General features: G+C 42.9%; 25 protein-coding genes, 2 long non-coding RNA genes, 87 other non-coding genes and 1 pseudogene across 146 annotated transcripts in view; 100 read left to right on the plus strand and 15 right to left on the minus strand.

The window, feature by feature from the left end:
• Positions 1–1,085: 1,085 nt before the first annotated feature.
• On the minus strand, positions 1,086–8,155 carry jam2b (junctional adhesion molecule 2b). Of its 4 annotated transcripts, none has more exons than XM_052082295.1 (9): positions 8,065–8,155; positions 4,796–4,861; positions 4,363–4,473; positions 4,132–4,281; positions 3,267–3,448; positions 3,023–3,131; positions 2,817–2,928; positions 2,219–2,285; positions 1,086–2,127 (listed from the first exon to the last, which is right to left on the minus strand). In XM_052082295.1, exons 2-9 carry the CDS (start codon positions 4,848–4,850, stop codon positions 2,089–2,091), a joined length of 825 nt encoding a protein of 274 aa, XP_051938255.1. In that variant the 5' UTR covers positions 4,851–4,861; positions 8,065–8,155; the 3' UTR covers positions 1,086–2,088. The 4 variants fall into 4 exon arrangements, with proteins under 4 accessions (XP_051938255.1, XP_051938253.1, XP_051938254.1 ...); XM_052082293.1 differs by lacking the exon at positions 8,065–8,155 and adding an exon at positions 6,621–6,897; XM_052082294.1 differs by lacking the exon at positions 8,065–8,155 and adding an exon at positions 6,621–6,896 and having other exon boundaries at positions 2,219–2,273.
• A 4,471-nt stretch (positions 8,156–12,626) lies between these two features.
• LOC127611632 (protein-lysine methyltransferase METTL21C-like) lies at positions 12,627–15,448 on the plus strand. Of its 2 annotated transcripts, XM_052082324.1 has the most exons (5): positions 12,627–12,688; positions 13,239–13,361; positions 13,453–13,598; positions 13,782–13,899; positions 14,932–15,448. In XM_052082324.1, exons 2-5 carry the CDS (start codon positions 13,253–13,255, stop codon positions 15,327–15,329), a joined length of 771 nt encoding a protein of 256 aa, XP_051938284.1. In that variant the 5' UTR covers positions 12,627–12,688; positions 13,239–13,252; the 3' UTR covers positions 15,330–15,448. The 2 variants fall into 2 exon arrangements, with proteins under 2 accessions (XP_051938284.1, XP_051938285.1); XM_052082325.1 differs by lacking the exon at positions 12,627–12,688 and having other exon boundaries at positions 13,240–13,319.
• On the minus strand, positions 13,273–24,398 carry grk1a (G protein-coupled receptor kinase 1 a). 3 transcript variants are annotated; one of them, XM_052082253.1, is made up of 7 exons: positions 23,491–24,291; positions 22,675–22,802; positions 21,726–21,883; positions 21,562–21,645; positions 19,552–19,676; positions 18,905–19,106; positions 13,273–13,298 (listed from the first exon to the last, which is right to left on the minus strand). In XM_052082253.1, exons 1-7 carry the CDS (start codon positions 24,187–24,189, stop codon positions 13,288–13,290), a joined length of 1,407 nt encoding a protein of 468 aa, XP_051938213.1. In that variant the 5' UTR covers positions 24,190–24,291; the 3' UTR covers positions 13,273–13,287. The 3 variants fall into 3 exon arrangements, with proteins under 3 accessions (XP_051938213.1, XP_051938214.1, XP_051938212.1); XM_052082254.1 differs by lacking the exon at positions 13,273–13,298 and adding an exon at positions 17,268–17,982 and having other exon boundaries at positions 18,905–19,177; positions 19,536–19,676; positions 23,491–24,398; XM_052082252.1 differs by lacking the exon at positions 13,273–13,298 and adding an exon at positions 17,268–17,982 and having other exon boundaries at positions 23,491–24,393.
• A 796-nt stretch (positions 24,399–25,194) lies between these two features.
• Positions 25,195–33,201, minus strand: LOC127611601 (transcription factor Dp-1-like). Its single transcript, XM_052082271.1, has 13 exons — positions 33,060–33,201; positions 32,219–32,295; positions 30,945–31,027; positions 30,780–30,846; positions 29,770–29,891; positions 28,703–28,824; positions 28,433–28,598; positions 28,189–28,335; positions 28,034–28,102; positions 27,466–27,617; positions 27,211–27,377; positions 27,054–27,129; positions 25,195–26,414 (listed from the first exon to the last, which is right to left on the minus strand). Exons 3-13 carry the CDS (start codon positions 30,954–30,956, stop codon positions 26,273–26,275), a joined length of 1,242 nt encoding a protein of 413 aa, XP_051938231.1. The 5' UTR covers positions 30,957–31,027; positions 32,219–32,295; positions 33,060–33,201; the 3' UTR covers positions 25,195–26,272.
• A 1,518-nt stretch (positions 33,202–34,719) lies between these two features.
• On the plus strand, positions 34,720–38,979 carry dcun1d2a (DCN1, defective in cullin neddylation 1, domain containing 2a). Of its 4 annotated transcripts, none has more exons than XM_052081416.1 (7): positions 34,720–34,801; positions 35,657–35,873; positions 36,177–36,345; positions 36,509–36,639; positions 37,519–37,601; positions 37,680–37,776; positions 37,988–38,979. In XM_052081416.1, exons 1-7 carry the CDS (start codon positions 34,751–34,753, stop codon positions 38,065–38,067), a joined length of 828 nt encoding a protein of 275 aa, XP_051937376.1. In that variant the 5' UTR covers positions 34,720–34,750; the 3' UTR covers positions 38,068–38,979. The 4 variants fall into 4 exon arrangements, with proteins under 4 accessions (XP_051937376.1, XP_051937378.1, XP_051937375.1 ...); XM_052081418.1 differs by lacking the exon at positions 34,720–34,801 and adding an exon at positions 34,808–34,960; XM_052081417.1 differs by lacking the exon at positions 34,720–34,801 and adding an exon at positions 35,011–35,563.
• Positions 38,980–39,222: 243 nt separating this feature from the next.
• On the minus strand, positions 39,223–44,300 carry LOC127611105 (lysosome-associated membrane glycoprotein 1-like). Its single transcript, XM_052081419.1, has 6 exons — positions 43,935–44,300; positions 42,096–42,280; positions 41,898–42,026; positions 41,722–41,788; positions 41,355–41,522; positions 39,223–41,225 (listed from the first exon to the last, which is right to left on the minus strand). The coding sequence occupies exons 1-6, from the start codon at positions 43,993–43,995 to the stop codon at positions 41,086–41,088; spliced, it is 750 nt and encodes a 249-aa protein (XP_051937379.1). The 5' UTR covers positions 43,996–44,300; the 3' UTR covers positions 39,223–41,085.
• Positions 44,301–46,327: 2,027 nt separating this feature from the next.
• On the minus strand, positions 46,328–70,789 carry pou2f1b (POU class 2 homeobox 1b). Of its 5 annotated transcripts, none has more exons than XM_052083168.1 (14): positions 70,688–70,789; positions 61,794–61,859; positions 61,281–61,372; positions 57,763–57,939; positions 57,017–57,134; positions 56,826–56,917; positions 56,548–56,721; positions 56,327–56,468; positions 56,062–56,207; positions 55,718–55,897; positions 55,487–55,601; positions 54,873–55,209; positions 54,713–54,801; positions 46,328–53,281 (listed from the first exon to the last, which is right to left on the minus strand). In XM_052083168.1, the coding sequence occupies exons 1-14, from the start codon at positions 70,731–70,733 to the stop codon at positions 53,010–53,012; spliced, it is 2,046 nt and encodes a 681-aa protein (XP_051939128.1). In that variant the 5' UTR covers positions 70,734–70,789; the 3' UTR covers positions 46,328–53,009. The 5 variants fall into 5 exon arrangements, with proteins under 5 accessions (XP_051939128.1, XP_051939127.1, XP_051939126.1 ...); XM_052083167.1 differs by having other exon boundaries at positions 55,718–55,900; XM_052083166.1 differs by having other exon boundaries at positions 56,062–56,216.
• Positions 70,790–77,484: 6,695 nt separating this feature from the next.
• On the plus strand, positions 77,485–82,453 carry gpa33b (glycoprotein A33 (transmembrane), paralog b). Its single transcript, XM_052083113.1, has 7 exons — positions 77,485–77,639; positions 77,874–78,040; positions 79,489–79,702; positions 79,790–79,954; positions 80,358–80,474; positions 80,735–80,858; positions 80,963–82,453. Exons 1-7 carry the CDS (start codon positions 77,591–77,593, stop codon positions 81,570–81,572), a joined length of 1,446 nt encoding a protein of 481 aa, XP_051939073.1. The 5' UTR covers positions 77,485–77,590; the 3' UTR covers positions 81,573–82,453.
• Positions 82,454–83,094: 641 nt separating this feature from the next.
• Positions 83,095–98,375, plus strand: ildr2 (immunoglobulin-like domain containing receptor 2). Of its 3 annotated transcripts, XM_052083104.1 has the most exons (10): positions 83,095–83,262; positions 85,924–86,253; positions 87,742–87,861; positions 90,106–90,162; positions 91,748–91,894; positions 91,977–92,165; positions 93,466–93,582; positions 93,794–93,989; positions 94,815–95,412; positions 98,058–98,375. In XM_052083104.1, the coding sequence occupies exons 1-10, from the start codon at positions 83,220–83,222 to the stop codon at positions 98,091–98,093; spliced, it is 1,833 nt and encodes a 610-aa protein (XP_051939064.1). In that variant the 5' UTR covers positions 83,095–83,219; the 3' UTR covers positions 98,094–98,375. The 3 variants fall into 3 exon arrangements, with proteins under 3 accessions (XP_051939064.1, XP_051939066.1, XP_051939065.1); XM_052083106.1 differs by lacking the exon at positions 93,466–93,582; XM_052083105.1 differs by lacking the exon at positions 90,106–90,162.
• Positions 98,376–98,819: 444 nt separating this feature from the next.
• ildr1b (immunoglobulin-like domain containing receptor 1b) lies at positions 98,820–104,927 on the plus strand. The gene is made up of 8 exons (XM_052083112.1): positions 98,820–99,137; positions 99,930–100,100; positions 100,748–100,897; positions 100,974–101,093; positions 101,969–102,115; positions 102,366–102,491; positions 103,553–104,382; positions 104,553–104,927. Exons 1-8 carry the CDS (start codon positions 99,080–99,082, stop codon positions 104,589–104,591), a joined length of 1,641 nt encoding a protein of 546 aa, XP_051939072.1. The 5' UTR covers positions 98,820–99,079; the 3' UTR covers positions 104,592–104,927.
• Positions 104,928–105,370: 443 nt separating this feature from the next.
• me3 (malic enzyme 3, NADP(+)-dependent, mitochondrial) lies at positions 105,371–113,259 on the plus strand. Its single transcript, XM_052083107.1, has 14 exons — positions 105,371–105,914; positions 106,218–106,391; positions 108,561–108,694; positions 108,821–108,970; positions 109,970–110,045; positions 110,136–110,401; positions 110,466–110,575; positions 110,813–110,910; positions 110,987–111,100; positions 111,170–111,275; positions 111,499–111,641; positions 111,750–111,923; positions 112,011–112,109; positions 112,179–113,259. Exons 2-14 carry the CDS (start codon positions 106,227–106,229, stop codon positions 112,338–112,340), a joined length of 1,797 nt encoding a protein of 598 aa, XP_051939067.1. The 5' UTR covers positions 105,371–105,914; positions 106,218–106,226; the 3' UTR covers positions 112,341–113,259.
• LOC127612164 (NXPE family member 3-like) lies at positions 112,703–116,987 on the minus strand. Of its 3 annotated transcripts, none has more exons than XM_052083109.1 (5): positions 116,788–116,984; positions 115,360–116,141; positions 114,833–114,903; positions 114,546–114,752; positions 112,703–114,280 (listed from the first exon to the last, which is right to left on the minus strand). In XM_052083109.1, exons 1-5 carry the CDS (start codon positions 116,872–116,874, stop codon positions 113,718–113,720), a joined length of 1,710 nt encoding a protein of 569 aa, XP_051939069.1. In that variant the 5' UTR covers positions 116,875–116,984; the 3' UTR covers positions 112,703–113,717. The 3 variants fall into 3 exon arrangements, with proteins under 3 accessions (XP_051939069.1, XP_051939070.1, XP_051939071.1); XM_052083110.1 differs by having other exon boundaries at positions 116,803–116,983; XM_052083111.1 differs by having other exon boundaries at positions 113,778–114,280; positions 114,437–114,752; positions 116,788–116,987.
• Positions 116,988–117,094: 107 nt separating this feature from the next.
• Positions 117,095–122,580, minus strand: LOC127612163 (NXPE family member 3-like). Its single transcript, XM_052083108.1, has 5 exons — positions 122,386–122,580; positions 120,917–121,698; positions 119,921–119,991; positions 119,629–119,835; positions 117,095–118,516 (listed from the first exon to the last, which is right to left on the minus strand). The coding sequence occupies exons 1-5, from the start codon at positions 122,470–122,472 to the stop codon at positions 117,954–117,956; spliced, it is 1,710 nt and encodes a 569-aa protein (XP_051939068.1). The 5' UTR covers positions 122,473–122,580; the 3' UTR covers positions 117,095–117,953.
• Positions 122,581–124,894: 2,314 nt separating this feature from the next.
• mpc2b (mitochondrial pyruvate carrier 2b) lies at positions 124,895–129,614 on the plus strand. Its single transcript, XM_052083194.1, has 5 exons — positions 124,895–125,298; positions 126,850–126,890; positions 127,527–127,611; positions 127,828–127,939; positions 128,761–129,614. Exons 1-5 carry the CDS (start codon positions 125,205–125,207, stop codon positions 128,801–128,803), a joined length of 375 nt encoding a protein of 124 aa, XP_051939154.1. The 5' UTR covers positions 124,895–125,204; the 3' UTR covers positions 128,804–129,614.
• A 757-nt stretch (positions 129,615–130,371) lies between these two features.
• Positions 130,372–133,186, minus strand: rpl24 (ribosomal protein L24). The gene is made up of 6 exons (XM_052083193.1): positions 133,037–133,186; positions 132,836–132,911; positions 132,437–132,547; positions 131,044–131,180; positions 130,771–130,834; positions 130,372–130,504 (listed from the first exon to the last, which is right to left on the minus strand). The coding sequence occupies exons 1-6, from the start codon at positions 133,039–133,041 to the stop codon at positions 130,424–130,426; spliced, it is 474 nt and encodes a 157-aa protein (XP_051939153.1). The 5' UTR covers positions 133,042–133,186; the 3' UTR covers positions 130,372–130,423.
• Positions 131,456–131,637, minus strand: LOC127612385 (small nucleolar RNA SNORA23). The gene has a single exon (XR_007965809.1). It is a non-coding gene; the product is annotated as a small nucleolar RNA SNORA23 (small nucleolar RNA).
• Positions 133,187–133,346: 160 nt separating the features above from the next.
• cep97 (centrosomal protein 97) lies at positions 133,347–140,085 on the plus strand. The gene is made up of 11 exons (XM_052083195.1): positions 133,347–133,654; positions 134,134–134,276; positions 134,361–134,519; positions 134,629–134,730; positions 135,247–135,360; positions 135,441–135,607; positions 135,764–135,928; positions 136,030–136,217; positions 137,027–137,552; positions 137,766–137,841; positions 138,743–140,085. The coding sequence occupies exons 1-11, from the start codon at positions 133,621–133,623 to the stop codon at positions 139,160–139,162; spliced, it is 2,094 nt and encodes a 697-aa protein (XP_051939155.1). The 5' UTR covers positions 133,347–133,620; the 3' UTR covers positions 139,163–140,085.
• A 1,130-nt stretch (positions 140,086–141,215) lies between these two features.
• On the plus strand, positions 141,216–147,514 carry LOC127611227 (NXPE family member 3-like). Its single transcript, XM_052081586.1, has 6 exons — positions 141,216–141,477; positions 142,332–142,475; positions 143,617–144,395; positions 145,154–145,224; positions 145,306–145,512; positions 146,738–147,514. The coding sequence occupies exons 2-6, from the start codon at positions 142,386–142,388 to the stop codon at positions 147,298–147,300; spliced, it is 1,710 nt and encodes a 569-aa protein (XP_051937546.1). The 5' UTR covers positions 141,216–141,477; positions 142,332–142,385; the 3' UTR covers positions 147,301–147,514.
• Positions 147,515–150,874: 3,360 nt separating this feature from the next.
• LOC127611379 (NXPE family member 3-like) lies at positions 150,875–154,231 on the plus strand (annotated as a pseudogene).
• Positions 154,232–155,139: 908 nt separating this feature from the next.
• Positions 155,140–172,512, plus strand: dcaf6 (ddb1 and cul4 associated factor 6). Of its 4 annotated transcripts, none has more exons than XM_052083174.1 (21): positions 155,140–155,547; positions 157,385–157,446; positions 157,878–157,970; positions 158,308–158,493; positions 158,570–158,683; positions 159,768–159,903; positions 160,340–160,551; positions 163,688–163,781; positions 164,056–164,175; positions 164,277–164,561; positions 164,891–165,073; positions 166,284–166,343; positions 166,506–166,674; positions 166,782–166,882; positions 167,447–167,771; positions 167,862–167,903; positions 170,339–170,477; positions 171,018–171,174; positions 171,252–171,340; positions 171,867–171,972; positions 172,052–172,512. In XM_052083174.1, the coding sequence occupies exons 1-21, from the start codon at positions 155,460–155,462 to the stop codon at positions 172,096–172,098; spliced, it is 2,808 nt and encodes a 935-aa protein (XP_051939134.1). In that variant the 5' UTR covers positions 155,140–155,459; the 3' UTR covers positions 172,099–172,512. The 4 variants fall into 4 exon arrangements, with proteins under 4 accessions (XP_051939134.1, XP_051939133.1, XP_051939135.1 ...); XM_052083173.1 differs by having other exon boundaries at positions 155,141–155,547; positions 172,040–172,512; XM_052083175.1 differs by lacking the exon at positions 167,862–167,903 and having other exon boundaries at positions 155,141–155,547; positions 172,040–172,512.
• Positions 172,513–172,968: 456 nt separating this feature from the next.
• On the minus strand, positions 172,969–179,026 carry gpr161a (G protein-coupled receptor 161a). Its single transcript, XM_052083177.1, has 6 exons — positions 178,039–179,026; positions 176,534–176,894; positions 175,553–176,280; positions 174,818–174,925; positions 173,844–173,969; positions 172,969–173,738 (listed from the first exon to the last, which is right to left on the minus strand). The coding sequence occupies exons 2-6, from the start codon at positions 176,875–176,877 to the stop codon at positions 173,449–173,451; spliced, it is 1,596 nt and encodes a 531-aa protein (XP_051939137.1). The 5' UTR covers positions 176,878–176,894; positions 178,039–179,026; the 3' UTR covers positions 172,969–173,448.
• Positions 179,027–185,319: 6,293 nt separating this feature from the next.
• LOC127611380 (C-type lectin domain family 4 member A-like) lies at positions 185,320–188,449 on the minus strand. The gene is made up of 5 exons (XM_052081888.1): positions 188,244–188,449; positions 186,882–187,027; positions 186,681–186,796; positions 185,387–185,514; positions 185,320–185,336 (listed from the first exon to the last, which is right to left on the minus strand). The coding sequence occupies exons 1-5, from the start codon at positions 188,302–188,304 to the stop codon at positions 185,320–185,322; spliced, it is 468 nt and encodes a 155-aa protein (XP_051937848.1). The 5' UTR covers positions 188,305–188,449.
• Positions 188,450–189,517: 1,068 nt separating this feature from the next.
• Positions 189,518–194,448, minus strand: otc (ornithine transcarbamylase). 4 transcript variants are annotated; one of them, XR_007965276.1, is made up of 10 exons: positions 194,297–194,448; positions 194,062–194,200; positions 193,876–193,957; positions 193,426–193,513; positions 191,427–191,580; positions 191,227–191,349; positions 190,267–190,320; positions 190,038–190,182; positions 189,819–189,956; positions 189,563–189,728 (listed from the first exon to the last, which is right to left on the minus strand). XR_007965276.1 is itself a non-coding variant. In XM_052081587.1 (10 exons), the coding sequence occupies exons 1-10, from the start codon at positions 194,377–194,379 to the stop codon at positions 189,669–189,671; spliced, it is 1,071 nt and encodes a 356-aa protein (XP_051937547.1). In that variant the 5' UTR covers positions 194,380–194,448; the 3' UTR covers positions 189,563–189,668. The 4 variants fall into 4 exon arrangements, 3 of the variants coding, with proteins under 3 accessions (XP_051937548.1, XP_051937547.1, XP_051937549.1); XM_052081587.1 differs by having other exon boundaries at positions 190,038–190,187; XM_052081588.1 differs by lacking the exon at positions 190,267–190,320 and having other exon boundaries at positions 189,518–189,728; positions 190,038–190,187.
• Positions 194,449–198,495: 4,047 nt separating this feature from the next.
• srpx (sushi-repeat containing protein X-linked) lies at positions 198,496–213,690 on the plus strand. 2 transcript variants are annotated; one of them, XM_052082378.1, is made up of 10 exons: positions 198,504–198,712; positions 206,154–206,210; positions 207,372–207,560; positions 207,720–207,896; positions 208,185–208,311; positions 208,408–208,529; positions 208,902–209,081; positions 211,419–211,552; positions 212,363–212,484; positions 212,576–213,690. In XM_052082378.1, the coding sequence occupies exons 1-10, from the start codon at positions 198,649–198,651 to the stop codon at positions 212,757–212,759; spliced, it is 1,356 nt and encodes a 451-aa protein (XP_051938338.1). In that variant the 5' UTR covers positions 198,504–198,648; the 3' UTR covers positions 212,760–213,690. The 2 variants fall into 2 exon arrangements, with proteins under 2 accessions (XP_051938339.1, XP_051938338.1); XM_052082379.1 differs by lacking the exon at positions 206,154–206,210 and having other exon boundaries at positions 198,496–198,712.
• LOC127611676 (uncharacterized) lies at positions 206,157–210,482 on the minus strand. Its single transcript, XR_007965418.1, has 4 exons — positions 210,333–210,482; positions 209,842–209,900; positions 209,300–209,377; positions 206,157–206,241 (listed from the first exon to the last, which is right to left on the minus strand). It is a non-coding gene; the product is annotated as an uncharacterized LOC127611676 (long non-coding RNA).
• A 730-nt stretch (positions 213,691–214,420) lies between the features above and the next one.
• On the minus strand, positions 214,421–239,411 carry sytl5 (synaptotagmin-like 5). 7 transcript variants are annotated; one of them, XM_052082374.1, is made up of 18 exons: positions 239,222–239,411; positions 228,608–228,869; positions 227,182–227,397; positions 226,716–226,828; positions 226,519–226,630; positions 225,463–225,597; positions 225,231–225,321; positions 225,019–225,148; positions 223,457–223,557; positions 222,727–222,822; positions 220,965–221,030; positions 219,984–220,162; positions 219,481–219,583; positions 219,249–219,410; positions 219,065–219,173; positions 218,070–218,208; positions 217,787–218,022; positions 214,421–217,085 (listed from the first exon to the last, which is right to left on the minus strand). In XM_052082374.1, the coding sequence occupies exons 2-18, from the start codon at positions 228,721–228,723 to the stop codon at positions 216,934–216,936; spliced, it is 2,256 nt and encodes a 751-aa protein (XP_051938334.1). In that variant the 5' UTR covers positions 228,724–228,869; positions 239,222–239,411; the 3' UTR covers positions 214,421–216,933. The 7 variants fall into 7 exon arrangements, with proteins under 7 accessions (XP_051938334.1, XP_051938332.1, XP_051938333.1 ...); XM_052082372.1 differs by having other exon boundaries at positions 226,519–226,636; positions 228,608–228,866; positions 239,222–239,410; XM_052082373.1 differs by having other exon boundaries at positions 225,237–225,321; positions 226,519–226,636; positions 239,222–239,410.
• Positions 239,412–240,337: 926 nt separating this feature from the next.
• On the plus strand, positions 240,338–243,787 carry LOC127611675 (dynein light chain Tctex-type 3-like). Its single transcript, XM_052082381.1, has 5 exons — positions 240,338–240,465; positions 242,353–242,394; positions 242,492–242,615; positions 242,738–242,815; positions 243,344–243,787. The coding sequence occupies exons 1-5, from the start codon at positions 240,439–240,441 to the stop codon at positions 243,412–243,414; spliced, it is 342 nt and encodes a 113-aa protein (XP_051938341.1). The 5' UTR covers positions 240,338–240,438; the 3' UTR covers positions 243,415–243,787.
• Positions 243,788–244,543: 756 nt separating this feature from the next.
• The window catches only part of xk (X-linked Kx blood group (McLeod syndrome)), a 24,246-nt gene continuing 829 nt past the window's right edge, over positions 244,544–267,960 (minus strand). Inside the window, exons 2-4 of one of the 2 annotated variants that reach the window (XM_052082401.1) lie at positions 246,521–246,783; positions 246,104–246,414; positions 244,544–246,025 (exon numbers count right to left, since the gene is read on the minus strand). In XM_052082401.1, coding sequence (XP_051938361.1) covers positions 245,588–246,025; positions 246,104–246,414; positions 246,521–246,783 — 1,012 coding nt within the window. In that variant the 3' untranslated portion in view covers positions 244,544–245,587. Of the gene's footprint in view, positions 246,415–246,520; positions 246,784–267,960 lie in introns of both variants that reach the window. The other variant, XM_052082400.1, reaches the window with a different exon arrangement.
• Positions 247,104–247,186, plus strand: trnal-cag (transfer RNA leucine (anticodon CAG)). The gene has a single exon. It is a non-coding gene; the product is annotated as a tRNA-Leu (tRNA).
• trnal-aag (transfer RNA leucine (anticodon AAG)) lies at positions 247,313–247,395 on the plus strand. Its single transcript has one exon. It is a non-coding gene; the product is annotated as a tRNA-Leu (tRNA).
• trnal-cag (transfer RNA leucine (anticodon CAG)) lies at positions 247,537–247,619 on the plus strand. The gene has a single exon. It is a non-coding gene; the product is annotated as a tRNA-Leu (tRNA).
• Positions 247,755–247,837, plus strand: trnal-aag (transfer RNA leucine (anticodon AAG)). Its single transcript has one exon. It is a non-coding gene; the product is annotated as a tRNA-Leu (tRNA).
• trnal-cag (transfer RNA leucine (anticodon CAG)) lies at positions 247,973–248,055 on the plus strand. The gene has a single exon. It is a non-coding gene; the product is annotated as a tRNA-Leu (tRNA).
• Positions 248,187–248,269, plus strand: trnal-cag (transfer RNA leucine (anticodon CAG)). Its single transcript has one exon. It is a non-coding gene; the product is annotated as a tRNA-Leu (tRNA).
• trnal-aag (transfer RNA leucine (anticodon AAG)) lies at positions 248,410–248,492 on the plus strand. Its single transcript has one exon. It is a non-coding gene; the product is annotated as a tRNA-Leu (tRNA).
• On the plus strand, positions 248,634–248,716 carry trnal-cag (transfer RNA leucine (anticodon CAG)). Its single transcript has one exon. It is a non-coding gene; the product is annotated as a tRNA-Leu (tRNA).
• On the plus strand, positions 248,852–248,934 carry trnal-cag (transfer RNA leucine (anticodon CAG)). Its single transcript has one exon. It is a non-coding gene; the product is annotated as a tRNA-Leu (tRNA).
• trnal-cag (transfer RNA leucine (anticodon CAG)) lies at positions 249,076–249,158 on the plus strand. Its single transcript has one exon. It is a non-coding gene; the product is annotated as a tRNA-Leu (tRNA).
• Positions 249,303–249,385, plus strand: trnal-aag (transfer RNA leucine (anticodon AAG)). Its single transcript has one exon. It is a non-coding gene; the product is annotated as a tRNA-Leu (tRNA).
• On the plus strand, positions 249,521–249,603 carry trnal-cag (transfer RNA leucine (anticodon CAG)). Its single transcript has one exon. It is a non-coding gene; the product is annotated as a tRNA-Leu (tRNA).
• Positions 249,744–249,826, plus strand: trnal-cag (transfer RNA leucine (anticodon CAG)). Its single transcript has one exon. It is a non-coding gene; the product is annotated as a tRNA-Leu (tRNA).
• Positions 249,967–250,049, plus strand: trnal-aag (transfer RNA leucine (anticodon AAG)). The gene has a single exon. It is a non-coding gene; the product is annotated as a tRNA-Leu (tRNA).
• trnal-aag (transfer RNA leucine (anticodon AAG)) lies at positions 250,190–250,272 on the plus strand. Its single transcript has one exon. It is a non-coding gene; the product is annotated as a tRNA-Leu (tRNA).
• trnal-aag (transfer RNA leucine (anticodon AAG)) lies at positions 250,417–250,499 on the plus strand. Its single transcript has one exon. It is a non-coding gene; the product is annotated as a tRNA-Leu (tRNA).
• trnal-cag (transfer RNA leucine (anticodon CAG)) lies at positions 250,641–250,723 on the plus strand. The gene has a single exon. It is a non-coding gene; the product is annotated as a tRNA-Leu (tRNA).
• On the plus strand, positions 250,859–250,941 carry trnal-aag (transfer RNA leucine (anticodon AAG)). The gene has a single exon. It is a non-coding gene; the product is annotated as a tRNA-Leu (tRNA).
• On the plus strand, positions 251,078–251,160 carry trnal-cag (transfer RNA leucine (anticodon CAG)). The gene has a single exon. It is a non-coding gene; the product is annotated as a tRNA-Leu (tRNA).
• trnal-cag (transfer RNA leucine (anticodon CAG)) lies at positions 251,292–251,374 on the plus strand. The gene has a single exon. It is a non-coding gene; the product is annotated as a tRNA-Leu (tRNA).
• trnal-aag (transfer RNA leucine (anticodon AAG)) lies at positions 251,515–251,597 on the plus strand. The gene has a single exon. It is a non-coding gene; the product is annotated as a tRNA-Leu (tRNA).
• trnal-cag (transfer RNA leucine (anticodon CAG)) lies at positions 251,739–251,821 on the plus strand. The gene has a single exon. It is a non-coding gene; the product is annotated as a tRNA-Leu (tRNA).
• trnal-cag (transfer RNA leucine (anticodon CAG)) lies at positions 251,957–252,039 on the plus strand. Its single transcript has one exon. It is a non-coding gene; the product is annotated as a tRNA-Leu (tRNA).
• trnal-cag (transfer RNA leucine (anticodon CAG)) lies at positions 252,181–252,263 on the plus strand. The gene has a single exon. It is a non-coding gene; the product is annotated as a tRNA-Leu (tRNA).
• Positions 252,408–252,490, plus strand: trnal-aag (transfer RNA leucine (anticodon AAG)). Its single transcript has one exon. It is a non-coding gene; the product is annotated as a tRNA-Leu (tRNA).
• On the plus strand, positions 252,626–252,708 carry trnal-cag (transfer RNA leucine (anticodon CAG)). Its single transcript has one exon. It is a non-coding gene; the product is annotated as a tRNA-Leu (tRNA).
• On the plus strand, positions 252,840–252,922 carry trnal-cag (transfer RNA leucine (anticodon CAG)). Its single transcript has one exon. It is a non-coding gene; the product is annotated as a tRNA-Leu (tRNA).
• Positions 253,063–253,145, plus strand: trnal-aag (transfer RNA leucine (anticodon AAG)). The gene has a single exon. It is a non-coding gene; the product is annotated as a tRNA-Leu (tRNA).
• trnal-cag (transfer RNA leucine (anticodon CAG)) lies at positions 253,287–253,369 on the plus strand. Its single transcript has one exon. It is a non-coding gene; the product is annotated as a tRNA-Leu (tRNA).
• trnal-cag (transfer RNA leucine (anticodon CAG)) lies at positions 253,505–253,587 on the plus strand. Its single transcript has one exon. It is a non-coding gene; the product is annotated as a tRNA-Leu (tRNA).
• Positions 253,732–253,814, plus strand: trnal-aag (transfer RNA leucine (anticodon AAG)). The gene has a single exon. It is a non-coding gene; the product is annotated as a tRNA-Leu (tRNA).
• On the plus strand, positions 253,956–254,038 carry trnal-cag (transfer RNA leucine (anticodon CAG)). The gene has a single exon. It is a non-coding gene; the product is annotated as a tRNA-Leu (tRNA).
• trnal-aag (transfer RNA leucine (anticodon AAG)) lies at positions 254,180–254,262 on the plus strand. Its single transcript has one exon. It is a non-coding gene; the product is annotated as a tRNA-Leu (tRNA).
• trnal-cag (transfer RNA leucine (anticodon CAG)) lies at positions 254,398–254,480 on the plus strand. The gene has a single exon. It is a non-coding gene; the product is annotated as a tRNA-Leu (tRNA).
• On the plus strand, positions 254,612–254,694 carry trnal-cag (transfer RNA leucine (anticodon CAG)). Its single transcript has one exon. It is a non-coding gene; the product is annotated as a tRNA-Leu (tRNA).
• On the plus strand, positions 254,839–254,921 carry trnal-aag (transfer RNA leucine (anticodon AAG)). The gene has a single exon. It is a non-coding gene; the product is annotated as a tRNA-Leu (tRNA).
• trnal-cag (transfer RNA leucine (anticodon CAG)) lies at positions 255,057–255,139 on the plus strand. The gene has a single exon. It is a non-coding gene; the product is annotated as a tRNA-Leu (tRNA).
• trnal-cag (transfer RNA leucine (anticodon CAG)) lies at positions 255,271–255,353 on the plus strand. Its single transcript has one exon. It is a non-coding gene; the product is annotated as a tRNA-Leu (tRNA).
• On the plus strand, positions 255,494–255,576 carry trnal-aag (transfer RNA leucine (anticodon AAG)). The gene has a single exon. It is a non-coding gene; the product is annotated as a tRNA-Leu (tRNA).
• Positions 255,718–255,800, plus strand: trnal-cag (transfer RNA leucine (anticodon CAG)). The gene has a single exon. It is a non-coding gene; the product is annotated as a tRNA-Leu (tRNA).
• On the plus strand, positions 255,936–256,018 carry trnal-cag (transfer RNA leucine (anticodon CAG)). Its single transcript has one exon. It is a non-coding gene; the product is annotated as a tRNA-Leu (tRNA).
• Positions 256,163–256,245, plus strand: trnal-aag (transfer RNA leucine (anticodon AAG)). Its single transcript has one exon. It is a non-coding gene; the product is annotated as a tRNA-Leu (tRNA).
• trnal-cag (transfer RNA leucine (anticodon CAG)) lies at positions 256,387–256,469 on the plus strand. The gene has a single exon. It is a non-coding gene; the product is annotated as a tRNA-Leu (tRNA).
• trnal-aag (transfer RNA leucine (anticodon AAG)) lies at positions 256,611–256,693 on the plus strand. Its single transcript has one exon. It is a non-coding gene; the product is annotated as a tRNA-Leu (tRNA).
• Positions 256,829–256,911, plus strand: trnal-cag (transfer RNA leucine (anticodon CAG)). The gene has a single exon. It is a non-coding gene; the product is annotated as a tRNA-Leu (tRNA).
• trnal-aag (transfer RNA leucine (anticodon AAG)) lies at positions 257,043–257,125 on the plus strand. Its single transcript has one exon. It is a non-coding gene; the product is annotated as a tRNA-Leu (tRNA).
• trnal-aag (transfer RNA leucine (anticodon AAG)) lies at positions 257,267–257,349 on the plus strand. The gene has a single exon. It is a non-coding gene; the product is annotated as a tRNA-Leu (tRNA).
• Positions 257,485–257,567, plus strand: trnal-aag (transfer RNA leucine (anticodon AAG)). The gene has a single exon. It is a non-coding gene; the product is annotated as a tRNA-Leu (tRNA).
• Positions 257,711–257,793, plus strand: trnal-cag (transfer RNA leucine (anticodon CAG)). The gene has a single exon. It is a non-coding gene; the product is annotated as a tRNA-Leu (tRNA).
• On the plus strand, positions 257,924–258,006 carry trnal-cag (transfer RNA leucine (anticodon CAG)). The gene has a single exon. It is a non-coding gene; the product is annotated as a tRNA-Leu (tRNA).
• Positions 258,151–258,233, plus strand: trnal-aag (transfer RNA leucine (anticodon AAG)). Its single transcript has one exon. It is a non-coding gene; the product is annotated as a tRNA-Leu (tRNA).
• On the plus strand, positions 258,375–258,457 carry trnal-aag (transfer RNA leucine (anticodon AAG)). Its single transcript has one exon. It is a non-coding gene; the product is annotated as a tRNA-Leu (tRNA).
• Positions 258,593–258,675, plus strand: trnal-aag (transfer RNA leucine (anticodon AAG)). The gene has a single exon. It is a non-coding gene; the product is annotated as a tRNA-Leu (tRNA).
• On the plus strand, positions 258,819–258,901 carry trnal-cag (transfer RNA leucine (anticodon CAG)). Its single transcript has one exon. It is a non-coding gene; the product is annotated as a tRNA-Leu (tRNA).
• Positions 259,032–259,114, plus strand: trnal-cag (transfer RNA leucine (anticodon CAG)). Its single transcript has one exon. It is a non-coding gene; the product is annotated as a tRNA-Leu (tRNA).
• Positions 259,259–259,341, plus strand: trnal-aag (transfer RNA leucine (anticodon AAG)). The gene has a single exon. It is a non-coding gene; the product is annotated as a tRNA-Leu (tRNA).
• On the plus strand, positions 259,483–259,565 carry trnal-aag (transfer RNA leucine (anticodon AAG)). The gene has a single exon. It is a non-coding gene; the product is annotated as a tRNA-Leu (tRNA).
• On the plus strand, positions 259,707–259,789 carry trnal-cag (transfer RNA leucine (anticodon CAG)). The gene has a single exon. It is a non-coding gene; the product is annotated as a tRNA-Leu (tRNA).
• trnal-aag (transfer RNA leucine (anticodon AAG)) lies at positions 259,925–260,007 on the plus strand. The gene has a single exon. It is a non-coding gene; the product is annotated as a tRNA-Leu (tRNA).
• trnal-cag (transfer RNA leucine (anticodon CAG)) lies at positions 260,142–260,224 on the plus strand. Its single transcript has one exon. It is a non-coding gene; the product is annotated as a tRNA-Leu (tRNA).
• The window catches only part of LOC127611705 (uncharacterized), an 11,118-nt gene continuing 3,441 nt past the window's right edge, over positions 260,284–267,960 (plus strand). Inside the window, exon 1 of one of the 2 annotated variants that reach the window (XR_007965427.1) lies at positions 260,284–260,392. This is a non-coding gene — a long non-coding RNA (uncharacterized LOC127611705). Of the gene's footprint in view, positions 260,393–264,552; positions 264,648–267,960 lie in introns of those variants that run through there. The other variant, XR_007965426.1, reaches the window with a different exon arrangement.
• Positions 260,356–260,438, plus strand: trnal-cag (transfer RNA leucine (anticodon CAG)). Its single transcript has one exon. It is a non-coding gene; the product is annotated as a tRNA-Leu (tRNA).
• trnal-aag (transfer RNA leucine (anticodon AAG)) lies at positions 260,583–260,665 on the plus strand. The gene has a single exon. It is a non-coding gene; the product is annotated as a tRNA-Leu (tRNA).
• Positions 260,807–260,889, plus strand: trnal-aag (transfer RNA leucine (anticodon AAG)). Its single transcript has one exon. It is a non-coding gene; the product is annotated as a tRNA-Leu (tRNA).
• Positions 261,041–261,123, plus strand: trnal-aag (transfer RNA leucine (anticodon AAG)). The gene has a single exon. It is a non-coding gene; the product is annotated as a tRNA-Leu (tRNA).
• On the plus strand, positions 261,268–261,350 carry trnal-aag (transfer RNA leucine (anticodon AAG)). The gene has a single exon. It is a non-coding gene; the product is annotated as a tRNA-Leu (tRNA).
• Positions 261,492–261,574, plus strand: trnal-aag (transfer RNA leucine (anticodon AAG)). The gene has a single exon. It is a non-coding gene; the product is annotated as a tRNA-Leu (tRNA).
• On the plus strand, positions 261,726–261,808 carry trnal-aag (transfer RNA leucine (anticodon AAG)). Its single transcript has one exon. It is a non-coding gene; the product is annotated as a tRNA-Leu (tRNA).
• On the plus strand, positions 261,945–262,027 carry trnal-aag (transfer RNA leucine (anticodon AAG)). The gene has a single exon. It is a non-coding gene; the product is annotated as a tRNA-Leu (tRNA).
• trnal-aag (transfer RNA leucine (anticodon AAG)) lies at positions 262,179–262,261 on the plus strand. The gene has a single exon. It is a non-coding gene; the product is annotated as a tRNA-Leu (tRNA).
• On the plus strand, positions 262,403–262,485 carry trnal-aag (transfer RNA leucine (anticodon AAG)). The gene has a single exon. It is a non-coding gene; the product is annotated as a tRNA-Leu (tRNA).
• Positions 262,621–262,703, plus strand: trnal-aag (transfer RNA leucine (anticodon AAG)). The gene has a single exon. It is a non-coding gene; the product is annotated as a tRNA-Leu (tRNA).
• On the plus strand, positions 262,847–262,929 carry trnal-cag (transfer RNA leucine (anticodon CAG)). The gene has a single exon. It is a non-coding gene; the product is annotated as a tRNA-Leu (tRNA).
• On the plus strand, positions 263,060–263,142 carry trnal-cag (transfer RNA leucine (anticodon CAG)). Its single transcript has one exon. It is a non-coding gene; the product is annotated as a tRNA-Leu (tRNA).
• Positions 263,287–263,369, plus strand: trnal-aag (transfer RNA leucine (anticodon AAG)). The gene has a single exon. It is a non-coding gene; the product is annotated as a tRNA-Leu (tRNA).
• trnal-aag (transfer RNA leucine (anticodon AAG)) lies at positions 263,511–263,593 on the plus strand. The gene has a single exon. It is a non-coding gene; the product is annotated as a tRNA-Leu (tRNA).
• On the plus strand, positions 263,735–263,817 carry trnal-cag (transfer RNA leucine (anticodon CAG)). Its single transcript has one exon. It is a non-coding gene; the product is annotated as a tRNA-Leu (tRNA).
• Positions 263,953–264,035, plus strand: trnal-cag (transfer RNA leucine (anticodon CAG)). Its single transcript has one exon. It is a non-coding gene; the product is annotated as a tRNA-Leu (tRNA).
• On the plus strand, positions 264,179–264,261 carry trnal-cag (transfer RNA leucine (anticodon CAG)). Its single transcript has one exon. It is a non-coding gene; the product is annotated as a tRNA-Leu (tRNA).
• On the plus strand, positions 264,397–264,479 carry trnal-cag (transfer RNA leucine (anticodon CAG)). Its single transcript has one exon. It is a non-coding gene; the product is annotated as a tRNA-Leu (tRNA).
• trnal-cag (transfer RNA leucine (anticodon CAG)) lies at positions 264,611–264,693 on the plus strand. The gene has a single exon. It is a non-coding gene; the product is annotated as a tRNA-Leu (tRNA).
• On the plus strand, positions 264,838–264,920 carry trnal-aag (transfer RNA leucine (anticodon AAG)). Its single transcript has one exon. It is a non-coding gene; the product is annotated as a tRNA-Leu (tRNA).
• trnal-aag (transfer RNA leucine (anticodon AAG)) lies at positions 265,062–265,144 on the plus strand. The gene has a single exon. It is a non-coding gene; the product is annotated as a tRNA-Leu (tRNA).
• trnal-aag (transfer RNA leucine (anticodon AAG)) lies at positions 265,296–265,378 on the plus strand. The gene has a single exon. It is a non-coding gene; the product is annotated as a tRNA-Leu (tRNA).
• On the plus strand, positions 265,515–265,597 carry trnal-aag (transfer RNA leucine (anticodon AAG)). Its single transcript has one exon. It is a non-coding gene; the product is annotated as a tRNA-Leu (tRNA).
• On the plus strand, positions 265,749–265,831 carry trnal-aag (transfer RNA leucine (anticodon AAG)). The gene has a single exon. It is a non-coding gene; the product is annotated as a tRNA-Leu (tRNA).
• Positions 265,973–266,055, plus strand: trnal-cag (transfer RNA leucine (anticodon CAG)). The gene has a single exon. It is a non-coding gene; the product is annotated as a tRNA-Leu (tRNA).

The raw sequence follows: 267,960 nt of genomic DNA on the forward strand, positions 1-267,960 counted from the left end.
TGAAACACGTTGAAAAATAACACTACATTATAACACCTTGTATAGGAATCAAATCAACATCAATCAAATATTTTATAATCTTTCATATTCATTCCCACTCAGTGTGATAAATGGTTTGAATGAAAACAGATCTGATATCCTGGCAGCAATCGATGAAAGACACAGAAGTCACTCTCATTCTTTCTATGTTTTTAGTTTTTACAGCAGACGGGCTATTTATTTAGCCGCTTCGGGTCAGAACATCTTATTCACAATAGCTTTGCAGTATTACCGGTAATTGCTCTGCCGCTGGGACTTTTTGGATTTCGCCACACGTTCAGCGACATGGTACCTCGTTGTTTTTCTCATCCACGTTGCATGTTTCTCCGTGTATTCACGCAGGCGAACAAAATACTTCACATTTTTGTTTCAAAGTTAGGGGTGTTTTGTTTGGAGACGCAGCTGCAACTTACTGCGACCGTCGGGCTGTTGGAGAGGAATCGATGCCGTTGCATCTCCGGTAAAAGTAAATCCATATGAACAAAAGCTTTCCTTGTATTGTCTCGCACCAGAAACTTCGCTTGTCTCGCAGCACAAGGCAATAAGCGAGCTGCTGCTGCTACCTACCGGTATGGAAGAGTACTACATGATTACTCTGACCGGCGATAGACCCCACAGGCATACATATTGGAAAATTTCACACGTCACACCTAAAAATAACTCGCGGCACACCAGTGTACTGTTTGGTTTATTAATGACACAAGTCATGAATGACGTTTGACTGATGCTTTAAAAGCACGAAAGGCAACTGAGAGTAACGGTGGCAAGCCTCTTGGGTTATACCATTTTAACTAGAACGGAGGTTGGAGGGGTAGTCCCCAAACATGTACCGCGGCACAAGGATTTGAAAAACACTGAACTAGACTGTGCTTATTATGTTAGCAAAATCAATATATAAGTTGAATATAGGTGACTGTTTCCCCCAATTTGAACACCCTTGGGAGTGGGTGCTTTTTTTTCAACTGCCAAAATTGTTTGACAACGTGTGTGTGCGCGTGTGTGTGTGTGTGCGTGTGTGTAACAGAGAAACCATACTACAACAGGCATTTGCATGTCAAAACTTTTAATAGACTACAATAAAAAGGATACAAATCATAAAGGGGAGACATTAAAATCAAATGCAGTATGATGAACTAATGCTCGTACAGTTCATGCAAAATGAATGAAGGCACTTTCAGTTCATGAGGCCACCAATATTCAGAGCACCGTTTCCCTCTTGTGGTCATATGGCAGTACTACAACACGCATCTCTGCGATGTACTCATGAAAAAAGCTCGTTGGTTTTTTTGCACTACGCAGCAAATACAGATGTCAACCTTCAAAACTCAATTTTGAAACGATAACACTTTTAATATAGGAATTTAGTTGACTTCATTTCATTACTTAATTAATGTCTGGATTTCGTGTGTATTTCATTCATTCATTCATTGATGCTTTTAAGCCAAACAATCTCCAAAGTCATTTTGAAATATGAGGCTTGAATTAAAAAAAAAACATGCACAACCTCCATTTTTTTCCTACAAATGCAGATGTGAGATTTGTGAAAATATAAACGTCGAACTGTATACAAAGATCCTTCAGTGTTTGCAGACACCCGTTCAATTTGTTTCTTAAATCACACGCAAACAAAAGTGAGAGAGTAACTATAACACATTTACACACAAACATATACAATGTTGTAAAATGAAGAATATGAACATAGTAACAAGAAAAATAAAGGTTCTGTGTGTGGAAAAATAGATCAAATGCAATCGGAATCTTTGCTAGTTTGTCAGAATAAGTGAGCGGGCATGAGTGTAATACTGGCACCTTTACAGAAATAGCAAATAATGAAACCTTCTTCATAAAAACTTTTGAACCCTGTGTTACATAGACATGGCAGAAATTGCCCTTGAGCCACATTTGTGTCGGGGGCGTTCCAGCAAGGATTAGGACAAAAGTCCGCTTTAGGTTTTGGTCTTTGAGAAAATACCAGCGTGGGCTAAACAGTCCAGTGCATTGAAGAACAACATGTTGAATTCTGGATTGGTTTGACCCTCATAGCACAAATCAGATCATGAAGGACTGAGTTGGTTTGTAGGTCTTGATCTGGGGAGAACGCAAAGAAAAACAAATACGTTCTTTGAATTAGCCAGGGCCTTCGGTCATCATCAAGACATCGGCAACACAAACAACTCACATTGTGGATGGGTGGAGGAGGAGGAGGGTTGTACGACTTGGCGCTGCAAGACAAACTGTACAAGTTGCTTAAATGTCCAAAAATGGTTGGGCAAAACAAAAGACGAGCAACTCACCTTTTGGTTTTCTTCTCTTCTGGTTGGAGGGAGAAAAATGAGAAATGGTCATTGTCAAAATCGTGCGAGATATTTATGAGAGTAGACAGATTCCTCGCTCACAGAATAAATGCTCCCATTGTCATTTTTTAAAATAAAACCCCGTATGTACGCTCTGTAAATTTGTATGTGTGTCTTGGTTTCACAGTATGACCCTCAACGACTATAATATGTACCACCTATTGATTGTTATGCTTCTAATTGGTGTATACTACATCACTCTAAAAACATTTGAGTCAAATATAACCCAACTTGGGTCAAAAATGGACCGATCCACTACTTGGGTCAATTGGACTCAACTACCCAGGTTTTTTTTTTTGCACACAAAAAAATGCTGAATTTTATATAAAACAACCTTGAAAATGTGGACTTCTGATTGTGTTTAGCGCATGTTTCTCACTCTTAGTTTTCAAAGTGCATATGGCAGCGACGGTAAGACATTACTCACTTTTGCAGCATCCTTGACGTCGGCATACACACACACAGATGCAGCAGAGGAGCGTGAGAACCACAAAACCTGAAGCGCCAGCGATCAAAATGGCGGTATCCACCGGATCTGTATCCCCGCCAAAAAAAAAAAAAAAAATCTCTCATCAGTACACACGTAAAGCACAGAAGAGTAAGTGCACAAGTGCAGAAACTCAACTTACAGTCAATAACCTTTAGTTGTTGTGCCACACAGCTTTTGGGTGCCCCCACACTGTTGGAGGACTCGCAGCGATACATCCCAGAATCTACTTTGGAAACGCTTGTAAACTTCTGCTCCGGGCAAAGAGTGAAAGAGAGAGGAAGAGCAACAGCTGCAGATGTGTCCCTTCGCGGGTCCATACGAATGCACAAGTGTGTGCTCTGTGCTCGGCACGCCATGTGTCACACAGCGGGGAGCTCACTCACCAGGGTGCCTCTGCGCGTGTCCATGCGGTACGGCGTGTTGGACGAGACCTTCAGGGCCCTGTTATCTTTGTACCAGCTGTACGTCGCCGGGGGCACGCTCTGCTTGTCTTTACACAGGAGCTCTAGGTCGGAGCCCACAAACACCGAGTGGGGCACTTCGCAAGATGGGATATGGGGCGGCACTGAGGATACACGCAACAGCAGCGTTTGCAGAATACCTAAATGACATATCCATAACATCTAAAAAGACAAATGAGTTCAAATGACACTGTGACACAATTCTATTCAAACATTCTGGCCTGCATCTCATGCGTAGATTGGATTTTCAGGAAACCACCGCAACCGAGGAAAACCAACCAATCAGACACAGAAGGTGTGACCGGTGAGGTGGCAATCATTTGCTGCGCACTTACAGACAACGTTTGCAGCGAGCACAGTCCGCTGACCTGTTTTGTTACCTTTGGCTTCAGGAACAACGCTGAAACTATAACGGAATAGCCACAACCAGAGAACTGAAATAAATAAATAAATAAAATGCGGCACAGTCCGCTGATCTGTTACCTTTGGCTTCAGGAACAATGCTGAAGCTATAGCGGAATAGCTACACCAGACAAGTAAAAAAAAAAATGCAAACCCAAGCACAGTGAGGGGACCACGGGCAACTTGCAGCTGTGGTGCTCACCTGTTCTTGTGGTTGTTGTTTGTAAAAATCGTAACCCTCATGTCGAGAGACATTTCTAATTTCTTTTGGTGTCCAAAATAAAACTGCAGCCAAAATAATAATTAGCTGCAGAACAAACTCTAACCCAAATATTCCGTTAAATGAATCCCCTGAATTGTTGTTGTTTTGTTTTTTTCTCTATACCGTGTACATCGAGGGTGACGGTGGCCTCTCCGAAACTGACGTGGTCATCGCCGGCGGTCACCTCACAACGATACTCCCCGGAGTCTTTTTGTGTCACCGAGTGGATGGTCAGAGTGGCTCCCTCCATTTTGGCCCGGCCTGCATACGAGCCTGCGGTGATGGGAAATCAGCGAAGAAAAGAAATGTTGCTGTTTCAAACAAGGGAAAACGGAGAGAGAAGTCGTCACCCACCGGTAAATTTGTGATTGAAGTAGACAAAGATCACGGCTTTTTCTTTCTTCTTCCACTCAATTCGAGGATTCTGGTCCTTCTCAGTGCGGAAGTCGCAGGATAGAACAGCATCTGGAAGGTCGGGACACGCTTAAGTGGGATGATGATGTCATGTGCAATATGACACGGCTGCATTTGTTATTTCTATGCGGTGCATCGGCATACGATTGACTGATTAGCCCCTTTTACACTGCCTGTTTTGCCGGAATTTTGATTTTTTTTTTTTGCGCAGTCGCCCAACTATTTCTTACATCACACCAAACGTCGGCGTAGACTCATCTCAATTCGGGTTGCAATCCTGCTGTGTGAAATCACGCAAGGTTGAAGCCAGAAGGCTCCTTTGTTTGTTTCATTCAGATTCACACACAGCAAAGTGGAGATGATGTGCTCTTACCTGTGTGTTCATGGACCTCCACTTTGGTTTTTGGAGAGCTCACCGTCACTGACATACTGACCGGACCTGTGAGAAGCAAAACAATCGATGAACTTAATATTGGCAGTTGAGATTTTGATAGCGTGTGCCCTCACGAGGGCTGATGATATATGTGCTGTAGCCTATCCCAAGCTGACTTTGAGCGAAGCTTCGGGTACACCCTGGATTGGTTCGCCAAACAACTATTCAGACGCAGGATTTTGACGGCGCTAAAGCTCATCTTTTTGGAACGTGAGAGGAAGCAGGAGAAAACTCACACTCGCACAAGCTTACTCTACAGAAGAAGATTTGAACCCAGGACTTCAGAATTGTTAGCCGGACATGCTAACCATGAGGATAGCTTGCAGCCCGTGTTGCTTTGTACTGTTTAAAAAAAATATATCAACTGTTGAAAACTCTTTTTTTTCCTTTTATATATTTTAAATGTCACGGAAGAATCATTTCCTGAATGTTCTGAATTCCTGTTTCCACTGCTTGACTCCAAGATGGCGCTGCGAGAGTGCCTGCCTTTACGGCAGCTCCAATACTTTTTATTCTTCAAGCCAATATTGAACCGAAAACTGTCCAAATATGTCCAAAACAGTAATTGAACCATTTTCAAAAGGTTGGTATGTGCAACATCAATCCCTCTCATGTTATATAGTTTGATTGTCTTTTTGTAGTTTTTTTAATCACAAAAGATTGCCAAATAAACAACAATTGTTAATAAATAGTAAAATTTTAATCAATACAATTGGATCCAATTATTCCATTAACCGATGAAATATTCGATAGAAGAATCGACTCAAAAGCATTCATTTGAAATCCCTGAAAGATTTATGGCATAATATGATTTATTTCTTTGATATTTCCGCATCTCAACCCAAATACACAATTTGTGAGTGGATTGTCACTGTGTGTGCGTGTCTGCGTGCGCGTGTGTGTGTGGTGCCTGCTGGTACCAGGAGAGCTGCTGTTTTGGAATGTTAAAGTGATGGACGACTTTCAGACGGGGTGGATTCAAGGCAATACTGATAACGTCCTTCTCAAGCGTTCGTTCACACACAAAAATCCAGAGGAAAAAAAAAAGAATGAAGTCGATTTAAAGTATTTGAGCACATTGGATTTGAATGTCCAACTATACGGTACGCTTGCATCGTTTTAACAAGAGCCAATGCAAGACCTGCTTCAGAAAAAGTAGGATTTTAATCATGGCTAATTATGGATGTGAAGTAATCACATTAAACCGAGCTAACTTTAAAAGGGAATTCACTGATGATAAATCGCGGTCAACGGGGGAATAATCTGCATGATAAAGACCACGTGACCGTCTCTCATCATCCTTGCGCATCACCGCTTCAAACAGCATCAGAGATCCGGTTCAGTGTAAACACAACCGCTCCTTGCCTCTCAAGACCCATCACGACTATTTTACAAACGTGAAATTGACGACAAAAAAACAGTACAACAAGAAAATAAAAAATGAGCTCAGGCTAACTGTCATCGAAAAGTCAACAAACTATTGAACAGTTTAAAGACACGATGGAAGTTTACAAAACATAATCATCACCATAGCTACATTATATTTAACTTGTATTTTACTTGATATTCTTTATAGTCGATATAAATACCACAACCATTAATGTCACTCACTTTCAACGTTACCTGAACAAACGCTGTGGACAGCATGCACGTGCATCTTTTTTTTTTTTTTGCACATGCAACCGATCAGCAAACTATTTGGACGTTCACACAACATGAACAGAGAACAACATGCAAAAAAAAACGCCACTTTTTGAGCACTCACAGTGTATGCAGAGTAGTAAAAGAAAGAATATCATCATCGTCGTCTTCTCGTCTGTCGCTACGCGTGAGTTCGCTCGTGCGCTTGCAAGTGTGTGAGCCTTCTTAAATTTCACTACACACACAAACAAGAGGGCAAAAAAAAAAGGCGCGAGCGCGGGCTGTGGAGCAGATGACGACACGTGACCGTGACGACACTTTGTTTGTCTTCATCATCATCATCATCACCACCATCACCTTCATCTTCGCCATCATCATCATAAGTGATAGGAGTGGTAGTAGTAATCGTAGCTAGTACGGTTCTGTGTTATATTTTACTCTGATTTTTTTAAGGAGGGGGGGCGGGGGGTTGCATACTTTATCGCCTACAAAGGTTTCAGTTCCTCAAACCAATTTTTATATTACACAGAGGAATATTAAGGAAATTCAAAATGCAGTTTGTAAATGATAATTCAATTTATCAAGGCACACACACACAAAAAAAACAAATATCCAAACCTTTCTGACCCTCTGTGCAAAATTACTACCCCTTGTTAAATCGCAAAGCAAAAGTTTTGGGAAAGCTAAGTTCAATTTCCCAGGCAGCATTGTAGTACCACATTTGTTGAATCAATAGGTGAAGTAAATAGAATCCGCCACACAAAGTGAAGAAAACTACAAGATCTCAAGAAACAAACACACCATGTCACGATCTGAAGAAATTCAAGAAATTGGGGAATAAAGTTCTTGAAATCTATCGGTCTGGAAAAGGTTACAAAGACATTTACAAGACTCTGGGACTTCAGTAAACCACTGTAAGAGCCATTATATGGGAAGAAAAATGGGAAGAAAAAAAAACCGGGAACAGCGGCAAACATTCCCAGGGGTGGTCGACCAGCTAAAATTATTCGAAGAGTGCAATGACGACTCATCCAGGAGTTTGCAGAAGAACTTAGAACAATACCGCAAAAACTCCAGACCTCGCTGACCAAAGTTCAGGTCAGTGTTCAAGCATAAGTAAAACACTGGCCAAAATGGCAGCGATTGGAGAGTTCCCAGGTGAAAACCACTGCTGTCCAAAAAGAACACAAAGGCTTGTCTCACATTTGCCAAAAGATATCTAGATTATCCTCATCATCATCATCATCATCATCATTTATTAGCTATATATGTATACACATAACAGAATTCAACAGGTGCGGACGCATGCATAAATTGCTAGGATCAAACATTACATGACTTTTGGAGAAATATTATGTGGACTCGCGAATCCAAAATTAAACTTTTTGGAAGATGTGTGATTTGTTACATCTGGGGTAAAAAAAAAAATCGCACAGCATTTGATAAAAAAGAACATTATGTCAACAGTGAAGCATGGTGGTAGCAATGTGATGGTCTGCGGCTGCTTTGCTACCTCAGGACCAGGACAACTTCCTATGATTGATGGGACAATGAATTCTGCTGCCGACCAGAAAGTCCTGAAGAAAAACATCCGACAATCAGGTTGCGCCCTCAACTCAAGCGCGCTTGTTTCATGCAGCGGGTCAACGATCCGAAACAAAGTCCACTGAATGGCAAAAAAAAAAAAAAGAAATAAGAATTACAAAACAACAAGAGACGACGTGTAAAATGTAGTAATATGTGATATTTATGGACAATACAGTATACATTTGTATAAAATTTTTAAAAATACTAATTGTAGTACTGTATTCAAAAAGAGTAGCATATTAAACATGGGTGGGGGGGGGGGGAATTTGTGATGCAATGGAAGTCATAAATCATCATTTTAAGACTTTGAAACCTTCCTTTTTAAGGCAAAAAGTTGCACTTACAGCGATAACAAGAAACATTTACAAAAAGATCACATTTTTATGAGAGCAATTTGTAATTTTACAATAAAATGTCATAATTTTATGAGTGGCAATTTTGCATGAAGACGTCTGAGTTTTGTAAAAATAAAGTTGAAATTGTTTTGGTAATAATGTGGCAATTTTACGAGAAAAACGAAGTAAAGTTGTCCTTTGAAGAAAAGAAATGTGTTATTTGACAAGAAATACGTTGCAGTTTTATAACAGTCAAGTTGTAATTTTAGGACAGTTCATTTGGAATTTTATCAGAATAAAGACAACGTTTTATGTCAGTCGAGTTGCAATTATCTGAATGTTACGCCCCCTCCCCCCAAAAAAGAGAGAGCTGAAAATTCCAGTTACACTCAAAGTTGCGGTACTTCTCAGAGAAAAACAATACAAGGATAGAAAGTTGGACGGTCGCACAGACGGACAGACAGACAGACAAATAGCTCGCTAGCTAGCTAGATAGCCTGACCGCCTGTCCAGTATGGCTGCATGCGAAAATGAAATGGGAGGTGGGCCAGCTGGTCATGCTGGGGGCCTGCTGGTGTCATCGCCATGTTTTGGTGCAGCAGAAGAAACGGAGAAGAAGAAGCAGCTGCTGCTCAAGCTCCAACCGTGTCCTTGCGGATTGGGTTTCCCCTCCTGCATGGCCCACACAAGCGCCCATTGTCGCGTGCGCTGCTTGCCTGTGCCACATGCTTACATTTGGGGCCATATGCGCGCACACAAAAAGACAGGGGCTACAAACGCACCAAATCTTCACCGCCGCACCTGTTCACTCAGTCAGCTGTCGTCCTGTGACACGCACACACACACACACACACACACACACACACACACACGCATGTCCCTTTGCACAGGCGTGTAGTCCATCCTCACATAATAAATCCCATTGGAAGCGAATCAACAGGCCTCCACATTAGGTACAGCTGCAAAATTAAATGACTTCCATAACTAGGGTGGACAAGCGTTCCTAATATTTTGGTTGCCTTATTTAGCTACATGAGAAGGGGGTAAAAGTATCATGCAATAAAAGTGCCAAACGCAAGTATGACTGCTTTGAGTGAGTGGTGGTGGGGCAGGACCAGCAAGGCCTCAACTTAAAAAAAAATGCTGTAATGTTTCTTTAAGCACGATCCATAATGTTGAGCTCCACAAAAACTAAGTAATATCATCCTCAAATATTCAACCAAACATTTTTTTGTCACACCGCATTAATTGAATGACTATTTTGCTGCTCCTCTCGTCCACCTGGGGTCACTACAAAATAACCAAACGGATATACTTTTAAATGAGACGTCTCAACTCCTCTCAGATCATCAGTAAAGCCACAATGTTGGTCATTCATCACTACTAATGTAACATCCAAACATCACTAAACGATCATTTGCACGGTATTGGGGGAAGGTTGGTAATGTAGCGATATCCAAACATAACTAAACAATAATTAGGACGGTATTGGGGGAAGGTTGGTGATATAAACAAGCTGACATTACTCACGATATTGTCAAGAAAAAGCTCATGTTATTTGGGTGGTGGGGGGGGGACAACAGAGTAACAGCAGTGACAAACAAATAGTCGTGGCTCGTCACTTTCTTGTCATGCGTTGTTTTTGGCTCAAAGTGCAAAGTATCCTGGTCTATGTCGTTCACAATGTTGTGTTTGGATGAACCGTGCAAAAGCAGTCTTTTAAAGTCAGACATAAAGTGTTAAAACAAAGAAACTGGGGAGTTCAAAGTGTTTGTTACACTTGTGACACCGTTGGCGCTTATCGTCTGCTTTTAAAACACTCAAACATGATGTCAGAATTTTTGTTCGTTTTGCCACTTGGTGTGACATGTCTGCATTACTGTATTGCATATTCATTCTATACATTCTATTTTGTTTTGGATTTTCATTTTTTTTTTGGACACGTGAATGCAGCAGAGTGCATTTAGTTGACAACTGGTGCAATGCCTGTCTGTGTCCACGTGGTGGCACTACGTTCCTAGTTTGGCAGCTAATGGAGAACAAACTATTCTAAAATGCCCCCCCCCCCCCCCCCCGGCCCCCCAAGATGCCCCAGATGGATGGATGTGTCAAGCACCAAAGTTTGCCCACCCCTGGTTACTAGCATGATTCCACTGCGGTGAACTGTATGCAGGACTTATGACAAACATATTTATAGAATCATGTATTGTTGGTTCGTCACAAATAAGCAATTAAAACAGCGTGAGTTTTTTGTGACAGTAAATCAGTCATCGTGCAGCAGCGGACAACTGAAATAGAGCCCCCCTGTAATCCCGCAGAGGAGAGCTGCTAATGCCCTGACTGGTTATTACACATGCCTTTTCCATGACTGTGACAAAGTGAAACTCACTGATGATGCTTGCCATCTGTCATATTATTTCACATTTCCAGGCCTGTGCACAAAGCTTAAAGCTTTGATGGCGCACCACTAATTTGCGGGCTTCATTTAAATGTCTTCCTGGTGAACACAACACAGCTGCCAGCGCTGTTCACAGTCGCACAGCATTAGAAACACCTGCATAAAACTAATATGTGCGTCAGCAATACATATCATGTTTGTACTTCTAATAACCATCTGTTTTACAAGTGCAAAGGCATATTTTTTCATGACAGTCAGTGAAAGAAATTATAGGGTGAAGTGAGCATTATTTAATTATTTATCAACAATATGAAATATCTTCAAACATTTGCCATATGGAGCCATGATATTTTTATCCATCCATCCATCTATTTTCCTATGCGCTTTATCCTCACAAGGGTCGCGGGTGGTGCAGCCTATCCCAGCCGTCTTTGGGCAGTAGGCGGGGGACACCCTGAACCGGTTGCCAGGTAATCGCAGGGCACACAGGGACGAACAACCATCCGCGCTCACATTTACATCTACGGACAATTTAGAGCAGGGGTGTCCAAACTTTTTGCCAAGGGGGCCAGATTTTATGTGGTAAAATGTCGGGGGGCCGACCTTGGCTGACATTCTTTACATTGAACAACAATATTGTTCAACAAATTTTAGTAAGCCAGTCTGTTTCACATTTCCATTTTTATTTTAATTTCAACAATCTTAAGAATTTCTTTTGGTTCATTTGAAACAGGTATGTCACATGCAACTGCTTATTCACTTGACTTTTTCTTAAACAGAAGTCTCCTGAGTGTAAATTGATTGATTTGAAACATAAAATGTATCACCATGACTCTTCAATAGTCACAAAACCTTTGACTCGAACAACAGGGAAATGAACAAGCAATACACATATCCACAACTGCAAGGATCATTTGAAATATGACATATCAGTCAACATAAACACGGAGTGATGTCTTGTTAACTCGTGAGTGATGCCCTCTAGTGTCTAAATGCTATTACTCATTTAGTGAATGCTATTACTCATTTAGCCACTAGAGGGAAGCAGTACTCTATGAAACATCACTCACCAGTCTACGAGACCTCAGTCAATGCAACACGTGTTCCATTGCGCCCAACCTGCGGGCCAGACGGCACTGATTTTATGACAGGGGCCGAGGGCCGGATGAAATTCGACCGCGGGCCGGATTTGGCCCCTGGGCCGGACTTTGGACATGGCTGATTTAGAGTGTACCATTAACCTGCCACGCATGTTTTTGGAATGTGGAAGGAAACTGGAGTACCCGGATAAAACCCACACAGGCACGGGGTGAGCATGCAAACTCCACACAGGAAGGCTGAGCCGGAATCGAACCCTGCACCACTGCACAGTGAGGCCAACGCACTAACCAGTGGGCCACCGGGCCGCCCGATTTTTTTTTTTATTATTCTCAAAAAATTTGGTTATACTACATTATGAAGCTGCCAGTTAAATATTTGTTTCCACGATCAATATATTGGGAGAAAAAAATAATCATGATGCAAGATTACGGGATATCAGCCAAGAGTAAACTATATAAATATATTTAAATTATGTTAAAAATATATATATATATATATAAAATACTACTACTACTACTGTATTACTACTACTACTAATAATAATAATAATAATTGTTGTTGTTATTATTATAACCCAAGTTAATAGGAAATCGAAAGCATGTAATGTTGGCGATGGCGATGAAGATGATGCTGAGGCATCCTCTCTCCCCGGCAGAGGTTAGAGGCGTGTCCCATGGTGCTGCCTCAGTCTATAAACACGAGAGCAAGGGCGAGAGGCGCAGAAAGAGTCAAAAACGAGGACGAAGGTTCTGGTCAACTGCGTCACAAAAGGTATGTTGCATTTTACATATGATGCACACGATGGAATCCATTTCAAGGGGAATCACGCGAATGGGTGAGATGATGTTTTATATGGGGTATTAATTGTTTTGCAAAGACAGTAACTGAAGTCAGTGCTCACACTGTAAATAAATAAATGGATGTGGACGGCTTAAAGCAGCTGTGTTTGTCGGGGGGGTCCATTGGCGACCACAGGGACTATCACACTAAGTCCAGTTCATTCCAAAACCGTCGAGGCTTTACGTGAGCTTATATTCAAAGCATACATCATCAATCTGCGAATCGGCATCGAAAACAAACGGGAGGATGAACAGTATCAGTTTTCTACGTGGACAATGGACATTCAAAATTTTCACATTATTACACTGCCAAAACGGCAGTGGCAATCCAGGTGTATGTTCTAATATTTCAATTTTAAAGTTTGTCAAATTACTCTAAAAACGTGTTTGAATATTGGGAAAAAAGCATTGTGAAGTTTCATGTGTTGCATGCACGGTATCTCAACTGGATGCACCTCAGTGATGGAGTTGCGCCTTCGCAGTTTCCCAGTTTTCCATGGAGGGAGTTTCCTCAATTAGTTTGCCAGTCCTTCAAAAGCAACCTGAGAAGGAGAACGCGGCAGGTGATGGGAGCCACAATGAAAGGATGAGAGGCACCGATGACGGTATACGTCCGGTATGCATTTCTATATAAGCTCAATTATCATGTTCACTTTTGGCTCATGTTAGTGTGTGTGTGTGTGTGTGTGTCGTCAGACTGTCAAGTGACAGCGGTGGAGAAGCGGCATGTATGGGAGTCAAGCGTTTATGATGCAATGCAAAAAGAGGCCTTCTATTTCGTGGGTCATCGCATCTGCATCCGGGAGTCCACGGATAGCTTTGGCGCACTCGTCTGGCCTGGAGTAAGTTGGTTTTGAAAATTCGAGGAGGGGTTAAAATTTTATAATGTATCGCTATACTTTCAATGCATTCATACTCAGCGTCAACTATACGCAGATTTTCACTATTTGCAGGCCGGCCCGGTCCCTATTCCACACAAATAGTGGGGATCCATTGTATTTTTAAGTGTGTTGCTTTTCACGCAGGCACTAGCGTTGTGCCACTACCTGGAGAACAATCAGCAACAGGTCAACCTGATGGACAAAGCGGTGCTGGAGATTGGAGCAGGCACTGGTTTGCTGTCAGTAGTGGTGTGCTTGCTTGGTAAGATCTGACCCTCAGAAGCCTCTGCACCTTAAGTGTTTCTTTCAAATTAAAAGTAAGATAAGTGACATTTTTACATTTCAGATATTTCAAAATTTGGGGCATCTTAATTTGCTAAAGAAAATCCATCCATCCATTTCCAGAACCGCTTAATCCTCACTAGGGTCGCGGGGGGTGCTGAAGCCTATCCCAGCCATCTTCGGGCAGTAGGCGGGGGACACCCTGAACCGGTTGCCAGCCAATCGCAGGGCACACAGAGACGAACAACTATCCGCACTCACACTCACACCTCGGGACAATTTAGTGCGTTCAATCAGCCTGCCATGCATGTTTTTGGAATGTGGGAGGAAACCGGAGCACCCAGAGAAAACCCACGCAGGCACGAGGAGAACATGCAAACTCCACACAGGGAGGCCGGAGGTGGAATCGAACCCGGTACCTCTGCACTGTGAAGCCGACGTGCTAACCACTGGACTACCGGGCCGCCCGCTATAGAAAATGACAGAGCTAATTTCTTGTTTGCATTTTCATTAACTTTTTAAGACATGCTGTTGAGCCTGGGAGACCCCTGAACGCTGTTAGAAATTTTGAACAAAGATGTTGATCGAGGATTTAAAATAATAAATAAATAAAATCAGCATTTTGCTAAGTAATGTTGTTTAATAAAGATGGGTTTATGATTAGATGTAATCATTGGAAAGAAACATTGAAATAAATAAAATATTAAATGAAATGAAATCAATTATATTCATAATAAAAACTCATCAATTTGTAAGTCAATATTCAAACAAAAACAAAATCCTAATATCAATCAAAAGTTGTAATGTTGCGGGAGCAGTGTTAGTGTTCGATTAAATTGAATGTATAAATATTCATAAAATCATAATACTGTACTACCACTCAAAAAGTTGCAAGGTCACAAAAAGAAAGTAATAAATGGTCGCTATTGCTATTGAAGATGGAAAAAAAAGACATTTCACCGTAATCATAAGAACAAGTTTTTCACCATCTCGTTTTGCTTCTCTGATCAAGGTGCTTGGGTGACAGCGACGGATCTTCCCGACATTTTACCGAATCTGTCTTTCAACTTGATTCGGAACACCGAGGGTCGTTCACGACACACGCCGCAAGTTACGACCCTCACCTGGGGTCGCCACCACCCACAAGACTTCCCCCAGTCGACCCGCCGCTACGACTATGTGCTAGCTGCAGACGTGGTTTATCCCCACGGAGACCTGGACGGGCTGCTGGACACAATGTGCCACTTCTGCCCGCCAGGGGGCGACACCACCCTCCTGTGGGCCAACAAAGTTCGCTTCCGGTCCGACATGAGGTTCACCGAGCGCTTCCAGAGAACTTTCCACGCCACGCTGCTTGCAGAGTTCCCGCAGCAAGAAGTGAGGATTTACAAGGCCACATCCAAGGAGTGACAATCAGAAAGGAAATTCCGATATTTAAACGTGCTTTCGATTTACCTCCAGTAAAATTTGTTCCACACTTTTTAAAAATAAATAAATTTCAAAGTTATAAAAATGACAAGAATTAAGAATTATCTCAAAAATCGTTATAACACTGTACCGTTATTGAATAAAAGAAAAAAGAAGTATAAATCTGCCAAATAACTAATATGGTTCAAACTCCCAAAATGTAGAGAGCGCCACCTACTGAAGGGGAGGGAGATTGCACTTTATTCTAAAATTCATAAAGTTATAGAAATAGTCAGACGACTAAATTAAGTCAGAAAAGTACAAGAATTAAGTACGTAAGACTTAATGCTTCAAAAATTAGCTACAAGAATTATGCCGGAAGACTGCAAAAAATTAAGTCACAAAGAAATGCAATCAGAATAACACAAAATAAGTCAGTCAGAACATTTCTAAAAAAAAGTTGTAATGTTACTAAATAAAGTTGAAATATTACATTTAAAAGTTAAAACCTACTAACATTGAACGGTTGCAAATAAGTTGTCCAGCTATGTGTTGAGGAATGGGAGCTGTCAATTTGCTCTTGGCCCTTCCTTGGTTACAGATTCTTTTATCTCTCTATAAGGTGGAAGAAGACCCAACACCACGTAGTCTTTTCTTCAGTTTATCGCAACGCAACACGAATCGATTCGGGCTCCTGTGAGTCTCAGATTTCATCAGGAAGCCCCGAAGAAACACATTCATGAGATTATATAGAGACAATATGATAATGAGAGGCGGGGAGGTACGCCTCCCATGCAAATCCCGAAACAAAGAAAGTAACATGTCATCTGACCCGGTGTGGCCGGAGGAAGCCAGGAGCGGTGAGGTGAGACCAGACCACCACTACCCCCCATTTGGTGCGATGGCAGGAACAAAGATACCGGAGATAACAGCTCCTCTAAAACATGTCCCGCGGAGGGGGGCCCCAGAAGTGGTGGGGGCCGAGGGCACTAAAGTTGATTGTAATAACTTTGAGCAGTATATACCTTCAACCGCATTTGTACATTGTTTCTTTCAGTGTCTGAACAAACACAACCAACAGGAAGGAACAACACCATAACCAAGTAAAAAGCAGAAATAAGGAAGATCAAGCAAAGTTCGATTTTGATATGATGACAAAGTATAGACCACTGCTGCTGGTCACAGATCTTGAGATTAGGGTTCCTCTTTGAGGGCACTTGAGAGCCTTCAGGGACTTTTATGAGGAAGTGGAGGCAATAAAAACCCTTGGGGGGCTGTTAATTAACCAAAGGGAAATGGGCTCTAAACTTCACAGTACATTCTTTGTTTTAACTACTTCAGCAGATTCTCAAGAGAGAGACTAGTGTCAATAGTTCTCATACCAAGATGAAATTCAACAATGTTCTACTACTACTTCTAGCGGAATAAGTCCTTAACAATATGTCACGACAGTAGTTCTAGTATTGTGGAATTAAATTGTTAAGTTACTAAAATACAGTCAGATGGGGGAAAAATTACAGGAATTAAGTTGTCATATCAGGGAAAAAAAATTACAAAATTTAAAATGTAATAGAAAAAGTTGGAGTATTACAAAAACAAAAAAATATGCAAAAATGTAAAATTAATTAAGGATGGAATATTTATTTTTTTGTTATAAAAGAAATCAGAATTACTCAAGGCAGTCCTGAGCTACAAAACTAAAGCTGTGAAAAATATGTATGAAATATTTTTTATATGTTATATATATTTTATAATATGAAAAATAAAGACAGATATACAAAATATATTACGTCAATAACGTTGTATTATTGCCGTATTATATTATTGCCGCCCCAAAAACCTTAAAGTTAAAATCCAGGAATAAATAGTTTGAATATCCTCATATTAAAATAATCGCAATTGTTTTGATTTTATATTCCAGAAAAAAAAACAAGTTCCAAATTCACATCAACTGCTGAATTTATTGAAACACAATTTGATAGACTACATAATGACTTTTTTTAAACCTGCCCAGAACATTTTCTCTACATGGATATTTGCCTTACATTGTTCCCCACAAAAAAATGTAATTAGGAATCTTACAGTACATAACTATTCATCTGGTCCCTCGTCTTTGGATTGTCCATCACCAGCATTTTGTAGAGCAGAATACAGCAATTACTAAGAAACAAAACAGTTGTCATAAATTTCAGGGAACACAAGAAACAGACACACGTAACGGAGACTTGATCAGCATATCACATTGCATGACAAGCATTCCCGCTAGTCAATCCGCTTCGCTGTTGCTTCCCGTCGTCTGCAGATCCCGCAAAAGAAAAATCAAGGGCAGTCCCTGTGCATTTCAGTCATCACTGTCGAGTGACCCGCTAGGACACGCAGCAGGTGGACGACTTGGGCTGCTCTAGTATGGACTCCCTGCGCAGGTCGTTGGGGACTCCGCCCTCGGGGCCCCACACGTTGAGCTCACCGTAAACACCCATTTCGATCATCTCCTCCTGCCAGGGGATCGGGATGTTGCCCGAGGAGAATTCGTCGAAGAAGCTCCGGTCCGGGTCCTCTAGCATGATGCCCTTGACCGAGGAGAAGGCGCCCACGTCGTCTAGACTTTTGGCGTACACCACCCTGGGGTCCGGAATGAACGGCGGGGGAACGATGCCTTTGGAAGGGATTTGATTGATCTCATTTTGTACCCCTTTAGTTATTCATTCATACTCTGTATAATCCCTCAATTCGACTCAACGATGATGCGACAGTTGAGCAATTGAGGAAACTCAGATTTTTGGACCATTTAACTCATTCAGTACCAGCCAATTCTGGACCAAGTCTGAAAAGACGTTTAGAAACGTCTTTGGGAGTGAATGAGTTAAGTGTCATGTTAATTGCCCGATTTTCATTCTGATATAGAACATATGCATATTAACAGCAAATTCTAAATATAAAAAGACATTGCTAATTAAAACAAAGTGACTGTTCAATCAAAAACCTTCTGATTTGTGAATCATAACTATTTCATGGAATTTTTATAATAGATGAGTTCAATGTTTCTGCCATTGAAATTTCAAGAGATTATTATTGTGACTACATACATCACATCACATACTTTCAATTTTAATCATTTCAAATGCAAAACATGTGTCTACACTAATAATGATCATATTATTTTAAGAATATAATAATGATAAAATATAAACACTACTGCATTAAAGTATTTCGAAACATGTAGATATATAAACTTGAATATGAATACCATTCATCAATTAATACAAAGGTAAGAATAGAATTAAAATTACATTTTTATACGCAAATGTTTCTATTTTCTGAATTATAACACACTACTTCTGTCACAAATTATTAAATATCAATATTCTAAATATTATAAAACTGTTGTAATCTGCCCAGTGTGTACCATACTTGTTCCCCAAGTTTAAACGTATTATTGTGGTTAGTCTGAATTAAACTGAGCAGTCATAATATTTCCTGCCTCTTTTGTAGTTAAAGTAACTAAGATATTAGATCTGACTTTCGTGACGTGAGTGTACACACCACGTTGGAATCAAATATTGAACGTGATTATGTACCTGCATTCAGCTTCCTCCAGTTGATGTCACGAAAAAAAGGGTGCGCTCGAATCTCGTCGCAGCAGCCGTTTTTCAAACCGATTCTCTTGTCGACTTCTCTCGCCAGCAGCCCGTTACATAGCGACTTGGCATTCTCGCTGAACTTGTCCGTGTAGATCACCTCCCGGGTTAGCATTCGCTCTTTCAGCTCCTCGCGCTCGAGCTGAACAAAAGTCAAAGCAAAGACGTTAACGCGAGGGTCATGCGATTTGATGTCAAAATCGGGACAAGCAACTGTTTCTGTATGTTTGTTGCAAAATAACGAGAGACCGGGCACCAGAGTGTTCTTTAGGTGCCGTTGTATTCAAAACTGCCGGCCGTATAAACAAGCGCACGCACTTTCCCGCGTGCTGCTGGGGCAAACCATTCTGAAAGAGGGGGGGTTTACTCCCCCTAACAGCAACCTTCTCGATTTGATGTCAAAATCGGAACAAGCAACCGTTTCTGTATGTTTGTTGCAAAATAACGAGAGACCGGACACCAGAGTTTTCGTTAGGTGCCGTTGTATTCAAAACTGCCGGCCGTATAAACAAGCGCACGCACTTCCCCGCGTGCTGCTGGGGCAAACCATTCTGAAAGAGGGGGATTTCACTCCCCCTAACAGCAACCTTCTCTCCTCTGTTCCTGAAGGGGTTCTTGGCGGCGAGGAACTCAAACAAAGTCACACCCAGAGTGAAATAATCGACAGAAGTGTCGTATTTTTCTCCTTTCAGCATCTCCGGCGCCATGTAGCCTGCAAGACACAAAGTGGAACGATGACCCAAAATAAATCGTCGCAGGGGGAGGTTATTGAGTCACCGGCAACGAGTAGTAGGCTTGTATTAGAGGGGAGGCGTCTAATTCCCAATTTCAATCTGTTCAGCCACTTAAAATTTGACCAATTTATTATTTTTATACTCCACTGTCAGCAAAGACCGTGATTTTTCCCCCTAGGGCAAGTTGAACTGAGGTGTGGTGTTTATTTTACAAAACTGACATATTTGCGCAACCTGATATTGCATGAGGCTTGCAGCCCCCCCCCCACCCCCGCCCCGACCCCCCTTTCAGGGGAAAACAGGAATGTTCTATTTGAGGGGCAGCATTTTTTCCAAGTGGTCACTCCACTCGGTTAATTGATGTACAGTGATACCTCACTATACTGTATATTGCACTTTTTATCGTGGATTCAATACATTGCACCACATTGTTGGAAAAAAAGCAGCACGTCAATATCGATTAATTGACTTATCATAAACACATCGGCTGCTGCGGGCCTAGCTAGCCAGGAGCTAGCTGGAGACGAAAGGCGGCTACACCGTCTGTCAGAGTTTTTCTCGGACAAAGAAATAACTCGGCACACAGGGAAAACTGTCTTCATTAACGGCGGCAGGGATCTCTGAGGGCGAACGACGATTGTTGCCCCGATAATCACGCTCAGAGTTCCCTGCCCGCCAGTTTGAACTTTTATTGTTTTACATATGCAAAATACAAGAAAAACACTGCCCCTGATATTTGCATAGCACACCCCCAGTCCGGCCCCTCGGTAGTGATTGGTTACCTTGATTTAAGCTTTGAACCACGGGTCGTTGACGCCTTTCTATCTGGTCTACAATGAGTCAAGTTGCAGACTTTGCAGGTGACAAATGTCGCCTGGGCGCGACAGACGTTCTCAAACCGACTTTTGATGTTCACCAATGCTTTGTTCCCGAATTATTTATTCCCACTTTGTGACCGAGTCTAGCCTTCTTCCCTCTGTTTGCCCCCTTTGCTTTGACGTGATAATTGCGGACTTCAAAAGCCCTCCGCCCAGACGGCCAACGCCTTTGCGCACAGGCAAGTCTAGACATGCGCAAATTAAATAAAACTTTAAACGTTCTACAATTTTACCCATATATTTGTCTATCACTGTCAGAACGTAAAGTGAGAGTAACTCAAATCTCTTCTGTCTTTCTCACAAGGCAACACTGATGAATGTTAATTTCCGTACAAGGTTTTATAATTGATGATTTAAATAAATAAGTGCACAGCTGTAGACTTTGTCTCATATATAAAGTATATATGCGGCCCGGTAGGCCAGTGGTTAGCACGTCGGCTTCACAGTGCAGAGGTACCGGGTTCGATTCCAGCTCCAGCCTCCCTGTGTGGAGTTTGCATGTTCTCCCCGGGCCTGCGTGGGTTTTCTCCGGGTGCTCCGGTTTCCTCCCACATTCCAAAAACATGCGTGGCAGGCTGATTGAACGCTCTAAATTGTCCCTAGGTGTGAGTGTGAGTGCGGAGTGTTGTTCGTTTCTGTGTGTGCCCTGCGATTGGCTGGCAACCGATTCAGGGTGTCCCCCGCCTACTGCCCGAAGACAGCTGGGATAGGCTCCAGCACCCCCCGCGACCCTAGTGAGGATCAAGCGGCTCGGAAGATGAATGAATGAATGAATGAATAAAGTATATATGCGGTTTACATATTTTAAACATGCTGGTACCCACATACACTTACACAAAGATTCCGATTGCCGATTTTCACTTATCGCGGCAGGGTCACCATTCACCGCGATAAGTGAGGAAACACTGTACATTTATAAGAGTAAAGGGCTTTATTTGGGGAAAAATATGGAATTGTGATTCAAGATGGGATCCTCAAGAGTTACCTGGTGTTCCAGCATAGCCTTTGGTCATCGTTTTGCCTTCTTTCAACTCCACGGCGAGACCCAGGTCAGATATACGGACATTCCCTACCAAGAGAGACATCGATCATTACAAACTTAAATGACAACGAGAGGTGTTTACCATCACGTCGATTCTCAAGCGTTACCGTCATTATCGAGGAGCACATTCTCGGGTTTGAGATCTCTGTAGATGATTCTCTTCTGATGCAGATGCTCCATACCTTGAATGATTTGAGCTATATAAAAACAGGCTCTTGGCTCATCAAAGCCGGGATTGTTTTCATCCACCAGATAGATGTGGTACCTTCAAACAAGAGAGGCAGCAGGCAACTTTTTCAGAGCCATATCCCAAAATGTGCTGCTTAGCGTAAATAGCCTGCAGTGGTTTTTCTGAGCGTCGTTTCGCCTCTCAACCGAGTAGGCTTCATCAAATCATCACACAAGGCTCAAGTTGATTTATACAGTAGATAGTTGAGTCAAACCGGGACAACTTTTATGCGGTTACCTTCTAAAATGGGTAATCTACGACAATCCTTTTCTAGTTAATTTGGAGTCAGTCGTAAACAAGTTCATGATTTGATGGAATGGTGCAGGGAAAGCTGTTCGTTTTAATCACTTTAAGCATACAGTATATAGACCCGGATACGAGCACATACGATTGAGCCTAAATTACTTTTCATTCGAGGCAGAAACGCTTCACATTGTGACGCGCTTATACTGCAATTTTTTTTTTAAAGCAGTGTAATTTGAGCAGCTGCCTTGCAACAGGTGAGGTATTAAAGAAAAAGAATCAAGAGCACTTCTGTACATCTAAACTGCATCTGCTTGACCGTTTAAACTATCAGCACAACCTTTTAAGTATTATTACAAAAAAAAAAAGACAAATGCAATAGACAGTATTGCCTTTGCAAAGGCTAGCTTCCTCTTGGAACATATTTGCATGACAATCTAACATCTCATGATTTGAAGGAACATTGTCACATATGACCAGGAAAAAGTGAAACAGTTGGCGAGCATACCAATAGAAAAGACATTTACTCAAAGTTGATCGCGGGACCATGGCATCATTTGTGTATTTTGAGAAAATGAAATTACTTGAGATCCCCTCCATTCATGATGGTCATGACCAGACACAGCTCCTCCTTTGTCTGGAAGGCGTAAGCCAGTGACACAATGAAGCGACTGTGGACCTTCTCCAGAATCCTCTTCTCCACCATCGCCCCCTAGCGGAGGAGGAGTGAGAAGCTGGATGAAAAGTACAATTTGCCAATGTGGATTTGAAAGCACTTAGTCATCAATTGGCCATATACAAGGGCAATACATAACTGCGCCAAGCAGTTCAATGCAGAAAAGCTTTTCGATAAAGCCCCAACTAATCACTCTATCCTTGTCTTAGGGCTTAATACCGTAGCCGACTGTAATGTAGGGACAAAGATGAGTAGCGGTAGCAACAAAAGCCACGACATATTCGTGCAGTGGAACTTAAAGTGTTAAAATACCGTGGTTTGCATTGATTAGCCATGCACCGAAAAATTAAATGCCAAGATGCATCCCATCGGGAAAGAGCAATTCACCAAACAGTACAACCACTGCGGTTTGCTGTGGTGTCAAGACGCACCGCAAACATCACCTATACAGATGTCACGTCTGCCTTTTTCCAGGTTATTCATTGAACAGCGTGGTTATTTGGGCTCGCGGCGGCGCAGACATGCTCTGCAAACGTCAGCCTTACAGACGCTATACCTGCAGAGGTATTGACAGAAGAGCTTGCATTTTCCTGATTGAGAATAGGAGAGATGGCATCTGTAAAGCTGACATTTCCAAAAACGTCATTAAAAAGAGGAGACATTTTTTGAAACGGGTCTAGTCCAGGAAGTCATCAGACAGTAGCGGCCAAAGAGAGCAGCTTACCTCATAGCCTTTCCGTTTCTTCAGCCTCTTTTTGTTCAGTTTCTTACAGGCGTAAAGTTTCCCCGTGGCTTTCATCTGACACGCCGACACCTCGCCGAAGCCTCCTTTGCCGAGCACACGGAAGTCCAGGAACCAATCCGAGTCCATGGGCTGCATCTCTAGCCACTTCCACTGGAGGAACCTCTTCAAGTACATGCTCTCCAGGAAGAACACGTAGGGCGCCTCCCGTAAGTAGTCCAGAGTAGTGGCCAAAGCGGCTGCAAACAAGTCATCGCCGACAGCCTCCTGGCCCTCTTTCACCTTGGCTATGGTGTTCTCAGAGAGGAACGGGCAGAAATGTTTGGCAGTGGCGTCCATGTAGCGCTGGATAATCTTCGAGGCCTTCTTGGCACGATCCGAATCCTCCGCCAGGTCATAGTCCTCAATGTCCCGCCACAGGCGACACGCGCCGTGGTACTCTGGGTTGGTTTCCAGGAATTCCCTAAAGAGACGTTTGCCGATGGGCTGTTCCACGCAGACGCCATCAAACCCCAAATCAAGCGTGTCCTTCAGGCCTTCGCACACTGTGATGTGAGGCAGCTTGAGGCGGGAGTGGTACTTCTTGTCTCGAGCCGCCGCCGGGTTAGAGCCATCGATGCTGCCACGGGCATTGATGTAAGCCGAATTTGCCACCACGGTGGTCAGTCCCCCAATATCCATGCTGGATTTTTAGGCCACACAAAGAGAGTACATGGCAAGGCGCGTAGGTAGCAACGGTAAGGAGACTAGGGAGAGAAATGGCGCCAGCATCTGAAACGGCGCTGTTGGCGGACGTGACAACTGTGCGCACATTCACACACACACACACACACCTGAGTCAACACCTTTCGGTAATCCCCTAACACCCCGATGCCCCAGACAATGAGTGCGAGCACATACTAGAACAGAACGACACGGGCTGTAGGGGACACTTTCACAACAAGATTTTAAATTGAGCGTGTCCTAATTGTGATCTGAGATAAGACCAATGAGGGCTCCTACAAAAGGTAGTGGAAACCAATAGCTTAAAATTTTAAATGCAATATAAGAAAATATAACATTTTCTAAAAACTAGTGCTTTGTTGGCTGAATTGTGTCACAGCCATGTCAGATGCAGACCTAATATTTAACTCAAAGGTTGGTTCAGAACAAATAAAGTAAAAGTTTGTGTGGTATCTTGGGCTTCAAGAATTTCAGATTTGAAAAATGAAAAATAAAATTTTAAAAATACAGAAAACAAGTGTTTTTTTCGGCTGGATTTTGCATCACCACCATGACAGGTGCAGAAATACGGTTAAAATATATTATTGCTGACTTGTTTGAATCATAAAGTGAACAGATTATGAATACTTGGTATACAATATCATAGCATTAAGTTCACTTCGAATTTCAAATGTTTTAACCTAATCCTCCCATCTTCAATTGTGACTCTTAAATAAGCTTCTCCAAGTAAGAGTGACAAGAAGAGACTACAGATTTCTCAAAGAAAGTTCTGAACTTCTTGGCACGATGTTTTGCGTGCAGATCAGAAGGCAGCCTATCTGTGCCGAATCAAGCCACGGCGCGGATAACGGTAAATTCCACACAACTGACGCACAATTCTTTACAATGAATCAATCAGAACAGCCGTCCCCAACTGAAACCAGTTTTGTAATTGCATGTTACTCAAGACCATTTACAGAAACGTTTAAAACAATCTATATTTAATTTGAAAACTTATATTAGAATACAGAAAAAGGGTATTTGGAAGAAGTCAGTACATGTGTTGCTCAGCTTTGAAAAGGAGATCTTTGATGGGAGCATACAAAGACCTGTACAACCACACATTAATTACATGGATACCGTCTGATGGTCTAGTATCGATCACTGGCCTCTAAGGAGATACTATGAGCTACAATCAACGGGGTTCATACATGTCATTAACAAAGCTTATTTACCTATCAGGAACCTGGGTTAGGAAAACATTACCTTGCTGGTGCCATCATTTTGTAAACACGACCAAGGTGTTACACAGGCCGCTCATGAGAATTCCTTAACTGCGGAATGCAAAATAATTAAAAGAAAAAAAAAATCTAACTAGCAAATAAGGTCATGTAAGCAAGCTGCCTACAAAACAGAAGGAAGCCACCTCAATTGAGTGAGAAACAGAAGAACCATTTGAACGTCTGCACCAGACCAAAATATAAACAAACAAAACGCATGATGGAGCCCCATCACAGGATGCCGATTTTATCAGGCCATTGTGAATTCATGGCAGCCTCCTTGAACAAATACTTTGACCATTGGTGAACATTAAAGATCGTGCTGCCATAGAGAGAACAGTGGCGTAGCGACACAAACATTTTTTTTCTGTCGTTCTCCAAAAGCAGTCTGTTTTTGTTTCTCATGGGATGGCTTAAAGAACAATGAGCTAAATACGCAACGACTTGAGCTTTTAGGTTAGGTCGCACGCTACAGTTCCCGGGACAAAACCCTGCCCGAGAACTGCGGTGCACGTACGAGCGATTCAAGAGGCAAAAGGGGGCACCTCAAGCACGTCTCCCCTCATTCTTCAATACTCATGTCGAGCCCTGAGAAAGCCAAACAGAAAAACAGGCGTGGGAGAGAGAGGGGGAAGAGCAAAGACAAGTGGAGGGTGCAAGACATGTGTTTGTGTGTAAGTGGGGAAAGGGGGGTGGGGGGGGGGGGCACGACGGCAGTTCTACGTTCTCATGTTGGCGCTTTTGAGACACTGTGCTTATTGGAGTGACAAGGTGTACACAGGTTAGTCTTCGTCGTCATTCTCGTCGTACTCATCCTCGTCGTCGTCGTCGTCGCCCATGTAAGACACCGGCGTCTCCACGCGAGAGCCGCTGTAGTGGGAGTCGTTCGAGCTGGATGCCATGGTGCCATCGGGGCAGCCGTCGCTACATAAAGGAGGAAAATGGTTAAAAATAAACGGAAGGGACAGATCTCACTTTTATAGATGCTAGCTAATGACAAGAAAAAAAAACTGACTAAATTAGCGTGTTTTTGGATTTCTTTTTTTTTTCTGTCTCGTTCATGTGAGACATGTGCCTGACAGGACTTATTCTTTTTATCATTATCGTTCCAAAGACATGCTTTTTAGGTGAAACTGAAGATTATAATTTGTTATATGTATCAATGTTCATCTATTTGTATGCTATGATGTAAGGCTAAGTGCGGAAGGCATCGGCTGGTATGAGATTCTGATGGTATGAGGAGATGAGTCACAGTACTGCAATCACAGCTCCAATATGCAGCATTTTGAAATTTGGAGGGTAGTTTTTTTTTTCCATTGAACCAAGTGTTCTTTGTTTTTGGCACATTATTAAAAATGAAGGGAAAAAACAACAACTGAATTTTCACAAGTAAAATCCAAAGTACAACAGTTAAATTTATGAGTATCTACTCCTCTGCTTTTCTTGATATGGTAACGTCAAAGTGAAAAAGAGCTGGCGTTAGCCGTGCTATTTAGCCATGTTATCCGCCCTCAGTAAGTCAACACTGAGAAGGCGGGGAGGGGGAAGCGAGCTGACTCCCACCTGGCTGTGTAACGGGCTCCATTGGCCGAGGACCCTCCAGTGATGTAGACGCTACTGATGGGGCCCTTTGCCATCTCTAGAGAAGGAGGAGAGCCATCATTTTAAAACCGTGAACCTCAATGTGAAGTAGGAGCAAACGTGTGTGTGTGTGACTGACCGATCACGTAGGGCTCCAAAGCTTTGGGCACCAGGCTGCGTGCGACTTTCAAATCCTCCGGAGAACACTTGCCCACCTCCAAACCACAAGCCATGCCCATACGCTTCAGCACCTCAATGTCATCGTGGATCTCAAACATGCTGTCGAAGTTGAACAAGTACTCAAACCTGCCAATCAAGAACAGAAAATCTCTTCAGCAAGCGTTGAACGGGAAACATGTGCAGCCAATGTGTGTGTAGTCACGACGTGGCCTACTTGTCATTGGAGATGCTGCAGTCAATGACTGTTTTCTTGCTGGTGTTGACGATGATGAAGGGAAGGTGTATGATGGAGTTGGGCGGCGGAGGTCTGTTTGCCTGCTGCTCACTCTGCCTGTTTCTCTGAACCAGGTTCTTGAAGGCTATTTGCTGCAACAACAACAACAACTTGCCTTGAACAAGTGAACATGGATCACTGTAGGTATAACGTTCAACGACAAGCAAATGCACGGTTCATTATTCGATTGCTTTCAACACATTACATTTGTTATGAACCGTAAAACCTCTACTATTGATCCCCAGGTTTAACCCCTGCAGCGAGGCCAATGAGGCAGCCCGCCCCCTTCATTTTTGCCATGTGAGCGAGCCAGCAGTAGCTCATTGTCAGCTTCAGTGGCTTCGATGCAGATTTTTTTTTGGCTCGTTTGTTATTAAATACCTGCAATAATTAATGTCACGGGCGTAACGAGGTGTTCAGTGATTTCCATCACAAAACACGGATGATTACGTAACATTTGTCAACTCTGGTACAGCTTGGTGGAAACATGGCTCTCAGTCACTCCTACCTGTAGTATGAGCTCCTGAAGCTGCGACTGTTTCTGTTTGATCCTTTCCAGCCGCCTCTGTCGCTCCACCTGCCATCGACAAAAATAATACTTCTATACAAAGGAGGCAACAGAAATGACATGCGGTGAGACTTGGAAGGAAGGCGCATAGCTACCTCGAGGTTTTGGCACTCTTGCGCCGAGTTGGTGGGCAGGCCGATCCACTTGATCTCTTTCTTCTCTTTGGAGATGATGTTCATGGCCATGAGGACGTTCAGGGCGTCGTACACACGCCGCCGAATGTTCTTCTGGTCATATACATGCTAAAAGAAAAACATCAGCAAGATAAAGAGAACCTTGTAGTTTCCACCCGTTTGTGTGGTGCGTGGGTGTGCATCATTTTGCAGCAGCAACTCTCACCGAGTCGTTGGGTGACATGAGGTTGTCACCCGAGCTGAATTCTGCCACCAGCTCATCTGCCACCTCGTTGTAGGTGGTGACTCCCTTCTTCTGCACCTTCTCGCACACTTTCATGGAGAAATGCCTCAAGCCCTTCCCATTCTTCTCACCTTTCTTACCACGCTTCCTGCAAATAACAGTGAGCTCACTGGTCCATGCTGTGATTTGCCAAAAGAAAAAAAAAAAGAAAAGAAAAAATAATAACTCCTCAACGTGCTTTTGAGGACTTACCCTGATGACCAAGGAGAGGCATCAGAAGGTTGAGTCTGAGTCAGAAACTGGGAATTGGGCGTGTGTGGACTGTTTACCAGTATAGTGTTGGATACCGTTGGCCTCTGGGGTGTTCCAATTACCTGGAAAAGAAAGAGGGGCAGTAATATCCTTCTCAATCACATTTCTTCAAATCGTGGCCAGGTGTGTTTAGTCACTCCGCCGCAGAGTAGCCGATGTTTATATGAAGTGGATGACAAACTTGTGGCAAGGCTTTTAATACGTTGAGCAATATCTTCAAGTTAACAATTTCTACAAACCCCAATTCCAATCAATTTGGGCCACTGTGTAAAACGCAAACAAACAGAATACTGTATAGCGATTTGCAAATCCTATTCAACTAATACTTAAATACACTACAAAGAGAAGTTATTTCATGTTCATGCTGATTAATGGGACTGTTTTTAATGCAGAGAACTAGTGAGGAATCTTAAAAAAACAGTTTGCGATTTCTTCATCTCCCATCCATATTGTCATCAAGAGACTCAGGAAATCTGGACAAATATCTCCAAATAAGCGGCAGGGCTGAAAACCACCACTAAATGCCCATAACATTTGATCCCTTAGGTGGCATACATTAAAAACAATTTGTGGACTTGGCAATTAACATATCAATCCACATCAGTATTTTGAAGGTTGAGGTATTGTCTTACTGAAGTACTTGTAGCAAGGTTGACGACATCGCTCGTGCTAGAACTCAGGCACTGTGAACGTAGGCACTCGATTCCTTTTCCAAGGTGATAACTAAGCTGATTGTCACAATGTATAGATTACATGTATGTAATGGGATGATGGATGCAATCCTGCTGACCGTAGCGCTTGATAAGCTTAGGATCAACGCCCAGCTATTTCTCCCGCCAGGTCACCTCGCAATGATAAAGGAGGGGGCTTACACAACAGCGAGACGTGACAGAAAGGGCCGGCGAGCAGAACATAATATCATGTGTGATGTATATGTGTCTGTTTTAGCTATGGTGAAGCAGGTGTGGGAGAATTCATGACAGGACTTTGTGCCAATGAGGACTTACCATGTGTGGCAAATGTTGCATGTGTGCAGCAATATTCACATTGGACGGCCCAAGCGTTTTGGGCAGGAGCTGTTTGGCCACAGGGGCGGTGGCAGGCTGGACAGCAACCAAAGACAGGACACCTAACAAGACACATGAGAGAGTGAGCAATGAGTTCGTACTGTGGTTCCAGCTCTGACAGAAGAGACAAATAGAGTGGAACCAAAATGATGGGGCGAACCGATAAATTTGATTGCAGGGGGGGAAAAAAAACAACCCCCCCCCACATGTTCTAGCAGTAATTCAAGTACAAAACAAGGATAATTGATACAGCCATTCATTTTACATTTCTATTTTTCTAGTGTTATTGTCGACTGAAGGCGCTTGCGTAATTGGGTCTCATCTCGAAGCCTCATAATTGCAACATTCCTGCCTCCACAAAATATCAAAAGGCCATCTGTCGGTGTGTTATTACATTCTGCTTTTATTAATTATGTGCAGCGTCAGAGGAGCACAGGTCTTGAATGACAGAATGCATGACAGCGGCTGGAACGCTTCACTCCAAAGTGCTGGGTATCAAAAATAAACAAATAACATGGCTGGCGAGGAGAATGTTTGGCTTTAGAGCGACATGAATAGTGATATATTTATAGGGCTTCAGAGCAGTTGTCAAGTAGAACAAGTTGTTGGAAAGCCAGATACTGAGTATAATCACGAAATACAACTCATACTGTATATTTTAGTGCGTTTTACATTCACATCGCCACTATTGCGTTATGTTACAGTGAAGTCAAGGGACCCTAGTGTGCAATCCAGAACTTTGAGCAATTATTTTCAGAGTCAAAAGTCAGTAATTACAACTGCACAGCTAGGTTTTTGCACAACTTTTGATAAGTATTTTCCCTCCTGAAAAGTTTCATTGAACTCTTAGTTGTAATACTTCAACTTCAAAGGTTCCAGTGGATGTGTTTTTCTTTTTAAAGTATAATTTAAAGTGTGATGTACAAACTCTGTTCAAAAACAGCGTCTACCTTTGCTAGGGCTCAGATTCTGATCAATGAAAACCTTCAACTCTCCATTTGTTTCCATTAGACCAGCCTGCGAAGGACAGAAATGTTAAATAATATCCCCTCATAATCTAATCAGACAAAGTAGGGCATGTCTTAATGTCATGACATGAGCATGTAGTCACTTACATCTTTAGCCATGATCCCAAAGGACCGGGGAAGTTGAGCTTCAGTTGGAAAGGAATTTCTTCTTCTGTTTCACTATTAAGACCCTTAAGAGAGAGAGACAGACAGACGAACTTTAAAGTTCCACAAAAAAGAAAAAAGTTGAACATTTGCATAGACACAGAGCCCGTGAAATTGCGGCATTAACCTGATTTTGCATTTTTGATAGAACCCAGCCAATAGCACCAATATGCTATTTCCTAACTTCTGAGGAAATAGAGGCACGACATAGGAACACCGCTGGTGTGTACGGGAGTTCTGCAATGCCTGGACACGAATGTGAAGCTCAACAGCAGCAGACGCTAACATATTGCACCCAGTTGTGTTGAAAGCGACGATCACTGTCTAACAAGTCTATTCCCTGTCACACAAGACACGAGAATCATTTGCTGTACCACTGTATTCATTATAAATGAATGGAAGACATATAATTTGATATATTGCATAATGATGGTGTCACATATATGCAAACTTTCCAAATTGTAGATAACCAACGTACGTATTACCATGAACCGCATGAAGGAGAATTTACATCTTCCAAAACTAGTACACCTCAATTAGCAAAGTGGTTTATCCCAAGAAACAAAGCTTATTAAAATACATACAGTATATGACACATATACCTATTAAAATTACTGCCACTACAAAATGGTTGAGTTATTTGTCCCAAAAACATGATGTGCCTGATGGAGGATCAGTCACCTATTTCACCTCCTTATATCTTGGAACAATACAAATTGATCCCAAACCCGTTTTGGATCGGATTACACGTTTGGATCCCCGCTGATAAGAATGAACCCAGTGTAGCAGCATAGAATAGGAAGTTAATAACTTTTGAGTGGTTAGTAGCGCACAGGGCCTACTTGAGGTGGAGGAGAGGTGGCGAACTTCTGCTACAGGTCTTCGCAAAACATCAACTTCACGTGCAACAACAAATATGGACACAAAAGTAATATCACGGCGTGTATAGGAGTAGTAGCGGCACGCTAGGCCCGTATCCCCCCCATCGAACTACTCTTTTGTTGAGGTGCGGCTAGCTAACTGATACCGCTAACCCACCATGGCTGGATAGAGCCCTGCTGCTAGCTAGCGAGCTAATGCACGCTTTGAAAGAGATTATGGGCGAGATGGGTCCCGTTTTTCGCCCCTCGGCGTTTCAGTGGAGAAGTCCGTGATCCGTTTGGGCTAGCGTTCGGATGAAAAGGGGGAGTCGAGCGGGCGAGATTGTGTGCACTTACGAGTGTACTAGGGCTGCTTCTTCGACGGCTGCCGTTGTTGTTGGCATTTGAGAGCGGAGGAAGAGGAGGTCTAAATCCTTAGCAAACAGGAAACATTGCGAGCAAAGTCAAACTATACTTTGGGGAGCATTGGGTTTTTGTGAATAATTTCAAATTCACTTAATGTTTTTATTCGCAAGTACGACAGAAAGACAAAAACACACTGCGTGTGACATGAAATTGGTCAAGACTTAAATCGGTCGATGCGGCGTTGATCGTAATCGTCATATGCACACCTGTCAACGGAAAAATAGTGGCCAATTCGGTGACCGCTACTCTATCATCATAATGTATTTGCAGCAGTCTTACGCGTTCTGCATGCACACAACTTCCTGATTAATTGATCATTCATTTTCGCTTAACCGAATTCTACACTACTTTGTTTTCGAAGACTTTCAAGCGGCCACTGTTGTCTTGCAATCCTTGCCGATAAAGAGGCACGCATTCGAAACTCTAAAGTTCACAATGAGGACACTTTTTAAATGTGAGGTGCTTGTAGAAACTAGTCTCCGGTACACAGTGACAACTGCCAACATTGGTGGCTTGGCAATTACTGTGGTTGTTAGCAAGTTGCTAACTCGCGGTCACCAATGAAAACCACCGGCGCTTTGTTAGCCGACCACTAGCAGCTAGCGGCCGAGCTAAGCACAGCTGTCATCGACAAGACCACCGGAGTTAGCTTTTCAAACTCAGTTGGCGGTCTCACGCCGAGTTGTTTTAGAACGTCCACACAGCCTCCGAGCCGTGTCACACATAAATATTTCGGAGGCGAGGCCAGAGACGTGTTAAAACACGTGCTTACCGGTGCACTCCACAAGTTAGCAAGCGTCGTGAGCTTCTTCTACCACTCTCGGCTAACCTTGCTACTGCAGCGCGACTCACAATCTGATCTTGGCGGTGTCTGGCTTCGGTTGTCTCTGATTGGTCGCCTTGCGCAAGACGAAAGCAGAGCAGTCAAAGTAGCCACGCCCACTATCTAAAACGACGTTCCAATTGGATGATGCACAGGTTTGATATTGAGGACACTGCCACCTGTTGAAAAGGAGGTGATAAAACAGTATGGTAGTTTCGATTGAAGGCTTTGCTTTGACAAGGCTAAAGGAGACAATTTGGGGTATGCGTATGTCAGATGTCATTTCAATTTCACGATTCTACTTTTTATTCAGAAACCGTTACTATACACGGTAAACCTACATCATTTTCTGCGATACCATTTTTCTCCCGTTCTCTCTCTCTCTCTCTCTCTCTCTCTCTCTCTCTCTCTCTCTCTCTCTCTCGCTCTCGCTCTCGCTCTCTCTCTCTCTCTCACGCTCTCTCTCTCTCTCTCTCTCTCTCTCTCTCTCTCTCTCTATCTCTATCTCTCCCGCTCTCTCTCAACCTCTTGAGAGAAATAAAAAGGACGTACGTATACATAAATATACAGCAGGTCAGGAAGGAAGAAAAAGGCAAATATCATCAGGTGGAAGGAAAAAGCTAAGGAAAGAAGGCAGAAAAGAAAGTTTAAGTGATGGAAGAATAACTGCATGAATAAAAACTGGTGGAATTAATAAACTGAACTAAAAGCATAGTGAATAAAAACGTGTGACCGAACGGAAGGCAGGAAGGAGGGAAAATAGGAACAAAGGAATGTCAAATACTGTAGTGCATTTCGGCAAAGACTTTTGCACAGTACTTTATATATTACTTGTGTCATGACCCTATGTAGGTGGTAAACTGGTTAGCATGCCGGCCTCACATTGCAGAGGTGTAGGATTCGATTCCAGCTCCAGCCTTCTTGTATAAGTTTGCATGTTCTCCCTATGCCTGCATGGGTTTTCTGGTTACCTTTTATTCAACAGTATTTGAGGCACATAAGTCTTGCTGTTGTCATCGTGTAATGATCCTTTTTGAGTCCCTTCATAGTAAAAAAAAAAAAAGAAGTAAGTCTGACAGTGACAGATATAGTCTATCAGCAATATTCTTGTGTGCAGGCGTCCACACTTGATGCGGAGTGCATTCTTGCAGATAAAACTAATCTAAACCTGCTAGCAACAAAACTTGCTGAGCAGGGATGCAGCGCTGCAGGCATCATATTTGACTATTAACTGCAGGACAATATGATGTATGAAGACCGTTTAAATGTGTCAAGCATCTATGTTATTATTTGTATGGGAGACACTGTACTTTTTATTTCCTAATTTAAAGAAAGCATACACATTAGTTCTTAATATTTACTTATTTGTTGTAAGTTATTCTTTGTTGTAAGTTGATATATATATTTCATTTCTAATGTTATTACAGATACAATGTTATGAAGAGGTGTACGAAAAACAATTGCATAGACAAATGATAAAATTTTTATCCCGGTTGGCTAGCTGGTTGGGGGAAAAATGTTTGTTTCTTAACGTGTTTCGCGCTGAAATGTAAATGTGTTTACTAAAATACAATACAATAAAACACTGTCAACCACATGAGAATTCATAAAGTTGCGCCTTCCGCAGGTCGCTTCCACGCATGCGCACAACGAGCGGCTCACAAACTGGTGAACTAGCGGGTGTGAAAATGGTAGGTAACCAAAATAAACACATTCCCCCTCTCGTCTCGTTAACCGCCGCGATGTCTTTTAATACGCGTGTCACCGTGTCGCTTTACTATTAACGCTCGGGTCGCGCCCAATCTCCACGTTGACCAACGAGTGTCGTTCGGCTTGCTTCTCAACGGAAGGTCAGTTGATATTTTGGGGGGCAGCAGCAGCTAGTTTAGCAACACAGGCAGCCGCAACGTCCCCGTGTTTGTCTGTCAAGCATGCTAACGTAGCACAGGCTCGGCCACCGTAGTTATGAACCTGGAACTACGACACGCATGCAAGCGCAAGCTCACTGACACAATTGCGCGCATGTTATTAACGTCAACAACAGACCGAAGCTAAATAATTGGCGTGGAGCCAGTAGCTCGGCCATGCTAACCCAGCGATTCCCATTCCCACCACCGCTATTCTTTTGCCTTTGTTATCCCCCGTATACAGAGCTCGCCATAACGTAATAATGCTTATGACGGTCCATTGTCACTTTACCCAAAACATGATGAGCGGCCTGTTATAAGCGTATAATAGAGGTGGACAACCTGCGGGTCGTGGGCCTCAGAGCTAAAAACAAATACCACTTCTTGGGAGCTGTTATTAAAACCTCTACAAATAGTCAACAGTAGCTCCTATTACATCAGTCATGTGAGGGCCTGCACTTGGGATCATCCTAAATGTTGCAGAGAACTAGGTCTCACTCACCCCATGTGCCCTGAATGCCTGTGGACGCCGTCCTGTGCGCGCTCGTGTGTCTATGCGCGCTGCTCTGTCTTTACCTGGTGTGGGCGCTGTGGGGCCTGCTCGCCACTGACCGCCCGTTTGCCCTGTTGCCCACGCAGCACAAGCTGAAGTCGTCGCAGAGGGACAAGGTGCGGCAATTTATGTCCTTCACGCAGGCGGGCGAGAAGACGGCCGTTTACTGTCTCACACAGAATGACTGGAAGCTGGAGGTGGCCACCGACAACTACTTCCAGAATCCGGACCTCTACTGCAAGGAGTCCATGAAGACGTCCGTTGACCGCAAGAAGCTGGAGCAACTTTTCAACCGGTACAAAGGTAGGGATGTTTCAGTCACACTTGTTTGACACCTGAGGCCAAGTCTAAATCTTTGGTCTTCTAGTTTCTGCTGATAACAAGTCCTGACCTTAGTGATACAGGCAAAGAGTACACATCCAGCTGAGTGATTTCACATTGTTCTCTTGCCTCCTTGTTGCTCCAAATAGCATCAAAGTCACACTGACCTCTGACCTTTACCAATACACAGGGGTTGTTAAAAAACATTAAATAAAATTCAAAATCAGTGATCAATAGCACATTTCACACACAACGTAGTTGAATCTATTCCACATACCCATACAGATCCCCAGGATGAGAACAAGATTGGCATCGAGGGCATTCAGCAATTTTGCGACGACTTGATGCTGGATCCGGCCAGCATCAGCGTTCTGGTGGTGGCGTGGAAATTTCGCGCCGCCACCCAGTGTGAGTTCTCCAAGAAGGAGTTCCTGGACGGCATGACGGAGCTGGGGTAAGCCGCTCTGTGGGAAAGAAGGTTCCGTGTCTATATATACAATAGAAATTAAGCAACAGCAAGTGGCTCATGTATCGCCGTTACATTTGTATAGCATCAAGGCTGCTATGTTGTAATTGAACCAGGAGGTTTAATGTTCGGTGCCTATACCGCCTTGTAGGTGCGACAGCCCCGACAAGCTCAAAGCCCTTTTGCCAAGACTGGAGCAGGAGCTGAAAGACGGCAGCAAGTTCAAGGACTTCTACCAGTTCACCTTTAACTTTGCCAAAAATCCCGGCCAGAAGGGTTTAGGTAAGTAGAATCACTCATGCAGGTGGGTGGATTTAGGTCCACGGTGGGGCGGCAATGATAAAAGTCCTACTCATATGAATAAAATTGAAAAAGGCATGTTACAAGAATAAAGTCAGTTTGAATAAGTTTTTAAATCATGGGAACAGGGCGGCCTGGTAGTCCAGTGGTTAGCACGTCGGCTTCGCAGTGCAGAGGTACCGGGTTCGATTCCAGCTCCGGCCTCCCTGTGTGGAGTTTGCATGTTCTCCCCGGGCTTGTGTGGGTTTTCTCCGGGTGCTCCGGTTTCCTCCCACATTCCAAAAACATGCGTGGCAGACTGATTGAACGCTCTAAATTGTCCCTAGGTGTGAGTGTGAGTGCGAATGGTTGTTCGTTTCTGTGTGCCCTGCGATTGGCTGGCAACCGATTCAGGGTGTCACCCGCCTACTGCCCGAAGACAGCTGGGATATGCTCCAGCACCCCCCCGCGACCCTAGTGAGGATCAAGCGGCTCGGAAGATGAATGAATGAATGAATGAATTATGGGAACATTTTTGGGGGGAAGCGATGGTATTACAAGGAAAAGTACAATGCATGATCAAAAACGCTTGTAATTTTGAGTAAATTCTAAATCATGAGGAAAAAATGCCAACGTTGCCAAAATTTGACTAGATTAATGTCATGATTCCCATATTATGGGAGTAGACTCTTAATTTTGCTCGAAAAAAATCTAAGTAACTTTTCATTAAAATAAAAAAATGAAAATAAATGTAACATTTTGTTTTTTTGTTTAACCTTTGCTGAAAGTCCAACTGTATTATGTTGTCTTATGGCATCAATTTGAAACAGAAACTTCAGATGACTTCTTTGACTTCTTCCACTTTTTTTTTCTTTCCTGCAGACTTGGAGATGGCTGTAGCTTACTGGAATCTGGTTCTTTTAGGAAGATTTAAGTTCCTCGACCTTTGGAATAGATTTCTTTTGGTGAGTCGAAAATCTATGGAAGCAGCGCTGTTGAAGCACAAATAATATTAAGCATATTTTGGCGACGGGTCGTTTCAGGAGCACCATAAACGCTCCATCCCAAAAGACACTTGGAACCTACTGTTAGACTTTGGAAACATGATCGCGGATGACTTGTCCAACTACGACGAGGAGGGTAAGAGTTGAAACTTCAATGTTGACAATGGGCAAAAAAAACAACCAAGCAAAAAAATAAACATTTTATGAGGGGTTGCTTAACGAAAACGGATTTATTACATGTATATTATTTTGTGATTTTTTTAAATGTGTATGCGGGTGTCCAATGTAACATATTTAGGCTCGTGATGAATTTAAATTTTCTGATCCATGTTATTTTTTCCTTCTAGGGGCGTGGCCAGTGCTTATAGACGACTTTGTGGAATTCGCTCGACCGATCATAACTGGAACAAAACGTAAAACTCTCTAAAAAAAAAAAAAACAAAACCCCAAAGAACTGGGAAGGAGAGTATTTCTTTTACAGAGACTTCATCGGGATTTTTTTGAAGGTGGATTATTGTTATTTTTTATTTAAACAATGGTGGCCAACAGCAGCACTTAGAGGAGAGTGCAGAGGAGGGACATTTCCGGATTCATCTGGGCTCCTCCTGCCGGATCCTCGGAATCCTGTGAGCGCACTCCGCTCCGGGATGAACACTGATGCCGCGCCAAGACGAGCGTAAATGGACTGGAAAAGAAAGGACAAAGGAGTGCTCAACACCAGCACCACAACTTGACCGTACATACTGTATCTATTTACAAAAGAGAATTATATGAAGCATAATATAAATATGATCCTGTTTATAAAGCATCCTTTTATGTACTCTTGAAGATGTCTCATGGGTTTGATGTCAGTGTCGTGTGTCACCTTGAGGCTGTGATTGCATCTTCGATTTTGGTACTTGCTATGAAATGTCCCCCCCTGCCCCCCAAAAAACAGCAATATGTTCTGATTTCCTTTGCCCAAGGAAAGTTTTGTCTAAACCGCTTGGAGTGGGAAAGGGCTTTCGAAAGTGTTTAATCATGTCTTGAATGGATTAAGGCAAAACGGAGCACCTCTTGGCTGGGAACAATTGATTAACTCTCAAGTCTGCTGTTCAGAACATTTAAGACCAATCAAATAATTGAACCTGAGCAGCGTTCTTGATACTTTTTAGACGTCCCACAGCAGTTAGGAGCTATTCTGAAGCTGCATTGCAAAATGAATGATGAACAAGCCTTACCAATTATACAAATGTTTTTTCTGTTCACTATTATTTACAGGTAGAGACAAATGAACATTCATGTAAGTACAGTATATTGTTACGTTTAAAGATCAATAAAAGCATGAGTTTTTCCATAATATGGATTTAACTCCTCTATCAGTGGTCCTCAGACTTAACACCCAAGTACTGTACCGTGTTAAAAAAAATACTGAGCTCTCCCAAGTTCCACTCGAATGGCCTACATGAAAAAAAACTGGGTAACTTGAATTTTGAACATTTATAACTTCATCAGCTATGCTCCGTAATATAAAGTTCAGAAATCTGGGGAAGTCACTGCATGTAAGCGGCAAGGCCAAAAACAAACGGGGCAAACTAAGACCAACTTTCAAATCACTTTTATTGACCATCGTTTAGAAAACATCTCAAACAATTCATTAAAACCAATACACAAATGAACGGGTATTCAGATGAGGAACAGTAAACGATACGGTAAACCAAAAATGATCAGTACCATTACATAATGATGCATGTTTACATACAGCCCTGTACAAAAAATGAGAAAAAACTGCAGGTACCTCTGTATTAACATTGCATGACATGTTGCAGCAGGGAAGGCACTAAACAAGGAAAACAGTGATGTAAGCGTTTTGGCCACTTGAATTTTGTAAGGGAGTGTAACACAAAGTGGACAAGTGGTGTGAAACAGAAAACTACTCTTCAATAACAAGGTGAGGAAAGACAACGTGCAGATTTTCCAGGATTTGTGGTAAACTAGGCTAAACATGTAGTCAAACATTTTGAAGATATAAAGTTTATGAAGTTACAAGGTGGACTAAAAAGAGAGCCTTTAGGCACTCGCCCCGAAAAAAAATTGGGGCGGGGCGTGCATTTGACCAAATTGCATTTTTGTTGGAAGACAAACACTGAAATTAATCTAACATGATTTAATGCAAAACAATGTGTTTGTCAAATAATGGTGGAGGTTAAAAAGCCAACCAAAAATCTAATTGGACCCAGATGGGAGCCTTGTGGCACTCAACCAAAAAAATTAAAAGGATTGACAAATTTGCTAATAGGGGAAATTAGTACTCATTTAATTGAGCCCGAACCCAACATTTATGCTGATCTTGGTTTGTGATTAAAAACATTTTTTTTTGTCAAGGTAACCGCTAAAAGAAGTAAATAGAGGGGAGGGAGCCTTGAGGCAAGCTGCACAAAGTCTGATTTAGGGATTGGCATTTGGGTTATTTGTTTTGGGATGATTGTGGGAGCTGACAGATAGATGACCACAGTAAGGTTAGGTTGTTTTAGCATAAATCCTGAGTCACATTAGGTTAATTGACCATTAATTTTCCCCATTATTTTGTCAAATGGCCACCACCTATTTGTCTTACAGAGTTCCTCAGGGTTGCCAGGTAGGTCCCCTTCATTTTTAGTTGAAGATCTTGACCTCCAACATGTGTTTGTTTGATCACCACACTCAGGCCAACAAAATGCAAGGTAAAAAATGAAGACAAAAAAACCTAAGGGGACTTAGACAAAAATGTGCTTTGTCTGGGTAGGTATTTAATAAAAAGTGCTTAATCTATAAAAGGGAATACCAACACTCAAGATATGTAGTGTAATTATTCCTGAAGTAGTCTAACCTTAGTGTGGTAGTCATGCCAGTAGGCAGTCGCATGGTTTAGCTGCTGAGCTGAATTTTGCTAATCCTTTTATTATCAGACCAGTCAAGCATTTTAACACCCAAAATCCAGTTTTCTCAAACAAATCCCCCATACCACCTCCAAATGAGTCCAATTCTGCAATGGATGCAAGAACATTGCCACCGGCCATTCCTGAGACTTCACAATCATGACTAAACAAGCAGGCTACATTGAGGTACCTAGCGAGAGATCGTGAATACTTGTAACTGAATGTAACTGAGACGTAGTGTCTTCACCACAAGAAACACTAGTTATTGTGCTATAAATAAACAAAATCATTACAGGTTGGCACCCAAAAGAAGCAAGAAGTGGCCTGAAATCCAGTAATTCCCTTTACAAAATGTATAAATACAACACAGCAATGAATCCTTTGCTTTCTAGATATTTCCTCACAAATCTCACAACATCCCTTTTATTATAATAATTTAGCTTATGCATCCACCAGGGTTAAGGATACAGGAGTTTGTGGCATGTTAAATGTGAAAGTGGTTAATAACGGAGAGAGAAGGCTCGGGTTACATGTGAGCGGATGCCACCTCAGATGGTCTGGTAGCCGGCATGGCTCCTCCTCCTGCCAATGAGGTAGGCAACGAGCACGATGAGGACCAGGCCAGCTAGGGCCGCCCCGACCACAATTGCGATCAGCATGTCGTCTTCATCCATCTGGCACTGCTCAGCTAAGAGAGAGAGAGAGAGAGAGGTTAAGCGTTTTTTTGTGTGTGTGAGAGGGGAGGGGGTGACAATGAAAAATGGAGGGCATGCAAAACGATTGTGGGGAAAATTGACACTTGCTCGAGATGGTTTACCTTTGCCAAACTTGTTCTGAGTGAGGCCAAAGGGCTGCACCTGCAACTGGAAGGTGTTGATGGACAAAGCCGGCACCACGTCAAGCGTCTGCTCCACGCGGCACATATACGAGAAGCCCAAGGTTCCGCGAAGGTAGTCCAGGCTGCTGTTACGTGCCAAAAAGGGCTCTGATACAGGACACAGAACGGTTTTATCACGACCACTACTTTGACAACAGAGTTAGCACAACAAAGATTAATTTCGGAAGAAAATTAGCACTGTACAAGCAACCAAAATAGAAGGGGGGGGGGGGGCAGTTATTTTTGTCTGCATTTGCATTTCTTCAGTTTACATGGGTGTACCTAATGTTGTGGCCAGGAGACTCACCTTTCATGTCCGGCCAGATTGCTGACAGAGCAATTTCACTCATGTGGTACTTATTGGACGTAGTGTTCTGGAGGGAAAATAAGATGCAATTCAAGACGTTCACTTCTGCACTTTGCTGCCGACTTGTGGCCCTTTCACAAAGCCCAATAGGCACAAGTAAGTTTCGAGAAACTTACAAGAGTGAAGAAAAAGGTCAGATTGGTTTTATTGGCGTCCGCCGAGAGTCGCAGCATGGCGCTGTCTGCGTCACATGACCCGGAGGCCTTTGTGGTGTTGGGCTCGAGGTTGACGACATCCTGCACCGTCTGCAGATGCAGTGAGATGGACCGTGAAGCGTTTTACACGGAGAAATAAACAAGGGTGTGTACCAGCACCTGGTTTAAGGATGCGGAGCTGAAGCTGATGTTGAGCTGAAGGCCCATGTACGCCAGCAAGCACACGCTGCCATTGGTGCCGGTCACTTGGTAGTGCCCCGTCTCCGGTCTGCCAGGCTCCTTGTGTGGTGCCTCAGTGCTGGGGGGCGTCACAGTAGCCAAAGTTTGGTGCAGGACCACAGCGGCTTCAACCACATCAAACAGCATGTACAGAATGTTACATAAATCCATTCTTTCATTTTCAATACCGCATTATCTTAATTGCAAAAATAAAGTCAGAAGAATACAGCTGATATTCATTCATTCATTAATCTTCCGAGCCGCTTGATCCTCACTAGGGTCGCGGGGGGGTGCTGGAGCCTGTCCCAGCTGTCTTCAGGCATTAGGCAGGGGACACCCTCAATCGTTTGCCAGCCAATCACAGGGCACACAGAGACGAACAACCATCCACGCCCACACTCATACCTAGGGACAATTTCGAGCGTTCAATCAGTCTGCCACACATGTTTTTGGAATGTGAGAGGAAACCGGAGCACACGGAGAAAACACACGCAGGCCCGGGGAAAACATGCAAACTCCGCACAGGAAGGCCGGAGCTGGAATCGAACCCGGTACCTCTGCACTGTGAAGCCGACATGTTAACCACTGGACTACCGGGCCGCCAGCTGATATTTTTTCAGTAAAGAAAAAAAAAAGGGGGGGGGGGGGTTTATGAGAATGCAGATGCATAATTTGACCGCCAAAATAAATAATTTGACAAAATATAACATTCACAAAAAACTAAATCCTACGAGATAGGGTTGTTTTGTGAGAATAAAGTAACAGTGGAAGCTTGATTCAGAAATTCTGCATCACTTTTATTATACCCACAAAATTCTCAGTTGTGTACTCTGTAATGCACAAGGCCCTTTGTTAAAACTATGTATAACACAAAGTTTCAACAATTATTTCATATTTCACCATCATTATATTGTATTATTTAAGCCTTTAAGTAAATATTATGGGTGAGTCTTTGCAGTCTAAAAGTATTGAACATTTTCTGCGCGCTCTATCTTCTTTCAGCCATGCCTCATGGAAGGATATAACCTAAGGATCCTGACCCCAAAAATTGTACGCAGTTGGACTAAAACGATAATTTTAAGTGGATAATACTCAACATATTGTTGATGAAATATTTTTAAAAGCAAGAAGAATGCCATATTTAAGGAACTGGTAGATGTCTCGTCAGCGTCAATAAACTTCAGCAGCAAGTCAATATCTGTATGATTAAAACACAAAACGGTTTTGTACTGGGCCTAGTCCAGACTTCAAAAGCTGTGGTATGACTTTAAAGTGGTTGTTGATGCTCAAACTCTCTTGTTGATGAATTAAAGCTAATCTGCAAGTTAATAGTTGGCCAAAAATATAGCCACATATTTGTGAAAGACTCATTGTAATTTATATAAAACACATCATATAGTTTTCTAAGATTAGGGGGTAAGTCATGTTCCCACACAGGGTTAAGTAGCATTGAATCGCAAAAAAAAAAGATTTTTTTCATTAACTGCTGCTTTGTGACATCAGTTATGGTCTCACCCCCCCCCTGCCCCCAATAAACCTCCTCGCCACGAATGCAAAATGAGACGAGTTCATGAAAAGTGATGTTATTAACATAACGCTAATAGAGCGTGCCTAGGTGTGTTTTTAACCATTAATGGTTCCTTTTAAAAACGTCGAAAAAACTACGTTTCAAATAATGTTACATATAACTTGGTCACGTGGGTTATGTTGGTAACCTTCCATACTTTCGTGGCGTCCACAAAAATGTGTTTCGTTTACCTTTGATAAATCAATACATACCAAAAATAAGATGCACGGTAAATGTCGGCCACCGTGTCTGGACACCGCCAGTGCTCGTCATGTTTTTCTCGTAGTTGGTGGCGGTCAGATCTTTGTCGAAAAAGAGCTCGACGACAACAACTTCAGCTAACACAGCTAGTACGCTACCTGTCTGTATGCTAACTTTAGCATGAAGATAAGGCTTGGAGAGCGGTTGAAAGCCCCAGGCACTGATAGAAAAGCTCCCAAAGTCCAGAAAAATGAGCAAAGCCGTTGCGTTAACGTGTTTCTGCTGCAGGGTTTAGGCTGCTAGACTTGGAGTTGGCTTTAATGAAGCGCGGCCAAAGAAAGATCAACACGATCATGTGACCTGTAGTTATACAAACGCCTCCGTGGTCACGTGACAAGAAGCGCCGGTTTCTTATTTGACGACTAATATATCAATCAACAGAACTGCGTTCGAGAGGAGGCCAACAGTTAACTTGTGCCCAAATTTATTTTTTAACGGACAAACGGATCACGTTAAAAGTGGAAGAGGTTAAAAAAACGGAACAAAATATGTATCCAATTTATTTTAACCCTAGAAAACCCAAGAACCCTTTTCTTCTTTGGAAAATGATGAATTTTACATTAAATGACTGCGATATGTTCACTGAACACCAAAATGTTTTATCAAATATTTAATGGTTTAATCCAAATTTCGGGTTAGGGCCAAATTTGACCCTTTGGGATTTAAGTGTAGCATTTGAGTAGCAGAATTTTTGGGGCCCAATTTGACCCCGTGGGTTCTCCAGGGTTTAAACCGTTTATTTTCATAACTATTTTTTATGCATTTAACCACAGGTTGAAACATGAACGTTTCGCTAAAAATTGTTAAATATTTTTGTCACAATAAATAATTAAGCATATATAAATATAATAGACAACAAAAAAGTAAGATTAACATACAGTATATACAGAAGATTCTTTGCATCCTAATATAAGCATTGTTAATTAACGTTTATCTTGACATAAGAGCAAGCTTCTCTCATTCCAATTCAAATAGAGGACAGTAGTGCTGTCCGACCAACTTTAAAAGGTTTCCTAGCTAGAAAGAAATGTTGCCTAACTCCTAACAACTGCAAGTGTGTGTGTGCTGCAAATGAAGCAAAAATAAGGAATGCAAAGATAACATCCTCGTATTGAGTGATAGAAGTTTTTCTCTGCCACATCTTCATGCACTCCTGACAAGATTCTTCTGGGATCCTGTGCACCGCCGTTGACTCGTCACACCCATTTTGATGGCATCTGAATCTTCAAAACGGGTCTCTTGATGACGCTCTTGAGCTTGGGATAGAGGAATTTTCAAACTGAGCCAGGTCAAGGATGTTGCCCGAGTAGTTCGAGATGCTCTTCTTGGCCAAGAACTGGACCCTCAGGCTGTTGTGATCAAGCATGTTGTCGTGGCCAAAAGTTGTCTTGCCACAACTCTTGCCTCTTCTTGCACACTGAACAAAGTAAAAGCTGCAGGATCTCTCCTTAAACATACCGATTGATCATTTGTCCCTTGTTGAAATGGGAAAACTCAATAGTTTGTCATGTGGAATTTATCTTTTGTGACACACAGGACTGAGCTTCAAACCATGAACCTTGGAACTGTGAGGCAGCTGTACCTATCAGTATCCCATCATGCTACTTGTTTATTTCTGTATACATAATTACATCATTCTTAACCATGCATGATTTTTGGAAAACGGCACATGGTTAAATTTCACATGAATAACATTTCATAGTTTACTGCATTAGAAATTGAATTCATTTAATGAAGAATCAGAAGTCTGGGTAGGAAGACAGTGAACCAAATGTTTGTTTTGGCAGCGAGGGAAAATGAATTAGCTGTCATTAGAACATGCTTGCATCTAATTAAAAGTCACTGGGGGCAAAACCTCAGTCAAAGTGCTTTTACATTTCACACTGTTGTCTAACCTTTGATGTAACTTACACCAACCCGCGTGTTGAAGTCACATTGGGGTGTGATGCAGTCAACATCAACTTTCATGTCCATAATAGGAACAAACACAAGAGACAGTATCTAGCAAACATCACATACATACCTGTAACCTTTGGAACAAACATTAATTGAACAATTTTGAAATTTTACACTGTCAGACAGGTAGTCATTTAACAATACATTGAGGACACTGGTTGACAGAAAAATTTTGACACAGATTTAAAAAAAAAATGTCTTTACTTTTGTGTGGCACATCAGGGTTTTTTTCGTTTGTAAAAACCTGTTGAGCTACGGGAAAAACAACAAAACAAGGGAAGATTCATAATCAGCACATTTTTTTTAAAATGGGCCATCGTTTGGCCGATTTTGTGCTTTGAGGAACGGCTATTCAGTCCACCTGATGGAAAAAAAAAACAAGCTCATGTCAAAACACTTGAAAATGGTTTAATGATGTTTACAACAAAAGAGAACTGTACACTTACAGTAAAAGATTTGTATATGTGTAAAAAAAAATACAGCAGACACACCCATCAAAAACTATTATGCATCCTGATTCACATACTTGAAACTCCTACAAGTCTTTCAGTTTTATGCCACCATTGCTGGAGGCGTTTTTTTTTTTTTGTATTTTTTTCCTTTTTGTTTGTATTTCCATGTATTTTTGGGGAACAGTGTCCCTCAGTGTTTTTAGTCCAAGATGGTAACTCTTTATGTTAAGAGTTCTGTTAAAAAGATTAGACCGCAGAGAAAAAAATGGTAAGAAAAAAAGGCAAGGGGAAAGTGTCCACTGCGAGTAGTTTTACACAATGACTTTCTGAAGATAGACAGAAAGAATATGTACATATTGGATTTTTTAAAATCGTTTTTCATCATATTTTATCTTTCGATAAAAGCCCTGGTCATTTTGGCTGATATCGCACAACACGCCCAAAAACATACAAAAATACAATGTCTTCAACCTAGTAAGACAGTTCTGCAATTAGTTCCATGCTGTGACAGAGACCGAGAGAGAGAGAGAAAGAAATGACAACAAACAAGAAACAGACTATTATTCCACACGCTTGATTTTTTTTCTTGACAGAAGGATATCAAAATATACATCTGAGCTTTGGAATTACTGAGGCTTGGACTCAAAGCCAGTGCTGGGTTTGTCTCTTAATACACATGCTGCAGGGCGGTTAGGAAGAGAGAGACAGTTGACAAGAGATATCTTTGGTATCCGTGTTTTGCCCATACACACACAAAAGTTTAAAATATTTGGAGTTTTGCTTTGGGATCTATAGCGCTTGTGAGGGTTCCCGATGTCTCACTTGGGAGTAAAGCATTGAGCAAAGTGTCACTGAATACCCCACCGGGGGATGCATAGTGTCACAGTTGATCAGTCTGTAGTGAATGAGTGAAGGAGGAAAGGTACGGAAGGAAGGACGGGAGGACACAGTGTGATGCGTTTACAGCAGTGAAATCGAGTGGGTTTGGGATGTGTCACTCAAGGGTTGTATATGTCCTGGGATGGATTTTTTTTTTCTAAACAAAGTCCTTGAGAGAGAAAGTCAGAGGGCGAAATGTGGATTCTAGTAACAGCGCTCCAAATAGACAGACAGTCAGACACACAAGGAATCCTGAGCATGTACAGAGTGCACAGGATTAACCCTCAGTGTGTATTAACAAACATCACCCAGCTACCACAAACAAGTGTCCATCAAAGAAGCCATCTCAACCACCCCAATCCTGAGCCTCTCTGCATACCCCCGCCCACCCACAGGCACTGAAAACTGCAGCACCGACCGTGGCGAAAACATTCGCATGCGGTCAAAGCTAATGCACCCCAAACACGTGTGGGTGAGCTGCTCGATGAGGAGCAGTGAGGCAAGAGGGTGGGCCGCATTCATGTACAATCAGTTATTAGTCTTTGGTTAATGTTGTTACCACGGGATGGCGCCACCTTGCAAAGCTGGTGGGAGGAAAGGGAAGGGGTGATAAAGCATCCACACCAGGTTACAGTCAGAAAATAAGCAGGATTGTCAAATTAAAAAGGACGAATAATCCAGGTAAAGTGTGCGAGAGACATTGTTAAAAAAAGCAAAACATTCGTGAGTACTGGTGTGTACACCTTGTGGAGGACGCATCACATCAAGAATGAGCAGGCTTCTCCGAGGACACGTTCATATGTGTTCAAACATTTTCTTATTAAGTAGGTTAAAGCAGGTTTCACTCAGTTTTGAGTTAGAAATGAGGTATACTGGTGCACCCACGCTTCATCTGTCAACGTTATGAAAAAAAAAAGCACGGTGGGTCGACTTAACGTACCAATCCACCGGGATCTGCAACTTGATCAAAATGAAGCAAAGCAAAGCCAGTTGACAAACTATTGCAGGTCTGAAACCATGAAACAGCGTTTGTCACCAACAAGTGAAAATAGGGATGGGCATTTGTCCAAATTTGTCCAATTATAGAAAAATACACTTAATTGAAAGAATGTTTTTCAAACACTATTAAGGATGAAAGAAATAGTGGCCCTACATTAGAACCTTGAGGCGCTCTAAAAGAAAAGCGATAAGCAGTTCACAAAATTTGAATCTGTTAAAACACACAAGCAAACGCACGCGTGCGCGCACGCACACACACCTTTTTAGGAATCTCACAGGATGGGAGTCAACTTGATCTTTTATCATAGGATTGGTACGGTATAGGATAAAAAACAAATTCATGGGAACAGGGGAAAAATCCTCTGAGACTCAATGAGGGAAAAAGGGGTGACAAACTGTTCAATGAATGAGTAAATTGCAACTTTGGTTGTTTTTTGTCACGCACTTGACCTACAAATTGGGAGTGGTATGGGAGTCATTCTGTATGGGAGCAGAACAAGAGTCGTTTTCACCAGAATGTGACAGGGTTACTATAGGATGAGATTTTTTTTCTGTGGGAGTGGGGGGTGAAAATCCACTCCTATCACCTACTAGCCCTCTCGAATGTGCACTCTAACTGCAATTGGCTGATGAATATTTACTATGAGGGCAGACTCGGACAGTTTCATTGGTCCACTGTGATGTGTTTGATAGTTTCATTGGTCAAGATACGTCAAAACTCTGTAAATCTATTGGTGGCTTGAAGCTTGACAGTAAAAAATAAATAAATCACGTCAAATTATCAGCCACAGAGTGGAAAGAGTAGGGGAAAAACAGCACCCAAAGGTCAGGAAAATACGTTATATATTTCAAAGGAAAGCGAAAACCTGCACTCCAAAGTAGACAGAAGGAACGGCAAATCTGCTGGTTGAAACAAATAAGTGTACCTTATTTTTTCACAATTGCTTCACGACATGGTACAAAATAGCAATATACAATCAAAAGAATCAAGCAAATTCTAATTAATTTGAAGATTAATTGATTATTATGCCCATCCCATCTCCAAAGTCAATGATGAAAAAAAAAGCACAATGGTTTGCAGACTGCGTTTCAATACTCCACAATGCTCACTCATTCACATCCGGACGCCTACCTGTTGGAATTATTAGTAAAGCTTTTCTTACAGGCATTGCTTGAGTCACACCTAAAATACACAGGTAGCAAAGTGAGCATTTCACACTCAAAATGCCCAAAACACACCACATTGTGTCAGTGACAATGCACCTAGCGACACTAAGCTCGAACAGACAGACACACATAGACAGACGTTACAATGCAATCATGTCATCTACATTACAATAAGGCATAAATGATAACATTTATCGTCTTTGTCAAACTAAGAAAGCCAGTGATCGTGCCCTCTCACACTATACAAATCAGTTAGGCATAAAAAAAAAATGATTGTTTAAAATAGCACAGCAAATCAAGTCCAAAATGACTCAACTAAAATAATTAACATATAAATTTAAAAATAAACATACTTCAGAGTCTCCGCTCGACCAGCCAGACGACCTGAGCGTCAAAGCGCTTCCCCCTCGCGAATAGACATTGTCATGTCTTTGACTGGCGCACCGACCGCAGTGTTTTTTTTTTCTTCTTTTTTGGTCTTAACCGCTTCAAAAAAAATTAAATAAAAAATAAGGAAGATTTGGGGGTCATAAACACTACATTCAGTCTGAGTAACATACAGGATCATATATAAAATATGATATCTTACACGTTTGTGTGTGTGTGTATATATATATCTATATCTATATATAGAATTAAGAAAAGAACATTTCTCAGATTCTTAGGTCTTTCCTCAGATAAATATATCAGTAACATCCTATAGCACCGATGGTGTCCGGTTCGTCTCGCAAATGCGTTCGGATGTCGCGTGACTACAAACGGCAGCGGAATAGAACTGGCCTCCATCGGTGCGTGGCGGCCTCAAAGACACGAGCAGCCATAAGCCGGCCGAGCTGCAAAGAGAAAGGCTATTACTTTGGCAAGAATGATCTCTTCGTCAATCACCATGAATCCGCAGAAGAGAAAAATTAAATAGTAGTACGAGAAAAAGCAGTAGTTGTCCTATCATGTACGGTTCCTATGTAGCAGTATAACTTCTGAATGGCGAGCCAAGCGTTACTTATACATTCCACACTGTATTACGAAATTTCAAAAAATGTGAACCTAATGTTTAAGTGCTGCTGAGGTATATCCAGTCAAAATTAGTTGACAGAAAAAAGTACAAGACGATATCTTGCTGGCGACATGCACAGTGATTTCTTAATCACTGCTATATGGTTAGTCAGAAGCAGCAGAACAGTGACGCTATAATTTGGGGGTTTAGTTGAATGTGTGGCACATAACAGTACTCAGCCAAAAAGCTGCAGTGACGAATTGGAGCCAAGGCTCTGAGAAAGCTTTGGGGCACTGCATTGTTTAGATGCTAGTTCAAATGGTAGCGATGACCAGATCTATAGTATATGTTGACTACGGATGGGCATTTGACAAAATCAGCGTGAACGATTTATCACTGGTTATTATTTTGGGTTTGTTTGTAAATGATATAATGAAATGTGAACAAAGAGTGGACCTCGATAAGAGCCTTGTGGCTCACCATGGTTTATGTCTAGGGATAAGCACTTTGCAAAATTTACTGTACTTGATAGGAATGACTGTCTTGAATGTTTTAAACCTTTGAGGAGCAAACTCAACTGAATCAAGGACACCTCTGTTGGTTGCAGCCACGTAGTGGACTCCAATTTGCCCCGTTGCTTCAGGACACTATGAATCAACACCAATTCCAAACAAAACAGATTCTTCAATTAACCCATTATGTTTTGATAGTGGCGAATGAATCCACCAGTAGTGCATTCAATGTCACTTACTTTGAGACGCGATTCATCTCCAAATTCATAATCAATTCCAATGCCCATCCCTAGTGTTGACATAGTGGAGCCTTACAGACCCCTGAGCCACAAAGCCTGCTCTTCACACAATGTGCTAATAAAGCTATTAAGAAATCACGGAGGGGCAAGCTGTTAAAGCGAGCATTCCATCCGTCCTTCTCCAACTGCACCAAATCAAGAAAAGTGGGTGCTGACATTTGTGAACGGAAACTGCAGTGCTCAGACAGGCACAGCCACTATTAAGGAAAACCACTTTGGTTCAAGCTGTTGTTTTATGGCTGTATTATTTGTACAAACCCCGCAAAAAAATTTAGGTTTTTTTCTGCTTCACAGACACCCAATAGATGCTACTAAAACAGGACCATCGAATGGCTCTGAGAGCAAATGTTTGGGCGAGGCCCAGTGAAATAAAAATAGGAAACAAGTTTGTCATGCTGCAATCCAGCCCTTCCTTGGTTTTTGGTCAATTGTGCTGCCAATTATTATCTATGAAAGACTTTCAAATAAAAAAGGTAATCTTTGGAAAATGATCAAAATATTGCATTTTTAAATTCTGCTGACAAAATGAGAGATTCTGTTCATAAATAGATCAACTAAAACTACATCGACTACAGTTACGTTAACAAATATTTTTGGTATATCTTAAAGTACGCAGCCACTCGAACGACCGCAAACAAAAAGGGAAAAGGTACGGTAATTTCTCTCACAACAGCTCATCAATCCAGTTTTTTTTTTGGTACAGATACTGTGCACAAGTAGATATGACGGTACTACCATTATAAAGAAAAAGATAGAAAAAAATATATTTAGTCAACATCACCCTACATTTAGTGTGACGACCACATCCCCTGACAGGTGATCTTAGTTCAAACCACCGAGCCTTGTGGATCATTTGGTTATTTAAGTCTCAGTGTCACTCTGAGCTTTATACAACACGCGGAGATGTCTGCTCTCCATCTTTAACCACAGTTTCACTCCATGTGTTTTTAAAGCTGTTGAACGTTTTCAGTCATTTTCCATCAGTGTCTACAATCGGCAATGTTTTTAACAAGCTCAAGCGGCTGTTAAAAGTCAGTGTTTCCAGAAAGAGAAACTCATAGAGACCAAACAGGTCCCTGCGCTTCTTAAAGCAATGATAACCTTTATATCGGCCACTTATTGTTTTTAAAGCCTTACAACCACCATTTTTTAAAGAGATATTTAAATCTTAACTTACTATACTTGCAACGTTGGGAAAAAAACAATACATTAAAAAAAACAAAGAAAATAAAAGTGATATGATTCATATCAAGGCCTGTTCCAACAAACGTAAAAGTTGATCCCCGTTAATGATAACATGTATTATGAGGTTAGTATTAAGTTAAGAGCAAAATCATTTTTTTCTTCAGGAGTTGTTCAGAAAAGATGTTAAGTGAGACTGCCTGAAATAGAAGGACGTATGTACAAAATGTGAGGAGCTTGACAGTATCGAGGGAAAATTATCTTCCTGGTTCAAGAAGCCAGTCCCCTGGCTACTGTGTCCAAAGATCATAAAGATTAAGAGAGAAGAACCCAGAAACAAAAAGGTCAAGCACAACCCTGTGTGGTTGTTGGTTTTTTGTTGTTGTTGTTGTTGTTTTTTTGGGTGTGCGAAAGCAAAAGGGACCAGACTAAATAATAACGGATACGATGGAGCAGATATATGTGTGTGTGTGTTAGTGAAGCGCAGAACCATAAATCAAACGACCTTGCCTATTTCCTGTGCCATGTGTGAGGAGAGCAGTGCACAGCTCAAGAAACAGGGCGTTCATTCCGGATGCAGCCGGACTCACTGCGCCTTGGAGGCAGTGGTTATCGTCGTGGCTTGCACAGGCACAGCGGCCGTGGAGACCTGGTGATGGCCGTCAGTGGTGACCTGCAGCCCGCCCGCCCCAGCCGACACCAGGCTGACGGGGTTGCTGGTGAGTAGCGACAGGTTCTGGGGGTTGAGGAAAAGTGGTGTGGTCACCAAGTTGGGTGCGTTGCTGCCAGATGCGTTTGCGAACAGCAGGTTGCTCCCATCCAGTGCCGTTATTGGGATTGTGCCGCTTGACGCCAGGGCTGTAGGGACACCGGTAGTGAAAAATGAAAAAGTTGTTTGGTGTCTAACAAATAAAAAAAAGATGTGTTTGAGCAGTGGCATTTCTATTTGGAAAAGAAATTGGTGGAGCTTCAACCACCGATACTTATTTACTTCACTGCAAACTTGAACATTTTTGTGCAATTGGACAATAAAGATATATAACCGTTTGGGTAAGTGTGGAGCTTGTTACTTCCATGTATTACAGTACCGGCATCATGCAAATTCTCCAAGGTGGGTTATTTTCTGTGGAACCCATCTCCAACTGTTTAACAAAAAACTCAATTTGTGGTTTTTGTGCACTTTCTGAAACGTCGTCAGATGCCACAAGATCATGCCCAAGATAAGTCTAATAGGAAGTTAGTGCATTTGTGCCAAAGAACTATGTTGACTTCACTTTTCGACTGTGAGATCATCTTCCCATGTAGCTGTAGCATTTTAAAAATCGGTTACGATGTTATAAATCATTGTTTAGAGGACACTTCATAATGACAAAGTAATGCATATAAACACTTTTCATTCAAGTTCTTAAATTCTTGATTAGTCTAAATAAGCAGAACTATTTGTCTAATTGAGACATGGTATCTACCAGAGTATTATCTGTGTGGTTTAAAATTAAGCCTGCACGATTATGGCCAAAATGATAAACACAATTACATTAATCACAATTTTAATCATGATTATGACTCACCTCAGCTGACCTTTTCTCTGGAAGTGGTATTTGCATACTCTAAGATTCTGTTTTTTTAATGAGGCGGAAAGGTGTAGATGTCATTTTAATGAGGTGATTACATTTACAGTGGGAAAATCCATGAAACACAAATTACAAATCCGAGCAGGGATATATTGTCTGTCTGGAGAGGATATTTATCTTTTAGTATGCAATGAATGTTGCGATGATGTTGAGATGAATGTATTCAGCTCATGAGCATTTTAGTGCAATGAATGTCCTTTGCCTTTAAGTCATGTACATATTCATTTGTAAACAATTTGATATTTTAGTAATCCATTTAAAAATTTAACACATCTGTAGAAAGCCTCGTCATAGGCTATCAAAACTGAACTGTAGTGGCAAAACATTCTTGGGCAGAACTTTTTTGTTACCCCCTGCCCCCCACAAAACACTGTAATACCCCATTTTGTAGCTTTATTCTTTTCAATCATTTTCCGAAAGTCATCTTTATATAAATTGTAAGAAGCAATCATTGGTAATATTTGGTGGTTTGTTTTTTGGGGGGATTTCTCTTTGCTTTTGTACATTTTTCATTTCTCAGGCCAAGGATTTGGGGAGTTGGGGACTATGATGTTTCGCATTTGTATTCATACATTCAGTACACATGTATGTAGATATATCTGAGTAATCCCACCAGAAAATATTTGTGAAGTAAAATGAGGCATAAAATGATACTTACCTTGAATTGTGGCCAGCATGCTATTGTTCATGACAGCAGGAGTCAGGGCACTGCCAAGGCCACCGGGGGTCAGACTGAGCACGGCCCCGCTGCAAACACATAGTTATAAACTATGGAAGAAAACCACTGGCGAGATGATAATGAAGGAGGAATTACTAACCCTGGAGGAAAGGAGGAGGAGCCCATTAATCCTGGATTCAGCCCTGCCGCAGCAGCCATGGCCGCAAAGCTTGCGCTGGTGGGCAACTGGGCAGCCCCCTGAAACGCTGTGGACAGACCTGGTCCAGCCACCATCACCTGGCCCGTTCCGATGGTGGTGCCTATAGATGTCGGGGCCTGGGTGACGATGGCCTGCGCCTGAGTACTGACTTTATTCTCTGCGGTGTTGGACTGAACAGCGGTCCGGGACGGACTTAGAGACGGCGAGCTGGTTACTGCGGTAATCACGGGTGTGGTGGAGATGACAGATGCAGTGTTTGTGACTCCAACTGTGGTGCCTTGGAAGGAAAGTGGGTCATTACGGATTATTTGGAGTGGGGAAAATGAGATTTATACAGTACAATGTCCCATGTCAAAAGCTTTAAAAGTCCAGAAATTGTACTAGAATTTTCTGAATAAGTGTCCAAAATAAAATGTGTGCTGATGTGGCGGTATATCACACAAGCCATCATGAATGCTTCAGAGTCTTGTTCATTAGGAAGGATATTGGAAAATGAGGTAGGAATACCCACTGGAAATTATCATAAATTTGAGGTACCAGTGTAACACACATACCTGTGAAGGATAAACTGGACACACTGGTGCTGGTGAGAGGCATCACTGGATTTATAGTGAGAGTGGTGGGTGTGTTTATCGTCGGACTGTTCACCAAGCTTGCTGTGCTGGCCACCTTGAAAAATAAAACATGAATTGACCTATTATGCCAACATTTGTTAAAAACCAAATACGAATCTAAGGGCAAATGAGCGAACTGAGCCTGTATTTCTTGTGCATGTGCTTCCTCACCAAAGGGCTACTGGGTGTAAAGATGGTTTTTATGGGGGTGCCGCCTATGCCACCTGTGCTCGGGGGGTTTATCCTTTTCTCTTTCTGACGGCGATTGCAGAACCAGACCCGGATCACCTCCTTTTCCATGTTGAGCTGGTCAGCGATCATGGTAATCTCTTCAGAGGTAGGTTTTTGGTTCTGCTTGAAGAGGGCAAAGAAGCCAAACAGACCTTGTCAGTACAGGTCACTTGTGACTACCACATCTAACATAAAAAAAAAATTGGTCCGCCCGCCCAGCCACAATCTCATTGCTTCAATTAACGATATACAGTATGTTGCTTTAAATACAACTGGTTTCTAACCTCCAGAAAGCTCTTTTCTAAGGCCACGCGTATGTTGGTTTCTATACTAGTCCTTTTCTTCCGTCTGCGGTTGATCCCCTCAATGCCCAGGCCAGGGGAGCCGAGGGCACTGGGGTTGGACAGTCCCTGGTCAGATGTCAGATTCTCTGCACAAACAGCACCGACGCAACAGAAGGAGAGGGAGGTAAAGGCGAGGAACTGTCGAGATGACTGCACCAATCGCACAGTGCACATAAAATATGTTTGAGGAGGTTCAGGGACAAACCTGCATCATTTAGCCACTTCTCCAGCAGTGGCTTGAGTTTGCACATGTTCTTAAAACTCAAATTCAAGGCCTCAAAGCGAGAGATAGTTGTTTGGCTGAAGTCGTTTCCATACAGCTTACCCATGGCCAGGCCAACGTCCCCCTGGTCACATGGAGGGACACGGAGTGTAACGAAAGACAATATTACAGGAGCCATAAAATATATTCCATGGGCAGGGTACCTGTGTAAAGCCGAGTTTGATTCGCCTCTGTTTAAATGTTTTCGCAAACTGCTCCAGCTCTTCCAGATCACTTGGCTCTTCCAAAGTGGGCGTATCCAGCTGTTTGGGTGGCGTCTGACTGTGGGGCAGCGACTGAATAGGTGTGGCTGTCGTGGTACGTGTCGGAGTTGCAGGCTAAATGTTACAAAGAAAGAAGAAAAAAAAGCAAAGCAATTAGATTTGAGAGAGGGTGCCAAAGGGGTTTTTATGAAACACGTTCATCTGAAAATAACACCAACCTGTGCTGCAAGAGTGATGCTCGCTTGCGTCGGCAGGGGGTTAGCTTGGCTTTGAGGTAGTTGAGTGAGAAGACTCTGCGCTTGCAATATGCCTACACAGTTAACAACAGCCAAGGGACGGAAGATAATAAAAGTCAGCTCCTGTTACCGTCACTCATCTTTTACTTCCCCCGAGACTGTTGTTTTCTTACTCTGCTGGGCCTGCGGTGTCTGGGAGATGATGAACTGAGCGGGCTGCAGCGGAGTGGCGATCGGGTGGCCGGGCTGCACCAGCACAAACTGGGGCAGACTTAAATTCTGCTGCTGCAGCTGCAGAGAGAAAAACTATATTTTTAAGACGACACATATGATGACTGCCATTTAGGTTTACATCTTCTATAAGGTATACGCTAAATATCCTCTACTGCTGTTTCGTTGTCATGACATGTCTGCAGCTGATGTTTTCGCCCAATATGTCGCTGCCCGACAATTTAGCTCAATTCCGATTTCTATGCCCATATATGACACAGATCAGTTCCCCCCCCCCCCCCCCCATACAGTGGAAAAGTACAATTCCGATTTTCAAATCCAACTCCGGGCCTCTTTCGTATGTGGATATAAATCAGATATGTATGTGATGTGTCTAGTATGAATGCTCATCCAAACACATTTGACCTATACGTCATCAAAAGCCCAACATGCACTACGCGCGCTTGTGGTTGAATGCTTGGTAGGAGATCGACAATAATAGTCCACAAATCTGCATTCTTTTGAGAAACAGTGCCGACTTTAATTCCACTTGAAACATGAAGCTTGAAGTTGAGTTATTTGTGGTGAGAGTAGTAGTTCAGTAAACGGTTCATTGATTACAAAATAATTTGGCATTTCAAAACATTATAACCCAGGGGGAAAAACTTCCAAATAAATAGAAAATTGACAAGAATGATGACTATCTTACAGGAGATATCTGGATGGGTTGTGAGAGGGGTAGCTGAGTAATGGGTGTGGCTGCAGACGCTGAGATACTGGCCCCACTGGTGCCGTTCTGCTGGTTGGCTGAATGCTGCACAGCCGCAGCCAGGAGCTGAGCCTGGGCCTGGTGGATTAACAGCTGCTGCTGGGGGGTCAGGGTCAGCTGGGGGAGAAGAGAACAACACACAAAATTAGAAAGTTGGGAATATACATCTCACACAAAGGGAGAATTGAATGGTACAAAACATGGGTGCCCAAGTGCAGTCCTCAAGAGTCCCTATCCAACCTGTTTTTCATGTTACACCTTGGTTCCTTGCTATAGATTGGAAGGCACGGACCTCGTGAATACAGGTCAAAAGGATTACTTTATTTTATAGTCTCGTCCCCTCATTTAACTTTTCATAAAGCTATCAAAGTTGATTTTTTTTCCTGTCATAGCAAGACAAATGAGGTTAGGCAGGCAATATGGACGGAGACTAATGCAGTTGAGCCAGGCCTAAGTGCTAATATCCATGATGTCACTCAAATCAAACAGCACAGCAATTATGACTTCCGTTTATCCAGCCAACCACTCTATTACATGAAGGCTTCGCCTGCGAAACGTAGCCACTGAGCCGAGATGTGATTAGCCTACTGAGGCAAAACATGTTTTGCTTAAGGAAATATTCAGAGACGATCTGAGGGCCACAAAGATGGAGCAGACAGATGTGGCAAAGTTGGCACTCGCCTTGTAGCAATGAAATCGGGGCAAGCATTCTCACTTCCGTCAGCCGTATGGCCGTAAACCAGCCTATAAAGGGCAAAAGGCCACTTACTCCTGCATTCTATCCCCCGGCCAACATGAGCTGGGTTTGAGGCAATGTGCTCTGGTGGACGGAGGTCGGAAGAGCACTTCCGGAGTCTTCCGACTTTGACTAGTGGATGGGGAGAGGCATAAGATGAGGGTTGTTGACTTGGTGAGCTCGTCTTTTTAGTATGGCTAAAGATGTTTTAGATCATGTATAATTCAGACCAGAAATTTTGAGCCTTATTTCATGTATAATTCAGATGACAAATTTTGAGCCATCTACTAACTGATCACCTTTGGCAAGCGGCTGAAGTCTCTGCGGGAGTGAGAGGATTTCAAGTCAAAGAAAAAGTGCAAGAGCGAGCACTTAAAAATGTGCCGCAGCCTTTTGAGACAAGAGAAGTGCGAGGGAGGGCAGGCGCCGCAATTGCTAATTAAAATAGCGGTTATGTGGCGCATGTAAATCCTGCATAGATTTGCATATTCCCTGCCATCTGTTTCCAGGCAACGGCGGGAGCAGCTAATTAGCATACAGGCTTGATTAATCTGCCTTGTTGCCTGGTGACGGCAAAGGAGCCGGAGCTCATTTAAATGAGGTAGTTCTGCCTGTGTGTGTATGTACATGAGTGCCAAAGAGCAGACCTCTTCAAACGCAACTTAAATTCCTTCTTCGAATACAGCAGAAACTCTTTAGTGAAACCCAGTCCATTCCGTTACACTGGGTGACTTCAAATTGCTATAATTTCAATTGCTGCAAACTAATATTTCGTCACGATAATAAAATCTTGGCAAAGTATAATTTTAACATTTTTTAATTGTTTCAGCGCATTCCAAATTACAACGTCAATTATGTGTTCCCCCAAATTTTAGTTTATGCAAATTGAACTGGAAATTTTCAACTCATCAAATGTTACAGAATAATTTAAATGTTTACAAACAAACCTGATAATTTCTTTTTCAAAAATAAAAATGAAGTTTTTGGTGAAATGCACTGTTTCAAATTATTATGCACAGCAATGTTTCATAACATTTTGTAGGTTGTAAAGAACTGAAAATTCTGATTTGTTGAATTTACAACATCAGGCTATTGTATTTGATGAAACATTGAAAAACATCTTAACAGGTCAAGTTACATTCCAACATATGACCTCTTATTTGATAGAGTCTTTGAATGTCTTGCATCCGTAGAACTTGATAGCTTTTGGACAACTTCCGCTTTAATTTGTCTCTGATGTCCGCACAGCCTCCCCGAGCTGCTGTTTGGATGTAAACCTCCTCCGACCCTCATCATAAACCTTTTGCTTCAAAGGTTCTCAATGGGGTTTATGGTCAGGGGACGATGGGGGCCACAAACAGGTTACTCTCCTGTTTTGCCCAAAGCAGCCCATAATGCGGAGGAATTTCTTGCGGCATAACATTGTCATGCATGAAGATGACTTTGTTTCCTTACTTCTGTTCTTTGTTTTGTAGCATCGAACAAATTAGTCAGTGAGAAATTCCACAGTTTTCAGAGGTTACTTTCACACCTTCAAGGACCAGCTCATGTCAGGACTCTGCTGCCAACTCCCTGCCAATGTTGCTGCCTGGTTAGGGCATGGTGGCCTATTCCATCTATTTAGACCATCCAGGTGTGCACAGCACTCATCAGTCAACAATCTTATGCTGCAAGGAATACTTTTGCATCATTGGTTGCTGTGGGCACAAAAGGGGAGAAACACACGGTGCGGCCCCACATCTTACCTCAACCCTGTTCAGAACCTTTGGAGCATCCTCAAGCAAAGATCTATAAGGCTGGGAGTCAGTTCACATCCAACCTTTTAATTTCAGCATATACAGCCTCTGAATACTCCAAATGCAACAAATGACAATTTTCAATGATTTACCAACTATAAAATGTATTGAAACACTTTTATGCACAACAATTGAAATTATTCTCCAACAGTTGACTTGAATGCTGAGTGTCGTTTATATAGACTATTTATAAACATCTGAGGAAAAACAATTTGCGTAATAATTGCAATGTATATGTCAAGTAAAAAGGTGAGGTCATATGAGAATCGTGTAATTAAATGCAAAACGGTTCGCCGTTTCAAGATTGTCTCGGTGGATTTTCATGAATATTGCTGGATTTAATCAATGTACAGTGTACAAGCGTTATTGTACTTGGCAAAGAAAAAAAACTGCCATATAATTAGTGAGACACGTGATTTGGGTTGAACCAACTCCAATCACCAACTGACAATCTGGCGGATGTTACAAAACTGCAGTTGTTTGTTTAAATTCAAACCTCAGCCTGTAGCCAACTTGAGTGACAATTTTGACAATGTGATCGCGATATAATTTCAACATCGCAGCACCCACATAATGGTCGATGGAGATTTCCATCTAGAAATAGTTTCAGACAACACGTAGACTGTGCAAAAGAGAGGTTTATGGCTCTGGACCTCCTCTATGACGAGGCCAATGGGAACGCAGCTATTTTTATTTTTTTTTGGATAATATTATTTTACTGTATTTCTTGTTTCATTTTTATTATAATCATTTTAATTATTGTGTTTGTGATGATTATTTTTCATCATACGTAAAGCGCCGTTACAGCTGTGATTGGTTTCTTTCAAGTCTAAAAGAAATATACAGGAGAGGACTTGAACAAAAGTTCCACTGTAACTCATTCAAACCAGATTTTCAGAATGAAGCATGTGTGACCTTTTTGTTACCTGTTGGAGGAGGGCTTGTGCGTGTGCATTGGTGATTGCACTTGTGGTTGGCACGGTCGGCCTCTGAAAGTCCAATCCATTGATTGGGATCCCTGCGGACAGACACGCAGTCAAACATCTGGCGAGTTCAAGGATGTTTGCGCTTACACAACAAAGTACAAATACAACAATGGAAACCCACAATGAAGAAGTATCACTGCATTGCTGTTGACATCTGTTGTCAGACCTTAAGTAGCAACCTGCATGGATCTTGTTTATCAATACAACCATGCATAATCACTAGCACTTCTTTGTGAATACCAGGCAATGAATAGGTTTTCATTTAATGAGTGTCAAATCATTAGTTTCATTGGCACCACGCAAAGAAGAAGTTACTCAAACATTTTATCGTCGCTTTGGTCCAATTCAGTCATCCAACATGTCATGAGCTGTTTCGCAACTGTTACAAGTAGGAATAAGAGGCCTATTGAAAGTCAAAGAGCAAAGGAAAGGAATGATGGAAAAGTCACTCACCAGTGTTCCTGTCACCACTTTCCATTGCACATTTAGTAGTTTCTGACTGATTATTCACTTGAACATCTGAAAGAGACAGACGGGAGAAAACATGATGATCCAACATACAGTAATTATTCTCTTTCGATTCTAATCGCTTAAATGTATTTCATCTCGTCATGATGTTCTCAATACAACCACTGTAGCCTAAAACCACAAAAGGACTATTTGGAATGGAATGCATAAGCATGGCAGTTTCTAAAAAGTGTCTAAAAAACGTCAGGTTGGCGTTTTTCATTTCTATTGGGACCCACTACTTATTAACTCTATCGCAGCCCCGTTTACAAAAAACAAAACAGAAAAACTCACCAGCCTAAGCTCCACCTGTGGTCTCAAGCATGGTTGCAGAGACTATTGAGTGAAAAAAAAAAAAATACCTCCGTCGGGCAAACCCCCTCCCCACTTTTCAGTGCGTCCGGTGCGAGGCTCCTCCCACTGCCCCTTTCCCTCTCCCCCTCTTTTGTGGCCCACTAGCAGCGGTCAAGAGCAGCAGTCGCGCTTCACCGAGTAACACTGGGATATGCGCACGGACAACGTTAACAGGGTTTAAGCAAGCAGCACTCCTTCCTGCTATCTTCTTTTCTTGTGGCACTGCCCCCCCTCCCACCCTCTCTCTCTCTCTCTCTCTTTCTCTCTCTTTCTCTCTCTCTCTCCCCCCCCCCTCAACTACATCACACAGCCCAAGTTGCTATAGCTACTACATCACACAGCCCAAAAGTCTTTGGCTTTTCTTGTTGCACTACTACACGAAGCATACAAGTGATGTGATGATATAACCATTGGATAAAGGTTGGGAAAAGTTAACCACAAAAAAGAAAAGACAAAGAAAACAATTGAACCACACACAAATTTCTGCCTCAAAACTATCATTAATAATTTTAAAACCCGGAACTAATATTTGGCCACTTCAATGTTAACCGCACAGACATTAGTGCAATACTCAAATATTAAAACAATGCCCACGGTCTTGGTTGTTATAGACTAAAAAAAAGGGAACAAAAAGTTTTAGGTAGTTATTGCAAAGTGGAGATGATGGATCTTGGAGACAGGAATGTGTACTCGTGGTGACGAGCCGGCCGGCCAGTCGGCGGACGCCTACTACAAGAGGTAATAACTCCACTTTAGTGCCTTTTAAGTAAACTAGCGCTGAACAAGCTGAATCCTTGTCACAGTGCGTCGTTCACTACTTTACGGAGCAAAGCATTAAACGGTTAAAGTGCTCGCGTCCATTGCCTGCGGGCCATCAAAACAGCCTAAACAGTTGCGAGAGGCACTTTACCCAGAAAGAGAGCATGGCACTGATTCCAAATCTGCAATCATGTCGATGATCGATACATATTTTGGAAACTTTAACCTTTTGACTTTTAATTTGAATGTCAAATTGAGCCTGATGATCACATGATCTTTTTCCCCCTCCATGAAACGTAACCACTAACCTGTTCTCTAAAACAAACATTTCAGAGATGTTCCATTTTTTGTTTCAGCAGCAATAAGTCAAACCCTCAGATTTTCAATGAATATTCAACAAATATTCAATGATTATTCATTGAGAGTTGAATATTCATTGAGTAATCATTGAAAGTTGAATATTTATTGAGTAGTCATTGAATATTCATTGCAAATCTAAAGTATGGATACTTTGATTTCTTATTGCTGCCAAACAAACAAAAAGATGTACGTTTCTGAAAGTTATCTGTTTTAGAGAAGATGTGAGATAATTTTTTTAAGGTCACACAATCCACAAGGTCAATTTCACAGTCAAATGATAGGTCAAATTTTTATTCGATTTTTTTTTCTCTTCCCTAAAACATTACAATAGCCGGCAAGAATACATGGCTTTTCAGTTTTACGAGCCGGGGCCCGTATCCCCAGTGAATAGCAGTGATCCACTGTTGTTTAGATATTCATTGGAAGGGAGAGGGGGTTGGCATGGAACAACCTATTTGCAAAAAAAAAAAAAATCCTCTCCACACACAACTACTTCACTAATTCTAATTCATTAAAAAAACAATGAAGCTCACATTGCTTCTTTTTGGAGTACGGTTCAGTAAGCCAAGCCGGGACTGAAGACGTATCTTTTTTTTGCCTCGCGAATCTAATGATTTCAACTAGTAGTACAGGTGTTTTTCACAATTATAATTTCACACACACTTGAATATAAGAATCGCTGTAAAACAAGAGAAAATTAAACCTACTCAACAGAAATGAATGTGTACATCTTACACTTTCAGGATCTTCATTGAGATTAAATGTATTGCAACAGTGACAGTTTGAGTATGAAACTGATTAATTCGCTTCATTTCCTGTTGGTAAAACTTGTTTTGAATTTAGAACAACTATCTGTTCGACATTGGCGCTTCCCATGTATTTGCGAAAAAAAAGTTTCTCTCCTCTTGCTAGGAATGAAAGAAATGACAAGTGCAGCTGGCGCACTCCACCCGAAGCCGCCTCTTCCAACTCTATAATGATGCATAATCAGTATTCAGTTGATTAAAGCCGTATGCAAATCTTCCGCCGCCTCGTTAGAAATGCAAGACTTTGAAGTCCTTCGAGTGACGCATTTCACACCGGGATGGAATGAAAGCTTTCTGCATAATTTAAAGGGCTCCATAAATATTTATCAGCTCATTAGCATATTAATTGGATGTCTTTTAGAGGGGAAAAAAACAGGGAATAAGGAGGGCGGCGGCGAGGAGCTGCAGAGGGAAGGTGAGCGCATAGCTAAAAATTAATTAGGTAAGAGCAGGTAAAGGCTGGAGTTATCCCAGACAGCAGAGTAAGTGCCTGTTGGTTGACTATTCATGCAAGAGTGGCTACTGAGATTCCACAGAATTCATGGACCCCGGGGATAGGCAGTATTATGAGGATTGCTGTAGGGATGTGAGGGTACTCAGTCAATCGGAAAGAAATAACTTTGCATTAATGCAACACAAGCATGTCATTACTTATAGGACACCCTGTGGCTCAAGCATTCCACAGCCAGTGGGTGGCAAGCAGATTGCTGCCGATGTTTATGAAGTGGTTGTGGAGGGGGATTAGCATATTTAGATTGGCTTTTACATTTCATTAGCGTTTCACTTTTGAAGGAGCTTTGAATTCGTTTTAGCCAGTGTGTTAAGACAGCGGGGGAAGCGTGTTTTGTGTGTGTGTGGGGTGGGTGCACATGTGTCCAGTGAAGCCCCAACGACGAGACTGGAATGCGTGGGACAGTCCGCCGGGGGAGGAGCTGAGCAAGTAACAGCTTTATACAACTTCTTCACTTATCCACCCTTGCCCCCGTCTGCCTGACAAGACAGATTTTGCATACTAGTCAAACAAACCCAACAGTAACTAGTATGTACGATATCATGGCAAAGCAAACACATTTGTCACTAAAAGTAAATACAGTGAAACAACACACATTCCCAGTTCAGCATTCGAATGTCATTTAGGTTCGTAGGCTTGCTGATATTATTGATGACGTAATGTGAAGGCGGGTTGTGTTGAATAATTTAACTGCTGAATGCAATCATATCGGTGGCAGTTGGTAGAAGTCTCGTATCTCAATTTTCAGGGGAAGGAAAAGAAAAAAATGGCATGTTCATCCAACCTTTCATATTGCACCGTCAGAGAGGACAAAACATTTTCAACAATGTACCCTGGTCAATGGTGGGCAAAAATAACAGACTCACATCAGGGCTCCAGACTGCGACCAAAATGGAGGCCTCGGCAACCTTTTTTTTTTTATACGTGGGTGAGTCAAAATTTAATGTGGTCGGCCATACATTTTAATGCTCCCTCCAACACAAGCACTGTATTACACATTGCAGGTAAAAGTCACCACCGTTTTCAGTCCTCTATAGTTTCCGCATCGTGTGCACGCTGAATGCTTTTGACTTGCTCATGGACCGTAGATGTGCACAATGTTTCATTCACATTATAGTTCGCAGCATTTATGCCAGTATGGGTTCCACTCATGCGCAATTGGTTCACACATCCCCATCCATCAACACCAGCATTAATACTTTGCCATGTGTGACTTACTGCAACCGGGGGGAAAATCAAGGGCAAACTGCATTCCGCTGCCAAGTGCAAATGAATGTGCCATCAGGAGCCGTAGCTCATTTATTGTTTGTCAGTGATTCTAATCCATACATACACCAGGTGATGAAACTTCAGAGATATTGCAACTTGCTACAGTAACAAACACTTAACTGCTGTCACTGAAATGTCACTATAATATAGCTGACATTACAGTCAGAAACTGCCTCACAACGAAACCTACATGGCCGAAAACACCCCCTGGTGTGAAAAAAAAATCTTCATGCATTAAAACCATTCCCAGTTTTCTGCTCCCCTACAATGAAAAATCGCCGTTGCGTTATACGAATTATTTTTCTCTGCCCTTGCCTCACAATTAGATACACTACAACGAAAAAACAACCTCAGCCTACAGCGACTCCTATTGCTTAGCTCGGAAACGGCAACAGGAAACACCACAGTGGCTTACTCATGTGCAGTAGTACAGGAAGTATTTGTTATTGTTCGTTTCAGATGCAGCACGAACGTTGTGTTGCTAAAATGGCTACAAAAACGGACCTTTGCTGACCAAGGAATGAAGAAAAGAAAAGCTTTAGCGCTTGAAGACAGGCGCTTGTAAAAGTAATACAAATGAAAGATGGAGGAAGCAAAATAAAAAATATCATGCAAGAAAATGATGTAAGTGTAAGTAAATGCTGATCGTAAATTTCACAATGTTTTTGCTTTTTTTCTTTCTACGCTGGCTATATGAAGTGTCAAATAAGTGTATGCAACTGCTGTTGGAGTAAAAATAAAGAGTACACATACGTGTGTGTGTGTGTGTGTATGTGTGTGTTTACATCTGAGATAAATTTGCTCTTGTGAAATGCCCCCTGTTGTGAAAAACTTGCCGCAAACATGATTTCGTTGTCGAGGAGTTTCACTGTATATATTTTAGGAAACTACACTGGTATTCTCTTCAGCTACAAAATTAAAGTGCATTACATAAGTCAATTGCTAGCTGCTTTGGTTACTGTGTGAATTGGACATTTTGTTCACAGAAGTTGAAGTTTCTTGAGTGCTCACTTTTTTTTTTAATCCAAACCAAATCTCGGTTTACAACGTAGACTTTTGTTTAACATGGGTGATGTTCATACCATGGGACAGAGACTGCAAAAGCTCAGTGTACTTAAGTTATTCAGCTGGTCGATGTGAGAAAGAAAAAAAGACTGCTGCGGAACAACGCATGAGACAATTACCCTGCATAGAGAATTTTAAATGGCTCTCTCATTAGCACAGTTATACGACAAAGGCTGTCAGCGGTTAATGCGAGCAGAGAGATTCAACACGAGACAGAGACCAAACATAATTAGTCCATCCACATTCCCCTCAAGCGCCTATAATCTTCATCATACACGGGGCGTATATCAAGCCAACGTGTGTATGTCTGAGCAGTGAGCTGACTGTGAAACATGCTGGACATTATTCTCGGCAACTTTAAGCTTGAGGGAGTTAACTGTTCAAATACAGGCTGTGGCCTTCCTGCGTGGAGTACAATACTCTACAATCTTTATTTATAGAGCGCTTTTTGACTGATGAGAAGTCACTCCGCCTATTAAAGTCAGCTGGAATAAGCTACAATTCATCCGTGACCATAATGAGGATAAGCAACGCGGAAAATGGATGGACGGAGTTAATAATCAAACAATGTAAAAAAGTGACATTGTGTAGAATTCAAACAAACATTTCTGGAAAAATCCCAACTGGCACAAAGACAGTTTTGTTTATACTTTGGCTTTTTGGGGATCCCAATACAGTGGGTTATGATCGATGGACAAAGAGGAGAAATGTGATGACAACTACTGAAAACTGAATCAGAATTACCAGTCAATGTGTACTAGCTACTTTCTATTCAAAAAAATGGCCTGATTTCTAACATACCGACATAATTCAGAACAATACATACGGCACTTAACTGGCTGTGTAAAGAAATAGCTTGTCATGTTAGGACATACTGTAAATGAGTCTCTCAGATACGCATCACACAAGGAGTCATCTGTTCGGTGCACAAGCACACAACTGTGATTCATTACAATTTTAACCCACTGTGGTGGAGAAACTTGTGCGACTGGAGCTTTCTCTGTACCTTTGGGAAGGCATGTTCTGAATTTATTACCGCAGCTGATGCATTATTCATAACACACTTGTTTACATCAATGAATATTCATGACGCAACTACAAGGCTGAAATCGGGGTGAACTGTATAACCGATTAAATGGGGAGGGGGGGAATGGGAGGATGCAAGTGGCTTTCTTATCCGATGTAAATATTCAGGAGTTTAATAAGTAACTTGTAGTTTGGCCAGACTTTACAGGAGGCATATGCCATTAATGAAACCATCACAATAAATGATGTCACCATATCGCATAAGCTACCAACGCGGCTCACTAGACCTTCTTTCTTTTGACAAGAGACAGGAATGTGACAAGAATGTTTCCAGAGAATACTGTCCGCGAAAGTTAACGAAGGGTTTGAAATCATTCTTTAACAATCACAAAGGTAAATTCAGTTTCAAAAGTCAACCAAATTGGAGCAGTGTCATTAAGCTTGAGGTTCCACTCATATTGATATTTACAATTTATTTTTGTGGTGTAAGAAGAATTATTAAACTACCACGACAATTATTTTGGATCTTTACACATTTTAATAGCTTCATAGTGTAACAATTCAATTCGTGCTATGTCAAGTCGGGAGGAGACACAAGCTCCTTTCAATACCCTGCTTTGACTTGCAAAGACACTGCATATTTTTCCTGTCTGAATGCAGCGCACACATGCATGCATGCATGGGTGGACAACACTGTCCCACTCAGTCCTCTAGGTGCTCCACAAAATTTATGAACAATGCATGGACAATGCGTACTTTCAAGAAAGTACATTTTTTAACACTATTTTATTCAAATGGGGGGGGGGGGAAGCATCTTCAGAATGTCCATACTTTAGGGACAGCCTGCATAAAAAACATACGAGGTTTTTTTCCGTCATCCTTTGACAAATGCCATATTATTTTAACCTATCCACTACTCGCAAAAACCAACAAACAAAAAATAATTGAAATTTGTTTGTGTGCTCCTTACATTATCTGTCTCCATGTATTGCTCCTCCTTTGCTTTAAGAGTCCGAACACCACGGCACAGACATAGCCCATCTTTGGCGCTCAACTAAGCCGACTTTTCTAAGGAAAGCTATTTGGTTGATTTAAATCTTACTTTTATGTTCAGTTGGACAATAAACTTCAACTGGGAGAGGCAATAAATGGCTTGAAACCTCTTTTCAGCGATCATCTGCCAAACCACTACTTGCTGATAAGTCAGGTGAACTCACGACCACCATTAAGCATTTTCTTCACCAGTCAAAGCAAAAACAACAGCTTATATCTGGAAGAGTCTCGAAGTTTGGTGACTTGTGTAAGTTGAGGGTTTCGTTGTTTTTGAATGGATGGCTCCAATTTATGAAACTGCAAAAGGAGAGATGGACTCCATTTGAATGCAGTTTTATCGACACGATCTTACACTTGTATCTAATGGCACCACTGTTGTTTTTTTTCTTCAGCTGTTGTACTTCAATGAAAACTCTTTTGTAAAGTTTTTCCCCCAGTAGAATTTTGATCGAGGCGAAAGGTGATACCCGAGTTTGAGGTCTAAACGTGTTAAATACGCTGAACCCCCCCCCCCCCCCTTACACAAACAACAGAAAACACAGCGGCATCAAGCTGCGTCTTGCCCAGTCATGAAAGCTTCCAGTGAACAGTTAAGAATGCCCTGACTGCCTGTTATTATTGTGCCTTTCCTGGAAGTGGGCCTCACTACTGCCCCAGGGTGGGAAGAGAGGAGAAGGAGGGGGTACAGGTACTATCTTTGTACCTGTGTGGGGAGACAAAAGGTGTCGCCAATAAGTCTGAATCTTTTTGAAAAAGGGAAAGCACGGCGAAGCGTTAACGGTCCCAAAAATAATACAAAAACAACGTGAAACTACCATTCTCTTGATGTAACTGCGTTTACTTTGCTCGTTCAACGAGATCCGGAATTTTAAAAACATCGGCCGCCGAATTCGGAACCCATTCCTCGGATTGTTGTTACCACCGCTCGATAAAATCTGCTCAACGGCGCACTCCGGCTCGAGCAGGCCCCGCATGAATAACACAACAGGCTACTGTAGCTCCATACTGCGCCGAGCACAAAAGGATGATGGAGGAAAAAAAGGCAATAAAAAAGCATACTGAAAGTGACCATGTACTCGTCCCACAACAGCGGGGAGCATTGAACGGTTGTTTTATTTATACCGGTCACAACAGAAGCAGCAAACCCCGGTGCTCGCCTCGCCGAAAAATGAATATGCAAAGCTGGTTCAAAAAGCACCGCACACCGTTTGCCATCAACACAAAGCCTAGCGCTTAGCATTCGAGGCTAACGCTAGCTCGCTCGCCATTTCAACTTCAGCGCGGGTCTTACTGAAATACAGAAATGTGTCAAACGCGGACGGGACTTGGTGTTTATTAATAAAATATGCTAAATGGTGTTTGTCGACAGAGGTATGAATATGTAGCGGCCATACAGGCGTCTAATCACACAAAGGGGGAGGCATGTTTCCCCCGTGTAATTTGTCGTCGGACGGCCAATAGCTCGTTTCCTGCTATGTCAAATTACAGCTGGCTAGCGTTTCCAGAGATGAATCGGAGGAGTCGTTATCATCCCTTGTCGTTAAATCGGCGTTCCAACCACGCGTGTATTCGTTTCTCATAAATTGTAGCGTCCGTTTGAATATGAGTATGAATATGTAAAATGCGGTAATCATTACCTGCTCCTGAACTCTCATCTTGACTCGCTGCTCCTCCGTCCGCCATTTTGAATATTTAACCCGAAAATCCCAGCCCTGCCTGCTGGGCGCGCACACGCGTACGAGCTCGCGCAACCCGTGCAAAGTAAATACAGTACAGGAGTGACTAATTTGCATACATAAATAGTCATCTATTTTTTCTTTTTTCCTTTTCCTAGTACATTTGTCTAGGAACTATATCTACTATAAATTTAGTAAAAAGTATCAAGTAAAAAAAGGGGGTTTGATTGGTTGAGTGACTATATTCAACCTTGACAAAAGCGGATGTGTTATTCCCCATGTATTTTTTCTTATTCTGTAAATTAAGTAAAAAGAAAAGTATTATGTATAAAAAGGGTGTTCCAGTGATTGAGAGACTACATTAAAATTACAGCAATTAGGGTATGCTTCTTTTAATATAAATCCCAGGTGTCAATCTCAAGGACAGTTAAAGTTGAACAAACTATTATTCTTGAGTTCTGATTTCAAAATTAGTTCTTTATCAATTTGTTGTGTACTGTATATGTAATAATTTGAGGGGGTACATTTATAGGGGTTCAGAGTTATAATGACACTTCTAGGAAAACTGTAATGACAATGTGGCCCGCGACAAAAATGAAAACACCCCTGCTAAAAATGGTTAGAAATATGTATATATTTTTTAAAGTTCAATTTTAAAAGCTTCAGCTGGTGTGAAAGCTAGAAATAAAAAAAGATGTATTGTATTGTGTTGTAAATTCTCTATTCATTTTTATTTTCCGTATTGCTTAACCACAGACAAATGAATGACAATAGACATCAAGAAGCTAAATGGAAGTGACCAAATATGGTGCCAGGTCCAACTACTGTATACTCTGAATTTCCATATTTTCTAGTCTATTTTGTTCTATTGATGGGCAACAGAAGACCTGCTGAGCGGAATAATAACAGAAAAAGAATTTGGTGGCTCGTCAATGGATTGGTATCCTCAGAAATATGGCTTTTCATTCCGGGTTTATCTGTTCTTCCTTTGCACAGGATCTGCAACAAAGGATAACCTTGGAATGCAATTATTAGCCCAAACTACATTAGAACAAAGTGTACCTTTAAAGGACAGAAATTCACTCTTAGTGTCCTCCTTCTTTCTGGCAAAGTGGTTCATTTTAGTCACCATACTACAGTGTATTATATGAGCAGAGTAAAGTGTGGGAGAGGTATTTGATGGGAACTTTGGAGGCGACAGAGCGCAAACACAATGTACTGAGCAGAGTATTCATCACAGGAGTGAGAGGTCACTTTGGCCCAAGTGCTACTTCCTGGCACTGAATGCATACTACACACTCACGTTTATGAGAATTCTCAGTGACTTCCATACGCACCTGAAGTCAAACAATTCGGAATGCGACCCAAACTTTAAGGAAAACGAGGCTTGTAAAATTGGACAAAATGTCTGACGTGTTGGATTATTGTGATAAATTGACGGCATTACAAGATTTAAATTTAGCGTGCAGCTAAGGAGTAACATTATGTTTTACTTTTTCTTTGCAACTGCTATAAGAAAAAGAAGACACAGGAAGTCCCATTCAAGTAGGACTTGACAGTGAACATTTTACCTTGGCTGTGGCGAGAGTTTGCCGTTTTAAAACTGCTTTCAAGATTTGAATGTAGCCCCACTCCGCTACTACCTCACCTCCTATTGAGTCTCTGACCAAAGCCGTGCCCCTTACTGGCATGCACCAGGGTGAAGCTCAAATGTGGCCATGACATGCGATTATGAAAGTGTGCAGTCGTGATAATTGTAGAGGATGCACATCCAGGTTCAACACAACAACGTTAGCAATATTCAGATTCTGCCTTAGAATTGTAAACTAGCTTTTGTTAGAGTAAGGGTTTGAATTGCTTCTCCATCCTCTCACCTGCATGCTAGTCAACTGTTGGCAAACAAGCATTTTTTATTTTTAAATTTCCTGGAGCTGGATATTCCGCCATCATTTCGGCAAAACGCCTGAAGCAGATGGTAACAGTTTAGTCAGTGCAAGGCTGTGGGGATCTGTCCTTTTTTAGTCTGCAAGATGGAGTAGGCACCTATAGAGAAAACACACTCAACGAGAAATGTTAAATACGGTATGGGGGTTGTATCAGTACCCATTAAAAACAGATAAAGACAGAAACATACACATTCATTTTAAACATAAAAATGCATCCCAAATTGCCACGCCTTCCTAACGTGACTACTCTTAAGGTTTGTGTGAAGTGTTCACCAGTGGTTAACTTTTCACACTTGTATGACTGTTTAAAAAAAGTTAAAATGCCACTTAAAACATTGCCGTTAAGTGAGCTTTTACGATGGTGGCAGTTTGACGCTGCAGCAAATAATTTCTAATTCCCATTATTTCCTGTGGGAAAAATAGTTCAGAATCATAAACTTCATGGAACACTGAAAAATTGTACTTCGATTATTTCCTATGTAAAATAGTTTGGAACCATTTATGTTCGACTTTAGAGGTTCTACTGGCAAAAATATATACAGTATATACCGTATAAAGAAGAAATGCTTTTGGGAATCTTCAAATGTGCAACTCATTGTCAAGAAGAGTTTCACTAAACACCTTCAGCCTTATCACTTCATCGTAAAAGCTAGAGATTATGGCAGGAAATTGATAATAAAATAGATTTGTCAAAGGGCATGTGTATCTACCCCAGTCAAGTACAACGTCTTCACATAATTTGAAAAGATTTGCAAGAAAAACATCAATATTGAGCCTTATTTGGAAACAAATTGTCAGGTTCTGCCCGAAGCGATAACGATCGCTCCGTGCAGAACAAGAAAATAAAGAGTTGGATCCCCGGAAAACAGACAACGAAAGAACCTTGTCAAAACAACGAGTGTCTTTAATGACAAAAACAGAAAGAGCCCGACAGGGAAAAAACGGTAACACAAAACGCTGGTCAAATAAGGACCAGGGAAGAAATAAGGAAACAACCGAAAACGCTCGCCGAAAAAAAAACAAAGTGCGAGGAACTACTGAATAGGCAATATAAGAGAATACAATTTAGTGACTAATCGCGAATGGCAAGAGTAAAGGCCGCAAGGCAGGAAGGCAACGAGTAATTTAACCCTTATATTATGATAAGGGTCAATTTGACCCGTTTCAATTTTTGTGGTGACCAAAACAGTGGATATCCTTTCTTTTTCTTCATGAAATTTAGTGACTTTTCCTCATCTAGGGTCATGAACTGGTGTGTAAAATCTGGACACTCTGATGTGTAGTGGGATGTCTGTGCACAGTTTGCATACAAATATGATGTTGGGGTCATTTTGACCCAGATACTTTAATATGGGTAAGTAGCTTTTCAGATCCAAAAGAAACATGTCTAATTGATGAACAGTACTTTGTTTTGACTGCTCAGTGACTTCCAGATACCCAGCCAGGTATGTGTAGAGCAGGAACTTTCTCTCATTTGACTCGTCACTCTTCTCATGTCATTTCTATGACCAACATACAAAAATGATTCTCCAGAAAATTTACAGCTGAATAAGCTTCATCACAGAGTTTGAACTGGGATAGTGATGCAGAGGAAGACATTTCAGAGACACAGAATCTTTCTGGCACGTATGGCATCAAAATGTGGGCAGCCTGTGATGCAATATCCAGTTTTGTATGGAATATGCAAGTGCATACTGGAAAGCTACCTGGAGGAGCATCTGAGAAGATTCAGATGATGCGTGTGGTTCTGAAGATGAGTGAAGGATTGCAAAGTCACTTCTTTACAATATTACGGCCTTGGAGATGAAGTTCAGGGGAGAAAGCTGACTATGTTGGCAACAGTCAGAAGAAATAATAAGATAAAAATTCCCGGTGAAATTCTGAAGATGCAGGGCAGACCTCTGCATTCCTCAGTATTTGTTTTCACTGAGAAAGCAGCAGTTGTGTCATATTGCACAAAGAAAAACAAAAATGTTCTTGTAATGGGCACAATGCAAACTGATGCATCTCTGAACACAAGAGAAGACATGAAGCCACAAATGATCCTGGATTACAATTCCACCAAAAGGGGATTTGACAATCTGACAGCACACATACAACTGCCAGGGCAATACTTTGTAGATAAAGTATTACTTTATAGATTACTTTGTAGATTCCTCCTTATTGGCACTAAATCCAATCTAAACAAAATAAACAATTTCTCCATTACCTTCGAAAGCTCTTCCATCTCCCCCTCCCCTCAGGTCAAGAGTCTGGGTGTCATCCTTGATAGCAGCCTCTCCTTCACCTCACATATCAACCACATCACTCGTTCTGCATATTATCATCTTCGAAACATCCACCGGCTCCGCTCTTCTCTCACTCCTCAGTCCACTGCTATACTTGTACACACCCTCGTCACCTCGCGACTCGATTACTGTAATTCCCTTCTGTTTGGTCTCCCTCAAAAAACCCTCCATAAGCTTCAGCTGGTCCAAAATTCAGCCGCCCGCATTATCACACTCACGCCATACATAAACCATATTACACCTGTCCTCCAACATCTCCACTGGCTTCCCATTTTACACCGCATTCAATATAAAATCCTGCTACTCACATTCAAATCCATTCATGACCTAGCCCCTCCATACCTATCTGACCTCATCCATATTCCTACGCCTGTCCGCTCTCTTCGTTCCTCCTCCTCTGTCCTCCTCTCTGTCCCCCCTGCTCGCCTCGTCACCATGGGAAATAGAGCCTTCAGTCGCTCTGCTCCCCAGCTATGGAACTCACTCCCCGCTGACCTTCGTAATACAGCCTCATTAACTCATTTCAAATCCCGCCTCAAAACACATCTGTTTCGACAAGCCTATTCACTCAGACCATAAAGCCATTGTTTTATTTATTTATTTTGTTGTATTTTTTCTTATCTTATTTGATGTAGTTTTTTAACATTGTACTCGTGATTTTAACTGCTTGTTGTAAGGTGTCCTTGAGTTTCTAGAAAGGCGCCCACAAATAAAATGTATTATTATTATTATTATTATTATAAAACACTGAAAATCTCAGAAAAAGTTAAATGAAAAAAAGAAGCGTGACATGGAAAAACTTTAACTAAACAGTTCTTAAATATACTTTTGGGATTAAAAATCTGTTGTCTGTCTCTTATCTGAATGTTTACATCATCTTAAACAAAGTTGTTACTGGTGTAACCTGTTTTTTGACTATTTTGTGTGGATTTTTACAGTGCGGGTCAAAATGACCCACAACAAAATCAATGTGATTTTTTTTTCAACATAATACGAGGGCTATAATCGAGGAATTAGCACGAGAGAACAATGGCACGGCGTGGAATTCTCCGGCAGCGAGATGACTGTCGGAGTCTCTTAATAAAAGAGGGTAATCAGCCCGAAATTACGGACAGGTGTGCAGATGGCGGGGGAGAAAACCCGCCACCTGCTGGCGGACACGCGACGTGACACAAATACACATTCATAAAATCCATCTATCCATCCATTTTCCGAACCGCTTGATCCTCACTAGTGTCGCGGGGGGGTGCTGGAGCCTAGCCCAGCCGTCTTCGGGCAGTAGGCGGGGGACACCCTGAATCAGTTGCCAGCCAATCACAGGGCACACAAAGACGAACAACCATCCACGCCCACACTCACACCTAGGGACAATTTAGAGTGTTCAATCAGCCTGCCATGCATGTTTTTGGAATGTGGGAGGAAACCGGAGCACCCGGAGAAAACCCACGCCGGCCCGGGGGGAGCATGCAAACTCCACACAGGGAGGCCGCAGCAAATATTACAGATTTTAGTTATCATGGCAACCAATTGAAAACAATAATCGCTTCCAGCTACAATATGACTCAACCTCAATTAAGGTGTTTTTATCTCTGCTGTACAGAGAGGCATGTTTCTTGATCAAGTTGCAAAACGGTTAATCAGACAGCGTCTTTATTGGTCCAATGCTACACCCTGCAGGTCAAAAGGAGGAAAATAAATATTCATGAATTTTAGGGTCATGGATGAGACGGAGCCTAGCCCAGCTGATTTTGGGTGAAAGGCAGTGTACACCCTGAACTGGTCGCCAATCCATCGCAGGTCACCTAAAGAGAAACACAGAATGTGCATATTCAAGCTGGAGTACCTTAAAACGTGTAATACAAAAAATATTTTGCCTGCAGTGTCCATCTATTAATTGAACATATGACTGATTTTTCCAAATATAATTTTGCATTATACTCAAGTATGTATCATATCATACACAGCGGAACCTCCAAAGATGCGCAGCGAAAAAGCTTTAGAATTTGTAGTTCAACCAAAATGTTCTGTATAAATATGCCTCGAACGTCAAACGATACTTCAAACCTCAGCAAATATCTCTCAACTTAAGATCAGTGAGCATCTACAGGACTCAATAAGTCTGTTTTGCTTTTTCTTTTGCTTTTTGTGCTTTTTTTTTGTGCAACAACCATAGACGCAGATAAGGAACTGTTGAGAATATCTGAAACTGAGGGTCTGTCTGCTCAGTACAACATGATCAATACAATTAAATAAACATCAATTACATAGATATTAATATTATCAAGCGGATGTGAATGCAAATTGTGTTTATACACCAGTAAATGAAATTAATTGTAATGGATTTGTGATGGCAGCAGTTGGGCCCTTTGTCTCCGTTCCTCTATATCCAAAAAAATTGAATTGAACACATTGTGTTCCGCTTTGGAGGTTCCACTCTATTGCTGTGTGCTGCTAGTCGTGGGAGAGTTTCGGTGAAGCCCTTATTGGTGGTTTGGTGTCACATGACCTATAACCGTTCACTTATTACTAGGAGGAGTAAAACACTCCTCACCTGAGAAAGCAATCACCGAGAACGTTAGGCGGCCTTTTCTTCCAAGGACATCACGCTCATACTTTGCTTGATTTTAAGAATGACAGGAACGAAACGACTTGCATGGCATCTACTTCTGACACTAACAGGTACCGGTACACTGTTTGTCTTTCCTGGGCTATTTTGTAAAAATCCACACCACACCTTGATTATATGATCATGAGAGTCAATCATTAAGCCAACGGTTTGCCTCCATACAGGAAGCAGGTGAATTTGCTTTTGTGCTGAGCACACCTTGGCAACCAGAGGAAAAAAATATTTCATTATTTCTCCTGTCATTGTCTAACAAAAAAAGCACATTAAGCATTTCACTTTCTTTTCAGTGCTTCCCGCCTGCAGGAGTTTACAGGTTTCGATCCCACGGGAAGAATATGAGGTTGCGAGTGGAGAAGATATTATTCTGACATGTTCCTTTATTCCGGCAAAACCCAACTTCAACATGCTACTTCTCACATGGGAAGCGTATCCAGACGTGGTCGAGGATCCAATGGTGAGACATTAATTGAATGACTTTGCATTTGTTCCGTTAGCTTTAAAGAAAGTCAAACATGGGGCTTTCACCATGTCAACGTGCTTGGGGGGCATATTTGCATGGTATTTGAGGATAACTATGGCCTTTCGGGGGTTTATAATGCCTGTTAAACCAGGATTTTGCACTTCTCGGGAGAGGGAGTGGAGGTTACTATAATGTAAATATGAAAGTCAACAACTCATCCTGCCCCCTTTGGAGGTACAATATTGTCAAAGCGTTAACAGAGGCAGGATGACACCAGTGTAAAAGGTGAATAGTGGGACTGGGTTGTGAATTTGAACACTTGACAAATCACCTCTACTGCCATGTTGCGTTAAGACCAATTGTTGCGGACCAAAGTTTTTTATGAGTCATACCAGTTAAAACTGGCCAATGTCATTCACATCTATTATGTGATTGAAGAATGAAGATTTTACCCATTTTTGGCATTATCCCTCCTGTGCTGGGTTCTGTGTAAAATGCATAAGCGGATAAATGCAGGATGTTCCGTTACTGTGATCTTCCAGCATATAAAAGAGGCTGTTGATATGTTTTGATGTAACCTGAGTTATACTTTGGTATTTCTCTTTTATCAATGACAATTTAAAATTGGTGGGGAGTTGTGGGATGACTTTGGACATTATTCTTTGCTCACATGAATAACAAAAAGTACCTTTCCATCCATCCATTTTCTAATCTGCTTATTATCACAAGGGTCTAAGGGCATGCTGGAATCCACCTCAGCGGTCTTCGGGCAGTAGGCGCGGTAGACCCTGAACTGGTTGCAAGCCAATCAGTCGCTTAACATGTCTATCCATTCATTCATTCATTCATTCATCTTCCGAGCCGCTTGATCCTCACTAGGGTCGCGGGGGGTGCTGGAGCCTATCCCAGCTGTCTTCGGGCAGTAGGCGGGGGACACCCTGAATCGGTTGCCAGCCAATCGCAGGGCACACAGAAACGAACAACCATTCGCACTCACACTCACACTCACACTCACACCAAGGGACAATTTAGAGTGTTCAATCAGCCTACCACGCATGTCTTTGGAATGTGGGAGGAAACCGGAGCACCCGGAGATAACCCACGCAGGCCCGGGGAGAACATGCAAACTCCACACAGGGAGGCCGGAGCTGGAATCGAACCCGGTAGCTCTGCACTGTGAAGCCGACGTGCTAACCACTGGACTACCGGGCCGCCCATGTCTATCCATTTATTGTAAATAAATAAATCCCCCATTAAAGAACGAAAAGAAACTGCATACATGTTTTACAACAAATAAATACTTCGGATTGCCATTTCAAATTGGGTGTTACTTTTCAACTACCCTGTAGTTCGGGATCAGAACTATAGTTGACTGATTCGATGAACTTGCCTGGAGAGCATTAATTGATTGTTGTTGTTTTTTTTCCATGTCTTTTGTCCAGAAACCTGTGGCCACCTATTTTTTAAACAACGCAGTTGACATCGCCCCCCCGTATGAAGGCCGGGCATTCATGGAAGTGGATATTGTCAAACAACAGAGCACACTGCATCTCACAAAGGTGACCATACAGGACAGCCGTCATTTCCAGTGCAGCGTCAAGATACCAAATGATGATGAAGGAACAACTGCGGCCTCAACTTCCCTGTTGGTGCTGGGTAAAAACAACTCATATGCCGATATGGTCACTGCTCTGTCCAATACAGCTAACCACTTATGACTTTGTTTTTGTCTTCATGTTTTAGTTCCTCCCTCCAAGCCTCTGTGCAGGCTGCAGGGAACAGCAGAATATTGGCACAATGTCACCCTCAACTGCGTGTCTGAGGAGGGCTCCCCAAAACCGACCTATGAATGGAAAAGCTACAGTGTAGAAAACATACCCAGACGATTTCCGCCCAAAACTACTGAGAGTATGTTTGGTTTGAGAACGCTTTCATCGATGAAAGAATATACAGTAAAAAGTTGAAAATGAAACACCGCCGAAGTGGGACAGCTGGTAAAAATATGCCTAAAAAAAATCAAACCAAACTTCTGACAGGATTGAATTTTGTTTGACATCTAAATGTTTAATTCTACAAGTGTGCTTTGCTTTTGGAGTTTTTGTGATGCCACCCAAGAAGGGTATCAATGATGGCAAAGAGAAAAAAATTAATGATAACCATAGAACAAGAAATGGAACTTACTGATATTTATAATTATCTTCACACACAAAAAGAAATCACATCATTGTATTCAGCATAGGAGGTTCAACTGCAACAGTTTACTCGATGTGAATGATCACAAAATTTACCAGATGATTATTCTGTACCTTAGAAGATGGAGCACTTTCCCTGTTTAATATTTCAAGAGAGACGTCTGGATTCTTTATCTGCGTATCAACAAACCGGGTTGGCTCCGACAGCTGCAACTTCACCTTAGCAGTGATGCCTGGTGAGTGTCAACATCTTGCTTAGCTATCTGTGATAGACAAGGATAAGTGTCACAGTTACTTCCGGAACATGGAGTTGGGAGGCGGGCCTTATGTGAGGATGAGGAGGCCTTTATTAGCTTTTCCTGCAGGATTAACTAACGAAGGCAAATTGCGCCTCTGACTGGCGAGCAGTCCGTCACAAGACACACATAGACACTGTCTGTGATTTGGCCCTGAAAATATAAGAGACCATCTTGTCTGTCCTTCTTCCACATTCTAGGCGGCATGAAATTCGGGAGCACAGCAGGTATAATTGTCGGTGTTGTCGCTGGATTTATTCTTCTCGGCATTCTCATCTTTTGTTGCTACAAGAAAAGGTCAAAAAAGAATAAGAACGTTGACAGGTATGTCCTGTTTACTCTCACACGTCTCACACAAAACAGATCCTTAATATTAAGGGTGCAACCAGGTCTTAACGCTTTTTCTGTTTCTGTTCTTGATGCCTCAGATCCTCCAAAGAAATTCAATTTTCAGATGCTCCTGTGGCCAGATCTCAATATCAGGATGAGGAGTCGAATGCTGAAAAAAATCAAGAGGAATACAAAGACGCTGTTCCACAAAACAGTCACAACATTGGAACTGTTGGACTCACATCAGAAGATAATCATCTTGGTTCCAATAGTGGTCGATATATGAATGAGCGAGACCAGGCTAGCCAGGGTAATCAATATCATGGTAGTCGTGAGTGCCTTGATAGGAATGAGTACAGCGGAAGTCGTGACAGGCTTGATGATCACCGCAACAGCCGAGACCGGCTTGACGATCATCGCAATCATTATGGCGGAAGTCGGGATCGCCTAGAAGAACGGAATGACTATAGAGGAAGTCGCGATAAGCTCGAACAACGGAATGACTACAGAGGAAGTCGCGACAGGCTCGATGACCAGCGCAGTCGCTTCAGTCACGATAGGCTTGATGATCAGCGTAATCTTTACGGTGGCAGTAGAGATCGCCTGGAAGAACGGAATGAATACAGAGGAAGTCGCGACAGGCTCGACGATCAGCGCGACCGGTATGGTGGAAATCGTGAACGCCTTTATGACGACTACAATCACTAGCTTCTGTATTTGATGTTAAGAAAAATAAGTGGATACATTTATTTTTTTTCTTCATTTGTTTTAACACCGATTTTTGTTTTCATTGTGGCGGTTTTTAACATGCAAGTCTGGGAAGGGCAATTTCAATGCTGGAGGGGGCCATATGCTTCCTAAACAGTTGTATGAAAAAGGCCATTCAAATATGGACAAAAGACACATACTTACAGGCAAAATATGTGCTCTTAATAATAAGACAGTTCTTAAGGTATGTACAGTGCTGTACAAAATATCCACTATTCAGCAATACAGGGTTTGAAGCAAACAACAAAATAACTACATATGTCTGTTTTTTTTTTCAGTGCAAAGGCTGTTGTGCATAAAAAAAAATCATTCAAGGCACAAAACTGCTTAACAGCAGACCAACATAAAGTGCAAGCACTAATTTTATATATGTTTCATGAAAATCAACTCACTCCAATTTCTTATATTATTGAGGCACTACGTTTGTCCTGCATGTAATTCCAAACCAGCAAGAAAATATTAGAGGTACTGTAATAGAAGACAGTATAAGACCTGGTGCAAGCGCAAAAAATATCAATTTCTACCATCTAGTGGAGGTGATTCAAGAGGTACAGGCCGTGAACGTTAAAACTGTGTTTTCCAATGATGCAATGAGTTAATTTGATTTGTTGGAAATGGCTTGGTAAGGCTCCCAATCTGACAACGATTCAATAATTTACCATGCAATATCAGTTTTGAATAAATGTGTCATTTATCAGTTTTGAATACATTTTATCATTTATGTATTTGGGAATGTAGCATGTAAATCCGACTGAATCAGGAAGCGTTTAATACATGCAACACATCTTTTTGTACTGAAAATAAAAAAATAAAAAACGTAATAGTCAAGTCTCCATCTGTTATCTTAACTGTTTTATAATCGCGAGGGTTGAGGCACGCTGGAGCCTATCCAGACGACGACCAGTCCAGGCCTCCCTGCAGGGAGGGCGTTCTTTTGGAATGACTGTATATCAAAATGTTCATCCTTGGTTTCATCTGACCAAAGTAATAATAATAAAATATCCTTTATTTGTCCCACACTGGGGAAATTTACAGTCTACAGCAGCAAATTTGGCTGGGGGCGTAGAAAGAAAAAAACAGCGTTTGCGAGCACAAAAATATATGTAGATAAAGAGAGCTGTACACAGTTCAATATAAGTGCATAATAATATAAATATACAAACAAAGTACATTACGGCTGTAGGAAATCATTTACGCTATCGACCCTCATTATTGTTAACACGGAAAGGAGCGTTCAAAGCATTTGGGAAAAAAGTAAAAAGTAAAAAAAAAAAAATCAATTTCAACATTTTTTTTTCAAAATGTCAATCATGCTAAATCACACACGCGCCCGCGCGAAATGTACCAATAATTAAACGCAGGTAAAAAGTTCAAACATTACAAAAACACATGCCTTATGGGACTTGATTAGTGGGAGGGTGAGGAGAAACGGTTCTATCCCCTCCCCCTCGCGGGTGTCATGTAGTGGTACAGTCCGTCCCGTTAGTTTGTTGTGGTGGGAGTCCCTCCTTCGCTCAGCAGTTGCCGGCGACTACCGAGTGCACGTACGTGAGAATACGAGCTGGTCCTGACCGACAAAGGGGTTAAATGATGAATTTCCATCGTTTGGCCGCTTTAGTAGGAGCTATGGGTAAGCGCAATTTTTTCCTTTTCTTTCGATTTTGTATAGCGAGAACGTTTTATTGCAACATCAGCGCAACAGGTTGAAGCCTCTTTGAACCTCTTCACCAGCAGACGATGCTTCGTATCAAAGAATTTGCGTCATAGCCTTTGAAAGGGTTTGCATTCGCAACGGGGTTTCAATTTGTTTTATGCATGTATAAGTCGTTATAAAGGCAAGTGTATGATAAATCTCTTTAATTGCGTTATGGGACATGCTATTGCTGTATTTGTGGATACGACACAATTTCTGTATGTGCTCTTATGATTCGGTACAAATTCTGAGTGAAGAGGACTCAGAGGAGCTATCCATCATGAGCAATTTTCAACTTACATGTTCATAAATGGTCTCTCTCTGCCCTCACGTTGTCATGAAATAAAAGGTAAATAAATTGAAATCCTAAATGATGTACCAAATTGTGTTAATAATATATATGACTTTACGACTATAACAATCACCTAATAATAAGCCCTTCTATATTGCGTAATTACCATTAAATAATCATCAAAATTGTAACTGATGATTACTCTCCTACTCTTATGATAAACAGCACTAAACCTATTCCAAATATATCTGTGCACATGCATCTCCAAACTAGGTGATTATTATATTTGATAGCATATTTATTATCCATCAATTATACTGATAGCATATTTATTATCCATCAATTATACTAAAAGTATGATCTATAAAATGTGCAGAATCTGCCATAAAAAAAACATGATTAGATGAAATACCTATCTTATATTTTGTACCTTGAAAAGATCTCATCACATTGTAATGTTTTGTATTTTCAAAACAATGTATTTTTTTCCGTATCAAATATGAAACTGCTTAGTGCGTCTTATCAGTGTGAAGTTTTTGTCGGACAAATGATTCAATATGAAGGAATGTCTGAGTAAAAGCAGGAAACGTTGAAAGGAAAGGACTGACAGGAAACATGCTGCTTTGTCCCTGGTATACATGTTCAAAACAGACATTCCCGTCATGTATTGCCGTGACTTCTATAAAAAAAAAAACACAACGCACATGACTCAAAAAGTCATTTGGCAAGAAATGATGTGCCTTGTAACAATTCATAAAATCAGTTCTTTTAATTAAAGAAAATGCCTACAAATACCCACCGTTCAGCTCTAATGTTTGGGAAAGCTTGCTTTAAAGTATAGGCACAACATAGTCCCTTTTATCAAAGCAGCTGTGTAGTCCCTTTTATCAAAGCAGCTGTGTAACACTTGCTGTCAACAATACTTATCGTACTGAAATGACACAGCCAGGTTTTTCTGTGCTCCCACTTGCCGACTGCATTCGTGGGATCTAACGGTCCGCTATTAATCCTTAGCAGTCACTTGGTCTGTTCATGCGCAGCTGGGCCTGGCCTGATCTTCTCATTGGCTGTGAGGGAGTAAACTCCTGCCCCTTTCTGGACCTCAAGTGGGACAGGAGAAGGGGGGCGGGGGCGCAGCTTACAAACAATGGGGAAACAAAAGCGAAGACTTGTGGGAGGAATTTCAGAGCTCGGTCAGGGCTGTGAAATTACATACTCATCATCATGCAATGCGGGAGAGGCATTTATGATCAAGCAACGTGTTAAGATTTTAAACTGACTTTGCTATTAGGTATGTCTTTTGTGGGTGGGTGCTCATTTTATTTTGGTCATTTCCCGTCTTTAGGAGTTGTTTACAGTGATTTCCTGCCCCTCCTCAAGTTGACTTAACACGGTAGAATGCAGCCACAAGTGTCTGCTCGCTTCAGCCACCCCCTCCCTCTGTGATGACTATCCCTCTTCATACTCCCTCCTAATGCACCCACTCCCCGCACACACATTGGAATTTAACCCCCCCTGACCCTGGCAGTGTGGCCCCAACACACACACCGAACGTCTGCCTTTTGTTTTGATACGGGACAAGTTATCTACCAAGCGCCGCTTGTTCAGGTGCAAAGTGGTTAGTTCAGTTAGTTAAAAGGGAAGTCAAGTTAGACATTTTTGTGACATTAAAATGTTCTACGCTGCCCCACCAGTCGAAAAGTGGTTTTCTGATTAATTGTGTATTTGTGGAATATGAATTGAACAGCAAAATCTACACGGTTTTGTCCATCTAAGGGGGCTTAGTTTTATGACATCACTTTGATGCAACCAAAAAAAGACATTTACATAGTTGTCCCAAATAAGAGCCAAAATGATGCTCGTTTCCAAAAATCTATTTATTTTAAACCGCAAACTATCTTGAAAGAGTAAAAGTTCCCTAAATTTGGTACGCGCTTTGATGGGTACAATTATGACATGTAGAATTGTGTCAACTTTGATCCTCATGGCGAACTATTCGAATATTTGGGAAAAGCTTTGAAAAAAAAGGTACGAATGATTCCGAGATTGATTGTATGTCTGATCGAAATGGAAGTCATGCATGAAGTGAATGTAGGAAGTGTATGTCGCAATTGTGTGTAGGAAGGTGTAAAAATCAGTGTTTGAAACCCCCGTAAAGAAAGACCTTTGAGATCTGTCTTAATGTCGAATTGTCTGACCTTTGCAAAATAATTCACTGTGCAATTAATTTAGCCTTTTAAGTGTTTGTTTCAGGTATTCTTGATTGGAACGTGTATTCTAACAACTTATTCTTCTTGTTTTATCAGTGTGCCTGTGCAATGGCATGTACGTCACAGTGCCGGAGAAGCAGCAGTCCGCCATGCTCTTCCAGTCAGTGGTCCTACCGTGTCACTACCGGACATCTTCCACACAACAGCCGGTGGTGCAGTGGTGGTACAAGTCCTTCTGTGATGACCGTACCGGCGACTCCTTCTTGCCACGCCACCTGCCGGGTACGAAGGCCTCAGGGAAGGCCGACAAGCCCCACGTGGACTGCGCCGACAGGTTCCGCACGGTTCGGGTGGTGGCTTCGGCGCAAGGATCCACTATGACGCGGGCGGACTACTACACGAACAGGGACGTTTCCATCATAAACAGTAATATAATTTATTACTCTTTTAACATTTTCTTGAAGAACTCCATCCATCCATTTTCTATTGCACTTGTCCTCATTAGACCCCGGACTGATCGGCAGCCAATCGCAGGGCATAACGCGGGCATCTGGCGTAATCCTCATATCTCCAAAGCCATGAAAACCCCACATGACATATTTGTTTAATAACTCTAATAATAAAATCGTTAATACTCATTTTAATTTTATTGCTTATGATTCGCCTGCGACCTTTAAGAGGATAAGCGGTTCAGATCATGGATGGATGGACTATTTAGAAATTATGTCGTTATGATTATTATTTGGTAACTTGAAAATGTAAAAGAAATTTGACCTATATTTTGTATTTATATAAGAAAAGTAAAATAATCATTTGTGCTCATTTTTAAGAAATTATGAGGAGTTTATAATTCATTAACTATAAGTTTGATTACCTAGTTATTTAAAATAAATGTACCTTCATTTTGCTAATATGTTGTATTTATTATTTTCAATAAATCAATTGCATTATTTAACTCAATAAGTGAAATGCACACTCATTAATTGGAAAAACGGGCTAAAATATTATTATAGGACTCTGGAATATTTAACAGAGTGGACCATCGACATGTATACCTTTGTACACCACTGATTTAAAGTCTTAAAAAAAAAAGACAATCTTGTATGAATTTACACACAAAATGACTTCAACTGTGTGAAATGTGGGCCTGTTGAATTGAATGCACAAGTGAGATAATTGCAGGAAGCCAAGTCTTAGCTGATGATCTGTCAGTTGGGAATCACTGCCCTCATTAAATCCTCTTTGTATTTACCTCACAATAGGCCAACACCACTTGTGAATACAACCCTCATCCACCTCTATTCCACAGGACCCCTTTTGAACATCAGGCCTTATCAGAAAACGGCACACGTCTTCTCATAATACGCTAGTGTGCCACTTTCAACAGGGAGTGATGCATGACACACAAACCTTAATCTTTGCAACAAGATGCAGGTGACAGTTGGAACGATCCTAAGGCCGTACAATTTGGAGTTCCCGGCAATGTTCGCTTATCAAATGTAATTACCAGTGACACCAACGTCTTCAAAACCGTGACCAATTAAACAGTTTGCAAACATCAGGTGAACTTCTCCGCAACTGCTTGCGACCTTGAATGACTCCTGACAAGCCCTCAACATTCGCCATCTTAATAGCAGATTTCGACATTAAGGGTGGCCTGATGGCCCGTGGCCACTACAGAGGCCAAGTAAAAAACGGTCCAAAAATGCATATTTGGTTTCAGACTAAATTATTTGCCATCAAAACTACCCTGACCGGGTCCAATTTCTTCCCAACGTTACTTGAATAAATGTAATGGAGTAAATGTAGCGCATTACTGCCCACCTCTGGTGATGCCGATCATGATTATCACATACACATTTAATGTAAGACAGTCAATTATTTTATAAAAACGGGTTTCTCATCTTCGTGCAGAAGCAGACCTGCGGATCGGGCAGGTACAGTGGGGCGACAGCGGAGTGTATTTCTGCAAAGTCGTCGTCTCCGATGACCTGGAAGGCACTGACGAGGCCCAGATGGAGTTACTGGTGCTAGGTATGAAAAACACTTCATGAGGTACACCAACACGTAAATCAAATGAGAAAAAATGAGAAATAAATCTGCTTTGACAGAGATGATCCTGCTCAATTTTGATTGATAGTTATTAAATGTATAAAGCGTAACCGTTGGGTTCAAGATGCTTTAACACACACATCAGGATATACAGGCATTCATCCGACTCAATCCATAGCAGGAGCTCTTTGGGGAGGGGGTGTTCCATGGACACACTTAAAAAAATATAGGGGGGAAAGTTGTCTTATTGTCAACCCAATTTTTTTCTTTTTGCTCTAAAAGAAAAAAATGAAAGTCATAATACGTCACTCAATCAGAGCTTTGAATCGGCCTAAAGCTAAGCTAAGGCTAAGGCTTAGCTTTAGGCCTTAGCTTATTTTGTTCAATTTATATTTATTTTGTCTATCCGCAAGCTAAAGAGCGGCGACCTCAGTTTCAAAACTGCTGCAATAGAAATGTAGTGGTTTCCATCATTCAAAAACTGGCACGATGCTAACGGGCTTTATTTTGAAAGAGCTGAATGTGTGTTCAGGGTGGCTAGTGGTGATGTGGAGAGCCACAGGGTTATCCCGAAGTCTTTTTTTTTTGCCAAAGATTTTTTTTCCCCGAAGGTTATGTTCACACTGTAGAGTATAATGCGCAATTCAGGTTGTTTTTTGTTGAATCCGACCATTTCAGCCTTTCATGTTACAAATATAGTGTGGACAGAAAGTCTCTGAAGTGACACATATCAGCGCAAAATTACGTCACCGGCACAGCGGTTGCGGAAGTTATACGGCACTGTCTGTACGGCTTAGTGCTGATTCATTTTGTGGCAATTCGTAAGATTTTGTGCAACTGGAGCCAACATTTTTTGGCCAAATCATTTCAAATCATCTTTCCGCCACTGACTGTTTTATAATCCTTTATTCGCCAATGCTTTTGAGGCTTGCCTGTTTTGTCTAATGTGACATTTTGAGGATGAAAAGGTCAGATGAACACGATCTGAGCATCCTGAGTTGAACAAATTGTGCAGTTCTAACCCTAAATTTAAAAAAAATTAATAAATATAGACTCATTATATGGTTCAATTTTTGTTTTTGTTCTTGCTGCAAAGGTCATTATTTTAGGAACATGAAAATGTCATGCATGGTTCACTGATTTCTCTTGATCCAGGTACATTGTACATGTTCAAAAAAGTATTCCGCATGTAGTAGTAATGGTGGTGGTAGTAGTAGTAGTAGTAGTATGTAAGCTTTTTTTTAATGCATTTTTCTATGGCATTCTCCCCTTCTGACATGCCAAGTCTGCTCACATCCTCTTATTGCCTCATATCCTAGGACCGCTTTATCTTTTATTGCTTGCTGAGTAACTCCCACTCTTTCTCTGTGTTGTGAAGTATTGTGGTATGTGCATGGCACGCCAGAGTTACATTTTATCAGAGTGAACTTGCTGCTTGTTTTCCTGTTGCTCCAGAGTTGGTGGCTAACATCTTTGCATCCTGGTTTTTCTTTTTAAATCCGTATATAAAGCACAAAAGTGATACTATGGTGCAATTATGTAGGACCGCTTCCCATGTTAAACTGCTGTAAACTGTGCCCCAGTTACTGTTCACACGCTTCACCCTTTGTCCTTTGACAAAGAGAGCTAAAAGCATGGTGTTCTTGTGTACTTGACATGTACCGGTGTCTTGTAAAGCACTGCGTGGTCATTTGGGGGGTTAAATGTGCTAAAGTATGAAAAAGGCATTTCATTTGATTGAGTGTCAATGAATGGCTAACCTCTGTTTAGCATGCTAGCGTCCCCAAAAAAACTAGCTAATACAGTACCAACTAGTTTGTTGAATTTCAGCCGTTTCCAGATATAATGTCAGTTGTGTTATTTTAAAATATTCATAAGCACAATATTTTCATATTTTGGCATTCATGAAGATGATCTGGAGCTAAAAAAACAAAAAACAATCGGTGCTCATTTAAGAATGAGCATTTTTCAAACAATGTAACTAAATTTAAATTTCATTTGTTATACAGATACGTGAGTCATAGTTTGTTTTGTGAAATAGTTAACGGTGCTTGTCAGCAATGCTGGTGTATTATTGGTAAATTTTTAATTAGTCTACTTAACGATCCACAACCGTTGATCATTAATTTAACAAGAGCTACCAATTTGGCCTGATCTTACCTGACTTCCTCTCATGCTTCCCGCGCCCTTTGCGGACCTTCCCCGCTTATCTCCGTCTCTCTACAGGCAGGACATCTGAGCAGGCTGATATCCTACCTGAGTTTGATGTGGAGATTATGCCAGGTACATTTTCAACACTTTTCTTCAGGTCTATGCTTAGACGCCTACTGCTTTAATTACTTCCTTTTTTATTTTTTACTCTCACGGGTCGATGTATTCAACCGATATTTTGACACTGTGTTGGACAGAGTGTTTCTGTTTCCTTCATTCTGTATGCGTTGTGCTGTTCAAAGGAGTTCACAAAATCAGTTTTCATTTCGCTTTATTTTTTTACTGCCAAATCATTTTCTTTCAACTTGAAACCTCCGTGTGAAAGACATTTCATCCTCTGTTTAATTCTTTTGCACAACTACATCTGAAAAATCGCGATTCATGAAGTTGTATCCTTCATTCGTGTTGGTGCCCATTTGCAAATATGTCCAAAATGCTTGATGAAAGTTTATTGTTTATGAGGTGCACTTCTTGTTTCGATCTTGATGGGGGAATGTGAAGTCAAGGTTATTTGTATAGCCCTTAATCACAAGAGTCTCAGAGGGCTTCAGATGACAAATATTAGTGACATCCCCCCCCCCCCCTGCCCAAATGGGCAAGGAAAAACTCAAAACCCATATCGGGGAAAAAAGAAAAAAAATTGAGAGACTATGAGAGGAGGAATCCCCCATCCGGGATGACCATAATTATTAGACAGATAAGACAACGATGATGAGAAGATACTGTAAGCCACAACTGACAGTGTACTTCCAATTGCTACTGGAATATGGTGCCATATGCCAGATTGTTCGTTGATTTGACAATGATATTTGTTATGAGATGATGTGATATGTTAGCATTGTCCTCATAGGTCCGATTTTTTTTTTCCGGTTTCACTTTTAGATTCAAGTTGCAGGAAGGTAAGAGGTGCCATGGCACAATATGACATGGCACGAGGTTGTACAATAGGGTGTTGTATACTGTGTTACAATATTGACAGGACTGTATACTGTATACTATACTATACAATACCGTACAGTACAATATTCTGAAATAATTGAACATATGATTTAATATATTGGATTACATTACTTATTTCCATCCATCCATTGTTCGAACCGTTTATCCTCACGAGGGTCGCGGGGCGTGCTGGAGCCTATCCCACAGTCGGCGGGATACACCCTGAATTGGTTGCCAGCCAATCGCATCTACAAAAAAAACCCACCTGCACAGTCACACCAAAAGACAATTTAGAGTTTCCAAACTAATTACTTTTACAAGTCAGTAACAGAGTAAGTAACTCAATTACTTTTGGGGAGAAGTAGTTTGGTACTATCATTAATTAATATAATTGAGTGACTTATACCAATTTGCTGCAACAGAAAAACTGTCCTTCGGTGTTCTTATCGAAAAGAACGGTTTGTGGTGCCACTTATTCTGTACTCTATTACTTTTTAAACACAATTATCATGGAGAAGCAAATTACCCTGGTCACTCTAGCTACGTTATTATAATACAAAGAGAGGAAACAGATGAGAATTAAAGGGTATTAAAGGAGAGTGTGGCTAAATTGTGCACATTGAAATAGGCGCAGCGTTACACTACACAATCTGACAGCGTCATGTCAACACTGTCAATCCTTTTAAAGTATTTGCGTATGTTTGTGTCTGGATTACAGAGTGGGCATTCGTAGGCTGTGTGGGTCTGGGCAGCATCTTGTTCCTACTGCTGATGGGCATCTGCTGGTGCCAGTGTTGCCCGCACTCCTGCTGCTGCTATGTAAAATGTTGCTGCTGCCCTGAAACCTGCTGCTGCCCACGACACTGTACGTAGCTTCACATATCATCTCAAACAGCTTTTTTACTTAGCTTCGTATGCAAAGTCTTAAGCGCATTCTCCTCATGCAGTATACGAGGCCGGGAAGAAGGCGAAGAGCGGGCCGCCCGCTCAGATGCAAATGTATCCGTACTTCATTCCTGGAGTCCCCACTGTGATGCCTCTTGGCCCTAAATCACACCCGGAGGCAAATCTCACCTCTGTTGTCTCTGTCCCCTCGATGGCCTCTATCCCTACATTGGAAAATAACCTGGCTGGTGGTGAGTGTCATTAAAACCAACAATCAACAAACACGTTCATTTCATCTCTTAATACAGTTTCATATGCAAAACAGTGCAAAAATCTTGGGTCACCGTTGCCGTTGATATTTTAACATTGCTACGAGTTACCAACACAACAATGCAGCAATGATCTTTAAACATTATCGGATAATACAAAACCGAAATGACTATCCTATGTCTGCATAGCTATTGTAAAAAAAGTTCATTAAAATTACAAGGCTAAAAGTAAGGGCCTGAGAATTTTGCACAGTACTGCAGAGGCATGTTTTTGTTGCGGTCTACTTATAATAAATGTTTGCATGAATTTAATATGCATAAATCTATACAGTCAGTAACAACTTACTTAGGAACAACCGCACAATCTTTGGCAACATGCGAGGAACAGAATGTGCAGGTGTGCCCAATGAGTGTGTGTGTGTACAGTCCTTGCATGTTTATGTGGATGCAGTACCCTCCATAATTATTGACACCCCTGGTGAAAATGTGTGAAAAGGCTTAAACTTAATTCAATTTTTATTGCAGAAGTGTACTCTCATACTGATAATTGTAGACAGAATTAAGCTCCTCCCGTGGCCATCTGGGTCCATTGACCACCCTTTGAAAACCTGTGGGGGGGCGGGGGGGATTAAAGAGAGTGCAGAGAAGAGGACTCATGTCCCTCTCTCTGTTTTCTCCCATCTTGTGAAATATTATAGAAGATTAGGCGCTGTTGGTAAAACAGGTGTTCCAATAATCCCCACGGAATAAGTGCACTTTAATTTAAAGTTGGATTTTCCTCACTTTTTCGAAGTTTGGTTCCATATTATTCTCATCTCATCTCATCTTCCGTACCGCTGGATCCTCACTAGGGTCGCGGGGGGTGCTGGAGCCCATCCCAGCCGTCTCCGGGCAGTAGGCGGGGGACACCCTGAATCGGTTGCCAGCCAATCGCAGGGCACACATAGACGAACAACCATCCGCACTCACACTCACACCTAGGGACAATTTAGAGTGTTCAATCAGCCTGCCACGCATGTTTTTGGAATGTGGGAGGAAACCGGAGCACCCGGAGAAAACCCACGCAGGCCCGGGGAGAACATGCAAACTCCACACAGGGAGGCCGGAGCTGGAATCGAACCCGGTACCTCTGCACTGTGAAGCCGACGTGCTAACCACTGGCCGCCCATCCATATTATTTAGAAGACTATTTAATTCATCAGTAAATAAAGAAAGCATCTTAACCAGGGTTGACAACAATTATGGAGGGTACCGTATGTATGTGTGTGTTCGTAATCCACAGTCTGCAGTGATTACCGCCTGAAAGCCAGGCAGGACCACAGGGGCTCAATGCAAGTTGTGTACCGCATAAAAAATGAGTTGGCTCAGGTTCCCACTGCCAAGATGGCTACACTCCAACGTAAGGCAGTGTAAACTAGACTAGTGTCTTTAATCTGTAGTATAGTGGCATCGTGGCTGTGTGTGTTGTTTCCCATTTACGTCCTGCATGATTTGTGTGAATTGGGTCGTGCTTGTTTCCATTTCAATCATCCTCTTCATGTCATAACATGAAATTGTATCCAAGTATTATTGTCATCATTTAATGTTTGCGGTATGTGTGTCCAAAACAGCCGCTAGTCTGTCAGAACTCAGCTCTCTCCATGAGGGAAGAAATGCTGATTTTAGACACACCTACCACACCGTCCAGGTGAAGGCGCTGCCGCCCATTGCCGACGCTGACGATCAAGTGTCTGTGAGAACGGCTCCGCGCGCACAAGGCAGAAGACGGAGGGAACGAGACAACTACTCTGACGATGAACTGGAGAGGTGCTTTTAAAAATTCAGAAACGAGGAATGAGCAAATTTGATTATTACGAATTTGGCCAATTTTATAGAATTGTTTTGGATTGGCGGCCATGCTCAATTCAAATCATGTCCATCACAAGTTGTGACATCAACATTAAGCATACCTCACTGAAATCTGATTCAGATGTCCTCAGAAATGACTGCCCACCTAAAAAGGCTTTCTCTCGCTGACGAACAGCTTAAAATTCTCATGTGAGCCATCATTGAACAAATACATCAAATGACCCTCTATGGCCGAGAAGACATACTGTATAATACAGTGAAGGATCCGCTTGGTGGACGGAACGTGTAAAACTCTTGCAATTCAGAAAACATAACTGCAGGCATGATACAAAGCATTATTGCCGAGCATTCCATCCTGTGTTATTTTTTTCTGTAGTACCGTCGCAAGTAGCAAGGTTGCATAAATTGGTGTTGGAGTTGCATCAATTCCGACAGTCTGCAAGGCTGTGAAAGGTGAATGTGATCAAATGAGAAAGAAACAATGTAGTTGCACCAATAGCAAGTCATCGGCTGAAAAAGTATCAATGAAATCATTGATCACTCGGCATTGACTACAAAAAAAATGACGTTGAAATCCTTGTCGTGTGATATATTGATGTCTTGTTTCAAGTTATACGCTGAATAAAAGCTACAAAAAAAGCCCAAAATAAAAACCAAACAAATTCAGAATGACATCGTGTATGATGTTTGGTTTCCCACCTTTGGTCTTCGTCCCCCCCCCCCAAACAAAAAGCAAAAGACTTTGAGTCAATGTTTTGATGCATGTCCCATCCATTCCCACAGGTGGAACGCTTGCTCAGAGCACACCCAGAGAAAGCCTTTGAGCAGGAGGGGCCGCACTGGCTCACTTGACGAGCTGGAGGATTTTGCACGGTCATACAATTCCCGCAGTCGTCGGGCCGAGCTCCCGGATAACGGGGATTACAGCCCTCCGAGACGTCGCAACAGAGATGATGACGAAGGCTGGGATCCCGGCAGCCGCTTGCCTTTACCACAGAAGAGAAGGGGCACATGGGATGGCGAACTTGCCTCCCAACCGGCCTATTACGAGGACTATGATGGCGCTTTCCTGACCCACGTGATGGAGAGTAAAGCGAGGGGAAACAGGGGCGCCGCGAGGCCAGCTGAGGACAGCGACACTCTGTCCAAAGGCAAAGGTGGCAACAGCTCCTACAGTCGCTCACCTAGCCACCGTCCGGACGAGGAGGATCCTTTGCCTCCGTACTCTGAGTGCGAAGCGGAGCACTGGTACCGTACCAGAGGATCTGTGAGAACAGAGCGCTTGGACAGCTCAGAGTCTACCATGAGGGCTTCCTCGCACACACGCCCCAAGCAGGGGATGTCCGCCCCACCGCAGGAGATAGACAGGAGACGCAACTTGGTGAGTTATTTGTAGCAGGAGAAATTCACATCCAGTCCGCAATGTCGGCAGTCCTCTACATCGCAGTCCATCGTTCACAGCGCCGCTACGTTGAGTTTTTTTTAAAGCGATACATTTTTATAGTTTGGTTTTGGTTTTTTTGTTGTTATTTTACATTATATAGTGGTACCACAGAAGTGAGCTTTGAGATTTGACTCTCGGCTCTGGCCCATGTGAGTGCAGTTTGCTTTCTTTCTCGATGAAAGGAGAGTTTAAAACAAATGTTTAAAAAAACTGCAGAACTAGTACAGTGCCCTCCATAAGTATTGGCACCCCTGGTTGAGATGTGTTTTTTAGCTTCCAATTATTTTATTTTTTTTCTAAATAATATGGGACCTTAATGGAAAAAAAGAGAAAAATCCAACCTTCAATACAAGTGCATTTATTCAGTGGGGAAAAAATCCCACATAAAGAAATAATTATTTGACATCAAATAATGTGTGTCACAATTATTAGCACCCCTGGTGTTAATATTTTGTACAACCCCCTTTTGCCAACAAAACAGCACCTAATCTTCTCCTATAATGTTTCACAAGATGGGAAAAGACAGAAAGAGGGATCTTCAGCCATTCCTCTTTGCAGAATCTCTCTAAATCATCCAGAGACCTGGGTCCTCTCCTCTGTACTCTCCTCTTCAGCTCACCCCACAGGTTCTCAATGGGGTTGAGGTCAGGGGACTGAGATGGCCATGGGAGGAGCTTGATTTTGTGTCTGGTGAACCATTTCTGTGTAGATTTGGCCATATGTTTAGGGTCATTGTCTTGCTGAAAGACCCAGTGACGACCCAGCTTCAGCTTTCGGGCAGAGGGCAACAGATTTTGATTTAAAATGTCCTGGTATTTCAAAGCATTCATGATGCCATGCACCCTAACAAGGTTCCCAGGGCCTTTGGAAGCGAAACAGCCCCACAGCATCACTGACCCACCCCCATACTTCACAGTGGGTATGAGGTGCTTTTCAGCATGCGCATCTTTCGTGGTACGCCAGACCCACTTAGAGTGTTTGTTGCCAAAAAGCTCAATCTTGGTCTCATCTGACCAAAGCACACGGTCCCAGTTGAAGCCCCAATACCGCTTGGCGAACTCCAGACGCTTGCGTTTATGATTGTGAGTGAGGAAAGGTTTTCTCCGTGCATGCCTCCCAAACAGCTTGTTGGCGTGTAGACAGCGCCTGATGGTTGATTTGGAGACTTTGTGACCCCAGGATGCTACCATTTGTTGTAATTCTGTAACAGTGAGCTTTGGAGATCTTTTGATTTCTCTTACCATCCTCCTCACTGTGCGTGGTGGCAAAATAAACTTGGCTCCTCGTCCAGGCTTGTTTACCACTGTTCCAGTTGTTTTGAACTTCTTAATTATTCCTCTCACAGTGGATATGGGCAGCTGCAGTTGAGTGGCAATCTTCTTGTAGCCTCTGCCTGACCTGTGAAGGTCGACGCACATCTGCCTCACTTGTATGCTGTGTTCCTTTGTCTTTCCCATGTTTAAGAGTGGATAAGAGAAATGGCCTCGGTGTCACGTCATATTTATACCCCAGGGAGACAGGAAGTGATGAATTACTAATTAAATGTTCCTACATACTCTGGTAAACTTTGTAAACTACTGTAGAAATGACAGAAATGCTTCAATTATATTTATTTCCTGGGAATTGTTAAGGGTGCCAATAATTGTGGAACAGGTGATTTGATGTCAAATAATTATTTCTTTATGTGGGATTTTTTCCCCACTGAATAAATGCACTTGTATTGAAGGTTGGATTTTTCTCTTTTTTTCCATTAAGGTCCCATATTATTTAGAAAAAAAATAAAATAATTGGAAGCTAAAAAACACATCTCAACCAGGGGTGCCAATAATTATGGAGGGCACTGTATGTAGATGTCGGCGAGAACCGAGGTTCGCACAGTGTTCTTGCGCAGTCAGATGTTAAGTCTTTTGGAACGCCATCCCCACATGATTAATTGACTGCATGGGGCGCGGGGGGCTGTACAGTACTTTATCTGAGGGATAGTTGACATGCCTCACACAAGAGGTGTATATACACACACACACACACACACATTGTTGGACCAGAATGAAGAGTTTTATTTTGGCAGCCTTTGCGTATTGAAAATTGCATTCCGCCACATTGCGATGTGGACTTGAATTTGAATAACTGTTCCTTCCCATTTGGAAGGAACTAGAACAGAGAGAAAAGTAGTCAACTCCATCAGTATTTTCTTCCAGTGACCACATGCCCAAGTATTTTTGTCCTTATGGTTTACATTTTTGCACTTCCTCTCAACAAATACCAGTCCAAGGGCAGAAAATAATCTGGCCTTTTATTTGCATGGCATGGGGGCATGCGCTGTGATGCATTATGAGCCTGTTCCAATCCTTCATTTCATCATCTCTCATCTTTCACAAACAGTACTAATTGAATGTAGCTTTATTTTTGTGTCCCTTACATAGATTTAGATGTTGCAATTGCTTGCTTCACCTCTTTACATCTATTATTTTCCAATGACCTGCTATTAACCCTGTTTCAAGCGATGGCAACTTCTTTCCCCTGGCTCTACCAGGGACGCATGGTCTCTAACATGTGACTCTCTCACTGTATTTCCTCGACAGAGCACAACACTGAGCAGGAACACTCTCAAACTGTGACCATTGCTTCGCACCCGTCCTGTTGGTCTAACGCCATCCTTTCTGCCAGACAGAATGCGCCAGATTAATGACTTGCTAGACTGGAAGGACCTTACCAGGGCCTCACCTTTGGATGCTACAGTTTTATTTTTGTAACAGTGCAACTCAGGTTGGTTTTGAATTTGTGCCTGTTCTAATTAATGTATAGATATGGATATCTTTCTGTTTGTAAACAATAAAACTTGCAATTGTTCTGAAGAAGATATTTGCACTCTTCAAATAAAAGACAACTACTTTCCGAAATGTCATGTTTTTGTTTTGCTGCTTCGTTCGTGTTTAGCCTACAAAGGAAAATGTTGGTGGTTATAGTGTCACAACATAAACTTTGAGTTTTATTTTGTTATTCCAAAATAACAAACGAAAATGTGGTCGATTTTCAGATAGAGTTGAATTTTTTTATTTGGTTGCACGTTTTCGCCACCCTCTCCCCCCCAAAAAAATGAATAAGTAGGTTTTTTTTAAAGTAAACGTAAGATTTATTTTAAATCAAACCTCTTTTGTCTAAATTCTTTCAGGACCTGCAGAATCCACATTCTTTTTGCTCAGGATAAAATGTTCACCACGATTAAGTCAACGTATATTTTTTCATGTATTCCTAACCAGTATATTATTCCGTAAATGAATTTAAACACCAATTTTAATTCCCGGTGATTTGATTTCCTTGTACTTGTCTGAGTGGGGCGGAGTCCGTGACGTAATTATGGGTGGAGGATGGGAGCAAAAACTGCCGCCTCCCGTGCACCTGTGGGAACATACCATTGTTTGTTGTCTGCACTTACTTACAACGTTTCCTATACTCGAATAACATGTTTTCCTGAGGGAGGGAAACATCGCTCGATTATGTGGAACGATTTTCATCGGCCACATAGCGGGGTCCTGGTGGATTTTGGAACATCAACGGGAAAGACGGCGACGCTGTAGTGGAAGAATATAGGGAACTCTACGCGATGATGGGAAATATGATACGCGTGACTCTGTTGCTGCTCCTAGTGTACCTTCCAACAGGTGAGCCTTTAATGCCTTTGAGCGACTTTTTCTTACTTTCTCACTTTGTTGAGCCATAATATGTATATATATTTTTTCACGGCCTTGAATGCAGGGCGAAGTCATGAAAGCAAACATGAGTGAAGTTAATCATCAACGGTTGTAATGAGGGCAAGGCCGCCCGCGTCACGTGACCATATCGCCCCAGATAGAGATGGTTTCATTTGGTTGTGTGCTGCGCGATTCTTCAAATGTAAAATATTTATCTTGTCATTTTAAAGGTTAGGAAACGCTGAGCTGGAAATATGTCTCTTGATGTTTCCCAAATTACAATAAGAGAAAATATTCCCACACCGCTACTTTCCAGCTAATTGACACCTTTACTAATCGACACCGTCGAAACTGGTTCTTCCATTTTTTTAAGCGATTGTTTACATAGTTCGGCGACTGTTTGAACTCAGCATAGTCATGTCTTAAGCTGTTATTTTACAGAAATGCAGTCTGCTTGCACACACAATATACAGTGCATTTGAGCAGGATTCGTCTTATAGAAGTGGTACTGTAATGTAACCTGTATCAGTTGGTCAAAAATCATAAGTGACACTTTTCTCCACGAAGCTACGCTACCTAAGTGTACTCTGCTCTTGATGACTGACAGCTGTTATTGCTTCTAATGGAAGGCTGTAAAATGTTTTAACCTGTTCTGTCACATTTGTAGCGATTCATCAATGAGGACCTCAGTCTCGAGTAAACATTGCAGACCAAAAGACTTGACAATTGTTTATTTTGCAGTGTTGTCTTTTTGTCCATTAGAGCTGCTGTGCATCCAGGTGATTGTTCCAGAGACGGAAAGAAGCACCATGTTGTTTGCATCTGTAATCCTTCGCTGCGACTTCTCCACCTCTGCAAACCCACAGGATGTGCTAGTTACCTGGAGATTCAAATCCTTCTGTAAAGACCCAATTTTGGAGTACTACTCCACAAGTGAGTCCTGCTACTGCGGCGTTCTCGACTCGCAAGAAGCACTAAATCAAATGGAATTACAAAGTTCAACACAATCTGATGATTAGTCTCCCAGTTGGTTTGCCTTCAGAATGAATTTGTCACATAAGTTTCACCATGAGAAAATGTTTTATGTTAAACATTTTTACCGTCGTACAAGCGTATGAATTAATCACGTTTTGGTGAAGCCCAGTAATCTACATGCAGCATGCTTTTTTGCAACCACAGTTCTAAGGTTTGGGATTTGATTCCCTGCTCTCCGTGATTGATTGTTTTTCTTCCTCCAGTGATGTACAGTGAAATTCCTGGCTGGTGAGGCATTAATAGGAGTCAAATGTACACATTTATGAGACAAACAGAATTTTAAAAATTGTATGAATAAATAATGATTTCTGGGGAGGAAAAAAATGATTTGGATACAAACTAATTATGTCCGGAAACGGGTAGTCTTGCCTTTCATATACTATTAGCAAATTACAAGGACACTCGAAAGAAACCGGGTTGTATATATTGCTAAATCGTTCACCTGAAATGTATTGGATTACTCGACTGCCAAAGTGATTGTATGCTCGGTTTCATGTCACTCCATTTGCTGTGCACATAATTCTAACCACTGTATGTCCGTGAAGGCTACCAGGCCTCCCTGCAACTGGGTCAGGACCCAGCCAACGACTGCCCAGACCGCCAGCGCACAGTCCGCACTGTGGTCCAAAAGAGAGGCCTCAATGAGCCCATACTGGGTGTCGATTACCGGAATCGCAAAATTACCATTCAAAACAGTAAGTTTGCATATGAAACAAAGTACTGGTATTGATTTTATGCACACTTTAAATAACATAATTGCGTGCCCCATAGAAGCTGATCTAGCTATCACTGAGGTGATGTGGTGGGATAACGGTGTGTACTTCTGCACCATCGATGCCGCCGGTGACACATCGGGTGACTCTGATCGAGAAGTTAAACTCATCGTGTATCGTAAGTAGCCTCACTTTGTCCCACAAAAGGTTCCAGACGACGGTTACGTTTACAACCAGGGACATAAATATTGGTACATTGACACAATTCTTGTCTTTTTGGCTGTGAACATCACAACGGATTTCAAATAGAAGGAACAAGATGTGGTTTAATTGCAGACCTTCATCTAAATCTGGTAAATGGTGTAAGAATTACTGGATTGTGTATGTGACTCCCATTTTTTTTTACCCACAACTTCAGTGAAGCATTGTGGTGGCAGTGCCATAGTAATGAAAGTGTTGTTCATTGCTTCCCTTTATGACTACTGACAAAAGCCGCAGGGTGAATTCTGAAGTGTTTAAGGCAATATTATCTGCCCATATTTAGCCAAATGCTTCAGAAATCATTGGAAAGCGCTTCACAGTGCAGATGGACAATGACCCGAAGCATACTGTGAAAGTGGACAGTTTTTTTTAAGGCAAAGAAGTAGAACGTTATGCAATGGCTAAGTCAATCACTTGACCCAAATCCAATTAAGTATGCCTTTTACTTGCTTATGACAATTCTGAACAGAAATTGCACCGAACAACAACACGCCTGAGTCTATGCGCTCCAGACTTCAGCCCCTACTTGCAACCAAGTATTAATAGTGAAAGGATGATTTATGGTTGTTAATTTTTTCCCAGTGCTTTAGGTCCCTTAAAGAGTTCACTTGATTTGGAAGTAAGTATCCTGAAAGCTGAAAGTCTGCAGATAAAGGCCGTCATGTGACTTGCCTTTCAAATCCACTGTAGTGGTTTTTTGAACCCAAAACATTACAATTGTCTGTCTCCATGTCCCAATTTTCATGGACTTGGCTGTATTTTAAAACTGAATTATTTTGTGATGTTTACCAGACTGGCTGACGGTGCTGTTAATCATCCTGGGCGCCCTGCTGCTCATCATGCTCTTGTGCATATGTTGCTGTCAGTGCTGCCCGCAGAAGTGCTGCTGCTACGTACGTTGCCCTTGCTGTCCCAAGACCTGCTGCTGTCCGGAAAAAGGTACACAGGAATATAGGCTTCAAGTGCATGTTTTTAGAACCACAACGCATTGATGACCTACAAAAAGCACTCAGTCAGTATTTAAAAAGCATCTAGGTTTTTTTTTCTTTGCTTTTGCTAGAATCTGGCTTGGGTCTGTGTTAAAGTACAACCTTTCCCCATTGGCTGGCTGTAAGATAATTGGTTATTAGGCAAGAATGCATTGTAATTGAAATGATGTCATTGAGCTTGATCTCGGCTTTGTTCATAGCTGTGATGCAACACAGGATGTTGCGTGAGGCCAAGAGAGCCATGGCGCCTTGGATGCACGGCCAACCCATTTACGCTCCTATCAGCTCCAACAACTCCATCCAGGGTGTCCCCATGTTGTATTCAGGTGACTCTGAAAACGTCCTTTATTCGTCCTGAATGTATCCTACGAATCTTTTGAAAGATAAAGTGGCATATGATTTTTACTTTCGAGCCACAGATACAGAATTGAAAAGCAGGTAAGAATGGGCGGTGCGGCACGTCCGCCTCACAGTGCCGAGGTGCAGGGTTCGATGCCAGCTCTGGCATTCCTGTGTGGAGTTCTCCCCACGCCTACGTGGGTTTTCACCAGGCATTCCGGTTTCCTCCCACATTCCCAACACATGCATGGCAGGTTAATGGAGCACTCTAAATTGACCCTAGGTGTGAGTGAGAGCGTAAGTGGATGTTCGTCTACGTGTGCCTTGCAATTGGCTGGCAACTAGTTCAGGGTTGTCCCCTGGCCTACAACCCAAAGACAGCTGGGATAGGCTCCAGCATGCCCGTGACCCTCATGAGTATAAGCGGATTAGGAAATGGATGGATGGATAGTTACTGATTGACATTGGTACCAGTAAAATAAATATACTCACCGACATACAGTATACTCTATACAGTATTGGTAGATTACCCCCAATGAGTTACTGTTGAGCATCCTCAAATGGCACGATAGTACTGTATTATAAATCCAAGTCAATATACAGGTATTATATTGTATATATTATTGTATATTGTATTATTATTATTATTATTATTTCTATTGAACTGAGGGGCCACAGCACTCATTCTACCTAGTACCATATGGACTTGCGAAAATCAACTATTTAATAAGAATTGTAGCTGTAATATGTTTAATTACAATTACATTTCAAAATGCCCAAGGATACTTAAAGCAAAACATTAAATACAATAGTTACTAAATTCTCAACACTTTTATGCCTCATAGTTTATTGTAATGCCCGTTTGCTAAAATGTCGTTCTTTTTTTTTTAATGAATCATGCATCCTTTTTGTTGTCTGTGTAATTTTTTTTTTTGAAGTAGGACAATAAAGACATTTCTCAGATTACAATTGATTGTCTTAGGTTGAGGTTCAGAATTCGCTGTTTAGTTGCGGAAAAAGACTTCAATTCATCTTCCATTTCTTGCAGGCTCTTACTCAGACCAAGGTAAACAAAACTTTGCCATGGCGCCCATGCAGCTCTCCCCCATGATGCATCCACAGCAGGCCGCCCCCCCGCTCCACCTGAATGGCAGTGCTCCAGGCAGCCTCCAAAGTAACCGACATGTGTTGGATTACCTGGAGAACCAGGTGAGGGGGTTGGATGTGCCGATGCATCCTGTTCAGAATGTGCCCCCGCTAGTGGTTCAGCCACAGCCGCCACCCCCCGTTGTGCCCTACACCCCCGGCCCTCCCAGCATGCTGTCGGCCCTCGATGAGATGGGTGTAAGGGGCACGGAGAGAAGGGTGATCACGCTACCTCCCATCATCCAGCGTGTTCCCAGCTTCGCCTCCCGCAGGGGACCCGGAAGTGGGGAGCCAGACAGAGGGGGGATACGTTTATCTAGCCAGTCCAGTGGTAGTACCAACCCCTCTCGAAGGGGTGTACAGCAACGTAGATACAGAGACCATTCTCCTCCAAGACTGGGGATCCTGCGTGAGTATAGCGATGACTCCGATTGGGAAGGGAGGCAAGGAAGAGGGAACCACCGCATCCAGAGGGACCAGAGCAGTGTCGGGTCCAGGCCTCGGACTCGCAGCCGCGACAACCTGATGGAGGAGCTGCAGAGCAGAAGCACACGAAGGGAAAGGAGCTACTCACCTCCACGCCACAAACGCTCCTGGAGCTCGGATGAAGAGGACAGCAGCAGGCGAAGGGCGGCTAGAGAGAGGCATTGGCCAGAGAAGCCCCCCAGCTACTCCAGTGTGGAGAGCCAACATGGACACGCCAACGACCGCAGGAACCACATCCGTCTTTCCGTAAGAAACACGAACATGCATTCTCTCTGTTTACTCTTTCCTTCACTCTTTGGGTGTGGACTTTTCTTTAACTATTGTAACTTATGGTTAGGATTAACCTGGTTCCTTTTTTTTACTTTGTTTCCTTTTGACACTTGATCTAACCACGCCTATTTCCCTTCTCTCTATAGGATAGGAGCTCCCGTAGCAACACCAGCGTTGTCATCTGAAGCATTTCTTTGATCGCAAAAGTAAGCTGCATCCTTCTCTGTATGTCACTTGAGGATGGACTTGTTTTTAGTTTATTTTTGTTTGTAGTGGTAAGTCAATATTTGTATGCCAAAGTTAATCATTTGAGTGTATGTCTTTTTTTTTAAATCATCAAAATGTTGGAAGTTTTTCGTCTTTTTTTTTCTACCTCGACACATAAATAGACTGACAACCGTGCTACGGTATCTGGGAGAGGAAACTCGACCTTGCAGGAATCCACTCTACTTGTCAGTTTTACTGTAATGTTGTTTGATGTGTGTGTTATGTTGTTTTGAATAAAACACAATTTAAATCCAGACACTGGGCTGGTTTTGAACTCTACGTACAAATAAATGACCGGAATTGGGTCAAAATGTCCACCAGAGGACGCAATTTTCCACGTTTTTTAAAAACGTATTTTATTTATTTATGCATTTATTTTTACTATCGGAAACAGCACGGTTCACTTTCTGGCATTAAAGAAACACTAAATGTTAAAAATAACACAAAAGGTATTTTTTAAAATACTAAGTCATGCCGTACTAACCCATAATTAGATGCCATCTCATAATTATGACTTGATCAACCACCGATAACCAAGCATTCGAAAAATGAGAGCTTGATGAAGGTACAGTATTGTGTGCTTGATTAAATATAGGAAGTAATGTGGGTGTCAACTTGTGATGACGTTTTGCCTAGGCGGGTAAACACCCGGCATATTGTGATCTGATTGGTCTGCTCAGGGTTCAGGAAGTACAGTCGTACCAAAGATGTTTAACTATGAACGTTCTTCCGAGTTACAAACCTATATCTTGGGTCATTTTAATAACGATTACCTTGAACTTGACGAATTGGCCATTTAGTTAATAGTGAGTTCCCTCAGCTAAATTGAACTACTATTAATGTAAACACGTCAATTGCAACTATTTGGTGAGCGGCTGTATCTCACTACAGTAAACGCGTTCAAGTTGCCCCAGCACATTAAATTAGTTTTACCTCTCAAAGGATTGTGGCTAACGTTGTTAGTCTATATAATGTATACATGTTTACTTTAAGAGGTAGACCGTGTAGTTTGCAGGAAAGGGTACAGTCTCCCAATTCATTCGGAGTTGACCACTACGACATGACTGTCTTTTGCGTAGAACATCTCTAGAGTCAATGTCAAACGATCCGGGATCAGTTTCCTCCACAAGAGCCACCTCTAAAATCCACTCACTGTTAAGACCGTCTACATTGCGATCAACGGAAGACGCTAATGAAGATAAGAGTCACAGACCCGGCGGCGTAACACATTTAGTCAGCAGGTAAGGCTGAGGTTGAGGAGGAGTGCTAGGTTAGCCGCTTGCTCGCAGCATCGAACGCGGAAACCCTTTTGTTTTACAGAGACCACTATATTAGCGGTGATTAAACGGATTCACATCCCCTGGAGGTGTTTATTTAATTTTTGAGGTTTTTTTTTTGTTGGGCGCAGGAGGTGTGATATTGAAATTAAAGGTCATCAAGCATCACGAGGCAGTTTGTTTACAGGCATCTTAAGTTGCGTTGTTGCGGTTTCTTGTTTCCCGTTTGCGGGTGACTTGAGCGTTCATGTGTTGGTTTGCGCGCAGGCAGGCAAGATGAATTCCCTCACTGGAAGGGCAGCGTTGCATCTCTGTAGACGCGCGGCCGGTGGATTCCCCTCTCAGGCGGTGAGGGTCTGCCACGGCGGGGACAGCTGCAAAGCCAGCGTAAACACCAAGAAGCGCGGCTATGACATCACTCGGAACCCCCACCTCAACAAGGTGAGCTGATGGAATTTGGATGTAAATTGGAACGCGCCGTAGAGTCTGTCAGGAACATGCGCAAAAGTCATAATTACAGTTTTTCTTTTCTATTAACTAATTAAATTACTAATTACTAACAACTAATTAAAAACACCATGTCGTGTTTTTAATGGAGTAATGTTCGTAACTGACTTGACTTTATGAAGTGCCAGTAGTTTTTTGGAAAACTTGAGTATTTTGTGAGGTGGTCCTCGTACAGATCAAAAACCACTTCCATATAGATTATTAACAGATATATTAAGTGCTACAATGTGGCTGGTAAATGTTTTACAAAGTTCTATATAAATTTATAGTGGGATGTTTTATGAACCTACACAGTTAATTTAACACAGCAAGGTCGCTGCAAGGATTCTGTGCATTGTCGTGACATTCACACGCCACACAAATGACCCAAGGCCTGGTTTGCAGGCCTTGGGTCATTTATAATCAAATTCTTATGCAAAATTGTGCTTTCATTGACCCTATGTCTTAACAAAGCATAATAAATCTGTTTCAAACCAGAAAGCACTTTTTCTCTTAAAGTCAAACACTCTCTCTGCTGAGATGGACTGATTTTGGCCAAACTGATCCAAACCAAACATCCACTATGAGTCATCAGCAGATTTTTTTATTGGGGGGGGGGGGGGCTTGTTCCCAAATATAAATGAAACAGGAAATGCCACTCCCTTAACTTTTTGATGTGTTCAGCAAGAGTCTGACTAACTTTGCTCTCTTTTATTGGGTTTACTTCACGCAAGGGAGGTCACAGTTCCTTCCCAAGTCAGTGTTTCCATGATGACTCACTGTGAAAAGCGTGCATCAGGAAATAGGTCTGCAAGTATCTGAATAGTGAGAGTTTTTATCATTATGTGCATATGTTTGTCACATAAATACTGGTTTCACAAAACGAATGCATTTAAAATAAAAAAAAAAAGTGTTTGTGTGCGTGTGTGGTGTACCCGATTACAGTTATGTCATTTTGTAGGGATAGTAGGGATAACATTAATGGAGGTTTCTTCAGTGGCTCTTTGTAATTGGTTGAACGTTATTGTGTTGTATCAGTCATTAATTAACTGTTTAAAAAAATTTTAAGAAACATTTTTTTCACAATGCAAAAAAGTATTCAATGCAGGTGAGGACTAAATTAACTAAACAGAAATAATTACTTTTTTAAAATTTTGTTTGACTTTCCTAAACACTGGTTTTCGACTTTGGTAAATATGTTGTAATGCAGCACAGCAAGGCACATTCAGTTTCTCCTTCTTTTGGTATGAAATAGTTGGCACTGTAGCTTGTTTTGAGTCAAAATAATCAGCCTCTCGTCTTCTGTTGGCGACCACTGGGACATTGAGGCTGACTTGCCAAACAACTTTCACAATGAATCAGAAGGAGTTCCTTTAGAGAAGTAAATATTGTCGCGCAAGCATTCAGAAGGCACAGAGTAGCGCAGTCAAGTGGCGGTGATGCAAGGGGAGTGAATTCAGCCTGTCACACCATTGGGCACAATAAATAGCATCAATACCACACTCAGCTGCGAGCCAGTTGACGTGTCAGCTCAAGCCACACAACAGACTTGGCCAGTTGACAAAATATGTCCGTTATTGCTACTTTTAGTGTTGTAGCTATCAAATACTTTACAATTGATTATTTTATTGCACGTTTACTTTGCATCAAAATTTATTCATCGATTTATTCATTTAAAAAATATAAATCACCCAAAAAAGAATTTTCCTTATCCCGGAACCAGACCGGGTCTAGGGAGCACGACGTCACCTCGGGTATCCAACCACAGTACTTTCATTAATATCTGATGTTACCTTTCAAAATAAAATGCCTTTAAAATATGATTTTTTTTCTTTTACACTTGATTTTTTAAAAAGCCCCAAACATTTTAAAAATCTGTTTTTTGTATCCCGCATTCAGACCAGGTCTTGGGCACACTCGGCCACCCAAGGTATTCAACCAAAGTATGATCATGGAGATGTTGCATTTCAAAATAAAAGGCCTCTGAAATAAGCAATTTTGACCTTTACAACCGACTTAAAAAAAAATCATAAAAAATTCAATTTTTGTTATCCCTTAACCAGGTGAGGTCTAGGGCACACTCTCTAATTTGGGTGTGACTTACAGTCCATTTCCATCCCGCAGGGTATGGCTTTCACCCTGGAGGAGCGCTTGCAGCTGGGCATCCACGGCCTGCTGCCCCCCTGCTTCTTGTCCCAAGATGTCCAAGTACTACGTGTAATGAAAAGCTATGAAACACGTGTCAATCCTCTGGACAAGTGAGAGGACAATTTTGAACCTTAAACAACGCCATCTGTAATTCCTCTGCTTGCATTGTGTAGTCTGACTGTGAAGCAGAATGGAAGCCGCTTCTCCTTCTTTTAGCGGCTCCCTCTCTGCGTCAGGTACATCTTGCTGATGACACTACAGGACAGGAACGAGAAGCTCTTCTACCGCGTGCTTACGTCGGACATTGAGGAGTTCATGCCCATCGTCTATACGCCCACCGTGGGCTTGGCCTGCCAACAGTACGGCCTGGCCTTCAGGAGGCCACGGTAGGATTAATACACACACCTTTTTGCAGAATTGCATGACGGATATAAAGGATTATTAGAGAAAGTGATACGTGGTTGGAGGAAACTTCTGCGTGAGTGCATTATGTGTTATAATCTCAAGGCCAAAAAAAAAAAAAGCCGAAATGTAATCATGTAAGGAGTCCTGAAGAATTGATCATTTCAGGTGAATTACAGAGATTACATTTAGAACATTCATTCATTCATTCATCTTCCTAACCGCCTGATCCTCACTAGGGTCGCGGGGGGTGCTGGAGCCTATCCCAGCTGTCTCCGGGCAGTAGGCGGGGGACACCCTGAATCGGTTGCCAGCCAATCGCAGGGCACACAGAGACGAACAACCATCCACGCTCACACTCACACCTCGGGACAATTTAGAGTGTTCAATCAGCCTGCCACGCATGTTTTTTGGAATGTGGGAGGAAACCGGAGCACCCGACATTTAGAACAATTCTGATAAAAATATCCATGGTGAACTTGAATAATTTATACAACTAAAGTTATAAAATAACATTATATAGCATCTAAAAATAACATTGTATTTTTAAAACATCAATCATTGTTTTGCAGTCAGTCGAATTGACTGTAGCTGTCCAATGGATTTTAAAGTGTAAGTACTGTACTGACCAACTTGTGCAGTTATCGTGGTATTCATTTCATTAATTATTTGATTACTATGCTGGCAATTTCAATTTGAGTCACCCAGCGAGTGTGACTCCTGGTTCGGTGTACTTCAGTCATAATAATAATCATAATAACAACAATGTCAATAGTAATTAATAAATTACCAACTTAGTATTCCTCCACGCTACGATTTGAGTACTGTCTTGATTTGATACTTTTTAAAAATGTAGTGTATTTGCACAAAGTAGCAGATCGGTATCACCGATACTACCATGAACTTCACTCGGGATCAGATGGGAAAGTAAATCGGTGGTCTCGAACATCGCTAGAAGTCACTTACTCTGCTGTTATTCACAGAGGACTCTTCATCACCATCCATGATAAAGGCCACATTGCAACCGTGCTCAACTCGTGGCCTGAAGAGGACATAAGAGTAAATCCCATCGTCCTCCTTGCCCCATCTCTTTATTTCATTTTGCCTCCTTCAATACCAGTCAAGTTTTTTGCCTTTATTTACATCCAGGCCATCGTGGTGACAGACGGCGAGCGTATCCTCGGCCTCGGGGATCTGGGCAGCTATGGCATGGGCATTCCCGTGGGGAAATTGGCTCTGTACACGGCCTGCGGCGGAGTTCAGCCGCAGCAGTGTCTCCCCGTGTTGCTGGACGTGGGAACGGACAACCAGAACCTGCTCAACGACCCCCTCTACATCGGCCTGAAGCACAACCGAATCCGAGGGAAGGAGTACGACGCGCTCATCGACGAATTCATGCAGGCCGTGACGGACAAGTGAGTAGGAAAACGGCGGCGACGATGCGATCATCGCTCACCTTCTTGACGCGTCGCCCTGCAGGTACGGGATGAACTGCCTGATTCAGTTTGAGGACTTCGCCAACAGCAATGCCTTCCGCATCCTCAATAAATACAGGAATCGCTACTGCACCTTCAACGACGACATCCAAGGTAGCCTGCTAGCACAGAGTTTGCCAACCTTTATTGAGCCAAGGGACATATGTACCATATCTTGATTGGTTGGTCAGGACAAGCCCAGTTTGGCTTGCAAAACAGATCTGTCTACACACATTAATACATTTAATCATCAGCATCACGTTATCAAAAATTCCAGATGATGGTTTGTATCATTGTGACGTGATAGTGAAGGCCCAGGTGTCAAATGCATCAACAAATCTTCTATCATAGGCACGGCCTCTGTAGCGGTGGCCGGACTGCTAGCAGCTTTGAAGATCACCAAAGACAAACTGTCGAACCACACCTTCATTTTCCAAGGCGCTGGCGAGGTGATTATTCTTATTACCTTTTTTTTTTTTTGCATTTTCTTTTTATGTTTAAAAAACCAAACCTTTTTCTCACCAGGCTGCTCTGGGCATCGCTCACTTGCTAATGATGGCCATGGCCAAGGAGGGCTTGTCTCGAAAGGAAGCCGCCAAAAGGATCTGGATGGTGGACTCCAAAGGTCTCATCGTGAAGGTAATGCACGCGCGCGTGTCTGGTCAACAGGTTTTGCGATCAAGGTAAAAACAAATGCTTCTCGTTCAGGGTCGAAGTCATCTGAACCATGAGAAGGAGGAGTTTGCGCACGAGCACCCCCACCTGAAGACCTTGGAGGAAGCCGTGCACACCATCAAACCCACTGCCATTATTGGTAAATTTTTTAAATGTAATTGTAGGTGAAGTCATCGTTAAATATAATACCTCAAGGAACAGTTAAAGAAGAAATCAACCACAAATGGCAAGCTGTAAAGTTCTGCAAATCCCGATGTGAAAGGAATGGCGGCAATCGTGACAACAAAGTCGCCCCCCCCCCCCCCCCCCCGGCCCCCTGGTAACGTAAAGCATTGTGATGGTTTGTTTTTGTGGCTGTAAAGGAGTCGCTGCCATCGGAGGGGCGTTCACGGAGAAGATAATTAAGGACATGGCGTCCTACAACGAGCGGCCCATCATCTTCGCCCTGAGCAACCCCACCAGCAAGGCCGAGTGCACGGCAGAGCAATGTTACAACATCACGGAGGTAGGACCCCCCCCGCAGAGTTGAGCGATGAAGCTTTTCCATTACACAGGCAGACACAGAGACGAAATGTTCTGGTTAACGGGCTTGCACGTTTGTTCTTGCAATCAGGGTCGCGGGATCTTCGCTAGCGGGAGTCCATTCAGCAAGGTGACGCTGGCCGACGGACGCTCGTTCTACCCCGGACAGGGAAACAACGCCTACGTGTTCCCCGGGGTGGCCTTGGGCATCATCGCCTGCCGAGTTCGGCACATCTCCGATGAAATCTTCCTCACCACTGCAGAGGTCCTTTTTTTGAATTATTACCTGCATCACAAATTATTTCTTCGTGACTCTCTGTCTGACTATAATCAGCTGTGATGTTTTTGTCAGGCCATCGCTGATATGGTGACCGAGGAGCACTTGGCCGAGGGGAGACTCTACCCTCCTCTTAAATCCATCAGAGAGGTGTCCTTCAAGATTGCTGTCAAGGTTCGATCTGAAATCATGTCAAAACAGCATGAGACGAACTATCTATTAATGTGTATATATCGTTTCCAGATTGTCAACCATGCGTACAAGCACAACGTTGCCTCGGTGTACCCGGAGCCAAAGGACAAAGAGGCGTTTGTCCTCTCTCACATCTACAGCCCAGACTACGACTCCTTCACACTGGACACGTACGGTTGGCCGCAGGAAGCTATGAACGTGCAGGACGTGTGACCATCACTGCCCCTTGAATAGTGCATACTACTTATGCCTTTTATTACCGTATTGGTCCGAATATAAGATGGCCCTGATTACAAGATGACACCCTCTTTTTCAAGACTCAAGTTTGAAAAAATACTTTTTGAACACCAAATTCATTTTTATACAGAAAATAATTACAGTGCATCTGAAACAAATGATTATAACAAAATATTTGAGAGAAAAAGCATCTTGAAGTTCACACCATAACTTCTTAGCTGCCGGTTAACCTGGCAGATATTCGACCTACTTTTCTCCAGATTGTCGCTAGGTTTCTCCATTTTCTGTTGTCTCTTCAATTATTTTCTTCTCTTTTCTTTATTGCTTTTTTAAAAATTATTTTTCTTCTTTGTGCTACCAGTATTTTTATTTTTATTCTTCGTGAGATGGTTCGCTTTGGCCTGGGGAGTCAAGTTCAGCATTCGCTTCGATATCTGGCGCCATCTAGCGTCGAGAATGGGTATAATGTCTCGACCCCAAATATAAGACGGTCCCCACTTTTTCAATCTTATTTCAATGTAAAAAAAACACAGTCTTATATTCGGGCCAATACGGTACTATTTACTTTCTTTCCTTATAATTTACGTCAGGATTTCTTTGCACACCGTATAGTAACACAGCACTCCGACTCCTGACTGAAGCTGCCCAAATGGTAATTTTACATCACTCCTTTTACCCGATTGCTGATTTCATAAAACATGTTTTTGTTCCTCTTCTTTGCCCTTGAGCGGCGGCGACACACTGGGCTAACAGCACTCCCTGTCAAACGTGTGTCGTTTATGTCAAGATGTAGACTGAGCGTGTCGATGTGACATTTTAAAGCGTGTTGATGGTGTTTTGTGCTTGAAGTTTTTAAAAGCGAACATTAAACTTTAAATTGAACTTTTCAAAGTCACACCTGGTGCGTTTTGTAGATTCATCACAACATTGATTTATTAATTTTGTAGGGATCCGCTGTGACGGAAAGGCAGAGAAAGTCTGGCCAAATAATGCAGATGTACCGAACGCTCATTTGTAGCCATGAAATCCCAATTCATGCTGGCGTTTATTGACAATGAATTTGTATTTGTTCAATGATCAGAAAGTGGATGGAAAAAGTTGATGTTAGGATATAATTTTAAACATGAATTTTAGAATACACTTAGAACTTTTAGAAGGTAAAATCGTCAGTGCATAAATATTTAATTCAAGGTCATGTAGTGACGGACTTCTCAAACCTTGAATTGTTTTCACAATGCATTCTCCTCATTAAGATACGTTTGTCAGACAATTGAGAAAATAGTCATACTTTTAAAAAGACATACTCATACATCTACTCGTTCGCATTCCCAACTTCGTTTTGATTTACAGAAATCATACGGTCTTCCTGGTGCCGTTGCGGCAAACGTATGACAAAATCATGTCTACCATGTTTTTGACAATAGCCCTCGGAGGGTGAATGTTGTGCGGTTCATGGTGCGCCACGCACATCTGCCAGGCATCCACCAGCAAAACGTCGAGACCTTTGAACATGGCACGCAGCACGACGTCCAGTTGCAAAGAAAACCAGTCGCTGTTGTACAGGCTAGCTTGCCCTTCCAGCGCCTGAGGGTTGGCCGTGCGGACCACCACCACCGTCCCCGGCGCCCTGTCCAGGAGTCGCAGCACCGCCTTGCGGATATGCCGAAGGCGACGTATGTACACCTCCACGGGGAAGGTGCTGAAGTGAGACCAGATGCTGAGCGCCACCACCGTGTTGGGACCGCCGGAGAGGCCGTCCAGCTCGTTGGCGATGTAGCGCAACTCGCTGGTCATGACGGTGGAGAAGCGGATGGGTGGGCCGTGGCAGCGGTACCTTAGCAGAATGTTGTGGGTGCTGTCCACCGCCATGAAGGGCCCCACCTTTTCTGCACTCTCCTGGTTGAATTCCTTCATCTCTGAAGGGCAGATAGATGCAGAAGCAAAAGGAACAATTTCAGCCTGACCCATAAAAAAGTACTTTTATGTATGTGTTGTAAGTATGTATATGTGTATTTGTTTATGTATATAGATACACCAGCCTATGACAGTACAGTACATTTCACAGTTTGTACTTTGTATTTTGTTCCCTTCCACTAGTAGTTCTGCTTTCACCACAGCCTTTTTGTAGTATTGCTCCACCTCTTTGCATCACGCGAGCCAACCTGCCACATAAACGCTCACCTGGAAGCACAGAGACCAGGTACTCGTACCACTGGCGCACGGTGGAATCACCGTACATGTAGAACAACTTGTTGGTTAAACATTGAGTGATGGCAGACGCGTCGTCAAACTGGCGCATGGTGACGCCACCCAATGGCCTCCACAAGTCCTGGTAATAGTAACCGGATGTCGCCAACATCACGGGATCCCGTTTTTGACTGCCGCTTTCTATATTGACAGCGGACATAATGATGTCAATAAATCGCCATCACCAAAAAAAAAGCAAATTGTCTGAAGATCCGCTGTACCTTTCCTGGAGGGCAGCACGGTGATGGTGTCCGCTGCGGATGCTTGGATGGGAACTTTGACGTTTACGCCACTGAAAAGTGGATTACAAAGGTCGCAATGGGAATAGCAACAAATAGATACATCAGGGTATATTCATACAGGGACAAAAACAGGCCTACCCAGACAATTTTTTTTTTTTTTGGGAGGGGGGGGGATTTTAACAATCCCAGCCACATCATTCTTTGATACCACATTGAACATTTCTGAGTCCACAGATAATTTACTTTGAATTGTTTATTTTTAATTGAAGGTCACTTGTAGTCATTTTTTACCTTGTCTAGAAGTACCTGAACCGTGAAGTTAGATATTTGGTGGTTAATTTGGAAGTTTTAGGGTCCAATGACCGCTCTGTTTGAAATAACTTTTTAAAAGCTTCAATTTCAGGGATCAAGTTTCAGATACCCCAAATGTGATTTGGGTCAACAGCTTGTTGTGTTTGAAATGCCTTTGGACCAGCTCATGTCAAAGGATCTTTGAGAGTACAAACCTCTGAAGGAGCAAATTTTCCTTTTTGGTAGTGATGTTTTTGCGGTAGCCTCCCTTGGCGTGGTTGATTCTTGTGGCGCAGCTGAGCTTTCGGGGCTTGTAGCAGTACCATGGTTCACCGGAGTTGAGGTCCGTGTAGTTGCACCGTGGCCCCTGGTCTTGTGGCAAGCACATGTTGCACACTTTCTTCTCAGAATGATTGCCTCTTTGAAAGATGCTGACGAAGAACACCCGATCTGGCCGTTTTTCCCTCAGTCGCCGCAGCACAGTGATGGCCTCGCTCGAGTGCACCATCATGACCTCGACTTGAGCCGACCCCTCCCACAGCAGCGGGAATCGAACGGAATAAAGTCCGTTCTTATGGTCCAGCACCTGGCCGGCAACCCCCGCCCCATATTTTGGGGAATGCAACCGAGCCAACAGAAAATCGCCGCCGTAGCGCTTGGGTAGACCCTTGAAATTGTGCAAGTGGACGAGTACTTCCAGCTGGTCGCCCACATACCAATGCGGGTCTTTTTGGGAGGGGACGATTGTAAACAGGCTGTGTGCTGGGTCACTCGTCTTGGACACTTTCAGTGATGCAGAGCCAGAGGGCGGATGGGGCCAGGCGATGGAGTTCAACAGGTTGCATTCCTCCAGCTTTTCGACTAGTGACGGCGCCTGGCCCAGATGTGGACAGAAGGTGTGATTGTGATGAAACGTTGGGAGGCATCTCGTGAGATTTGATGACTGGATCCGCTTCTGGACACCATACAGTGCTGATACTATGTGGTGCGTCCAGTTCTGAGGAAATGATATGCATACGTAGTTGATATATTAAACACAAAGGCACATGAAAAAATAAGGTCCGCTCCAATGTGTTTTTCAGCTTCGTTTGATGCTAGATCGCCTCAAGTGGGGTCTCACACAGGGCACCAGTCAAGCTATGACATAACTGACAGGGCTATTCTAAAATGCCGAGTGCAGTAGTTCTCAAGCGTTGTCAATCTGGGAGTTGTCTATTTCTATTGTTCTAAAGATGTGACCCATTTTGTAGAGATTAGGAACAGCATTTCCTGACTCAGTGTGTTCAACATGAAAAGTCGGTGCGCCTCAAGACTGTTCTCGAAAAAAAATGCAATCACTAAGTACAGTACTACAATACAATTTTTTACGAGCTGTCCACAACCCAACCAAAATGAGTCTGCGACTTGGCTCCCGAGCTACCGGTTGAGAATAGTTGCATTCTAGTTTAATTTAATCGCTCTGAAAATAGATTCGATATCACTTCTGTTTTCGTTTCAGAATGATACACGCGGATACTTATTAATACAACACGCAGAGAGAGAGAGAGAGAGAGAGAGAGAGAGAGAGAGAGAGAGAGAGAGAGAGAGAGAGAGAGAGAGAGAGAGAGAGAGAGAGAGAGAGAAATTAAACAAACTTCTCTCACCTCCCAAATAGTGACGTTCCGCAGCAGGACGACGAAGCCAAACAGGGTCAGAAAGGTGAGGATGTACTTCAAAACATTGAGGTACATGTTATCTATGTCGCTTTGCTCCTGTTGTTAACCCGCCGCCGCCGGAATAAATCATCACACGTCTTTACCTGGCATGTCAATGGCTCTTCCGTTCAGAATGACATTGGCTCCAAACAGGAAGTAATGTCAAACCACACAAAGCGCCGCAAAATCGGGAAAATGTCGCCAATAAAAAAAATGTTACGATGATCAACTCCTGAAATGGAAAAGCTAACAGAGATTCAAATGTAAACAGGTTTATTGAGCTTTTTCTTGTGTACATTTTTTTCACAGAACCTCATTTGCTGGCAGTCCTTGAATGCACCTCGGACGGAAGGCAAAATCGGATGTTGTCAATGTTCTTTTGCTTTTTGACTGACACTCCGGCAATTTCTTAAGGCTCGTGCAATTAGTATGCCTTTCATTTTGTCTGCAGGCCCTCACGTTTGTTGTTATGAGTAAATGCCACACGGTGAGGTAATTACTTTCATCGTTTGTGTTCATTATGTGTGACTTAATTTTGCAAACTACCAAACAAAATTGTCTCATAAAGTATAAATATTGGAGTAAGTATGATCTCGAATCATTGTGCTTCCAAATTGACTTACTCGGTGTGAAATTTCCTTCATCTTATTAGAGCTGGTATGCCCACAGGAAGCATGATTACTGATATAAATAAGAAACAAGCCTTTTGCCCCTTCAGAAAGCGAATGAAAGTACCACCAACAAAAAGTGTCATCTGCGACATCAAAATAGCCTCCTCTATTCAAATATTTTTTTATAGTATTTATGGCACTTTTTTTTTTAAAGGTCTCCAATTCAATCAATACAAACACATTTATGGACACAATATATTGAGAGAGCGCAAGAGCATTGACAGCAAAAATATTACACTTCCCAAAAAACCAAATGTGCAATATAGCAGGACCGTGAACCGCAATATATATGTGGGCTTACTGAACTGTGATTTATATCCTGTACCTAACTATACTCTCACAATTTGCTACTTTTTTGGAGAAAAAAAAAATAGTTTTTTTTCTGAAGGACTCCTTCAAATGCAGCACTCATTATTACTCTCTCCCTGGTTTGATTTACAAAAGTCATGCAGTCTTCCTGGTCCTCTCACGACAAGCATAAGACAACAACATGTTTACCATGTTTTTAACAATGACCTTCGGAGGGTGTACGTCGTGAGGTTTGTGGTGCGCCACACACATTTGCCAGGCGTCCAAGAGCATAACATTGAGACCTTTGAACATGGCGCGCAGCATGATGTCCAGCTGCAGTGTAAACCAGTCGCTGTGGTTCAGACTGACGTCTCGATCCAGGGCCCGTGGGTTGCCCGTGCGAACTACCACCACCGTCCCCGGCGCCCGTTCCAAGAGTCGGACCACTGCCGTGCGGATATGTCGGAGGCGGCGTATGTATACCTCGCCGGGGAAGGGGCTGAAGTGGGCCCAGATGCTGATGGCCACCACCGTGTTGGGACCGCCAGTCAGGCCGTCAAGCTCATTTGCGATGTAGCGCAATTCGTTGGCCATGATGGTGGTGTACATGATGGGTGGGCCGTGGCAGCGGTAATTAAGCACAATGTTGTGGTTGTCGTCCACCGCCATCAAGGGCCCCGCTTTTTTGGGAGTATGCAGGTTGAATTCCTTCATTTCTGCAAGGCAGAACACAATTAACACGACATAAAAGGAAACAAGTGGTCAAGAGTACCCGAGTGTCCAGTTTCAAGCACAAAACATTTGGACATGGTCACAAGTGAAAAGTGAAAACAAAACTGTGTTATAAATAATTGTATTATGAAGTGAGTATACACATGACGGGCGGCCCAGTAGCCTAGTGGTTAGCACGTCGACTTCACAGCTCCGGCCTTCCTGTGTGGAGTATGCATGTTCTCCCCGGGCCTGTGTGGGTTTTCTCCGGGTACTCCGGTTTCCTTTCACATTCCAAAAATATGCATGGCAGGCTGATTGAACACTCTAAATTGTCCCTAGGTGTGAGTGTGAGTGCAAATGGTTGTTCGTCTCTGTGTGCCCTGCGATTGGCTGGCAACTGATTCAGGGTGTCCCCCGCCTACTGCCCGTAGACAGCTGGGATAGGCTCCAGCACCCCCCGCGACCCTAGTGAGGATTAAGCGGTTCAGAAAATGGATGGATGGATGGATTTCAAAAACATGCGTGGCAGGCTGATTGCTCACTCTAAATTGTCCGTGGGTGTGGGTGTGCATGGTTGTTCGTCTCTGTGTGCCCTGTGATTGGCTGGCAACCAGTTCGGGGTGCCCCCTGCCTACTGCCCAAAGACAGCTGGGATAGGCTCCAGCAACCCCCGCGACCCTAGTGAGGATAAAGCGGTTCAAAAGATGAATGAATGAATGTATATTCACATGACTACAAAACATGATCTACAGTGAAACCCACCCGCATACTTGCAGTTTGGCACTCACAGATTAGCCTATTTGTGTTGTTTTTTTTTTAAATATCGCTAACATTTTGGGGAGGATGGGTTGGTTTGGGTTGTAATTTGAAGGAGTCCACCCCGATTTTTGTGGAAAACGCATATTTGAGTGTGAGCCTTTTATTTTATTGTTTTTGGTAAAATTTCTTTGGTCAGAAAAAAAAAATATGGTGTGAATGCCCCCCCCCCCCCCCCCACGGCCCCCCACCCCCTCAGGCGGAAGCCCCACTCTTTGCACAAAACCAACATACAATGGTGCAAGACATCCACCACCGGAGCCAAGCCGCCCAAATGTTATGGGACGGAAGCGCTCACCTGGAAGCACAGTGACCAGGTACTCGTACCACTGGCGCACGGTGGAGTCGCCGTACATGTAGACCACCTTATCGGCCAAACACTGAGAGATGGCAGCCGGCGTGTCAAACTTGCGCATGGCGACATCGCCCAGTGGCCTCCACGAGTCCTGGTAGTAGTACCCAGACGTCGCCAGCTTCACAGGATCCGTTTTTTTGCCGCCGTTTTCTACATTGATGACACAACCGCAATGATGGGAATAAATTACCATCTCTCAAAAAGTGAGAGTCATTAGTCAGTAGATCCAAAGTACCTTTCCTGGATTGCAGCACGGTGATGGTGTTCGTTGTGTTTGCGTGGATGGGAACTTTGATGTTCACGCCACTGACATCAAAAAGTCATGACAAATATTGCAGCAAGAATAGCAACAAATAAATACTTCGGTGATACTTGACAGGGAACGTTCTGCTCAGATAGTTTGATGGCCGAGGTCTTGGAACGGGACCAACCACCTTCCCCAAACCAAACCGCCATGTCGTCAGTGGCAAACCAGCTTGTCAGCCTCAAAAAAATGAACACTAATAGCCGAACTTATAAAATGACAATAATAAAAAGGAAAATGTACTGGTCGCACCTACACAAGTCGCATTTCAGGTGTTTTAAGTATCTTTTCAAGAACAAATCAGACCGGGATGAAACTAGTTTCTGTGGATGAACTCTTCAGTACAGTAATCCTTCGTTTATCGCGGTTAATGGGGACCAAAATCACCAGCGATAAACAAAAATCCGCGAAGTAGCGACCCCCCCCATATAGGTACATGTACATAATATTTATAAGGCCAAATTTAATGGCATACATGCATGTAAATTTTGAAGTAATTACGTAACATGACTTAATGCTGTAAACTAATAGATTTAAACATTGGATTGGATTGGATACAACTTTATTGTCAAATGTGCTGTAACATACCCTGTCAACATAAAACAAGAAATAAGAGGATGTACAAATTAGGTTAGTTTATGAATAACCAAATATAGTAAACATGTACATGTAGTACTGTATATGTTGCTCTATGTGACTCGCTGTTGTTTTGACGACTTTCGCTGCTTCTCGCGGACTTTTCGCGGACTTAAAAAAAAAATTATGAATATGATGGATAAAATCCACGATGCACTGAAGCCGCGATAAACGAACCGCGAAATAGCGAGGGATCGCTGTACCCCAAATGTGATTTGGGGGTCATCTGCCTCACTATTTGAAATACCTTTGGAACAGCTGAAAATGTTAAACCACTGAGAGTGCACAAACCTCTGAAACAGCAACGATTCACTGTTGGTGGTGATGTTTTTGAGGTAGCCTGCCCTGGCGTGGTCGAGTCTGGTGTCGCAGTCGAGTTTTTTGGGCTTGTAGCAGTACCACGGCTCGCCGGAGCGAAGGTCCGTGTAGTTGCACAGTGGCCCCTGGTCTTGTGGCAGACACGTATCGCAGGCTGTTGTCTCAGAAATAAGGCCTCTGCGAAAAAGGCTGACGAAGAACACCCGATGGGGCAATTTCTCCCTCAACCGCCGCAGCACGGCGACAGCCTCGCTCGAGTGCACCATCATGACCTCAACCTGCGCCGACCCCTCCCACAGCAGCGGAAATCTAGCCGAATAAAGTCCATTCTTGTGGTCCAGCACCTGCCCGGCCACACCTGCCTTGTATTTCGGGGAATGCAACCGAGCCAGCAGAAAATCGCCGCCGTAGCGCTTGGGTCGGCCCTGGAAGTCGTGCAGGTGGACGAGCACTTCCAGCTGGTCACCCACGTACCAACGTTGGTCTTTTTTGGAGAGGACGATTGTAAAAAGGCTGTGTGCCGGGTCACTCGTCTGGGACAGGTTGAGTGGTTCTGAGCCAGAAGGGACTTGGGGCCAGGTGATGGAGTTTAAGAGCTTGCGCTCCTCCAGCTCTTCTTTATGTGACAGTGGCTTGCCCAGATGTGAACAGAAGGTGTGATTGTTGCGAAAGGTTTGGAGGGTTCCAGAGAGGTTTGTTGCCTGCAGCCGGTTTTGGACCTTGAAAATTGCTGACACTATGTGGTACTTCCAGGTCTGGGGAGATGACATGATTTGCATGTGTAAATCAATCAATGTGAGAAATGGAGCGGGTGGAGATTGAGTATAGTATTCAAATTCATTGATCACAAGTTGTAAATTGGTCACTAAAATAACATGAATTTGAACCAGTTACAGTGGCAGCTGGTGCAACTCTGTAGCCCTAGATTGAGATGTCCCACAGGGACTGCCTTGGACCACTCCTGTAGTCCATTTTCACACATAACTTGCCATCTGATTTGCATAAAAGTGGTCCAGGTATGATGATGATTGTAGGCTGTATTACACAGCAAATACGATCATAGAGCAAGACAATGTTGTGACTTCAGCATTTGATTTGGTCTTTGATTGGATACAACAAAATAAGCTTGCAGTGAACATCTCAAAAGCCAAATATATTATTCGGAGAGTCTCAAGTCACAAACATGACTAGATGTAGTTTTTAAATATGGTGATTACTTAATTGCGCCCACATTAAGCATATTTCAATATTTACCATCACATTGAAAAGGTTAAACAGTTACATTAAAGCTAAAGAAATTGCATTTTTTTCTGTTCACTACATGGTTTCTTTCAAGAAAAGTGCATATCTTGCAAATTATGCCAATTTAAGGTATGTACATTTATGTGTACAACTTCTGCATGGAAAAAAAAAGAAAATAGATTGAAACAAACTTCTCTCACCTCCTCAGTGGTGATGTTGGGCAGGAGGAAGATGAGACCGAAAAGGGTAAGAATGATGAGGATATATTTCCAAACATTGAGGGACATTTTGAAGTTCGCTCGTGCTGATTACTGCGCGTTGCCGCAGTAATGAAGACGTCAGCGCACCGCCCTTACCTGTCTCCCCAGTTCCATTGTCACACTGGGCTACAACCAGGAAGTAACCTAGCCCATACTTCCTTGATGTATCACAAATAACGGAGGTAGTACGCAGCTACAAAGTAATGCGAGATCTCACAAAGTCTTCCAAAGTACTTTGCGAGATCTCGCAAAGAATGCAAGATCTCGCAAAGTTTTCCAAAGTATTGCGCATCTTTATTTATTTATTTATTTTAATGCTCGTTGACGTGCTTCCGGGTCATCGTACGTACTTCCGAGTAATACAATACAATACAATACAATACAATACATGCTGATTTATATAGCGCTTTCACAACAGCGGCAGCTGTAACAAAGCGCTTTACAAAACAGTTAACATAAGGTAAAATAATAAACACAACACATAACATAAAACACAGACAGTCGTGCAGTCCTAACCACTTTTCCGTCACACGCTTTGTTGCCGAAAACAACAATTATGGAGCGTGTTCAACCGTTCGTCAGTTTAATAGAATTTTACTTTGAAATACAAATACATTAAATCTGTTCTTGATGTTAAGTAAGGTTTCCAAATAAGCGAAAGACATTTGAAGGGGAGTGATGAACCAAAGACGACTATTTCGTCGGAAAACGTTCAATGACTTGGGAGTCCTGGTTGACTTCATTGGCAACCAATTGCTGCATTTCGGACAACTACACGGTTACAGGTGGATGTACAGTAAGTGCAGAGAATATGGACTTCTTGTCAGGAAAGAGGACGTTCGTCTGGTCCTGAAAGAGTTGGATCCGAGAGGAGTGTCGTTAAGGCAAGCAAGACGTCTGAGAGGACGCAACTACTTCTCCAAAGGGCCAAATTTTATATGGCACATGGACTCCTATGACAAACTGAAACCATTTGGAATTTGTATCAATGGGGCTATTGATGTTTTTTCAAGGAAAATAATGTGGCCCAATGCCTACATAACAAGTAGTGAGCCGAAGTTGATTGGAGGTTACTACGTCGAAGTAACCTCCAAAAAGAAAGTAATCTTTTCATCTACTTGGTTCACAAAAAGATTTGGTTCATGTCTTCATTCAATCCATTAATCAGATTTGTGAGCTAATTAGTTTGGAAATGGACATCATTCAAGTTATACCAGACATGTCTTTTTACAACTATTTTGTAGATTATTCACAACATACATTTATTCATTTGAACTTCGAATTATGAATTTCGATGTGTTCAATGATCAGAAAGTGGATGGAAAAAGTTGATGTAAGGGTAAAATTTTAAACATGAATTTTAGAATACTCAGAACTTTTAGATGGTAAAATCATCTGTCTGTAAATGTTTAATTAAAGGTCACGTAGTAACAGGCTTCTCTTTAATTGTTTTCACAATGCATTCTCCTCATTAAAAAAAAACTTTGGTCAGACTATTGAGCGAATAGTCATACAGTATTCTTAAAAGACAAAAATATCCATAACATTATCTTCACTCTATGCAGCAATTTATTCTTAACTGCAATTGGGTGGCAACCAGTTGCTGCCGCAGGACAGGTATGATCGGCTCCCACAAGCCCCAGACCCTCATAAGGATAAACGGTATGAATAATGGGATGAATGGATGGACTTCTTCAATTTGAACATTCCAAGTAAGGCCCTCTACTCATTCGCATTCCCGACCTCGTTTTGATTTACAAAAATCTTCCTGGTCCCGTTGAGGCAAACTTCGGACAACATCATGTCTACCATGTTTTTGACAATAGCCCTCGGAGGGTGAAGGTTGTGAGGTTCATGGTGCGCCACGCACATCTGCCAGGCGTCCACCAGCAAAGCGTCAATATCCTTGAACATGGCACGCAGTACGACATTCAGTTGCAGCGAAAACCAGTCACTGAAGGTCAGACTGAGGTCCCGATCCAGAGCCTTGGGGTTGGTCGTGCGGAGTACCACCACCGTCCCCAGCGCCCGGTCCAGGAGTCACACGACCGCCTTGCGGATATGCAGAAGGCGACGTGTGTACACCTCCATGGGGAAGGGGCTGAAGTGGACACAGACGCTGAGCGCCACCACCGTGTTGGGACTGCCCGGCAGGCCGTCCAGCTTGTTGGCGATGTAGCGCAACTCACTGAGCATCAAGGGACAGAAATTGAGGCAATATATGTTATGTGATGTGTTTATTATTTTACTTTATGTTAACTGTTTGTTAAGCGCTTTGTTACAGCTGCAGCTATTGTGAAAGCGCTAAATAAATCACAATGTATTGTATTGTATGCTGCCACCCGGTAATGATCTGTCGTGATGTAAAACCGAAACGTTGCACTCTGAACCAGTCACATGGGGGCGCTGAATAGACAGACCAATCAGGACAGTGTCACTTCCTAGCCCCGCCCTCTCTGCCAAGGTTGCAGTACAAGCCTAAAGTCACCTCTTCGTGTGGGTCAGGGAGAAGCTAATGACAGCTAGCCTACCATCGCTTGCTCGCACACATTAGCGGACAAGTCTCATAGCATCCCTTCCCTTCTTGATCTTAAAAGCGATCTAATCTTTCAGTATTTGTAACGTCGCAAAAAAAAAAATAAAATAGTGTTAGTACGAGCTGTTTCATTGTAGCTAGCGCCTTGTTTAGCCTAGCTTCTAGCTCTGAGTGGTTGTCATCTGCCCCCTTCTCTCCAGATACCAAGCCGCTATTATTCATCATGGCTGCGTTGAGAGTGTCCTATCACAGGATTCTGGACCGGATTGAGCATATGCTGCCTGCCAAACTGAGACCCTTGTACAACCACCCGGCAGGTAAAGGGAAGTTTATTTGCCGCCATTCCGATAAAAAAAAACAACTCTTAAAAGTCGTGATAATTTAAAATCCGTAATTATACTAGCACCGAGATTTGAGATAACTTGTCTGTGTCTTTGATGTTGATAATCTCCATGTAAAAGCAGCAAGTAGATGGAAAGATGAGTTTTAGCAGTGAGGCTTTTTTATATCCACAGAAGTGAGCATTCAATGCAGAAAACTGTACATTCTCTCTGGATACGAATGAGATACGAGTGGTGTGGTAAGGTCACAACCACACAGAAAAATGATTGATGCCAAGTTTGAAGTGTCCTGTTTCCATTCCATTGTTTATTTTGGGGTGATACTCATTTAGAAAGATGAGAGGAGCTATTGTGTTCACTCTCAGCAGCACTTTACCCATACATCAGCATAAGCAACATAAGGGGGAGAGTCCAAAAACTTTAACTCACATTCATACTTGGCGGGTGGCGTGGGGGGTTAATAGTCTAGTCTTTGTTGTTTTTCCCCGGTCCAAGGGTATTGGAATTGTGCAAGGACAAGGTATGAAGGGGCGGCCGCAAAGAAACACCTCCCTCCCAAATGATTTGCAGAAACAGAGTCCTCTTTTTGTGTTAAGGCTTCACCACCTGTCGTTGATATGATAGAAAAGGCAGGGCTTCCAGCCTTTTATGGGCCTCCTCACCTTTCTTAGTCTCAGTAGCACAGTGACTTATGTTTTTTAAAGTGGAGTACATGCATACCAGCCTTTAGCATCTTCGCCAAATTTTAAAATGTGAGGGACTATGACCCAGGCTTCAGACTGCCACATAATTCAAATAATGTATTATGTAATAGAAGATAGGTTAGCTGCTCCTCTATCAACAAACTTTAACGATTCTAACGTTTACAGTTGTCGGCCCGAACCATTTGCAAACAGCCCGGAGGCGGAAAAAAAAACCTCTCGATTCTCCACACCACAGTGTAATTGCTCAGGTTATCTTTTCGAGACGTCCAACAATCTGGTTTTTGCTGACTTTAATTGGAAGAGAGGAAATAATCTCAAAATACACCTGATTGTCATTTTGTTTGTATGCAGCTTTTCAGGTATTTAACACCTCATGGACCTCCCCGCTTGTTCTCAGTCGTCTCTGATTTTTCACAATAATAACAATATTTTAATACTGCATTGTTTTAGAAAAAAATCAAAACACTATAGTTCCCAAACACAATTCAAAATGTAGACGTTTGTTAAAATATTTGATTGTTTGTACTGCGCTGCGGGCACAATTTAAACCATGGAGTCTTTTGACTGTATTACGTTCCCAACAACCAAACCAGCAGGTTTTTGGGATCCCTTATAGTTGTCTTCTCTGTGCTGCAGGGCAAAAGCTTTGCTGTTAACTTTTGCATCAACTGCAATGTTTGTCTTCTGGCCAACTGGATTTCGGTTTCACCTGACTGCAGATATTAAGTTTCTTTTGTCTCAAGAGAAATTCTTCTAATACTACTGCCTCACAAAATAATGTCCAGAGGAGGCTAACGTGTTTTTTCCCTTCTTCTGTTTCAAGGTCCAAAAACTGTGTTCTTTTGGGCTCCGATGTTCAAATGGGTAAGTGGTTATCCCCCCCTCTGCTCATTAATTGTGTATCATGTTTTGCATTCCAGTCAGTGTGAAAATCAGCAGTACATTGTTCCCTCGCTACATTGCAGTCGATCTTTACTTTTTTACAGTATACTTACTATAACCCCTCCCATGTAGGAAAGGAGTGCCACAGTCGCCTCTGCACTTTTTAACTTTTATTGAATGGTGGGAGAACAGTTAAACACAAAAGCAGACTCGCAGAGGAGCTGCTGTCTGCCACAGCTCACGCGCCGACTCTCACGGACAGACTCACCAATGTCATATGCTTTAAAACATACAATTTAAAAACAATGTGGACAAAAAACCGTGACAAACAATTTTGTATTTTGATATTTTTTCCCCTCGATATCGCCCAATCTGAGTTTCAATGTATATAAAATGGAATAGATTAATGGACTAAAGGATAGGGGACCGTTAGATTGCATCAGGAATGATGAAATAACAGATTTGAGACTTGACCCTTGTGGGACTGCGCTTGTCATTTTGGCAACAAGAGACATAATGAACCAAATCAAGCCTAAATGATTTGAGATTAACATTACAACTTTTTGAATGAGATAAAATAATACATTTAATATAAATGTGGTGGCTTAACCTTTTCAGGGCCTGGTTGCAGCTGGTTTAGCTGACATGACACGGCCAGCAGAAAAATTGAGTACCTCCCAGTCTCTCGTACTAACAGCAACAGGTAAGATGAAACTTCAGCTTCGAATAGTTAAGGATCACATATAGGTATGCATTTTTGTGGCTTTTTTCTGTTTTAATGGATTGACTCAAAGGTACATTGTGATTCTACCATTTTTTTGTACTGTATTTTTTCGTCAAACAAACGTTATCTGATAATGTTATGGACAAAACAGACTGTCTAACTCATGTGTACATAACCTTGGCCCTCGTCGACCAGGCCTGATCTGGTCCAGATATTCGCTGGTCATCATCCCAAAGAACTGGAACCTCTTCGCTGTCAACTTTTTCTTGGGCTGCGCCGGAAGCTCCCAGCTCTACAGGATTTGGAGGTGACCACTGACTGTACATTTTACCTTTGTCTGGAGTAGATACAGTACCAGTCAAAAGTTTGGAAATGACTTCAAGTTGAAACAGTTGCAAAAGAATGAATAAGTCAAGACATGCACCTGTCAGCAAACCGCTTCTCCAAGCAATCATAAGTGTTTGTAACACTAGGGAGTGTTTATTACGTACATGTTTTTGCGGGACGCAAATTTAACTCCTCGTGCACTTAAAATTAACAGCCAATGTTTCTTGCCGCAGAGAAAGAAATTGCTGTTGTAGTGGTGACTTGCGTTTAAATCTTTCATGGCTCATAGCGTTGCAAAGCAAACTATACAGTCATTTGAATTCGCTGAACATATAATCTTCAAACTTCATTACAACTGATGGCTGCTCAGCTATCACATTAAAAATGTATTTTAAAAAATTAAGCAGCTAATTGCCCATTCCTGGTCCAAAATTACCCCCCCTCCCTCCACACACACACACACACACACACACACACATATGCTTTAATCACGTTTCACTTTTTCATCATGTTGTAAATGTGTTTCAATACCCCCACAATTTTCAAGCGTAACATATATAATATTAATAATAATAATACATCTTATTTATAAGAGCCTTTCAAGACATATACAAGATTCACAATAATTATGGGATGAAAAATAAATATATTTCTCTAAGTACAACTAAATTCAGTTTTTTAATTGGTTTTAAATACTACTCCCACACACATTGCAACTTTTTCAAAGAAACTTGTCATTAAACCGCACTATATTAATGTACTGTATATTCTTCATTGTGCGGCTGTTGTGTCCCTGAACAGATACAATCAGGATCAGAAGGCTAAGGGGCCAACAGAGTCCTGACCGTCAACAGTGAAGTAAGAGGTCAACTTCAAGCCGGGCCACCGACTGACCTGCACCACATGTCCCTCTCGTTATTTGTACATCATCACATCACCATTTCCACCTAACATCCATGCCAGCAACATGATTTGACCATATTTAGCTATTTTCCTGCTGGAAATGTGCACTTTCCCCAAAAGTTCCAAGTTTCTTCAGGGTCTGTATATTACCCATAAAAAAACATTGTCACCAACGCACACGTTACTTGTTTAACAAGTAGTTTGATTGTACATTGTGTTTGTATATCATTTTAATGTGTAGCAATCATTACCTCATGCAAATCATTTCCCAAAACATGTTTGGTTTTGAAGAATGTGTCCAAAGCCGTTGAAGGGCATCATCATGTTGCTTTTAATTGCTTATTTTTAATACAATGATTAAATTGCTTCATTTTAATAGCTTTAAATTTGTGAGAAAATAATCAGGTAATTGCTTTAATTTTTTCTATTCATAGTGGTAACTGTTTAACACAATTTGTATTAAACCTGTGCAGCTTGTTAGGCTACACAAAGGTTGCTAGCTAACACTGATACTGAACTTATCTAAAATCTCTTTGCGATTAGGAATTTTAAAAAAATATATTTGTGTATAAATCAACTTATAAATTATACCTTCACCCCCACCGTAATTATAATCCCCTCACTGTAGTGGCAATAAGTGATCGGACTTTGTCACCTGTTCTGCTGAACGATAGAGCAAATGGCACTTTGAGGCACAGTGGAAATGTAATGCCTGTTACGTATGGTGTGGCTAATAAATGCTGTTCAACAAATACAGCTGATTTGTTGAGTCATATGCAAACCTATCCCTATTTGTAATGCCTATCAAAATGTCTGCAATTAGGTCAAAGAATGATCATAGGGTGTATGTTCACAGCATCGTTATTTATTTTGTTTATTCATCAGAAATGTATATTTTTCTATCTCTGACAGCTGTCTATATTCTGCAGGCGGAAAAATCTAATGTTCTTCCATTGGATGGCAAAAGGTAAAATGAACCTGTGTAACCAAATACTTCTGTTCTTTATTCAACAGAGTAAGTCATGGCTCCCTACAAAAACATTTGTGACTCCCGGTAAATTCGACAAAGTCATGATTTAAGAATTCATACATATTTTTGTTTGGTGGTTTGGTTATTAATGAGAAAAAAAAACTTTTCTACAACCTTGGCTCAACAAAGGCTTCAAACCACTAATCAAATTTATACAACATTTTGTTGATAAGCAAGTAAACTTTGATAGTTTTTTTTCTTCATATTGATTCGGATTTGGCCTAACTTTTTCTCTTGCACATCAGGTTTTTATAACTTATGATCGTTCCATCCCTAGTGTGTTTGTATGCCGCCGACTCCCATAGCGGCAAGCAACACGATAAACAGGAGAGGAAAGAAGCAGCGTGAATGAATGTTGATGATGCATGTAAACAAATATGCATGAAAAAATGACCATTTATCGAGTCCAAAATTGAACGCTAAGTCAATGTAGTGATTCTCGTGACAGGCCATGTTTCAAAGAAGAAAAAATGCCCAGATGATGGTTACCCACAAAATTTTTATTCACAACCAAAAATGAGGAACTGAGGCTTAGCGTTTTCCACCAACACGGGGCGCGTTCACCTTCATGGGCTTGGCGATCTTAGGCTTCTGTGCAGCCTTGCTGGTAGCCTAGAGGACAAGGGCACAGAAACACTTGTTAACCTTGAGAATTCATGGAGACATTAGTGACAGAATAAATGAACACATAAATCATGCAGAGGCAATTGAACTACAATGACCACCACCATTTTACACATCCAGACTTTACATTTACATAAAACAAGCTAGCCTCAAAGAGACTTTCTCAACAGTACACCAACCTTGACATGCATCTAATTAATTACTCATAATTATGTGCATTGCATATCCGCCTTCATGTCAACCGCGGCTCTCACCTTAGTACTGGGGGCAGCGGGCTTCTTGGCGGCCTGCTTCGCCTTTTTGGCCTCCTTGGCAGCCCTAATTAGTTAGAAAGAAAATGAAGCATATTTTACTCCCATCTTAATTACGGTGAACCTCGCCTATTTGCCAGGGTTCCCACTCTTGAGATTATTTCCAGCACTTTTTCCATCTGCGACAGTTCAAGTCGCAACATACTTAGTGTATGTTGAAACCACCAAAACAAACAAATACTTCTAAACTTACTTCACGCTTCCCTGTACTCTTACCTGATTGCCTGCTCTCTCTGGGCCTTGCGGACCTCGGGCTTCTGGTTCCGTTTGGCCATGATCTCAGCCAGGGAGGCACCAGTGATGGCCCTCTGGAACTTGACGGCACGGCGGGTACGCTTCTTGCTCACCTCTTCCTATTGGGACATGAAATAGTCGCTAGTACACTGAACCCCCATAAACAGTGATTCACGCTGATGCCACCAGAGCAGTGTTGTTCTTGCTTCGGCCCTAGCACAAAAATGACTGACCAAGTTTTTCAGTGAATTACAGAGGACAGATTCTATGGAAAAAGAAAAAAAAAATCACAAATTATCTAATGCAAAACTAGTGACTATTCAAGGGTTCTTTGGACTAACCAATCAGCCAAATTTAAAATAGATCGTTTTATAACAATGTGTCGCTTATTTAGGCATGTTGGAGAGTTTGGAGGCTGGCCATTGGTAATGTGTCATTAACAACAACAAAGGCCAGTACTATGATCTCCGTGTGTTCTATGGCTGCGGGGTGTGGAGTGAGTCCTGATGCACAGCCTGCAAAACACAGCCCAGCAACAGCACATGACACGGAGGGACACCATGCACACCGTCTCCCCACAGCCAAACTATCGATTGCCTACTGGAGGAGTGTGATTTGCACATTTTCTGCAAAACCAAAACAATTTGCTGAAAAATCCATCTAATCTAAATAATGTGCAAAAAATAAAAATAAAAAAATGACGAGAGATGAAGCAATGTGGTGGACAAAATATATTAAACTACCATATTTTGACATACAGCTTCCCCAAAAGCTTTGTATGCTGTACATTTTTAAAAATTGGATTTGAAAACAGAAGTAAGAAGTTATTTATCAATTAAATAAGTAGGCAACTATTGTTTAATTTGTGGAAAAAGGCACAAGGTGCTTATACAGGTCATATCTGTTTAAACAGGACATTAAATAAGTTACCATCACCCTAACAACATTTCAGATGCAAATCATGCCAAGCGGAATCTATTCAATAGGTTATTTTATTTTTAATAAGTGTAATAAGATCTTTGACCAACATATTTTACAGAGAAACCCGACCCAGTGGGGTGTTTGGTCCCCATCGTGAAATAACTTTTGGAAAATCTATACTTTCACATGGGGTCCCATTGGACCCCAATAAGAATATATTGCTGCTGGTTCATTACAATGCCCTTAAACCTGAAAGCAATTGAGATTTTAGAAGCTGATATCAACTCTTGAAACACGGGCAACTGTTGTGTTTTTCATATTTGTGAAGCACATAACAGAAACCACCATTCTGAATCCGCTCGGAAAGATGAAGTTACGTTTTACCGTTCTGTAGTCAATTTTAAAGAGACATAAATAAGGCAAGACGGACTCTTAGTGGCTTGTTACTACTTACAGATTGTCCCTTCTTGTGCTTGCGTCTGTACAGCACTGTCCAGTTGATCTGTCGGGGATTCCTCTTGGCCAAAAATGCAGACTCGCATTTGGCGTTCAAGAACTGGAACACCTACAAAAATTGCATTAGAAGATCAAGCTGGAGGACTGGACGCATATTTGTTACGCGTGTTCGCCTTGCAACAAGCGGCTACGGAGGCTAGATAGCATACATAGCATTTAGCGTGTACCGACTAGGCCTATTTCAGCTAGGCGTCTCTTTAACCTATCACAACGTTAAAGCACATCTAACATGCATACCATGCAAACCGTTCATTTTTGTGAAACTTAAGCCACATCGTGGACACCAGAAGTGCCGAAACAAGACGCGCTTACAACAAGGACACTGCTTAACGTTTACCTTCCCGTCTATCCTGGCGTATCGGCGGCCATGGCCGGGGTATATTTTGTACCCGCTGAAACTGCACAACTCGACCCTGAAAACGAAAAATGTAGGGGATCACTGAAAGAAATGTGTTTATTTATTCGATTAAAAGACATGATAATATGACATCGTCTTTTAAATGACGAGATGGTGTATGATTCTACTCGGTAAACTCACTTCATTACGGCTACGAGAGGGCTCAAAACCGGAAAGAAAGACGGCGGAAACGGAAGCCGAATAAGGAGACTATACGTTTGTTTCTAAACTAAATATATATTTTTTCTTAATCGTTTGAGGATTAAGAACATGGTCAACTAAAATATATTTAACGTAAATGTATTTACTGAAAAAATACTCATGACTACGCAAGAGGATCAGTTTGACATCCGCGCGAGTTTCTTGAAGTTTTAGGTAGGTGTATCAGAACAAAACTTTCAACTAGTATCATTACTAAACGTTTTGACAACCTAACTCAAATAACAAGTTTAGCACTCTTGCAACATTTCGTGGCGTTGCACCGTTTGGCGCCCCTTCGCCGACCACAAACAATGAGCTGGAAGTGATAGTGTGTAGTCTTTCAAGATATATTACACTAACTGCCATAAAGAGAAGCGAAGTGGTTGTGAACTACATTTCCCAGGATGCTCCCTAGCGACACTGAACTTCTTTGCTAGCGACGGACGCGTTTGTACCCGAGTATTGCAGCCATTATTCTAAGCTAACATTAACCGGCTATTTGTTCGTTAGTGTGTGGCGACGGAATGGGGGTGTCAGATTTACAATTTGATACAAATGGTAAGTATGCCACTTGTGTTCTAATACAAACGTTTTTTGTTGCACGGTTAGTTTCTGTGACTGTTGAGTTCCAGCCACCGTCAGCTAACGTGCATTGTTTTCTTTGGGAGTAGTGAGACACTTGGAAGTACCAACCTGCTGTTGTACGTATTGACAAATGGCAATGATTTTTCCCCTCAGGCTCTTTTCAAAGCACATTGTATTTAATCGCACATTGAGCTGCAATAATATTTTTGTCATGCGTATACGTCTCTCAATCTGAATGGCCACATCTTCTGACCACTTTAACTTAAACCAAACATTTTTTTAGAATGAATCCACTTTATTAAGTCCAGCGCTATTAAACATCGTTAACCACCATGTCCTGTCGTTTACTAGACCCTCAGTCAATTATTCGCATACCATGTGTATGATCAATGGCTTCATGACATTCACAATGTTTAACCAATGTTCATGGTTTCATTCCCTCCACCCAAAAGGGCCTGTGGTAGATCTTTCAGCTCGGGGTATCCGGAAGATTGACCCCAGTTTCATTTGCTCTGAGGACACACACACACTCATCCTGGACCAAAATCAAATCATGAAACTGGACTATCTGGAAAGGAACCCAGGCCTTCAGCAGGTGCGTAAGTCATCCCACCCCTGAAGTCAATGTAGGACAATATTCTTCATGCCGCTTGTGTGTCCGTGGTGTTTTTATGTTTAGCTTTCTGTAGCCAGCAATCGCCTTGTCAGGATGATGGGTGTGTCTCAGCTGAATGAGTTGCAAGTCCTCAATCTTCCCAATAACAGTATTGGCTACATTGAGGGACTACGGGACCTACCCAACCTCAAATGGCTCAACCTGTCCGGAAATGCAATTAAGGTAAAGATTTTCTGACTTTATGGTACAAAATATAAATCGATTAAACCATTAATTGTCTCTCAAATGTATATTTAAGTTTGGTTGGTTTTTTTTGTTTTTTTGCGCACAGGTTATTGAGCAGCTGAACAACTGTGTTTCTCTTCAACACTTGGATCTTTCAGATAATAGCATATCTAACATTGGGGATATGAGTAAACTTGTGGCGCTAAAGGTAAGGATATAATTATTCAATGAAACATTGATTTTTTTTTCATAATGTGAAACGGTTGGCTAAATAAAATTGCTATAACATGTTATTATCAAAACATATCAAGATCACGAAATATTTTTCACGAATAAATATTTTTCTTTTCTCACTGATATTAGTTCATGCTTAGTGGCTGGCCTTGTCTCATCCAAGTGAGCAACTGTATATCCTTTTCCTTTTCCTGGCATCTGTTTTCATGACAATTGGGGGTTGGGGTGGCTAGCTAGAGCCTTGCAACTAAAGTGTTCTCTTGTGGGAGTAGAGCCCCACAAGTGTGGCGGAAAGCTCCTGCTGCTAGGTCAATTACAAATGAGAATCTGTTGTCAATTAGGGTTGAACGATTCAGGAAAATAGTTAATTGCAATTTTTTTCTCTCAATATTGCGGTTGCGATTTAATCTTTAATCCTTGGATGCAATTTAACAAATACGGTTTGAATGATCGAATGCTTGGCATATATTTTTTTCCTCCAATTTTGCAGACACTACTCCTGCATGGAAACAGCGTGACAACCCTCCGAACTGTGCCTGCCAATCTCCCTGCCAATGTGTCCATCCTGTCATTAGCATCCAATGAGATAACAGATCTCAATGAAGTACACATTCCTCTTTCATCGCCCCAGACGCATACAAAGATTTGATGTGCACTTTTACAGATGCTAACTTTTGGCCGTAGGTGGCACACCTGGCCCCCCTCTGCAAACTGGAGCAGTTGTCCATTATGAACAACCCTTGTGTGATGCCAACCCCGTCACTGCCTCGCTTCGACTACCGGCCGTATGTGATGAATTGGTGTCTGAGCCTCAAAGTTTTGGATGGTTTTGTGGTGTCCCAAAAAGAAGGGTAAGTACGTTTTTGCTGTGTTGCTATTCAAAGGCATGGAGACCATACACAGCATTTTTTTTCTTTCAGCTATACGAATTGCTGGTGTCAGGCCGGAGCTTCTTATGTCTTAAGACCCCCATTTGTATGTTTTTTTTTTTTTTTAACCAATTCCAGATTGAAAGCAGAGTGGCTGTACAGTCAGGGAAAAGGTCGCTTCTATCGACCAGGCCAGCATGTTGAACTGGTTCAGTACCTTTCCACCGTTTGCCTCCGGACCACTTCGTCGCCCTTGATGATGGCAGAAGATGCCAAACTGGAGAAAATCCTGAATAAGCAGAGGTAGAAATTCGAGCCTTGTACGTTGCTTTGTCGCTTGTTGGAAATTGAGTATTCAGCCACAAAAATCATGAACGATAATCATCCTGATTTCCTTTCCCAAGGCTTCACCAAATGCAGTTGTTAGAAGAGACCCGCGGGGAATGTCCAAGCCCTCCTCGGCCCACTGAACTAGCTGTGGAAAGGGCAGACACTTTGCCGACATCACCGCAAGGGAATACTGTAGAGGCCAAGAGCATAACAACAACACTACTACCACCACCAGTTGCTGTCCTGTGCGATCTGGAAAGAGGCAAGACGAGGCCTTTAACTAATTTTGAGGAGCGGTTTTTGCAGTGTATACTAGGGACCTGAAGGAATGCAAACAATTGGGGCAATTTCAAACATATAAATTTAAAATGTGCATTTTTCTTTTTGCTTAACGGACTTTCTGCAACTTCACTTTAGAAGCTATCATTTTGCCATGCAACATAATAATATAGTAGGTTCATGGCTGTCCGTTTGTGAGTTTAGACGAGCTACAAAACAAGCAGCGGTGTAACAAAAACGGTTCAAATCTGAAAACCTGTATTATTAGTGCAAGCCTTGGCGCAAAAAAAAAAGACTTCACGAAACAAGTTGAGAAATGAGTACGTTTGACTTATTTTCAATGTACTGTACATAAATGACCTTTTGAAGGGTCCATTGCCACCACAGATGCCGCTGAGCTGGGCTCGCGGCAGTTGAAGTGCTTGTGCTCTTGGAGGAAGTTAACGGCTTCTTGATAACTGTTGTGATAGCAAGTGGGTCCCGTACGCATGAGCCGCTAACCTTGTTCTGTCATCGATCACTGCATAGAGTTTTAAAATGGGCGGCAGTCGGCCTTCTGGGTCTGAATCCGACATTTGGGTTTGGTCGCTATCGCATTCTCAAGATTGCTCCCCAATTTTAATGTATTCATTTATTACTTTTTTTATGCAAATATTTAAAACAATATTGAAACCAAATCAGCTAATCTTCCATTGATGAACCATAAGTATGCAAAGTGTCCACTAGTCATCAAATTTCAACTCCCTTTATAATACAATATGTTGTTTTTGCGCTTTGGGTCTTTCCACACAGAGCGATCGGTGCAGTTTAACACATGGATGAGCTGTGACTCGTGCAGCCCTTCACTTCCATGTATAAGCAGCCCACAGCTGGGAGAGGAGAACCTCCATTTGGAAGATGTGCAGACCGACGAGGACAAGCTAAACAGCAGCATGCTATCTTCCGAGTCCACCTTCTTGCCCTTCACACCTCACTTCGAGCCCGGGCCGCCAAACTCGGACAGCGAGGACGAGACGGAGACGTTTGAAGCCGACTCGCTGGCCCCCAGGCGTCCGTTGTCTCCCCAGTGCTCCCCACCATCGGATCAGCGCGATAAGGAAGACTCTGTCACGCCACATTTGGAAGCCCCAGAAGAAGAAACGTTCTCACATTTGGTCAATGAGTCAGAGGAAGTCACAAGAGCAGCCGTTAAGATCCAGGCATGGTGGCGGGGACGGTACACTCGGTGTTGTCACCCCAAGGCCAGAGAGGTGCGCAGTGAGATCCGCCTGCGCCGGATGCAAGATCACATCGTCTCCTTGTCATTAAAATTCGACAGGTACACTTCATAGACATATTCTGTACATGCTTTTCATTGGACAAAACATTAGATCTACCTTACACTTACATGTACGACTGTACAACCGCAAAGATTAATGTTGCCTACTTGACTGTCAATCAAAAGTGACCATTATAAAGGCGGGATTTTTCCCACAGTTTTTGCATTCCATTCCATTAATTGAGAACTGAAATATTATACTTTTATCTGCAGGGTGCAGAAGCAGTGTGAGGAGGAGAGATTACAAAGGATGGTCCAAGAGGAAGCGGTCAGGTTTCTATGGAAACAGGTGAGCTGACTTACTTTTGTGTACTTCTTTGAGTTGGTGACTTGTGTATAACATGGCTTTGAGTTTGTGGCACGACGAACGACGAGTTGGCACGTCCGCCTCATAGTGCAAAGGGCGAGGGTTCAAATCCGGCTCCGGCTTTCCTGTGTGGAGTTTGCGTGTTCTCCCCGTGCCTGCGTGGGTTTTCTACGGGTGCTCCGGTTTCCTCTCACATTCTAAAAACATGCATGGTCGGTTGATTGGACACTCTAAATTGTCCGCAAGGGTGACTATGAGTGTAAATGGTTGTTCGTTTTAGAACTAGTGACTTTGTCAATGCGATTGTTTGGCAACCCGTTCAGTGTGTCCCACGCCTACTGCCCGAAGAAGCCTGGGATCAGTTCAAGCACACCCGCAACTCCCTTGAGGATGAGGAGATCAGAGAGCGGATGAGTGGATGCATTTGAGTTGTGAGTTATGTTTGTGAGTCGGAAGTTGAGAAACGCTCCACCTGTCAATCACAAGCATATGACAGCTTGCCACTCAACAGCCTGCATGAGAAGCAGTCTATCGCGGTGTGATAAAGTATTTAAATGAAAGGTCAAGTTTATTTCACAACAGATTTTGGACTTCAATTCATTGGCCCTTCATTGGTCATAGTTTTTTTTTTCTGAATCATTATACATACAAGTTACAATGCATGTTCAAATTTGTATTTTGCAAGCTTTTGTCGTTCTACTCTTAAAAACAAAAACTGAGAATGTCTCAAAAACTTGATGTGCTCAGGGGGAAAAAAGGGTAAAGACATTTATTTTTAATTGGCGTCGAAAATACTGTATGTTTACAGACACATAAATCAATATCTGATGTTGAATGGTGGTGTCGATACTAATGATTATGTATTTATTTTTGACTCTGCCAGCTCCAGTCCATGCAACAGTGGAAGCAGTCTGTCGAGGAGCAGCTGGCCAGTCTCACTCATGTCTCCCCTCCTTCCGGACTGTCTCCGGCAGCGGCTCTTCCCGTCGCGAGTTGCACTGCAAACCAAGTGGCCACGGACGTCTCCTTCCCGGACTCGGGTTTCCAAATGACAACAAACGAGGAGCATGCCGCGTCTGAGGACAGCTTCCTAAGCAGCGGGACTGCAGAATCTGTGATGACTGTGCGAGCGCCCGTAGGAGGCGTGGACAGCACGGACTGCAGCCTCCTAGAGCAGTACGCCACCTCCTTGCAGCAGAGGGAGGATGAGGAAGAGGAGGAGGAGGCGGGCGAGGATCGAGTAGTCGAATCGCGACCATCCTCATCCCTGCGAACCGAAGATGACCAGACAGATGTCCACTGAAACAAACTACAGCATAAGAATGTTATATTTGCCCACTGAGGCATGCCTGAAGACTGCACTTATATTTATTGTCTGTCACCCATGCGAGTGAGCGTTGATTAGCTCAACGCATTAGACCGCTATCATACTCTGCTCAAAAAAGTCTAGGGATATTTAGCTTGCGGGCAAAAATTCAGGAGCAACCTAATATGCACTGGAACTGTTACACCTTCCCTTTCCAAAACATATGAATCCACATGGCCAACTGTTCAATGATTCAGCGTTTTTTGCACATCTTGCTGTTTTCTAATAAGTGACTCAACGATGTTTGAAGTGTTTGATCCACGAATTGACCAATATGTTTTGTGGTTCAATTAGAATTAGTATTGAAACAGTCGTCTTCATTACGCCGTTCACATTTTGACACGATGAGACCTAGATGACACCTAACAATGAATCAGCAGTATCTTGCCATTGCAAAGCTTCCAAAAAGCCACTGACTTCAGAGTGTCTCAGTGTTTCATCATCAGGTTGTAGCAGAGACAAACACCATTAGACTGGAAGAGCCACAGACGGGCACAGGAGTGGATGTCCTTGGCAATGTATAATAGTTGTCAATTCATGAATCGTATATTTGTTATGAATGTTGGTGTTCTACTCCTTGTGTGACAGCAGCAAGTTGTGTACGGGATGAAATATTGAACCGATGGACATGTGCATTCAGAAATTTTGAAATGATAGTTAATTGGTAAAAATATAGTGCAATTTAGAAAGTAGATTCAACCTGAAATTTAACCAAAAGCCAAACTTGAGTAGTGTCGTGCATCTACTGTTGCATTGTTTCTTCTACCTCTTTTGGTGATGCAATACAACCTGTTTTTGTTTTTTTTTTTGCTGATATGCATACAATGTGATTACATTGCAATAGAAAGCAGATTACTGTACATGTGTTCACTGGATGTGTTTCATTTTCAGAAAATAAACCAACACAATACATCCACATCCAAACTACAGATGCAGTGGAACTGCCAAAGTTGAACATTGGTTGATGTTGTGGCCCAATATTTTTCGGTCCAAAGTGACCCAGGGCGCATTCACATTATTATGATTTGTCGTGCCAATTACTATGTCTGTAATCAATAACTAAAATCCACGTATCATTTCAAAATCTAAACCGATATGAAATAAACAACCTTATGGAATGTGATCGTCAAAAAGACATTTAGTGATGTTGTGTAAAATGTGACACGAGATGACAAACAGGCAAAGAATTCCTGAAATAAATTAAGCTTAGAGTCTGAAATCAAGCTTATAACCAAATAATAGTTGTATTTTTGTGCAACCAAAAACACATGAAACATGTTTTTCCATTTTGGTGAGGTTTGTCGTAACCTTTGCTTTCTCTTGTGCTTTTTAAAAATACATCCATGATTTTTACTGTTAGGTTTCTTCAATTTATTGAATTCAGTTCAGGTAAATTACTGACTGATGCTTTATCCCCCTCTAGCGGCAAAAATCAATATTGTAACTAAGCATCATTTGATCAACAACCGTCGTACTGATTTTGTTTTTTTTTTTTTGTTTGTTTGTTTGTTTATTGAACATAAAACATATACAGTAATAATTTGACAGAAAATTGATAACTGATTGAATTTGTAACGCTACCACGCGGCACAAACCCGTTTTTTTTCTTTTACGCAGCGGCCCAAAACCATGAAGACGTTTAATAACCAGTAAAATATACTTCAAATCGACCCCGAAACACACAAACGGGAAGCCACTTCGGTGATTTTAAGATCAGTGTCATGTGCTCCCGCCTTCTGATCACGCGCTGCAGTTCTGAAGCAAGAAAGCAGAACAATTTTTTTCTGGGCCAAATATAGAGAGAAAGATCCCATTGTTCTGCGACTACACTATTCCTTTTGTATCCATTCAAAATATGAACCCTCCATGAAAATACATTTTAGATTTGAAAAACAGAGTATGGTAAGGTACAAGTTTCCAATAATCAATAAAGCTTTCTTTTGTTGTTAAAAAAAATGGTTGGTGCGGAAGTTGTGAAGAGAACAAGCAGCCAATCACAGTCGACGATAAGCAAACGAATATGTCATTTAACCGAGTCAGGGGAGATGCATCATACTAACATTTACCCAAATTGTGGACACGCTCGTTGTGCTTTGGGATTAGTATGAATTGGAATTGGGATTAGTATGAATTGGAATTTGGATTTGGAAATGCATTTGTAAGATTTGCCAATAACCAGGAAGCTCGTATTTTGCAGCGGAGCGATCCGTGGGCTCCTCCATCCGCTGGTAACGGACAGACCTCAACCCTGGGTAATTTATCATGTTCTATCAGTACTGTTTTTTTGTATGTGTGCACTTATCACTATCATTACTATCATGATTATTTTTGATAACATTTTCCATAATAAGGTCTTCTTTACCTCTTGTCGGTGCCGTCAGTAAGACGCATACATTTATTGACTGCGGAGTTGTTTCGCCAATGAGAAATTTAAGGTAAAATTTTGTTTTTGAAAAGTGGTTAGGACTGCACGACTGTCCGTGTTTTATGTTATGTGTTGTGTTTATTATTTTACTTTAACTGTTTTGTTAAGCGCTTTGTTACAGCTGCCGCTGTTGTGAAAGCGCTATATAAATCAGGATGTATTGTGTATAAAGTATATATATGTACTGATTGTGGTTGCCAGTTAATCGCAGGGCACACATTGATAAACAACCGGTCACACTCACAATCACACCCAGGGACAATTTAGAGTCTTCCATGAACCAACCATGCATGTTTTGGGAATTTGGAAGGACATCGGAGTACCCGGAGAAAACCCGCAGGTTTAGGGAGAACATGCAAATCGAACCCCAGACCTCTGCACTGTGAGGCGGATGTGCTCACCAATCAACTACTCTATGTAGTTCACTTGTGTATTTAATATGGAGTTTGGGAATTTCCCTAGTGTAGCAGCTAAATTCTTATTTTTCAGGTTGGTGCTGCCTCATTTACTCAGCCAGTACCATATTGTTTCATTCATATTGTGCCATATGTAGTATGTTCCTTAGTCACCAGGTTACTTCTTGTTGACTGGAGAATTATAGATGGATATGTGGAGCCAATTAGTTTCAGAGGTACAATATTAGATTTTCGTTTTGTTTTCTCTCCCATGTGTGTGTTCAAGGTGGTGTGATGACATCATTTCCAAAGACAGTGGATTAACTCAACCAAAGCAGTCATGCAGTCCGGAAATGTTTTGAAATATGGCCTCATCATTATCACCCTGTTTGGTCTCATCTTCTTGCTGCAAAACATCACCAACGGAGAGGTGAGAGAAGTTAAAATCTTTTCTTGCATGCTATACTGTCACCTGAATAATATACCCGTTCTCCAACAAATACATATATTTAAAACTGCAAGCAACATTGAAAGGCACCGATGACCAATCAGAAGTGCTGTCATAACAATTGCTATCTGCAGTGTTGGACAAATGCATTGGAATGGAGAACCAGCCGATCTGAGTTTAATTTCGCAGTTTCCCTGGCATTAGTAATGACCAAAACCATTTTTAAAATTATCTCTCGTGGTTAGTAAGCTAGTATGTAAACAGTCTTTAAATCAAATGATATTTTAAATGCTCAAATATAATCATCCTTCTCATCCATGAAGATGAATCTATTTAAGAGCAATTATCAAGGTCTCATTATTTCTCCGCTGATATGTCAAATTATTGAGCTCACTGAAATTGAAACAGTGCATATTTAAGAACTTCATGGTAGTGGATGTTGTCTCTACGACAGGTGGTCATAGAGATTTTTCTTTTTAAAAAGCAGTGACGTTGAGATTAGAAATGTCAGCCGATGATGCTGAAGAAAGCCAGGTCTTAAAAAAAGTCTTAGCAAGAGGAATAACGCAAGCTGAATGAATGCAATTTTAATGAATGATTTCAAACGTTTCATCGGTCGGCCAAAGCAAAAACATCCAGGGAGAACATCATTAACTCCGAGGTTAAAATGTATTATACAGTTGCATCGCTAAGATTGCAACAAATACTGTGATTTTAGAAATAATGCATTACTGCCAAAAAAAGTATTGCTCAGCATTGTTATTTATTCTCCTGTTTATTAAAAAAATTGTTTGTTAAAAAAAAAAAATTAAGTTCACTGAATGACTTGAGATTCTTTGTGTTCTCCTTCATCTACTGTTTAGACGTGCGTAGCTAAACTACCCCAATGAAAGCATGATTTGCAGTCCTCTCCAATAACTGTTAGAACTAACCTTGAAACACGAGATACTGTTTTAAAAAAAAATGCAAAAAAATCAAATGAAAACCCACCATGAATCCAATGTATCCCCAATTTCCCACGACACACCCGATGAGCTCTCACTGAACGCTTGTGTGTCCCGGCACACTGGTTGCAAAATCCCGACCGTGATTCACACTGTTGTTCAAAATGTCATCTCTTCAGAACTGGAAGTATCACACAATGTCGGCGCTGTACAAGTTCCAGAGCCGGATCCAGTCAATCAGCTGGAGAAGGTTGCCAACTTTTCACCACAATCACAGCTTCTGTTCACATCTGGGCCAGCCACCATCATCCATAGAAGAGTTGGAGGAGCAGGACCTGTTGGACCTCATTGCCTGGCCCCAATTGCCCTCCGGTTCCGCACTACCCACCCTTTGTCAGACAAGTGACCCGGCCCACAGCCTGTTTACAATCGTCCCCTCCCAAAACAATGAGCGTTGGTACGTGGGTGACCAGCTGGAGGTGCTCGTCCACCTGCACGACTTCAAGGGCCGACCCAAACGCTACGGCGGCGATTTTCTTTTGGCTCGGTTGCACTCCCCAAAATATAGGGCGGGTGTTGCCGGCCAGGTGGTGGACCACGAGAACGGACTTTATTCCGCTCGGTTCCCGCTGCTGTGGGAGGGCTCGGTTCAAGTCGAGATCATGATGGTGCACTCGAGCGAGGCCGTCGCCGTGTTGCAGAGGCTGAGGGAGAAACGGCCCGATCGGGTTTTCTTCGTCAGCCTCTTTCGCCTCGGCTTTCTTTCCGAGACCACGGTGTGCAACATGTGCCTGCCGCAGGACCAGGGGCAGCTTTGCAACTACACGGACCCTTACTCCGGTGAGCCGTGGTATTGTTACAAGCCCAAAATGCTCAGCTGCGATGTCAGAATCAACCATGCCAAGGGAGGCTACCTCAAAAACATCATCACCAACAAGGAAGCTTTGCTCTTCCAGAGGTTTGTACTATAAACTCAAATCGATTGATTGACAAGAGCTGCTCAAAAAGTATTTCAAAGGAAACAAGCTGTTGAGACCCAAATCACCTTTAGGGATTTTGAAAATTCAACCCTTCAATTGTTTTTATCCCAATCTGATGTTCTGCTTGGAAAATGAACAAGCTTTGGACCCCAATTCATGGTTTGGGTACTTCCCCGCAGGCGGAGAAGGAAACAAGTGATCATTTTCACTCTCAAAATGGTGGCTAAACTGAGTTTGATGTCAGTGCAACTTCATTGAGAAGTTCTTGATATGATAAAAAAAACAATTAGAATTGTCCTTTTCAAATCCGCAGCTTCACTGGGCTGAGTGCATGCGTGTTACTGTGGTGAAACGCGCTTACATCACAGATGCGCGAAAAGCTGAAGGGCGATGTACGTAAATGGTCAGTATGGTGTGGTGCTGTGTCGGGGCACCAATCGATTAAAAAATGTTGTCACAGCCCATAAAGCCCCATTTGGGGTACTTTCTAGTGTCATAAAAGGACAGGATTGAGATTATTAACTCATTCAGTACCAGCCAATTCTGGACCAAGTCTGAAAAGACGTTTGAAAACGTCTTTGGGAGTGAATGAGTTAAGGATGTGGTTGGTCCCGTTGTAAATGATCACCCATAAAATTGTCTGAGCAGAAGTCTTGATACACATAGTGTCTCATTGTTCCTATTCCTGTTGCAACTTTTGAAATCAACTCTATTTTATTTTATTTTTTTACATCAGCGAGGTGAACGTCAAAGTTCCCATCCACGCTTCCACAACGGACACCATCACCGTGCTGCCTTCCAGAAAAGGTACTGCGGAGCTTTAGACTAATAATTCACTTTTTCGGGAATGGCTATTTAGTCACGTCATTGTATCTGCCGTCACCGAAGAAAGTGCTAGTCAAAAATCGGATCCCGTGAAGCTGGCAACATCCGGTTACTACTACCAGGACTCGTGGATGCCATTGGTTGGTGTCACCATGCGCCAGTTTGATGAAGCGTCTGCCATCACTCAGTGTTTGACCAAAAAGGTGGTCTACATGTACGGCGACTCCACCGTCCGCCAGTGGTTCGAATACCTCCTCAGTGTGCTTCCAGGTGAGCGCTGCCATCTCATAGCGTTGTGGCCGTTTGGTTCAGATGGTGGACAGAGAAAGAAAAATGATTCAAACTCTACTGGATAGATACTTGTGTCACATTTGAGAATTATGTATTTTGTATTTAATTACCTAAGTGAGGGCGGTCCAGTGGTTAGCGCGTCGACCTCACAGTGCAGAGGTACCAGGTGCAATTGCAGCTCCGGCCTCCTTGTGTAGCGTTCGCATGTGCTCCCTGGGCCTGTGTGGGTTTTCTTCGGGTACTCTAGTTTCCTCCTACATTCCCAAAACATGCATGGTAGGCTCATTGAACGCTCTAAATCAGGGGTGTCAAACTCATTTTTGTCGCAGGCCACATTGTAGTTACAAATTCCCTTGAAGGGCCGTTATGACTGTGAAATTTGTGAAGCCATATCAATGTTTAACCAAATCCATATATTACATACAGCGAACAACAAATAGATGGCACCATCAAGAATAATATATTGTTCAAACATTGTAATTATTACATTATACCGTATGTTAGCAGAGTCGCTGCACAGCACGTGCATATTGGCATCCTTCTACCTAACATCCAATGACAAGTTGAGCGAGGTGTTTCCATCAGCCATGTATCGGCGTGTTTTATTGAACAGGTGGAGAAAAGAGGAGAAAAAGGCGTGTCCCTTTTTATAGGGCCGACCACATCACTCAATCTGAAACAAAAGTAGAGCTATATTGCCCTCTACTGGCTCAGTCGTAAAAGGCAATCATACAATCCCAACACAGTATATGATAATTTGACATTTTGATTCAGACTTCAGCAAGCATCATGGAAGTTGACGTGCTCGAATTGCTTTCACGGACCACATAAAATGATGTGGTGGGCCAGATCTGGCCCCCGGGCCTTGACTTTGACACCTGTGCTCTAAATTGTCCCTAGGTGTGAGTGTGAGTGTGGATGATCGTTCGTCTCTGTGTGCCCTGCGATTGGCAACCCGTTCAGGGTGTCCCCCGCCAACTGCCCGAAGACGGCTGGAATACGCACCAGCGCCCCACGCAAACGAAGTGAATTTCTCCTTAATGTTCCGGAAGCTTAATGTTACACGCCGTTGGATTTTTTTTCCAGTAATTTCTTTTTTTCTGACAATACTGCAGTCATTCCGTACCCTGTGTGCCACGACAATGTGTTCATGCGAAAGCTACATAACTACCCACTTGCTACTGACCACTTGTTTCCTCTGCAGAGATGAAGGAATTCAACCTTCAAAGTCCCAAAAAGGTGGGGCCCTTAATGGCGGTGGACAGCACCCACAACATTCTGCTAAGGTACCGCTGCCACGGCCCACCCATCCGCTTCTCCACCGTCATGACCAGCGAGTTGCGCTACATCGCCAACGAGCTGGACGGCCTCTCCGGCGGTCCCAACACGGTGGTGGCGCTCAGCATCTGGTCTCACTTCAGCACCTTCCCCGTGGAGGTGTACATACGTCGCCTTCGGCATATCCGCAAGGCGGTGGTGCGACTCCTGGACCGGGCGCCAGGCACGATGGTGGTGATCCGCACGGCCAACCCTCAGGCCCTGCAACGCGACGTCAGCTTATACAACAGCGACTGGTTTTCGCTGCAGCTCGACATCATACTGCGCGCCATGTTCAAGGGTCTTGACGTTATGTTGGTGGACGCCTGGCAGATGTGCGTGGCGCACCATGAACCTCACCACCTACACCCTCCTCGGGCAATTGTCAAGAACATGGTAGACATGATGCTGTCCTACGTTTGTCGTGATGGGCCCAGGAACATTGTTTGATTTTCAAAACCAGGTTGAAAATGTGAAAGGGACCTCACCGGAAAAAAGATGAAGGAGAGTTATTAATGTATACATCTATTTATTTATCTATATTTTTTCCAAAAGGTTTTTCTCTGATTTTTAACTTCCTAAAACATTTTTGCCTTTTTAAACATATTATTTGAATAGTAGGATTTACATTGTACATTAAAGTTGCAATTTAATGAGAAAAAATTATTTCAGTTTGGTGAAAATAATTTCTTGTCAAGTTTGGCATCCACCAATTAAAAATCTGAAATACAGTAAGAGTAAAATTGCTGTAATAAATATCTCAGCAATATCCTGCAGGAGGAAGATGTTCAAATGTGTGGCATAGCATATCAAAATACACATACAGGCTATATTATTCTGTACATTTTGTTAAGTGATCATCATGGAATTTTCCATCGGATTCTGTGCTGCAGAAAAGAACGCATAGTAGGAAGCAAAACCCCAAATATACTCAGCACGAAATCTGCATAATAAATAAGACTCCACTCCAGAAACAATCCAAACTGAAACTCACTTAAAGTCCAAGGGGGAACATAGGGAAAAAAACGGGGAAGGGAAAATCCTCACAGGACAAGAAAACTATATAGAATCATACAAACAAACATCATGTAATGAAAAAGAAAACCTGCAAGAGAACACGTACTTCACACAAACTGGAAAGGCTCTGAGTGTGGTTAGAATGTAATGGAACTCTCACATTTTCGTAATAGAGTTAAATGGTGTCAGATTGAATTTCCGAACACACCCTTGGCGTCGCTCCCTGGGGGTCCTGCCACATGGGCGAGGTTACGTCCTCTTTGGAGCCAATGTGATTCTGGGATTGAAGTGGCAGGAACTGCTTATTCCTTTATGAAGAGGTCGCCAACCTTTTTTTCTGTCATGGTCTGACTGATATTTCATGGACCAGCAATCTTCAGTTACACTCCTGCTGTGGTGATAACAGACACTTACATATCCTATATCACGGGTATTCAAACTTTATGCTCTAAGGTGGAGAAAAATCTGAGGGATGCAAAGGCAAGTTAGATTTTTTTTATTTTAATCTCTCAAGCACACCAAAATCAGTCAATTGGCATATTGTTTATCTGAACGTTTAACGCCGATGAGAAATAAAGATATTCAAATTAGTTTGCAAAGTAAAATGGCTGCTGGTGGATTATATTACATCTCTCAGCACTTTATCTTTTATAGTTTATCCAATATATATATATATATATATATATATATATATATATATATATATATATATATATATATATATATATATATATATATATATATATATATTCACCCATTGGTCCTGCATTGTTGATATGATCGTAAGCATGGATTTTTTTTCACCACTTGAATTCATTCATCATTCCTAAGAACAATTCTTTCCTCCTTATGAAACTCCTTTTTACCGTCTCAGTATTTCCGCTCCCATTTTCTCTCTATAACTTACAATTTTTCCACCCACCAGTTCGTTACGTTCTTATCAGACAGTAGACACACTTCTTATCTCTCAATTCATTTCAGCATCCTCTCCTTGCTCCCTCCCGCTGTGAGAAGCTGCAGCTCCAGGCAAAATAAAACATTTACACCTTGTTTTGCCCTGCCAGAAAAATGGTACACTTCAAAGTCAAACTGGAAAACACCAATGAATCGCTTTACATTTGAACCTATGTGAGCGTTTTCATAGTAAGAGCTAATACAGTTGACATCATATTTGTTTAACATTTTCAAGGTGATTTCTTCCCCTTGTTTTTTTTTTGTGACGCTCCCTGGAGGTCCCGCCCAATGGGCGAGGTTATTTCACGGTTCGAGTCAAGTGTTGAACGGAAGGCAGGTAAAGCGATGGGCTGACGTCACCATTACACGCGGCGACGGCAGTTGATCAACACGATCAAGCTCACGGTCACCATGTCCCCAAATCTTTTGAAATATATCATCATTATCACCCTGTTCGGCCTCATCTTCCTCCTATACAAGGTAACAGAAGTTTGTCCGAAGCTTTTTTTTAATGCTGAATTTTTATATTCAAATTTACAGACCTTGGCAGAATGTGTAAAGTGTGTACCTTTCTTACAAGAAAACTTGAATAATCAGGCAAATCACAATTATTCTATTTTTAATGGATTTCAAATTAACCTATCAAGTTTTTGAAATAGCACCAGCACGCCGTCATTTCTTGACGCGTTTGAGAACAACCACCAACCACCTGTCTGCCTATTGGCACTTCGGAATGGAAAGCATTATTTCTTCTCGTTTTTTAAAAATATATACTATTTTCTTTGAAATATATTGATTTTGATAGTGTAATTAAATTTCGGCAAGTAGAACAGCATACAAACTGAATTGCAAAAAAAAAACCTCAACAGTACGTCATTCCGCGATTCTCAACCTGTCCTGTGGCACATTTGTGGGCCATGAGAGATTATCAGGCGTGCCATGGGAAATTATCCAACGTCAATTATTTGGACAAAAAAAAAAGAATTTCTACCAAAAAAAAAAGTTTTTGTTCATTTCTCTATGCCAACCTAATAGGCAAAATCCTGACGAGGGTCACGGGCATGCTGGAGCCTATCACAGCTGTCTTCGGGCAGTAGGCGGGGCACACCCTGAACTGGTTGCTTTTCAATCACAGGGCAAACATCGGCAAACGACAACTATTCACACTAACTATCACACCTAGGGACGTTATAGAGCAGGGGTGGGCAAACTTTTTGGCTCGGGGGCCGCGTTGACTTTTAAAATTTGACAGAAGGGCCAGGTCAGCACGAGCTATGGTACATTAAAAAAATGCATTTTTTGACAGTCCATATCAAACATCAACAGAACAAAAGCATGAAAGTACTGTATTAATATACTTTTTAAAAAATGACAACAGTGTTGTTGACCTATTTTAGCCTGTGTATTGCTGCAGATGGGTTGTGATCAGACCAGTAGAAGTAGAGCGATACATAGTTCCTAGGTGGTCGAAAAGACCCCCCCCCCCTCCTCCCCGTGTTCTGCAACTTCAAGTCAATGCGCCACCTGGCGGTGAAATGCCTGTCATTTTACAAGTCCAATTGAAATGAATGCAATCATTCACATTGAACCTTAATTGTGGACCATCCTTCTGCAGGCCGGATTAAAAAGACTAATGGACCGGATTCGGCCCGCGGGCCGTAGTTTGCCCACTTCTGTTATAGAGTCTTTGATTAACCTACTGTATGTGAGAGGTGTTGATCAAGCAGACTCGGGAAGAGATTGTCTTTTCTGCCGGCAGGAGGCGCAGTTTTCTGTGAAGCCACTCCGTGTGCGCTTGATCAACTGACACCTGACCTCTGCAGCTTTTTATTGATCGTGTATGCAAATTACAAGTGATATATCAGAAAAACACTCCCTTCTTCATTTACATGTCATGCCTCTAAGCCCAGTCCACCGATATACCCCTCAGTGGGCACCTGGAGGCCAAAACATCTCTTGGTACAAACAATGGATACCTTGTTACTTCAATGGGTCAAATGAAACTTTTAAACATGATAACTTTGAGTTTGTCTATCAACTCTATCAACCTACCATGCATGGTTTGAGAATGTGGGAGGGAACTGGAGTACGCGGATTCTGAAGGAACACCACGCAACCCCTCCCTCAAGAAAAAACATATCACAAACCACAAAAGGTATATCCACTGAAATAAGGATAGTCCCCTGTCAGTTTAGTCACAAATTTACAAGAGTGTAGTGTGGAACGTGTGTTTGTTTTGTTGAGCATGCAGCTGTTATTCGGTTGTATGAATGGTAGCATGTTAACTGTACCTTCTGCCATCTTGTGAAAAAGCAGTACATATTCTGCCGACCACGATGCGTTGCTGGCGTAGACAGGCGAACAGAGATAAATCGTTTTCTGACCAGTTCAGTAAAACTGGAATTTTTTTCTGTGGTACACCTGATGGTCTCTTGCTTGGAATACATCAACACATTTTAATTACTTAACATGTTATCTCTGCAGAGTTGGAAGTACCACACAGTATCACCACTGTACAAGGTCAAGAATCAGTTCACGTCATCAAACTTCTCTGCAAGCCTCTCAACATTTCACCACAGACACACTTTTTGTCCCCACCTGCGCCAGCCACTGTCACCTGAAGAAGAGCTAGAGGAAGATAACCTGTTGAACTCCATCGCCTGGCCACAGCCGCCCTCTAGCTCTGAACCACTCAACCTTTTTGAGACGAGTGACCCAGCTCATAGCCGGTTTACAATCGTCCCTGCCAAAAATGACCGGCATTGGTACGTGGGTGACGAGCTGCACGTGCAGATCAATTTGCATGACTTCAAGGGCAAACCCAAGCGATACGGTGGCGATCTGCTGTTGGCTCGGTTACACTCCCCAAAATACAAGGCGGGTGTGGCCGGGCAGGTACTGGACCACAAGAATGGACTTTATTCGGCTCGATTCCCGCTGCTCTGGGAGGGCTCGGCTCAGGTTGTGGTCATGATGGTGCACTCGAGCGAGGCCGTCGCTGTGCTGCAGCGGCTTAGGGAGAAACGGCCCGATCGGCTGTACTTCTCCAGCATCTTTCAAAGAGGCAATCATTCTGAGAAGAAAGTGTGCAACATGTGTCTGCCACAAGACCAGGGCCCACTGTGCAACTACACGGACCTTCACACCGGTGACCCTTGGTATTGCTACAAGCCCAAAATGCTCAGCTGCGACAGCCGAAACAGTCACACCCAGGAGGGCTCCCTCAAAAACATCATCACCAAGCAGGAAGCGTTGCTCTTTCAGAGGTTTGCACACTCAGTGATTGTTTGACATGAGCTGTTTTCTCCTTGTATCAACTTTTATTTTCAAGTAATTTCAAATGGGACGATCCTCTGGCCCCCGAAAAGCCTCATAGTCCCGTTTGAGGTCCTTTCCTGTGCCATAGACTCAAGTGGCACTGTTGGATGGATCAGCTTACTGGCGTGTTCAAAAGGCATTTTAAACTGATCAATCTGTTGACCCTGAAAATTGTGTTTCTCGTAGAAGTAGAGGAGTACAACATGTTTGAATTAACTTTCAACCTACCCGTGGACCCACATATCCCAGTTGGGGTACTTTCTAGTGTCATAGAAGGATGGGAGTTCGGTTTTAGTGAGGTGGCTGTTACCGTTGGAATAGCTCTCCTTGTTTTTATCCACACACAAGTACCGGTATCCTTGTAGTATCTCATTGTTGCTATTCCCATTGTAACCATAACTTTTTGACATCAGTGGTGTGAACATTAAAGTTCCCATCCATGCTTCCACATCGGACACCATCATCGTGCTGCCTTCCAGGAAAGGTATTGTTGACATTCCGAATAATGATTCAAACTTTTTGGGGATAAATCACAACATTTTGTCTGCCATCACTGTAGAAAATGGCAGTCAAAAACTGGATCCGGTGAAGCTGGTAACGTCTGGATACTACTACCAGGAAATCTGGAGGCCATTGGGTGGCATCAACATGCACCAATTTGATGGGGCGTCCAGTACTCAATGTCTGGCCAACAAGTTGGTCTACATGTACGGCGACTCCACCGTGCGCCAGTGGTACGAGTACCTCGTCTCTGTGCTTCCAGGTGAGTGTGTCTCATAGCTTTGTGGTGGTTTTGCTATCGCGCTGGACAGTAGCGGGAAAAGTATTCACACTCTGGTGATGCTGGTGTTTGAAAAATAAAATGGCCAAGGTAGTAATAAAGATTCGGCACATTTAATTAAGTCAGTAAAAAAATGGCATACTCTCTGAAATATACTTGAGTACGAATTTAATAACAGGAGTGGGAATTGATCAAAATTGAACAATTCCAATTTCATTATGAATGCTGCTCATATGCCAAGTTGCTTCTCGATTTTCGTATCGATTCGCATTGAATATAGGAACCAAATAATACAAATGGGTTGAATATGATTTGCAAATTATTATGATCGGTTTTTATTTACATTTTATACAACGTCCCAACTTCAATGGAATTGGAGTTGGAGACACTGTGCCACAGCAGTCAGATATCCGAGCTTGAATGATTTGCATTTTCTATAAAACCCAATATTCCACAGTATTTATTGGAATGCAAATTAATACTTTGTCATTTTAAATTAATGTATAAATAATCATATATTAAATAAGTATTTAAGTGTGTAAGATGTGCAGTACAATATCAAATTGCCTAAAAAAAATGTGGATTTCCCAACTAGCCATTACAGCCATGTACAACCAGGTGAAAGAGTACTTTGTGAAGGATATAAAAAGCTTATAATTTTACTCTGTCACGACATATAATACTGTATGCGCTGTATGTGTTGCATTTGAGCAGTTAATTCCTCTTTTTTGCTTTGTTGCATTCTGCCCTGCAGGGATTAAGGAATTCAACCAGGAGAGTACACAAAGGGTGGGGCCCTTTATGGCGGTGGACACCACCCATAACATTCTGCTCAAGTTCAGGTTCCATGGCCCACCCATTGTCTCCTACACCTCTGTTATGGCACACGAGTTGCGCTACATTGCCAATGAGCTGGACGGCCTGACCGGCGGTTCCAACACGGTGGTGGCGCTCAGCGTCTGGGCCCACTTCAGCGCCTTCCCTGTAGAGGTATACATACACCGCCTTCGGCACATCCGTAATGCAGTGGTGAGACTTTTGGACCGGACGCCGGGCACGTTGGTGGTGGTCCGCACGGCCAACCCCAGGGAGCTGAATCCGGAGCTCAGTCTGATCTTCAGTGACTGGTTTTCGCTGCAACTGAACATCGTACTGCGTGCCATGTTCAAGGGTCTCGACGTCATGCTGCTGGATGCCTGGCAGATGTGCGTGGCGCACCATCAACCTCATGACGTGCACCCTCCAAGGGTCATTGTCAAAAATATGGTAGACATGATGTTGTCCCATGTTTGTCGTGACCGGGGACACTGAATGATTTTCATAAATGGAATTAGTTAGGTTCAAATTGCTAACCAGTATCAAGCCACGTGCGGGAACGAAAATAGGTGTACACTAGTATGACATCAGTGAAATTTGGGACATATGGTGAATGTATTTTTTCAATTTTTTTAAGATTATATTTGACATTTTAATAAGTATTGTATGTTTTCTCTCTTTTTTTAATAACTGTACACCTACTGTACTTTTCCACACCTGGGTATGTACAGTATTTATTGGCTTTAAAAGAACTTAGTTCATCAATACTTGGTTTTAAAAGTCATTTACACTAGAGTTACTTTAAGATTAAGATATCCTTTATTTGTCCCACACTGGGGAAATTTACTAGTTAGATCCAACAGATGCCAACAACCCCGCTTAACATAAAGTTGACAACTTGTTCTGTCAATGTTTATTTGGAAGTGCATTTTTGACCATGATGTTTGAGAATAAATCTTCATTGATTTTCCGATCCGCTTATCCTCACGTGGGTCGCGGGGGGCTGGAACCTATCCCAGCTGTCTTCGGGCAGTAGGCGGGGGACACCCTGAATCAGTTGCCAGCCAATCACAGGGCACACAGAAACGAACAACCATTCATGCCCACACCCACACCTAGGGACAATTTTGAGTGTTCAACCAGCCTGCCATGCATGGTTTTGGAATGTGGGAGGAAAGCAGAGCACCCGGAGAAAACCCACGCAGGCCTGGGGAGAACATGCAAACTCCACACAGGAAGGCCAGAGCCGGAATTGAACCCGTGGCTTCCTTTTATACCTGAAAAGTACGGCAAAGTATGTATAGTATGTACAGTATACTTCGTTGCTTCCCACCACTTAGCGTACCGCCCCACACGCGCCTGACCAACGACATACAAATCGAGCATACTCTCGCCCCTGCTTAAACCTCGCAGTTTATCGCGTTGTTTTGACACAGCTGATCGTTCGCCTGCCTATTAGACAAAATAAAGCAGGCCAGGCTTGCGGGACACACAGTTACTCCCTCAGGGAGTAGGTGAGCTGTCGGGCTACAAGCAGGAAGCGACTGCCGGGACGGGAATCGAGGACCTTCTCATCTCACTTCCCGTCATGAAACTCTGCACTGTCGCGGCTAGCTAACGTTAGCATCGTCCCGACTGATAGGGAGCGATGGCCAAAGAAATCCCCGAGGCGGTTAGCTTAAATTTCAATGTTGTTGTTTATTAAAAGCCACCCTCGGCCACCATGTCCTGCTCCGGGAACCTGGTCTGGGATGTAAATAAACGCCTCATCGGATACAGCGAGCCAAACAACATTCGGACAAATTATTTAGGTAAGAATGTAACAAAGTGGGGAAAGCTAGCGTGTTTGGACGTAGTAGAATGTCGCCCTCTTCCCGATATGTTACTCTGCCTAATGTTTACCACAGAGAAGAACACTGCATGTCTAACACATGCACTAAATATCAGAATAATTTCACCTTATATTTTTGTCAGATCAGATTTATGTTCTTGAGAAATTGCTGTGCACATGATTTACGAAGTGAATTACTTATCGCTGTTTATTGGTCCTATCTACTGTGTCGTCAAGCTGTTTACACCTGATTGGGTCTCAGTAAAGACCGAAGCCCCGAATAGGTACGGCAGGTGCAGTTTTAGTCACTGCTGTATTTAGCTTGACAACCTAAAGCTCTCATTGTGTTCAGTTACATTGCAGAAGCCGCAGTAGAGAAACAAGCAGCAAAAACAGCAGCAGCCCCAGTTTATATTTAGCCTGGAAAAGGAGACGGGGGGACAACTTGTGGGTTGTGTTCCAATCCCAGAGTTTTGCCTTGCAAAAGGGGATTCTTAGATTTTTTTTCTCCAAATCAGGACTCGCATTTTAAATGTGATTCTCCCCCAGATCCCCAAACTTTAGAAAATAGATCATGCACTTCCATAACATTGACATGCACTTCACCCAACTCAATGCTGAAGAAAAGAAAGGACAAACATAAAACGCAACACTCTTTTGTGCCTGCTTGTTGACCAAGAATATAAAGTTCTGTACTGTGAACCTTGTGGAAAACCTGAAAAGTGGAAAAAAATATGAAGTGAATTCATTTGTTCCAGGCTTAAACTGTCGGCATCACAACATCTTTATTAATTCTACAGGAAGTGTTTTAAGAACTCAACTCAAGATAAAAATGTTTACCTTGTTTTATTGTCGTTACCACTTAAAAGATCCATTTACATTCCATCAAATCTGACCGTTTACTTGCTTATAGTGGCAATAAATAAAATTACATTTGGACTAATCAGTTCAATAAATTAATAGAAGAAACTCAGCATGCACTTTTGTGGCTGACAGTTTATTGCTTCTTCACTTTAACAAATCAGGCTAACTGAAATGAATGTAACTCAACCATTTCATGATTATTATCGTTATTGTGTAACAAACACTCAGACTCTTCATCTTGAGGTATTAATTATGCTCTGCAGAGTGAGGGAAGAGGAGGAGTTTCACAACACTTCTCAGACACTGGAGCTTACATGCATCTAGTAAATAAAATGATTTTCCAATTCAAATGTCTTTTTTTTCTATCCCGAAGTCTATCCTTAACATTCTGTGGGTTTAGTTCACCTCTCACTGTCATTTAAGATAAAAGTAAAGTAAACCACTCTATTTGGGATGTCTCAATCACATTTCTTTGCAGCAGAGTCCGAATTACATGATTTTGTATTTTCCCGATCTTTCTGAGTCTTGATCTGATACCTTGGAAATGCATTCAGAAGAAAAAAATAGCGCACATTTGACAGGAGCATTTGATCACTGGGTTTCGCTGAAAAACTTTTTATTTTTAATTTTTTTTTTAAACACACTATGTCTTTTTTTTTTAACTTTTCTCCATATACATAATCAAGTTGTGCAATTTTAATTGTCAGGTTTTCATGTTATTCTCACGGGAATAATAAACACGCCTTAAAATGTGAAGATCATTTTTAAGTTATGATCCTTCATACAACGTTAACGTCATTACTACAATCGCGCATGATCAAAAGATGACGCGATTGATTGACACTTTCGTCCGGTGGCTGCCGGCGAGTTATTAGTGGCTTAACTGCTCACGTTTGCATGTTTGCCCTACAACTGGCAGAAGTCCTAAAACGTATTTCCTTTGTTATCTGCAGGTAGGAGAGAGTTCGTTCAGAGACTGAAACTAGAGGCAACGCTGAACATACACGATGGCTGTGTGAGTACTTCCTCCTTTTGACCGTTGACTTCAGGCCGAGAGAAACCCGAACTGACAGAAGAGTCACATGTCGAACCGTGTCACCAACACTAAAAACTGTCGGGCTGCGCATCTGAACTTGTCCCTTGTTTTATCATTACCTCTGTCAAGCCAAAACTCTGATACAACAAATCATTTTACGGATTCACTGTTTAAGAGCGTTTGGGTGAATTCATGAGAAAGCATTGAAATGTTTGCGGAACGGTAAAAAAGTGTGATCCCTGGAAAACGGCCGCAATACTTTCATACGGTTTAGTTTTAAAATGCATGAAAAAATTGTCTGACTCTTTGATAAATATTACTTAAGATACATTTGAATGACAATAAACCGACTTGAGTTTTTCCTCACAGTATTTCTGTTCACTGTGTGCTGACTCTTCCACTCACTGCAGGTCAACACGATATCATGGAACGATACGGGCGAATACATCTTGTCAGGTTCAGATGACACCTTCCTGGCCATTACCAACCCGTACAACAAAAAGGTCTGCATAGAACATTTTGTAAAATAGGAAAACAAAGGAAGTTGAAATAATGTTTAAAAAAACAAAACAAGTTAAAACTGTTAACGTTTCTCCCTTTGACGTAAGGCGTATGTGTAATGCTGTGAGTTCATGATAGCGCTTCGTTTTTCAACATTCCTATTTCCACCTAGCAACATTAAAAACCCATGTTTTTTAAAAAATAAATCAGAACTATTGATTAGTTGCCAAAATAATGAGAAGATGAATCGATCATTTAAATAATCATTAGTTGCCGCCCGAGATGAAACTAACTGTTCCCACTTTTTAGCGCCATCTTGTTTCTGCCTGACGTCTTCAGGTCAAAAAGTCCATCCGCTCTGGCCACCGGGCCAATATCTTCAGTGCAAAGTTCATGCCTCACACCAACGACCAGGAGATCATCTCCTGCTCCGGGGATGGAATCCTCTACTATACCCACACAGAAAAGAGTGCCGAGTTCAACAGACAGTGTCAGTTTACCTGCCATTATGGCACCGCCTATGAGGTAAACAAAAAGGCGTCACAAATCCCTCTGTTGGTGACGCTCTTTTTCCTCACGTAGTCGTTTGTTGCGTCGCCAGATTATGACAGTACCAAACGACCCTTACACCTTCCTGTCCTGTGGAGAGGATGGCACTGTGCGATGGTTCGACCTCCGCATGAAAACCAGCTGCACGAAAGAGGACTGCAAAGACGTACGGTGACATCCGTTTCACATCTCACAATTTGTCCGATGTTTACTGTTCACCTGAGAAAGAAACCACCACCCTTCGTTTTTTTTGTTGGACGGGTAATTAACTCGAGTTGATGTCATCCTGCTCCAAAAAACTCATGTTTCGTTCACGGCATCTCTTGTTTTGCACCTGACTCGGTATTTTCGAGATTGCATTACGCGTGCTGGGCAGTTCATTCGGCACACACGCGCAATGGGGGTCTCCTCACTTGCTATGTGGAGTTTGCATGCGCTTGTGGTCTCTGCTTCCTTCCACATTCTAAAAAGAGGCTTTTTTTGGGAAACAAGTGCGGCGTGGTTGAAATCGTCAGAACTGTTGCACAGTGTATGGGATTCCGCCACTAGTTTTCATAAGGTTTAACTGGCGTTGTGTTCATTGAAGACTTGAATTTGTTCTTGGCTATGAATGATGGTTTGAGGGGGTTGTCTCTGCTATTGGCTCACGGCCAGTCCATAGTCTCTTACCCAAAGTTATCATAGCTCAGTTCCAGCTCTCTCACAACCCTAACGAGGATAATCAATGTTGGAAATTATTGAACATGAGAGGTGGGATAAAATCACAATATGATATCACAGTTATTTCTCATGTACAGTGTTGATATGCCGACAACAGAAATTGATACTGGTATAGTTTCATATCATCTTGATACTTTGATACATGGCACCGTTATTTCTCACATTGCCAATAACTTACGGATATTGATACAGGTTCAAAATATCAATATTGTAATTTGCAAAGATGCAATGTCAGACCACAACACCAGATGTAGTAGCAGCCTGAGTGTAGACAGGAAGGATTTAAACTGATGCGCCTTCCATCTTCCGTGTGCCGTGTGAGAGACGGACACAGAGTTGGCGGGCCTTCGCTGTACGTATCGGAGGGCGGTATTAAAACATGCACTCGAGCTGTGCGACCGGATTAAGTTTTTACCGGCACGCATTGAAAAAAATGGGAGCATTTGCGAACGGAACGGTTGCAGTGTCGAGCCATAATAAACGATCAGGAATTCTGCTTTCTAGCGGTGTTTCACTTTGGTGTTTGACAGGACATCCTGATCAATTGCCGCAGAGCGGCAACGTCCATCTCAATCTCGCCGCTGATGCCCTACTACTTGGCGGTGGGCTGCTCGGACAGCTCTGTGCGCATCTACGACAGACGGCTGCTCGGCACCAGGGCCACAGGTAAAGTCTGCACTGCGGCTGCAGGGAAAATAATGACTTGTTGCCTTTCTTTGACTGCCGAAGTTTGACTGTGAACAAACACGTCCTGCAGTTGTAGGAATGGTTCAAATCCCCTGCCGCATGCAGTCCTCTCTCTCTCTTAATTTGACTTCATTTAGCACTGGCTTATTCTTCGCCAAATGGACGTCGCCTAGATGCTTGTTAGGGTGAAGCTTCTCGCGGTTTTACCATTGTTTAAAAAAAAAAAACAAAACACTTGAGATTCCCTGGGGTCTGGTCACGTGATCGGAATTCAGGTCCAATTACATCGTTTTCATCTGATTGAGGATTGGGGGAAAATATTATAGGCCAGAAAGTAACCAAATTCCATACGTTTACATTTCGTTCCCTGAAATGTGAAAAGTTAACGTGATAAAGCAATTTCTCCCTTTTGTAGGCAACTACATGGGCCGGGGGACGACGGGCATGTGCGTGAGGTTCGTTCCCGCTCATCTGTCCAATAAGTCGTGTCGCGTGACGTCGCTGTGCTACAGCGAGGATGGCCAGGAGGTGCTGGTCAGCTATTCATCCGACTACATCTACCTGTTTGACCCCAAAGACGACCAAGCGCGAGAGCTGAAGGGCCCCTCAGAGGAGAGGAGGGAGGAGGTAAGCACCAGAAGAATTGTGTCTTCCAGTACATTAGCGTAGCTTTAGTTTGCCCATCCATCCATTTTCTATGGTGCTTTTCCTCATGATGGGTAAAGGGGGGTTGCGACGCAGGAATTTCCTGGTCAAGCGCAGCCAGACACCCGTCTAGCATCTCGATGCAAATGCTCCGCTCCGCGCTTGTGCCCTGAAAAGGTATCCGCCGAAAGACTCTGGTGGCTGGAATATGTCATATCGCACCTGTTAATCCCTCGGCTTTTTCCGTGACGAGAGGGGGGCAAGGCACCACCCAGCCTGCATGCTAACCTGGACTCCTCTTGGCCGGCGGGCCGTTAATGGTCAAAAATTGTTGAACTCTATCACACCACAATTGAAGGCTATTGTACATAGTTGTCAGTGTTCAGCAATTTTCTATATTGTGTAGAACAGACGTCACCAACGCGGTGCCCGCGGGCACCAGGTCGCCCGTAAGGACTAGATGAGTCGCCCGCAGGCCTGTTCTAAAAATAGATCAAATAGCAGCACTTACCAGTGAGCTGCCTCTATTTTTTATTTTTTATTTTTTTTTGCTATTGTTGTTTAAATCAGACTTGCATGTAACTTACAAATGACAACATATATATAAAAACACTTAAAATTTAAAATGTTTTTTGTGTTTAATATAAATGAACTCTGACCTAGTATAGTTCATAGCGTTTGTTGCGCTCATACAAACAAGCTAGCAGACGCAACGAAACTGAGGAGAAGAGTTACCCCAAAAAATGGCAGAAAAAAGAAAGAAAACATATCATTTTCACGACGAATGGGAGGGAGAGTTTTTTTTTTTACCACTGTGAAAGGATCCTGCGTGTGTCTCATTTGCGGGGCAACTGTGGCGGTAGCAAAGCGGCACAATGTGGAGAGACATTTCACTACGTGTCACACAAGTTACCACGCTAACTACCCACCGGGCAGCGCACTGCGAGCAGAGAAAGCCCGTGAGTTAAAGGCTGCTTTGTGCAAACGGCAGTCTTTTTTCACTAGACCGGTTAAAAACTCCCAAAAAGCAACCGAAGCCTCGTTTAGAGCTACGCAATTCTTGATTAAGAAAAAGAAGGCATTTACAGACGGGGATGTTGTCAAAGAAGTAATGATGATGACCTTGCATTTTTAACGGACATTACTGGGAAACTGAACAGTTTGAACTGTGAGCTGCAAGGCAAAGGTAAGACTGTTGCCGATATGATAAGTGCTTTAAATGCATTTAAAGCTAAGATGAGCCTTTTCTCTGTGCATTTACAGAGAAAAAAAGTGCTGCACTTTCCCTCTGTGCAGATGGTGCTGAAAGACAATGCTTCTGCATCTGAGGCTTTTGACAAAGTTGCAGAAAAGTACTCTCAGGTCATAAACAGAGTTGGTCAAGAGTTTGAGAACAGGTTTTGTGACCTGGATCAGCTTGAGCCATGTGTGTCGTTCATTTCTAACCCTTTCATGAACGTGGACATATCATGTATTGCTGAGCAGTTAAGTGCAACATTCAGCCTGGATGCTGAACAGGTGGAGATTGAAATTGTAACACTGCAAAATGACCTCCACCTCAAAGCCCATCAGGCTGCACCAAACTTTTGGTGCCTTCTTGACACAGAAAAGTACAGTGGTGTATGCGCAGCAGCTATGAAGGTTGCAAGCCTGTTTGGTTCAACTTATCTTTGTGAATCAGCCTTTTCTGACATGAACTTCATCAAAAACAAACACAGAGCACGCCTCACTGATGCACATCTGCAAGACTCACTCAGAGTTGCAGTGTCAAGTTACACACCAGAGTACAACACACTGGTTAACAGCATGCAATGCCAGGCTTCCCACTAATTGACATAGAAACAGATAACAGATTTGGTGTCCAGTTCAAAGTGTGACATGATTTATTTAAAAATTTGAGAGTTGATTTTTGTATTTTACATGAGTTATTATTTGTACAAACATGGTGCAAAGTAATTCATGATTTGTTAAAAAATGTTAGTGGCTAGCTAGTTAAAATGGGATATTGTGATTTCATAATACTGTTGTAGAAGTGATCATTTTCAAATGTTTGAAAAATATAAAAATAAAGTGTTGCATATTGATATTTATCTGTTTCTATATATTTGTTGTGAGAAATCATTAACATGATCAGTGTTTTCACAAAGATAAATATCATTAATTATTAATAATAACATAGAGTTAAAGGTAAATTGAGCAAATTGGCTATTTCTGGCAAACTATTTAAGTGTGTATCAAACTGGTAGCCCTTCACATTAATCAGTGCCCAAGAAGTAGCTCTTGGTTTCAAAAAGGTTGGTGACCCCTGGTGTAGAATGTATTTAGAAAGTAATATTTTCATTCTTTTGACAGATGGCATTTGACCCAAGGTGGAAAAGCACCAGGTCGACTTTGTTCCCCGCCCGTTCTATTTCGGTACCATTTATACAGAACAGCAACATGGAAAAGGGGTGGCTTTTCCAGAGAATGTCGATGTGGCTTGTGATGATCCCGTTGAGAAAAATGTCCTCTAAATGTAGCTAGATTGGCTCCCGAAAATCAGGCGAAAAGAAAAAAGGCCTCCTGTGGTCTTGTTTGAATTGCGGATGCGGTGTTTTTTTTCCTCCCGTCGACCAATGGGGGTCATGACATGGGAGCACATACTTTAGAAAGGGGATCTGTCCGAGGAATTGCGTCCGAAATGTGCTCCATCATGCTGCCAGTGTTTCAAAGCCTCGTGAGTTCAGCTGTGGGGAGATGGCGACCCAACATTCCTTTCCAAATAGAGCAACCCATGCACACTGTGTTCCCACTCGCCTCAAATAGTTCGAGTGGATGTTCTGTTAGAACTGGTGTGGTGAGTGTGTGTGTCCCCCGCCCCCTCCTCCACATTTATCTCGACTTCCTCTGATTGAGTGTGCGTGACTTCCTCATTGAAGTGGTCGATACTCTTTAGGACCTCCATCTTCTTCTATTTCTGGCCCTTGCAGCGATGGGGACAGCATGGGAACGGGCAGAGTGGTAGACTGACGGAGATGTGCGCCGTTTGGCTTTGGCAGCGCGGCTATTTTTGAACACGCTTTGACTGACGAACTGCTAATCTCTCCGTGCGTGCGCTCGTGCGCGTGTCTTTCCGCAGCTTAGGCAGCCGCCGGTGAAGCGCCTCCGTCTGCGAGGTGACTGGTCAGACACCGGACCCCGAGCTCGTCCCGAGAGCGAGAGGGAGCGAGATGGTATGTTTATCACTGTTGACCGCCACCGCTACGACACCTGCAAATGCATCTCCCGTGGCTGTTTTTCCAACGGCTCAGAATAAGGTCACACAAACATAATCCGATCATTCACTACACCCACACAATGTGCAGAAATGAGTTCAAATATGAGGAACACATCTCAGGACTTGCCCGAGGTAATAACATAGTATTCATGGTTATTGTTAGTGTCAATTTGACAAGATTTTCTTACGATAAAGACGGCGACACATACATTCTGTTTTTCCCCCTTTAGGGGAGCAGAGCCCCAACGTGTCCCTTATGCAGAGGATGTCGGATATGTTGTCACGCTGGTTCGAAGAAGCCAGTGAGGCTCAGAGCAGTCGAGGAACTCGCCCTCAGTCGCGATCCCGAGGTGAATTTTTTTAATTAAAAAAAAAAAAATCAGTATGGTTTTACCTAAAAATTGTTTATTTGGCGTGTGATACTTACTCTTTTAAATCGCTTTGCTTCCAGCAATGGCTGTTCCCGCTGCCACTGAAAGGGTTGCCAACCGGGGGACCAGCGCCCCCGAGAGGCCAGCGGGAGCCGACTCTTCGGACGTACAAAGCAGTCCTCCTGCAGTGGCGCCCTCGCCTGTGTCCTCTTCCTCGTCTGCGTCGTCGCCAGCCGCTACCGTCCCTTCTGCCTCTTCCAGCGCATCCTCAGTTGAGAGGTCAGCACCTTCATCCTCCGAGTCACGGAGACAGACCCCGACTGTAGGGACCACGGCAACGACCATGTCGGAAACGGCACCCTCCGGTAAGTGTCTACCTGTCATGTATATTATAAAAGGTGACATGGGAAAATCTTCTTTCTCTGGGTCAAACTCTGGTTCAAACATTCATGGCTATGCTGTTGAAGGTTTTTTTTTAGGGGGTGAGCTATTTCGAGAGGGTTATTCTTCTAATTGTCGGGCCATTTTGATGAAGGCATTTGAGAAAAAAAAGGTCATCATACATCTCTTTGTAATGTTTGAGTACGTGTGTGGGCGTTCCTCTCCTTCAGCAACATGTCCTCCATTTCCTGTTATGCCCCCGCCCCTCCTCCTTCCATAACCTCCACCCTTTCTCCCTTCGCCTTTCCGTCAGAGTATGGCCCTCATCGGCTGCCCATAAGTTTAGTGTGTAGGCGTTTGCAGAGGTTACTTCGCCTGGCCGACCCCCCAGGGCAGGGGCGGCGAGCGACCCCTTCTTCTGCCTCCTCCTCCTCTTCCTCTACACTCCCTGAAAGACTGGACGCCACTGCTGCTCCTGAGATGCAGCCCCATACAGGTTTCCCTCACCCCATTCCCCTCTTGTCATTTTTTTTTTTTTTTTTTGCCTGGCCCTTCCCCTTGCCATCTTCCCCTCGACATGCTTGCGTTGAGCCAGTTAGGCTCCACAATGACCACTAATCCCTTTGTGATCCTTCCTCCATTCACAGAAATACCTCCCTGTGCTTATTAACATGCCACTAGCCTCTTTTACTTCAATATCTATTTCATTCATTCACAACAACGGGACGGGAGAGGAGAGTGTGAAACCGCACACCCGTGTCCCAGCCATTATGCAATATACCATTTACAATATGGCTCTAATGTTGTACTATACCCAAACGTGGCCTGTTGGCGGGATGGCTTGAGTCAGACAAGGACAGAAAAATGTCTATCGCACAGCAATCCTGCAAAATTGGCACATCGTGGACATAACACAGAACCAGCAACTAATACTGCTTACGCACAGCGACAGGACATTCCGTAATCAGGTAACTAGATGTGGTCAATACTCTCTTGGTGTGTGACATTTAGAATTCTTATTCGACATTTACAATTACTTTAATCAAACCAAGTTGAGGAGAAGTGAGTGTTTGGTGTTTGGTGCCGCATTCACAATTTTCACAGGTGTCCTTGCTCAGATACTGCAGTACCTCAAATAACCCGAAACAAATCCCATCTTGAACAGGCTGTACAGGAGCCCATTAAAATTGCTCTCCACCACCGCGCTGTATTACTTCTTGCGGTTTTACTTGCAGCCCTAACCCTTTTTAGAGTGGCCCGAGCATGTACACAGTAGACTGTCCTCTTTGCTGTCAGTTTAATATCTTTTAAAAACACAATTGAAGTCCTTTCTTCAAAAAGTTAACTTTGCCTGATTGCTGTTGTGCTCACTGCATGTTTGGCGTCATGGGTGAGGGAAGGTCGAGGAGCGTTGACTACGTTGCTAAGTAGGAGTTAGAGATACTGTATTCATGTTCTCTCACAAGGCAGTTTATAGCAAAGTTAGATTTGTTGCTGGTGTTGTGCAACAACTAATTTGTGATAGACTTAATTTTTCTCTTGTTTAATTAATTTAGGGCACAACATCGCAATGCAATGAGTCGGTCGCTTGCGTTCCAATTCCTCTGCATCGTGACTGTGCAGCTCCAATGTTTGGCCCACAGGTGGTGCTTATCTTTTTTTTTTTTTTTTGGACACATCTTTTTTTATTTATTCATATGTTGCAGATTCCCCTTCATCGGTGGTAAACAAGCAGCTGGGATCCATGACTCTGGATGAGCAGCAAGGTGCGTTTTGAAACCGTTATAGAGAGGGCACCACTTGCGTCGCCCCGTCCAGTGGCATCGACACGGACGCGCACAACATTTATATCTATTGATTGAGATTATTTTAACTGCACTAATGAACCGCTCGTGTTGATGTGTTGTGTGTTTGCTTTCGCCTCACAGGTGGCGTATCTGTTTCACAGCCGGACGACCCTCCTCTGCCAGCCATCTGCAGCTCTCCCTCCACCTCCAGCACCAGCCGATCCGGCGCGGCGGAACCGGTGCTCAGTCTGCACTACAGCTCAGAAGGAACCACCGCCAGTACCATCAAGCTGGACTTCACTGATGAGTGGTAAGCCCACGGAAGACATTGGATTTGAAACTGTACAGTTTTTAGTCTGCATTACAACAACCGATCCGATGATGAGAAAATGTTGTGAAATGATTTTGCTTCTTCAGGAGCAGCAGCGCATCCAGTTCTCAGGGCAGGGGCGGTCCCAAAGCATCTGACACAGGGCAGAGCCGACAGAGTGTGTCCACAGAGAACCCTGCGCTGGAACGTGAGTAATGTCTTTGCAATCAAAATTGATGAACATATCGATGATTGTTACGGTCCACGATAACTCGTGGCTGTTTGTTTGTTTTTCTTTTTTTCGTGTTGTGGTTAATTCCTGCATGTGTGCGGTTGCTCTCCCTTGCTCTCTGCTGATTGGTGGCCCTTGTTCACAATGTGGCCGACCAATCAGATTAACCGCCACTGTCCTCATATGACCAAACTCAAAAAAACAGGTGAGCTGTGATTGGTCCTGACCTGAGCACTGAACAACAATGATGTCATTTTCAGTCGACAGCAAGTGGTGAAATGGCCGCCCCCCCCGAGATGGATAAAAATGTGTGGATTTCTTTCTCCTGAATACATACAAATGTAGATTCGAATATCACTTGTTGGTGGAGGTAAAGGAGTTTTTCTTTAGTTATGTTATTTTTACACTACTGTGACTAAGTCAACAAATGTTTCATCCGCCTCATCATTCAAGTTAAGACCCATGTGTTTTATTGTCTTTCATTTTAATTTGAACCGTGATGAGTTCATTCACTTAAGTGTATGAATCTTTTCCCTTCAGCTGCAATTGACTCTTCAGGGCATCAGAGTGGGACCTCAGGGAACATGGATCCCCCGAGCGACCCCTCCTGCTCCGGTGCTCGCCACAGGCCGGCCGCCGGTGAGCCAACGGAAGGCTCGTCTGAAGAGAGGAGTCCTGCTGATCCGCCGGCGGAAACTTCGGGGGACTGCCGGAGACAAGAGCCCCCGGGGGAGGATGGGCCGGATGTGGTTTCGGTGGTGGATGAGAACCGGAGCCAGCCCGCAAGGAGGAACCAGGACTCTGACGACAGCGATGACGACCCCATCCTGATCCCGTCAGCCAGGTTTCGAGGACAGGGCCAAAGGTACGTTCGACAGCTCGACTCTCACAATCTCAATATCTGCTTTATCACATTCGTCAAGTTTTATCATTGTTTGTCATACTGCACATTTAGACTAAATTCCAGAGGATCTGCTGTAGGAGATAGAATGATCAGGTAACATTGTGTGTCATGAGGGCAACTACTACACACGCGTGCACACATACCAAACTAACTGCATGTAGGTACTCACGCCACTGAGTGTGTGATGCACCGAGCCGGACTCAAACTACTGATGGACAAGCATATATTACTGAAATTTTTTTTGCGTCAGAGTCCCAGTTACTTGATTTTGAGTATTTGTTGAGATCCGATCCAGTGTCTCTGTAATGCAAATTTTAAAAAAAGATCAACAATCCAAATTGTCATGTCAGTTGGATCGGGACAATCCTAATACTATTGTTTCACAATACAGCGATTGTGTGGGGGGAATCAATATCCATCCATTATCGGAGCCGCTTATCCTCACGAGGGTCGGGGGGGTGCAGGAGCCTAACCCAGCCGTCTTGGGGCAGCAGGCGGGGTATATCCTGAACTGGTTGCCAGCCAATTGCAGGGCACACAGAGACAAACAAGCACTCGCACTCACGATCACACCTCAGGACAAGTTGGAGTGTTCCATTAACCTGCCATGCATGCTTTTGGAATGTGGGAGAAAACTCACGAAGGCACGGGGAGAACATGCAAACTCCAGACAGGACGGCCGGAACCAGGAATCGAATGCTGCACCTCTGCACTGTGAGGGGAACGTGCTTAACCAGTCGACCATCTTATCGCCCAATAATTAATGTATTGCAACCCCACCTTCCGCTCCAAAAATTAAGATTTTGATGTAAATATTGATGCGCGTCAAGCGTATCACATGTTATTGAATCTTAAAAATAGACGCATCCTCTCACATAATATAAAACAAATAATCCTACTCATACAAAGTAATAACACATGGGCTTCATTACTATAGAGCAGGAGTCACCGACAAGGTGCCCACAGACACCAGGTAGCCCCCAAGGACCACAAAAGTTAGCTCGGAGGCTTGTTCTGTGATGGGACATTGTGATTTTTCTAGGAATGTTGTCAAAGTGAGCATTTGAAAATGTTTCGATGTTTGTGAAGTGTTGTTGTATCTTGGTACTGATCTGTTTCCCAATTTATTTTGTGAGATATCATTAACATGGTCAGTGCCATCACATCAATGAATATCAATAATTCTTAATAATAACATTATTTAAGCTAGTTTGAGCAAAGCTGCCACTGGTAATTCTTGGCAATAATCAGTACCCCAAATCGTTGGCTTCTTAATCGGTGTCAATACAGGACATTGAGTTTCACAAATGGCAGTTTTAATTTTCCTCCAATAACATTTAATTCACTTCAAATGTCCTATAAATGCCAGATTTTGATTAATTCACATGACGTCTTGCATTTTAGGAGCATAATCTAGTTTGTAATCAGTTGAACCATGAATAAACATTTAGTTGTGTGTATGTGTGACAGCTGGGGTCGCTCATTTCAGGCAAGTGGCTTGAAAAAGTCTTAAGTCTTCAATTTGACTACCTTAAGCCACTTGATAATGGCTTTTGGTTGTCAAATTAAGTTTTCAGAGTATGAACCCTGAAAACTGAAATGGAATCTAATTAGTAATGAACCATGTTTTTAAAGGTTGTTTACATAATACTTGGTCAAATTATGGCATAGGCCAGGGTTCCCCAAACTACGGCCCGTGGGCTGGATACGGCCCGTCAGCACATTTGGCCCGGCCCTCTAACCCTCCTGTTGTCCTCGGGTCAAAATGACCCGTCACTGTGTTAAAAACGCCCCAAAAAACCCCTAACTGCAAACAGCGGTGTCTACAAGCCGACTGGAACCTACAAAAGGATTATAAGGAAGGAACACAAGAACTTTAAGAGACTGCTCATATGTGTCAGAGAGATTCTGCTCTGACAACTGAGCTGAACTTTTATCTGTTAAGATTGTGCATGGCACAACAGAAAGTTAATGTTCCATGGCTTTTTTTTTCTATGAAGAACCCAGAGAGAGTTATTTAGTTATTATTTATTTCCTGTTTTTTCTGTGAAGAACTCGGAGAGGGTTATTTAGTTATTATTTATTTCATTAATAGTGTTATTATTTGTTTCCTGACTTTTTTTCTGTAAAGAACCTGGAAAGCCTGGTTATGTGTGGCTTTCTGGAAAACAATAATTTTTTTAAGCTCCCCTACGATCGGCACCTTTTTTATAAACTGACACCGGCCCGCCATCAGAGAAGGGAAAAGTTATGTGGCCCTCACAGGAAAAAGTTTGGGGACCCCTGGCATAGGCAGTCGCAACCTAAAGACGAGGAAGACATACCTGTATGTGTGGTACTGTATCAAACAATGTGAGACACAACAATATTTTGCCCCACCCCTAACGCTGAGGTCATGATATTGTGAGCTTGAGTTCCAGTGACTTTTTTTTTTTGCCTGTTACAAGCTTGATTTCATCCAAATCAGAAGCATGAGGTTACTAAAAAGCGGCACGCGTGTTGACTCACACCCTGTCCTCGCGTTCCAGACGTTCGGCGGCGGCTCGCATCCAGGAGCTGTTTCGCAGGAGGAAGGAGAGAAGAGAGATGGAGGAGAGCGAGACGCAGAACATCAGGAGGCCCTCGGTCAAAATGGTGTACAAGGGCCACCGCAACTCTCGCACCATGGTACGCACCCGGCTGCTTTCTGCCTCCGTTTTCTGGAGCGCTTGACCTCAGGGGGGGGGGTCACACAGGAGCTTGAGCCTAACCCAGCCGATTTTGAGTGAGGGACCCGAGACTGCTCGCCTATCAATCACATTCACGCCCAATTTAAGAGTCTTCAACGAACCTAACGTTTGTGTTTTTTGCAATGCGGGATGAAGTCGGAGTACTCGGAGAAAACCTTGCACAAGAGCGGAGAGTACATGCAAACTGCACACAGGAAGGCCAGAGCCGAGATTCAAACCCAGAATTTAAGAGCTATGAAGCAGAGCGCTCCCCACTAGAGCACCGTACGGCATGTTAATAATCATTTTGTTTGTAATTACAGCATTTGGAATATTTTTTAATGGTGGAACAAATTTCCTTAAGTGTACAGGCAACGTTGAAGGTGACAATTTAACATTGTAAAGTTAAACGTACAGTATATATTTCACACTTGGGAATTCTAATCTCTAAACCCGTCATATTTAAATAGTAAGTCGACTAATGTTTTTCTTGTGCCAGATAAAGGAGTCCTGCTTCTGGGGCAACAAGTTCGTGATGAGCGGCTCCGACTGCGGCCACATCTTCATCTGGGACCGGCACACCGCCGAGCACCTCATGCTGTTGGAGGCAGACAACCACGTGGTCAACTGTCTACAGCCGCACCCCTACGACCCCAGTGAGTCCCTCTCGGAACCCGCTCGGAACCTTCTACCGTCACTCCACCGCACTCGTCGTTTCCCTATTCCTGTCCAGTTTTGGCTTCGTCCGGAATAGACTACAACATCAAGATCTGGTCCCCGCTGGAGCAGTCGCCATCTTTCAACAGGGTTCTTGCTGATGAGGTACAACAATTGAGACTTCAGCGATGACCCAAGTTTGAAAAGTCTGTACAATAGCCAGCCGTAAAATGCAAGCAAATTATTGTGGAGATGGCATGTGCGCCTCAGTTTTCAGGTTCTGGGTTTGAATCTCAGCTCCGGAAGGCTCTGCTTCCCCTTTGCCTTTGTAATTACAGCAAGTGGTGTCTCCACCCGTGGTGGGTGATGCATGATTTTCTTTTCGGATACCACTCAAAAGTGGCCTTGGAACTTTGGCCAGCCGAGCTGACCGGGTCATGGGCGGAAAATCTTGGTAGCGGTTGTTCTGTAAATTAACCCCAATGTTTTATGCAGAAGTGTGGAACGTTTGTTTCCCCGGCACATTTTCAGAAAACTGCCTGTCAAACATTTACTGTATTTAAGTGCTTAATTTTACTTGAGTGCCTGCCCACCTGTCAACTATTTTTTATACAAGCCATTCAAAAGTAACATTTTCATAATATATCACCTTTAAAACATTTTTTTCCCTTTTACTGGCTCCCTCTGCCAGGTGATAACAAGGAATGAGCTGATGCTGGAGGAGACGAGGAACACAATCACAGTGCCTGCTTCCTTCATGCTGCGAATGCTGGCGTCCCTCAATCACATCCGATCAGGTACACATTTTGCACATGCTCTTCAACTTTTTACCTCCGCACCCTCAAACTTCTGACCTTTTTTCAGATCGTCTCGAAGGCGAACGCTCCGAAGGTTCAGGCCAAGAAAACGAGGACGAGCCGTAGGCGGGTGACTTTTTTTTTTTTTTTTGCTGGAGAGCACTTCTTTGTACAAGTGTAGAATACTACCTTTTGAAGCCCCACTTCCCACCACTTTTTTTTTAAAGAGACTTTGTTACCAATGTTTATGTAAAAGGGCGAACTACGTGTGCTTGAATGCAAAGGTGTCCTTATACATCATCTGTGAGAGGTGGGTGGTGTGTGAGATTAAGTGCAATATTCTTATGTCAGAAGAGAGCATAATTGGTTTTCAGTGTTAACTTGGACTTGGAGCGATGTAAACGAGGGGTACTTGCTTTGGCTTTTGTTGGAGAGACGAGGACAAAAAATTTTATGGCTTATGTCGATAAAATCTTTTACAAATTTGGAGAAAAAAAAATAAAGCTACAAGACATCTGAAAGATGCCCGTGTGAAAAACGTGCTGCCGCACCATCATTTGGTTGACTCATTGCATGTGCACTCCATATGACGTGAACAAAACAGCACTCGTATCAAACTTTTTTTATAAAAACTTGATACAAGTCTTAGTTACAATGTGGTGAAAATCAAAGGTTACATCTCACTTAAAAAAAAAAAAAATCAAAATACAACCTATGAGGTAAGACTGAAGCGCTATCAATGTGCTCATGTTTTCCGAATAACATCCTCCCAGAGTTTCGTTTGGGACTCTGGCGTCAGATTTAAAACACACACTGAGGAAATGTGCATCTTACACACACACGCACACACACGGACGCGCACACAACACACGACTTGCGCAGTGGAACATCTTAATGTGCAATGTTCTAAAACTTTGTACATTTTGCAAGACTGTACCTCAAAAATCAAAAGCCTTCGATTCAGTTTGCATCTCAAGTATTAACTCCTCAAGTATGTTTTGGGTTCTTTGGCTTTTTTTTTTTTTGCCCTACTGCACGGGACAGTGGTCAGAAACACTTTCCTGTCTCTCGTTTGAATACATATCAGGTGTTCGTAACGTGTGAGAAGATTTACTAGTTGTATTTTTTACAGTTGGGCAATGCCCTTTATTTAGTTTTTATTTTTACACTTGTGGATTTCACCTGTAATCCGCTCTACATTTATCTTTTTAAGATTATATTTCCCATCTTAAAAATGCTCTGTGGTTGGAGCAATTTGGAATTCAACTATTGCACCAAATTGTGTTCCACTTTGAAGGTTCGATAACAACCATCAAATGTATCAAGTAAGCTACCGCTGCACGGTACCGACTTAGCGCTACATGTTGTTGATAATTTTCCATTGACAAAGCTAGGTGCTACTACAGTACTTGGTCGAATGGATTTTGAGTAACATTTGAGTGTGAATGTAGGAATGAAGGATGCCTTTTCAGTCTTTCACATAAAATTGTTCACAGTCTGAATGGTCCCTGTGGAAGATTGCGAACAGACCCGCTCGTCATTGTCGTCTTTGACGATGCCTTCGTCGATGCTTTCCAGCCTCAGTCTCTGACCGTCCAAATATCTGGGCCTGGGTGCGACCCGGGCCGTGAAGAGACTCGCCGGAGCAGCCAAAATGTCCCCGAAGAGGGTGAGTTTGGCGTCGCTCTCTATGGCTTTGGCCAGGCAGGAGGCGAAGGTGTCCAGTGACTTGTGGACCTCGGCGTGCACTGACGCTGCATGCTCAGCTGTGTAGAGGAAGAAGCGGGTGAGTGAGCACAAGGGTACTTCTTGGCCCTTTTACTAAAGGAGGAGCTGCTTTTAGGGGTGGGGGTGGGTGGCATGTCGAATACCTTTGGAATGCTCCACCTGGTCTTCAAACGTGACAGAGCTCCTCCTCTTTCCAGACGGATTGAAGGAATAATGTGGATGGCAGGAGCCATCAGTGGAAAAGTTGTCTAGCAGCATCACATCTGTACCTGTAGGGGTGACCATGCAAACGAAGGGATGGGCGCGGGGGGGGGGGGGGGGTGTCAAATATCCAAAATAGTAACAAAGGAAACAAACTGTTCCATGATCAAACTATTCATCATCAATTATTTATGAACAATGTTTTAACGAACACAGTATAGTGTTTCCCGACCTGTCATGAGCCAAGCGACATAGTGCCGACAGGCAAAATAATTACATTATCCACCAGATGGCAGACGATACGTGTCGGACCCAGGTAGTACTGTAATACAGTGATCCCTCGCTATTTCGCGGTTCGTTTATCGCGGCTTCAGTGCATCGCGGATTTTTTCAAACATTCATAATTTTAAAAAAAAAATCATATACAGGTACATGGACCGTTTGCGGGCATAAAACAAATACACACACACACATATTATATATATATATTTAAACCTGTATACGTTTATTGGTTGCTGCTTTGTGGATTTTTGTTTATCGCGGTTGGTTTTGGTCCCCATTAACTGCGATAAACGAGGGATTACTGTATAATTTTTTTGGGGGGTGCAAATATAGTAGAGAAAATGTAGAAAGAGTAGTCCAATATCCTAACAGGTGCAAGTTCAAGCCACCTTGTAGAATAGTACTTGAGTAAAAGTCTTGAAGTATCTGACGTTTGCTGGACTAAAGTATCAAAAAACAATGACCTGACATTAAATGTAGGCTACTTAAGTGTTGGAAGCAACAGTGTTAAAAGGAAATGCCTTGCTTTGGACTATTTTCTTCTGCTTTGTGCAATGCGTGTAATATACTGCATATATAAGTACAGCCATGGCGAGATTCTCCTTTAAAAATATTTTCACTGCGCGACACTTACATGAGTCCTGAGTAAAACTGAAGCCGGTGTCTCCAGTGCTACTCCCCGGGGTCAGAAGCTGTCCGCCTCCTGCCAACATGGCCGTCAGGTGGGGCGACAATCCCAAGTCTGGTGAAAACAAAATTATAACTTGAGCATCTATTGATGAATGGGATAAAAATACATTTTTAAATTTCTGTTGCTTGATTCAAAAAAACATTTTTTTTTACCGATAGACAAGACCATGCACCAAGGTGGACTCGGTAGGATTTAGTAACTGGTCTGTAACATGTCATAAAATAGATAAACATGATCATTGGTTTTCCAAAATACAAGATGTTTGCAAATGTCTTATTTTAGCTATACGCAAAAATAACTGGTCTGCTTTCATGGAACTCGACAGAAATTTTAGAATATTTTAAGGAGTTGGATAATTTTTAAATTTTCAACATAATTTACATTATTTGCTATGGAATATATTTCATTGGTTTTAATCAGACTTATGAGAATGGATTACAAAAATCAAGGTTCGTTTGCATTTTTAATTTTCATAATGGGTGATTTGTAAAAAATGGTTCCCTTGAATGTGTCGTGAAAGCTTAAGATTACTGTTGTTTACAGATGCGCAGTGTAAAAAAAATGATACATTCTCAAAAAAAATGTGTGCATTTCAATACCTTTTGAAATGCACAGGGGGCCAAAATTCCAGTAAAATGACTTGAAAATCAAAACTGCACAAACTAGTTGAACGCAAACCTGTGATCCTGTTGGAGATGCTGAAAAGGCGCGAGGTCCTGTGCCTCGTGGCGAAGGACTCTCTATAGTAGCGATCACCGAAGCACATGCCCAGAAGCTCCTTCCTCACAGTCTTATTCCACAGGCCGTAGATGAGTGGGTGGCACACGGCGCTGCAGAAGGACAGCCACACCACCAGAGTCTCCAGCCCGTGGGAGACACTCCCCTGTCCGAACAGGGCCTCTGTACAAACCACACCCACGTAGGGCCCCCAGGTCATGAGGAAAGTCCCGATCACGACCAGGATGGTGACAAAGGCCTTGCACTGGCTCCCGGAGTACACCAAGCTCCGCCGACTACCACTGGACGACGTCGACGTGCTCGAGTTCTTGCGTTCGTTCCTCTGCGAGCCGCTGCCACCGCCGTCCTCTTGGGAGACGACCACCGTACCACAGTGCACCTTGCGGGCTTTAATGCGGGCCACGCGGAAAATAACGCCGTAGCACGCCAGCATGACCAGGAAGGGCGGCAGGATGCACCAGGCTACCCAGAAGGCCGTGTAGGCTGGCTCGCGGTGCCACGACGCCACGCAGGTCCACTTGAAGCAGTCAAACTCGAAGGAGGACCAACCGAAGAGAGGGGGCAGGCAGCCCACCAGGGAGTGGAGCCACACGTAGGCGATCACCACCACGGCCCGGTTTCCCGTGATCTTCATGGGGTAGATCATCGGGTAGAGCACTGCGTAGTACCTGTCGGGATGGAAAGGTAATCTTCCTGTTAGGGCACCGTGTGCCATTTTGTGGCGGCCCTGCCAGAACCGCCACTGGCCCTGTATCGTCATCATGTTGTCACCTTCTTAAGCAACCCCCCCATACCCCCCCAAAAAAAACATACTACTTGTATGTCACTTGCTGCAAGCGTGAGTTGATTGGTCATGCCTGAATCCAATTGATAGCAAATGGATAGACAGTAAACGTGAATGGATCATGATCTCGTGCTAACCTGTCAATGGCAATGGCCCCCAGTGTGAGCATGCTGGCCGAGCTGATGAGCAGGTAGAGCAGAGCGGTGAAGTTACACCACACCACGCCGAACACCCACTCCCTCTTGGCTGAACTGACGGCCACAAAGGGCAGGACCAGGGCTGACAGCAGCAGGTTGGACAGAGTCAAGCTGAAGACAAATTTGTTGCTGGGCGTCAGCAGGTAGGGGCGGCGATAGAGCGTGGCCACGATCAGAAGGTTGCCCAGGCAGGCCAGTAGGGTGATGGTTACGATGGAAACCGACTCCAGCGCAGCCAGCCCACCGCCACCCCCCTGTGGGGTGCAGTTTGTACTGATGTTCATGCCGATTGGAGGGCCCACTGGAACGCACACCAAACGACAACTTAAAGGAACAAGCACTGACACGTTTTTCCATGAAATACTCACATATTGATCAACAAGCGTCAAATTGTCAAACACTTGCTCTCATTTTTTGAAGTTTTCTATACATTTTGATCACATTTTTAGGTGTTTATTATCTTACTTATCACAATGCTTACTTTTAAAAATGATTTTGAATCATGTGTTGAAATTAACAATTTGAGAAATTCCCCTCTTACTGTTTTACACCGCCCCAAAAATAGTCACATCATTTCATAAATTGATCACAATTAACGGAAAATTTCTCAATTTTCATTCCATTTCTCACCATTCTATCTATAAATGTTTGTCATATTTTAATATACAATATAGAAGATAAGAACACCTTTATTTGTCTCATCATGGAGAAATTCCCAATTTACAGCAGCAAAATTATGAAAGGGAGAAATATAAGTATATAAGTAAATACAAATTATAAAATATAAATATAATGCATATTCAGAATGAGCGAGTGGGTGGTTCTCACACGTGTCAAATTTCTTTGAATGTTTGGGATACTTTTTTTTTGCAAATTCCTTGGGAAATTTCTCACGATTGAGAAATTACTTATTTCTTTGAGTCTAGGTGAGATTAAACCATGTTTAATAAAATAATACAGTACTGAAATATATATGTTGGGGTTAAAATTAAAAATATTTTAAGAATGGGAACATTTCAGACGCTCAAAGTCGAATGCGAGTTGCAAGTAGTGACGTCAGTAGGCAAATAATTGGGAAATTAAAATCGGAAACGTTTCACAAACTAAAATTTCTTGCAAAAGATCGGTTTAATTGCGTAAAATGTTGGAAGAGCAGAATCGACTCTCAGCGTCTCGCTCCGTTAGTTTACATATTATCTGCAGCAGCGGAGAACTCAGTTCATTGAAGAGAAAGTGTGACATGAAACGATGTTTGTGTTGAAATTGGAGTTAGATGTGAATACATTCAGCTCCGAGTGTGGTTTGGATTTTTTTTAAGCACTCTGTTCGAAAAGTTTATTAGCAACTTGGCTAGCCGGTTAGTTAGCCAACTAAGTTGAGCAACTTTCTTCCATTTTGTCTTCCTCCACCTCATCTTTCTCTCCTTCTTCATCCCAATACTTTACCTGATTTTCTTTTTCGAAAACGTGCGCCCGCATTTTATCCTCCGGTTCAAGCGAACCACATTTCCCAATCGTCCGTGTCCGCATCCCGGCAGGCCGAGGGTCCGCTTGATCACTGTAGCCGACACATGCGTCCTCGAGCCGGGCGAGCGTCCGTGTCTCGACCCGCCGAATCCCCCCCATAATAGTGATGGGAATTCCGGCTCTTTTTAGAGAGCAAGTTCTTTTGGCTCAGCTCACTAAAAAGAGCCGGCTCTTTTGCCTCCCAAACGGCTCCTCAGTTTTTTTGTTGCTTAAATTAATTTACTACCAAAAATAATGTAAAATTATGTTAAAATGAATTACTAATGTAAAAATATACTGTATATCAACTATTTATTATTTATATGCCTTTATTTATATTCTTCTGAACATACTCAACATGGAGTACAACACGGAGTGCTACAAAAAATAAATTACAAAGTACAAAAACAAAGACAAAGACCCATCAAAACAAGGTCAACAAAAAGTTCCAATCTCTGATTGTCTATATTTATAAGCTTTTAACTATTTACAGTAAAACAACATAAGTAAGCTTTGATTACCACACAACAAATTAAAATTTGATATTTTAACTTCACAGTCTTCACGCTGCCTTTGAACTATCAATTAAGTTGAAATGAGTCCAAATTTCACTGCGTTTCCTATCCACTTTCTCACTTTTCCACCTTCCACCGTGTTGTTTTTTTTTCTCTGTAGCGCTATCGACCTCTCGCTCGTCTCCCTGTCTCCCTGTTAGTGTACTGCTCTCAGTGTGCCGCTGTGTCCTCCCCATTCTCTTCACTGCAGTGTGTGTATTTCTGCGTGTGTGTGTGTGCGTGTGTGTGTGTGTGTGCGTGTGTGTGCGTGTGTGTAAATCGGCTCCTATTAAGAGCGGCTCCCTATTAGTTGCCGGCACCCGTCGTTCACTTCAAAGAGCCAATTCTAAGAGCCGGTTCGTTCGCGAATGACCCATCACTCAACATAAACAAACGACCGGTGGCGGCTACAATGGCGTCCTCCTCCCACCCCGACTTCGCCTCCCTCTTTCCCCGTCAGGCGCCTTACTTCATGCGCGCACACACACGCAGCGTGTGGGTGGTCGTCGAGAAATTTTCGATGTCGTCACTGTGGCTATTTCTTATCGTTTTTTCTGCAAGTATTCCGCCCTTCCCAGTCAGCAAAATTGGTCTGGCCCAGCTCTGGAGCAGACACGCACGTACACTCGGCCCACATACCTCAATGAATGATGGTCCTGCAGTGGCCCACGTCTGGCATCCATGATGTGGGCCACATTCGGCCCACATCTGAGCCGCATTGTAAAACCATATCTGGCCCTACACCGGCCCGACGCTGGGCCAGAACAGGTTCCTGATATCAGCCTGAATTCAACCTCAACTAAGCCACATCTTTCATGAGCCATATTTGACCCACATTTTAAAAAAAGTCTCAAAAACGACTGTTATAAAAATATGTTTATTGTCATAATTTGTGAACCTCACATATAACTCCACATACACTGGAAAAATGCACTTTTCTTTATTTAACAGTGAACACAAAATCCACATTGGGATGCAGCTTACTCTTGAACGGTATTTTTCTGTCCATCAAATTGTTGCGCTCTCCATGTCCTCTTTTCTTCTGACGCTCTCCTTCCTGTCACCATCCGGATCAGGAGCCAGATGGAGCCATCTTTTAATTGTGACATCAATTTCCTGGTCTGAGGCCCAAGATGTTAGGCTGTTAGGTCTCACAGCGGCTGTAAGAACTGGTCGTTTTTTTTCGGCTAAAAACGGCTTACTATACATGGTTGGTTTTTTTCGGCTCAAAACGCCTTACTCTACATGGTCGTTTTTTTCGTCGAAAAACGCCTTACTATACATGGTCGTTTTTTTCGGCTAAAAACGGCTTACTATACATCGTCGTTTTTTTGGGGCTAAAAACGCCTTACTGTACATGGTCGTTTTTTTTCGGCTAAAAACGCCTTACTCTACATGGTCGTTTTTTTGGTCGAAAAACGCCTTACTATACATGGTCGTTTTTTTCGGCTAAAAACGGCTTACTATACATGGTCGTTTTTTTTGGGCTAAAAACGCCTTACTGTATATGGTCGTTTTTTTTCGGCTAAAAACGGCTTACTATATATCGTCGGTTTTTTTTGGGCTAAAAACGCCTTACTATACATGGTCGGTTTTTTTCGGCTAAAAACACCTTACTATACATGGTCGTTTTTTTTTTCGGCTAAAAACGCCTTACTATACATGGTCGTTTTTTTCGTCGAAAAACGCCTTACTATACATGGTCGTTTTTTTTCCTCTAAAAACGCCTTACTATACATGGTCGTTTTTTTCGGCTAAAAACACCTTACTATACATGGTCGGTTTTTTTCGGCTCAAAACGCCTTACTCTGCATGGTCGTTTTTTTCGGCTAAAAACGGCTTACTATACATCATCGTTTTTTTGGGGCTAAAAACGCCTTACTGTACATGGTCGTTTTTTTTTCGGCTAAAAACGGCTTACTATACATCGTCGTTTTTTTTGGGCTAAAAACGCCTTACTGTACATGGTCGTTTTTTTTCCGGCTAAAAACGCCTTACTATACATGGTCGTTTATTTTCGGCTAAAAACGGCTTACTATACATGGTCGGTTTTTTTCGGCTAAAAACGCCTTACTATACATGGTCGTTTTTTTCGGCTAAAAACACCTTACAATACATGGTCGTTTTTTTCGGCTAAAAACACCTTACTATACATGGTCGTTTTTTTTCGGCTAAAAACACCTTACAATACATGGTCGTTTTTTTCGGCTAAAAACACCTTACTATACATGGTCGTTTTTTTTCGGCTAAAAACGCCTTACTATACATGGTCGTTTTTTTCGGCTAAAAACGCCTTACTATACATGGTCGTTTTTTTCGGCTAAAAACACCTTACTATACATGGTCGTTTTTTTCGTCGAAAAACGCCTTACTATACATGGTCATTTTTTTCGGCTAAAAACGCCTTACTAGACATGGTCGTTTTTTTTGTCTAAAAACGCCTTACTCTACATAGTCGTTTTTTTCGTCGAAAAACGCCTTACTATACATGGTCGGTTTTTTTCGTCTAAAAACGCCTTACTATACATGGTCGTTTTTTTTGGCTAAAATCGGCTAAAAACGCCTTACTATACATGGTCATTTTTTTCGGCTAAAAACGCCTTACTATACATGGTCATTTTTTTCGGCTAAAAACGCCTTACTAGACATGGTCGTTTTTTTCGTCTAAAAACGCCTTACTCTACATAGTCGTTTTTTTCGTCGAAAAACGCCTTGCTATACATGGTCGTTTTTTTCGGCTAAAATCGCCTTACTATACAAGGTCATTTTTTTTCGGCTAAAAACGCCTTACTAGACATGGTCGTTTTTTTCGTCGAAAAACGCCTTACTATACATGGTCGTTTTTTTCGGCTAAAAACGCCTTACTATACAAGGTCATTTTTTTCGGCTAAAAACGCCTTACTAGACATGGTCGTTTTTTTCGTCGAAAAACGCCTTACTATACATGGTCGTTTTTTTCGGCTAAATACACCTTACTATACATGGTCGTTTTTTTCGGCTAAAAACGGCTTACTATACATCGTCGTTTTTTTCGGCTAAAAACGCCTTACTATACATGGTCGTTTTTTTCGGCTAAAAACACCTTACTACACATGGTTGTTTTTTCGTCTAAAAACGCCTTACTGTACATGGTCGTTTTTTTTCGGCTAAAAACGGCTTACTATACATGGTTGTTTTTTTTCGTTGAAAAACGCCGTCCTATTCCCATTTTTTCTTAAGCAATCAGTGTTCTCCGTGGTCTGCAGTGTGACGTGCACTACTTTTGGGACATTAACGCTGAGATGGATAATTGGACTTTTGCAAACTGACCCAAGGGCTGTTATTTTTCCTCAATGTCTGTATAATTTGTATTTATTAGTTAATCTTCCATATATTCATCAAACAGGTCGTCTGTGAAGTGAGAATTATTTTAAATTCATTTTTGTGTACTGTATTACTTTGCCATACACAGGATCAAAAATTACTCCAGGCCCTTTTGATAATACAACAAATATTTCAGTGGTTCTCGTGGGTTTTCATTCAAATCAACTCGTTATTTAAATAAGCAGTTAACCTGTGGGAGTATCGAGGGATCAAACAATACGGAATCATGTAAATAAAAAAGGCAGGAAAATGTGAAAATATCAAAATTTACTGCAAGGTGTGCCGTGGCCATAGAGGTGGCTATAGCCATCCCTGGTCACCACGCAGCTGCGCCCATGTTTATATCCACATATGAAAGGGGCTAAATTCGGATTTGGCTTCTGTGTTAAACATGCCGAAATGCCTAAACATAATTTTCAACATATCAGTGAGCACAGAAATCTTACATTCCCTGAACGTTTCATATTGGGGCAATTGGAATTGAGTGAATTGGTTTTGCAACTCCTGGCCAAAATACGCCTCATGAAAAAGACATTGCAAAGACAATACTGGCCACAAGAGGGTGCTGCAACTAACAAACTGATTGAACGACACACAACTGAAAGCAAGGCTTTTATTCTTGTTCAAACACGTTTGCTGGCATTGTTGAAAGTTAATGATTATTTCTACTCGTTACATGGAGTGTTTACATAGTCACTTCAAGGAATACCATATTTAACTTAAACAGTGGATAACTACAGAAGGTGGCAGCAGTGAGTGAAAAGAAATGGACATCAGGACGCGAAGCTGATTGCGAACTGCGCCTTCACGTCCAGCCTTCTTCACATCAGCTGGACGCTAGTCAGCAGCGCGTACCAGACCTCCAGCCACTTGATACTTTGCAGGTCTTGGACTTGATACTTGTAATCCAGCTGCTGCATGTCGTTTAAGGTCAGGCGGAAAGCGTCAGCATCACACAGGATGACAATCTGGTTGGCAACAAAAAGTCAATAAAGCGCGGAATCAGTTTCGAACAGGAGCACAAACAGATTGGTCGACGGGCAGTCTTAAGTCAAGTCAAAAATACTTCATGAAAGAAAGCTGCAGTTTTAAAAACTGATACAGACATCCAACCTTTGCCCATTTCACCCTTTGCAAATATGAGAATGATATTTTGGATTTTACGGTTGTTTACCCTTGTCCTCATCCTCGGGACTCAGGACAGAAAAAGCTTCATATGGAAAAACGCTTCCAAAATATTGGGGCGGTTGTTCTAAATTTGACAAGCAGTGATGTTGGGTTGAAGAGGTAGGGTGTGGGGATACCTTGAAATCTCTTCCGGCTCCAAAGGTACACTGTTCGGCAAAGTCCTCAGTCTGCGGTTCTCCCCACGAGTTGCTCAGTTGGGAGTTGAGCACGATGGTTCCACCCTAAAAGTGGAGCGCCAGGCGCAACGCCGTCGGATTATCGCCGTCGGCGTCATCGCTGTCGGACACCCTCAAGTTGACGATGAGCCTGCCGCAGAAAGGCGCATCAACGTGTTGTCACGGTAACGGGCCTCTTTGTTGGGGGATGGGGGAACCGCCTCTTACCTCGCTGCATTGGGATTGGCTCGTCCTCTGATGACGATGCTGCGGTTCACGCTGAGGCCGTGGTCGAGCGCAGCTTTGAATCCGCCATTCTGCGCACACAGTTGAGGAAAATGACAATACCCTACGCGTTTTACAACACCATTTTTTTTCACGGACGATGTGGACATATTTTTAAAGACGTTTTGAATGAGGTCAACTTAAGCCAATGCCTTCTCCCCATAAAAATGAAACGAGATGCTGCTCAATTCTTCCCAGAAAACGCAGTTTTTGTTTCATGTAAATCAACAAACATCATATTAAACAAAAACCATGTCAAGAAGTACTCTGCGGACGGGCCTGTTGGTACCGTTTAAAGCAGAGAAGTCAAGTGATGAAGTAGAAATGCGTTCTTGACTCAAATAGTATCTACCGGTACATGTCGTGGAGTAGTTATTTTTCAGCGTTATCGAGGGTGCGAGATCGAACTAAGACTTCAGCCAAATATTATGGGGTTCATTTATTGTTATATTTCATTGGCTGGGTAGTCTGAGGGTGAGCATTCAGATGTGAGCTGTGACCTACGGCGGCTCCTTGCCAGTGTTTTCACTCTGTCCCGCACGCCCGGGCACGGCAGCGACTTATTGTTCCATTTTTTTTTCTCCCTACTTTACTCCAGCGGCCGCCTCTCCGAAGTTCACAATCTGCTGACGGAGGAAAATCCCCAGCAGTGGGACGCCGAAATCAAGCTGGCGCTTCAGTTTGGTGTTGATGTTGAAAAATGTTATGACAATCGCTGGACAAGCTTGAAGAATGTTGGTATATTAAGAAATTTTGTGATGTTTTCTTTAATCAATGTATATCTTCTCAGAGATAAACTCTTGAACTCGCTTTGGAATGCTTTTAAATGATTGCAAGTGAGATAAACTCTTGAACTCGCTGCATAACTTGCTTGCCTAAGCGACTTCATAGTTTGCTTTGCTATGTTCCTGAATTGTCGAAACTTGTTTGCAAAAGAGGGAACAAGGCAAGATGTTCTCGTGGAATGCCACTTAGTTACACAACAAACAGTGTGGTGTAGGGGGAGGTGAGAATGGCCACTCACCCCTCCCGATGCACACACTTTAGAGGATAAAAGGAGGGGAGCGATGCTACTTTAGCAGAGTCTGCTGCGGGTAGCGTACGGACGCCCAGCTCGTATTGAAGCTCACTCTGCTGAGGGTGTTGGCTCTCCACCCTAATGGCATACGGTAAGAGTGTATCATCTTTAGCTTCATACAACTTGTTTGAACTGTGTTATCACTTCTGTGTGGGACCAATAAAGTGCCTATTGTTGGTAGCCAGAAGTGTCTTGTTGTTATTTCTGAGTGCCTATCTCCAACGATCCTATTAAAATTGACACTCACACCGATTGAGTGTCAGAAGTGTTTCAAAACATTTTTAAAAAACAAAAAAAACCCAAAAATGCTCCTTAGCATCCACAGCATCCACAGTCGATTTACCGGGTTAGCAAACATGGCGAGCAGGCAGGAGCATGTGATGTCATTGGAGGAACACGATGACTGACTGGGCTCGCTCGCGCAGATCTCGGTCTCCAACGTCTGCATGGTCGGGTTGGTCGCAGTGGTGCCAGTAGGAAGGGCAACAGTAGGGCAGGTAGGAGGAGGAGGGCAAGCAGGAGGAGGAATCGGGGTCTTGTCTGCAGGGATACAAACAGTTAGAAAAGAGCACATTAGACGACATGCAAATGTCGTTTGTCATGGTAATGCCATAACTTTCAATGGGTTACCCCCAAACCTGAAAATTAACATATTGGGTACTCACCTATGGCACGCTTGCAGATGTAGGGCTGGACCTTTAAGCAGTCAACGCTGTCCCAGCCCTTTGCCCAGGACATGATCATAGCACATTGGTGACGATGAGGGGGGCTTGGTTTACCAGGATTCCAGGACCTGAAACAGATGAACTTTCACACAGAGATGTTCCAAAGAGCTGCAGCGGACAAGAGCTCGGCTGCAGGTCCGTCTTTGCATTTCACACACAAGCTAATACGCATGTGCCCATTTTTTGCAGTGCTTGTTCAAATAAAAGAAAAAAAACAGAAAAGCAATTGAATTCTGTGGAAGTGACAGTCAGGGGAGCTACAAGATGGCGCCTGAAGGAAAAAAAAACACGTGACCGCCTTAATAGCTAATCACTCTCCATGGAGCCAAACTGCAAGATCTTAAGTTGGCCAGACTCTTTCTACGCGGTGCTGACATTCAGGCTTCGTCAGCCACCATTGGCGAATCCTCGCAAGCGAAGCTTTCGACACACTGTAAATCAGACATGTCCAAAGTCCGGCCCTGGGGCCAAATCCGGCCCGCGGTCGAATTTCATCCGGCCCTCGGCCCCTGTCATAAAATCAGTGCCGTCTGGCCCGCAGGTTGGTCGCAATGGAACACGTGTTGCATTGACTGAGGTCTCGCAGACTGGTGAGTGATGTTTCATATAGAGTACTGCTTCCCTCTAGTGGCTAAATGAGTAATAGCATTCACTAAATGAGTAATAGCATTTAGACACTAGAGGGCATCACTCACGAGTTAACAAGACATCACTCCGTGTTTATATTTACTGATATGTCATATTTCAAATGAAACTTGCAGTTGTGGATATGTGTATTGCTTGTTCATTTCCCTGTTGTTCGAGTCAAAGGTTTTGTGACTATTGAAAAGTCATGGTGATACATTTTATGTTCCAAATCAATCAATTTGCACTTAGGAGACTTCTGTTTAAGAAAAAGTCAAGTGAATAAGCAGTTGCATGTGATATACCTGTTTCAAATGAACCAAAAGAAATTCTTAAGATTGTTGAAATTAACATTAAAATGGAAATGTGAAACAGACTGGCTTACTAAAATTTGTTGAACAATATTGTTGTTCAATGTAAAGAATGTCAGCCAAGGTCGGCCCCCCGACATTTTACCGCATAAAATCTGGCCCCCTTGGCAAAAAGTTTGGACACTTTCTTTGACATTTCGAAGCGGGACTGTTGACCTTGACCTTATTTCAAAACCTAAACAACAGCTGTTTGATGAAGTCATCATCAATATCTGCAACGTCAACAGCAGAATACTTACGACGTAAGAGAAAAATAAAGTGTATTGTCTGTCCATTTCCACTGTTCTGGAGGCCAATGATGATAGTACAGGCCAATCCAGGAGCTGCTCGCAGACATTTGTGCACGCACCCAGGACTGCAGGAAAGGGAGAGGGAAAGAGATTGTGACGGGGGTGGGGGAGGGTGAGAGAGCCAGAGAGACAGAGAATTGGAAATGTCACCTGCTCCTCTCTGTCCCAAATGCTCGCCAGGGGGCCTCCCTTGGAGAGGCAGCTGTACTCAGCATGTCGCCATGACATTCGGTCCGTGGAGAAGTAGTAACAGTGCTCCCTGAAGCTCAACCAGCTTGTTGGACACTTGGACAGTGCTGTGGAAGAACAACGTGAAAAACCACACCAACACTCACCACGGTCTGACCTCTTTCATTGCAAATGCATGAAAAATTCAAAGTCCAGCGGTCAAGTCAAGTCATGTACAACTTTGTCAAATGCGCTGTATGTGCAACATACAACACTGCATTTCTTCCCTCTCAACCAGACAAGACAACTAGGGGAGCAGCGGTGGGTGCCCACGCCACCATCAAAAGAACAGTTAACATAAAATGAACCACTTTTCCTGCACACACTTTGTCGTTTGAAAGAGGAGCGATTCAAAGTGTCCTTTTCACCAGTGGATCAAAGCCATCATGCAACAGCGTCAACATTTACCATTCTTTCATGGCCTGAGGTTAAGGGCCTGAATAGCAATTTGCAATCTTAAGGTAGTCTGTCACTACCTTGCATGAGGCAGTTTCGTGAGGCACCCGTCATTTGGTGCCAGAAAGAATAAATAACTTCCGCTTTATTCTATTTGACATTTTATTTTGAAAACGTATCGGATTCTCTTTTACATCTGTCTCCAATATGTCACTCTTGATGCGCGTAAGGCGCGCTTCTCGGGTCACGTGACAGGTTACCTCTAAAATGAAACCCAGGAGCCAGCGAAATGAGTTAAAAAAAAACAAACAAACAAAAAAAAACGTCTTTGGAACGTTTCTTTGGGAAGGGGAAAGTGCCCAGCCAGGAGACAGAACAGGAGCCTGCGACTTACAAGAAGAAAAAAACTAACATTTCATAGACAGTATCCTTAGTCCCATTTTAAAAAACGGATTTGTCTCAACGGGAGATTCCCACGCACCAAGCCGCATATGCGGCGATGGTGCATCGTATTTTTCATGCACTTTTTGCGCCGCATCTTATTTTGCAGGCACACCTGAAAAGGCCCTGAAAATATTTTCTGACATTAAACCGGTCCGTGGGGCAAAAAAAAAAAAAAAGGCTGGGGACCGCTGACGAGACGATGACAATCAATGAAAAGTACCAGCTAGACAAAGCGCGACCCAGCACACTGCCGCAGGTCGCGTTTTTAAGCAAATGAAATCCACAGTGATTAGTGTGTCATTAAAATCGAGATGAGTGTAAAAACGCACGAGGCTTGAGACGAAACCTCAATGATACAACTTGAACGGCGAAGAAAGCGAAGACACTGCGACATGAATTTCGGCGATTCGCATCGTGAAGCCAAAAAGTGAATTATTTACTCACCTGAACAAGTCCACCAAATGCACACGGTGACGACAAGCGTCGCGATGAGTGGCGTACTCATGTTGTCAGGGTTGTAGAGTGGGCCCGACTCTGATTGAAACTTGAATGCGGGCGGCGAGCAACGATTGAGGATGACGCGTCCGGCCAAAAAAAGTGCCTCCAACTCAACTGCGTCGCTTCTCCCGACCTGCGCCGATTCCTCCGTTTATAGGGGCGGTCGATTTGCCTAAACGTCACAGAGGACCGGAAAAGAATTGTGTGTACGCTCTAATACACGTCATGTACGTGTAAAAAAAAAAAAAGAAAGCTTAATTACTTGTTTTGGTGTCAAAACGCCAGCACAGCACTTGGTAGCTCCTTCAGCCAGAGACTGTTACACCCGCGTTGCATGAAGGAGAGATACCGACGCTCGTTCCTACCGACTGCTGTCAGGCTGATGAATAAAAAATAACAATCATAATAATAATAATAATGAAATGATGTGAAGGAAAATTGTAAATAGTACTGCGATTTATCCATTTTGTGTTCATATTGCATTTAATTGAAAGATGTTTGTTATTTTTTTCTCTTTCTTCTTTCTACATACATTCTTGCTGCTGGAGGCTGTAAATTTCCCCAGTGTGGGACGAATAAAGGATATCATATCTTGTCTTATCTTATCTTATCTTAAAACCTGCAATGATCGTCACCAAGTCACGCGCTCGTCATCTGTACTGAGGTCCGCCGTAACCTCTGAAAAATAACAATCGCCACAATGATATATAATACATAGTAATGTAATCGTACACTATTGCTTTCAAGAAGCAACATTGCGCTGCAGTGAGCTCCTATGAAGAGGGAGACGTTCATGTCCATTCAATTTTATATGTTGGTGCTGAAGTCTTTATTCTGCTCATATTTGGTCATGCTGTGTGGCTTTCCCATGCCCGCAGTGTAGCTTGGCGTCCTTGTAACAATCATCACCTAGAATTGGAATACTCCCCTGCTGAAGACGCACAAACTTGGGAATGCGCCAAACTGAGAATCGGTTTCGGAGAAACGCCTTTGTGCCTCGGTACCGCCCTTCTGATAAGATAAAAATGAGGTGGCCGGAATATTCTGTTCCCCTTTGATGGACAACGTGGGTCAAAAGTGACCCGGCTGAGTTTTTATTTTCAATATCTTCGCAGTAAATTAATTTCATCATTCAGCATTCAAGGTATTCCTCAATTAACTTGGGTTTTTACCATCAGACACAATTGTTTTATTTTTTTTCCTTTCTTTTTGAATAAATAACATTTTTATATCAACTACCCTTCTAATGCACAGCATGGGTCTAAAATGACCCATAATGATGTTATTTCATATTCCAAAGTCGCAATAGACAATCAAAGCTGGATCTTCTTGTTGAAGAAGAGATGCCTTGAGTGCACCTAAAAGTTGACATTAAAACTTGAGCGTTGGCATCTGTGGTTTGTAGTCAGTCAGGAGTGACACCATCAAACCCTGCGAAGAGAGGGATGTTCAAGTATGGGGTCATTTTATTGCCACACGGCTGTTATCACTGATTTTACTGCCCACTGAACACTTTCTCACCATGATTGTCCACTTGCGATTCTCTGCCTCAGGGAAGACGAGTGACCGAGACGAGTAGAAAACTTCATCGTCCACCTCCTCCTTTTTGCGAGGAAGACAGTGCAAGAAAGTCCAATCGGGCCGGGCTGCACTTCCTGTCTGCGGGTGACGCAAATTGACAAAACGACAGTAAATGCCTTTTTTTGAAAGAAGAAAAAAAAAAATAGCAGCCTTGTTTACCTGCATAGTAATCTGGTAACCGTGGAAGTCTCGGAGTCTCTTTCTCTTCTCCTCCTCCTGGCCCATGCTCACCCAGGTGTCGGTCACCAAAACGTCGCTGTGGAGAGCCGCCTCTGTCGGCTCGCGGGTCAGCATGAGCTGGGTACTGTGCTGGGATAGAATGAAATGTTGGAAATGAAACGGATATAAAAAATAAAATAAAAATTGCTAAGTTGAAAAGGGGCTATGCCTTTTTCGAGAGTCTCTCAGCTTCTTCAATTATGCTTTGGTGTGGCTCATAACCCTGCAGGAGTAGGAGGAGGGAAGGTTGAGTTCAGATCGGCAGTGTTACGATGTGTAACTGATTGGACCCCCAAGTAATTACAGAGCGTTTCGAAAGCTTTCGTCGTCTTTATTACTCAAAGCTCAAGTAACTTCGCGTGTGCAAACTGGCAAAACCGGGGAACAAAAAGGGCGGAGGAAAAGTATCAAACTAAACGTCTGATCAAACGACATCGAAAGAACAGAACAAGGAACGAACATACAGCACCACCAAAAGTGCTGCTTTACAATGACAAAGTACAAATAAACATTGCGTAACAAACCAGAGAATATTACCGCACAAATAGATATATGTATTTATATTGTACCCAAAAAAAAACAACAAGGGGGAGCATAACATATGCAAAATGGAGCAAAACAGAGTGTACACGGGAAAACAGGAATGATCCGTCCTGGTAAACTGAAAAGGTCAAATTAACCCTTTCATGCAAAAACAAGGCTAACCTTTTTTTTTTTTTTTTTATAGGGATGAAAGATAAATAATGGCAGTGGATGGCAACACACCCAAGGGTCCATTATAGTGGGTGATGCATAACTGTGACATGAAGATTAATCAATAGACGAGAAATGGACAAAGGGTTCAACTAAAGTAACTCTACTCACTTGAATTACCCCCCCGCCGCATAATAATTTTCTGTATAAAATCTTCCCGGTATGCATGCGTACCCATGAATTTCTCATTAAGACTGGGCAATAATTGTGTGTGTATGGGGTGGGTGGGGAGGGGGGGCAAAACAAGAGTTAGACTGGTTTTGATTGGTATTTAAGTCCCAATTATTCACTACAATAACTTGTGTTCAGCCGTCTCGGCTTCGCTGTATAAATTACGCACCCTGCCAAACATGCGCGGCAGTAATACACACGGTACCTTGGGGGTAGCAACCTTCAAGTTTACTCCCAATTTTGGTGCGGCCATCATGAAAGAGTGCAGGACGTTGTTCCCATCTCCAATCCAGCTCACTGTTAGTCCGGCCAAGGACCCGTAATGCTCCTGCAGGTGGACATTGATGTCAAAGTTGAGCAGATGAATGTTATTCTGAAGAAGAGAGGTGCTATTTTGCAAGGCACCTGCAAGGTCAGCAAGTCAGCCAGAATCTGGATTGGGTGGTAGAGGTCCGACAATCCGTTCACCACGGGAATGGAGCTCTCCTTATCCAGTTCCTCAAGTGTGGAGTGACTGGACACCCGAGCCAGGATGATGTCGCACAATCCTGATAGAACCCTGCGGGGAGGAAGCGATTGACGAAAGGCTTGAACAGAAAGAAATGACATTGCCAACGGATGTGATGAGAAAGGCGAGCTAAATTTGAAAGACGTCCGTTATATCGACACAACGCGCAGAATCGAATCAAAGCGGAGAAAATGACACCAAAAAAGTTTTTGAAAGCATGAGGAAAGCTAGAAGTGTGTCACACAAAGTATTCAAAATCAACTGAAAATGTTGCCATTTATTATCTGGTGTCAGAGAAATTTGGTAATATAGGCGAGAAATCCAGATGCGATTAAAAATGAGGAAAAAAAAAGGGAGAGAAAATGAGAAAATAAAAACGGGCGGTCCGGTGGTCGACTGACTTCTGCCCGCTTCCTGCATCGACTTCCGGCGATGCGGGTCATGCGCCACCTGAGGTTAAAGGTTGACCTGCTGTGCTATATTATTTCATTTTGTTGATCCTTTTTTTGTGTGTGTGTGTGAGAAAGTGAAACTGATTCTTACAATGTATCATATTAATTACATGCCTGTGACATGTGTTTTTTTTTTGGGCAACAGAAGGATGCTAACTAAGCTAAAAGCTATGATGGCCAGTCCCTCCCACCCCCTCCAGCCCGCCCTGACAGCACTTGGTAGCTCCTTCAGCCAGAGACTGTTACACCCGCGCTGCAAGAAGGAGAGATACCGACGCTCGTTCCTACCGACTGCTGTCAGGCTGATGAATAAAAAATAACAATCATAATAATAATAATAATGAAATGATGTGAAGGAAAATTGTAAATAGTACTGCGATTTATCCATTTTGTGTTCATATTGCATTTAATCGAAAGATGTTTGTTGTTTTTTTCTCTTTCTTCTTTCTACATACATTCTTGCTGCTGGAGGCTGTAAATTTCCCCATTGTGGGACGAATAAAGGATATCTTATCTTATATTATCTTATGCACACAGACTCAACATTTGTTTTCGGATGGGGGTGTTTTTTTTTTTTTCTCCTCTCTACACCCCTCGCGATCGACTTGGGACCAGTCCGGGAGCTACCAGTCAATTTTGACCGACGTATTGGGCACCCCTTGGTCTAAAGCAGGGGTGCCCATTAGGTAGATGCTGATCTACCGGTAGATCTAAGACAGGTCCCAAGTAGATCCGAGGAGTGTCGAGAAGAAAAAAAAACAAACAACCATTTGTGTGTCTTTGTACATGTTAGTAATATATTTTTTTTGTTAATATACACTGCACATTGGCGGCCCGGTAGTCCAGTGGTTAGCACGTCGGCTTCACAGTGCAGAGGTACCGGGTTCGATTCCAGCTCCGGCCTCCCTGTGTGGAGTTTGCATGTTCTCCCCGGGCCTGCGTGGGTTTTCTCCGGGTGCTCCGGTTTCCTCCCACATTCCAAAAACATGCGTGGCAGGCTGATTGAACACTCTAAATTGTCCCTAGGTGTGAGTGTGAGTGCGAATGGTTGTTCGTTTCTGTGTGCCCTGCGATTGGCTGGCAACCGATTCAGGGTGTCCCCCGCCTACTGCCCGAAGACGGCTGGGATAGGCTCCAGCACCCCCCGCGACCCTAGTGAGGATCAAGCGGCTTGGAAGATGAATGAATGAATGAATACACTGCACACTAATCAGTCTCATTTTCACTATAAAAATCTATTTAAAAAATAAAATAAAGCAGGTAAATCTTAAATTTGTGTGTGTGTGTGTGCGTGCGCGCGCCGGTAAGGTGAGGTTAGTTGATCGAAAAGTAGATCTTCGATCCAAAAAGTTTGGGCACCCCTGGTCTAAAGAATATTTCTGGAGGCAGAAAATTGAATTTGGCAAAAACGCCTCGACTTTTTCAGCATACGAGAGGGACAAACCTCGCAGTGTCGGCGCAACTCTCGTTCACTCCCAGATGGATGTCTTGGGCTGTGAGGAAACAAGGATGTCCACCCAGCAAAGCGAAGCCTAAAATGATCATACATGTTTTTATTTGATTCTTTTTTTTCCTCTCTCTCTTTTGGTAGCGTTTGCATTGCACTGCATCATAGTAAAATCAGTTTCTAATCTTTTGGAGCTAAGCGAAATAACTGTGCCCACAATTTGAACCGGGGGAATGCTGCAGAAAAACTTAGTGTTTTCAGAATGTGCACACGTGCATCGCGCTCAGCAGTACTTTTGTGTCCAGCAATGCTGAGCGCGACTGTTTAAGGTGGCGTCACTGTGTGATTTGTTGTCTTTCGGTTGCACCAGTGTGTGAATGGTTGCTCGGTTGAGAGAAAATGTATTTTTTGTTTTTTTTTAAAGCGCCTGTTGCTATGTGAGGGCACCTGTTTCTGTGGACATTCTTGTTCTGGTGCTCCGCTTCTCAAATATCATTGCGATGGACTTCCCTTGCAGAAGCGGCAGATGCTAAAAACGGAAAGCAGGGAATACAGCACGTGTTGCTTCAAACACCGCCATGTGCACGACATTGGAATTAAAAAAAAAAAACAACAAGTGTATGCACCACTGACCTGTTTTTCATGCTTGAAGCGATGTTTTAAATCAGCAGACACCCACAAAAGCCTCTTGATTTCTTCTGCGGTGAAGTCTTTCCATGTCAGACAGCTGCGACCCTTCAAACTCACACTGCAATTCGCTGCCGTCTCACTCCTGGAGAAAGGTAGGCAAAAAAACAAAACAAAAGAATGAATTGTGCTTATTATTTCGAATAATGATCATTTATTTACAAGCACGTAGAGTTCTTACCTAAGTCCACGAAAAATTGTGTTTTTAAAAGTCTTCAAACGTCCAGAAATGAAACTTTTACAGGCAAAATATTTCAAAGACATTGCGGGAGTGGTGGTCAAGTAGATTGAATCGTGTGCAGGGAGAGAACACTTTGCTTGAAAGGGAGGTGCGGCTTCTTGATTCTCTTTTTTTTTTTTTTTTTTGCAGGGGCGTGGGAGGGGCGGTGGACCACCACCACCAACAAAAAAAAAAACATTAACACTTGACATGGATGTTCAATCATTCATTTAAAATACCAAATCTCTGTTGTTTTTTTCAAATCGTCTTCATTCCCCAAAATGAAGAGTGTGTGTGTGTGTATGGCTTGTACTCTCAATTCTACATTTCAAATTTTAAATTGTATTAATTTTCCATTGCTTTGCTTTGCTCAAATAAATAATCATTTGCCTATGAGCAGAGATGCCAAGGTCATTTTTGAAAATATCTCTTTGCATCTCTCCATCTATATCCAGTTGCTTTGATTCAGCCTGTGTGAAAGACCATGACTTGGATGACGGAGGACAAACGCAAAAACAAAAATACAATTTTTAGCAAGCACTTCATTAGGTACACCCACACTTCCCAATAACTGTTTCAAATAATTTATAATAATAATAATAATAATTCTTATTATTGTTTTTTATGTTTTAAACCGGTTGAAATCAGTGGTTTGCTCAAACGGGGCGCTCCATTTTACATCCAGAACGTGGCAGTGTTGCACCAAAAAGAAGAAAAAAAAAAGCAGTCGGGACCGAATGTTGTCTGTGATGTAGTGTCTGCTGTTTTCCGGGGATGTTCTGTGCATCCATTTAAAGAGATTGATGTCAGCGTTCCACTAACACTCACCACTCCTCATTTTATCATCAGACCTCATGAAGGGAGCAGTTAAGAAGTTTGCCACAGCTGTTATTTTTTTTTTTCATTGAGCCCACAGTCTTATGATAGGGGAACCTGTCAACCCAAAACAAGCCTGAAATTGTACAACTCAGGAAAAAAAAAACAACCCCCCCCCCAAACGTTAAGCAAGACTGTTTTACGTTTTGTGGTGGCTAACTTCTTTTTACACTTGTATGACAAGAACGTTGGAATGTTTCTCGAAACGATGTTTCAGATTTGCTTGTTGCTCTTTTGTTTTGTTTTTGCTGTTACAGTTTTTCACTGTAACAGATCACAGTATATATTGAGTATTTGTGGTTCGTGCAGTTACCTAAATATTCGCAGATATTTTTTTTGGGTGGGAGTGGGGGGGCTAAATTATTGGCTGTCATTATTGAAAAACTCACCTGTTTTTTTTTTTTTTTTTTGCGGGGCGGGGGGTGGTAGCATGGGGGCTGCTCGGGCCTAAACCACGTCTAATATAAAAATATTGCTTTGCGGCTAACTTGTAGACAAGGAACTATGTTGAAGTGGGGGCAGGAGCTAACTTTTAGCCTAAGAGGAAAAAAAGTGCTTTGCCACAATCTTATGGCATCTGAGGGCAATTGACAACCTTTTGGGGTGGCTGTCAATTTCCAATTTTTCCTCTTCGTGTGGCCTCACTGCTGTATTTCAATTGTATAGTGTGACAAAATAGACTGTGTTCAACTTTGTAAGTTCCACTGTTTTAAAACAAAAAAACAAACATTTTGTGTTTTTCAGTGCAGGAAGCTTGAACAGTAAACGCTCAAAGGAGGGAGTTTTCCCGGAAACGCGCATTCCTCAGCATACAGTACGTACTTCATCGCTTTTTCCACTCCCATAATGCTTTGCTTGAATTCAATTAGGTCTTGTCAGCCTCATGTTCTTGCTCCTTCCTTCGGCCAAGATTCAGAGATTAGGACACACGCATGCACAGTTGCACACACACACACACTGGAAATCATCTGGAGTCATGCCACCTCTCGTCAGTTTGCACACTCACTCGGGGATGAGTCAGGCTGTGAAAGCGTCTCCGGTTGTGTCACAGTATGACCTTCAGTAAACCCGCGTGACCTCTCTGTGCTGTTAAACAAGACCATTTGTCTGCATACAAACGCGATTTTGGGATATTGCAAATAATCGTTTTATTTTTCGAGGGACCACTTGGAGAAATGAAAAACGTCGCACAATATCCCAATGAGCAACTGTTAACTACAATATTAGGCAAAGCTCTTGGCTCCTTGTATACTTCCTATCAGGATTTGATTTTGCTCTACCGTGGACTATTCGCTAGCCTGAGCCAGTCACAAGGTCACGTACAGATAAAGACAAACAAGAATTCCCACTCAGAACAAACTCAGACAATTTCAATTTGATGTATGTAGAGCCCCCTTGAGATGAGCGGCCATCTTGTTTGGAATGTGGGAGGAAAATGGATCAAACACACAAAAGCACTTTTGCCTGTGAGACGAAACTGCTAACCACAATTCCACTCTAATGGCAGGAGCTATCATATGATTTATCAACTGCATACACAGTGGCAGTTGTTATGCGCCCTGCGGGACACCCCCATCTGCCCCTCTTCACTGCAATGAAAAACACACACTCAACATTTTTAAATATCACTGCTGTCGGGTCGAATACTTGAACCTCCAAAATAACCCCTCCTCAGGATAACTTCAAAATGTCGTGTTTGTTCAACCATTAACATTGCATCGTCCAAGAGAGCAAAATAATAATATTAATAATAATAACGCACATGGCGGCCCGGTAGTCCAGTGGTTAGCACATCGGCTTCACAGTGCAGAGGTACCGGGTTCGATTCCAGCTCCGGCCTCCCTGTGTGGAGTTTGCATGTTCTCCCCGGGCCTGCGTGGGTTTTCTCCGGGTGCTCCGGTTTCCTCCCACATTCCAAAAATATGCATGGCAGGCTGATTGAACACTCAAAATTGTCCCTAAGTGTGAGTGTGGGTGCGAATGGTTGTTCGTGTCTGTGTGCCCTGCGATTGGGTGGCAACCGATTCAGGGTGTCCCCCGCCTACTGCCCGGAGACAGCTGGGATAGGCTCCAGCAACCCCCGCGACCCTGGTGAGGATCAAGCGGTACGGAAGATGAATGAATGAATGAATGAATGAATGAATGAATGAATGAATGAATGAATGAATGAATGAATAACGCACACGTGTGGACTGACCAATCGTATATATTTGTGAAAAATATTAAATTGACCAAATTGACATTAGTGATTATGGCTGAACGGCAACAGTATAACAAAGGACAAACAAATGAAAATACAGCAATGGCAAATATGTATATCTTATATTTATTATTATTATATAGTGGTGGCTCATCAATATAAGTCGTGAGGGCTACGGTTTTGAAATAATAATAATAATAATACATTTTATTTGTGGGCGAAATGACATCAACTTGGATGTTCTCCGGCATTCATATGGATTATGTTCCACTTTGGTGGTTCCAATATTTTCTTGATACCTTTGCTCCAAAAGTGTCCAAAGAACAGATGTATATAACCTAATTCAAACTCAAACTAGAATAGAAAAAAAGAAGATATGACGAGAGTGAGGTTGACTGGAAAGACAGTTGCAGGAGAAATCAAAATTCCCATGGAACCACACAAACCAAGCTCTCGCCTGTAATAAAAGACTCACACAATGACGTGACAGTGGGCCAGGATGTGGGAAACTAAATAAAAACCTCCACAATGCGCAACCACTGTTATGAAGACCTCTAAAGTGAGAGGTTGCCTGTCAAGTCCACTGCGGGAGAGGGAATGAAATGAGATGACGATGACAGCACAACACATCAAAACAATCCCCGGACACTGCTTAAAATACAATCGAAGCTGTTGAACATCCGAGGGCAAAATGCCGTCTTCTCGTGGGACGCTGAGGGACACTCATTTGGGGAAAATTTGCCAACAGTTTTCGAGTCAACGTGTGAACAATGGAAGCGGCAACATTTGAAGTTCCATTTTCACAAATTTCCCCTGATGAAATCATGGCAATAGAAATTCTCTTCCATGAATGGGTCAATTCATTTATCGTCACAGTGTTTGAAAAAGCCACACAGGAATGTGCATCGCATATAATACTTTGTCCCATCATTTAAAAAAATAAAAATAAAAAATTGACAGTATATGCCCCTCGGAGGACGTGATAAAATTTAAAATGGCTCCCGGATAGGAAAAAGGTTGGCCTGGTCTACTTCAAAAGGTGATGAAGAGTCCATGTTAGTTTAAGGCTCTCTCGGGGTGAGCCACACTGTGTTCCCTTGTTTGCGGAGCAAAGAGGCGGGCCTTTTTTTTTTTCTTTGGGAAAAGGAGGAATGCGCTTGTAAGTTTTCCTGCAGGAGACCTTCACAAGTTGAGGAACGTCTTTCCTATCCTGTCCCCCCTCGTCTCCCTTCTCAGCATGGACATGTGGTCTCTGCTGCTGCCGCTGTGCGTCCACATCTGTTTCTGCTCTGCATATGAAGGTAAGAACTAACTCGAACCCCCCTCCACCCTACCCCTCAATCCTTGCCCTCCTTTTTTTTTTTTTTTTGGTGCTCCAAAGACAACCCCGCCGCTGGTGTCTCGTCTCTAGGGACGGGATGGCTTGTGTTAATAGGTTGCATTCTCTCACGTCAAAGGCTGTTAGATTTTGTGCCCTGCATTTGTGGGTCATGCCACCTTTTTTTTTTTTTTTTGCGTGGACGTGGAGGGGCTGTGGAACAAGGGGAGTGCAGTGTGCATGCGGGGGGACTTGCACAGTTCGGCGTTCTTCCCCTTTTTACAAAGTAGATTAAGCCCGCCTGTGAGGCCAGCATTCATGGCCACTTATTGCATGTCTACACACTCACACAGCACACACACTGACAATTTAGAGTATTTAATGAGGCCAAACTGGCTTTTGGAGCCAGGCGGTGTGCAGCTGGACTGATTTCAAAGTGACGCATGCTGTACATGGCAATCACGCATGCTGAAACATGAACACAAGCGTTAGACATTCACACTGAAAATGTCAAGAAGACTGCTCTGTTGGGCGAGTGTGTTTCTGTAGTTTATTTTACAGTGGGGGGGGGGGGGGGTTGTTTGTGTTTGTGGAAACTGGTATATCTATATGAATGCAGGCGAAGTTTTAAAATGTGCCGAAAAGCTCCAATAGTTGTTGCACTGTGATTGGTACCGGTACCACCCTTTGGAACACTTGTACTTAAAATGGGGATCAAAATGGTTCGTATTGGAACCCTGACGTTTTCATTGTTGAAAGTTATTGTCGGCGCCGGGGCTGAAAGGATTAATCGAACGATTCAAATAATTTGATGAAAAAGTCGGATCAAAATTTCTGCCTCAAAGCTCTGGAGGTATAATTTCTTTCACTCTGAGTAATATCGATATTAATAGAATACTAACTTCCGTTGACGCACGACTCCATGAAGAAATAAGAGCCACAGGGAGAGAACGTATACGTTTTTTGGGGAATTTTAATTTGTCATTTAAAAAAAAGGAAGATAAAGTACAATGTGTCCACTGCAAAACTTAACTAACGGACAGCCTACCACCGCTACTTAAAGGATATGGTAATTCCCCCAACAGGTGCTCAAGAACAGGCACAGCCGCCAGTGCATGATCAATCTCTTTATTGAACAGACAGTAACAAAATAAACATGGAATAAGCACCTTCATACACAAGCTGCTCCGGCCAGAATTGAACACCCAGGCACTCGACAGTATGCAGACTGGCTAACAGTTAGCCAGTTAGCAGCCAGGTGCTAAAGTGAGTTCACAACAGCTCAGAACTCTGACTCCCACGACAGGACAGAGCCCACTTTTCAAAGACACAAACACCCAGTCATGTGGAATGTGAAAAGGGAGACCACAAATGGACACCAAATGTACCTGCACCTCACATGCACATTTTGTTGTTGAATGTTGCAAAATCAAAATGAGCCGCTTCCATTGTCTGGGAAGCAGGCTGGGTGTGCTTATGCCCACAATGGCGCAAACGCCCCTTTCCTATTGCGCTTGCCTGCAAAAATACCGCAACAAAAAAACCTCCACCCACCCACAAAGGGACCACGTTTTCCAATAGACTTGCGCTGGGCAATAAACTAGCACCCCTTGTGTTTCCATTGTCCGATGTTTTGAATGGGTAGCGATATAACTGGCTTGCTCTGCTTTGAGTAGCAAAAACATTTCTGCTTCATTTTTGTAAAAATGCACTTGTCAGGCCAAATGTTTGTTCTGTTCATTAAACGAAAATCTTATTGTTCATATACTTAGCGTAATGTTGAAAATGAGACAGTGACCTCAGTCAAAATTGATAACGAAGGAAAATTCTTCTCAGTCGTAAGCCACGACATTTGGCGGACGAGAGTATTCACTTCATGGCAGTTGATGTTGCGAGCCTACGGAGAGAAGCTAATTGCAAATCAGCCTTGGTAATTGAAAGTTTTAGTCATTCCCCAAGGTTTGCTGGGAAGATGAGCCGCCTCCACCGCTCGAACTTTAGAATTTTTTTTTCCCCACCGTCTTTCTGAGAAATGCAAGCAGCCCTGAGGTGAAGTAGAATCTAAAATATAAAACGATGCCACAGCCGAGCAGACCTGACTTGAATACGCTGACGCGCTCATTAGCTGTGAGATGTGTCATATGTCTCGACGGACATATTTTCACGTGCAAGTCAGGGTGAATCATGAGCGTGCGATTGCTGCTATATGGACCTCCTCTCAATCACCGCTCGCGTACTAAACATTTGCACTTCATCATCTCTTCTTCGGATCAAGACTGTGAGGAATCAGGGCTACGAATTTGTCCTCATTTCCTTACATCAATGATGTGGCAAATGAACCACTAAGTCATGGTTTTAGCTGCTTTTAAATAATTCCTAAGATTTTTTGAGCTCCTGCTTTCATGTCAGGTTGGTGGATATATAGCTTCACTTCCCACAGCTAATGTCACATTAATAGCCATGTCCTGCACCTCATTTTGACTCGATTGTCAATCAATAGGGCAGCGGTCTTGTCGTGGTTAGCAGATCTGCCTCACAGACGAGGGGTTTTTGGTCCAAACCTTGGCTCAAGCCCTTACTGTGTGTGTGTGTGTGTGTGGGGGGGGGGAGTTCTCTCTCTGCTTGCAAGGGTTTTCTCCTCCCACATTCCAAGACTTTAAATTGGCCCCTTGTATGACTGTGAGTGAGAATGTTCCTCTGTCTATATGTGCCGTGCAATTGACTGGCAACCAAAGTGAGCTGGGGAGTGGCTCCGGCTCACCAGCAACTCGAGTGAGGGGAGGTACAACAGAAAATGGATGGAAAGTATAATTGACTATCAATGCCACAGAATCAACAGAATTGTCATGGATCAATCAATACATTTTTATGTAGTGAAGGACAGCACAGATACGATACGTTTACTTTTAGATATTTATATCCATGTGACAATAATTCACCCCCCTCCCCTGAACCCACCCCCAATTTTTTTTTACCAGCAGCTAAAATTTGTCAATAAAGATACCAGTACTTTATGAAAAAATGTATAGCAATATCATCATTCAAAAGAACATAAAGAATTAAATGGATTGAATTTTAATTCATTGTGCTGCTATGATGTGCATGCCTGATATATACATATAAACATAAAAAAGAAAGTTCAGTAAACTGGAATACTATTAATTGTTTTCTGTAGGGGATAAAAAGTAAATGCATATAATTACTTGTATTGTCGGTCCACATGTGTTGCTTCACCACTTGTGTTCAAACATCTGTTGCAGTTGCAACACTGACACATTGATGCTAGTTTCAATAGCCCGTTTATGACTAGTTTCACAAGACAAAGTTATGTCGCGTATTCAAATACACAATGAGGACTTGTGTTGGTTTTATGGTCAGATTAGAAATAAACGTTAAGACAAAAACAGCTTCAAGCAAAGTCTTGGCCGCTTTTGTTCACTCCCTGCCAAACTGCTTGTTGTGAGATTCAATGCCACTATCTAGCTCTTGTAAGTTTTTTTTTCTTTTTCTCACAACTCAACACAAAAGAATGCTCAGGTCACTCGTCGTAAATCATGGTAGGATTGTAATTACCTCTGGCTTGTACATAATCCAAAACCATTGTCTTCTTTTATTAGCCCCCAGTTTATGTGGCCTTCACGCGCTGCCTGCTTGCGCAATAAAAATGGCTGCAGAGTGATGAGTTCTGGCTGCGGTTAAGCAGTTTTGTTGAACTTGGCCAATGTCCTCCAGTACGTTGTGCGCGAGAATAAATAGAGCTTCACGCTGTAGTAAATCTCCTTGTATGGCCTCTGATCAGGCAAATGAAACAAAAGCTGCTCTTTTGCAGGATTTCAACGATGATACAGACAATTAAGAGATTTGGAAGCAGTGAATGTTCTGGTCCATACACCCCCCACAGAAAAAAAACCCCAGCAGCATAAAGTCGATTTGTTGAGACGTGGCCCAAGTAAAGCACTTGAATAACCGCTGTGTCCTCAACCAAACTTTGCAGACACTGTTGGTGCCGAGAAGTAAGAAGCATATGTTAATATGTGTCAGAGACGGCGAAACCTCCGAATTCATAAAAGATGCAGTGAGGAAAGCTGTAATTGGTAGCAAAAGGGACGATTGATGAATGATGTCAGAAGGCCAATCTGCGGAGGCAGCCACCAAGTTGACTAATGACTTGAATAAAGTCAGGAAAGAACATAACCAAACGGCAGACCTTCAAAACTCAACAAGTTTGGAGTCTGTCCTTTTTCCCGGATTCGGATGGTATAGGCTTTATCTCCATGTAGCATTGAACAGGATAAGCTGCAGAGAAGACGGCGGGATGGATGATGTCAATAACACTGTACATAGTGGCAGTTATCTATCGTATGGTAAAATTAAAATGAAATGACATAAGTCACTAATCATCGTCGCCACTGCAGCGGGAAAAAAAAAGTTCCGCTTCTGTCAAGTAGCATGCTTTCGTGCGTTTGCAAAACACCGTGCTTGTGCGCTACCATACACTTGTCACATAGGTCTGGCTGGAACCGCGTTAGTAACTAGCTTCGTAAATAGCAAAACACCAAGATATTTAATAGGTAATGGTTAAGTAGTGATGTTGCCGTAATCCATACCATGAAGTGATGCAATTGATACCGTGACATGAATTTTGGGCCATATCACCCTGCCCTCGGTTGAATTCTAAATTCTACCACTTGGGAGGTTGCGTGACGGCGAATGTTCGTTGGCACGATATGCACCTCCGCAAAGAAAATTTCCTCTATAAATCCCCCCAAGTCATCAAAGGAACACACTCAGATGTCTTATTTTCTGCGATCCATTTTCCATACATCAACCTCGTCTTTTCTCCTCCTCGACAAGCGCAATCATAAGTTTTCCTCTGAGCCAGCGAAACTCTGCGTGAGCGTTGAGCTCTTTCCCAGTGATGATGTGTCATCGTGTGTCAGTGAAAACCTCAGCGCTGGGTTTTCGGTGGCGGCTTTGCGCGTGTGAACGCGCGTGTGCGTCAGCCAATATTGGGGGAGGGGGGACATGATGAGAAATGTGGCTCGATGGCTAACGTCACTGACCAGAAGACTGACAATGCGAAGGCTGGAGGAAGACGGAACACATCTCCTGGACTTGTGACAAGAGCCCCGTATTCACCACCGTGCAGAGGCCAAAGTGGAGCAAGTTTAACGCCTCCCCCCCAATACTTTCTCTTTGCTCACACATTACTTTTCACCTTGCTTTTCACCTCTTAGGAGAGATTTACATGGCTCGATTGAAAGTGACACAATTCAGATTCGTTTGCTCTCAAGTGACACTATTTGGGATATACGGCACAGCGGTGTATTTTATATATATGTGTGTGTGTGTGTGTGTTTGTGTGTGTGTGTGTGTTCCAAACCCTCCCAAAAATCTTCTTCAGAAAATGATGATAAACAATCATCATATGTTCCCTTTGGAGAACGGAAAATTGAGAGCCATCCAAGAAAATTTGCAAAATACCTCAAAGTCAATTATGTGACCCCCAAATACAGGACCAAAAAGTAAAACCCCGGAAGTGTATCATCTAAGATGAAAATGAAGCCTACAAAATCGAATATCGACTGCAGCGTAAATGACTCGATTAACAGATTTCTCGACGAATTGACAAATGGCCCTTTGCGACTTAAGCCAGATGGCAGCCATCTTAGGTTGCTATAATCAGTGACAACTTTTTTTGTTGTTGTTTTGACTAAAAACACTGTTGTGAGTGCATGACTTATGATAGGGTGCTTGTATGGAAAGAAACAAAACAGTCTCAGAAAAGAATGTGAAAATGCAGCATAGAAATTGATGTACCGGTATTCAAATTAGGGCGTAGTGAGTGGCAACGTAAGATGGCACGCCGGTGGCTTCACTTCTCGAGGCTGATGAGACAGCGGCATTATCCATAAGGCCGTGTTTCATGTGTTCCGTCATATCCAACAAGTGTCACTTGAAATGTACTCAAAAAGACCAGTCACAAAATTATCAACGCTATCCCTAATTGGGAAAAGTAAATCCAACCTGACTTTCTCCTCATTTTGATGATTTTCAAAGTGTGGGGCATAAAGGGTAGCAGCTTGAGAAAAAGGTTTTATTGATTTTGTTTTTTAAGCTTCGGTATTTGCGAAAAACGTTTACAATATGAGGTTGAGCTGTCTTGGGGGAAACATCTTTGTGACACACTTTGAAAATCCCTCCGCTGCTGTAGTCGCTTCTGTTTTACATCAACTGCTGTTTAAATTGGCTAAAGAGGAATCGAGGCCTGTGGTAAGTATGCTTGTTGGGGAGCAGTTTTGGAACGAGGGTTTTCCAAATGCACTTTATGTACTCTAGGTGGTGTTTTTTTTCCCCAACTGATGTGTAATACGTACCCAGGAAAACTAAAAAATAGTGAAACCTCTGCGGTCGTTTTAAGCTTACACATTCATTTTTTTTCGATAGGAAATACGATGAATGATGTCACTATCATTGTGAACTCTAATTTTCAAAGTAACATTTTAAGATGTGCAGTTGTCATACAAAGATTCATACAAATGATTGTGGCGATATCGTACAGATCTGCCAGGAGAGAGATGCATGTTGCTTTTTCACTGCAAAATAAATTCAATTTAAAATCGACGGCTGTCACAGATTTCATGGCACCCTACTGAGTTGGCATTAAATACAAAAAATATATATATGAAAGAATACAGAGCACCAAAGAAAAGCAGTATTCGAAAAGTCTCGTTGAGCTGAAGCTACACGATGTCTTCATGACGTCATGCGTGACGGCGCTTTGAATTCTTGACTTTCAAGACGTATTTTGGGGGCTAATTCCAAACTGCACGGCCTTCGGGGAGGATGGGCGTCCATCATAGTCTTGCTTATTATTCCAATTTGGGTTTCAAACGCAATGCGTCACATTGCCACAACATTTCGCCTGTGCGAGTTGAGAATTGGATTTAAAATAAATAAGTGCTCGAATTCATCTTCCTCGTCACATTAGAAAAATGACAGGGAGAATTTGAGGAGTGATAATAAGCGAGTGAATTTATACAAAATCAGCACTTTTTTTTTTTAATACCTAGCAAATCACTGTTGAACTATCACCCTTGAGACAAAAATCATCAGTTATTCCCCCTAGGCCAAAAGAAGTGCAAAGAGAATGGAACAAAATGGATCATTTGAGGTTCACTCCTTCTGCATGACTTCAACCCAAAAGATCCGCAGAAACACATGCCCCAACACCCGCGCTCTCTCTTTTGTTGAATGCGTTTCTGATGTCAAAGCAATTTTTTAAACTTGATCCCGGAGCCGTTTTGTTGCACAAATCCCGGGAGAGTATTAAAAACATTGCCTAGCATCTTAGGCGCCATCTTTCCCCTGCTTATTAGTTGCCTTCTTTTTCTTTTCTTTTTATCTTTTGCTTGCCTCTCCAGGGTCAGGACAGCAGGCCTACGGAGATGATGAGGAGTGGTATTCTCATGCATTCAAAGGTGACATCACTCTTTACATTGTTGCGGTGTGCTGTGAGAACAATTGCATCAGTGTTCAGTCAGGGAGCGATAAAAAAAAAAATCCTTAAAAACATTGTCTATTCTTTCTTCTCCCCTACAATGGATACTCCTCATTCGGGGAATTAGCTGTGCGTGGGTGTTTGTCCTGAGCCAGCAGAAAATAAGATGCAGATTGCAAGTCAGATGAGAGACCGCTCGGCAAGAATGTATTTCTGCAAGCGTTGTAGGCATGTATCCAACTTGGGAAGAAACAAGGAGACATGTTTTGTTTTCACTTCCGAGAACTCGCTGTGAGTTAAGTTCTCTCTGTCATGACGGTGGTTGACATGGTAACTTGGACTGCTTAAAAGGTTGCAAAGAGGAAATCTAAAGCAATTGCAGAGTAGTCCAATCTTGGATGAGCTCCTAAAAGGAATCTGGGTTCATATGCTATAAAATGAAGATAATAGGCAGGGGTGCACATCGCCGGTGCACGAGTGTGCATGAGCACTAGAAATTGAAAGTTGCGTTTTGCTGTTCATGTCTGTCGCTGCATATTTTTGTACAAAGCATTTTCTTTTTGTGATGAAGTGATGAGGATTCGTAACACCCGCTTGTTGATGCCATTTCTTCATTCGGAATAAGTGTTGGAAAAATGGCAAAGAAAAATCTAAAAATGCTTGCATAATGTGATTCTATTCTGAATCTAAAATGTAAAAAGAAGTTTACTCAAGTTCATTGCAATCACTCAAGTTCACCGCAATCAACCTCAATTCAATACGATGAAACAGTGTTTTCACAGCGAAATTGCGAATTGTACACTTTAAGGGGAGATTCCACTGTAAATAAAAACATCGCCCCCTGCTGGATGTGGTTGGTCACTTTCCTATAAGGGTAATAGGAAGAATACTACAAAGTACTACGGTCTTCAAAACTGGTAAGTGCCACTTAATGAAGTTTGTTCATCTAGTTTGTAGCATTTCATCAGTTTCTTGTGCTCAAATACATTTGCAACCTGTATAAGAAAGATGTTTTGCGTCAAACTCATTCAAACATCTTTTTCATCGGGCCGCTTTATCGCAGACCTTCACTTGTTATTATCTAACAAAGGGGAACGCCGTAAAACATGGAACCGACAGATTGACTTGACGCACTTTTTAGGGTCCGCGTGGTGTGCGCCAATTAAGCTGAAACACGGAGACGTGAGCTGCCGCACGCCGCGGGGTCACCACTCCAAGAACGCCATGGGGGCGCGCTGTAAAATCCGCTGCAAACAAGGATACGAGTCCCAAAGCACCGAGGTGGTGTGCATGGCCAGCAAACACTGGTCTTCCAACTATGCATGTCGAGGTGAGAACAAGGATTTCTAGGGGGTGTGGGGGGGGGGGGTCCCTTACCTCGATTAAGTAAATACAGAAGAACCTGATTATCCTCCATTGATCAGAGCGTATGTCTTGTTCTGACCGACGCCTTCAATTCAATTATGAGAATGTTCTCTGTCTTTGGCAGAGATCCGCTGCCCCAAGATGAACATGCCCATGAACGGCGGCTACAAGTGCTCAGACGGCTCCTACTACAACTCTCGCTGCGAGTTCTTCTGCTCTCCGGGATTCATCCTGAAGGGCTCCAAGACGGCGACCTGCCAGTTCAACAAAGCCTGGAGTGCCGCCGTCCCCACTTGCGTCGGTAAGCTTGTGCCGATATGTGAAAGTATCAAAAAATGTGATGACGCATTTGAACTACTATTTATTACCAAGGCAAATAATGACGGTGGGGGCAATAGGTTCCTCTCCATTGCCTTCACCGATGTACTTGTTTCAATAACTGAATAGACTTGAGGCATTGTTCATGGTTCTACTTTCTGCACTCACCCACACACATTTAACCTTCATGTGTCGTACATGATACACGATTGAGTGAAAATGTCCTTTTCTTTAAAGGATTTCTCTTCATTGTTGTTTGCATTTGCTCCAGACGAGGAGCCTCCAAAGATCAAGTGTCCTCATGTGAAGGACAAGTGGGCAGAACCAGGCAAGCTCACGGCCAGGGTGACCTGGGACACGCCCGAAGGCGTGGACACGGCCGACGGCATCCTTACAGAGTGCGTGCTCCCGTTTCGCCTTCTTGTCGGTCCTCCCACCAAGACAGACGAGGGCATCACAGTGGCTCATCTAACCTCGGACTTGATCTTTTGCAGCGTAATCCTGAAAGGGAAAGCTCCCAAATCGGACTTCCCCGAAGGTCTTCACAAGATGTCCTACACTGTGCTGGATCGTGCGGGCAACCAAGGATCCTGTCGCTTCACTGTCAGAGTGCGAGGTTGGATTTTGAAAAAGGAATAGAACTCTTTGCTTTACCGTGGGTGTCTGATGTTATTGTGATATATCCACATAAACAACAGTAAATCGGCATATCCTTGCATGCTTGGGATAAAATGTAAAAGGTAACTTTCCACGACATCACAGTGTTTAATTGGCACAGATATTAGTTAGTTAGGAGTAATTGCTGTAATTATATTTGTTTTACTGGCAATGGTGCCCCATTTGTTGGCAAGCACTTTTTGTTGCAAATCTCTTTCGGGATCCCCGAGCTGTGCCTCGCAGCCCCTCCAATGGATGGAAAACGAATAACGAGAACCGCTGCTGTATATGACATTACCATGTTGCCCATGACCACTGTCTGCTTCTCTAGTGCGACGCTGCACTCCACTGTCTCCCCCCGACAATGGCTACATGAAATGCGACAGCGACGGCGACAACTACGGCGCCACCTGTGAATTTACTTGCACGGGCGGCGCTGATCTGCAGGGCAGCGCTGCTAGAGTGTGCCAGTACGGACTCGCCTGGTCCGGTAGCGACACCAACTGTGCACGTATGTATCACACCAATCTCTGTGGTGGACTAAACGGCACTCTTTTCAATCAATTATTCACTGAAATGAATACCCTGGTCAGTGATTAATCTGAAATTAAAATTTCATTTTGACGAATACGAGTTTGAGGTCAAATATTTATTTAAATTATATTAGAATGACAAATGAAATGCAGTTTTCAAATCATATTTCCTGAAAGAATGCAAAATTGTACTTACAGGCATGAAGTTAATAAAAGCTGACTGGACCTCGGCAATGGTGGGCTTGACAGCCTTTCTGTTCACCCGATAAACTGCCTATGGTAACAAGATGGGCAGCAGTGGGGGGTCGGGGGGGGCAGTTCTTCTTTGGTATCTGTAAGCCAACATCCTGTCAGTATGGCATGGGTAGCACTTAAAATTACAAAAGACCTTATCGATATTATAAGAAACCAAAGCCTTACAGAAGAAATTGACAATTTGGCATATTATCATCAATAATGAACCAGATTCAGCAAAATCTAAAATAATAGTACATATAGAAATTAAAAAAAAATAAAATAATTTACTTATTCTGCAACACAAAACTTCAATTTTGATGTGGGAGTTTCCCCATCTTGCCCTGCAATATGCAAAATATTTTCTGCATGGTGGGGCTACCATTTCTCAAGACGTTTTGGTGTTTGGCCTCATTATAAAAATCTAGAAAGTCCTGTGTGATCAAAAATCGAGATGTACAAAATACCAATGCACAGACACATTTTGGATTAAAAAATACTCACCGTGAAAAACATCTACAAGTTCTGGTAGCTGCCCCTTGTTGAATAATTGTCCGTGGAGCCTGGGGGGAAAACAACAACAGGGTTAGAAAAAAAACTTCTATTTCATAGTATAAATCAAACCTGGTGGAGAGCATGTTAACAATGGAAACTCACTAATAACAAGACATACAAAGTGTTTTTTTTTTTCACTAGCCACAGGTTTCGGCCATGAAATAAAAAATATATATTTCTTGCAGTTGGAAAAAAGATACTAATAATAATTACATATGCAGGAATGAGTAGGTTAGCCGTGAGTAGCGAGTTGCAAAATAACCACTCGTCACCCGTAGCCATTCAGTTACATGTAGTCTTGACTTTCTCACAAGCACACGGCGTTTAAAAAACTACTGCGCCAAAGTACTTCGTCAATGACATTCACACATCGAAAAGACGTCAATAAGATATAAAGAGTGTAATGGATAATTATGGAGACTAACTTCTCTAAATCTTACCTTAACGTCTCTGTTCCTGGCCAATCGAATTCAGAAAAAAAGATCACAATGCCTTCCCATCGCGAAGTGTTTGAGCTTTTTTTAATGATTACTACACTCGCCCTGTCCAACACACACGAGGTGAAAAGACAACGTGGCAGTTTGCATAAGATTTAAACGGGTTAAGCGCTTCTTAGAACAGCGATAAATGACGAAATCCAAATGTCAATAGTGTCGACTTAAACTTGGTGCTGAGCGCGGAGACGTATGAACAGGAAGTCGAAGGCTGTCATGGCCGCCGGTCAGAATTGATTGGTTCATTTTTGACCGAACAAAATACATTATAGGCATAAAATGCAAAAAATGTTTCATTTGAACCAATTTGATTACTTTCATAAGAAATAACCCAGAATATTGACCCAACACAAACAATCTGAAAACTAAGTCAATGAAATTACCCAACAGCTTTAAGAGTGGTCTATCTATCTATCTATCTATCTATCTATCTATCTATCTATCTATCTATCTATCTATCTATCTATCTATCTATCTATCTATCTATCTATCTATCTATCTATCTATCTATCTATCTATCTATCTATCTATCTATCTATCTATCTATCTATCTATCTATCTATCTATCTATCTATCTATCTATCTATCTATCTATCTATCTATCTATCTATCTATCTATCTATCTAAATTGCATTTACACATACTTTGTTTTTTTCCACCGTGGTCAATTATTATGTAATATGACAGATTGGCACATACTTCTTGTAATTATTCCAGGAGCACTCTTTAGAGCTTTGCACTTGATGCTGTTTTGTGATGAAATGAAATCGGGCCCAAATGTACTGCCTCCTTAGTCCACACGTACATAGAATTACAAATGAAGTCGAAAACATAACCGTTATGATGCATTCAAGTTTTGCTCTTCTATTATTCATGCTGCTCATTTATGTGCCTTTCCCTTTGGCGTGCTTTTTCACTTCCTGTGAGCCTGACGGGAGCGGGAAGGGAGCCCACTAAGTGTGTTCCGTTGAATCTAATTCCATTCATTGCACGCCGCCTTCTGTCATCCATGCATTCTTTTGTCCGTCACAGCCATGAACATTAACGTGGGGGTGCGCAGGGCCGCGGCGCTGCTCGATCAGTTCTACGAGAAGCGACGACTCCTCATTATCTCCGCCCCGACGGCTGCCAATCATAATTATCGCTTCCAGATGACCAATCTGCAGGTGAGTGAGAGTTAGGGAAAGAGAGAGAGAGGATTGTGAGTATACTGTAAATGTCTTTTTGTGTATCTAGCGGCTAACCCGTGGGTCAGTACACATCAAAGTGATGACTGACACCCCTTCTAATTAGGCTATTCTGAGGGCCTTGTCACAAGCGACCAAGTCACATTGCCTATGAATGTTTGACCTGTTCAAAACCGATGGCTCGTCAGCTGAGATCCCCAGGGGCAACTCCAGGATGACCTGAGCCAAGGAAATGTCAGTGTGTAGAGAAGACCTTTCGGGGTGTGATTGAACTGGACTAAATAAGGCTCAATTGAATGTAAATTATTTTGGCTGCGGGTCTGCAACCTATAAATCCATCTGGTGTCCTCTCTGTGGAGTTGAAGGAGCTGGCTCCACTAGGGTGTACACGTCCTGCTCATACCATGACAACCTGGACCTGGATAACTGGAGGATAATGGATTTCCAAGTATTGTAGTGGTACACTTGCCTTTCTCTGATGCAAACGCATGGGTTTCGTTCCCACTCCTTGTGATTTCATTGGTGCACAATGAGAAGCAACCGTCCTTTTCTACCTTCGCCCATCTATGAAAATACCCCAAAAAATTTATAAATAAAAATACTCCATCCATGCGTTGTTAGACTTAACTTTGCACGATACTTGCGCTGGGAATGAAAAGGGGGCCCATCAAGATCAAAACATATTTTTGGTCGAAAGGACAAAGACTAAAATACGAATACAAACTTTGGCTGGATATCTTGTATATTACGTGTCAGAGTTTTAAACTTGTATATCTGTGGGCACAACAGCACGCCCAGTGTGGACTGGACCTACGGCACATAACCGTCATTGAGCTGGTCGGGAATTACCCAGCCCAAATCGGCCGCATTCGACACAGGCTCCTCCCTCCCATGTTAGCCTTGCAACTCAGGTATTCACACACACACACACACACACACACACTCTTTTTGTGTGATGTCATCACACATGATGTTACTTACTGTGTCCTCTGCGTTACCAAGGTTACTGCTCCAGATCCCACAAAGGTCCTTCCAAATGGTTCTAGTGGACAAGCAGGGCACAGACAAGCAACGCTACCCGTTCCCGATTACGGCGGCCGAGCTGTTTACCACCGTTGACACCTTTCCTCTACGCAAGGACGAGATGCTGATGCAGCAAGCAGCCGGACAGACCTGTCAGTCATAATGGCCCATGCTCATATCCACCCCTACCCTGGGACATGCAGCCATTCTTGATCCAGTGGCTTCCCCGTAGTCACAACACATGCTGTATGATCATGACACACCATCCTCGTGTGTGTGGGTGCGTGTGTTTGAAACAACAGTTCTCTGCCATGCCACTCATCTGAAAGGAGATTTTTTTTTAAGCCGTTCAAGTCACATGTCACGACAATCATATTGATTCCTGTGTCTTGCCTACTGGTACATATTTTTTAAAAATAATTATTTTTCAAAACGTATGTAAGTATGTTTAGTACAAAAAAAAGGTTTTATTGTATCGAGTGGAAAACTATACTATTTATGTCCCACTTCCTTAATAATAATGTATTCATACACTCTGGATTATAATGTGTTTCAGAATGTTGTGTACACTCTCTGATCAAATACAGTGGAACCTCCAAAGTACAACTAAAGCGCTGCCGGTATGCGTGGATTATTATGTTTATTAGTACCATTTTTAAAAGAACCAATGACTATGGAGGGGGGGGCATCCGAACAATAGTTGGTTGGGATAAATACATAAGGTCCGCAGACATTTAAGTGACCAGTGTTTATAACAAGCTCTTTGTGTACGTACTTAAAGGTCAACTGTGAAGTCATTTTAGAATATTCCAAACAAAAGATTTTTCTGTTACAAATAAATTAATTTTAAAAAATGCATTTAGATAAATCATGAAAAATACCTCGAAACAGTTTAGTCTGAACATAAAAACCTGACTGGGTGCTCAAAGCCATGCCATGGCATCATTTTGTGAAGCTATGAGTCATGTTTGAGATGAAAAATTAAATAGCTCACGTGTACCAAACAAGACACTCATTTGATAGAGTTTGAATATGTTGAGAGACCAAAACACTTTTATTTTAGAAATAATAAATATTTATGATATTGAAATTTTCATTCTGTATTGTTTTGTGCTTTTGCTTATTTTCCCCTTGAGTCTCTGTCTCTTTGTCTCTCTCGCTCTCATCAACAACACATTTTTGAAACTTTTCCCAGAATCCAATGTCAGAACCTCTGGTCTCAGTACACACGCAATCACTTTAAATAGAATCCAGGAAGCCAATGTTAACAAAACTCTGTTGAACATATTCCAGGATGTCGCAACAGCGTGACATTAAACCGAGAAGGGAAGTAGCTGTAATGAATGTCTACATGACCATTAACATTTACAGGACATATTTTGATGGATTCTGATTCAGACAACAGGAGAAAGACTTGCCCAAATTGACAACTGAAGAAATCCATGGAAGTGGCCAACCGTAATGTATCTCATTGGATAACGACTAACTAACTAAACTAATGAATTAGAAAGGGGGAAAACCATCAATCAAATAAATGGCAACTTTTATTTTTTATCAAACTCCTCTTTCCATGCTAGTACACGTATGTCTAAAAAAGAAATAAATAAAATATGCCTTTTTTAGGCTGGGAATGCAATATTTCACAACATTTCCGCTTTGGTCGATGTTTATTTTGTGAAACTAAATAGTTCACACATCTCAAACAAGACACACATTTTGTGTTCGAAGTGATTTCTATTACAATAATAAATGGTAATGCCACTTAAAAAGCATTAAAATGGGCAAGATTTCATGTTGTCAAATCACACGCAGTTAACCAATCAATCTGTGTGAAGTTTTTTATTTTCAAAATATTTTTTCAACCAGATGAAATAGTTTGGACACTTTGGAAACATGACATACAAGATAACATGCTATTCATTAAAAATCAGTAGGCGGGTATTGCACAAGCTTGTGATCAAAAATCATGTTGTACATGTCTTAGTAGTCGTAGTAGTGCAGGAATGCTATACTATGACACAAGCATACACTAGCATTCGTTGTTATCGGAAAATGCTCAACCAGCTTTTATTTGGCGACATGTTTTTGTGAGTTGTGAGCCCCTCGGATGGAAGCGCCACTATCAAAGTCAACCAATGGTGTGTTTATCAGTGCTAAACTTCCTGGGTTTTTTTGTTCGCATTTCCCTCTACAAGCATGCGGCTAAGGCATCACACTGATACAGTGTTATCTACATTTACATCAAAGCTGGATGTCAAGTACTTACTTACAGTACTTCCTTTTGCCAGATTTTTTTTTCAAAGCAGGTATGGAATGTTGTCAAAGAAATATTTAATCAACGAATTACTAACTACTCAATTTAATGGTTAAGACGAGGCTAAATCATGCTAGCGAGACTGCACAAGCTTGTGTGTAACAGGCACGATGGTGCTTTGAGCTAAATGCTAACATTATCATGCTAAGATGACGACGACACGTCCACTGATGGTCTAACTTGTCAATAACTTTGGTACCAAACATTTTACAATTGTACCTTGACTTACTAGTCATGAATCTAGCCACTCCCACACCCCCCAAAAAAACACCACAATTTTGTTGTGGCAAAGGCTAAACAACACAATAAAATAAACAAAAAGAGAATGGAAAGAAATTACTGTAATGTTTTTTTTTTAATGAACGATAATTACTTTATGTAATGTAGTATTAGATTGTTGGATGTATGCCTATAAGGGGCGTGGCCTTTAAGTAACAGGAGATGGAGTAGGTTAGTCTACTTGTGAGCATCTGGATGTTAGTTGTTGACTAAAGAAGCTCCTCCTGTTCTCATTATGTTTTTGTAGAGTTGACTTGTTGTCCCTTTCAATAAACGGGTGAAATAATATCGTTTACTGTGGCTCTCCTTACCAAATGGGAGAGCATCACACTTTGTCTTTCACTTCGCTCGAGTGGCGCAGTATCTAAAGTAAAGCAAAAAAAAAAAAAAAATGGACTAAGCGACAGCCCGTAACTAAACTCATAAGATAGGACACTCTTAAATCAAGGCACAACTGTATTTGCATTAACTGTTGGTACTTTACTATCGTGTTAAAGAGATTTTGAGAAATGGAAAGCTAGCTTATCAATAGAGAATGCCATAATCTAGCTAAACGGGGAAAATTCACTCCGAAGCTATGATGAAGCAGACACTTTCACTCATTGTACTTGCAAGGATGTGCTTCACAGCAGTTAGCTTGCTTACAAGGGCGGCGCCACCAAATTTATCAGTGCTTTGACTCATGTCTTGTAATTTTAAAAAAAGGCTCTGATAGCCATAGCTATCTCCAAGCTAAAAATGATTTGAGTGCATGAATCCCATTTGGGTGTGCTTAAAACTAGATAGAATGCTGCATTGTGTTTCCTGTTTGGAAGAGTAAATTGAGATTTTTTTTTGGCAGGAGTAAAAGGGCAGTGGGGCACATTTGGATCCGAGGGTAAGGCATGGCCGGTTGTTCCATACTGGGGGAGGAAAAGTGAGACTGGAAATAGATGCTCTCCTTTCTTGTCAAGTTTCTGGTGCTTCTTCCCTTGCCATTGCTCCTTCTTTTGACCCATTTCCACCAAGCAGTACAATTAGGAAGGGGATGTCTTTTTGGTGTTTCCACTTTCACAAGTTCTGGGTACCACACTACATAATCCGCAAGGGGAGATCTTGCAATGTACTTGGATGAACGCACTTTGCGTGAGCCGAAAACATGCACCGAACCCCAGCAAGTCTATTTCTTCTTTGAGGTGAGCTTGGACCACCCTGACTTTAATGCAAATGCTGCTACGACTGGCTGGGAGTCAGCTACTTTCCGTCCCACAATGGCGCAAATGCCCCGTTACGCCTACTTCTACCTGTGCAGAGTCTTTGAGAATACCAAAAGAAAGAAAACTCCATCCATCTACGCAGTTGAACTGCACTTTGCGCTGGACTTGTTCTGGGCCTGAAAATAGGGCCTGTCATCTTCAAACTGAGTAGATAATGTCTTTGGAAATATATCTCTGAATTCACTCGACAAGGAAATCTTACCAAGCTAAAATTTCCTGTTGTATCGGCAAATAATTTTGTTTGTATTACTTTTTGTTTGTTCTTCTTATTTTTAAGACCAATTTTTTGCAACTTCCTCATCCAATCGGAAGATGCGGTGTCGATGTGAAAAAGGGCATTCGCGGGTTGTGTGTTGCGACATCTCAAGTTTGATTCCGAGACAAAACCGAGTCGTACAACACGGTCCAAATAACAAGCCAGATGGGTTTCCAAGCTATGCTGTACTACCTGGTGGAAACATGGTCTTATGCTTGTAATCCATTCGGACTCATGCGGTGCACGTGGTGCACTTGCGCATGCTGGCCCTCAGCATGAGAGTACACTCCTGGGGGACTTCTGGATTTTCAATCATGCGCTGCCACAGCCGCTGCTCCTCCCCGTATGAGTCCATCCAGTCCACTTGGTTCCCGTAACTTGTGCCTTGAGGGGACAAGTAGCGAAAAATAACCTCCATTATTATTGTGTTACTTACAACTTACAACCCAGCATGCCATTGATCAAAAGGTATGAACTCAGTCAAACTCGAATTAGATTTTTGGGCCTGGATAGAGTATATTTTTTGGAAACGACAGAAATATTCAAGCTGGACATCTGTCCAGAGTCTTGGAATAACGATAAGCCTGGAAGAGTTCCATGTGGATCAGAATCAGAATCATCTTTATTGGCCAAGTATGTAGAACACACAAGGAATTTGTCTCCGGTATAACACGCTGCACTAGTATCATCGTAAACAACAAAATCATTGAACCATTTTAGAGTAACAAGTAGTTTTTAATGACAATAGTACATAACAAACACCTTTTCCACTATTGTGACACAGTATTTTACTTTTTTTGCTGTTTGATTCAAAATACAATCGTTCTTCCCAGCCCACAATCATAAATGGTTCGGTTCTTTCATCTACTTCATTTCTTTACTTTAGTTAGAGGTTGTTTTTTTTCCTCGATTTGAGTCATTTGATGGAATCTTCCACAATATAAAGTGTTTGAATGAAAACATCTTACTTCATGTAATTCATGTAATACTTAAAAAAAGGACTGCGTCTTCTATAGCTGCACGGTTATACTTGGCCTACTCCTGCTTCCAATTGTGCTGGTGTCCGATTGCAATCTTGCACACACCTGTACCGGCCCCGAGCCTGACTCCGCCCAGGAAGACATTGCTGGCCAGGGCCTCCTTGTCCCACACGGTGAGCTCCAGGCACACATTGTTGAGGTCTCCTGGCTGCAAACCGCAGTAGGTGAAAGTGTGATTCCAATGCGGGTTGACCGTGCGACGCTCCACTGCCGTCTTGTGCTTAGTGGACTTCTGGCTGTCCGGGAGCAGGTAACTGCGCACAGTATGATCCAACACATTGCTTGATTTCGACAACCTTCATTTTATGAAGTGTGATTATGATCTCACCCTTTGACAAAAGGATCAGAGGTTCCTCCAGACTTGACAGCAGTTAAATTTTTGGCCCCCTTGACAAGAAGCTCAACCATGCCCCCTTTGGGTGGTGTGAAGGTGCTCTTCTTCTTGCCCTTCAGGAAGCCCTTCTTCACTAAAAGAAGCAGACAGTGTTTTTCTTTTCTTTTTGGAGAATAACACACCAAAAAACACTGTTTCCCATCTATCCAGGGTCGGATACAATAAAACTAGTGTAGAATCCAGTGAATAACATGCACCCAGTGTATAATGTGCCTTGGTACTTAAAAAAATATATATATATATATATATATATTTTTTTTTTTACAATCTTGCATAGGTACTGATAAACATCGAAGCACTGTGTTTTTTAAGCCCCTTCTGTAATATCGGCCCTTGATATGGGACAATTCCTCCCCACCCGCAAAATGAGCATTATTCACGAGATATGCAGTGTTGATTTTACAATCTTTTGCACACACCTTCAAGCAAATATTCTTCAAATGTACCACATTGCATCTCACAAAGCATCTCTTGTGTACAGCCCCCTTTCAATTCACACCACACACTATCGCCTGGATTTAGGTCTGGGCTCTGGATGGGCTCTTCCCCAATTTAAGTCAGTTTACAAGATTCGCCAGCATGTTTACCGTATTTTCAAAGACATGCACTCATACAGTGTGGTAGAAAATCAGATGTTTTATAAAACGATTCAAATGCTGTGTCCGCCGTGATTTGAAGACATTTAAGTTGGACAACCATGAATGCAGCTAACGTATACATGATACGTTGACATATTGACGTAATACCAATTTGCCCGGCACAGTGAATTGAAAGGCAGCATTACCGGTAAATCAAAACTCACAAACTGTTTCACTCTTTACATTCGACTCGAATAATAGCATCACCGAATGGAGTGCTCTGATTTCAGAGCGTGGCAACGGAACGAATGAAACTTGTATCCGAAGGGACCGCTGCGGTTGTGAATATACCTTGTACTTGGTCTAGAGGCAGCATGAGGTTCTTCTCTGCGGGAATGTACTTCAAAACCACAGTCAGTTCTCCCTTGTACTGCATGGCGGCGTCTACGCTACTCTCCAGCTGTAGAAACATATCGTCTCCGAGTGCGTTTTGGCACATTACGAAGGAAGACGTTTTCAAGAGCGGAGTGGCTACCTTGGGCTGCAGACCGAACCACTCATCAATTTGGGAATCGAACTCCCAGGAGTCAAAAGTCAGCTCTACTTCTCCCAAGAAGCTGTTGCGTCCGAAGCGGTCATGGTGCCACACAGACACTTGCAATGTACGCGTTTCCAGCTGCGAGTGGCTGATCACATACTAGACCAAAGAAGAAGACGCACGCATCAGTTGGAGCTGAAGCAAAAAGATGTTGATGAAATGCACACACCCTTAGGTTCTCATTAAAAACAGGATTGATGCTGTTGGCCTTGATGCTGGTCTTCCTCTTGCTTTGGCGCGACATGTCCGGCAGCAGGTACGTCTTCACGTAACTGTCAGAAAACACACTCGGTCACTAGTTATTTATTTGTGTATGTGTGTGTGTGTACCGAAATATGATCTAATGAGACTGTGACGCTCTAAAGGTGAAAGTGTGAACCTGCATAAAAGCTCTGCTGTGTTTTATTGAATTAAGGCAATTGGTGTTGCAGCTAAACAAACAAACAAAAAAATTTAAATCATGAGTGCATGGGTTGGAGGTGCAGTGAGGGTAATTTCAAACCATACTACAGTTTGAAAATGGCAAACTGTCCCTTTAAGACGAAGACGTTTTGGCTTGTGCCTCGGTATTCCCTCATTCATGGCCACATACTCACACAAACATACTCGAGTGTTGCTGGGTCACGTTGGATGGTTTTCGTGTGTGTGTGTGCGTGCGCGCGCGCATCTCACGCGTCAGTGCGTTGCCTCCTCTCGTCCCCCGTGGCCAGGTTGTGGCACTCTTTGACCAGCACGTTGAGAGCGCCCGTCTTGTAACTGTAGCTGATGTTCAACAGGATCTCGCCACTGACGCGGGCGTTGCCATAGTCACCCGTCTCGCTGTACATGCTCATCATACTGCTGATGCTACTCTGGTGGGCGCAGACATGAGAGGCACAGGTCCATGATGGCCCAAGGGGACGCCGACAAAGCAGAAGCAGCGGAGGTGAGGTGAATTTGTTGAAAGAAAAGTTTGTCGGGAGGACACCCATTTCCCAAACTTTATAATAACTTCTTTTTAACCCTTCTAGCAGTTTACATTTGACGGCAACGAATAGAGTACAATTTTATTCCTCTAGCACAGGGATGGCCAACTGACAACCCACGCTATGGGTGACGCCTCGATTAATTTCCCTTCTCAAAAAATGAGGGGGGTGGGGGTGCAACTGCATAGTTTGAAATTGTAATATCAAAATTCACTACTAGATGGCTGACATTGCTGGTAAGGAAGTGTCCCATGCACCCCCGTCCCATCAGTAGCGCTGTTTTAAATATTGTGCATTCTCGATGCTATCCGTTAGCTCGTCCATGCCGTTTCCCACTTTGTGTTAGCATTCGGAACTGGGAGATGTTAAAACTAAGTTGTGTGGTTGTTTTGAATACATATCTAACTCTTTGTTTTTCATGTTCAGTTCAAACTACACTGCCGACATTTTGCCCACAAGTCAAAGCAAAAAGACGACTGGAGGACAGCTTGTATCTCAAGGCGCCAATGTATTTTCAAAAATCTTATTAATCTTGTATTTTTTAAATCTTAAAAAAAAAAATCGTAAAAAACTTAATTGACTGGAAATTGTCCCCTATGAACTACATAAATAAGAAACATGACCACTCGACTGTATATTTGCTTCACATTGCACTTTGGATTAGAAAAAAGTGGAGCGGGAGTCTTACTGTCTCAGCGTCTGAGTCGGGGACATTGAGGAAGGCCCACCTCCTCTCTGAGGCAGGAGTGGAAGACTAGCGAAGAGTTAAGAAGAGGAAAAAAAAGACAGCGAGAGAGAGAGAGAGAGAGAGAGAGAGAGAGAGAGAGAGAATGGAACTAAGCCTTTTTGACATGTTAGTAGAAGAGACAGAAATTCAGCACAAAGCAAGCCCCGCCACCAGCGGGGACCCAGAGGACTGACTGCAGAGATTGCCGGCAGTACGTCCAAGAACAACATCAAACTGGTTACCATGGCGATTATCAGAGCCAAGATACCGTGATTACGCCTCGTCCGGAATTGGCCGTGATATCAGCGCGAGCGCACATAATCAAATTGAAGGCCCCTTCCTCCATTGTATTCACTCAGCTTTGCCCATCATATTACATGACATCCATATATTTATACTGCGATTGTAAATTCTTTTGAATAGCCTTTCTATTACTTGTAAAGATTCTTTTTTAAAGTGCTAACATCACACTAGGCCTGAGTCACAATCGCCTTACATCAGTGCTAATCCCAATAACCTGTTTCTCACAATCTCAATGTGCGCGATATGAATGTGAGAACACTAAAATTCCAACAGTATTGGAGCCAAAATATTTTTATATTTTTTTTTGGGCATCACTAATACAGTACAATACTTGTTCAATTCCAAACCTGATGATAATATTTTCTTATTCACATTTTAATCACAAGTGAAAACATTTGTTATTCAACTAAAACAAACAGGTGGGAGACCGTTTGAAAGCGAGTGATGTCACTTGGTTATATAAATATACAAATGTCAAATTAAGATTTAATTTTATTAAATAAGTGACTTGGGAAGCGATATTTTTTAACACAAGTTTCTCTGGTTCAATTCATTTCCTGAGGAAAAAAAAAAATCTCACAATTCACTTACTTTTTTTTTTCCTCAAGAGGCTGCGACTTTTTCTTGAACTACCTTTTCCTTGCAATAAATTTTTTCCTGGAAAAAAAACTTTTTTTCCTGGAAGAAAATATGACTTTTTTTTTCATAAAATCCAATTTTATTTTTAACGCTTCATTCTTATAATTTTGTCATTTTAATCACAAATTTTAAGACTGAGACTGGTTGGAATGACGCAACTTTTATCTCACAAGACATTGACCGTATTCTTGCAGCAATTTATGAACGTTATGAACATTGTCAGAAAGCTGGATTTTATGGCGGTCATGATGGAAGTGCTGCGAGAGATTCGTATGATTCTGAAGCAGTACTTGGGGTAAAACGTTTTGAGAACCACTTCTCGAGCTCAAGCAGCGCCGGACTAGATTGCGTGTCCCTTACGCTCAGACATCTTTTTTTTTTTTTTTTCCTGTCTGATAATGTAACTTGAAAACATTTCAACTTAATTTGCCTCCGGTACTGTTTGTCTGCGTCATAGCAGATCCTGTGTGCTCATTGCGTGTATTACGATACACCACATCCTCCACCCACGCCCTCAATCAATGTGCTGCACGGTGGATATAATTCTCAGGCACGCCACAACCAATGTTATGATATCATAAAACAAAACTGTTGAGTTCGGCGCCCTGTGTGCGGAGCGGCAGGATAGTGTTTGCGATGCCTTCAAGCTCCCTGCCTATTTACACGGCCAAGACACACAGCAGGTGTTACGCATGTTTGCACTGCACGCAAGGTTGCATATATTCACGCTTCCCCCCGCCATGTGCACTTTGTGGAGGTTCAAAAGAGGTTGCATCGTTACCGTGGAGACGGCGTTGCCGAGGTGGCGTCCCGCCGTCTGACTGTGGGCCGACATCAGGGCGTCGATGTCTTCCTCGCCGTCCTGGTCGGAGAACTCCTATGGATCATCACGTTGAAAGTGAGGTCAGGTGGAGGTGGGGCCCTCCTAACGCGACTGGTCGCTGCATTGCCGCGTGTACGTGTGCGCACGCATACAGCCAGCTTCCATAAAGTCAATGAGACGAGTCAGAACCGCGTGTGATCGTTTTTTGGCCTCTTTGACAACTACGGTAAGCCGCTGAGAGCCTAAGTTTGTCTAAGCCTTAAACTATCGGTCAAAAACGCTTGCCTTCAAAACAAAACGAATGAGAGAAAAATCCTCATTTGTCATCAATGAACCACATTTGGTCACGTCAGTTGAAAAATCATTAAAAAAAAAAAATCAATAAGTATGTGTCGAGGTTTGAAAACAAAATAAATAACACTTCCAAAATCTTAGCTGAGTTGAACAATCTAAACTGTTAATGTTTGCTTTAAAACAGGGTGAAACGGCATTGAGCTGTTATGCTGCACATAAATGGAAAAACATGGCCACAAAAATAAAGTCAGCCATGAGTATACGCACAACGATAATTTATTTTTGCATTAATTGTGTATGTAAATGTTGGATGTAGAAAGGCCAAAAAAAAGGTCCAAAAGCCCGGACTGCAGGACGACACACATGCTACTGTTCCATGAGTTAGGCTACTTACCGTCTCAGTGAGACCTGGCACAGAGCAGCTTCTGAGGCTGAAGGTGTCATCACTGAGTTCTGAACCTGCAGCCGATAGGTCCATCTCGGAGCGACTGTGATCTGATTGAAAAGAGAGGAATAGAGTACAGTCAAACCGACTAATTTGGTTTTCGACCAAAAGTTTTCGAACAGCCTTCTGGAACGGATTATGGACGAAAACTGAGGTTTGACTGTATTGGCCTTCGTGATAAATACTGAAAATATCCCCAAATATCCATGTCCACATTTACAACATGAGATTGGGCAGAATGAGCTGCAAAAGCAATTGTACATGAATAACAAATACCCTACATGCGGATGTGAATGCCAAACTCTAAATCATACGGCGGTGCCTTATACAGAAGTGAATGGGAACAGCAGCAAAAAATAATCGGCGGCGTTCTAAAAAAACAAACAAACAAACAAACAAATACAAATCAACAAGACACATGTAAATGCACAAATAGCCAAAACTATTACAACACACCTCTTTAATTAATTTATCACTAAATCGGTGGTTGACCTAAACCCCTTCTTCTGTTCTAGGGTCCAGAATAGCATGATTCCTTGACGTGATGGTCCTTCATTTAGTTAGTGGGCCCCAAGTAGAAAACTACCACCAATATAATGGCCCAAGTGTCGATCGTTGATTATGTTCCAATGCCACGCACGTCATAATAAAACATTCAGATTTCAATATTTATCTACTAAGATGATAAAAAGATTTTAAAAATTCATAATGTCAAGCGGAGATGCTGATTATTTAAAGTATTAACGGTTGCAGATGCCTACAGACGTAGAACTTGGCTTGAATAAATTTTGCTCTGACCAACCAATAGGAGTACAGAAAATTGCTGATGTCATTGAAATCGGGAAATTTGATTGGTTAAAGAAAGAGTCCACGGACGTTGTCATTAATTCAAGTCATGTTGTTCAGCAAGACCGATTCAGAAGGCCGTCGCCAGATGAGTTTGACATAACAGCGCATAGAAGCTAAAATATTAAGAAAGCCAAGAGAAACAAACACTAACCTGAGAGAAAAAAAAAACTGTTGGGAATAAATTCATAAAGCTTAATGGATCAATTAGTAGAAGCTTGGTTCTTAATGTCAGTTATAAATCAGTGATTCTGGTCATGTTTAGTCCAGCAGAAAGTGCCTCTCTTCCCCTTACAGATTACCACCGCTTGAATGACTTCGGCATGGAAGGAAGAAAACATTGAGCATGAACTAAAACAGCGTGATATGGCTCTGCATCCATATTTGACCACGTCAGTAAGCATTTGAGACATTCTGGCAAGATGCCCTACGCTAGGTGCTTGAGCAGAATTGGCACGCTATCAATATAATTGGTGATATACACCGATGTGCCCCTTTACGGTCTCTTTTATAGGCAGCTGGAGTTATTTAGGAACCGCGCACACTTCATCGCCGCAGCTGTTAAAAGCTTCCAAGTGTCTGTTTAACAACGCGTTTATTTACTAGAGCCATTTGTAATATAAAACTTGAATGGGATCTCATTAAAATAAGTCAACAGTACCAACCCGATGACACGGAAGCCTGGGACACGGAAATAGTCGGAGCGCCGTAGCCTCCCCCATCATTTCCTGTCGCTTTCTTCTCAGGCGCGCTGCCGCTGGAGTGGGAGCTGGAAACACTTTCTGCTCCGTCCGGCTACGTGCAAACAATGTAGAATTTAAAATAAATGAACGAGGATAGTGCGTGAGTGTGTGTGCTGCGTGCTGCGTTGGCTAACCCTGACCCTCCGGTTGCTGCTGGCAATGGAGTATCTGTCGGGAGTTTTAGATCGGCGATTGTTGAGCACTGTCGGCTTCCCGGAGAAGTCGCTGACAAGAGCAAAGAGGAAGTAGTAAATTGCCATTTTTAATTGTCAAACCTTCATGGGCAGGAACAATAGTACAGTAAAAACCACATATTTGCGCTTTGGGATCCGCAAAGGTGAAGTTGACTTCATTTTCAACAGACACCTGTTTGATGGATAACTTGGAGCGGAGCAAACGCTTCGCACGCTCCGAGCGTCTCCATCTGAAGCCGATTTGAGGCCACTGATGCCGTTCTCCGACCTCAAGGTCCTGCCGTTCACTTTATCCATTTTCATCCTCCTGTCATGAAGACACAAACGCATCCATAACGAATGGAGATTTGTGTTTGCAGGAAGCTCGGACAATACTGAGCATTACTATCCCATTTTGATCAGCTGGTCAGTTAGGCAGTAAGTCAATTTAGTCGGCAGTTTGTTTGGCAGTGAGTCATTGAGTCGCTCAGAAAGTTAAGCTGCTCAGTCGGTCAATCAGTCAGTCAGTTAGTCAGTCACTTAGCTACCCAGTTAGTTGGTTGGTTACAATTCGTCAACTCGAGAAGTAAATTACCGCATTTTCCGCACTAAAAGGCGCACCTAAAAGCCTTCCATTTTCCTAAAAGCTCACGGCGCACCTTAAAATCCGATGCACCTTGTGTACGGTCATTACGGTAATATGTCGACCCCCCCCCCAAAATGGCTCCTTGCTAGAGACACGCTTACAACGCAGAGTTCAAACTTAAGGCGATCGGTTTCGCAGTTGAACACGGAAATAGAGCAGCGGCAAGAACGTTCAAAGTTAACAAGTCAATTTTATAACTTGCTGTTGGCTAAGTGAACTGTGTCGCTGTTGTTTTAAATAAATTTCACTGACTTCTGAACATTCTGTCGGTGTTTCCTTGAGCGTCGCTCCATCTAGTGGATGCATTGTAGATTGCGTCTTATAATACGGTGCGTCCAACAGGTGAAAAAAAATAACAAAATAGGTCATTCATTGAAGGTGCGCCTCATAATCCAGTGCGCCTTTTAGTGTGGAAAATATGGTAGTTCATTAGTGAGCCAAACACTCATTTGTCAGTCAGTCAGTTAGGTGGTCAGTCTTTTAAGGCAGTTGGCAAAGTTTTTGCTAATATATCTCCTAAGATGGTTCAGAAGTGTGTGAACATTGTTTTTAACATACACTGTATTAGCACTTCTTACAAAAAAACCCCCTCTTCAGTCTTACCCTTTCTTTCTCAGTCCATCAACAACATGTTTGGAACTCTTGCTGAATTTTGGCGTATCGCCTCTCGCCCCGTCAGGACGGAGTGTTGAGTTCTCCGGGGACTTTTTATCCTCTGTGACTTGGGATAAAAGACACGAGGGATGGACACGGTTTAGAAAAGGCGAGACCAGAAGCACGAGCGCCTGAGTGAAATTCACCTGTCGGACTGCTCAGGATTGTTTGCTTAACCACGTCACTGCTCAACAGTTTGTGCTCAAAGCGCTTTGATCGCTCCTCGAGGAACCACTCGCCTGTCACCACCTTCAACTCCCTGCGCACGTAATGGAAACAGTCTGATTTGCACAGTGGCACACCAATGAGCTGCAAAGATCTACGACTAAGATCAATAGTCAATCATGGGTGACCTCACCCCTCCTGTACACCTCACCAAACCTCACTTTTGCATTTTAATTGGGTTGTCTTTGTGTTTACGTTTCTATTGTGGTTAACTTATTTTAACTTGTAATCATTTTTCATCTCAGCGACACAATTAATAAAGCACTCGCCTTGGTCTTGTGTTCTGATTTCTGATTCTGAAAGCCTACAAGCTACCAAACAAAAAACAAACAAAAAAACATGTTGGGTGAGCTTCTTCAGACACACAGTAATCTAGCGGACACTTACGAGATCTTGGCGCACACCTTACACCTCCACTGACGCCGCTTTGGAGCGGAGACGCGGCACTCGCTGCACACGCGAAGCTGGCACTCGTCACATAGCTCGCCGCGGTCAAAGATTAGGCCCAGCGTCTTGATGCAGCGGGCGCACTGGCGCTCAGCCGACTCCCGCGGTGGCCGGGAGCCTTTGCGTTTGATCTCCAGCAGCTCATTTTTCAACTTCCTGTTGGGGAAAACGCACCGACATGAGAGCTTGAATGAAAAAAAAAAGAAATGAAGCCTATGAGCCAACATTCTCACCCCACGCTGACATCACCTTATAGTGATTCGTGTGTTGTCTATTTTGACTTAAAGTTTGATGAACCTTTGGCAAGGCCCTTGGCATTTTCTAGCACTGAAAAGCTCCAATCAGAAGTAGGGAGTCCTGGAACTTTAACACCACCGATGTAAAGCTCTATTTAAGCCGTGCTAAACTGTTACCTCAAATTACAATTAATTTGAATTTTTGGTACTTGTAATGTCTTGAACTAAACTTTTCCAGTCAGATTTGATGATGCGAATCAGCATCTCTGAATCGAAGGGCATGTTCCTCAGCTGGAAAAAAAAATAATGGATTGCTCCCTGGTGGTCAGCAATGAGATCCTGTTCCAAGTGAAAGAGTTCAGGTATCTTGCGGTGTGACCCAGTCATTCGGGAGAGGCTCAGAGTAGAGCTGCTGTTAAGAGGCGCTAGATGAGGAGGCTTGGGTATGTCTCCTGGACACCTCCCATGTGAGGTGAGACAACCGGGACACGCTGAAGAGACGATGGGCTCTATTTTTGTGTTACCATATGAGGAGATTTTTGGCAGACATGCGCATGCTGGTTTATTTAATAAAAGGCAATTTGCGCCGTTGTGGGCGTGAACTCGGCCGACTCCAATCGCCGCCAATCAAAAGTAAACTCTCCTGAAAATTCTGTACATTAGAAATGTGTGTCAGTTACCTGCCGATCAGATGTGAGAAACACCACAGAGGTTCCGTGTTCTAGGACCTATCAGAAGTTCTCTACCTCTGGCAGGGTCTTGAACCCACTCCATTTAGACACTGGAGTTTTAGGAACTTTTCGTTCTTGGTGATTTGTAACATACAGTATATTCATACCTGACCACAAAAGTTTTATATGAAGGGACTAAAAAAAAAAAAAAAAAAACACATTATTGCACAATAAATTTGATTAATGTTTGAAAGTCAAGAAATTATTTACACTTCTTTTTCTACATGAGCATAATCATTTGCCAAATTCTCACCAATCCCTGCTACCGCAATGACAAATTCATCCTGTGAGCCAGATAAACCCTCTACTGGTTTTGGCCCACGGGCCGTATGTTTGACACCCTTGCATTCACTGGTTTAGTTTCATAAGAGCTAGGAGCCCGTGAAGAAACATTCTCACCGTATCCTCTTCTCCTCTCGCTTCCTCAGCTTCTCGTCCTTCTGCAGCACTTTCAGGATGCTATCTCGTTCGTGCTCCAGCAGAAAGGAGAGGTTCAGGTCATCGGCCACATCCATCACTGCCTCGGCTCTACGCGCAGCCGGTGGAATCAGCCGAGCGGCGACGCCGCATGCAGTGAGTTGCCGACTTCTACTTCGCCACACGACTTTGTTTCCATCATTGGCATCGTCACCGTTGAAGCTTCACATCGTCGTACGAACTTCTGGAGATGAAATCCGTACAGCAAGCGGACAAAAGTAAAAATCGGTCATGCTTGCAAGAATTCAAAAAATGGGTTTGGCGTTTTCGGGTTTCACAATCTCGGAATACGGTGATTGTCAGAGTCGTAAGGTCACATTTAATTGGTGGTGACATTTCAACGCTCGCGCACACTTTCAGCGATCGGCTGCCATTTTCTTGTTCATGACGAGGTAAGAATCTCAAATTGCAAATAGGGGTTGGGAACCCGTAGCCCTTGAGCCAAACGGCATTTGAACCTCAACACAAAACAGACAAAAGAACTGGGACCGCGGTAGAAATAAAATACCGCATCTCCGAGAACATCACATCAAACGTCCTTGCGGATGTTGACTTGATTGCGAACAGCTTTGCTATTACATGAGAACACTTTCTTTTCATTCCCTCAAATCCTTTCCATCCTGCGTGGTTTCCTCCTCTTTCAGCGACATCCTCTTCCGTGCGCTCGTCCCGTCCCTTTCACGCCAATTAGGGAAGCCGCGCAGCTTCATTACGGAACGATTGGGCCGCTGCCTCCTGAGCTAAGCTGCAGCTGCACTCTAATCAATTGAGCAGATTTTCTTTCACCTTTAAGTCGCCACGGTGGGAATTTGGATTCTCTTCTTGTGTGTCTCCAGCAGGTGGCAGAGGAAGGCTTTCCAGCCAGCGTGCACACCTGCTGCCACGTATATAAGGACTGCCAGGCTGCCTAGTCACTGTCGGATTATTGACCTTGTTAGCCGTTTACGCACAAGTGTTGTTTTCTCTATTTCATCGTCGTCGTCGTTGCTCTCTAGTTCCCCCATTTGTTTATATTATTGATTTGATTTTTGTCTTTGATCTTGCTCTTATTTTGTTTCGTGCAATTGTTTTCGCATTGTTTTTCCTGGCTCCTTGTGACCAGCAATTTCTGTTTGTAATTTTGTCTGTGCGCTTTTCTGTCAATACGTATTTTTGTTATGGCATTTTGTCTGAGCCTGCATTTCTGGGATTAAAAAAAAAAACATGAAGAAATGGACTAATTCTAAGTAGGAAATAATGAATCCTTCTTTGGACTTTTGATCCTTTTATGGCACTCACATTCAAAATTTTAGCCCCAGAAAATTTTTGCATTTATTGTTTACTGGAATCATTTATGAAAATGATTACAGGGAATGTACTACCCCCCCTAAATGACCAAAATTTAAAGTACTTCTGATCAAGGCCCAAACACACAGTGGTCCTTGAAAAGTGCCGAGTTCTGCAGTAAAATCTCAGTTTAGTGTATGTGTGTGTGTGTGTCACAGAAGGTGTCATGTCCCGTGTGCTCTCCCTGAGTACACACACCCAACGTATTCCGATTGGCTGTGCTCTTGAGCAAACAGAAGATGACAGAAATGTTTGGCTTTTCAGCCCCAATGAATGCGCCGGCGAGCCGCACAATAAAAACGTTGCTCAGAGGAATGCGTGACTCACCCTGTTTTTTTTTCTCTCTTTCTCACTGCCTATGAGTCCTTTGTCACCGACTTGAAGCCTTTGCGGGGGCACGTGCGCGAGACCCCTTGGAAGTTGTAAGATCAGCCATGTTGACATGCAAACGGCAGAGGTGTCCGCGTTGCCGTTGGCAGGCAAGCAAAGGGCACGATGATGAGGAGAAATAATACATGTTGCACTTCATCGCACAGATGTCATTCGAAGGGCAACGATTCATTTGTTGATTTTGATTCATTCACTAATCAACAAAATAAGTGAGAGATTAATCGATTTTTAAAACAATCGCCAGTTGCAGCCCTAAATACAATCAATTACGATCTATAGTTTTAAAATGTATGGATGCACAGTATGTATGGACTTACGCTGCCCCCTAGTAGCCTGTGTGAGAACATCGGAAGGAGCAGCACAATGCCGAGTAAATGAAAGCAGAAAATGTTGGGAAAAGTGTTTAGTTATTCACATTGTATTTAATGAGCCTATTACTGTGTTTCTAGCAAGTGCAGTAGTGTAGAGTACTGTATATGTTAAAAAAAAGATGTCAAAAAATTTTGGGGGTGGTTTTGTTGAATTAAAATAAATGGGGAACGTTAATTTGAGAGTGATTGGACGTGGAACGAATTGAACAGTGGAGTGACGACAACATCTGACTGCGTCAATCAAACGTAAATGTTGCCATCTTTGTAAAAGTCAAATTTGTTTTTTTTTCCCACACAGTGATCTCATTCGATTGACGCTTTTTCAGTGTTAATAAGGTGTGATTGCCATGAGAGATTACAAATCGCACTTATTGCAGCTGTCGAGTGGTAATTGACACCCCTCTGACGCAAATGACTTCCTCCTGAATAATTCACGCAGGAATTGGTGACCAAGAACCAGCAGGTCATCAGTCAGCAACCCAAACACATCGTACACACACGTATATTCGCACACAGGCGAGACCAAGTGTTGAAAACATTAAAAATGCATCAAGATGAGGTCAATAATGCCCCGTTTCTAAGCTGCTTCTTGGGGCCCACCGCGCTAAATCAATTCTCCACGACGCCCGGCAGCCGTGTTGTGTTTCCAGGAACACGCTGCATGGGACCTGCGGGCGAATGCTGAAGACGAACATTATACTGTAAATACCTGGAAATTTGCAGAGCTGCCAGAAGTAATCAATGTCCTGACTTCAACAGTAAAAAAATAATAATTTTACAGTCATTTACTGTGTAACGTTTAAAAAAAAAAAAAAAAGAGGAATGTTTCGACCAAACATAAAGCTCTGTAATTAGCAGCGAGGTTTGATGAAATACTTGAAACTTTGACTTGGGGGGGGGGGGGGGGTTACCGCTTATGGTTAACACATCCGCCTCACAGTGCAGAGGTGCAGGGTTCGATTCTTGCTCCTGTGTGGAGTTTGCATGTTCTCCCCGTGCCTGTGTGGGTTTTCTGCGGGTATTTTGGTTTCTTCCCATATTCCAAAAACACACATGGCAGGTTAATGGAACACTAAATTGTCCCAAGGTGTGATTGTGAGCATGGATGGTTGTTCATCTATGTGTGCCCTGCAATTGGCTGGGAACCAGTTCAAGGCGTACCAAGCCTGCTGACCGAAGACGGCTGGGAGATGCTCCAACATACCCTTGTGAGGGTAAGCGGGCGGAATGTGGAAGAAAACCGGAGTACCCGGAGAAAACCCACGCAGGCCCGGAGAGAAAATGCAAACTCCACAGAGGAGTCCAACCCCACACCTCTGCACTGTGAGGCGGACGTACTAAGCAGTCGACCACCATGTCACCTGCAAGTCAGCATGTTAGGTAAAAATATTGCTTCCGCACCATCTTGTGCCATCATGGTGGGAAGGAACTATGGTGAAGCGAGTTGAGGAGCTTCATTTTGACAAAGCTAGTGCCTTGCGTTGCTGAGGAACTACACTGGCGTGAGTAGAGGAGTGAGTCATTCAGACAAAAGTAGTGCTTTGCTATCACCTTGTGGTATCGGCAATTAAATATCTTAACCGCGATAACCTTGTTTTCAACTACACAAGGCCAAATTTCACATTGAGTAAATTGAGACAAAGTCATCATTACTCCAGCACGCTGTGTACTTTTTCTGCCATCTCTGTTTTCTCTACTTCGATAAGTCACACTTTGAAATTCAATTAGCTTAATCCAGGCTACTTTGGTGTACTTGTGCTTCACCAGTGCCACTTGCTGAAATGCGTATTGCACCCTTTTCTGTGATTTTTCTGAACAAGCATTTGTCTTTTTATTTTTTTTTCTTAAACCCCAAGGACGAAAGTTTTGTTTCGTGGTTGTTGCTGTGTCAACACGTCTTCAATTTCAGCGCCCTCACGTCAACCCGCTTGAACCTCGTCCCCTTAAGGGCTTGTTTGTGTCCTTTTGGCCACTAATTAAAAGCAAAGAGAGGGTGGCGTTGGCTCAGGAAATGAGTGCCACTCCTCCCCAAAATGAGCTGCATAATGAGAGGCGGGGGCCACAGGAAGGAAAATAGATGATTGGTTTAGTGAGCTGTGTTGATGTGATCAACATAAGAGGAGGGTGTGGGGGGGGGGGGGGTCGAAATAAGGGGCGGACAAGGATGCTCCACATTGACTTGGACACATGAGTCAGTGCTGCGACCTTGGAAAGGATTTCAGCCGCAAAAGCAGTCGAATGCCTTCGTTTCAAAATAAGAACATTTTCAAGAAACACCTTCAAACATTTTAATATATTGAATAGTCACTCCGTCGGGACTTTGCAACAAAAATCACAACAATTAATATATTCCGGTTAATGACACGCATCTCTCACAATCGAAGTTGTTGCTTGCGGACCACTACGAGCCTTTTTGCTTCATGTTTGGGGAGTTTTTATTTTTTATTTTCTGAGAGCAGGTTTATATGTTATTAACCCAATTTCGCAACCTCGCCTTGATAAGCAATGCGCTCACTCTTGAATATTAATTGGGGCTCCGGACAAGCCGGCTTGGCGTCTTTCAAAACACGGTAGCCGTAAACGCATCATGGCTCATGTGCTCCTTGTGGGCTTGTATCTCCGACCTCAAACAATAAACGAGATGAAGATAATGACCCTAATAATCATTACAGTCATGGGGAGATGGAGGGAAAAGTGTGAGCAATCTGTCCGGGATCACTGCTTCCGGATGTGATAAATGGAATAAATTGCAGCTTTTAAAAGTGTCATACTGCTATTTGATTGGTCATCAATCATCAATGCTGCACAAGTGATAACATGGAAATGGTGGTGCCTTGTGTTTCTCTCACTCATGTGGAAAAGCTGCCAGGATGATGCTGTGAGGTTGTACCTCATTGTGAACTACAGCTACAATCACAAACTAATTGTTAGATGAATGCTTCGCCGACGCTGTCAATCAAAAGTGGGCGTTATTATTTCGGAAAAGGGACAAAAGTGTATTGTTGTACCTGAGGTAGTGGCTGTGCATGTGTTGTGTAGAAAAACCTGGTCGGACAAAAAGGTTGAACAATTTAAAAGCTTTCCAGTCCGTTTCCCAGTTAGCATTCGTAATGGGACCCTGACAAGAAAATCAAAACAGAAAAGAGTTAAAATACTGTGTGTCAAAATAAAAAATAGTCAAGATATGATGAAAATGAAGTAGATGATAAGAAATTAAATATGATGAGAAAAAAAGTCAAAAACTAAGAGATTTTTTTTTCCCTAGAAAAGTCAATCTGCCTCACATTATGGACTCTATTTTCAGGACCAGGTCTGGCACGACGAGCAGCCTAAATCTGCACGGAGGTGGATTCGACCGAGTGTTGGTATTTTTGTAGAAAGTTTTTTTGTGCAAGCCAGCACAATTTAAACAAGGCTGGTTTTTGCCATTGCGGGCGCAAACACACTCGAGTCGCCGCCAATCATAGCAGCTTCTCTCATTCCCTTCAATTGTAACGCGTGAGGGGCCCCCTGATCGTTTTTGACGCAAGGAAAGAAAAATGCACTGATTTGACTTTTTACTCATGTATTTCCTGCTTGTTCTTTTAAGTCGAGATGGAAATATATTTACAAATAGAGGTTGAGCATGATTTGCCAATTATCGTAGTCTGTATTCATTTATGTTTAATTTAACGTTAATTTTTCTGAGCATTGGCCCCACCCACAGGTCGTGAGCCCATGGGCGGGCCGACCCACATCGCCTCACCGGCCATCAGGCGCTCGCCATGGTGCCCAAATTCCGGGCCTGACTCCTGAAGGGAGCCCCTGGGATCTGCATCCTGGCATTTACATCTTCCAAAGTTCCAAAGCCCCCAGACAACTTAGCCCCGAGAATCATCGGAACACACAAAATGTCTTCATTATGAATAAGGTTAAATGCGTCTTCATTTATTCTTTATGCTGAAACAGATTAGCATGAATGCAGGTCAAACCGGCTGCATGAAGACTTGTTTAAAGGTTTACCCAAGCAGAAAAGTATGAATTTGCTCTTTGCAGTTGTCCTAATTCATTGGGTTTTCGTTTACAAATCAAACAATTGACTGTATTCCAGGAAGGACTAGCACAGGATGTTGGTTCAATAAACTTCACATTCGTCTTTCACGAAAAGAAGGCAAGAGGATCACAACTTCTCGCTATCCAAACTGCGACAACGGCTGCGCTGCTTGTGAAGTCAATCAGAAAAAAAAAAATTGCCGTCACCCAAACAGATTTGGATTGCTCATATTTGCACAGTTGGACAAGAAGTGGCACGCCGGATGGCATAATAGTGACAGAAGCAGATGCTTGCGCACGTTCTTGTGTCTGACGCTAACATCTGGCGGAAGACGGCCAAAGGGGCCACGATAACAATGCATTTCCCCTTTCGTATATCACGGCGCCGCATTCGTGCCGCCGTGTTCTTCAACAAAGAGGTCGAGAGGTGCTCCACTTGATCCTCATCTCGGTGCGCTAAACAGTTTACATCGTCTAGGCAACCGCTGCATCTGCGATCTTTATTCAGACAGTATTACGTTGACCTCGACGGACGGGCGCCTGCACCCTCGCTCATCGGTCTAATTTCGACATTAAGGCAGTCGATCTCTTCAATTCGGTTTTTATTACATGGCGCCAGTCATTCAATGCACTTTTCATTAGGACGGTATTGTCAGACGCCAATGAGATGACAGAAAAGTATATATATATATATATATATATATATATATATATATATATATATATATAGACACACACATATATACCGTATATTTTTTCCCTCCCCAGAAAAGATTCAGTCATGTAGGAATGAAGTTAGATTTCTTGTCCTAGAAAATGTTGCAAAGTCGTTATTCGGAGGAAAGATGTGATAAGATGCATTGTTAGAAGAAAAAAAAGTCAGATTTGTTTTCTACAGAAAAAAAAAGTAGAAAAACTGGAAAAGTGACAATATTATGAGAAAAATGTTGAAATGAGATGAAAATAAAATCATGCTGTATTATTCTAGAAAAAAAAGCCAGAGTCATAATACTACAATGACAAAGAGTTTTCTCGGAATCACTGCAAAGTTCCGAAAATCAAGTAATAATCTCTAGAAAATGTTGCCATGTGACTAAACTCAAGTTTGAATTTTTCTAGAAAAAAAAGGATGTTGACAAAGCCACAATGTTCCAAGAAAAAGTGGCAAGGATATTCAAAGAGTCATAATTGTCTTTTTTTTTTTAATGCCCCAATTTTTCCCAAAATAATGTCATATTTTCTAAGGAAAAATTGGAAAGTTATCAGTTTACAGAAAGTACTCAAATAAATAATTTGCAAGAATTTAATAATTTGTAGAATAATTTCAATGTCATTAATCGCCATCATTTTTTGTCTGAGGAATCAGTGGAAAACTTCAAGAATCCAGTCAGAATATTTTTTTTTTAATTTAAAAAAAAATCTTACAATCTTACTAAAGCTGTTGTTGTTGTTTTGTGGTAATGATATAAATGTAACGGTGTCATCACGAAAAGTCGAAAGTATGAGTAAAAAGTTAGAATGAATGTTTTTTGTTGTTATTTTTTCTCATAATATTTCGATGAAAAATATGTAACATTAACAAAAAAAAAATTTTTTTCAGAAAGATGGAATGTTTCAAGAAAATGCAGTAGGGTTGGGTTTCCCCAAAAATGAAAATGGTGGCATCATGTTACCAAAACAAAATGTGATTTCACTGCGTTAAGAGTACAACGTTATGAGAAAAAGTAAGAAAAAAAATATCATTTCTACATAAAAAGTCAATAACACAAATCTAGTCTGTTTGTTGCAAAACAGTCGGGATTTTACGGGAACATTTTTTTTTTCTCAAAAACTCGGCGACGAAACAACTCCTTTTTTTTTTGCATGAAAATCAGAAAGCGAGAGTGCGTAATAAAGTCTTCAAGTTCACTTCATTGAACACCAAAAATCAAATGTACTAGTCAAATATTTTTGAGAGTGTGTCACTCACCACTGCACCCTGCTTGTGACGCCCGCCAACACATTTATTAATCGCAAACCTAAAGCATGAAAGCTACCCGGTCGTGTTGACTTTTCTGCACAGTCAAAACGCCGACGCCTCTGTTGAATAAATATCACGACAATGGCCGCATTTCCCCCACTTTTGTGTGTTTTACTGCGGCTAGCTGCACCATCTCACTCCCGACTGACCATCGCCACGGGCCACCGCACGACAAGTCCCGTACACACTGTACAACCTGACAACATAGATGATGAAGAATGCGTGACGCGCTGAAGTCTCGTGTAAAACACACAGCAAAGCGCAAGAGTAATATAAATGGTGACGACGCTCTTGGGCGGCAAGTGCCGATGGCAAACCCCTGACAAGAATAGTTAGCGCTTCAGTATTCACTCACTGGCTGTTATGATTCCGATTTTGTGCGTCTCTAGCGGGTGGCAGAGGAGGGGGTTCCCTTCGATATGGGTACCTGCTGCGCGTCTCGATGAACCGTGTATTTAGGGACCGTCAAACTGTCAACCCTTCGTCGGATTATTCTTCATCTAATTCGGTCATAATTGATATTTGACATTTCTGAAAATGAGTCACTGTGATTCGCAACACTGCCCCCATCATTTCTGGTGGTATTGCAACAAATGGTCTGTATCTGCAAGCTTGGCAGTCAACAGAGAAAACAGAGTAGGAATCAACTTTACGTCTTCAAAATCAACGTCCTCCTTCCCGTTTCCATTTCTTGTGCAACCTGTCGAGGCGGCAAACTGCTCCAGCCTCAAAATTAATCGATGACGCTGCTGTTCAGTAGTGCAACCCATTCCTGGATTTCAAGACTATACAGACCATTGATCAAATTCAACACGCTAGACATGAAAATAATAGCAAACCATGCATTCATCATACCCGTCGCGGATCTGCATTCATTCACGGGCTGGATGAACGAGGGGGAGACACGCTGTCTGGCTGAGGCTGCGGGAGGTTTGGGGCTGCATACCAAGCGAACGGGGAGGCACCGGGTGTGTGGGAGGGAGGGGAACCCCGCACGATATAACATCAGAAGACGTTTTCAGTGCAGCAGAATCCCCGTAGAGCGCGCGCATGCGTATATGCGAGCGTTTGACGGGCATGCCAACTATTGTGATGATGCACTGACCTCTAGTCAACCCCTAAGTCCACAGTCAAGAGACGAGGGAGTTTCCTGCAGGCTTTTCCCCTGCATTATTCAGCCCTTTATTCCCTCGCCAGCCTGGCGCGTGCTCCACATGCAGTTGTCCTCATGGTTACACGGCATTACATTCATCGCACCCCCTTGCTCAGCATCAAACAGCCTGCAAACCAGCCACTGTGGCACAATATTGTGCCCGAGTGAAATGCACTCAGGGGGTTTGCTTTGGTTTCCTACACTGAAACTTAACGTTTGATCTCATTTTATATTTATTATCGTTACTCGAGAGCAACAGCGTGTGAGCTGAGATGACACACCGCAATGAGGGAGGTTTGCCAAAACAACACTGTTGAGATTTTTCAATAAAACATGAATCTAAATTATTTTAAGTCAAATGTTGAAAAGTTAAATAGAGTCAACAAAATTGTGACATTCTCAATTGAACTTCATATTTATTGTATAACGTCGAGGGCTGTTAGAAATGCATATTGCTCAAGCTCCGGCAATCTTCAAAATACAGCCTACGATCTTGAGAAGAGTTAGTGGACTGGCGTGTGCAAGTGTTTGGCCGCTTGGAATCAGACGTCGTAGTTTCATTATTCCGCTACATTTTCTTGATGACTGAGTGATTCTGACAAGCACACCAAAGGCAATTAATTGCCTTTGCACACCAAGGCAATATACAGTGACATTGTGGATTTTCAAAATAAAAGCTAACACCCAATAAACGTTGCATGCCTCGTCCATAGAAGCGCAACAGCATCACACAGTCACACATGGAACTAATGACTGCAACTCTTGATCCACTGGAACTCAGCAGTTCCCTGGTTGAACGCGCTATAAAAGCCTGCAAAGGCTTCTGGGTGCTTTGGATGTGCTTCAGTTTGACAACAATAATCCGAAATGAATTTATTTGACGGCGCAAAGAGTTGACACGATAGTCTTGTCTAGAATCATCCACATCAACACTTGCTGCTGATGTGGATGCAGCAGCGGCCGTGGTGAGAAAATGGTCTCTTTGCTGCATTGCACCTACATGTGCAACCGCCGAACTTTCCACGGGTCCCACTAGTGACTGGTTGAACCTCTGCGGTCGTGATCGCGCCCCTCCTCTCACCCACCTACCTTTTGAAATCCACCCCCCCCCCCCTCCACACACACACAATCGCGAGAGGAACAAGTAAAAAGCGGCTGCCATATGTCAGTAACAAAACACCAGCCTGTTTTGTGTGCGTGTGCCTCGCACGCCGTTTGCCCGCCGGGAGAGAGACACGTCTTACCTGGGAGGGACAGGGAGGGGGTGGAGACGCAAACAGCAGTGTTGCTCCGAGGGCCGGCGACACTATCCGGCTCGTCCGGGTGTCGCTGACCGTGTGGGGGTTTCGTCTTCTCGGCACGCACTGTGTGTGAGAAGACACATCCACAGGCGGGGTGGTTCGAGATGAGGGGGCGTGGTGTAAGCATGTGTGTGTGTGTGCGCGCGCTTGTGTGTCGCGTGTTACGTGCACGTGTGTGTGTACGTGTTTGGTTGTGCAAATGTGTGTGCGGCGACTGCGTGTTAGTGAGGGAGTGTGCAGGTTTGCGTGCGCGTGAGTGTTTTGCAATGAAAATAAAAGTTACAAAAAATAAAATGCGAGGAACAAAAACTAAATATAAAATAACAATAATAATAATAATAATAATAATTCCCTGCGATTGGCTGGCAACTGGTTCAGGGGGTCCCCCCGCCCACTGCCTGAAGACAGCTGGGATAGGCTCCAGCACCCCCCGCGTCCCTTGTGAGGATCAAGCGGTTCGGAAAATGAATAAATGAATGACTGATAATAATAATAATAATATTAATGCCCTGCGATTGGCTAGCAACCAGTTCAGGGTGTACCCCACTTAATGCCCGAAGACCGCTGAGATCGGCTCCAGCATGCCCGCGAGAAAAAAAATTTGACGGATGGATGGATAACAATAATATAACATGCTATATTATATATTTTTCTTGTGATATATTATTGTAAGGATTATGTTAATCATCAATTTATTATATATTTGCGATTATTACCTTAGTATGCCGTTTTCCCTTCGGCCATGGTGACAAGTTGTATTGATAGCATAAAGTCGAGCCACCTGTGAAACAACAAAACGTGGAGGTAATGTCATTTGATTGTTGTCGTTGTACCAAGCTATTCAAATTGGTATGTTAGTTTTTACGTTTTATTTAAGCACATTTATACTTTATATATCTGTACTTTTTACCTTTCGTCCGAAGGCGTGTGAGTACTTTAGCCAACTGTGGTCAAGATTTCACGTTGTCGTGCATGTCAGTTTCTCAATTAAGGTCATTGAAGTAGTGTTTGCATACGGCCAGCATGGGGCGCCAAAGAGCTGACTGGGTGACGAAACATTTCTTCTTTCCTGCGCTCCGTTTGTTGACGCATGCGCAAAAGAAGAGCAGTCGTAAAACCTACCGACTCTGAGGCAGTGACAGCAGCAAGTCCGCGCACAAATGGAGGAGTATAACAATGGCGACGAGGTATACATTCCATATTAATACATTACCCGTCACATTTTGACGCACGTCGTTGAGATGGAAGTAGTAGCGGGCTTGGATTTGTCACGGACCGGTCAGCTCGAGGAGCGAAACGGCGATTGCGTTCGCAAGTGTGGGTGGGGCACGGGAAGAAAGGAACTACATTTGATCTTTTCGTGCAAAAGCTCCCAAAAATATATGTACTGTGTACGTATGTTGCCGAGAGTACAGGTAACAGTGGCTTGTATCAGACGCCGTTCCTTCAAACAACAACACTGCTGCAAGAGTCATTCCTTCGTTCAAAGAGTCCGAGCGGAATGTCTCTTGTCTGGGTTGCACATCATTTCTCTGTGTTTTTATAACATTAGTATCATAAATTAATTGGCTCCAGGTGGTTTTAGTTTAAAAATCTGCACCAAGCTTTTCCACAGTAAGCCAGCAGAGGGAAAACATACACGGTGGGTTTTCCGTAACATCCGCTAACAACCCAGACTAAACTCAGCTCTTACCCGATGTACAAAGATATTAGTGTCTCACTCGTGATGTAGCTCATCGGCAGCCTTTAAACAATCATTACTTGACAACCGTTAGCCAGGGCTTTAGCATCATCTTGGCATCATTTTCTGGCTTTATGCCGTACCAACTCAACTCATCTTAACTTCATTTAATTAAATTCATCCATCCATCCATCCATCCATTATCTACCGCTTATCCGGGGCCGGGTCGCGGGGGCAACAGCTTTAGCAGGGAAGCCCAGACTTCCCTCTCCCTAGCTACTTCTTCCAGCTCTCCCCGGGGGATCCCGAGGCGTTCCCAGGCCAGCTGGGTGACGTAGTCTCTCCAGCGTGTCCTGGGTCTTCCTCGGGGTCTCCTCCCGGTGGGACATGCCCGGAACACCTCACCAGGGAGGCGCTCAGGAGGCATCCGAATCAGATGCCCAAGCCACCTCATCTGGCTCCTCTCGATGTGGAGGAGAAGCGGCTCGACTCTGAGCCCCTCCCGGATGACCGAGCTCCTCACCTTATCTCTAAGGGAGAGCCCAGACACCCTGCGGAGAAAACTCATTTCGGCCGCTTGTATCCGGGATCTCGTTCTTTCGGTCACGACCCATAGCTCGTGGCCATAGATGAGGGTTGGGACGTAGATCGACCGGTAAATTGAGAGCTTCGCCCTTTGGCTCAGCTCCTTCTTCACCACGACAGACCGATACAACGTCCGCATCACAGCAGACGCTGCACCGATCCGCCTGTCGATCTCTCGCTCCCTCCTGCCCTCACTCGTGAACAAGACCCCAAGATACTTAAACTCCTCCACTTGGGGCAAGATCTCCCCCCCGACCCGGAGGGGGCACTCCACCCTTTTCCGACTGAGGACCAAGGTTTCCCTTGCCCGGACGCGGGTCACCGGGGCCCCACTCTGGAGCCAGGCCTGGAGGTGGGGCTCGTTGGCAAGCGCCTGGTGGCCGGGCCTACACCCATGGGGCCCGGCCGGGCACAGCCCGAAGAGGCAACGTGGGTCCCCCTTCCCATGGGCTCACCACCCATGAGAGGGGCCAAAGGGGTCGGGTGCTATGTGAGCTGGGCGGCAGCCAAAGACGGGGACCCTGGCGGTCCGATCCTCGGCTGCAGAAGCTAGCTCTTGGGACATGGAATTTTAATTAAATTCAACTAAACTTAATATAAACTGTTTGTGAATTGGATGCAAATTAAAACATGATTGTATTAGATTCATTAGTTCATAAAAAATTGACCGAATAATCAATTATTGTGACTTGCAGCCCTGCAAAAATGGCAACTGGACAATTAGTTTCTCCCATCCGATCAAACAATTTGCGACATTTACATTTCAATTTAATTTCAAACGAAATGATCCCACTGGTTCTTCCCGTAGGTGGTCTTCAATGCTGATGAAGCCACTAATAACATTAAAGAGGTCAGTGGAACGGCTCATCTCACACTGATTACAGGCAGTGTTACCATTGATGATAGTGACCGTGCAGTTTTTGTGCTTGTGTGTGTTGATGTCACAGTGCATCGAGGGCGTCATCGGTGGCATGGACTACAATCAAAGTAAAGTGAACCAGTGGAGCGCTAGCATCGTGGAGCATTCTCTCACTCACCTGGTCAAACAAGGACGCCCATTCAAGTACATAGGTGACTAGCCAGTGATGTGTGATGTACGGGATATGTGTTTATTGAATTGATTGAATGTAGGTTGTGACGCATCTGTGTGTGTGTTTTTTTTGTTTTTGTTTTTTGTGGGGGTGTTGGGCCAGTTCACTGCACCGTCATGCAGAAGAGCGGTGCCGGTCTACACACGGCAAATTCGTGCTACTGGGACAACACCACAGATGGTGAGATATCATCCATCACATTGGATTGCTAATATAGTCATACCTTGACTTATTCATAACTGCCCCAGCCATCGCTTGCTAATTTTGTTTTGGTGAGCCACAATTTGCATGACAGACGTACTGCAGGTTGAGTGAAGTGGACAAAAATGGAGCAATTAAAGGACCGTAACACCATCACATGCGGGAAAGGAGAGGCACACTTACGATGCACTTTCAACAGTTTTTTGAATGGGACAAAATGTCAAACACACATATATAAAACACACATATATAAAAAACAAACACACTCGCAAGAAGCTGTTATAGGCCACAGCGCAGGTTCAGATGATCACACACTGACTAAAAGATCTCACTCACGAGGCCATGCACCTTAAAGGCCCACATCCAACACACACACATACTCCAGAGCGTACAGTCATGATTACACTTGATGAGACCTATTGATTATAATTTTTCTTACATTTTCTGTTACTTTGTTCTACGTATGGTTCAAAAGAAGTTCAGCACTAACTTAAACGTGTTTTTCAGGAAGCTGCACAGTGCGATGGGAGAACCGCACCATGTATTGTGTGGTCAGCGTTTTTGCCGTGGCAATATAAAGGCAGCGAAACCTTGACGATGCTTCTTGCTAGCTTCCGGTATTCATCCCAGCAATTAAACCGCCTGGGACTGAAAGGAATCCTGTCATGATGTTCGGGATGCCACGATGAGTCCGACGTGTCGTTATACAGTACCTGATCATTCCGACGCATTGAGGAACTTACTCAATGCAAATTGAGCACCTGTAGTGACCGCACAGCTCTTTCCAGGCATTGTGGCATCTCTATTGTTATGTTCTGAAGTAGGCCTGTCCTGACAGTATTAATATGCACAAAGCAACGATTTGTTATTTATTACGATTTTGGTCCAAATATGTTCAAGAAATATTTCTTTCAAGTGTCTTGTTCTGAATTAAAATATATTTTAAAGGTTTGTTGTAAATTGTGCCTTTTTCTTGTTAGGGTTTATTTTCAAGTTTTTGATTTCGAAAAAAAAATGAGACCATGACAAATGTTCAAAATGTTCATGTTCAAAATGGTTTCTTTTTACTGTTCAAGGTTTAAAAATAGTCTGAAAGTGGTGCACCTCGCCTGAGTCGCCTCTCACCCTCAACAGCGGAGATAGGCTCGAGCTCACCTCCAATCACAATGAAGAAAAAAAAAACAATCTTGAAAATAGATGCATGAACACTACACACATACTGTATGTATTGTATGATATTTATGAATTCATGGTTAGGTTCAGCAACAGGTGGAGTTTTTTGTGTGTGACATCATAGATATAAACCCCAAATGTATGGTAAAATGAGTATTATCTTTCAAACTTTAATATCTAGAATCTAGATTTAAATCTAGATCCTAATCTCCTAGGGAAAAAGTTAAAAAAAATAATTGTCGTCAAGAATCGCTTTAGAGACGCAAAGCCTTCGCTGATCAAAACTCGGCATTCTAACGGAGCCTCTTTCAGTTACCCGGGCGATGACCCGAAAGTACATCAATGTTATTTAAATGAATGCGAGGGAATGCAAAGATACATGTTTCCTTTCATGTCCCCTTGGGCGCTCCGGAGCATTGAACTCCAGGAATGAGTCACTGTGAAAAATGTTGGTTTTGCCCACGAGAGGTCAGAAAAGTGCCGTTACAATATTTCACAGGCCAAAAGGTACGTTGACGGAATTAAAGCTAAAACTCAAGGTACAAATATAGATTTATTACATTTTAAGTAGCATTTCATCTTTTAAATGCATTTCAGTTTGATATGTAATAAGAAAAACAACACTTAACACACTGCCACATAAAGGATATATGCGCGTGCGTGTGCTCTTGGTAAAAATGTTCTTCACGCACACACTTGAGACGTAAACTCGCCGACTGACTGAAGCAGGAGGGAGGCAAACGGAATATCTCGGTTTGGTTGTACAAACGTGCAAAATAAATGCGCGTTACAGTTGTGTATTTGGTGATTTTAGTCTGACATACTGCACATTACACAACAACAGCAACGCTTTTAAAGCTTAGTTACAAGGGGGGGGGGGCAATGCAGGCAGCCATAAAACCGGGGTCGAGTGAGGGGTATCCTTCATTAAATCCATGCATGCGCAAACACACATGCATGCATGCCAAATATGGTCCACCGGGTTCCGACAGACTTTTTTTTCGAGTGTGTTTCGGAACCCCACCAAAAGCCATTTGGGATGAATTCATACATGCAAATATTCTTGCCCAAAGTCGGCTTGGATAGGTTCCAGCACGCCCGCGACCCTTGTCAGTATAAACGGTTTAGAAAATGCATGGATGGATATTTTACATTCATTCATGGTTCATTATACATTATTGTAGCATAAGCCTAACCTGTAAGAGCAAAACATTTATGATTATTAAATTGGATGTTGATTATTGTGATCCATATTAATTTATTGCTAAAAAAATACATTGCAAGAGGACCTTTAAAAATAATAAACACATTAAATTGCAATCGCACATTTCAAGAAAAAAATGGCACTTAGATTTTTTTTTTCAGATTCATTCAGCCCCACTGGTATTTTCACTATTTTCCCCATAAAAAACCAATCTCATGGTTTATCTGTAGGCTACCAAAATACATCATGAATTTAAATGAACCGGCATGATGCAAGTTCAAGGATGCGTGTGCTATAAGAATGGTACAAAAGAGTCCAATTTGATGAAGGATTGAAGTGTAAACATGCTAAGTAGTCAGCGGGGCACTTTAAGGTCAAGCAGTGCGGCCGCCACCATTCAACGGTTCTCGGCCCCGGTCATTCGGAATGTTGCAACGTGCGCCGGCAGAGCTGCCGACTTCGCCGCGGGGCCCAACCTCCTTGTGGGGGTCGATGGTCAACTCAGCGGAGCTGCACGAAAGGCAGAGGAGGGCGCAGCAGTCCTCGAAGCCCTGGCTCATGCTGGACATGAAAAGCCGACGACACGGGTGGCAGGACTGGTAAAAGACCAGCATGAAAAAAATGCAGGCCCCATAGGCCCCCAGTAGCTCCAGCATCAGTAGCGGCGCCGACATGAACTCATAAAAGTCCGTCCTGTAGATGTACCAGATCAGCAGCAGCGAGGCGTTTTCGATGAAACGCACCATGTAGTACACCACCATGCGGTACCAGTTCTGGGACTTGTTGATCAGGTCGGGGTCGCTGAGCTTGACCTGCACGGCCGACCAGCAGAACATATTGATGCCGGCGTACAGGAAGGTGAGCATACACAGCACGACGGCGGTGCCCACGTGCGTCAGAGTCTTCTCGATGTGCTGCGGGAAGGGCGAATGGCTCCTCCAGAATAGGATCCACGGGTAGAAGAAGAAGGCGAGGAAGTTGACCACAACCACGGGAAGCACCCAGACTTTCAAGACCGAGCTGAACAGAACCAGCACCACCACACGGCTGGCGATCTCGCAGCTGCGCCACATGAAGATGCACAAGTAGGCCGAGGGACTCATGGACACTTGGTATTCATCGTATTTGATCTTGATGGCCAGGATGTTGCAGCGGAGGGCGCCGTACACGATGGACAGCAAGGAGATCACCATCAAAGTGCCTGGACAAAAAACACAAGTCCAGCCAGATACACCTTGAAATTCATCCGCGATCATCTCGTTTGCCGGTGACTCGGACCCCGACCGCATCCGCCCCATCCGTCTCACCTCTTCCGACAGACACGCCTCGCTGCAGCACACAGATGTAGAGCTGCAGGGTGAGCTGCGGGGCCGAGCCCAGGAAGGCTTGCATGACGGCGGTGCGCGCGAAGGCCGCCCGGTGTGTCACCAACTTGCCCTCGGCCTGGCCCACCTGGCGCTCCACCTCCTCTGGCTCGCCCCGCCGGGGCATCTGCTTCTTCCTGGTGATGCTGACATAGGATTCCTCAACGCGGCCCACGCTGCCGTAGGTCCAGAATGCCTCCAAACACCTTTTCAGAGACAAAGGTCAAAGGAACATCAAATCCCACGTCTGATGGGAGTCCTTGGACCATAACGGGCTTCCGAAATTTTTTTGTCAGAATAACCAGTCATCCTCCTCATAAGAACAAAAAAATTAGTAATCCAATCAACATAAGTGCCTTTTAAAGAATTAATGACGCAAATCAGCAACAGAGAGAAGAAAAAAAAGAGAAAATGTGCCAAAGCCCCAATCAATATATTGACTGGGGCTTCAAGAATCAATACATCAAACAGGACCAAGGACATCAGCGAAACACACCAAAAAAAAAAATGGCCAAGGCACATGCGTGTCAGGATGGCCGAGCGGTCTAAGGCGCTGCGTTCAGGTCGCAGTCTCCACTGGAGGCGTGGGTTCGAATCCCACTTCTGACAGGTGTCTGTTTTATCATGAGATTGATCGAAGGGTTTTTGTCAATCGATCAAAGAATGTCTTCAAGAATGATATAACCGTGACTTGACCGAAAAACCAAAAAAAATAAATGACCAAGGCACCAGCATGTCAGGATGGCCGAGCGGTCTAAGGCGCTGCGTTAAGGTCGCAGTCTCCACTGGAGGCGTGGGTTCGAATCCCACTTCTGACAGGTGTCTGTTTTCTCATGACCATCATGAGATTGATCGAAGGGTTTTTGTCAATCGATCAACGAATGTCTGGAAGAACAATTTAAAATAACCGTGACTTGACCGAAAAACCAAAAAAAAAATAAAGACCAAGGCATCAGCGTGTCAGGATGGCCGAGCGGTCTAAGGTGCTGCGTTCAGGTCGCAGTCTCCGCTGGAGGCGTGGGTTCGAATCCCACTTCTGACAGGGGTCTGTTTTATCATGAGATTGATCGAAGGGTTTTTGTCAATCGATCAACGAATGTCTTCAAGAATGATTTAAAATAACCGCGACTTGACCGAAAAACCAAAAACAATAAATAAATGACCAAGGAACCAGCATGTCAGGATGGCCGAGCGGTCTAAGGCGCTGCGTTAAGGTCGCAATCTCCACTGGTGGCGTGGGTTCGAATCCCGCTTCTGACAGGTGTCTGTTTTCTCATGACGATCATGAGATTGATCAAAGGGTTTTTGTCAATCGATCAACGAATGTCTTCAAGAACAATATAACCGTGACTTGACCGAAAGACCAAAAAAAAATAAAAACCGAGGCATCAGCGTGTCAGGATGGCCGAGCGGTCTAAGGCGCTGCGTTCAGGTCGCAGTCTCCACTGGAGGCGTGGGTTCGAATCCCACTTCTGACAGGTGTCTGTTTTATTATGAGATTGATCGAAGGGTTTTTGTCAATCGATCAACGAATGTCTTCAAGAATCATATAAAATAACCGTGACTTGACCGAAAAACCAAAAAAAATAAATGACCAATGCACCAGCATGTCAGGATGGCCGAGCGGTCTAAGGTGCTGCGTTCAGGTCGCAGTCTCCACTGGAGGCGTGGGTTCGAATCCCACTTCTGACAGGGGTCTGTTTTCTCATGACGATCATGAGATTGATCGAAGGGTTTTTGTCAATCGATCAACGAATGTCTTCAAGAATGATTTAAAATAACCGCGACTTGACCGAAAAACCAAAAAAAATAAATGACCAAGGCACCAGCATGTCAGGATGGCCGAGCGGTCTAAGGCGCTGCGTTAAGGTCGCAGTCTCCACTGGAGGCGTTGGTTCGAATCCCACTTCTGACAGGTGTCTGTTTTCTCATGACCATCATGAGATTGATCGAAGCTTTTTTGTCAATCGATCAACGAATGTCTTAAAGAACTGTTTAATATAACCGTGACTTGACCGAAAAACCAAAAAAAAAAAAAAGACCAAGGCATCAGCGTGTCAGGATGGCCGAGCGGTCTAAGGCGCTGCGTTCAGGTCGCAGTCTCCACTGGAGGCGTGGGTTCGAATCCCACTTCTGACATGTGTCTGTTTTATCATGAGATTGATCGAAGTGTTTTTGTCAATCGATCAACGAATGTCTTCAAGAATGATTTAAAATAACCGCGACTTGACCGAAAAACCAAAAAAAATAAATAAATGACCAAGGAACCAGCATGTCAGGATGGCCGAGCGGTCTAAGGCGCTGCGTTCAGGTCGCAGTCTCCACTGGAGGCGTGGGTTCGAATCCCACTTCTGACAGGGGTCTGTTTTCTCATGACGATCATGAGATTGATCGAAGGGTTTTTGTCAATCGATCAACGAATGTCTTCAAGAATGATTTAAAATAACCGCGACTTGACCGAAAAACCAAAAAAAAAATAAAGACCAAGGCATCAGCATGTCAGGATGGCCGAGCGGTCTAAGGCGCTGCGTTCAGGTCGCAGTCTCCACTGGAGGCGTGGGTTCGAATCCCACTTCTGACAGGAGTCTGTTTTCTCATGACGATCATGAGATTGATGGAAGGGTTTTTGTCAATCGATCAACGAATGTCTTCAAGAATGATTTGAAATAACCGCGACTTGACCGAAAAACCAAAAAAAATAAATAAATGACCAAGGAACCAGCATGTCAGGATGGCCGAGCGGTCTAAGGCGCTGCGTTAAGGTCGCAGTCTCCACTGGAGGCGTGGGTTCGAATCCCACTTCTGACAGGTGTCTGTTTTCTCATGACGATCATGAGATTGATCAAAGGGTTTTTGTCAATCGATCAACGAATGTCTTCAAGAACAATATAACCGTGACTTGACCGAAAGACCAAAAAAAAATAAAAACCAAGGCATCAGCGTGTCAGGATGGCCGAGCGGTCTAAGGCGCTGCGTTCAGGTCGCAGTCTCCACTGGAGGCGTGGGTTCGAATCCCACCTCTGACAGGAGTCTGTTTTCTCATGACGATCATGAGATTGATCGAAGGGTTTTTGTCAATCGATCAAAGAATGTCTTCAAGAATGAAATAAAATAACCGTGACTTGACCGAAAAACCAAAAAAAATAAATGACCAAGGCACCAGCATGTCAGGATGGCCGAGCGGTCTAAGGTGCTGCGTTCAGGTCGCAGTCTCCACTGGAGGCGTGGGTTCGAATCCCACTTCTGACAGGAGTCTGTTTTCTCATGACGATCATGAGATTGATGGAAGGGTTTTTGTCAATCGATCAACGAATGTCTTCAAGAATGATTTGAAATAACCGCGACTTGACCGAAAAACCAAAAAAAATAAATGACCAAGGCACCAGCATGTCAGGATGTCCGAGCGGTCTAAGGCGCTGCGTTAAGGTCGCAGTCTCCACTGGAGGCGTGGGTTCGAATCCCACTTCTGACAGGTGTCTGTTTTCTCATGACCATCATGAGATTGATCGAAGGGTTTTTGTCAATCGATCAACGAATGTCTTAAAGAACTCTTTAAAATAACCGTGACTTGACCGAAAAACCAAAAAAAATAAATGACCAAGGCACCAGCATGTCAGGATGGCCGAGCGGTCTAAGGCGCTGCGTTAAGGTCGCAGTCTCCACTGGAGGCGTGGGTTCGAATCCCACTTCTGACAGGTGTCTGTTTTCTCATGACCATCATGAGATTGATCGAAGGGTTTTTGTCAATCGATCAACGAATGTCTTCAAGAATGATTTAAAATAACCGCGACTTGACCGAAAAACCAAAAAAAATAAATAAATGACCAAGGAACCAGCATGTCAGGATGGCCGAGCGGTCTAAGGCGCTGCGTTAAGGTCGCAGTCTCCGCTGGAGGCGTGGGTTCGAATCCCACTTCTGACAGGTGTCTGTTTTCTCATGACCATCATGAGATTGATCGAAGGGTTTTTGTCAATCGATCAACGAATGTCTGGAAGAACAATTTAAAATAACCGTGACTTGACCGAAAAACCAAAAAAAAAATAAAGACCAAGGCATCAGCGTGTCAGGATGGCCGAGCGGTCTAAGGTGCTGCGTTCAGGTCGCAGTCTCCGCTGGAGGCGTGGGTTCGAATCCCACTTCTGACAGGGGTCTGTTTTATCATGAGATTGATCGAAGGGTTTTTGTCAATCGATCAACGAATGTCTTCAAGAATGATTTAAAATAACCGCGACTTGACCGAAAAACCAAAAACAATAAATAAATGACCAAGGAACCAGCATGTCAGGATGGCCGAGCGGTCTAAGGCGCTGCGTTAAGGTCGCAGTCTCCACTGGTGGCGTGGGTTCGAATCCCGCTTCTGACAGGTGTCTGTTTTCTCATGACGATCATGAGATTGATCAAAGGGTTTTTGTCAATCGATCAACGAATGTCTTCAAGAACAATATAACCGTGACTTGACCGAAAGACCAAAAAAAAAATAAAAACCGAGGCATCAGCGTGTCAGGATGGCCGAGCGGTCTAAGGCGCTGCGTTCAGGTCGCAGTCTCCACTGGAGGCGTGGGTTCGAATCCCACTTCTGACAGGTGTCTGTTTTATTATGAGATTGATCGAAGGGTTTTTGTCAATCGATCAACGAATGTCTTCAAGAATCATATAAAATAACCGTGACTTGACCGAAAAACCAAAAAAAATAAATGACCAAGGCACCAGCATGTCAGGATGGCCGAGCGGTCTAAGGTGCTGCGTTCAGGTCGCAGTCTCCACTGGAGGCGTGGGTTCAAATCCCACTTCTGACAGGGGTCTGTTTTCTCATGACGATCATGAGATTGATCGAAGGGTTTTTGTCAATCGATCAACGAATGTCTTCAAGAATGATTTAAAATAACCGCGACTTGACCGAAAAACCAAAAAAAATAAATGACCAAGGCACCAGCATGTCAGGATGGCCGAGCGGTCTAAGGCGCTGCGTTAAGGTCGCAGTCTCCACTGGAGGCGTTGGTTCGAATCCCACTTCTGACAGGTGTCTGTTTTCTCATGACCATCATGAGATTGATCGAAGCTTTTTTGTCAATCGATCAACGAATGTCTTAAAGAACTGTTTAATATAACCGTGACTTGACCGAAAAACCAAAAAAAAAAAAAAGACCAAGGCATCAGCGTGTCAGGATGGCCGAGCGGTCTAAGGCGCTGCGTTCAGGTCGCAGTCTCCACTGGAGGCGTGGGTTCGAATCCCACTTCTGACATGTGTCTGTTTTATCATGAGATTGATCGAAGGGTTTTTGTCAATCGATCAACGAATGTCTTCAAGAATGATTTAAAATAACCGCGACTTGACCGAAAAACCAAAAAAAATAAATAAATGACCAAGGAACCAGCATGTCAGGATGGCCGAGCGGTCTAAGGCGCTGCGTTCAGGTCGCAGTCTCCACTGGAGGCGTGGGTTCGAATCCCACTTCTGACAGGGGTCTGTTTTCTCATGACGATCATGAGATTGATCGAAGGGTTTTTGTCAATCGATCAACGAATGTCTTCAAGAATGATTTAAAATAACCGCGACTTGACCGAAAAACCAAAAAAAAAATAAAGACCAAGGCATCAGCATGTCAGGATGGCCGAGCGGTCTAAGGCGCTGCGTTCAGGTCGCAGTCTCCACTGGAGGCGTGGGTTCGAATCCCACTTCTGACAGGAGTCTGTTTTCTCATGACGATCATGAGATTGATGGAAGGGTTTTTGTCAATCGATCAACGAATGTCTTCAAGAATGATTTGAAATAACCGCGACTTGACCGAAAAACCAAAAAAAATAAATAAATGACCAAGGAACCAGCATGTCAGGATGGCCGAGCGGTCTAAGGCGCTGCGTTAAGGTCGCAGTCTCCACTGGAGGCGTGGGTTCGAATCCCACTTCTGACAGGTGTCTGTTTTCTCATGACGATCATGAGATTGATCAAAGGGTTTTTGTCAATCGATCAACGAATGTCTTCAAGAACAATATAACCGTGACTTGACCGAAAGACCAAAAAAAAATAAAAACCAAGGCATCAGCGTGTCAGGATGGCCGAGCGGTCTAAGGCGCTGCGTTCAGGTCGCAGTCTCCACTGGAGGCGTGGGTTCGAATCCCACTTCTGACAGGTGTCTGTTTTATCATGAGATTGATCGAAGGGTTTTTGTCAATCGATCAAAGAATGTCTTCAAGAATGATATAAAATAACCGTGACTTGACCGAAAAACCAAAAAAAATAAATGACCAAGGCACCAGCATGTCAGGATGGCCGAGCGGTCTAAGGTGCTGCGTTCAGGTCGCAGTCTCCACTGGAGGCGTGGGTTCGAATCCCACTTCTGACAGGGGTCTGTTTTCTCATGACGATCATGAGATTGATCGAAGGGTTTTTGTCAATCGATCAACGAATGTCTTCAAGAATGATGTAAAATAACCGCGACTTGACCGAAAAACCAAAAAAAATAAATGACCAAGGCACCAGCATGTCAGGATGGCCGAGCGGTCTAAGGCGCTGTGTTAAGGTCGCAGTCTCCACTGGAGGCGTGGGTTCGAATCCCACTTCTGACAGGTGTCTGTTTTCTCATGACCATCATGAGATTGATCGAAGCTTTTTTGTCAATCGATCAACGAATGTCTTAAAGAACTGTTTAAAATAACCGTGACTTGACCGAAAAACCAAAAAAAAAATAAAGACCAAGGCATCAGCATGTCAGGATGGCCGAGCGGTCTAAGGTGCTGCGTTCAGGTCGCAGTCTCCACTGGAGGCGTGGGTTCGAATCCCACTTCTGACATGTGTCTGTTTTATCATGAGATTGATCGAAGGGTTTTTGTCAATCGATCAACGAATGTCTTCAAGAATGATTTAAAATAACCGCGACTTGACCGAAAAACCAAAAAAAATAAATAAATGACCAAGGAACCAGCATGTCAGGATGGCCGAGCGGTCTAAGGCGCTGCGTTCAGGTCGCAGTCTCCACTGGAGGCGTGGGTTCGAATCCCACTTCTGACAGGGGTCTGTTTTCTCATGACGATCATGAGATTGATCGAAGGGTTTTTGTCAATCGATCAACGAATGTCTTCAAGAATGATTTAAAATAACCGCGACTTGACCGAAAAACCAAAACAAATAAATAAATGACCATGGAACCAGCATGTCAGGATGGCCGAGCGGTCTAAGGCGCTGCGTTAAGGTCGCAGTCTCCACTGGAGGCGTGGGTTCGAATCCCACTTCTGACAGGGGTCTGTTTTCTCATGACGATCATGAGATTGATCGAAGGGTTTTTGTCAATCGATCAACGAATGTCTTCAAGAATCATTTAAAATAACCGCGACTTGACCGAAAAACCAAAAAAAAAATAAAGACCAAGGCATCAGCATGTCAGGATGGCCGAGCGGTCTAAGGCGCTGCGTTCAGGTCGCAGTCTCCACTGGAGGCGTGGGTTCGAATCCCACTTCTGACAGGAGTCTGTTTTCTCATGACGATCATGAGATTGATGGAAGGGTTTTTGTCAATCGATCAACGAATGTCTTCAAGAATGATTTGAAATAACCGCGACTTGACCGAAAAACCAAAAAAAAAATAAAGACCAAGGCATCAGCGTGTCAGGATGGCCGAGCGGTCTAAGGTGCTGCGTTAAGGTCGCAGTCTCCACTGGAGGCGTGGGTTCGAATCCCACTTCTGACAGGTGTCTGTTTTCTCATGACGATCATGAGATTGATCAAAGGGTTTTTGTCAATCGATCAACGAATGTCTTCAAGAACAATATAACCGTGACTTGACCGAAAGACCAAAAAAAAATAAAAACCAAGGCATCAGCGTGTCAGGATGGCCGAGCGGTCTAAGGCGCTGCGTTCAGGTCGCAGTCTCCACTGGAGGCGTGGGTTCGAATCCCACTTCTGACAGGTGTCTGTTTTATCATGAGATTGATCGAAGGGTTTTTGTCAATCGATCAAAGAATGTCTTCAAGAATGATATAAAATAACCGTGACTTGACCGAAAAACCAAAAAAAATAAATGACCAAGGCACCAGCATGTCAGGATGGCCGAGCGGTCTAAGGTGCTGCGTTCAGGTCGCAGTCTCCACTGGAGGCGTGGGTTCGAATCCCACTTCTGACAGGAGTCTGTTTTCTCATGATGATCATGAGATTGATGGAAGGGTTTTTGTCAATCGATCAACGAATGTCTTCAAGAATGATTTGAAATAACCGCGACTTGACCGAAAAACCAAAAAAAATAAATAAATGACCAAGGAACCAGCATGTCAGGATGGCCGAGCGGTCTAAGGTGCTGCGTTAAGGTCGCAGTCTCCACTGGAGGCGTGGGTTCGAATCCCACTTCTGACAGGTGTCTGTTTTCTCATGACGATCATGAGATTGATCAAAGGGTTTTTGTCAATCGATCAACGAATGTCTTCAAGAACAATATAACCGTGACTTGACCGAAAGACCAAAAAAAAATAAAAACCAAGGCATCAGCGTGTCAGGATGGCCGAGCGGTCTAAGGCGCTGCGTTCAGGTCGCAGTCTCCACTGGAGGCGTGGGTTCGAATCCCACTTCTGACAGGTGTCTGTTTTATCATGAGATTGATCGAAGGGTTTTTGTCAATCGATCAAAGAATGTCTTCAAGAATAATATAAAATAACCGTGACTTGACCGAAAAACCAAAAAAAATAAATGACCAAGGCACCAGCATGTCAGGATGGCCGAGCGGTCTAAGGTGCTGCGTTCAGGTCGCAGTCTCCACTGGAGGCGTGGGTTCGAATCCCACTTCTGACAGGGGTCTGTTTTCTCATGACGATCATGAGATTGATCGAAGGGTTTTTGTCAATCGATCAACGAATGTCTTCAAGAATGATGTAAAATAACCGCGACTTGACCGAAAAACCAAAAAAAATAAATGACCAAGGCACCAGCATGTCAGGATGGCCGAGCGGTCTAAGGCGCTGTGTTAAGGTCGCAGTCTCCACTGGAGGCGTGGGTTCGAATCCCACTTCTGACAGGTGTCTGTTTTCTCATGACCATCATGAGATTGATCGAAGCTTTTTTGTCAATCGATCAACGAATGTCTTAAAGAACTGTTTAAAATAACCGTGACTTGACCGAAAAACCAAAAAAAAAATAAAGACCAAGGCATCAGCATGTCAGGATGGCCGAGCGGTCTAAGGTGCTGCGTTCAGGTCGCAGTCTCCACTGGAGGCGTGGGTTCGAATCCCACTTCTGACATGTGTCTGTTTTATCATGAGATTGATCGAAGGGTTTTTGTCAATCGATCAACGAATGTCTTCAAGAATGATTTAAAATAACCGCGACTTGACCGAAAAACCAAAAAAAATAAATAAATGACCAAGGAACCAGCATGTCAGGATGGCCGAGCGGTCTAAGGCGCTGCGTTCAGGTCGCAGTCTCCACTGGAGGCGTGGGTTCGAATCCCACTTCTGACAGGGGTCTGTTTTCTCATGACGATCATGAGATTGATCGAAGGGTTTTTGTCAATCGATCAACGAATGTCTTCAAGAATGATTTAAAATAACCGCGACTTGACCGAAAAACCAAAACAAATAAATAAATGACCAAGGAACCAGCATGTCAGGATGGCCGAGCGGTCTAAGGCGCTGCGTTAAGGTCGCAGTCTCCACTGGAGGCGTGGGTTCGAATCCCACTTCTGACAGGGGTCTGTTTTCTCATGACGATCATGAGATTGATCGAAGGGTTTTTGTCAATCGATCAACGAATGTCTTCAAGAATGATTTAAAATAACCGCGACTTGACCGAAAAACCAAAAAAAAAATAAAGACCAAGGCATCAGCATGTCAGGATGGCCGAGCGGTCTAAGGCGCTGCGTTCAGGTCGCAGTCTCCACTGGAGGCGTGGGTTCGAATCCCACTTCTGACAGGAGTCTGTTTTCTCATGACGATCATGAGATTGATGGAAGGGTTTTTGTCAATCGATCAACGAATGTCTTCAAGAATGATTTGAAATAACCGCGACTTGACCGAAAAACCAAAAAAAAAATAAAGACCAAGGCATCAGCGTGTCAGGATGGCCGAGCGGTCTAAGGTGCTGCGTTAAGGTCGCAGTCTCCACTGGAGGCGTGGGTTCGAATCCCACTTCTGACAGGTGTCTGTTTTCTCATGACGATCATGAGATTGATCAAAGGGTTTTTGTCAATCGATCAACGAATGTCTTCAAGAACAATATAACCGTGACTTGACCGAAAGACCAAAAAAAAATAAAAACCAAGGCATCAGCGTGTCAGGATGGCCGAGCGGTCTAAGGCGCTGCGTTCAGGTCGCAGTCTCCACTGGAGGCGTGGGTTCGAATCCCACTTCTGACAGGTGTCTGTTTTATCATGAGATTGATCGAAGGGTTTTTGTCAATCGATCAAAGAATGTCTTCAAGAATGATATAAAATAACCGTGACTTGACCGAAAAACCAAAAAAAATAAATGACCAAGGCACCAGCATGTCAGGATGGCCGAGCGGTCTAAGGTGCTGCGTTAAGGTCGCAGTCTCCACTGGAGGCGTGGGTTCGAATCCCACTTCTGACAGGTGTCTGTTTTCTCATGACCATCATGAGATTGATCGAAGGGTTTTTGTCAATCGATCAACGAATGTCTGGAAGAACAATTTAAAATAACCGTGACTTGACCGAAAAACCAAAAAAAAAAAAAAGACCAAGGCATCAGCATGTCAGGATGGCCGAGCGGTCTAAGGCGCTGCGTTAAGGTCGCAGTCTCCACTGGAGGCGTGGGTTCGAATCCCACTTCTGACAGGTGTCTGTTTTCTCATGACGATCATGAGATTGATCAAAGGGTTTTTGTCAATCGATCAACGAATGTCTTCAAGAACAATATAACCGTGACTTGACCGAAAGACCAAAAAAAAATAAAAACCATGGCATCAGCGTGTCAGGATGGCCGAGCGGTCTAAGGCGCTGCGTTAAGGTCGCAGTCTCCACTGGAGGCGTGGGTTCGAATCCCACTTCTGACAGGTGTCTGTTTTCTCATGACCATCATGAGATTGATCGAAGGGTTTTTGTCAATCGATCAAAGAATGTCTTCAAGAATGATTTAAAATAACCGTGACTTGACCAAAAAACCAAAAAAAAAAAATAAAGACCAAGGCATCAGCATGTCAGGATGGCCGAGCGGTCTAAGGCGCTGCGTTCAGGTCGCAGTCTCCACTGGAGGCGTGGGTTCGAATCCCACTTCTGACAGGGGTCTGTTTTCTCATGACGATCATGAGATTGATCGAAGGGTTTTTGTCAATCGATCAACAAATGTCTTCAAGAACAACCGTGACTTGACCGAAAGACCAAAAAAAAATAAAAACCAAGGCATCAGCGTGTCAGGATGGCCGAGCGGTCTAAGGCGCTGCGTTCAGGTCGCAGTCTCCACTGGAGGCGTGGGTTCGAATCCCACCTCTGACAGGAGTCTGTTTTCTCATGACGATCATGAGATTGATGGAAGGGTTTTTGTCAATCGATCAACGAATGTCTTCAAGAATGATTTAAAATAACCGCGACTTGACCGAAAACCCAAAAAAAATAAATAAATGACCAAGGAACCAGCATGTCAGGATGGCCGAGCGGTCTAAGGCGCTGCGTTAAGGTCGCAGTCTCCACTGGAGGCGTGGGTTCGAATCCCACTTCTGACAGGTGTCTGTTTTCTCATGACCATCATGAGATTGATCGAAGGGTTTTTGTCAATCGATCAACGAATGTCTTAAAGAACTGTTTAAAATAACCGTGACTTGACCAAAAAACCAAAAAAAAAATAAAGACCAAGGCATCAGCATGTCAGGATGGCCGAGCGGTCTAAGGCGCTGCGTTAAGGTCGCAGTCTCCACTGGAGGCGTGGGTTCGAATCCCACTTCTGACAGGTGTCTGTTTTCTCATGACGATCATGAGATTGATCAAAGGGTTTTTGTCAATCGATCAACGAATGTCTTCAAGAACAATATAACCGTGACTTGACCGAAAGACCAAAAAAAAATAAAAACCATGGCATCAGCGTGTCAGGATGGCCGAGCGGTCTAAGGCGCTGCGTTAAGGTCGCAGTCTCCACTGGAGGCGTGGGTTCGAATCCCACTTCTGACAGGTGTCTGTTTTCTCATGACCATCATGAGATTGATCGAAGGGTTTTTGTCAATCGATCAAAGAATGTCTTCAAGAATGATTTAAAATAACCGTGACTTGACCAAAAAACCAAAAAAAAAAAATAAAGACCAAGGCATCAGCATGTCAGGATGGCCGAGCGGTCTAAGGCGCTGCGTTCAGGTCGCAGTCTCCACTGGAGGCGTGGGTTCGAATCCCACTTCTGACAGGGGTCTGTTTTCTCATGACGATCATGAGATTGATCGAAGGGTTTTTGTCAATCGATCAACAAATGTCTTCAAGAACAACCGTGACTTGACCGAAAGACCAAAAAAAAATAAAAACCAAGGCATCAGCGTGTCAGGATGGCCGAGCGGTCTAAGGCGCTGCGTTCAGGTCGCAGTCTCCACTGGAGGCGTGGGTTCGAATCCCACCTCTGACAGGAGTCTGTTTTCTCATGACGATCATGAGATTGATGGAAGGGTTTTTGTCAATCGATCAACGAATGTCTTCAAGAATGATTTAAAATAACCGCGACTTGACCGAAAACCCAAAAAAAATAAATAAATGACCAAGGAACCAGCATGTCAGGATGGCCGAGCGGTCTAAGGCGCTGCGTTAAGGTCGCAGTCTCCACTGGAGGCGTGGGTTCGAATCCCACTTCTGACAGGTGTCTGTTTTCTCATGACCATCATGAGATTGATCGAAGGGTTTTTGTCAATCGATCAACGAATGTCTTAAAGAACTGTTTAAAATAACCGTGACTTGACCAAAAAACCAAAAAAAAAATAAAGACCAAGGCATCAGCATGTCAGGATGGCCGAGCGGTCTAAGGCGCTGCGTTAAGGTCGCAGTCTCCACTGGAGGCGTGGGTTCGAATCCCACTTCTGACAGGTGTCTGTTTTCTCATGACCATCATGAGATTGATCGAAGGGTTTTTGTCAATCGATCAACGAATGTCTTAAAGAACTGTTTAAAATAACCGTGACTTGACCGAAAAACCAAAAAAAAAATAAAGACCAAGGCATCAGCATGTCAGGATGGCCGAGCGGTCTAAGGCGCTGCGTTCAGGTCGCAGTCTCCACTGGAGGCGTGGGTTCGAATCCCACTTCTGACAGGTGTCTGTTTTCTCATGACGATCATGAGATTGATCAAAGGGTTTTTGTCAATCGATCAACGAATGTCTTCAAGAACAATATAACCGTGACTTGACCGAAAGACCAAAAAAAAATAAAAACCATGGCATCAGCGTGTCAGGATGGCCGAGCGGTCTAAGGCGCTGCGTTAAGGTCGCAGTCTCCACTGGAGGCGTGGGTTCGAATCCCACTTCTGACAGGTGTCTGTTTTCTCATGACGATCATGAGATTGATGGAAGGGTTTTTGTCAATCGATCAACGAATGTCTTAAGAACAATATAACCGTGACTTGACCGAAAGACCAAAAAAAAATAAAAACCAAGGCATCAGCGTGTCAGGATGGCCGAGCGGTCTAAGGCGCTGCGTTCAGGTCGCAGTCTCCACTGGAGGCGTGGGTTCGAATCCCACTTCTGACAGGTGTCTGTTTTATCATGAGATTGATCGAAGGGTTTTTGTCAATCGATCAAAGAATGTCTTCAAGAATAATATAAAATAACCGTGACTTGACCGAAAAACCAAAAAAAATAAATGACCAAGGCACCAGCATGTCAGGATGGCCGAGCGGTCTAAGGCGCTGCGTTCAGGTCGCAGTCTCCACTGGAGGCGTGGGTTCGAATCCCACTTCTGACAGGTGTGTGTTTTCTCATGACGATCATGAGATTGATCAAAGGGTTTTTGTCAATCGATCAACGAATGTCTGGAAGAACAATTTAAAATAACCGTGACTTGACCGAAAAACCAAAAAAAATAAATAAATGACCAAGGCATCAGCGTGTCAGGATGGCCGAGCGGTCTAAGGCGCTGCGTTAAGGTTGCAGTCTCCACTGGAGGCGTGGGTTTGAATCCCACTTCTGACAGGTGTCTGCTTTCTCATGACCATCATGAGATTGATCGAAGGGTTTTTGTCAATTGATCAACGAATGTCTGAAGAACAATTTAATATAACCGCGACTTGACCGAAAAACCAAAAAAATAAATAAAAACCAAGGCATCAGCGTGTCAGGATGGCCGAGCGGTCTAAGGCGCTGCGTTAAGGTCGCAGTCTTCACTGGAGGCGTGGGTTCGAATCCCACTTCTGACAGGTGTCTGTTTTCTCATGACCATCATGAGATTGATCGAAGCGTTTTTGTCAATCGATCAACGAATGTCTTCAAGAACAATTTTAAAAATTAAAAATCCGCGACTTGACCGAAAAACCAAAAAAAATAAATAAATGACCAAGGCACCACCATGTCAGGATGGCCGAGCGGTCTAAGGCGCTGCGTTAAGGTCGCAGTCTCCACTGGAGGCGTGGGTTCGAATCCCACTTCTGACAGGTGTCTGTTTTCTCATGACCATCATGAGATTGATCAAAGGGTTTTTGTCAATCGATCAACGAATGTCTGGAAGAACAATTTAAAATAACCGTGACTTGACCGAAAAACCAAAAAAAATAAATAAATGACCAAGGCATCAGCGTGTCAGGATGGCCGAGCGGTCTAAGGCGCTGCGTTAAGGTTGCAGTCTCCACTGGAGGCGTGGGTTTGAATCCCACTTCTGACAGGTGTCTGCTTTCTCATGACCATCATGAGATTGATCGAAGGGTTTTTGTCAATTGATCAACGAATGTCTGAAGAACAATTTAATATAACCGCGACTTGACCGAAAAACCAAAAAAATAAATAAAAACCAAGGCATCAGCGTGTCAGGATGGCCGAGCGGTCTAAGGCGCTGCGTTAAGGTCGCAGTCTTCACTGGAGGCGTGGGTTCGAATCCCACTTCTGACAGGTGTCTGTTTTCTCATGACCATCATGAGATTGATCGAAGCGTTTTTGTCAATCGATCAACGAATGTCTTCAAGAACAATTTTAAAAATTAAAAATCCGCGACTTGACCGAAAAACCAAAAAAAATAAATAAATGACCAAGGCACCACCATGTCAGGATGGCCGAGCGGTCTAAGGCGCTGCGTTAAGGTCGCAGTCTCCACTGGAGGCGTGGGTTCGAATCCCACTTCTGACAGGTGTCTGTTTTCTCATGACCATCATGAGATTGATCAAAGGGTTTTTGTCAATCGATCAACGAATGTCTTCAAGAACAATATAACCGTGACTTGACCGAAAGACCAAAAATAAATAAATGACCAAGGTACCAGCATGTCAGGATGGCCGAGCGGTCTAAGGCGCTGCGTTAAGGTCGCAGTCTCCACTGGAGGCGTGGGTTCGAATCCCACTTCTGACAGGTGTCTGTTTTCTCATGACCATCATGAGATTGATCGAAGGGTTTTTGTCAATCGATCAACGAATGTCTTCAAGAACAATTTTAAAAATAAAAAATCCGCGACTTGACCGAAAAACCAAAAAAAATAAATAAATGACCAAGGCACCAGCATGTCAGGATGGCCGAGCGGTCTAAGGCGCTGCGTCAAGGTCGCAGTCTCCACTGGAGGCGTGGGTTCGAATCCCACTTCTGACAGGTGTCTGTTTTCTCATGACCATCATGAGATTGATCGAAGGGTTTTTGTCAATCGATCAACGAATGTCTTAAAGAACTGTTTAAAATAACCGTGACTTGACCAAAAAACCAAAAAAAAAATAAAGACCAAGGCATCAGCATGTCAGGATGGCCGAGCGGTCTAAGGCGCTGCGTTAAGGTCGCAGTCTCCACTGGAGGCGTGGGTTCGAATCCCACTTCTGACAGGTGTCTGTTTTCTCATGACGATCATGAGATTGATCAAAGGGTTTTTGTCAATCGATCAACGAATGTCTTCAAGAACAATATAACCGTGACTTGACCGAAAGACCAAAAAAAAATAAAAACCATGGCATCAGCGTGTCAGGATGGCCGAGCGGTCTAAGGCGCTGCGTTAAGGTCGCAGTCTCCACTGGAGGCGTGGGTTCGAATCCCACTTCTGACAGGTGTCTGTTTTCTCATGACCATCATGAGATTGATCGAAGGGTTTTTGTCAATCGATCAAAGAATGTCTTCAAGAATGATTTAAAATAACCGTGACTTGACCAAAAAACCAAAAAAAAAAAATAAAGACCAAGGCATCAGCATGTCAGGATGGCCGAGCGGTCTAAGGCGCTGCGTTCAGGTCGCAGTCTCCACTGGAGGCGTGGGTTCGAATCCCACTTCTGACAGGGGTCTGTTTTCTCATGACGATCATGAGATTGATCGAAGGGTTTTTGTCAATCGATCAACAAATGTCTTCAAGAACAACCGTGACTTGACCGAAAGACCAAAAAAAAATAAAAACCAAGGCATCAGCGTGTCAGGATGGCCGAGCGGTCTAAGGCGCTGCGTTCAGGTCGCAGTCTCCACTGGAGGCGTGGGTTCGAATCCCACCTCTGACAGGAGTCTGTTTTCTCATGACGATCATGAGATTGATGGAAGGGTTTTTGTCAATCGATCAACGAATGTCTTCAAGAATGATTTAAAATAACCGCGACTTGACCGAAAACCCAAAAAAAATAAATAAATGACCAAGGAACCAGCATGTCAGGATGGCCGAGCGGTCTAAGGCGCTGCGTTAAGGTCGCAGTCTCCACTGGAGGCGTGGGTTCGAATCCCACTTCTGACAGGTGTCTGTTTTCTCATGACCATCATGAGATTGATCGAAGGGTTTTTGTCAATCGATCAACGAATGTCTTAAAGAACTGTTTAAAATAACCGTGACTTGACCAAAAAACCAAAAAAAAAATAAAGACCAAGGCATCAGCATGTCAGGATGGCCGAGCGGTCTAAGGCGCTGCGTTAAGGTCGCAGTCTCCACTGGAGGCGTGGGTTCGAATCCCACTTCTGACAGGTGTCTGTTTTCTCATGACCATCATGAGATTGATCGAAGGGTTTTTGTCAATCGATCAACGAATGTCTTAAAGAACTGTTTAAAATAACCGTGACTTGACCGAAAAACCAAAAAAAAAATAAAGACCAAGGCATCAGCATGTCAGGATGGCCGAGCGGTCTAAGGCGCTGCGTTCAGGTCGCAGTCTCCACTGGAGGCGTGGGTTCGAATCCCACTTCTGACAGGTGTCTGTTTTCTCATGAGGATCATGAGATTGATCAAAGGGTTTTTGTCAATCGATCAACGAATGTCTTCAAGAACAATATAACCGTGACTTGACCGAAAGACCAAAAAAAAATAAAGACCAAGGCATCAGCATGTCAGGATGGCCGAGCGGTCTAAGGCGCTGCGTTCAGGTCGCAGTCTCCACTGGAGGCGTGGGTTCGAATCCCACTTCTGACAGGTGTCTGTTTTCTCATGACCATCATGAGATTGATCGAAGGGTTTTTGTCAATCGATCAAAGAATGTCTTCAAGAATGATTTAAAATAACCGTGACTTGACCAAAAAACCAAAAAAAAAAAATAAAGACCAAGGCATCAGCATGTCAGGATGGCCGAGCGGTCTAAGGCGCTGCGTTCAGGTCGCAGTCTCCACTGGAGGCGTGGGTTCGAATCCCACTTCTGACAGGGGTCTGTTTTCTCATGACGATCATGAGATTGATCAAAGGTTTTTTGTCAATCGATCAACGAATGTCTTCAAGAACAATATAACCGTGACTTGACCGAAAGACCAAAAAAAAATAAAAACCAAGGCATCAGCGTGTCAGGATGGCGGAGCGGTCTAAGGCGCTGTGTTCAGGTCGCAGTCTCCACTGGAGGCGTGGGTTCGAATCCCACTTCTGACAGGTGTCTGTTTTATCATGAGATTGATCGAAGGGTTTTTGTCAATCGATCAACGAATGTCTTCAAGAATCATATAAAATAACCGTGACTTGACCGAAAAACCAAAAAAAATAAATGACCAAGGCACCAGCATGTCAGGATGGCCGAGCGGTCTAAGGCGCTGCGTTCAGGTCGCAGTCTCCACTGGAGGCGTGGGTTCGAATCCCACTTCTGACAGGTGTGTGTTTTCTCATGACGATCATGAGATTGATCAAAGGGTTTTTGTCAATCGATCAACGAATGTCTGGAAGAACAATTTAAAATAACCGTGACTTGACCGAAAAACCAAAAAAAATAAATAAATGACCAAGGCATCAGCGTGTCAGGATGGCCGAGCGGTCTAAGGCGCTGCGTTAAGGTTGCAGTCTCCACTGGAGGCGTGGGTTTGAATCCCACTTCTGACAGGTGTCTGCTTTCTCATGACCATCATGAGATTGATCGAAGGGTTTTTGTCAATTGATCAACGAATGTCTGAAGAACAATTTAATATAACCGCGACTTGACCGAAAAACCAAAAAAAAAAATAAAAACCAAGGCATCAGCGTGTCAGGATGGCCGAGCGGTCTAAGGCGCTGCGTTAAGGTCGCAGTCTTCACTGGAGGCGTGGGTTCGAATCCCACTTCTGACAGGTGTCTGTTTTCTCATGACCATCATGAGATTGATCGAAGCGTTTTTGTCAATCGATCAACGAATGTCTTCAAGAACAATTTTAAAAATTAAAAATCCGCGACTTGACCGAAAAACCAAAAAAAATAAATAAATGACCAAGGCACCACCATGTCAGGATGGCCGAGCGGTCTAAGGCGCTGCGTTAAGGTCGCAGTCTCCACTGGAGGCGTGGGTTCGAATCCCACTTCTGACAGGTGTCTGTTTTCTCATGACCATCATGAGATTGATCAAAGGGTTTTTGTCAATCGATCAACGAATGTCTTCAAGAACAATATAACCGTGACTTGACCGAAAGACCAAAAATAAATAAATGACCAAGGTACCAGCATGTCAGGATGGCCGAGCGGTCTAAGGCGCTGCGTTAAGGTCGCAGTCTCCACTGGAGGCGTGGGTTCGAATCCCACTTCTGACAGGTGTCTGTTTTCTCATGACCATCATGAGATTGATCGAAGGGTTTTTGTCAATCGATCAACGAATGTCTTCAAGAACAATTTTAAAAATGAAAAATCCGCGACTTGACCGAAAAACCAAAAAAAATAAATAAATGACCAAGGCACCAGCATGTCAGGATGGCTGAGCGGTCTAAGGTGCTGCGTTAAGGTCGCAGTCTCCACTGGAGGCGTGGGTTCGAATCCCACTTCTGACAGGTGTCTGTTTTCTCATGAACCATCATGAGATTGATCGAAGGGTTTTTGTCAGTCGATCAACGAATGTCTGGAAGAACAATTTAAAATAACCGTGACTTGACCGAAAGACCAAAAAAAATAAATGACCAAGGTACCAGCGTGTCAGGATGGCCGAGAGGTCTAAGGCGCTGCGTTCAGGTCGCAGTCTCCACTGGAGGCGTGGGTTCGAATCCCACTTCTGACAGGAGTCTGTTTTCTCATGACCATCATGAGATTGATCGAAGGGTTTTTGTCAATCGATCAACGAATGTCTTCAAGAACAATTTTAAAAAGAAAAAATCTGCGACTTGACCGAAAAACCAAAATAAATAAATAAATGACCACTTCTGACAGCAAACCTTTGAATATAACACACTTGATAAAATGTTTGTCAATGTCAGCAGCAACCCAATCAACAAAAGACTCTTTTCAAGATTCAAATAGGCGGGTAGGAATTTATCCACTTTCACCTCATTGTTCAGATATTTTTTTACTGACCAGAAATAATGCATCTTTCTGTTCAACCAGATATGCCTGGGACGTACAGTGAAAAGCAGTCCAAGAAATGCTCTTCCTCTTCATAAGTTACTGACGTATCAACCATTTTGTGCCATTTTTATTTCGTGGTTTGCATTTTTTTTTAAATCTCGAATGTAAACGTTGTGTATATCACCAACTGTCGTACATGCATTCCAAAAGGAGTTTTTTTTTTGTCTCAGATAAGGGGAAATGCGTCTGCCCACTTCCCTTCTCAGCTCATGTTGTCAGAAGATAAGGAGGCCAACGGTGTCACACGCTATTCTTAGAACTGCTCTTCGCTCGGAAAGCATGCAATCCCCCTTGCCGGTGTGTACACTCGAGGAGGAAAAAGAAAGAAAGGCATCAGATTGTCTCGCACTTATGAAATGTATACATTTTTTAAAAAAAGACGAAAGTGGTCAAAGTGCACATTTTTCCATTTAGTCGCAACATATCTGTGCACGCAATATGTTTCGGAAAGCTTTATCAAGCAGGGAATCATTCCCAATTTGGGAGGCAGATGGCCAGAAGTAATACTTTTGTGCACAGCTGTTGCACACTAAGTGATCTGCAGTTAAGATTTCCCCATCAGTGGGGAAAACATGAACAAAGAAGCTTTGCACAGAAGTAGTGCTCCCTCAGATTGTACACTTAAAAAAATGCAACAAAAAAAGGATTCAGAAATATGATTTCCATCCCTTTTCTCCTTGCCTTGAAGGAACAATAATGATTTCAATTCATGCATTTAAAATAATATCATTTAACGTTTTGTTTTAAAATGCTAAATAACCCATGCCTGCGGGTGTGCCAGAGTTCATCCGGGCAGATTTTGGCCAAGAGCAAACTGCTCTGTTTCAAAAAGGCTGATAACTCCTGATTTAAAATCTTGAATTATAATTTACCATGCATGTGTTTGGTAGACGGGAGGAAAGTAGAAAGCCAGAATGGCACAGAGAAAACAAGCAAAGTCCACACACGAAGGTCAGAGCATTTGAAGCCATGACCGCAGAATTCTGAAGCAGATGTGCTAAAGCAGTCATCCACTGTGCTGCCCACTCGCAAAAAACAAATTACAAAAACTGTAATCCAGTTTTTCCAAACACAGAGCAGCCATCTTGCGTAGCCACTGCTACTGACAACTTTTTATATTTTCACTGATAACAGTGTGATCGCTGCCCGATCTTAAAGGACCAACTTCATTGTTTGCTTCGATCATTCGTGACAGAGGTTAGGTTTACATTTCACAGCATTTTTTTTCTGATGGATTTCATTTTCATGTCATCGCTCATGGTTCTGACAACATGATGCAGACAAATCTTTCAGTAGCTCTCAGAAATTTACCTTCAAAGAGAAAAATTATAATTACATTCTCATCGATGAAATATGCATGTCATTCTTCTCCCGGACTTATTGGACAGAAAATAAGATGGTGTTTTTGCTGATGATTTTTTTTTCACATACTCGTGTTTGTTGCAAAAACCTAATGCCATATTTAACTGTAGATATGCAGCCTGAGGTGTACATGTGTGTTTAAAGTGGGGAGGGGAGAGGCATTAGAGATCTGTAGGGATTCCTGCCCCTTCCAGCCCCC

Source organism: Hippocampus zosterae, chromosome 12 (assembly GCF_025434085.1).
Source record: "Hippocampus zosterae strain Florida chromosome 12, ASM2543408v3, whole genome shotgun sequence".
Taxonomy (NCBI): Eukaryota; Metazoa; Chordata; class Actinopteri; order Syngnathiformes; family Syngnathidae; genus Hippocampus; species Hippocampus zosterae.

Excerpts from the sequence above, each read along its gene's own strand:
- LOC127612163 (XM_052083108.1), bottom strand. The coding sequence starts at position 122,472 with ATGTCCCTCAATGTTTGGAAATATATCCTCATCATTCTTACCCTTTTC. Across the intron at positions 119,836-119,920 it reads CGTGCTGCAATCCAGGAAAG|AAAACGGCGGCAAAAAAACG; the intron begins GTACTTTGGATC and ends TCATCAATGTAG. Across the intron at positions 118,517-119,628 it reads CCTGGTCACTGTGCTTCCAG|AAATGAAGGAATTCAACCTG; the intron begins GTGAGCGCTTCC and ends TCTGCCTTGCAG.
- pou2f1b (XM_052083165.1), bottom strand. The coding sequence starts at position 70,733 with ATGGCGGACGGAGGAGCAGCGAGTCAAGATGAGAGTTCAGGAGCAG. Across the intron at positions 57,940-61,280 it reads CACAAGCCCTCCTCCAACAG|CTGACCCTGACCCCCCAGCA; the intron begins GTAACAAAAAGG and ends CTTCTCCCCCAG. Across the intron at positions 55,901-56,061 it reads TAGAAAAGAGCTTTCTGGAG|CAGAACCAAAAACCTACCTC; the intron begins GTTAGAAACCAG and ends GCCCTCTTCAAG.
- LOC127611105 (XM_052081419.1), bottom strand. The coding sequence starts at position 43,995 with ATGACGAGCACTGGCGGTGTCCAGACACGGTGGCCGACATTTACCGTG. Across the intron at positions 41,523-41,721 it reads AATCTGGCCGGACATGAAAG|AGCCCTTTTTGGCACGTAAC; the intron begins GTGAGTCTCCTG and ends GTCCTGTATCAG. Across the intron at positions 41,226-41,354 it reads TCAGAACAAGTTTGGCAAAG|CTGAGCAGTGCCAGATGGAT; the intron begins GTAAACCATCTC and ends TCTCTCTCTTAG.
- dcaf6 (XM_052083173.1), top strand. The coding sequence starts at position 155,460 with ATGTCCTGCTCCGGGAACCTGGTCTGGGATGTAAATAAACGCCTCATC. Across the intron at positions 166,344-166,505 it reads GACTCTGGATGAGCAGCAAG|GTGGCGTATCTGTTTCACAG; the intron begins GTGCGTTTTGAA and ends TTCGCCTCACAG. Across the intron at positions 167,904-170,338 it reads GTAGGAGATAGAATGATCAG|ACGTTCGGCGGCGGCTCGCA; the intron begins GTAACATTGTGT and ends CTCGCGTTCCAG.
- LOC127611601 (XM_052082271.1), bottom strand. Across the intron at positions 28,599-28,702 it reads GCCTCTCCTTGGTCATCAGG|GAAGCGTGGTAAGAAAGGTG; the intron begins GTAAGTCCTCAA and ends TGTTATTTGCAG. Across the intron at positions 28,336-28,432 it reads TCATGTCACCCAACGACTCG|CATGTATATGACCAGAAGAA; the intron begins GTGAGAGTTGCT and ends TTTTTCTTTTAG.
- otc (XM_052081587.1), bottom strand. The coding sequence starts at position 194,379 with ATGTCTTTGAAATATTTTGCCTGTAAAAGTTTCATTTCTGGACGTTTG. Across the intron at positions 193,514-193,875 it reads AAGAATGTCCACAGAAACAG|GCTTCGCTTTGCTGGGTGGA; the intron begins GTGCCCTCACAT and ends TGATCATTTTAG. Across the intron at positions 189,957-190,037 it reads GTTACCAGATTACTATGCAG|ACAGGAAGTGCAGCCCGGCC; the intron begins GTAAACAAGGCT and ends CGTCACCCGCAG.
- gpr161a (XM_052083177.1), bottom strand. The coding sequence starts at position 176,877 with ATGAACATCAGTACAAACTGCACCCCACAGGGGGGTGGCGGTGGGCTG. Across the intron at positions 176,281-176,533 it reads GGGGCCATTGCCATTGACAG|GTACTACGCAGTGCTCTACC; the intron begins GTTAGCACGAGA and ends CCATCCCGACAG. Across the intron at positions 174,926-175,552 it reads CATCTCCAACAGGATCACAG|ACTTGGGATTGTCGCCCCAC; the intron begins GTTTGCGTTCAA and ends TGTTTTCACCAG.
- mpc2b (XM_052083194.1), top strand. The coding sequence starts at position 125,205 with ATGGCTGCGTTGAGAGTGTCCTATCACAGGATTCTGGACCGGATTGAG. Across the intron at positions 126,891-127,526 it reads GGGCTCCGATGTTCAAATGG|GGCCTGGTTGCAGCTGGTTT; the intron begins GTAAGTGGTTAT and ends TAACCTTTTCAG. Across the intron at positions 127,612-127,827 it reads TCTCGTACTAACAGCAACAG|GCCTGATCTGGTCCAGATAT; the intron begins GTAAGATGAAAC and ends CTCGTCGACCAG.
- me3 (XM_052083107.1), top strand. The coding sequence starts at position 106,227 with ATGAATTCCCTCACTGGAAGGGCAGCGTTGCATCTCTGTAGACGCGCG. Across the intron at positions 108,695-108,820 it reads CGTGTCAATCCTCTGGACAA|GTACATCTTGCTGATGACAC; the intron begins GTGAGAGGACAA and ends TCTCTGCGTCAG. Across the intron at positions 112,110-112,178 it reads CCTTCAAGATTGCTGTCAAG|ATTGTCAACCATGCGTACAA; the intron begins GTTCGATCTGAA and ends TATCGTTTCCAG.
- dcun1d2a (XM_052081415.1), top strand. The coding sequence starts at position 35,534 with ATGCCTGTGGACGCCGTCCTGTGCGCGCTCGTGTGTCTATGCGCGCTG. Across the intron at positions 36,640-37,518 it reads TCCCGGCCAGAAGGGTTTAG|ACTTGGAGATGGCTGTAGCT; the intron begins GTAAGTAGAATC and ends TCTTTCCTGCAG. Across the intron at positions 37,602-37,679 it reads TTTGGAATAGATTTCTTTTG|GAGCACCATAAACGCTCCAT; the intron begins GTGAGTCGAAAA and ends GGGTCGTTTCAG.
- jam2b (XM_052082293.1), bottom strand. The coding sequence starts at position 6,657 with ATGATGATATTCTTTCTTTTACTACTCTGCATACACT. Across the intron at positions 4,474-4,795 it reads GGAGGTCCATGAACACACAG|ATGCTGTTCTATCCTGCGAC; the intron begins GTAAGAGCACAT and ends CCGACCTTCCAG. Across the intron at positions 3,132-3,266 it reads ACACGCGCAGAGGCACCCTG|AAGTTTACAAGCGTTTCCAA; the intron begins GTGAGTGAGCTC and ends TGCCCGGAGCAG.
- LOC127611632 (XM_052082324.1), top strand. The coding sequence starts at position 13,253 with ATGGAGGGAGTTTCCTCAATTAGTTTGCCAGTCCTTCAAAAGCAACCT. Across the intron at positions 13,599-13,781 it reads GCGCACTCGTCTGGCCTGGA|GCACTAGCGTTGTGCCACTA; the intron begins GTAAGTTGGTTT and ends CTTTTCACGCAG. Across the intron at positions 13,900-14,931 it reads AGTAGTGGTGTGCTTGCTTG|GTGCTTGGGTGACAGCGACG; the intron begins GTAAGATCTGAC and ends TCTCTGATCAAG.
- sytl5 (XM_052082372.1), bottom strand. The coding sequence starts at position 228,723 with ATGGATGTGGCCGATGACCTGAACCTCTCCTTTCTGCTGGAGCACGAA. Across the intron at positions 227,398-228,607 it reads CGAGAGGAGAAGAGGATACG|GAAGTTGAAAAATGAGCTGC; the intron begins GTGAGAATGTTT and ends TTTCCCCAACAG. Across the intron at positions 225,322-225,462 it reads CCAAGTTATCCATCAAACAG|CGACTTCTCCGGGAAGCCGA; the intron begins GTGTCTGTTGAA and ends TGCTCTTGTCAG.
- ildr1b (XM_052083112.1), top strand. The coding sequence starts at position 99,080 with ATGATGGGAAATATGATACGCGTGACTCTGTTGCTGCTCCTAGTGTAC. Across the intron at positions 101,094-101,968 it reads AGTTAAACTCATCGTGTATC|ACTGGCTGACGGTGCTGTTA; the intron begins GTAAGTAGCCTC and ends GATGTTTACCAG. Across the intron at positions 102,492-103,552 it reads TGTCCCCATGTTGTATTCAG|GCTCTTACTCAGACCAAGGT; the intron begins GTGACTCTGAAA and ends CATTTCTTGCAG.
- srpx (XM_052082378.1), top strand. The coding sequence starts at position 198,649 with ATGGACATGTGGTCTCTGCTGCTGCCGCTGTGCGTCCACATCTGTTTC. Across the intron at positions 207,897-208,184 it reads CGCCGTCCCCACTTGCGTCG|ACGAGGAGCCTCCAAAGATC; the intron begins GTAAGCTTGTGC and ends CATTTGCTCCAG. Across the intron at positions 209,082-211,418 it reads TAGCGACACCAACTGTGCAC|CCATGAACATTAACGTGGGG; the intron begins GTATGTATCACA and ends TGTCCGTCACAG.
- gpa33b (XM_052083113.1), top strand. The coding sequence starts at position 77,591 with ATGACAGGAACGAAACGACTTGCATGGCATCTACTTCTGACACTAACA. Across the intron at positions 77,640-77,873 it reads TCTACTTCTGACACTAACAG|TGCTTCCCGCCTGCAGGAGT; the intron begins GTACCGGTACAC and ends CTTTCTTTTCAG. Across the intron at positions 80,475-80,734 it reads CACCTTAGCAGTGATGCCTG|GCGGCATGAAATTCGGGAGC; the intron begins GTGAGTGTCAAC and ends TCCACATTCTAG.
- cep97 (XM_052083195.1), top strand. The coding sequence starts at position 133,621 with ATGGGGGTGTCAGATTTACAATTTGATACAAATG. Across the intron at positions 135,361-135,440 it reads AGATAACAGATCTCAATGAA|GTGGCACACCTGGCCCCCCT; the intron begins GTACACATTCCT and ends TTTTGGCCGTAG. Across the intron at positions 137,553-137,765 it reads TTGTCATTAAAATTCGACAG|GGTGCAGAAGCAGTGTGAGG; the intron begins GTACACTTCATA and ends TTTTATCTGCAG.
- LOC127611227 (XM_052081586.1), top strand. The coding sequence starts at position 142,386 with ATGCAGTCCGGAAATGTTTTGAAATATGGCCTCATCATTATCACCCTG. Across the intron at positions 145,225-145,305 it reads CGTGCTGCCTTCCAGAAAAG|AAAGTGCTAGTCAAAAATCG; the intron begins GTACTGCGGAGC and ends CCGTCACCGAAG. Across the intron at positions 145,513-146,737 it reads CCTCCTCAGTGTGCTTCCAG|AGATGAAGGAATTCAACCTT; the intron begins GTGAGCGCTGCC and ends TTTCCTCTGCAG.
- grk1a (XM_052082254.1), bottom strand. The coding sequence starts at position 24,189 with ATGGATATTGGGGGACTGACCACCGTGGTGGCAAATTCGGCTTACATC. Across the intron at positions 22,803-23,490 it reads AGAAACGGAAAGGCTATGAG|GGGGCGATGGTGGAGAAGAG; the intron begins GTAAGCTGCTCT and ends CTCCTCCGCTAG. Across the intron at positions 17,983-18,904 it reads CTGGAGGAAGCTGAATGCAG|GCATCGTTCCCCCGCCGTTC; the intron begins GTACATAATCAC and ends TCCCTTCCAAAG.
- LOC127612164 (XM_052083109.1), bottom strand. The coding sequence starts at position 116,874 with ATGTACCTCAATGTTTTGAAGTACATCCTCACCTTTCTGACCCTGTTT. Across the intron at positions 114,904-115,359 it reads GAAAATTTGCTCCTTCAGAG|TGGCGTAAACGTCAAAGTTC; the intron begins GTTTGTACTCTC and ends TCCACTTTTCAG. Across the intron at positions 114,281-114,545 it reads CCTGGTCTCTGTGCTTCCAG|AGATGAAGGAATTCAACCAG; the intron begins GTGAGCGTTTAT and ends TCTGCCCTTCAG.
- ildr2 (XM_052083104.1), top strand. The coding sequence starts at position 83,220 with ATGATGAATTTCCATCGTTTGGCCGCTTTAGTAGGAGCTATGG. Across the intron at positions 93,990-94,814 it reads TCTGACGATGAACTGGAGAG|GTGGAACGCTTGCTCAGAGC; the intron begins GTGCTTTTAAAA and ends CCATTCCCACAG. Across the intron at positions 95,413-98,057 it reads TAGACAGGAGACGCAACTTG|AGCACAACACTGAGCAGGAA; the intron begins GTGAGTTATTTG and ends TTTCCTCGACAG.
- LOC127611675 (XM_052082381.1), top strand. The coding sequence starts at position 240,439 with ATGGAGGAGTATAACAATGGCGACGAG. Across the intron at positions 242,616-242,737 it reads ACGCCCATTCAAGTACATAG|TTCACTGCACCGTCATGCAG; the intron begins GTGACTAGCCAG and ends GTGTTGGGCCAG. Across the intron at positions 242,816-243,343 it reads CTGGGACAACACCACAGATG|GAAGCTGCACAGTGCGATGG; the intron begins GTGAGATATCAT and ends CGTGTTTTTCAG.
- LOC127611380 (XM_052081888.1), bottom strand. The coding sequence starts at position 188,304 with ATGAGTACGCCACTCATCGCGACGCTTGTCGTCACCGTGTGCATTTGG. Across the intron at positions 187,028-188,243 it reads CATTTGGTGGACTTGTTCAG|CACTGTCCAAGTGTCCAACA; the intron begins GTGAGTAAATAA and ends GTTCTTCCACAG. Across the intron at positions 185,515-186,680 it reads CTTTATTTTTCTCTTACGTC|GTCCTGGAATCCTGGTAAAC; the intron begins GTAAGTATTCTG and ends CATCTGTTTCAG.
- rpl24 (XM_052083193.1), bottom strand. Across the intron at positions 131,181-132,436 it reads AGCACAAGAAGGGACAATCT|GAAGAGGTGAGCAAGAAGCG; the intron begins GTAAGTAGTAAC and ends ATGTCCCAATAG. Across the intron at positions 130,835-131,043 it reads CAGAGAGAGCAGGCAATCAG|GGCTGCCAAGGAGGCCAAAA; the intron begins GTAAGAGTACAG and ends CTAACTAATTAG.